Source organism: Stenella coeruleoalba, assembly GCF_951394435.1.
Source record: "Stenella coeruleoalba genome assembly, chromosome: 19".
NCBI classification, from domain to species: Eukaryota; Metazoa; Chordata; class Mammalia; order Artiodactyla; family Delphinidae; genus Stenella; species Stenella coeruleoalba.
Genome location: NC_137165.1, coordinates 10,001,568 through 10,276,265, shown reverse-complemented (window position 1 = coordinate 10,276,265; position 274,698 = coordinate 10,001,568). Strand labels below are relative to the sequence as shown.

At 50.5% G+C, this 274,698-nt stretch overlaps 19 protein-coding genes and 2 long non-coding RNA genes across 39 annotated transcripts in view; 10 read left to right on the top strand and 11 right to left on the bottom strand.

Annotated features, from left to right (window-relative positions):
* The window catches only part of ZFP3 (ZFP3 zinc finger protein), a 48,336-nt gene extending 196 nt beyond the window's left edge, over positions 1-48,140 (bottom strand). Inside the window, exons 1-4 of one of the 6 annotated variants that reach the window (XR_013824964.1) lie at positions 39,261-39,759; positions 22,324-22,461; positions 2,208-6,244; positions 1,696-2,095 (exon numbers count right to left, since the gene is read on the bottom strand). Coding sequence is in view for 4 of the 6 variants with exons in the window: in XM_079903698.1 (XP_079759824.1) it covers positions 4,725-6,236 (1,512 nt within the window). In the remaining 2 variants the exon portion in view is untranslated. Of the gene's footprint in view, positions 1-1,695; positions 6,245-15,091; positions 15,300-22,323; positions 22,462-39,260; positions 39,760-47,638; positions 47,677-48,124 lie in introns of those variants that run through there. The other 5 variants (XR_013824963.1, XM_079903698.1, XM_079903699.1 and 2 more) reach the window with 5 other exon arrangements.
* LOC307177018 lies at positions 14,889-19,964 on the top strand. Its single transcript, XR_013824965.1, has 3 exons — positions 14,889-14,920; positions 17,843-17,877; positions 19,722-19,964. It is a non-coding gene; the product is annotated as an uncharacterized lncRNA (long non-coding RNA).
* An 8,119-nt stretch (positions 48,141-56,259) lies between the features above and the next one.
* KIF1C (kinesin family member 1C) lies at positions 56,260-78,069 on the bottom strand. The gene is made up of 23 exons (XM_079906011.1): positions 77,846-78,069; positions 76,038-76,158; positions 75,643-75,775; positions 75,157-75,233; positions 74,638-74,817; positions 73,946-74,011; positions 73,033-73,211; positions 72,834-72,945; positions 72,306-72,383; positions 72,091-72,156; positions 71,924-71,999; positions 71,346-71,424; positions 70,997-71,142; positions 69,846-70,015; positions 69,656-69,735; positions 69,452-69,527; positions 65,288-65,367; positions 64,345-64,439; positions 60,989-61,072; positions 60,400-60,586; positions 60,181-60,253; positions 58,770-59,384; positions 56,260-57,173 (listed from the first exon to the last, which is right to left on the bottom strand). Exons 3-23 carry the CDS (start codon positions 75,746-75,748, stop codon positions 56,490-56,492), a joined length of 3,309 nt encoding a protein of 1,102 aa, XP_079762137.1. The 5' UTR covers positions 75,749-75,775; positions 76,038-76,158; positions 77,846-78,069; the 3' UTR covers positions 56,260-56,489.
* A 139-nt stretch (positions 78,070-78,208) lies between these two features.
* Positions 78,209-85,004, top strand: INCA1 (inhibitor of CDK, cyclin A1 interacting protein 1). The gene is made up of 7 exons (XM_079906012.1): positions 78,209-78,522; positions 80,142-80,229; positions 82,852-82,965; positions 83,202-83,241; positions 83,519-83,712; positions 84,193-84,358; positions 84,594-85,004. Exons 2-7 carry the CDS (start codon positions 80,147-80,149, stop codon positions 84,738-84,740), a joined length of 744 nt encoding a protein of 247 aa, XP_079762138.1. The 5' UTR covers positions 78,209-78,522; positions 80,142-80,146; the 3' UTR covers positions 84,741-85,004.
* Positions 85,005-85,404: 400 nt separating this feature from the next.
* Positions 85,405-100,433, top strand: CAMTA2 (calmodulin binding transcription activator 2). Of its 4 annotated transcripts, none has more exons than XM_079905762.1 (22): positions 85,405-85,541; positions 86,835-86,929; positions 87,145-87,248; positions 87,628-87,695; positions 87,778-87,913; positions 88,513-88,584; positions 88,850-89,003; positions 89,347-89,481; positions 90,030-90,970; positions 91,691-91,817; positions 93,502-93,636; positions 95,265-95,380; positions 96,001-96,185; positions 96,488-96,566; positions 96,708-96,930; positions 97,089-97,390; positions 98,472-98,668; positions 98,922-99,105; positions 99,307-99,378; positions 99,680-99,867; positions 100,052-100,126; positions 100,226-100,433. In XM_079905762.1, the coding sequence occupies exons 2-22, from the start codon at positions 86,899-86,901 to the stop codon at positions 100,287-100,289; spliced, it is 3,588 nt and encodes a 1,195-aa protein (XP_079761888.1). In that variant the 5' UTR covers positions 85,405-85,541; positions 86,835-86,898; the 3' UTR covers positions 100,290-100,433. The 4 variants fall into 4 exon arrangements, with proteins under 4 accessions (XP_079761888.1, XP_079761887.1, XP_079761889.1 ...); XM_079905761.1 differs by having other exon boundaries at positions 88,498-88,584; XM_079905763.1 differs by lacking the exon at positions 88,513-88,584.
* A 294-nt stretch (positions 100,434-100,727) lies between these two features.
* Positions 100,728-105,687, top strand: SPAG7 (sperm associated antigen 7). The gene is made up of 7 exons (XM_079905786.1): positions 100,728-101,344; positions 103,903-103,970; positions 104,207-104,295; positions 104,437-104,521; positions 104,771-104,860; positions 104,960-105,116; positions 105,231-105,687. Exons 1-7 carry the CDS (start codon positions 101,260-101,262, stop codon positions 105,338-105,340), a joined length of 684 nt encoding a protein of 227 aa, XP_079761912.1. The 5' UTR covers positions 100,728-101,259; the 3' UTR covers positions 105,341-105,687.
* A 696-nt stretch (positions 105,688-106,383) lies between these two features.
* ENO3 (enolase 3) lies at positions 106,384-113,959 on the bottom strand. 4 transcript variants are annotated; one of them, XM_079905780.1, is made up of 12 exons: positions 112,999-113,959; positions 110,605-110,691; positions 110,264-110,359; positions 110,055-110,113; positions 109,814-109,883; positions 109,283-109,416; positions 108,175-108,397; positions 107,886-108,083; positions 107,483-107,684; positions 106,948-107,056; positions 106,730-106,788; positions 106,394-106,643 (listed from the first exon to the last, which is right to left on the bottom strand). In XM_079905780.1, the coding sequence occupies exons 2-12, from the start codon at positions 110,687-110,689 to the stop codon at positions 106,574-106,576; spliced, it is 1,305 nt and encodes a 434-aa protein (XP_079761906.1). In that variant the 5' UTR covers positions 110,690-110,691; positions 112,999-113,959; the 3' UTR covers positions 106,394-106,573. The 4 variants fall into 4 exon arrangements, with proteins under 4 accessions (XP_079761907.1, XP_079761906.1, XP_079761904.1 ...); XM_079905778.1 differs by lacking the exon at positions 112,999-113,959 and adding an exon at positions 112,554-112,961; XM_079905779.1 differs by lacking the exon at positions 112,999-113,959 and adding an exon at positions 111,327-111,607.
* A 136-nt stretch (positions 113,960-114,095) lies between these two features.
* On the top strand, positions 114,096-116,944 carry PFN1 (profilin 1). Its single transcript, XM_079905787.1, has 3 exons — positions 114,096-114,378; positions 115,848-116,040; positions 116,663-116,944. Exons 1-3 carry the CDS (start codon positions 114,247-114,249, stop codon positions 116,758-116,760), a joined length of 423 nt encoding a protein of 140 aa, XP_079761913.1. The 5' UTR covers positions 114,096-114,246; the 3' UTR covers positions 116,761-116,944.
* Positions 116,945-117,145: 201 nt separating this feature from the next.
* RNF167 (ring finger protein 167) lies at positions 117,146-122,458 on the bottom strand. 3 transcript variants are annotated; one of them, XM_079905782.1, is made up of 10 exons: positions 122,246-122,457; positions 121,605-122,107; positions 121,440-121,520; positions 120,041-120,166; positions 119,848-119,935; positions 119,568-119,658; positions 119,233-119,338; positions 118,983-119,076; positions 118,257-118,337; positions 117,146-118,174 (listed from the first exon to the last, which is right to left on the bottom strand). In XM_079905782.1, the coding sequence occupies exons 2-10, from the start codon at positions 121,686-121,688 to the stop codon at positions 117,876-117,878; spliced, it is 1,050 nt and encodes a 349-aa protein (XP_079761908.1). In that variant the 5' UTR covers positions 121,689-122,107; positions 122,246-122,457; the 3' UTR covers positions 117,146-117,875. The 3 variants fall into 3 exon arrangements, with proteins under 3 accessions (XP_079761908.1, XP_079761909.1, XP_079761910.1); XM_079905783.1 differs by lacking the exon at positions 120,041-120,166 and having other exon boundaries at positions 122,246-122,458; XM_079905784.1 differs by lacking the exon at positions 122,246-122,457 and having other exon boundaries at positions 120,093-120,166; positions 121,605-121,805.
* A 38-nt stretch (positions 122,459-122,496) lies between these two features.
* Positions 122,497-127,302, top strand: SLC25A11 (solute carrier family 25 member 11). The gene is made up of 8 exons (XM_079905785.1): positions 122,497-122,781; positions 123,380-123,532; positions 123,616-123,822; positions 124,006-124,096; positions 124,178-124,268; positions 124,355-124,454; positions 124,535-124,586; positions 124,723-127,302. The coding sequence occupies exons 1-8, from the start codon at positions 122,687-122,689 to the stop codon at positions 124,876-124,878; spliced, it is 945 nt and encodes a 314-aa protein (XP_079761911.1). The 5' UTR covers positions 122,497-122,686; the 3' UTR covers positions 124,879-127,302.
* Positions 127,303-127,580: 278 nt separating this feature from the next.
* GP1BA (glycoprotein Ib platelet subunit alpha) lies at positions 127,581-130,092 on the bottom strand. The gene is made up of 2 exons (XM_079905085.1): positions 129,707-130,092; positions 127,581-129,476 (listed from the first exon to the last, which is right to left on the bottom strand). Exon 2 carries the CDS (start codon positions 129,468-129,470, stop codon positions 127,620-127,622), a length of 1,851 nt encoding a protein of 616 aa, XP_079761211.1. The 5' UTR covers positions 129,471-129,476; positions 129,707-130,092; the 3' UTR covers positions 127,581-127,619.
* A 27,720-nt stretch (positions 130,093-157,812) lies between these two features.
* Positions 157,813-162,340, top strand: CHRNE (cholinergic receptor nicotinic epsilon subunit; the record flags this gene model as incomplete). The annotated part of the gene is made up of 11 exons (XM_079904495.1): positions 157,813-157,971; positions 158,091-158,135; positions 158,252-158,361; positions 158,491-158,646; positions 158,952-159,052; positions 159,432-159,632; positions 159,710-159,824; positions 161,092-161,206; positions 161,306-161,492; positions 161,582-161,688; positions 161,806-162,340. Coding segments are annotated over 11 exons (1,446 nt in total), but the record flags the coding sequence as incomplete, so codon positions are not given.
* LOC307177710 (uncharacterized protein C17orf107) lies at positions 159,881-161,164 on the bottom strand. Its single transcript, XM_079905086.1, is given in 5 exon segments — positions 159,881-160,080; positions 160,160-160,210; positions 160,214-160,405; positions 160,505-160,702; positions 160,834-161,164. Coding segments are annotated over 5 exon segments (606 nt in total). The 5' UTR covers positions 160,900-161,164; the 3' UTR covers positions 159,881-159,981.
* Positions 162,341-162,640: 300 nt separating the features above from the next.
* On the bottom strand, positions 162,641-210,862 carry MINK1 (misshapen like kinase 1). Of its 5 annotated transcripts, XM_079904800.1 has the most exons (33): positions 210,445-210,862; positions 179,483-179,548; positions 177,826-177,882; positions 177,609-177,734; positions 175,657-175,767; positions 175,143-175,233; positions 174,615-174,745; positions 174,280-174,334; positions 174,061-174,139; positions 173,632-173,807; positions 173,097-173,166; positions 172,525-172,735; positions 170,647-170,763; positions 170,092-170,178; positions 169,697-169,885; positions 169,328-169,501; positions 168,757-169,017; positions 168,226-168,311; positions 167,958-168,068; positions 167,699-167,811; positions 167,457-167,542; positions 166,935-167,098; positions 166,440-166,545; positions 166,219-166,356; positions 165,919-166,027; positions 165,424-165,591; positions 165,174-165,317; positions 164,836-164,970; positions 164,546-164,646; positions 164,314-164,463; positions 164,070-164,229; positions 163,841-163,980; positions 162,641-163,481 (listed from the first exon to the last, which is right to left on the bottom strand). In XM_079904800.1, the coding sequence occupies exons 1-33, from the start codon at positions 210,499-210,501 to the stop codon at positions 163,398-163,400; spliced, it is 4,053 nt and encodes a 1,350-aa protein (XP_079760926.1). In that variant the 5' UTR covers positions 210,502-210,862; the 3' UTR covers positions 162,641-163,397. The 5 variants fall into 5 exon arrangements, with proteins under 5 accessions (XP_079760926.1, XP_079760922.1, XP_079760923.1 ...); XM_079904796.1 differs by lacking the exon at positions 170,092-170,178; XM_079904797.1 differs by lacking the exon at positions 170,092-170,178 and having other exon boundaries at positions 166,440-166,542.
* A 4,834-nt stretch (positions 210,863-215,696) lies between these two features.
* Positions 215,697-227,262, bottom strand: PLD2 (phospholipase D2). The gene is made up of 25 exons (XM_079904801.1): positions 227,219-227,262; positions 226,560-226,669; positions 226,341-226,471; positions 226,093-226,235; positions 225,561-225,666; positions 225,403-225,468; positions 225,221-225,279; positions 224,981-225,073; positions 224,736-224,888; positions 223,981-224,130; positions 221,019-221,102; positions 220,798-220,876; positions 219,909-220,019; positions 219,558-219,728; positions 219,048-219,174; positions 218,755-218,873; positions 218,551-218,664; positions 218,306-218,410; positions 217,995-218,083; positions 217,775-217,888; positions 217,551-217,600; positions 217,153-217,287; positions 216,774-216,927; positions 216,276-216,390; positions 215,697-216,024 (listed from the first exon to the last, which is right to left on the bottom strand). The coding sequence occupies exons 2-25, from the start codon at positions 226,666-226,668 to the stop codon at positions 215,800-215,802; spliced, it is 2,802 nt and encodes a 933-aa protein (XP_079760927.1). The 5' UTR covers position 226,669; positions 227,219-227,262; the 3' UTR covers positions 215,697-215,799.
* LOC307177550 (uncharacterized protein C17orf114) lies at positions 227,258-233,598 on the top strand (the record flags this gene model as incomplete). 2 transcript variants are annotated; one of them, XR_013825057.1, is made up of 3 exons in its annotated part: positions 227,258-227,750; positions 227,956-228,049; positions 233,309-233,437. XR_013825057.1 is itself a non-coding variant. In XM_079904802.1 (2 exons), the coding sequence occupies 2 exons, from the start codon at positions 232,801-232,803 to the stop codon at positions 233,473-233,475; spliced, it is 240 nt and encodes a 79-aa protein (XP_079760928.1). In that variant the 3' UTR covers positions 233,476-233,598. The 2 variants fall into 2 exon arrangements, 1 of the variants encoding a protein (XP_079760928.1); XM_079904802.1 differs by lacking the exons at positions 227,258-227,750; positions 227,956-228,049 and adding an exon at positions 232,801-232,873 and having other exon boundaries at positions 233,309-233,598.
* A 1,465-nt stretch (positions 233,599-235,063) lies between these two features.
* On the bottom strand, positions 235,064-237,088 carry PSMB6 (proteasome 20S subunit beta 6). The gene is made up of 6 exons (XM_079905312.1): positions 236,943-237,088; positions 236,452-236,519; positions 235,992-236,123; positions 235,747-235,876; positions 235,400-235,544; positions 235,064-235,274 (listed from the first exon to the last, which is right to left on the bottom strand). Exons 1-6 carry the CDS (start codon positions 237,042-237,044, stop codon positions 235,132-235,134), a joined length of 720 nt encoding a protein of 239 aa, XP_079761438.1. The 5' UTR covers positions 237,045-237,088; the 3' UTR covers positions 235,064-235,131.
* Positions 237,089-242,847: 5,759 nt separating this feature from the next.
* GLTPD2 (glycolipid transfer protein domain containing 2) lies at positions 242,848-244,185 on the bottom strand (the record flags this gene model as incomplete). The annotated part of the gene is given in 5 exon segments (XM_079905259.1): positions 242,848-243,364; positions 243,462-243,628; positions 243,885-243,967; positions 243,970-244,050; positions 244,053-244,185. Coding segments are annotated over 5 exon segments (957 nt in total). The 5' UTR covers positions 244,162-244,185.
* A 1,859-nt stretch (positions 244,186-246,044) lies between these two features.
* VMO1 (vitelline membrane outer layer 1 homolog) lies at positions 246,045-247,077 on the top strand. Its single transcript, XM_079905258.1, has 3 exons — positions 246,045-246,258; positions 246,337-246,452; positions 246,712-247,077. Exons 1-3 carry the CDS (start codon positions 246,073-246,075, stop codon positions 247,007-247,009), a joined length of 600 nt encoding a protein of 199 aa, XP_079761384.1. The 5' UTR covers positions 246,045-246,072; the 3' UTR covers positions 247,010-247,077.
* A 255-nt stretch (positions 247,078-247,332) lies between these two features.
* On the bottom strand, positions 247,333-254,207 carry TM4SF5 (transmembrane 4 L six family member 5; the record flags this gene model as incomplete). Its single annotated transcript, XM_079905084.1, has 4 exons — positions 247,333-248,292; positions 248,525-248,661; positions 249,043-249,123; positions 254,034-254,207. 4 exons carry the CDS (start codon positions 254,205-254,207, stop codon positions 247,818-247,820), a joined length of 867 nt encoding a protein of 288 aa, XP_079761210.1. The 3' UTR covers positions 247,333-247,817.
* LOC307177708 lies at positions 248,577-257,325 on the top strand. The gene is made up of 3 exons (XR_013825084.1): positions 248,577-248,684; positions 249,050-249,202; positions 257,099-257,325. It is a non-coding gene; the product is annotated as an uncharacterized lncRNA (long non-coding RNA).
* Positions 257,326-274,698: the final 17,373 nt, after the last annotated feature.

Below are 274,698 nucleotides of genomic sequence, written 5' to 3'. Positions count from 1 at the left end.
AGCCCCAGTGCGAGGCCCGGGCTGGAGAAAAGGACGTGGCAGGGACGGCCAGCGGGTGCAGAGGGGTGAGCTCGCGTCCTGGGTCTCGAGGAGGGGGCCGCGCCTGCCTCGTCGGCCACCGCTCCCCAGCTCTCAGGGAGGAGGCGGGCTTCCTGCTCCGTGGGAGAATCGAAGCCTTCTCGCCTATTCCCACTCCGCAGCGCTGACCTCTCCTGCATAGCTCAAGTCCCCACCAGCCTCTTAGCGCTTAGCCCCCCGCGCGTTGCACAGGTCCCAACGCGTTGTAGGGGCTCAGCAGGTGGTTGATGAATGTGCAGGGGCCCCGTTATTGAGGCTCCTCTCCTCAGGTTATCACCAGAATCACCACGTCCCGCTTCCCACTGGATTTTACTGAGGCTCCAACTCCCGTTCACTTTCAGGGGTTCACCCAGGCGGATAGTCTTGGCATAGCTTCATCCCCAAAGCTGAGGGATGTGATGAGGTAGAGGTTATTGCGGGTTACTTGGTAATTTGTTTTATAGGTAAAAGTTTGATTTCAGGACCGTGCAAAGGACTACAGAGGTCCAAAGATGAGTTTCAGATGGTCCATGAGTTCCCTGAATTTGCATGCACATTTTTCTAGATAGAGCTTTCCTGAGTCTCAAAGACCCTGTACCTAACAACCTAAGGAAACTGCCTCAGACCAGGAGTCACACAGGAGAACATGTCAAAACAAAACAATAATAAACACCAGCACAGAAATCTCAGTAACATTTTTTTTAAATCCAGAATATCTTTTTTTTTTTTTTCCCCCTGCACCGCAAGGCTTGTGGGAACTTAGTTCCCTGACCAGGGATCGGGCTCTCAGCAGTGAAAGCACGGTGTCCTAACCACTGGACACCAAGAAATTCCAGATCCAGAATACCTTACATTAAGTTGATAATCCTGAAAAACTATCTATCTAGATAAACAAAGTAGGTAACATTTTCCCTGTCATGAAAGATAAAAGACCTCACCAAGCAAAGCAGAAGATCAAGGACCGAGTAAACAGGACTTCCCTGGTAGCGCAGTGGTTAAGAATCCGCCTGCCAATGCAGGGGACATGGGTTCGAGCCCTGGTTCAGGAAGATCCCACATGCCGTGGAGCAAGTAAGCCTGTGTGCCACAACTACTGAGCCTGCATGCCACAACTACTGAAGCCCACGAACCTAGAGCCCATGCTCCGCAACGAGAAGCCAAGCAATGAAGCCTACGCATCGCAACGAAGAGTAGCCCCTGCTCACTGCAACTGGAGAAAGCCCTCACGCAGCAATGAGAACCCAACACAGCCAAAAATAATTAATTTTTTAAAAAAAATAAATAAAAGGACAGAGAACAGCTTACGTAAAACCAGAAGCTACCAGAGCACATTGGGGGTACTAAGGTGAAATTTATAGGATGGCAGGAAAATGGCATACAAAGTCATATTAAGACCATAATGAAACAATGTACTTTGGAATATACTTAGAAAGGCATCAAATCAGTAAAATTGTAAAGAAATACTTTATTTACATAAAGTGTTAATATACCAGTAAAACTGTTTAATTAGGGAAGGATGAAAATATACATGGTTAGGTCTGCAAAAATTCTGAAGGGTATTTCTGGGTATTTTGGTAGGTTTTTGAGATTGTGAGGCCTGGTATTTTTAATGGGTCTAAAATTAAGAAAATTCACATCTTTTCTTTCCTTGATAGAATTCTACTTGCACTAGATTATGACTACCAGTCAATTATATTATGGTCAGATTTTGGCTCCTAAGAAAATTGAGGGGGAGGGGGCAAACAAGGAAAAGAGAGAAATATTTCTGAGCTAGCTGGGTGTAAGGTGGATAAGGGCAGGTAGTGAGGTTACAGGATGTGTGTGTAGTGCATATAACAAGGTGGAAATAATTTCACTCACCAGAATTTCTCTTGGGAAAGAATTAATATATGTTGGAAAATTCTTCTTAGAATGAGAGGTGAGAACTTCTTCCCCTAATATGATCAGGCACAACAAAACTTGGTCACTAAATTGCCTTCTAGTGTTCCAATGAGCCGTCTGTTATTGAAGGGCCTAAAAAGGAGCTGAGGTGACAGTCCTGAGAGGGGAGGACAAAGAGAAAAACCTTCAGTGGCAGTTTGGCAAAGAAAGGACTGCTGAGAACGAGATGTCTAGTAGGATACAAACCCCCTTCTCCACCTCTTACACACCAGAATCTTGAGTAGAGTCCGTATTACTCATGGATATGTTTCTGTGAGGGGATCCTTTCTGGGGAGCTTGAAGAGGTGCTGAGTTCTATATTAAGGGCTGGCAAGGGGTGAATGTGCAAATAAAATATTCAAACACAGGAATAAGAAGTTAAGGGAATAAGTAACATCCAGGTTTCACATGAGAAAGATATGTTTGGGTATAATTCAATTTGAGCTTGAGTGATGAAAAAAGGAACGAGAGCACACTGCACTTGTAAACACCCTATGGAAAGAGATGAGTTAAAGAACTTCTACTAACGTCTAACTACTAGAGACAGAGGTACCTGGAAGGATGTGGAAACTGTGTAATCAGCTTTTTTGTTTGTTTTGAGATGGACTTTTTTTTGTCTTTACTGTATTTGTTACAATATTGCTTCTGCTTTATGTTTTGGTTTTTTGGCCTTGATGCTTGTGGGATCTTAGCTCCCCGACCAGGGATCGAACCCACACCCCTGCATTGGAAGGCAAAGTCTTAACCACTGAACTGCCAAGAAAGTCCCCATCAAATGTTTTACTTGTACAGCCCTTTTCTCAAGCCAAGAGCATGAGCCCGGGGGTGGGGGCACATATTGGGGTACAGAATAAACCCACTTGATGGGTTTTGGCTATGACCAATTATGTTTCCAAGGACATGATTTAAATCCATTATATTCAAATTCATGTAGTAATTAATAATGAATAGAAAATGTACAAAGGATTTCGAATAAGGCAGTAATGCATGCACCTATTCACAGTACAACACAGTGCTTAGGAGCACAGCTCAGGGCTGGAGTCTTGGCTCTAGCACTTACCAGCTGTGTGATCATGGGCAAGTTATTTGACTTCTCCCCTGCCCCTCACCTTTCAAATTGGTGTAAGAGAACCCACATCACTGATGGTTGTGCAACTCTGTAAATTAACTAAAAAGCATTCAACTGAACACTTAAACAGGTAAATTTTATGGTATGTAAATTATACCTCAATAAAGCCGTTTTGTTTGTTTTTAAAAAAAGAGTACCCACACCATAGGGAGGCTGTGAAAACAAAAATGTAAACTGTCTGGCGCTGTGCCTGGCACATAGTAAAAATTCAATAAATACTAGTGATTAGTATTAGTGTAATAAAGAGGTTAAAGAATAAAACACTGAAGATATATAAAGTTAAATTTTTTTAAAAGAAAAAAGGAATTATTGGGCCAGTTGAAACTTGAGATCACTTAGTTCAACTCCCCTCATTTTACAGATGAGGAAATTAGGGATCAGCAGGTGAAGTGCCTTATTCAAGGTCTAGTTCTAAGACCAGACCCCAAGCAAGCTGGATCCCCGTTAGTGCAATTCCCACTACCATTCACTGCCTCAGAAACATTGACACATGAAAATTTGAGGATGTGTTTCCTTGAAGAAAAAAAAAAACAAAACACGTAAGAGAACACAGAAAACACATGTAGAAATGCTGAAGAAAGAGAATTCCAAAGCCAAGGGCAAATTGAGAAGAGGCTGTCACATCCTGGCCTATTAGCCAGGGACCCCAGCAGTGGGGCCCAGGTCATGGGAGCTTAAGTGCTTTGGCAAGGCAGGGTCCTGGTCAGTCAGGTGAACCAGCTCATCACTGTGGCCAGGTGCCTAGTGACAATGAAGCTGCAGTCCTCTTTGTTATTTCCTGACACAGGATCTGTCAGCAGCAACACAAGCTGGGGCCCAAAGTGAATGCAGCAGAGTTCTTGGGAGCACTCAGTCTGAACGGCCCTGAAATGAGAAAGAGCTGCAAAAGAGCTGCTTCTGCCCATGCTGAGTAGTCTGGCCCCACTTGTTTATCCCCTGGCCTCGCTAATCAGCCCCTCTGGATTCTGAGGGCCTTCACTTAACAATGCTATAAATTGCTTGTCAGTTTCCTCTATCATGGCACCCTCTCAGATGACTAAGGAAGCCTAGCAGGAGATGGGAAATGACCCAAGCTTCCCGCTTCTTCATTAATGCTGCCATCTTCCAAGGGAACTTGATAGCGAGTTTGGAAGATTTTGAAGCTAATAAAAGCTTACTAAATTCCAATGCTAAACAGTGGGAAAGAGAGAGGTGTGTCTTCTAGGCCATGACTTTAACATTTCAGGGGTAATATTCGAGGGGTCAACTCTGTCATTCCTAGGAAGTGGTGGAATCATGTTCCTCCATTTTTCCTGAACAGTAACAATTTGGGCTAGATGGCCAGTAAAGACCCCTAATGTTATGTGATCCACTAGTGGGGAGGAAGGAAGGAAAGGAAAAAGGGATAGTGGAGAATTAAGGCCTGAAACAGCTTTTATGATTTAACTCAGTACACTGAAACTTCTCAATGAATAGTTCATAAAAGTGCCTCATCCTTTTTGACCAACTGTTTAAATAAAAATCAGTAAAAGGACAGAGGAGGTTCTGTCCATTCATTTGATCTGAGAACTTGGGGTACAGACTGAGAACAATAAGTCTGACTTCAGCTTTTCCACAGAAGGCTTTCATGCTTTGCAGATCATTCCATACAGTGAACACTTTGATGTCGGAGGAGGTGAGAACTCCGACTAAAGGTCTTCTGACATTCTTGGCACTCGTAAGGCTTCTCTCCAGTGTGAATTCTCTGATGTATGATAAGTTGGGAATGCTGGCTGAATGTTTTCTCACACTCATTACATTCATAAGGTTTCTCTCCAATGTGAATTTTCTGGTGGAGAAGCAGCTCAGAGTTATCCCAAAAGGTTCTGGCACATTCATTACACTGATGAGGTTTCTCTCCAGTATGAATTCTCTGGTGGACAATAAGGTGAGAGGTCCGCCTAAAAGCCTTTCCACACTCAAAGCATTCATAGGGTTTCTCTCCAGTGTGAATTCTCTCATGTCTAAGAAGTTCTGAGTTTCCCCTAAAGGCCTTCCCGCATTCCTTACATACGTAGGGCTTCTCACCAGTATGAATTCTAATATGTCTAATAATCTCTGAGTTCTGGCCAAAAGTTTTCCCACATTCATTACATTCATACGGTTTGTCTCCTGTATGAATTCTTTGATGCCGGATGAGCTCAGAACTCTGACCGAAGCCTTTCCCACATTCATTACACAGATAGGGTTTTTCTCCAGTATGAATTTTCTGGTGTCTAATGAGGCCTGAGCTATGCTTGAAGGCTTTGCCACACTCATTGCATTCATGATATCTTTCTTCAGTATGAATTCTCTGATGCTGAATAAGCTGTGAGCTAACCCTAAAGGTCTTCCCACATTCATTACATTCATATGGTTTCTCCCCAGTGTGGATTCTCTGATGTAGAATAAGGGCTGAATTCTGACTGAAGGCTTTACCACATTCTTCACATTTATAAGGTCTCTCTCCAGTGTGAATTCTGTGATGGTGGATGAGATGTGAACTCTGAATGAAGGCCTTTCCACATTCATTACAAGCAAAGGGCTTCTCTCCAGCATGAATTCTCAGGTGCCTTCGAAGGCTTGAGTTAGTTCCAAATGTTTTTCCACATTCTTTGCATTCAAAGGGTTTCTCTCCACTATGAACTCTCATATGCTGAATAAGATGTGAGTTTTGATTAAAGGCTTTCCCACATTCTTTACATGTATGAGGCTTTTCTCCCAGAGAATTTCTATGTGTTTTATTAGGTTCTAAATTCTCTATGAAGTTTTGGCCAGAAGCAGCAAATGTGCTAACTGCCTCTGCTGTAGTATCTCCCTGGTACGTGATCAGGTTTGAGCTAGGATTGTAGGCTCGCTCACTTTCATTATTCTCATGGTCTTTCTCACTTGAGGGTGATTTCTTAAAGATAATCAACCCTGATGCAAAGTCTCTCTCCTCAGGGGACACCTGCTCCAGAACCTCTTCTGTGGACTCTCTGGAATGCTCCTCCAATATGTCTTCTTCACATGCTGCTCCAAACTCGTGACCCTGATAAACCACCTTTGGAAGTTTTTCTAATATTGCCCCATGTGGTTCAGATTCTTCAGAAATTTCTTCCTTGGGAATTACCTCCTTGTTCTCAGTCCCCATCTCACAATCTGAAATGAGAGAGGGTAAGTCTGTGAAGTGGCTGTATCACAGCTAAATGAAGCCAATACTAGGGAGTATGGAGCTTGACATGGTTCTGACAGCACCCAAAAGCACTCTCTGTATCTGGTGAGATTACAGGACGCTGCTGAAGAGAAGAGAAAGATTTAGGATTATGGTGGACATGCTACACAAAGAGCAGACGCTGACTGAGAAGAGTGAGGGAAATTATCAGAGGAAGAGATTTAAGGAGAGAATAGGAAATGGATGGTAAGAAGATGCTGATAAAAGTTCCATAATATTAACAGTGAATTGAGGCAGAACCTGAGGTTGGTAATAAAAACATTTAAGGAAAATTGTGGCCATATTAATAGATGGTATATGGAAAAGGTTGGGAAAGGGACAAAAATGACTAATATAACCTTTGGGTTTATAGAGGAAGAAACCAGAAATGAGTAGCAAGAAGAAATATCTTTAGCCCAGTTCTGTGGTGCTCACCAGCTCTAGAGAATAGGGGATTGTATATGTTGTAGGCATTACCTATTCAAAAGGTTAATGTGACTTAGCTATAACAGGGACAGAAGGAACCACCCTTGGCTCCCGTATATTTGGATAAAGTATGGTTCTAGCTTAATTTTCTCCAGATGGTTACTAAATTGTATCAATACCTAATTTTCCCTACTAATTTGAAATGCCTCCTATACCATAGTCTAAAGTTCCATATATATCTGGGTCAATTTCCAGGCTCCATTCAGTTCTATTGATCTATTCCCTCTCTAACACCAAACTGTTCAACCTACTGTAGCTTTAAATTTTTTAATATGTTAGAGAAAGTGCTCACTTGTTAATCTTCTTTTCAAATATTCCTGTCTATTCTATTTTTCCAAATAAATTTTAGTATAATTTTGTAAAATTTCCAAACTTACCCTGATGTTTTTATATCCATCACGTTTCTGTATGTCTTCTCTTTTAGTGAGTTTTTCTTATATTTTCTAACTGGTTGTTATTATATGTGTGTGTGTGTGTGTGTGTGTGTGTGTGTACACATATATATACACATACATATAGCAATGCTGTTGATTTTTACTTACTAATATTGTAATTGGTCCCTTTATACAATTTTCTTAGCACTTTTTTTTTTTAGTTTTTTAAAAATTTATTTTATTTATTTTTGGCTGCACTGGGACTTCGTTGCTGTGCGTGGGCTTTCTCTAGTTGCGGCGAGCAGGGGCTACTCTTCGCTGCGGTGCGCAGGTTTCTCAATGCAGTGGCTTCTCTTGTTGCAGAGCACGGGCTCTAGGTGTGCGGGCTTCAGTAGTTGTGGCACGTGGGCTCAGTAGTTGTGGCTCGCAGGCTCTAGAGCACAGGCTCAGTAGTTGTGGCGCACGGCTTAGTTGCTCCGTGGCATGTGGGATCTTCCTGGACCAGGGCTCGAACCCGTGTCCCCTGCATTGGCAGGCGGATTCTTAACCACTGCGCCACCAAGGAAGCCCCTCTTAGCACTTTTATAAATCTTAAAGCCTATACTTTTTTAAAACTTCTAAAAGGCTGTGGCAAGGATTTTTAGTTGTCTATCCCAATCTCCACTCTTCCCCACCTCATCAGCAACAGAATAATGAATTTATTTTTGTAGCAATGAGGCTGCCTAAAGAAATATATTCTCAGCCTTCTTTGCAGCTAGATTTGGCCATGTAACTAGCTTCTGGCCAATGAGACAGTAAAATGCAAATGACAGCATGAGGGACTTCTGGGATATCTCCTTAAAAGTAAGGGGATACATTTCTTCACCCTCTTCTGTGCTGTGCCTGGGGCATGAAGTGACAGCTGAAGTGCCCTCCTGGACCATGAGTTCACCAGCATACCTTACAGTGGGACAAGAACAGGAAGGCACCTGGGTCCCTGATGACTCTGTGGAGCTGCCATACTTGCCCTGGAACGCCTGCCTCTGGACTTCTTTTATCTAACAGAGAAAAAAGCTTTTTCCTTGCTTAAGCTATTATGGTTTTTTAATTTATGAAGCCAAACTTGCTCCTAATTGGTACAATGGCCCCAAGGATTTAGCTGTCCCCTCACAGAAGATCCAAATGCTGGGGAAATGAGCCCAGCTTCTGTTCAGGTATTAAGCAACCGGGAGCTAATATTGAAGAGGAGAGGCCCTTTGCCTAGAGCAGTGCATCTGTGCACCACAGCAAATCTGAGCAACACAATCCTCCCATCAATAAAAGTGTTAATTGCAGAAGGTGATTCTCAAGGGGGAATGGGGCAGCTATGGGACTTCATCCTTACATTGCAGGGTCATGGAATGGTTTTTAAGCCAAGGAATGACACAGTTCATGGTCAGATTAGCATTTCAGGTAGATATACACAAGTGGCCATTTAGTGGCTGAACCAGAAAGCAGCAGACAAGGACATAAAGGAGATCAGTTAGAAGTCTGATGCAGTCATCAAGGCAAAGGGTGATGAGATCTAACTAGGGTAATAGTGGTAGTGTGAATGAAGAGGAAACAGACTAGAGAAGTGCTTGAGAGGACAAATTCTCTAAGACTTGGGGTATGATTGGATATAGGTGTAAGGAAGGTGTAATTAGATGGAGAGTGATACCACCAAGGCTGGGTATATTGAGGAGCAGCTACGTTAGGGGGGAAGATGATAAATGAGCTGTGTTTTGGACAAGATGAGTTTCAACACATCCATACAGAAGTACCAAGGAATCAGTCAAAATATATTGGTCTAAAGCTTAGAGCAGTCAGGACTAAAGATACAGACTTGAGAGTACTCAGCATAGACAATAATGAGTATAGTTGTGACAACTGTCAGATACTGAAGACAGAAACCTAGAAAGCCAAGGCCAACATTGAAGAGTACTCCAGTTAACTTCCATGTTCCCCTCCAGATCTTTCAACTTTTCTTCACCCTGTTCTCTGCCCCAGAAGGTAACCTATATAGCACTCATCAAGGGGCCCTCTGGCTTCCAGTTGTGTTCCACCAATGGGGAGCCCTAGCAGGAGGCTGGAAGGAGGGAGGACAGTGAGGTCAGAGTATTTATCCTCCTGGTTCCTTCCTATGAGATCACCTTGGGTTCATGGTGTCCCTCAATTGAAGTTCATTACTCCTCTCAAGGAATCATCCTACCCAGTTGTCTCTGTGGGCTCCAGGCCCTCCCCTACCTCTTGCCTCTTCTGGCCTAGGGCTGGTGACTACTCTGCTATTGCCAATCCCAGCTTTCCTCAGCATCCTGCCTACACCTACATCTTTTATATTAACTTCTTTGCAAATGAACCCTTCTCAAATTATCCTAATTTGAGCGAAGTACCTGTTTCCTGTTAGGACCCTAATGATAAAGGGGTAGGTAGAGGAAGAGAAGCCTGCCAAGAAGAGAAAGAATGGTTAGTGAAGTAGGAGAAGAACCAGAAAAAGTGTCATATAAGTCACCAAGGCAATGGCAGAGGGAATTACAAAGCGTCACACACAGTTGATAGATCCAGTAGGATAAGAACTGGAAAACGTCTGCTGGGACAATTAGATGGTCACAGATGACATGTAAAAACAGAGTCAATGGAATGACAGAAGCAGAAGCCAGGTGGCAGTGGACTGATTAATTAATTTGCTGCTTCTTTCAAAAAATCTGGGTGAAAGGAGAGGACCAAGATGGGCAGTAGTGTAAAAGGTCAAAGAAAGTCAAAGAAGAATTTTCTCTGATGGTAGAGATTTGAACATGTTTATATTAGAAAGGATGGTGCCAGTAGAGAGAAAGGTTAAGAGGGAAGAAGAGATGAGATTACTGAAGAAATGAAGATCCTGAGAGGCAGGAGAGACTGGGGTCAAGTGGTGAGGGAAGGGGAAAGGGGTGATTTTGGGGTGCCCTTTGTACTGCCCCTTTTCTCTGCCCAGCCTCCAGTCATCCACAGGATCCTACCCTCTGGCCTCCCTAATCACTCAGGGGTGCAGCCCTGGTAAGCCCTCTTTCCTGACACCTGGAAGGAACCTGATCTCCTACTGAAATCCTGAAGTGTTGGAAGCTCTTTGCGCTACCCCTAAAAATGACCTGGAATCTTCTTCAACTTTCCCCCACTCAGCGCCTTCTCTAATTTTCCCCTGGAATAAGGGCAGGCACACAAAAACTGGATTTCTCCTTTTCACTGAAATTTTTGAAAATTATAGATAATGTGTACCTATGTAACTGTAAGAATCCATTGTAGAGAATTCAGCTATCTTCATCCATGGTACTATTTGAGTTAGAAAGCACTGTCTTAAATAAATTTCTCTCTAATGCTCGGCCAGGAACAAGTTCTACAAGCTGGTACTTCAGTCCCTATCTACTTCTGACCCCCTCGCTGGCCTTTCCTTTTCACCAGCATCTCTCCTATAGTTACTTCTTTTCCAACATCAAGCTCCGTACAAAGTCAGCATTCATAAAACCCACATCTGTCCCACACCATATGGAAAATCACGTGTCCACAGTAAAACAAGATGCAAGACATAGAAGTTAGGTATGTATATCTATCCCCAACTTCAACACCTGGTTCAAAATTCTAGTCCAGAAAGTCTTCCCCAACTAAAATTTGCCCCCTCTGACTATTCTTTTACTTTGCATTCCACCAGTGACACAATATTAATGCCATTTGTTAAATATTGTTCTGTTTAATAGACACCTTCTCATACACAAATCAATGCCATCCTCCTTTTTATTTTCTTTGGATGCACTGTGCGGCATGCAGGATCTTAGTTCCCTGACCAGAGATCAAACCCATGCCCCCTACAGTGGAAGCGCAGCGTTCTAACCACTGGACCACCAGGGAAGTCCCAAAGCCATTCTCCTTTTGGTTGATTTTCCAGAGGCACAGATACACATTAGACCTCGTCCTCATATGGAAACACTCTATTACTCATAGCATAAATTTAAATTTCCAAACATAATTTCTTATGTTTGTCATTTCTTCACTTTTCTAAATTTGAAATTAGTTGTTTCTGGAGAGAGATAAGATGGATGTGCCATCTTAGGAGTAGGATGACCACTCTTGGTCCTCAGTCTGGGGGATGACAAGCATCTACTGGGTCTCCATAGTTCAGAATAGGGTCTTCAACTCTGCAGATCTGGAATTTTTTTTTCCATGCACTCAGAAATCCTCATTCACAAAATACTGATGCATAAACCAAATATCCACCTATTAATTAACCATGAGAAATAAAACTTCAAAAGGACCATACTGTCTACATGAGAAGCCACCACATAAAACCCAAAAAATTGTTTAGTTGGCTTACAATCACAGCAGGAAGATTTTTTTTTTTTTAATGAACGATGCTTAAATAATGATTCTTGGCCTGGAATTAGGTTAGATGAAGAAACGTCAACTGGAAAATCTCTAAAAATACTAACTTCCAGGTCCCACATCAGACCTCTCAGAGTCAGAATCTCCAGGAGTAGGCAAAGGAATGTGTATTTTTAACAAGTGCCCAGGTGATTCTGATGCCCTATCAGGTTTGGGAACCACTGTGTTAGACAGTCTGAGTGACTGGAGTTATCTAACTCTCAGTCTGGTGCATCCATCTCTACCAAGGTCTGGTCCACCAAGCAGATCAACACATGTGCAAAGCAGCAGGATTACAGATAACACTGCCAGTTCTTGCTCTGCATTCTTTTTTCCTGCCCTCCAACTTGACCCCTCCCCCAACCCTACCCTAAACTTCTGGGAGCAGACAGGGGATATAGTACAACTGATTAGGTCACATTTCCATTACGCTTATCAGACTGACCCTAGTTACTGTGACTGGACCTGAGTTTGCCCAAACTGCCTAAATCAGAGTTTACAGCAATCTCTTAGGATAGCAATATCACTTAGTCCTCTAAACTTATCTGCCAAAAACATATTGTGATTTTTAGTAAAAAATCATTGAATAATCTATCAGCTGACAGCCTGATTAGGTCTTTTTTAAATGTTGTTAAAAGCAAAGATTGGAAAAAATTAAAAAATTTAAAAAAAGCAAAGATTGGGACTTGAGGTATAAAAGGTCCAAGAATCATTTACTCCCTCAGTAAATTGTCCCCCTGTGTGGCACTCCAGAGGTTTTCCCACCCCAGAGTGATATGCTATAGTAAAATTAAGGAGGGCATGGGTGAGAGGTATGTCTTTCTTCTGTAAAGGAGGAAAAGAGCAATTGTGAAAAAGGAGGTGGAAAAGAGAAATCTATAGGCCACAGGTCCACTCTCAAGCACACTGGTGGTAGGCAAGGGTACAGACTTAAGTCAAGGATCTAGAGACTGATGTCCTTTCAACAATCCATGCACTTACAGATGTTACAGAAAATGTTTGTGGACTCCCTCAATATATGTCATTTGAAGACTACTGCACTTAACAGCATTCTGGGCAGAGCATGGGGTGAGCAAAGCCTCAGAGACTTAGGAAGTACAGGAGGAATAAGAAAAGGAACAGAAAGAACATTCTGACCTCAATGTAGCATGTGCAGAGTTGGGGTAAAGAAGGAGGGAAGATAAGTGAGGACGCACTAAACTTCTGGGGAGTAATGAAAGCTCTTACTATGTGCCAAGCAACTTACACACATTCTCTTGTTACACCCTTACAACCTCTTGCTGAGACAAGTATGCTGGAGGCATCAGTGTAGAGAGGAGTGAAATCAGCCCATCGGAGTGCTTTCCTGACTTTCTCCATCAACACTTTTGACAGCCCCAGAGCAGGCTGGGAATCTGGGGACACGTGTGGTGGAAGAATGAGAAAGTGAGGGACTTGAGGATGCTAGCCAGGACACAGTTGAGATGACCAAGTAAGACAAGGAGACAAATGAAGTGGGGGAAGGAGGGAAGAGTGGAGGTTACAGACAGGGTGAAGGATGTGGTGAGCATACGGATCCAAGGGCAGGAATCCTGCCAACTGGCATGACGTTTAATTTTGAAATGTCAAAATTTATAACATACCAAAAGTAACATCCTTTGCAACTATTCAAATTCATGATGAAAAAATGATGAAACATTTTGGATGTCAACTTACAAACACGTAAGGGGATACACAAAGCTTTTCAAATTATTTTATGGGATATTTGAGCAAAAAAGTTTGCAGTGGCCTCGCACTCTTTGCAGGAGATCTGACCTCACCCAAGAGCTCCAGGAGTGAGCTCCAAATGAGTTAACCCAGTTAAGTTAATACCATTCCCCTTGCCAGTAACTGTTCAGAACAGTAGGGATTGTTTCAGGAATGGACAAATGCCTTCATCTGGGTCAATGATACTCTGAGGAAGTTTGCTGGGAACTTCTGGGAATAGTTTCCTGCCGTCCTGAGAGAACCACAGTAGAGACTTCTACATATTGTTGCCTGGAACCGCTGCTGCCATTTCACTACCAGCTGTGGATGAAGGCAGGACAAGCTGAGACAATTGAGGGGAAATGGAGCCAGCAGGGCCACTAGATTCAGTCATTCCTGAAACCACTTTACCTCTTGACTTCCAATTATGAGAGCTTATACACTAGTATTTTTTAGGCCAGCTTGAATTGTATCCTGTGACTTATAGACAAAAGCATCTTAATTCATAAAAATACTTTCCCTTAACTTCTGAAAGGTCAGATCCTACTAAATACTCAGTATCCAGTACAAGGATCACCTCCTCCCCAAAGTCTTCACTTACACCTGCAGGAAGGAGGTTATCTCTTGGTCCTCTGAATCAGCATTTCACTCACCTCTTTCTTTGTACTACAGTTATCATGTCGCTTCCTGTTCACTGCTCTCCAATGGCTACAGAATAAAAACTTCTTAACATGGCTCATCATGCCTTCCTGGTCAGGTCCCTGTCTCCCTTCCCATCTCCTGTCCCATGCTCTCCAATGACAGGTGGGAGCTGCAGTCATGCTCAGGGTGCTGCAGTTCAAACACTTCTTATTCTTTAAAGCTTCTCTGCCTTTGAGAACAGGTTATTCCCACTTCCTGGAATACTACTGCCCACCTTTTACACTTAACAAACATCTACAAGACTCAGCTCAGACACAGAGAGTCCTCTCTGTCTTCTTCTCTGTCCCTAAGACTCCTTCACCTTGTTGCAGCTACCTCATTGTACTGTTACTCTATTTTCATCTCTGCTTCCTTCTTCAGACCATGAACAAGGATGATGTTCTATTCATCTTGATATTCCCAGCGCCAAGCACATTTCGGGTACCTGCTAAATATCTGTTAAATGAATTTGTGTAAATATCTTATTTACATAACTAATCTGTGACACCCTTGAGGACTATCTGGATAGTTCATTCATTTTGTATCTAAAGAGCCTAGATCGGTGTCTGACACATAGCTGACGTCAATAACTATTTGTAAAAATAAGTTCCTTCTGCCAATCTGGATGACCCTTAATTTAAAGCACTGTTATCCTCTTTTCCTCTGTCCTCCTGGTTTCCACAATCAAAAGGCTCTATTAACTCTGCACTGAAATCTGTCTCCTTTCCGTAACTAACCCTCTTAAACCAATATCCGGCCCTGGGCACAGTCTGCCAGGAGGCCTGAAGTTTATGACACTGCCCGCCATTTCGTCCCCGCAGCTTACTTGGGGATGGAATGTCAGAGGAAACCACAGCTCCCATCATCCCCCACGTAAGGACACCCCCGCGGAAGGGGGTGTCCCTGCTGCTCCTGTGCCCGCGGCTGACAGGCAGGGAACCAGGACGGAGACGGACCCTGGCCGCGTCCAGGGTATGTGCCGGTGGGGACCCGGTGCGGAGTGGGGAGACCATAAAGTCCAAGGTCACAGAGAGAACCCGAGTCAGGCACGGGCCTAAACGTCGGGTTTTCGCGGGGCTCGTGGGCCAGGGGTTCGGGAGCGCAGCACCCTCCACCCCCGGCCGGGACAGAATGAGGTCTCACCTCAGGCAGCTACCGCCCCACACACGCTCCCCTCGGGCTCCCCGCGCTGCTCCGCCCGCTGCCTCAGAACCCGCAGCTGTTGTCTGGGTTTCACTGGCTATGGGCATCAGCCACTTCCGGTACCCGGGCGGCACTCCAGCCAATCAACGCGCGCCGCACTCCTAGGAGGAACAGGTGGTCGGCAGGTCGGGGTCTCCTCACCCTTTCCAGGCTTGCTTTGCGCCGGTTCTCGCGCTCACCCTAGCCCCATCTCGCCGCTGCCCTGCCACACCACCTCTCTGAAGTGGCCCTGTGCGCCTGGCGATGCCCCACTTCAGCCCCAGGATCACTGACGAGCTAGGTCCTCCGAGTTTCCTAGAAAGGCTCCAAGGACGCACTTCCGCCCTGGGATCGGCCGCTCTGCGCGCTGCTGTCGCTCCCCAAGCATTGATCTGTACTTGAGAAATTGAAAGTTGGCTTCGCTTTCTCACCGGGCAGAGATCACGCGCCCCCCTGCATCCCTTATCCCGTCACTCCCTCCCTTGAACTACACGAGTCTGGTAAACACAGACCCCTACATCCTAGGAACAGGCCAGTCATCTGCTGGGGGCGAAGGGAGACCCGCTCTTGAAGTCAAGGAGGGCTTACTGGAGGGAGTGATGTCTGGGCTGAAATCTGAAGGTTGAGCGGGAATTACCCGGGTCAAGAGTGAAGGGGACAGCGGTTCCGGCAATGGGAACGGCATTCTCCCCTAGCCTCCTTATTTCTTGAGCAGCTTGACCCTTCTCAACTCAGCACCTTTGTGCTTGTTACTTCCTCTGCTTCTTGTTATTCAGGTCTCACTTCAAAGGTAACTCCATAGGAGAAGCCTTCCATCCTATCTAATGTTGCCTCAAACTATGATACCCCTCCCAAATATCAGTTACAGGGAAGGACTATGATTGGCCTTGTTTAGGTCTGGTGCTCACCCCTGGACTAATCATTGTATTCAGGGGAAAGGGATAGTAGGTTTAGCCAAATCTGGGTCACTTGTCTGCCTCAATTGTGGGGGCAGTCTTCTGTGTTTGCCTCACCATAATCCTATGGAACAGGGAAGGGAGTGACTACTCACAGAAAGTGATATTATGTATATATCTAGTACACCACCTATCAGGAAAAAAAAGAAGAAAGAAAGGGGAAAAGAAAGCTTTTGCTTGAGTTCATGGGATTAGGCCCTAGACTATAGGGTCCATCACTTTAGCCATTCTCACACCAATATCCTTAACTCCTTTGCCCTACTGTCTGCAACTGCATTGGAAGTTTGTTAACCCTGGATCAGTTGAAATGTCCATTTTCCTTGCCCAGGCCGCTGACAGCTGGTGGGGAAAATCGTACATTTTGGAGAAGAACCCCAAAATAAATTTATGGTCTCCACTTCCCAGAGGTCTTTCACTTCTGCCTAGAAATCATCTTGTTTCCCTAGTCAGCTTGTCTACCATTTTCATGATTGCTGTTTCAACCTTCTTCATTCTGCTTGAACCTCTGTCCAAGCCATGACCCACCATCACAATCACTGCCACCTGCATTCATCCCAAGGAAAGATGTCCATACTACGAGAGTATCCTGCCACAGACCAAGAATGGGAGACATTTGGTTCTACTGTATTTATCTAGTACACCTACATTAACAGTCTTCTGTCTCAAGAACCTAGATCAGTAATTCTCAATCTTGGCTGCACATTGGAATCACCTGGGGAGCTTTTTTTTAAGTATGTTTTTATTAGTGAGCAGTATTCAATTATTTGAATACACCACATTTTTTTAATCTATTCACTTATTAATGTTCAGGTGGTTTCTTGTTTATGGCTATTACAAAGTTGCTAAGAACATTCATGTACACTTCTTTATATGCACAGATGCATAAGCTTTTATTTCTCTTGGATAGCTGCCTAGGAGTGGAATGGCTGTATCATATGGTAAGCACATATTTAACTCTTAAAGAATCCAGCAAACCATTTTCTAAAGTGGATGCACATTTTACATTTTCACCAGCAGTGTATGAGTCTTTTTCCTCCACATCCTCGCCAACACTTGATCTGATCAGTTCTTTTTTTCTTTTTCTTTTTAAATTGAGCATTACAATAGAGATCTAGTGGCCTCTTATAGTGGTTTTACTTTGTGTTTCCTTACTGACTAATTCACCTGGGGATCTTTAAAAATATTGATGTCTGGTGCCACCCACATAGATTCTGTTGAAAATGATATGAGATATAGTCTGGGCTTTATTGTTTTGTTTATTTCCCAAGCAATTCCAATATGCAGCCAGCAAGGTTGGAAACCAATAGCTTAGGTCAGTGATTCAAAAAGTGTGGTGTCTGAATCAGCAGCATCTGGAATGATGGTTAGAAATGCAAATTCTCAGGCCCCACCCACAGATCTCCTGAATGAGAAACTCTGGAATTAGAGCTGAACAATCTGTGTTTTAACAAGCATTTCAGGAGTTCTAATGCACTCTAAAGTTTGGGTATCACTGGTGCAGACATTAACAGTGCTTCATTTGATCAGCCCCTGTACGTGGGTTAAACAGGAAAAAGATAGGCTGTATCCTCCTGGATATTCCCCTGCCTACCATCTGCTTCATTACACTAGCCAATTTAGGGGCCATCTGGAGTAATGGGGACCTACCAAGGGAAGGAGGCCAAGGCATATGGTCCACAAATACCATTCTCATGCCCAGTGTGTATGAGGATGTGTATGACTAGGTAGGGGCTGATGTTTCACTGTCTCCTAACAGGTTCAGGACTTCCATCGAATTGAGTCTTATTACAGGTAAGTATGAGAAGTTTTGCTCCTTTTGAAAAAAATGGCAGGTAGGAACGTTGGCCGCCCTCTTGAATTCACACAGAGACAGGTACATGGAAAATAAAAGCCATACTGCTGTTGCTCGACCTTGTCCCTTCTATCCGTGGAAGATGTGGGAAGGAGGGCTACCAGTACTGGCTACTCTCCTATCTTATACTTCAAAACCGTGTCATTTCTCAGATTAGTTTACAGCTCTGATGTGGACCTAAGTACTGATCATAATTATATTTTCTATTGTCTATGGACCATATTCCAAACTACTACCAAAATATTAGTAACAGCACTCAGTGTCCCCTGAGATTTAAATAACATTGTGAATGTAAGTCATTGTTAGGATTCTGGAAGAAATGACCAAAAGCACCAACCCTGCAAACTTTCAGGTCTTTCAAAACCCTTCTCTCCCAGGTGAATAACCCTGGGCCAGGACACAAGGACACTGGCTTGGATAGCTTTCTCTTCCTGTAAACTTCTCTTACCAACTCCCCACATCCACTTCTTTTATCACTATCACCTCTCTCCTTGATCCTGCCTTCCTTTCCTTTCAACTGCACCAACCTCATAGTACATCCTACAGACCAAAATCTCACTCAGCATGACACAAATGCATCTAGCCTTATGTGACTTAACCATTTCCTACAAACATACCTTTCCCCCCATATAGACAGAGCGTTCCTTGAGAGCCAGCACTCTGTTACATGTCCCAGAGAGGTGCTGGCTGTGCTGGGCCCATGTTTAGTAGAAACAGGCTGACCTGAAATATTCATATCTCACCTCCACACACTAAAGCAACTGGCTGAAGCTGAGTCGAGGCTCAGTTAAGTCTTCAGGGAATCCCCTGGCAGTCCAGCGGTTCGGACTCCACGCTTCCACTGCAGGAGGCACAGGTTAGATCCCTGGTGGGGGAACTAAGATCCCTCAAGCTTTGCAGCAAGACAAAAAAAACACAAAGTCTTCAGTGTTCCCCTTGCACCTCCAGCTATGAAGATGCAAGGAAGTAAAACAAAAAGGCAACTTCCTTTTCTAGAGTTACAATTACCCCAAGGAGCTCAGGGCAACCGATTCTGAGCCTGATCCAGCAAGGTCATGTTATCACTGAGCCAAGATAGCAGATCCTTCTTGGGCAAGTTCTAAACCTAAGAGCGTCCTCCAGGGTCCTTGTAAGGTCCATGTCTCTCTCTCAGGTGAAACCATGGCCCCTTTCACATGGGATAAAATGCAGCAACACCTGAAAACCTTAATCTCCCAGTACCTGCTCCATGGTTCAGTGCCAGGTGGAGAGACAGAGAAGAGAAGGCTGCCCTGGCAGAGGGGTCAGTGCTGGGCTTTGAGGAAGGCAAGCCGGAGGTGGTGGGAGGGGATGCACTGGAAATAGACAACAGCAGAATGTACAAGGGAGCAAGTGATCAGAGGACAAACCAGGAGCCCCAGGGTACAAGGTTCCTCCCCAGGGCTCTGGAGTCTTCACAAGGTCAGCAAGATAATGAGCCCACTGCCACCAGGGCTAAGACATGACTGAGCCCTGACAGTGCCCCTGCCCACCGAGCCTGCCTAGAGCCTGCTTATCACAACACTTCAGGAAACTGCTACTAAGTAGTCTGAATTCCCATATGAGTAGAAATTATTTGCCATCCAGGCCAAGGCAGTCCTACATGAATATTTCTGAGGCTCTATTTTGAGAAACAACATGGGAGGAAAATCAAGTCCAAGTGTCTCCCACCATCACAGGGACATATAAGTTTCCAATGTGACTAGTGAACCTGAAGGAGGCCAGAATGACTCCTCACTCTGTCTTCATGGTTTTGTTTTCCCAGCTCAAGATACAACCCCTAAAAACCATGGATGATATTCGGAAAAGATGAAAACTCTAACTCGAAAAGATACATGCACCCCAACGTTCATAGCAACACTATTTGCAATAGCCAAGACATGGAAGCAACCTAAATGTCCATCAACAGATGAATGGGTAAAGAAGATGTGGTGTATAAGAGACATTGGAATACTACTCAGTCATAAAAAAGAATGAAATAATGCCATTTGCAGCAACATGGATGGACCTCGAGATTATCATTCTAAGTGAAGTAAGTCAGAGAAAGACAAATCTCATATGATATCACTTATATGTGGAATCTAAAAAAATGATATAAATGAACTTATTTACAAAACGGAAAGGCTCACAGACACAGGAAACAACTTATGGTTACCAAAGGGGGAAGGTGGGTGGGGAGGGATAAATTAGGAGTTTAGGATTCACAGATACATACTGCTATATATAAAATAAACAAAAAGGACCTACTGTATAGCACAGGGAACTATATTTAGTATCTTGTCATAATCTATAATGGAAACAAATTTGAAAGAGAATATATATATATATATATCTGAATCACTTTGCTGTACACTGGAAACTAACACAACACTGTAAACCAACTAGACTTCAATTTTAACAAAATCTTGGATGCAATATTCAGTCCTTCAGCAAGATCCCTTCTCTATGATGCAACCTTTCTCTCAGGCTAATGCAATCCATTTGCCGTCTCCCATGCTCTGTTTATTTGCTGTTCATAGTGTATTTTCTCTTACGCCACATGCCTGCCCACAATGCTGCCCTTGGGTCCACTGCCACTGAAATCCATAGCTGTGATGACACCTCAGGGTCTTTCTCAAGCAAAAGGATCCCTCTGTCTCTGAGGCTTAATTCTGCTGCCAACACCCACACGTCTTCTCTCTAGATTTATCTCGGGCTTGTTGCCTTCCTCCCTCGTTCAAACTCTCTCTGCAGTAGTGAGTCATTCAAATGATCCTTAACCTCACTACATTAATGCCATCCGTATATGATATCATGGTGTACAGATCTTATTCAAGTGGGCAAAATACAAGCTTTGAGGCATGGTTTAAAAGAACGATAAATCCAAACCTTACAAATACCTAACAGTTTACAAAGCCCTCTCATATAAACTAGCCATGATCAGGGTCTCTGGAAGCTTAGGCTATCTATGGCAACTGTAGAAAAGTCTTTCACAGGTGATGGTGACCCAAAGGATTCAGCGACTTGTCCAGGTTTACTCAGGTCAGAAGAGGGGAGGGGGCTTCCCTGGTGGCACAGTGGTTAAGAATCCGCCTGCCAATGCAGGGGACATGGGTTTGAGCCCTGGTCCAGGAAGATCCCACATGCCGCGCAGCAACTAAGCCCATGTGCCACAACTACTGAGCCTGCGCTCTAGGGCCCGTGAGCCACAACTACTGAGCCCACGTGCCTAGAGCCCATGCTCCGCAACGAGCCCCTACTCCGCAATGAGCAGCCACTGCAATGAGAAGCCCGTGCGCTGCAACGAAGAGTAGCCCCTGCTGGCCACGCAACTAGAGAAAGCCCACACGCACTCAGCAACGAAGACCCAACGCAGCCAAAAATAAATAAATTAAGAAAAAAAAAAGACGAGGGGAGACTAGATTAGCACCCACATCTTCAGACTCTCCTCACTCCAATCTGGCTGCCCTCCTAAAGTCCCACTGAATACACATCTACCTCCATCTCTTCATGGGGCTCGGTTTTGTCCAGGCCTGTTTTGGCACTATTTTGACCAAGAGTCAGCTGCAGAGAGGAAATTTCAAATGTGACATCCAGAAAAATCCACATCTGCCTTACATGTACACAAAGTATCTCCCATCTACTGGAATAAAATCCTGCATGATGAGGGTGTTTGGGTTACTTATCTGGCTTCCCTACTTCAAGACCCGGTTCCAAAAAATCACATCCACAAAGACTTCCCTGATTCCTCTCTTCTCATTTCAGTCGCTCCTCCACTGTCCTCCTGACCCCTGGCATTTGGGCTAATTTGACCTTTTGGATCTTGTATTCTCTTGTAAGACTATTTGTCATCTCCCCACCTAGTGATAAAAACCCAACCTGCCCTCTGGGATTTTGCCCAGAGCACAGCGCTGAGCAGAGACAGTCTGTACATGTTGACTGAGAAATGTTTACCTGGAAAAGTCTTCTGTGATTAAACTGAATTTTAACAATGGCCTCAAGGAGCAGTACCTTAACCCAGAAGAGTAATGGCAGGAACTGGGGGCACAGGATAAAGCTGGTTACAAGAGCAAATATAGCCAGCTGGCTTTGCAAAGCTCCTTATATCCCACTAGATCAGTAGTTATCATGGGATTGGTAACTTTTTCACAGGGTGATAAGGAACATTAGCTGACCCTAGCGTCCACAAGTTCTACCGAATATAGGAGGGTCAGTGAACCAAAATGTAGCAACCAGATGGATCAACCATAAAGCTTTGTTAATTTCATTCTTTAATTTTGGATAGGGCCACCCCTGGATAAGCAACAATCAATCTTATAAAATTATACATTCTAGATAGTCAAACTAGACCTTTCCTTAATCATGATTGAGTATGTAATTTGACCTACCGTGCTGGACCCCAAGGGAGGACACACTGATTCAGGCAGTATCTTTGGTGCCAAGATGTTGAAAGAATCTGGGATTGTTTCCAGCACTAGAGGGCAACTGTTGAAAGTCTCCAGAGCCCAGAGGGAAAAGCAGCATCCCTGGAGGAGATGGACAAACAACCTTAAATTAGGCAAATACGTCGCACCTCCCATCATCCTAACAAATATTGCTTAATATGAGATGTGGGTTGTTAGGATGAAAGAAGAAAGGGGCTGAACCTGGAGGAGACTGGGATTCATGGAGAGGGACATAAATGATTATATTAGGTCGCGTCAAAATCGGGGGATTCCCTTCCCTTGACAAGGCCTAAGTGTGAAATTACTGAGACAATGTACATTTCAACCCCTCAGAGACCAGTCAAAGGTCTATCCTGCTCCTTTAGAATAGCACGCTCAACAACAGTGCGCCATGTCCAGGTATGGCTACATTTGTTTCAGCCCTCAGCTTGTGGGACTAGCCTTCCACCCTAACACCATCCAACAGATGAATTGTTTTATATCCTGAGATATAGAACGTCTACCTTGTGGGGAGGAGAGCCAAAGAGCTTTGCCTAAAGCCAGGCATTTGCTTCAAAGGGGGAGGTGTTCTGACTTCTGAGATCAGCAGCAGAAACCACATCCATGCAAAGCTCCAGGACCTCCTTTGAAGCAGGTTTAATGAGCAGATCCTTTCCTATTCTTTGGTAGCAACATTAAACCACAAAATGTCATAATTTTAGGGAATAAAAAAAAATCCCAGGCTGCTCTGTAGACCAAATATTTCAGAATTTCTGGAGGTGAGGTGGAAACGTCAGCAAAGCTCCCTTGGGGGGATTCCAAAGTGCCCCAACTTAAGAATCCCTGGTTAGACTATTGGGGAGCCACCTGGATCTGGGACCAAGTTGGCTTCTCTGGAGTTCAGGTGCTCCAGGCAGGTGTAGATACCTGAGTGAAAGTGGCCTCCTGACAGGAAGGAGGAAGAGGGGCAGGCGTGCCCTTTAAAGGGTTAGGTCCCAGCTCCTGCTTTGGAGAGGTGAAAAGAGTATTGGATTAAGCATCACAAGACCTGGATTCCGGTTCTGGCTCTGCCACTTAGCATTTCTGGGACCACGTCTGCCCATGATATGCCTGATGAGAAAACCACCAAGTACAGAGCTGACAGTTTTAGGCAAGAAATTAGTTTCTGGAGACATCACATAATTTAAGGCAATTTCCCCAAAAGGAATAAAGATAAAGTGAGCTGGTGTCATCACGTAGCTCATAAACCTATAATCAATGAATATGTTTTGCTTTAAGGCTATGCTTATGATGTATACAATTTCACAAGGTACTCTCTCCTAAACATATAGGATCAAGTGGCATAGCAGTTCTTGAAACTTTTCTACGGAGTTTTATTACATCTCACTTTCATTTTTCAATGCTAACATTAGCACCATTACACAATAAGTACAAGGGTGAGGTTATAGAATGCAAAAACATTTAAAATTATAACAGTACATTTTTGCCACCTTTGTAATTCTTTGTTTTACTTTTTTTTTTTTTTTTTTTTTTGGCCGCACTGTGTGGCTTGCAGGTATCTTATTTCCCAGACAAAGGATCGAACCCAGGTCCCCACAGTGAAAGCAGCAAGTCCTAACCACTGGACCACCAGGGAATTTCTTTGTTTTATTTATTTTAAATAAACTTTTTAAAATATAAATTTATTTATTTTTGGCTGTGTTGGATCTTCGTTGCTGTGCGTGGGCTTTCTCTACTTGCGACGAGCGGGGGCTACTTTTTGTTGCAGTGTGCAGGCTTCTCATTGCGGTGGCTTCTCTTGTTGTGGAGCACGGTCTCTAGGCATGCGAGCTTCAGTAGTTGTGGCGCGTGGGCTCAGTAGTTGTGGCACACGGACTTAGTTGCTCCGCGGCATATGGGATATTCCCGGACCAGGGCTCCAACCGGTGTCCCCTGCATCGGCAGGTGGATTCTTAACCACTGCGCCACCAGGGAAGCCCTTAAATAAACTTTTAACTTTAGAACAGTTTTAGATTTATAGAAAAATTGCAGAGGTATTACAGAGAGTCCCATATGCCCCACACCCAAGTTCCCATATTAACATCTTTTTATGTATTATTTATGTATTCATTTATTTATTTTTGGCTGTGTTGGGTCTTCGTTGCTGCACTGGGCCTTTTCTCTAGTTGCGGCGAGCAGGGGCTACTCTTCGTTGAGGTGCTCGGGCTTCTCACTGCTGTGGCTTCTCTTGTTGAGGAGCACAGGCTCTAGGCACGTGGGCTCAGTAGTTGTGGCACACGGGCTTAGTTGCTCCACAGCATGTGGGATCTTCCTGGACCAGGGCTTGAACCCATGTCCCCACATTGGCAGGAAGATTCTTAACCAGTGCACCACCAGGGAAGTCCTCCCACATTAACATCTTACCTGAGAATGGTACATATGTTACAATTAAGGAACCAGTTGAGCCACTGTTATTAACTAACATCCATATCTTATTCATATTTCCCTAGTTTTTACCTAACGTCCTTTTCCCATGCCAGGATCCCATCCAGAACACCACATTGCTTTTATTTATCATGCCTCTGTAGGCTCCTCTTGGCTGTGCAGTACATTTAAAAATAACAGCTCAATCCACATCACCACAGGAGGTGCAGAAGCAAATCAAAACAACTGCCAAGTTCTCATAATACTCACAAAGGAGGCGGTCATTTGTTCACCGGTTCATTAGTGTGAACAGTATCCAATTTCCTTCATGAGCTTTCAAATTGTGAATCCCAAAATTTTGTTTTAAGTGGAGGGGATTGGCTTTATTTTGCTCTTTGTGTATTAAATGGATTTTATATCACATGCTTTCAAATTACTCAACATCTCATAAAATGCATCCAATAACACCACACAGATATAAGGCAGTTCCCTTACTGAGCAGAAGACAGATTCCATATTGTGGGGCCCACCTCAGGAGACTGTGCTTTTGAACGCCTAGGACGGGGTCAGAGCTATCTGTATTTTAATTCCAAGGTGGTTAAGTCTCCACGTTCCCAACGTAGGGGGCTCGGGTTCAATCCCTAGTTAGGGAGCTAAGATCGCACATGCCTCATGGACAAAAAAAAAAAGAAAAAGAAAAAGAAAAAAAAAGTCACCTCAATCCTAAGGAACATCCTTTCGATTTTTTTTTTTTTTTTTTTGGCTGCATCGCGCGCTTGTGGGATCTTGGTTCCCCGACCAGGGATCAAACCCGTGCCAGGGAATTCCCAGCCTTTCAATTTAAATTCAGTATCCGAGTAACACAGCCAGCCTGGACGCTAAAATTCACACTCAAGAGAATGAATGATGAATATTTCAGTGAACATGTGCCAAGACACATAAGTATACAGGCATCCTTCAGTCTACATGCAGGAGCTGCTCCTAAATTTCATTTTTAGATTAGTTATTGAAACCAGAAATACATTTATTTACCTTCAGAACATTGTTATGACTATTGGATAAGTTTTCCTAACAACCCACAAAAATGTATTTATCCATTAACACAATGATACATTTAAAAGTGCTTTCCAGGGACTTCCCTGGTGGCTCAGTGGATAAGACTCCACACTCCCAGTGCAGGGGGCCTGGGTTCAATTGCTGGTCAGGGAACTAGACCCCACATACCACAACTAAGGAGTCCGCATGCTGCAACTAAGGAGCCCGCGAGCCACAACTAAGGAGCCAGCCTGCTGAAACTAAGACCCAGTGCAACCAAATAAATTAAATAAATAAATATTAAAAGTGCTTTCCAGGGCTTCCCTGGTGGCGCAGTGGCTGAGAGTCCGCCTGCCGACGCAGGGGACATGGGTTCGTGCCCCGGTCTGGGAGGATTCCACATGCCGCGGAGCGGCTGGGCCCGTAAGCCATGGCCGCTGAGCCTGCGCGTCCGGAGCCTCTGCTCCCCAGCGGGAGAGGCCACAACGGTGAGAGGCCCGCGTACCGCAAAAAAAAAAAAAAAAAAAAAAAAGTGCTTTCCAGGGTTGAGAACGACTGGTAAAGCATGGACTTAGAGAGAGCCCTGCACTCTACTTACTGGCTCTGCATACTTGGGAAAATGACTTCAGCTTTGCACCTCAGTGACCTCACCTGTAAAATGGGATAATATTAGTACATAGGGCTCTTGGGAGAATTAAGTGAGATAATGCACAAAAAACACTTAGCATATGCCAGGCACTAGAATGTATGCAATGGCAGTTACCAATGCAGCAACTGCTGGTGCAAATAAAGAAAGGAGAGATTTTCGGGGATGAAGACGCAGTGTCCTCAATGGGCGTCAGGTGGCGCCACAAGCCTAAAAACCAAGTCCAGCCGTGCCTGGGAAAGTAGATGAGTGAAAAAGTTGAATCTCAGAGCACCTGTCAACCTGACATAGCTGCCACTTTGAATAGATGTGGTGTCTTAAGTCAGGTGTTAACATTTTAATGGACCCATAAAATTCAAAACATAGACCGTTCCCCTCATCCAGATTCTTTCTAGTTATTCCTATATCAAGGGACATGTTGAAACATGCATTGCTGTATGTATATTACTTAATATAAAAGTAATATCATAACCGGCATCCCAAACAAGACAAGCCATTTCTGTTGGCAAATATGGCATTGAAACAATGGCCCTGGTGGAGAAAGAAAAGAGGAGAATGTAACAAACATTCGTGACAACTGTGGCGGAGATGGGAGGTTGCCTATCCCAATATCACCCACCCCTCCTAGAATCCCGGAGATTTAGCGGGGCGCATAGCTTCTTGCAATAAAGAGTACAATTCCTAGTTCTCCTTGAGCTGGTGTGGACGTGTGGCTAAGCCCTGGCCTGTGGGACGTGAATGGGAAGGGCAGCTTGTAGGAAATTTCCTTGAGACAGATGGCAAGTACCTTCCTCCATTCCCTGCCTGCAACATGGTTTTGATGCCAGCAGCTCCACCTTGTACCTGAAGGCTGGGGCTGCACCCTACGGATGATCCCAAGAGACTACGAGGGCTCCATAGGAACTCTGAATTGTCTACCTCTGGCCTTTTATGTGAGAGAAAAATAAATTTAAATCACGAGTAAGCCATTTTATTTGGGGTCTTTGGTACTCATAGCCAAACACCATCCAACTGATACTCCATGTAAGAACCCTGGTTTTGTTTTTAAAGAATACTTTCGTATTTTAAAAATATATGGATAAGGGACTTCCCTCGTGGCGCAGTGGTTAAGAATCCGCCTGCCAATATAGGGGACACAGGTTCGATCTCTGGTCTGGGAAGATCCCACATGCCGTGGAGCAACTAAGCCCGTGTGCCACAACTGCTGAGCCTGCGCTCTAGAGCCCATGAGTCACAACTACTGAAGCCCGCGCACCTTAGAGCCCACACTGCACAACAAGAGAAGCCACCGCAAGGAGAAGCCTGCGCACCTCAACGAAGAGTAGCCCCCGCTCACCACAACTAGAGAATAAAGACTGCATGCAGCAACGAAGACCCAATGCAGCCATAAATAAATAAATAAGCAAACAAAAGATGGGGGAACAACCTAGCATAAAATATATATATATATGGATAAAAAGAATGGAAGATGAATGGAGAAGATGGTGACAGAGATGTGAAGACAACTCTCAAACTTTTAAGACTGAGAAAGAGAAGGGGAAATGTGGACAATAATAAAGTAACAAATATCACTGATTTGAGTCTTCTTTCAGTGCAGTCTGAGAAGGAGAAGGGAAAATCCAGAGTGGGAAGACTAAGTGAAGATCCGCAAAGCTCCTGCTGTTGAAACAGCTGGGCTCTCCCACTAGCTGTTTGAATTAGTCACCAAACTAGTAACCAGTGGGGCTTAATCAAGGCCAAAGGTTTCTGAGATGAGAGAGTAACAAGTGGAGGTGAAGTTTAAGGTACTAATCACTCAATAAATCCTTATTGAGTCACCATGGACAGGCATTTTTCCAACAAGTAGTTGGAAAATATATATTTACAGAGACTTTCTGGGATGGTGGTAAGGACTATTAGATAATACACCGTACTTACATATTTAGTAGTAGTCATTTCCCCTGGGAAAAGGGATGCTTTGAGAGTAAAGACCAGAAGCCCATTAAATAGAGAAGTCACAGATGGGTTCCTCCAGATAGCCAAAAACAAACAAGGCCCGTTGCCTTGCCTCTAGTCCAGAGACATCTTTTGTTTGATATTAGGTGGAATTCGTCTTGGGCTGCTAGATTTAGCAACATATAGACAACTATAGCTGTTTGTGCTCTTTTTGATTTGCTTTTTTTTTTTTGGAACCTTTATCTTTGGGTACTTATAATTGGTTTAAAAATAAAGTTCTGTGACTGAGTTGTTTTTGTTTTTTTGGCAACACACCATGCGGGATCTTATTTCCCAGACCAGGGATCGATCCTGCGCCCCCTGCAGTGGAAGCATGGAGTCTTAACCACTGAGCCACCAGGGAAGTCCCTGAGAATTTTTTTGAAAAAGTAGAAGTCCTTCAAGCTGCCTTGGATCCAAAACAATCTGAAGTCTTCCTGTTCTGCTCTTCCTGGGTTCTCCTACAAGAATATCTATGTTAGGAGTCCCCAAGACCACCTTCAGATTTGATGATTTGCTAGAATGACTCACCAAACTCAGAAAGCTGGTTTATTACAGTGAAAGGATGCAGATTAAAATTAGCAAAGAGGAAAAGGGCATAGGGTGGAGTTCAGGAGAGAGCGGACACAAACTTGTTTCTCCTTTTCCTGGGGAATCACATGGACAGTGCTTAATTCTCCCAGCAACAATGTGTGACAACCCATACAAAGTGTTGCCAACCAGGGAAGCTCACCCAAGCACTGGAGTTCAGGATTTCTGTTGGGGGGTCAGTCATGTAAGCATGGAAAGCCTATGTGACTGACCTTAGCTGTTCAGTCTCCAACCCAGATGTGGCCCAAAGCCTCTAGGCATACAAAAACAGGTGTTCACCATGCATCACATTGTTAGCATAAACTATCTGGTATGGCCCAAGGCCTCAGATATACGAAGATACTTTTAGCAGGCAAGATATTCCGGGCTCAAAGGTTATCCCCCCAGGAGCTGGTTAAGGGTCAGTCGTGAAAATCTTGGGAATGTGCAGAGTTTGTGCAGCCCAGATCTGCTGAGTTCTCCCTCTATTTTTACAATAAAGCCATAAAAATTAATAATAATAATAATCCACCTAACATCTTTATAATAAAGAACCATTACATGAGCTAGCTTCTGAAAACCTCCTTGGAAAGAGACCAATCAAAGCATATTTCTAACAGCAATGTGTCTAGCGTGGCAGCACTCAGTAAGTGAGTCAATGAATATAGGGAGGGCCAATACCGGTGCCTCTGGAGATGTGAGATCTGTGTCTTAGAGCTGCCCAGTTTTTCCAGCTGTGGCTCTGTGCCTAAGCACTCCTACAGCTCTTTTCCTTGGCTAGCTTCCTCCCAAGTGTTTCCTTCATTTTTCCTTCCATCCCTTTCTCTCTCCTCCAGCTGTTCCAAGACCCCCAAGATCCAGATTTCCATTCAGTCCCCTCCAACCAACGCATCCAGGCTCTAGGGCTTCCCTCCAGGGCCAGGAGTAGGCTGAGGCAAGTGAGGCACAAGGCCACAGTATTTAAGGTGGCATCACTCTTAGGGTCATGCAAGAGAGCAAGTGCCTTTGTAAATTCTGTACCCCAGGCATTCACTCTCGTCCTGGCACCACATTTTGTCTTGAAAGAGTCTCTGCACGGGAACCTGTATCCCTCAGTTTTGTGTGGGCAGGTATGAGAAGAAACACAGAAGCCAGGCCCTGGGAAAGAGTCAAGCATTAATTCATATGAGCATGAATGCATCTTCATTTCCTCCTCTTTAATATACACCATCCCAATGGGTAATTCAATCAACATTAAATACCAGAAAATAACTTTAATGCCAGTATCCACTTGTCTCATCTTTACCAGGGCCCCTCTACTCTTCAACAGTTTCAAAGGCATAAGGGCTCTTTTACCACAGCACCCTGGAATCTTTCTTCCCAGTATAAACTACTTGGTAGGAGAAAATTTGCCAGGACCCTTCAATTCAAGGCCTTCTTGCATTTCCCTGATTCCAGGTAGGAAATTACTACAAGAGCTATCAGGAGCTTTGACCCTTATTGACAAGGACGTCTGAGCTACTTACATGGCATGGCAAGTCAGAATGTTTCCATTAATTTCCAAGAATTGCAACCAGTGCTTTTCCAACTGATGTGGCACTTCTGATGATATAGAAAGAGGAACTGTAGACAAACTTACTTCCAGGTTTACCGTTTGATCCATTATTCGCATAAGAAATACATGAACCAAGGCAGTGCATACAGAAATCAGCTAGCAGCTTCGTGTCACAAAATAAATACACAGAGACATTCCAATTGCTCAAGTTTTTATCATCTCTTTTTTTCACAAAGCAGATTCTCAGGTACAAGTCTAGCTGAGGGTATCCTCACATTCATTACATTCATAGGATTCTTCCCTGAAATGAATTCTTTGATGTTGCTGTAAAGCTTGACCTAGGTCAGAGAACATTTCCACATTTATTACAGCCAGTTTCTCTCCCATATGAATTCTCCGGGTTTCAACTATAACCAAAGGCCTTCCAGCACTTATGATGTTATTCACAGGGTTTCTCTCCAGAATGAATTCTTTGATGTTGAATAAGACTCAAGAGCTGATTAAAGGTTTTACCACATTCAATAAATTATAGGGTTTCTCTCATGAGTAGACTCAGTGATGCAGAATAAGATGTGGGCTCTGAGGAATGGCTTTCCTGCAGTCATTACATTTACAAGGTTTCTCTCCTAACATGAAGTCTCTGAACTGGTAAGGCTGAATTATATCTAAATGTTTCCCCACACTCCTTACATTCGTAAGATTTTTTTCCAGTGTGAATTCATTGATGTTCAATGAGACCTAAGCTGTAGCTGAGGGTTCTTCCACACTCAGTGTACTCATAGGGGTTTCTCTCAAATGAATTTTCTGATGATGAACAATGTATGAACTCTTCCAGAAACTTTCCCCACACTCACTACATTCCTATGGCGTATTTCCACTGTGAATTCTCTTGATGTTGAGCAAGTCAAGATAGCCACCTAAAAAAGTTTCCCCACATTCCTTACATTCCTAAGGTTTTTTCCACTATGAATTCAATAATACCTAACGAATTCCATTTTCCCTTTGAAAAGTCTGGTATTCATTAGGCTTATATGATTTTTCTCCAGTATGAATTACTCTATATGGAGTATGGTGTACATTTTTCAGCCACTCATGTCACATTTTCACCTAACTCATTGGTAAAGATTAAAAACAAAACCCTCATAAAACTTTGTTGGTGAGGCGGGGTGGGGACATGAGCCCTTGTTCACTGCTGGAAGAATGCCAATTGGTACAAATTCCAGGGAGAGCAAATTTTCCCAGATGAAAAATGCATGCACCTTTGACTGAACAATTCTAAGAATGTGTTCTACAGATAGGCTTTATTGTGTGTAAAATCACAATTGTACAAAGTTATTTAGTGCAACATTGTTCATAATAGCAAATGGTTTGAAACAGTCTAAATGGATCCACAGGGAAGTGGTTAAACAAATTATGATACATACATAAAATGGGATACCTTGTAGCCACGACTAAGAATGAGGAAGCTCTTTATAAACCAATATGAAACTATCTTAAAAATAAGGTTCCAAATAGTCTTTACTGAACATTACCATTTGTGTAACCAAAAACACAAACAAAAACAAAGGAAGGAGGCTTCCCTGGTGGCGCAGTGGTTGAGGGTCCGCCTGCCGATGCAGGGGACGCAGGTTCGTGCCCCAGTCCGGGAAGATCCCACATGCCACGGAGCAGCTGGGCCCGTGAGCCATGGCCGCTGAGCCTGCGCGTCTGGAGCCTGTGCTCCGCAACGGGAGAGGCCACAGCAGTGAGAGGCCCGCGTACCGCAAAAAAAAAAAAACAAAAACAAAAAAAAACAAAGGAAGGAAAACCCCACAAACCTGATTGTATATGCACAGCCTATCTCTAAAAGGATGGAGATCCTTATTCTAGGGAGAAAAATTTCATTCTGATGCCCTTTTGTTTTGTTTTCTGTACCACACAAATGTACTGGTTATTTTAAAAATTAAATTGAAAAAACCCTGGAATCTAGAAAAGAGACAGATGAAGAGATGTGAATTCAGGCGAGCGATAAGGTTATGATAGAACAAGGAAGTCAAGAGAGTTCATTATTTAAAACTATAATCTGTTGCGGTTTCTAGTTCCACATGTACAAAGCTTGGAAATTGCCACTCCATCCTAACAACAAGTAAAAAGCTAAACAAGCTGAAAAATCAAAAACTCTCCTAAGATCCATAAGAGAAGTGAGTTCACAGGGCAAACAACTGCCCCCCAAAATTGGAGAGACAGGCAAATACAGAGAATCAAAACATACTGGAGCAGAAACCTCCACTGGAACCATTGCTGGGCTAGGGAAGCCGCAACTGAAATTGATGAATTACTGGAGGCAATTCTGAGAGTGTGAACAAGTCTTAAGGGTTAAAAACTCTAGGGGTGGGACTTCCCTGATGGCGCAGTTGTTAAGAATCCGCTTGCCAATGCAGGGGACATGGGTTCAAGCCCTGGTCCAGGAAAATCCCACATGCCGCGGAGCACACAACTACTGAGCCTGCACCACAACTACTGAAGCCCACGCGTCTAGAACCCATGCTCTGCAACAAGAGAAGCCACTGCAATGAGAAGCCCGTGCACCGCAACAAAGAGTAGCCCCTGCTCATCGCAACTAGAGAAAGCCCGCACACTGCAATGAAGACCCAACACAGCCAAAAGTAAATAAATAAAATTAATAAATTTTAAAAAAAAAGAAAGAAAAAAATCTCAAGAGAATTTTAAAAATATTTTGAACTGAATGAAAATTAAAACACAACTTATCAAAATTTATAGGATGCAGTGAAAGCAGTGTTTAGAGGGAAATTTATAGCATTGAACGAATATATTAGAAAAGAAGATCTAAAATCAATCATCTAAGCTTCCACCTTAGGAAACTAGAAAAAGAAGAGCAAATTAAATCTAAAGTAAGAGAAGAAACGAACTAATAAAAATTAGAGCAGAGGGACTTCCTTGGTGGTCCCGTGGTTAAGAATCTGCCTTCCAATGCAGGGGACATGGGTTCAATCTCTGGTCGGGGAACTAAGATCCCACACACCTTGGGGCAACTAAGCCCGCGTGCCACAAACTACAGAGCCCACATGCTCTGGAGCCTGTGCACCACAACTAGACAGAAGCCTGCACACCGCAACAAAGAGCCTGCCTGCTGAACGAAGATCCCAAATGATGCAACTAAGACCTGACGCAGCCATAAATAAATTAATTAATTAAATATTTTTTAAAAAATTAGAGCAGAGGGACTTCCCTGGTGGTGCAGTGTTTAAGAATCCACCTGCCAGTGCAGGGGACATGGGTTCGATCCCTGATCAGGGAAGATCCCACATGCCATGAAGCAACTAAGCCTGTGCACCACAGCTACTGAGTCCACGTGCCTAGAGCCCATGCTCTGCAACAAGAGAAGTCACCACAATGAGAAGCACCACAACGAAGAATAGCCCCCACTGGCCACAACTAGAGAAAGCCCACATGCAATAACAAAGGCCCAACACAGTCAAAAAAAAAAAAAAAATTAGAGCAGATATCAATAAAATTGAAAACAGGAAATCAATAGAGAAAATCAATGAAACAAAAGCTGATTCTTTTTTTTTAATTTAATTAATTAATTAATTTACTTATTTATTTTGGCTGCTTTGCGTCTGCATTGCTGCACCCGGGCTTTTCTCTAGTTGTGGCAAGCAGGGGCTACTCTTCATTGTGGTGCACAGGCTCTAGGTATGCGGGCTTCAGTAGTTGTGGCACAAGGGCTCAGTAGTTGTGGCTCGCGGGCTCTAGAGCACAGGCCCAGTAGTTGTTGCACATAGGCTTAGTTGATCTGTGGCATGTGGGATCTTCCTGGACCAGGGCTCGAACCTGTGTCCCCTGCATTGGCAGGTGGATTCTTAACCACTGCACCACCAGGGAAGCCCCTGATTCTTTAAAAAGATCAATAAAGGGAAATCCCTGGTGGTCTAGTGGTTAGGGCTCTGCACTTCCACTGCAGGGGGCATAGGTTCTACCTCTGGTCAGGGTACTATGATTCTGCATGCCACGTGGCACAGCCAAAAAAAATTAAAAAGTAAAAAATAAAAAACAGTAAAAAGATCGATAAAATTGACAAGGCTCTAGCCAGGCTGACTAAGAAAAAAAGAGTGTTCTGCTAATAACAGAAGTAAAAAAGGGGACATCACTACAAAGCTTATGGACATTAAAAGGATAAGAAAGGAATACTATGTACAACCCTATTCCCACAAATTTGATAACTTAGATAAAATGAATCAATTTCTTGAAAGGCACAATATGCCAAAACTCACCCAAGAAGAACAGAAATAGGCCTGTTTCTATTAAAGAAATTGAATCAATAATTAATAACCTTCCAAAACAGAAAGTAGTTTGGGTTCATTGGTGAATTCTACCAAATATTTAAGGAAGAGCTTACACCAGTTCTCCACAATTTCTTTCAAAAGATAGAAGCAGAGGGAATACTTCCTATCTCATTCTATGAGGCCAGAATCACGTTAATAGCAAAAACAGACAAAGAAAAGAGAACTACAGACCAATTTTTCTCATAAACATAGATGCAAAAATCCTCAACAAAATATTAGCAAATAGAATCCAACAATGTATAAAAAGAATCATATGCCATGACTAAGTGGGTTTATTCCAGTATGCAAATCTGGTTCAACATTTGAAAATCAATTAATATAATCCATCACATGAGCAGGTTAAGGAAGAAAAATCACATGATCATATTAATATCAAATTCAGAAAAAGCATTTGACAAAATCCAACATGCATTCATGATAAAAAAAAAAAACCCTCAGCAAACTAGAAATAGAGGGAACTTCCTCTACTTAATAAAGAACACCTGGGACTTCCCTGGTGGTGCAGTGGTTAAGAATCCAACTGCCAGTGCAGGGGACAGGGGTTCGAGCCCTGGTCTGGGAAGATCCCACATGCTGCAGAGCAACTAAGCCCATGCGCCACAACTACTGAGCCTGCACTCTAGAGCCCGTGAGCCACAACTACTGACGCCCACGTGCCACAACTACTGAAGCCTGCACGCCTAGAGCCCACGCTCTGCAACAAGAGAAGCCACTGCAGTGAGAAACCCATGCACCACAACAAAGAATAGTCCCCGTTCACCACAACTAGAGAAAGCCCGTGCACAGCAAGGAAGACCCAGTGCAGCCAAAAATTTAAAAATTATTTAATTAATTAATTAAAAATATATATATCTAAACAACAACAACAACCCTGCAGCTAACATCATACTTAATGGAGAGAAACTTGAAGCTTTCCCACTAAGATCAGGAACAAGGCAAAGATGTCCTCTCTCACTACTCCTTTTTAACATTGTAATGGAAATCTAATGCAATAAGACAAGAAAAGGAAATAAAACATATACCACTTGGGAAGGAAGAAATAAAACTGTCCTTATTCACAGATGACATGATCTTTTAATGTAGAAAAATCTGAAAGAATTGACCAAAAAAGCTCCTGGAACTAATAAGTTATTATTGCAAGGTTGCAAGATACAAGGTTAACATAAAAAAGTCAATCACTTTCCTATATACCAGCAATGAACAAGCAGAATTTGAAATTAAAAGCACAATACCATTTACATTAGCACCTCAAAAATTAAATACTTAGATATAAATCTAAAAATATACATACAAGATCTGTATGAGGAAAACTGCATACATACTGTTCAAAGAAATCAAGGAAAAACTAAATAATCAGAGAGGTATTCCATGATCCTGGATAAGAAGACAATATAGTCAAGATGTCAGTTCTTCTCAACTTGATCTATAGATTCAATGCAAACCTGATCAAAATCCCAGCAAGTTATTTTATAAAGATTGACAAGCTGATTCTAAAGAGGCAAAAGGCCCAGAAGAGCCAATAAATATTGAAGGAGAAGAAAAAATTTGGAGGACCGACACCACGTGACTTCAAGACTTACTATAATGCTAAGTAATCAAGACACTGTGGCATTGATAAATGAATAGACAAATAGATCAATGGAACAGAGTGCCCAGATAGAACCATATAAATATAGTCAACCAATCTTTGACAAAGAAGCAAAGGAATACAATGGAGAAAATATAGTTTTTTTCAAGTGATGCTCAAACAATTGGATATTCACATGTAAAACATAATGAATCTAGAATCTATGAACCTTACACTCTTCACAAAAATTAACTCAAAATAGATCACAGACCTAAATATAAAATGCAAAACTATAAAATTTCTAGAAGGTAACATACGAGAAAATCTAGATGACCTTGGCTTTGGTCATGATTTTAAAGATATGACACTGAAGGCATGAGCCATGAAAGAAAGTATTGATTATCTGGAATTTACTAAAATTAAGATCTTCTGCTCTGTGAAAGGTACTGTCAAGAGACTGAAAGAACAAATGACAGAATGTGAGAAAATCAAAAGATATATGTGATAAAGGACTGTTAAAATATACAAAGAACTCTTAAAACTCAAGAATAAGACCTGATTAAAAAATGGGCTAAAGAGCTTAGCAGACACCTCACCAAAGAATATACACAAGTGACAAACATATGAAAAAATGCTCCATGTCATATGTCATCAGAGAAATGCAAATTAAAGCAACAATGAGATACCACTAACATACCTATTAGAATGCCCCAAATCCAGAACACTGACAACACCAAATGCTGGCAAGAATGTGGAGCAAAAGGAACTCTCACTCACTGTTGATAGGAATGCAAAATGGTACAGCCACTTTGGAAGACAGTTGGCAGTTGGCAGTTCTTACAAAACTAAACCTACCCTTACCATATGATCCATCAATCATGTTCTCAGTATTTACCCAAAGGAGTTGAAAACTTATGTCCACACAAAAACTTGCACATGGGTGCTTAAAGCAAATTTATCAACAATTGCCAAAACTTGGAAGCAACCAAGGTGTCCTCCAGTAGGTGAATGGATAAACTGTGGCACATCCAGACGATGGAATATTATTTACTGCTAGGAAGAAATGAGCTATCAAGCCATGAAAAGACATGAGGAAAACTTAAATGCATATTATTAAGTGAAAGAAGCCAATCTGAAAAGGCTACATACTGTATGATTCCAACTCTATGACAGGCTGGAAAAGGCAAAACTATGGAGGCAGTAAAAAGATCAGCGGTTGCCAGGGGTTAGGAGGAAGGGCGGGATGAATAAGCAGAGCACAGAGGATTTTTCTGGCAGTGAAAATGCTCTTGTGTGGCTGAACCACACCACACTGACTCCATTCTGTCAGCTCCATCTTAGGACCGCAATTCTATTCCCTTGCCTTTCTGTGTCCACAAAGAATGCGCCCAAGCCAGATAAGTTCCCTATCAACTTTCACCCTTACCTTCATCTGATATGACAGCTGGAAGAATGTCTTTTGCTGGTGCAGATAGTTAATGGTCATGATACCCCTCGGGGGGAGGAAAAACCCAGGTTCCAGTCTGTGCAGCCATGCTTCTCACTTGGTAGTCAGATTCTATTTTTAGCTTTGGCCACTTTACATCCCCTTGTACCCTCTGGATTGTCCATCTGCCCAAGCCTTCCTACGCATATGTAAGTTCTCCACAATAAACTTCATAATTGTACTTCGGAGTTGCCTGCTTCATTTTTCTGTCTCAAAGTTCCTTCTCAGTTTGGAGGATATTATTAAATACCTCCTCCTCCCTGTATCAAGTCGGTATGACACTATGGTGGATACAGGTCATCATACATTTGGCCAAATGCACAGAATATACAACACCAAGAGTGAGCCCTCAGGGATTCCCTGGTGGCGCAGTGGTTGAGGGTTCGCCTGCCGATGCGGGGGACGCGGGTTCGTGCCCCGGTCCGGGAGGATCCCACGTGCCGTGGAGCGTCTGGGCCTGTGGGCCGTGGCCGCTGGGCCTGCGTGTCCGGGGCCTGTGCTCCACGGCGGGTGGGGCCGCAGCAGTGAGAGGCCCGCGTACCGCAAAAAAAAAAAAAAAAAAAAAAAAAAGAGTGAGCCCTCATATAAACTATGTACTTTGGAACATGTTAATGATGTGTCAATGTAGGTTCATCAATTGTAACAAAGGTACCAAGCTGATGGGGGATGCTGTTAATGTGGGAGGCTTGGCATGGGATATCTCTGTACCTTCTTCTCAACTTTGCTGTTAACCTATAACTGCTCTAAAAAATTTTTAAATTGTGTACTTCCCTGGTGTCACAGTGGTTAAGAATCCACCTGCCAATGCAGGGGACACGGGTTCGAGCCCTGGTCCGTGAAGATCCCACATGCTGCGGAGCAACTAAGCCTGTGCGCCGTAACTACCGAGACTGCGTGCCATAACTACTGAGCCTGCGTGCCACAACTACTGAATCCCGTGTGCCTAGAGCCCGTGCTCCGCAACAAGAGAAGCCACCGCAATAAGCCTGCGCACCACAACAAGGAGCAGCCCCCATTCGCTGCAACTAGAGAAAGCCCACGCGCAGCAACGAAGACCCAATGCAGCCAAAAATAAATTAATTTTTTAAAATAAAAATTGTGATCTTTCCCACAGCTCCCTCATTTTCTTTCTTTGCTTTTTCTCCATAGAATTTGTCACCATCTGACATACTATTTATTTCACTTATTTGCTTTCTTTATTGCTTTTTCCTTCCATGAGAATGTCCATTGAGGGAAAGGCTTTTTTTCTTACTGCTAAATATTTAGAGCCTAGGACAGTGCCTGGCACAGAACAAGTGTTCTATAAATAATTGTTGACTAAAAGTACAGTTAGGACATACCTAATCAATATGCTTGCTCTTCTGTCTTCAGTAGCAGATCTTGCCTCTACCTCACAATGTGGACCCACAAATCCAGGCTAAGTGCTCCCCCAGGTAATTGTGGGGGTTCCCAACGGAGGTCTTACATGTACCAATGGACAAGGCTGGTCATCCACAGACTGACATCAGACATTTCATGCACTTTTCCTGCTCAGGACTCCTTCCACTGGGTATCAACTTGTCCTGGCTCCTAGAAACAATGTCAGCTATTATTCCTCTGTTAAATGCTCCAAACCTTTGAAAGCTGTATAGAAACTGCTATTATAGAGTTATAAAATTTTTTAAAGATTTTTTTTGATGTGGACCATTTTTAAAGTCTTTATTGAATTTGTTACAATATTGCTTCTATTTTATGTTTTAGTGTTTTGGCCACTAGGAATGTGGGATCTTAGCTCCCCAACCAGGGGTCAAACCCACACCCCCTGTATTGGAAAGTGAAGTCTTAACCACTGGACCGCCAGGGAAGTCCCTAGAGGTATAAAATATTAATGCTGCAAGAGACTTTTGAAATCAGCTAGTCCAAGACTCTCTTTTAGTACTTGCACAAGATGAGACACAAAAAGCAGGAGTTTTGCTCACAGCTCAGTTTGGGGTCCAAGCCCAGCCCAGAATCCAGAGCCAGAACTAGACTCCCTGAGATTCCCAAGCACTCAACAGTTTGTTTAGATATAGTCATAGTTGTTATACTTTTTCACTTGGTTCATAGGTTATTTTATCTTTAATTTTCAAAGCTTGGTTTTCTCCTGTACTAATGGGAGGATAAATCAGCATCATTTGGGAAAGAAACAAGAGCCTTAAATGTGTCCATACCCTTTCACCCAATAATTGTATTTCTGGGAATTTACCCAGAAAAAAAAAAAAAGACCAGAATTTGAAAACTTTTGCAATGGGCCCTTGCTGTTTTTACCTACCCAGTGTTTCTTTTCCTTTTGTTGGTAACTATATCCTTCTTTCATCTCCCAATTTATGCCAGCAGGGTTTGAGACTCTCCCTGAATTCTAACTAACCAAAAATACTTATAGAATATGTTCTCCTTTGTCTTTCTTTGATACCTATTCAGAGAGAGCACTTTTTCCATATGCTTACTGGTCACTTGTACTTCCCATTTATTTATTGAATAATCCTTCCACTCTCCCCCTTCCCACAATTTTGTAATACGACCTTTGTCATTCTCATACTACTAGGGGATATCTCTGAGGTATGTCTCTTCTCTTATTAACCTCTCTGTGCTTGCAGGCGTGGCATTCTGAGCTGAGACTGGATGATGAGAATTTCCACGAACAGGAATGGGCAAGGAGGGCAGTCTGTAGGAACAGGGTGGACAGGCTGTGTTGACAAAGGGGCTCACTGTATGACAACATGGTGCTTCCCAACATTTTTATTCTCAATTTTACTACCCGGGAAATCTAAATGTGGAGTCCAACATATATTTTAGAACATTTTTCTAATATAAATACTTGTGTTTTAATTTTGTCAATAAAGATATTTGGCAAGGGGAACACTATCAACATCATTTTATTCAAAAAAAAAAGGAAGAAAAAGAAGAAAACAAGGAAGGAAATAATTTCAGAATGAAGGAAAAGCCTTCCCAACAAAGGTAACCTTCTCATACACATTGCACACACACGGTCCGGGGTACCCAAGCACTTCCTTCGGGTCCAGGGCAAACCCCAGCGTTCAGGTTGTGTTTGGAAACTCCTGCAGTAATAGAGGAGAAGTAGGGTCTACAACACTCAGAAATGGATCAGGACTTTTCCCCACGGGTTCAAAGGTGCCTCGGCGGGGAGAACACAAGACTGTGGACAGTCAGACTAAGAGCACGGAGCCTGACTCTGATCTGACTGCCCCACGCTCCTTGATGTCTTTCCTTCTTTCTTCTCCCGGTCCTGCCTCCAGACCTGATTTCAGACCTACTGGGGGCCTATGATTCTTTCATGAAAGGCAAAGGGAGAATTGCCCTTTGCCTGACTTAGAGATTTATTTTGCTGTAGGTCTGAGACTTCTCTTTGGTCACTGAAAATCACCATCTAACTTGTGGGGTGCAAGGGGGATAGTTTAGTGATATTTTAAAAGTGACCAGGGACTTCCCTGGCGGTCCAGTGGTTAAGATTCTGCGCTTCCACTGCAGTGGGCGCGGGTTTGATACCTGGTTGGGGAAGTTCCGCGTGCCGCGTGGTGCAGCCAAAAAAAAAAAAAAATGTGACCATCGTTTCCTTTAAAATAAACTAAGTGAAAAAAAGCAAGGTGCAAAAGAATACATACATACATACATACGCGCGCGCGCGCGCGCACACACACACACACACACACACACACAGAGGTTTACCTCATTTTATTGTGCTTCTCTTTATTGTGCTTGCATTTTTTACAAATTGAAGGCTTGCAGCAACCCTGCTTCGAGCAAGTCTATTGACACCATTTTCCAAGAGCATTTGCTTGCTTTGTGTCTCTGAGCCACATTTTGGTAATTCTCCCAATATTTTAAACCTTCCACGAGCAAAAAGATTATGACTCATTGAAAGCTCAGATGATGGTTAGTATTTTTTAGCAATAAAGTATTTTAAAATTAAGATATGTATATTCCTTTTTTAGTCATAATGCTATTGCACATTAAATAAACTACAGTATAGTGTAAAAACAACTTTTATATGCACTGGGAAACCGAAAAATTCATGTGACTCGCTTTATTGTGATATTCGCTTTACTGCTATGTTCTAGAACTGAACCCACAATATCTCCGAGGTATACCTTATATATACATATACTCATATATATAAAAAAAAAGGTAAGTGTGTATGTGTATACCTGTATGCGCGTGTGCACAAGCGCACACACAAACACACACATTCTGCATTTATAAGAACTGCTGGTGGTTTGGCGATTGTCTCTGGGGAATAAAACTTGAGGCCCTACATCAACTATACTTCAATAAAAAAAGATTAAAAAAAAAAACAAAAAACTTGAGGTCCACCATGGGAAGGAGACCTACTTTTCCTTATACATATCCTTTCATATTCACATGAATTTTTTTTTTTTACCGTGCTGTTTTCAGAGTGATTGTTTTAAAATCTTTATTTCGTCTCAAAAAAGGTAACAGATTATTTTCACTTTGGCATTCTCTAGCCCAGCCATTCTCTAGCCCATTTTTTGGTATCTATAAAATAAAACTTGAATAAAGATAAGAAAAACTAGTGACGATGCAAATTATCAGCTATGGACCGTCTAGATTTCTTTTTTGGTCGGCCAGGTTCTCAATGCCTACAACAGAACCTGCTCTCTTCACGTTTCCCTGACACGTGAGATAACCCTTCTTTAGGTGGTAACTGTGGGATTCAGCTTTTACCATCGCCCATTTTCTGTCCTTTCATTTCTCACAGCATTTTAGGTGGTCTGTGTGTGTTTTAGTTTTTAAAAATTCATTTGACTTGTTACTATTGAAATTTTCAAACACATACCAAAGTCGAGAGAATAACATAAGGAACCTCCAAGTACTCATCACCCTCATTCAGCAAACATCAGCTCACAGTCAATCTTATTTCATCTATAACCCCATCCTCAGTGGGGACATGTGCCTCCTTAACTATAGTTAGATTTGGAATTTGCTTTTCTTGGGGGACAGGGTAGGGGAAGCTTTTATTTAATAGCTTTATTGAGATATAATTCACATACTGTAAATTTCACTCCTTAAAGTGTACAATTCAGTGGTTTTACAGAGTTGTGCAATCATCATCATAACCTAATTTTGGAACATTTTTTTCATCCCCAAAAGAAACTTTGTATGTACCCATTAGCAGTCACTCTCCATCCTATACCTCGCCCCAGCCCTAGGCATCCACTGGTCTGCTTTGTCTCTAGAAATTTAACTGTTCTGAATAGTTCATAGAAATGGGACCAGAGAATATGTTGGGATTGCTTCTTTATGCCTCTCATAACCTCAGTGACTCAACGATTTAGTCCAACGTCTGAAGCTCAAATAAGTCTAACCTCTGAACCTCCTGAGGCTGTTAGTCTTCTTCAATCTGGATTCAGCATTCCAACACCGGAACGCTGCTTTTGGGAGTGCCGTGTCTCCATGGTTACTGTCCTGAACTCCCTCTCAGCTGCAGGGGAGCACTCAGTGCTTGATGATGGTAAACTGCAGTGTTCTTTTAATGGAAATATAAAACCTGCTCAGGATGCAGTTAAGCTTTCTAAGGTCTCTTCCCCCTTCTCCTTCCGTTCCCCCTTGCATAGCTATACAGAAGCAGGAACACGCCCCCTGCCTCGAAGTTCCTCTGATTGTCCAGTCCTCCATGGAAAATCTTATTATTTGTTTGTCAGAGCAGAGACAAAACAAATGTCCTTAAAAGGAAACAAGCAACTGCAGAGGAGGACAATGCTCGCCCAGGCAGCCTCCTCCTTTCCCCACTCCAGCCTGTACGGAGCAGGGGACAGGCAGACAAGCTTGGGTCCATGCCAGGGCAGATCCCAAAGAAGGGTGTCTGTAGTCTGTCCCCTCCTTGAAAGAAAGCAGGGCTTGAAAAGGCTCCCTTTCCCTGCAGGCCTCCCCCTGGTGCCAGATGCAGGTACTGTGAAAAGCACCGCTCCAACCCAGGCCTTACAACAGGAAAAGCTTCTGAAACAAGTTATTTGTGGTGGAGGGCAGCAAAACAGGCTGAGGGCCAGCAGGACTTTGCCGTGCTTAACAGCAGAGAATCTCAATCAGAGCAACATGTTTCTTTTCCCTTTCACTCCACTACTTACGTTATCTCACCTCTTCTCCCTGTAGCATCTCAACCTCTTTCATCTGATAATCCAAACTTAGCCGGTGGAATTAAAAAACCTGTAACACCAAATACTTTTGGTGTAGATAGAAGTGCTTAAGAAAGGCAAGCCCTGGGCTAGCCATTAACCTTGGTTTTCCAGAAATATAAGAAATAGGTGAGAAAATATTTACGTACTAGGGACCACAAAATGTAAGTTAAATCTTTACTTATTCTGTATCCTGTCCTGCAAAAACTGGGGTTCAGGATCTTTTAGTTTTCTTTTTCTTTTTAACCTTCCCATTTTATTTATTTACTTATTTTTACAGTTTATTTACAACGTTTCAGGTGTACAGCAAAGTGACTCAGTTATCAGGACTTCCCTGGTAGGGCAGTGATTAAGACTCTGCACTCCCAATGCAGGGGGCCTGGGTTCGGTCCCTGGTCAGGGAACTAGATCCCACATGCATGCTGCAACTAAGGAGCCCGCCTGCCACAACTAAGACCAGGCACAACCTAATTAATTAATTTTTTAAAAAGTGATTCAGTTATATATATATATATATATATTCTTTTTCAGATCATTTTCCCTTACATGTTATTACAAAATACTGAGTATAGTTCCCTGTACTATACAGTAGGTCCTTCCTTTAGTTTTTCTAAAGGGTCGAAGAGCTTTTTCCATCAATATTAGAAGGGTTGTTTTCATGATTCTAAGAATCATTTGTCTGTAGCCTCGAGCCTGTGAATGTTACAGGAATCTTCATTTGTTTGAGTGTTTGGTATAGAAAGCTGTCTTTGTTCACTTAAGATGTAAACTGTGTTAATCATCACAAGACGTTGACTTTGCTCAGGGACCTGGTCACTATTAACCCTCTGGGACATCACTGCTCTATCTCTAATTAATTCCACTAATAGAGAAACCTCTGTGTGTTCTCAGGAACCTATCTAAAGGCACTCCTTCTTGTAAAAACAAAACAAATGCAAATTAACAAATAAATCTATAAGATTAACTGGAAAACACAATGCAGAATCTTACTTTCCCAAACTCACTTGTACACCCAAACCAAGGAATCCATGCAAATATCTAGAACAATGTAAAGCCGTCTGGGAGGATTTTACAACTCACCAGTGGTTCGGTCACAGCAGATTTGGGGATGGGGGAAGAAGTCACTAAGTCAGGGAGGGAAAAATTCAAATTACCTGTTGGTGTTTCCATACTGGTGACAGCATTTCCTGCTCTGACACTCTTCGAAGGAGGACTGGACTAATGCTTAACACAGTATTCCAGGCTAAGTGCTCACTGACTCCTTAACACAGCCTCATGAAGTAGGTACTACTATTCCCATCTACTGTCGGGGAAGCTGATGCACAGAAAGCTTAAGTAACTTGCCCAGAGTCACACAGCTTGTGAGTGGCTCAGAGTCCATGCCACTGGCCACGACTCTTTACTGAATAAAAGGGAATCTTTCTCTCAGTCGACAAATATTTGAGCATCTACCATAAATTAGGTAATAAAATAAGGGAGCTCCACAAATATGATCTTTGCTCTCAAGGAGGGGAAAATTAATGGGGGTAATTTAGTAGGAGAAACAAGAGAAGTTCATAAGTAAATAGTGAAGCAGAACAAGATTAAGTTTCCTAAAAGAGGTATATACATTTTTCCATAGGGGTTCAGAGCAAAGAGGAGACACCCTCACGTCATACCTGGTTTGGAAGATGAAGGCTTCACTCAGGAGACGGGATATGAGCTGGATCTTAAAGGAGAGCAGTATCCTGACCAGAAGACAGTTGCAGAAGGACAGAAGTTGTTCTAGGCCGAGGAAAAGATATGACATGTTGGGGAGTCCCATTTGGCCAGTGGGCTCTCATGTGGAACAAAGTATGAACTAGAACCAGGTCTCCTGACACCCCGTCTTGGGCTCCTTCCCCTACTCTTCACCGCCTTGTCAATCAGAGCATTCACCTGTTGATGATTCGGGCTTCTACGCTTGATAGAACCTCCCCAGGACTCAAGGTCTTTAGTTTAGAAGGAAGTGACTCCTTCCCGGGCTACTTCCTTCAGCTGGAGGTGGACCTCTAGCTCTGGCCTACTGCCAAGAAGCCGATAGTGACGTAATGCTACTCTGTTACTGTTCTCGTGATATCTGCCACGCCCACCTTGATATACTCCTTTTATAAGCCTCATGATGGCTTCTCTCTCCTGCCAGTCTTTGCTCAAGGAGAATCTGGGTCTGACTCAAAGATAAACAGGTTCAGTCCCTAACCTCAAAGAGTCCACAGTCAAGGGGAGATGACAAAATTCACAATTGCATCATCACATGGTACATGTAGTGACAGAGATGTGTCCAGGATAAGCTGGAAAAGAAAAGGATCCCCAACCCAGACTGAGGGAATTGACGTTTCCTGAGATGACAGCAGCTAAGCTGAGACTCCTGGGTGACAGGAGGAAGCCAGTCGAAGGGGGCTATCAGGGGCGGAGGACCTTCTAGGAAAAACAAAGAGGCAGAAGAGTGTGAGGTCTGTAAAGAACGATTTGGTGGGAGGCAGAGAGCTCTCCAGAAAGAAGGCAGGAGAAGAAGATAGAGATATTTAATATGACTTTTGTGTCATCCAAAACACATAGGAAAATGCGTCCTAAGCAGTAGACCCTCCATAGTTTTTTTTTTTTAATAAATACAATAAGATGACAGATTAAATGTTCTCTAAAGTTCCTTGCAGTCTCCCAAAGTCAATGCTGCTGCTCAAGGCCTCTTTGAGATTTGAGTTCCAAAGACTGCGAGTTTCTAATGGGAGATATCAAACCTCATCTATGGGCTTATTTTCCAGAAAGTGTGCTCCATAGAAGTATCTATTTGGGTGAGGGGGAAGGATGTGAAACCTACCTTAAAGGTAAGCTATACTGTTTGCTGGGTTTGCTCTGCCCTTGGGTGAGTTGTCAAAACAAGGCCCTGGACTGGGGACAATCACACGGGAGGGGTAAGAACTGTGACCCTTTGAAACCACCACGTTGAAGCAGAGGTAATAAGCAAGATAATTCCATATATATGTGTTAGCATACGGTATTTGTCTTTTTCTTTCTGACTTACTTCACTCTGTATGACAGACTCTAGGTCTATCCACCTCATTACAAATAGCTCAATTTCGTTTCTTTTTATGGCTGAGTAATATTCCATTGTATATATGTGCCACATCTTCTTTAAGGATCAGGCTGATTTTGGCTTATCTCCTCTGACCTCTGAGGCCAGTGTTCCTGAGATAGAGGGGAGGGGACGGGGGCGCTGTGCTGCCGGAGCAGAAGGCAAACAGCAGCAAGGTGGCAGCACTCACCTATGATCTCCTTCTTATGCGACTCAGACGTGGGATAAATCACCAAAATCAGTACGAAGGGTTTACCCCACGCACAATGGCGCACGAATTAAGGGCCTTCACAGTGCCCACCCCAAGGCCAGTCTTCACAAGACGATGAGGATTTTGTGTCCACCCTTCCTACCCACCCACAATATTAGAATGTTAAATGCTGCTGTGAGGTCTTCACAATAGGAACCCTAACAATTGTCTAGGATCCCAGGTACAGTAAGTCCCCTACGTACGAACCTTCAAGTTGTGAACTTTCAAAGATGCGAACGTGCGTTCAGGCATGAGTGAAACTGCAGCTCGCCCTCCGTCTCCTGTTGCTGACGATCCTTCAGCTCTACCATCTCCCACCTCCTCTCCCTCCTCCAGTCAGTAACTCTTCTTGCCTGTTCACTCGATGCCAGCCCCTGTATGCCAGCTGTCGTACTGTACTACTGTCCTTTTCAAGGTACTGTGCTGTAAGATTAAAAATGGTTTATTTTTTGTGTTTGTTTTTAATGTATTATTTGTGTGAGAAGGATTATAAACCTATTACAGTACAGTCCTATATAGCCGATTGTGTTAGTTGGGTACCTAGGCTAACTCTGTTGGACTTACGAATAAATTGGACTTACACACACACTCTTGGAACAGAACTCGTTTGTATGTAGGGGACTTACTGTACTTTGTGGCTAATAGGTAAGGAAATTACAGGAAAGGAAAAGTCAGGGGATGGAGAATCCTTACCACTTGCCCCTCCCAGCCATCTGGACTGGATATTATGAGGGACCACAAGGAACCATCATCCTTCTTGGCTGCAGAATGAAAACAGTGTTAGGTCCCCCTAACTCACTGACTCCCTATCTAAGAAGTGCTATTCAAAAAAAAAAAAAAAAAATCTTTCAAACTAGAAAAAAAAGAAAACTGCTATTCCACCTGGCAGGTAAGAGCCTTAGGGCTGTTTAGGCACCGTGAGGCCGTCTGCCAAGAAGCACAGGGATTCTCCAGGTGAGATGGGCATGTTAGAGCCCTGCTCCCCTTGGTCATTCCCCCGCCCCCATCCCCTCCCCAGGGCCACCACTCCTATGCCTTGTCCCCCAGCTTCTACTCTTCTGTGAAAATTCATGGTGAATCCCAGGTCTGAAGCACTTCCCACTGAGACCTATGGTGACCTTCCTTCCATTTACGTCCACCCTCTCACCCGAGACGTGAACAAGTGAAACCGAGGGTGGTTTTCAGTCAGATCCATGAAACTCTAACTTCCTTAATAAATAATACGCTGTAATCTACCTTCACTGATCAGGCTCACCTTGTTTTTACAAAACTTCCACGTCCTCTAAGCTTCACGTAGCCTAAACGATAAGAAGTTTGCCTGAGTTGTCGTCCAGTCAGCTGTGTCCAGTTTGAGCTCTAGCCGGTTAAGACTGGTTGAGACCGCGGGCCTTCCATCTGGGCATGCGCAAGTGTCCCCGCGGTGACCTTTTGACGTCAGCGGGCCCCCAAGTCCACCCTCAGAACGTGCTAATGGCGCCATTTTCTCAACACCCGGCCCATGAAGAACCCTGTAGCTTAGCTGCACCTGCGCAGAACAGAACGTGGATTACCTCGCCTTTTCTTATTCCCATCACCTTTCCCCACGCTCCCCAGGCCTCAGACGGCCTTGCTTCTTTATCCCATAAACACTCCAACCCCTCTCATTCCTGGAGGCGGATCTGAGATTTGTTCCCCTGTCTCCTCGCCTGCCTTGTGAATAACACTTTGCTGTAAACCTCGGGGTCTCTGCGTTTGGCTCACTGCAGGTGCCCAGTGATATTCTTCCTTAAGGAATATTCCACTTCCTACTTCAAGTATCCATTCCTCCCTGGGCTCCAAACAAGAGGTGCTCTTATAATCCTACAAGCCATGAGCACCCCAGGCACACTTAACTTCTTTTTTTTCTTTCTTTTTTAATTTTTGGCTGCCTCGGGTCTTCGTTGCTACACACGGGCTTTCTCTCTAGTTGTGGCGAGTGGGGCTACTCTTCGTTGTGGTGCCTGGGCTTATTGCAGTGACTTATCTTGTTGCGGAGCACAGGCTCTAGGCGCGTGAGCTTCAGTAGTTGCAGCACGTGGGCTCAGTAGTTGTGGCTCACGGGCTTAGTTGTGCCGTGGCATGTGGGATCTTCCCGGACCAGGGATCAAACCCATGTCCCTTGCACTGGCAGGCGGATTCTTAACCACTGCGCCACCAGGGAAGTCCCCAGGCACACTTATTTCTGATAATACCTGTTCAAAGCCCACTCCTTGACCCCCATCTTGTGGGTCTTGCCTCTCCTGTAGTCTTTCTAGCATCTGCTTCTCTTCAGTTACAGACCTTCATTTCTAAGACACAGAGGTTTCTTTAGTCTCAAACTCATTCCCAGAAAAGCATCTGCACTTAATTATTTTCCTTTCCCCGCTCTGCAAGGCCCCTATCACATAGGCGACTTTGTCTATACATTGTCGTGATTCTTCTCATTTTTTCCAGCCATTTAAAAATGTAAAAACTGCCCTTAGCTCTCCGGCCATACAAAAACAGGCAGCGGGGACTTCCCTGGTGCCGCAGTGGTTAAGAATGCACCTGCCAATGCAAGGGACACGGGTTCGAGCCCTGGTCCAGGAAGATCCCACATGCCGCTGAGCAACAAAGCCCATGCACCTCAACTACTGAGCCTGCGCTCTAGAGCGCATGAGCCACAACTACTGGGCCCGCCTGCCGCAACTACTGAAGCCTGCGTGCTGCAACTGCTGAAGCCCGTGTACCGCAACTACTGAAGCCCGTGTGCCTAGAGCCCACACTCCGCAACAAGAGAAGACACCACAAGAAGAAGCCCGCGCACTGCAACGAAGAGTAGCCCCTGCTCACTGCCACTAGAGAAAGCCTGCGCGCAGCAAGGAAGACCCAATGCAGCCAAAAATTAAATTAAATAAATTTTTTTAAAAAAAGGTGGTGGGCCAGAGAGACCCCTGAGATGGACAATAAACAAGTGAAGAAGTACAAAGTAGCCTTTCAAAGAGAGAGGAAGGCTATGTGGAAAATAAAACAGGGTGAAATACACTAGAGAGTGTGGGTGTCTCTGGGTAACATGATGGGAAATCAAAGAAGGTTCTCTTAGAAAACACGATTCAGTTGAGACATAAATGATACACAAAGATGGGGAAAGAAAGTGCTTAGACACTCAGAGATAAAGTGAGAAAGGTGGGTGAAGACCAGATCCTGTGGGCCTCATGAGCCATGGTAAGGAGACTGGCTCTCAATCTAAGTGTCCTGGGATTTGAAAGAGGAGAGAGGCTGTGAGGTTGGGCCCCAGAAGCTTTACTTCTAAGAAGCTTCATATGTGATTCTGATGTACAACCAAATTAAGAACTCTATAGCATCCTAAACATTTCCCCTCAAAGGTCTGACTCTGGATCTTCTGTCTAGAATCTTTTCAAAAGGATATTTCCAAAGGCCTTCTTTCCCCTACCATGTAGTGTGCAGTAAGGGCTTCTAGCTGGGTCCTGGTCTCACAGTCCCACATCCTGCCCATTTCATGACTGAAGAATGATCAAGATGTTCTGAATCATAGAGAAAGCAAGCTGGATGGTTCCTCCATCATGGGAGTGACAGCCACCTGCCTGGTTCTGCATAAACTTTCACAGGAGCTAATTCAAGTGTGAATGCCCTGCCCTGGAAATTAACAAGGATAAGAATCCATCTGACTTTTTACCATATTAAATGTATTTAGTTACTCTCCAATACAGCTCCTGCTGTCTACTACAAGTTATGATATAGCCAAAAGCTATTCATTATGTTTACAGACTATCTCCTTAGTGAGAATTATCCAAGAACTAATTATTATCTGAGAACTCAAGCTTTGATTAAATTTGTAGACTTTTTCCCTCCAGGATGAATTCTCTGAAACTCAATAATGTGAGAAATTCATTTAAAGCCAGAACCACATTTGCCTATTATGATACAACAGAAACAGTACCAGCCTGGAAATCTGAGATCTGGTCCCAGACTTACTGGATTCTAAGCAAGTTAGTTAGAATTTCTGGGCCTCATTTCCCTCATGAGTATTAAAATTCTGATAGTGTTTACAATTTTGTATACAATTAACATGCATTATTTTGTGACTTAAAGTCAAATAAAAACCTTACAAGAGGGCTTCCCTGGTGGTGCAGTGGTTGGGAGTCCGCCTGCCAATGCAGGGGATACGGGTGCGGGCCGTGGTCCGGGAGGATCCCACATGCCGCGGAGCAGCTAGGCCCGTGGGCCACAACTGCTGAGCCTGCGCTCTAGAGTCCGGGAGCCACAATTACTGAGCCCCCGTGACTACAGCCCGTGCTCCGCAGCAGGAGAGGCCACCACAGTGGGAGGCCCGCGCACTGCAATGAAGAGTAGCCCCCGCTCACCACAACTAGAGAAAGCCTGTGCACAGCAACAAAGACCCAACATAGCCCAAAATAAATAAATAAATACATAAAATTTATATAAAAAAAAAAAAACCTTACAAGAAAAAAATCAGAGAATTGGGCTAAATAATTTTCCCATATATATTCTCTCATGTGCAATTCAATTCAAATACAGGTTGTAATGCCTTTATCATTTTCACAGCTTCTCTCTTCTGTGGGTTTTCTTGTGTGTGTGTGGAGGGGGAGTTGGTTTTGTTTGTTTTGTTGCTGCTTTGTTTTGTTTTTGTCCCCCCCCTCCCCCGCCCCTCCCTGCAGGGCTTGCAGAATCTGTTCCCAGATCAGTGGATAGAACCCATGCCCGCAGCAGTTAAAGCACATAGTCCTAACCACTGGACCACCAGGGAATTCCCTCTGTGGGTTTTCTTCTCTGAAATCTTCCTAAGGTGATTGCCTCGCTTTTGCTATGGGAATTTCCCTTTAAGACACTAACACACACTCATTTGCAGATTTCTGAAAATCCTGTTTCCTGGTCATCATTCTTTTTCCTCTGCAGTCCCACACAACCTAACATGCTAAGCACATAGCTGGTGGGTGTTCAATAAATACTTGTTGAACAAACATTTTAGGGTACATTTATGGGAGACAACAAGAGATCCTTTGTGGTGAGGAAATGTGGATTATTTCCATTTTCTTCCTTCTACTTTTCTGTAGTTACCAAATTTCGAACAAAGCAAACCCCAATCCAAAAGCTCCTCTAGTATGGGGGCATCGTTGCCCCTAAGGTTGGTCCACTTCCCTTGCACCGTCCCTATGTCAGAGGGTGCCCAATGAATGTCCCTTCTCTTTCCCTTCTTTGGAATTCCTGATCATCCATGATGGGGAAGAAAATACTAACTCTGAAGGGAGTCAGGTCGTTCCCTCTGGAAAACGAAGATGATAGCTGGTCTCGGAAGAAGAAATGCCCGCAGAGCTCCAGGCCCTACACTCCACACCCGTGCCGCTCTCCTCGGGCCCCCGAGTCCCCCAGCCTCAACCTTGGGCAGCTCCAAGCACGCGGGAAAACGAAGCCCAACCTAGCGCCGCGTCACGCCCAGCCTCTTGCGCGTGCACGCCCCCCCGGAGACTCAGGAGCGCGCAAGGCCGCACTCTCTCAAGGCTCTGTGAACGCGCTAGCGAAAGCTACCCGCAAGCGAACGTGCGCCCTTTCTCCCCCTGGCGGACAACAGTGGAACAACAGGGCTTGGGGGCGAGGCTTTGGTGGATACGGGGTAACGGGCATCGTGGAGGGTTGAGCTGGAGAACGCCTCTGACATTTTGGGGGACCCGACCTCATTTTGCGACACCTCTCTTCTTTTTCCAGTCTTCATTTCCAGTTCATAACAAGGGAAAAGGGAAGGCACCAACCTTGAGCTCCCAATATGTGCCAGACCCTTTTCCTGTATTATCTCATTAAATCTTCCCATTGATTAGTCCTATTTACAAAGAAGGAAACTGAGGCCCAGAGGGGGTGACTTACCCAGAGTAACACAGCTAACTAGTGATGAGTCTGGAACCCAGGTCTGTGTGCTCCAAAGTTTGACTGCAGCCCTAACATTCTGGAGATGGGGTCCTGGGCTTAAAGAACGAGACCCTGCTTCTCCTCTGTGGCTGAGAAGTCACTCTGTAAGGACAGCCAGAACCGTTTCCATGGTCATTTTAAAGAAGCTTAGCTCATTAGGCATGAGAACTTTTCAGGCTGGTCCATGTGCCTGGGGCATCAGGCAGGATCCCAGCTGCAGCCTAAGAGCTACGGGAGCTCAGGGCAAGACCTTCCCAGGTTATCGGAACACACAGGCCTTCTCCAGGTTCGGGGGCAGAGGGAGCATAAGAAAGGACCTGGAGGAGTCGAGATGGAAATCCTCATTGATGAGGCTATTGGGGCACTGCATTGTTTAGGGATGAGAGAAGCAGCTTCTACAACGTCCATCTGGTGACCAGATCTTTAGGAGAGACATACTATCCAGATGATGCCACAGTCTCCTCTTGCCTTTCAAGAGAGACAGAAGTGGGTGGGAGGAGTGAGAATGTGTCTAATGAGGCAGAGGCTGTTGGCCTGAATTTCCAAGGAAACCAAGGGTAAAATTGAGGGAGCTAGAAAGCTGGCAGGTTGTCTGCCATGACTTTTGTCCACGATCCTGGAGGAGGCTTACAAATAGTGGTTCTCATTTCTTCTCAGGGCAGCTTTGGAAGAGACCAGAAACTAGAGGCAGACTCACGTGAGGAGAAGGCAACGTGGTTTCTAGAAGGAAAGATGATCGTCCTAGAGGCATGAGACAGTCTGAGCTTCAGTCAAGTTGACCTGAGCTGGAATCCTAAGTTTGCCTCTTAGGAACTGTATCACATTGGGCAACTCATTAATCTATTCAAACCTCAGTCTTCCCATCTGAAAAATGGAGACAAAAAGAGTCCTTTACAGTTTTAAGGCTGATATGCATAAGGGATGCTAGCATGTGTAGAACAGATAAGAGATTAGTGGGCAATTCTCTGAATAAAATCTAAAATTCATCACATTTTAAAAGACTGAGCTGAGGGCTTCCCTGGTAGCACAGTGGTTAAGAATCCGCCTGCCAATGCAGGGGACATGGGTTCGAGCCCTGGTCCGGGAAGATCCCACATGCTGCGGAGCAACTAATCCATGAGCCACAACTACTGAGCTTGCGCTCTAGAGCTCGCAAGCCAAAACTACTGAGTGTGCATGCCACAATTACTGAAGCCCGCACACCTAGAGCCCGTGCTCTGCAATAAGAGAAGCCACCGCAATGAGAAGCCCCTGCACCGCAACGAAGAGTAGTCCCCGCTCGCCACAACTAGAGAAAGCCCGCACGCAGCAACGAAGACCCAACACAGCCAAAAAAAAAAAAAAAAAAGATTGAGCTGGAAGAGAGAAATGGATAAAAATGGTAGAAAACATTTATACAAGGTAGTCTTGAGGGGAAAATAATCCCACTGTATTTTAAATTAGTGAGCTATCTCTCCCATCTCAAATCCTACAAACTGTCTGTGCCACTCAGCTTGCTCTGACGTGCAGAGAACTTTGTAGTCTATCATTTTCTTGCTCACATTTAGTCTCTTTGACCAGATTATAAACTGCTCAAATAAACACAGTCGACGAACCATCCATTACATTCCAAATCTTGGGTCACTGTCAACGGATCCCTGAAGACCTGGCATTCAAAGTTGCCAAAATAAAGGTAGCCAGCCTAAGGGTGCAGAAACCAAGAGTAAACAATTGTAGCCTTGCCCAGGGCTGTGGTTTGGCTGCAACTGGGATAATGTCTATGGTTTTGGCTGCTTGCACCTCAAGACTGACATCAGGAAGCTGTGGGCAAGCAGCTCAAATTTTCAAATGGGTGGAAGTGTGTTCCTAAGGTTGAAAACATGGGGATTCTGGGGTTTGGCCTGGTGCAGACAGAACAGTGTTGCAATTTAACCTGCAAAACGTGTACAATACGGCACTGCCATGGACGGGCTCCTCCAAGCTAGAACGTTAAAACAAGCAGGCAGCATCCTCCTTGAAAGCAATCTTAAGACAAAATACTATTTGGAATACTGAATGCGCCCTGATAAAAGGCAGGAAACACGAACGGGATGAAATAATCAGGTGGGTGCAGTAAGCTTGATTAACACGTTCATTGTAAAACACACCCAAGACAGAACAGAACCTGGGGAAGTCGTGGCTGCTTGGGAGAACTTTCAAATAACTAAGTGATTCAAAGACGCAGAAACACCACCCCCCACCGCCCTGTCCCCCAAATGCCTCTAATTCCTGTTAGGAACAGCCACTTGGGCGTTGCCAGGCTGAGACTCCCTCTTCCTCCCCTCTCATCCCTCCCTCACCTCCCTCCAGGACAATGACAGCAGTTTTGGGGGCAGAGATGGAGACACTGGGTAAGCAAAAATGAAAGGGATATAAGGAATGGGTTACACACTCAAGAGGAGACGTGATGCTGAACATTCCAGAAACCATGATGGAAACATTCTTCTACCTTGACCTGAGTGGTGACCTATGCAAAAATTCACCGAGCCGCACTTGAGATCTGCACACTTTACTTTCATATAATCTAAACCTCCATTGAAATCCAAAACCAAATGACCACCAGCCACAAGCTCCCTCTGTTTTCCGTCCTTTATTGAAAGGTCCCACATCCTCAGGGACCCCAGGCAAACCAGACGCCAGACAGGTCCCCCAAATATAGCAGGAGGCCTGAAAGGGGAGAGGAATGACTTATGATCCCACCACACCTCCCTGGAAACAGAAACCCACCACAGACGGACAGACAGACAGGGCCAGGAGCGGGGAGACCTTACCCCCCTCTAGGTTCTCTCCCCTTTGCCCCCACTTGAAAAGAAAGTCAAACACCGACTACGCGGCACCCCAGCCCCCCACCCACCCTAGCAGCGTTTGTGGGACCCCCCCCCCACAAGGGGCAGCCCCGAGGCAGCTTCCCGTCACTCTCCTTCACTTTGGTTCGCTCCTGGCAGCTCCGTGCCCTCTTCCTTCCTCCCTCAGCCTCCGGCCCAGTTACCCCTACATCTTCTATCACCTACTCGGACCTTCTCTCTGGTCTCTAGGGCCTCCTGCCCCAGGGCTTCTGGGGAAGCAGCATCTCCTCCCAGCGAGGGGCTCCGCCAGGACCTCTCTGCCCAAGATGTGGGACTCACACGGCCGCCCCACTCTCCTTGAGGTCAGGGGCTGAGCGCTGCCGTCTCATCCGCGGGGGCGTAGTGTATGGGGGGTAGCGGGGCCCTGGGGGCCTCTGGGCTGGGTATGGTTGGGGCTGCTGGGGATAATAGTTGTGCTTTTTGGGCTGGAAGTGCTGGGGTTCGGGCTGTGCAGAACCCCCTCCCCGGGACCGGCCCCCTCCGTCCAGGGAATTCCTGCGGGGACGGTGGGACCTGCGGGGACTTGGGGGCCTGCGGGCAGGGGTGGCCAGAGAGGGGGTGAGCTCCTCAGGGGGCTGGGGTGGCATTGGGGACTCCCCGGCCCCCGCCCCCGGCCAGGACTCGCGGTGCTGGGGGTTGCTCTTGAAGGGGAAGCGCAGCTTGCAGTCGTGAGGAGGCACGAAGCGGGCGGGGGGTCTGCGCAGCCCCCCGCCCCGGCCCCCGGAGCCCTGCAGTCCCTGCAGCCGCAGCTGCTCCTGCTTGAGCCAGCGAAGGCGCCCCCGACGGAAGGCGGGGTCCTCCTCCATCAGCCTCGACACCCGCTCCCAGCTCGACAAGGGCGGCGAGGAGGGCCGCGCGGGAGGTGCTCGGTCACCGGGGGCTTCCTGCTCCGCTGCCTCAGACCCTTGGGGCTGAGCCCACGTGGCCTCACCGGCTTCTTCATTCTCATCCTCGTGATCCTGGGAGGGAGAGGGGGTGAGAGAAAAGGGGGCACATGAGGAGAGTGGAGTCCTGAGGACGTGCAGATTCGGGAGGACAAGCTGGAAGGCCCTGGAGCAGCTAGACGTCCGGGGTCCTGAGAGAGAGAGGCATGGAGATGAGGAAGCTGGAGGGACACTGGTTTAGGAGCCCGGACCCAGAGTCGGGTGGCCGACGCAGTCCAGGTGTGCCACCTCCTAGCTGTGGGTCTGGATCTCCGGCTTGTAGCCTCTGTGCCTCAGTGTCCTCACATGTAAGATGACATCAACAATGACAGTACCTATCACATAGGGCCGTTGTAAGATTACCTGAGAAATTCTACCATGCCTCACCTAGTGGGCACTCAGCAAATATTGCTGAATAAATGATGTGCCCTGGGGATACAGCAGTCAACAAAGAGGGAAGAAAAATACCTGCCATCATTTTAGTGGACGGACACAGTTGATAAATAAATAAGAAAAATATATGGTATGGTACATAAGCTGTACTTCCATGAAATGTTAAATATAAATATATGTATTTAAGTTATTTAATATATATTATTTATATTATATGTAAGTACCATGTTATATATTTTATATATATTTTATATAAATGCATATATGTGTATATATTTTATACACATATAAAAATATATATTCACATGGAAAAGACCAGAGCAAGGAAAAGGACAGGAGGCCAGGGTGGGGGTAGATGCAGTGAAAGGACAGGAAGAGATTCACAGAGAAGTTACCATTTTAGGGAACACCCAAAGGAACTGCGGGACGAGCTCTATGGCTCTGAGAGGGAAGGGCGTTCTGGGCAGAAGGAACAGCAGGTGCAAAGGCCTTGAAGCAGGAATGCACCCAGCAAGTTCAAGGAACAGCAAGGAAGCCCAAGGGTCTGGAGAGGGGAGAGTGAGGAGAGGCGTAAGAGCTGCATTTGGAGCCGTAAGCCTTCAACACCATGACTACTGCTATAACTGGCTGCCTGTCATCCCCCTTTAGAAGGCAAGCGGGAGCGCGGCAGAAATTCTGTCTGTTGTGAGTAACCCCAGTAGCTAGCACGATGCCTGGCACACAGTAAACACTCAACTATTTTCTTGTTGAGTGAATACATGGAAAACGGGTAGGTGATAACACTCCCACACGCAGGGCCACTGTGAAGGTTTACACGGTGACACAGGAGAAGCACTCAGCACAGCGGCTACCAAAGGAAGGGTCACCCAGGAGAGGGGTGGTTCTAAGAGTGGTCACCTATGGGAACACTCATTAAGTGGTAACTTAAGGACTGTACCCTTTGTATCAGTGGTTCTCAAACTTCACTGTATTTCAGAACCACCCGGGGTACTTACTATAAATGCAGATGTGTCCCCAAAGATGCTGATTCAGTAGGTCTGGGGCAGAACCCAGGAATCTGCGTTTTCAGTTAGTGCCCTGGTGATTGTGAGGCAGGTGATTCACAAACTATGCTGTGTTAAACTTCGATAAGATTTTTTAAAGGAAGAGGAGGAAGGAGGCTGGACTCTGAGGTGGGAGGTTCAGGTTGCTACAGGGGAGAGATGCAGGCGGGGACAAGCCGGGCCAGGCCCGTCCTACCTGGGTCAGGGGGATGACCCTCTCCATGCGAAGCATGCGGTCCCTCAGGGCCTGCAGCTCGCGGTCCTTGCTGCTGTTCTGCAGCTTCACCTCCTGCAGGATCCCCGTGAGCTTGTCGATGTGAGCCCGGAGGTCCTCCACCTCTGCGCCGCGGGCTCCCTCCTCACTGCCGCCACCTCCACCTCCGCTGCCTTCCTCCTCGCCCACCGTGTCCCAGACATCCCGGGCCACGGCCCTCCAGGCGTCCCCGGGCCCCTCAGGCTTGCCGTAGGTGCGGCACAGCTCCCGCATCTTGAGGGCAGCCAGGGCCTCGATCTCGGCCCGCCCGTGGCGGAAGTCGGCCAGGGCCACCTCGTAGCAGATCTCCTTCACTGCCTGCATCTTCAGGTCGGCCATGGTGGCCCAGCGGGGGTCTTTGCCCTGCAGCCGCCGTCGCTGGGGGATCTGGTACACCCTGCGGGGGGCCCTGCGCTTGCCGCTGCTGGGCAGGCCGCAGCGCTTGACGATAGTCTGGACCGTGGTGGGCGGCAGCTGCTCACGCAAGGACGAGATGAGCCGCCAGCTCTCTTCGCAGGAGCGCTTGTCAGAGTCGTCCCCGCTGTCAGAGTCCGCGTACTGGGGCCACAGAGAGGGAAGACAGACGGGGAGAGAGCTAAGGGCACCCCAGAGCCATGTGTCCCAGCGACATGGAAACACCGTGGTCAGAGCGGCTCGGTGCTGGGTGCACGGCTTAACCTCTGCTCGTCTGCACAGTGGAGGTAATGACGGCACCTCCTCACAGATACGTTTTGAGGATTAATGTGCTCAGAGCGTGTGGCACAGAGAAAGCGAGTATTAGCTGTAGCCGTACCAAGGATGGGTTTCGTGTGTATATATCGCTCAGGATGCGGTTAAAGATTTAAAAGTAAGTCCATTCAAAGAACAATCTTTTTTTTTTTTTAATATTTATTTATTGATTTATTTGGTTGGCTGCGCCGGGTCTTAGTTGCGGCATGCGGGATCTAGTTCCCTGATCAGGGATCGAACCCAGGCCCCCTGCATTGGGAGCATGGAGTCTTAACCACTGGACCACCAGGGAAGTCCCCAAAGAACAATCTTAAGTAAATAACAACACGGGCGGTACTTGGATTTCGTAAAAATCATAAAGGTGGCACAGGTTCAGCTAGAGTCCAGGAAGCCCCAGTCACCTGGGAGGAACCCTGCATGGGTTCCTCCCTGGGTCACATTTCTCTCCTGTCTCCTCCTAGATGCCACCTCTACCCCCTAGCCCCGGGCCCACTCCCCACTCTGGCTCAGGCAGGGTGACCAAACTCAGAGTCAGGCTGAAGCTCTGCCAGGCCGGCTGCTCCAGTGCCCCCCAGCCCACCTCCCGCCTCTGCCTGCCCCACCGCACCCCTGGCCAGCCCCTCACCAGCCGCTGCTGCTCCAACAGAAGATCAGCCTCCTCCTTTTCTTTGCGGTACTGGTTCTCCAGATCCTGCAGCCTGGGGTTGGGTGAGGAGGGGAGGAAGAGCTCTGAGGTTCTGAAGCCACCTCAATAGGGCGTCTGACAGCAGGAGGGTGCTGGGGGCTGGGCACCTGGGAGGGACGGTCAGCAGGGCCCTGGGGCGCAAGCACCCTCCCCACGCACCTCTTCTCCATCTCCAGCTTGATATCAATGCCTTGCTGCTCCAGCAGTTCCTTCTGGGCAAAGTTCCAGTCGACGGGCTCGAAGGGCGGTCCTGGGGGCGGGGGGACCCCTCGCTCCCGCTCTAGCCGCGCCTGCTCCGGGTGATTGAAGCGGAAAACGTGGTTCTTGCCCATCACAATCCTATTCCCTGGAGATAGGAGGATGGAGAAGTGGACTTACTCGCCCACGGCAGCACACCCCTCCGCGTGCCCGAGGTGCACAGGGCCTTGCCCACAAATCCCAGGAGCCCCAACACAATCGCTTCCATCACCCCAAATCCAAGAGCGGCTGGAGCTGAGGCTCCCCTAGCTGGCCCCAGGAACCGCCCTGTCCCTGACAGCCAAAGGAAATCAGGAGCTTGGCATCCTCTTCCTGTTGCCCTGAGGCAGTGAGACAAACCAAAACCTGACTCCCTCTCTCTTCCCTTCCCAGTTCCGTCTTCACATTCCCACGCTGTTTCCTATTTGTTTCTGGGTCCTGCCCAGGAGTCACCCAAGAAGCTCCTCCTTGCACAGCCAGGGCCCAGGACCCTCACTGCCCCCTCCTCTACCTGACTTCAGCACCACAGGCTCAGTCACAAGTTTCCCGTTGACATAGGTCTCGGCTCCTTCACAAGGCTCCAGGGTGACCACCACTGAGGCAGGGAGAGAGGAGAGGGAGCGATCAGACCCTGGGGGTGGGGAGGGGTATGGTCACAGATTCCCACCCTGCATTCCCCCCAAAACACACATACACCCCCAGTCCCACCACCCAGTACCTGTCAGGGGTGCCATGGCCCCTCTGGTGGCAGGCAGCACGGGAAAGGAAGAGCAGAAGGAGGGTTAGAGCCCCAGCTACAATTCCCAGGAGCCTCTGAGGGGGCTCCCTTCTCACCCTCTGCCATCCTCCCCAGCAGCGGCTTAGCAAGCCCGGAATCCTCAGAGGGCGTGGCCTCGCAGGTCCAGCTGGTCGGCAGGCCCTGTCATTTCTGCCTTCCAGATGACCACTCCTTCCTTCCCAAACAACACTGCTACTGGCCAGGTCTGGATTCCTACAGCAGGCTCCTAGCCCCACTTCTGTCTGATGCATCTTGCACACTGCGACCTAACTAATCTTCTCAAGCCACAGTCAACTATCTTCAGTCAATATCACTATTTTCACGGGAGGAGATGAAGCCAACCCAACCCAAACATCTCTCAAGGTGCTCCTTGTACAAATCACCAAGCCTGCTGCTTGCTGGGACATGAGGATGCCTGAGGCACTTTCCTGTCCTTGAGGACCAGTGCCCCGTTGTCACAGAGGGGCCCCCGTATTCCAAAGACCCAGACTCTATGACTCCTTAGCTGAGGGACATTAAGCAAGTCACCCGATTTCTGTGAGCTATAAAATGGGATAACAAAGTCTTTCTTTACAGAGTGGCTGAAAGGCTCAAATAAAGTGATGTGGGAAAGAGAGTTCTTATTTACCATACAAGGAACAGAGAAACCAGAATGAATGGTAACGTAAGGCAGAGACAAGCCTATGGACGCTGTAGGAGTACAAAAATAGCAAAGAGTAATTCGGCTTAGAGGCAGAGGACTGGGAATGATTATGGGAAAGTGGTAACTCCTGAGCTGATGCTCAAAGGGAAACTTGAATGAAGGGGCAGAAACGATGGAGAAGATGTCAGACACAGCTAAAGCATCACCACGTCGGTGACCAGCAATGCAAGAAGGTGGCAGAGAAGAGGATGAGGTGGCTAGAAGGGTACCAGTCTATCCCCGCCCTTATTTCCCACCACGCCCCAAATTCATCCATCCATTCCACAAATATATTGCACCCCTATGATATGCCAGGCACTATTTTAGGTCCTGGAAATACAGGAGAGATAAAAACCAAAATGCCTGGTCTTACCGAGTTAACTTCCACTTGGTAAGAAAGATGATAAACAAGTAATTGAGCAAGTAATCTAAAGGCAGGGTTGGGCGGGGATAGTTGTTATGGAGGGAAATGAGGCCAGGTGAGAACCCACACGAACCCACAGCGATCTGAACCGAGGCAGCCCAGGACTCACAGCACAGGCCCTAGAGTCTGCCATGCTGTGTCCCAATCCAGTTCTGCCATCCTCTAGCTGTGCAGTCTCGGGCAAATTCCTTAACCCCTGGGAACCTCAGCTCCCTCACCTGTGAGCTACGTGCGAAAATGCAAAGGCACAAAGTAGATGGTAAGTAATAACTATTTTTCTGTGTTCACACCTCTATCCGTGCTGCCTGCTCTTAGGCATCTTTGGTCAAGTATTAAATCTTAAAGGCCCAAATGGACTAACCCTTTATACAGCCCCCATCATTTGGGGCACAGAACCAGCTGCTGCTTCCACTGTGATGTAACCTATTCGGGCCTGTCACCTCCCCAAACACACCCTGAGCTCCCGAGGGTGGGCTGCCTCCACAGGCCTTGTGTGGTTTTGGTATCACCCCAGTACATGGCTTGAGGGAACCGCAGAACAGGAACTCGGTAATAACTCACTGGGCTGAACGGATTCAATAGCTCGCAGCCCACAGGGCCAGAAGCTTTTGCTGCTGCTAGGAACTTGAACGAGACCAGAACAACTGCATTAATCCACTGACCAGAAAATGGAACTGAAGTCCACCGGGCAGGTCTTCAACCTGAGCTGCAGGCCACACGAGAGCATCTTTTCTTATTTTAAGACACACGCTGACCACGGGTGCCCTGTCTCCTGTCCCCCAGAAGCATCAGACCTGAGGCACATAGCACGGGCTCCAGGTGAGGGAGAGCTCAGGTGTGACACGGCCAACCTCCCTGCCCTACTCACTTCCCAGAGCTTAACTTCACTTGGGCACAACTGAACCCAAATCAGTCCATTTAAAAAAAAAATGACCTGGACTTCCCTGGTGGCACAGTGGTTAAGACTCCACGCTCCCAATGCAGGGGACCCGGGTTCGATCCCTGGTCCAGGAACTAGATCCCACGTGCCGCAACTAAGAGCTTGCATGCCACAACTAAAGAGCCGGTGAGCTGCAACTAAGGAGCCCGTGAGCCACAACTAAGGAGCCGCCTGCCGCAACTAAGGAGCCCATGTGCCACAACTAAGAAACCGGCGAGCCACAACTAAGAAGCCTGCCTGCCGCAACTAAGGAGCCCATGTGCCGCAACTAAGAAACCAGCAAGCCGCAACTAAGGCACCCGTGAGCCACAACTAAGGAGCCCACCTGCTGCAACTAAGGAGCCCACGTGCCGCAACTAAGGAGCCCACCTGCCACAACTAAGACCTGACGCAACCAAATAAATAAACATTAAAAAAAGACCCAACCAGAACAAAACGGTGACCTCAGAATATGTCCTAAGTGGTACTTAACCACGAACATTGTTTTGTTACCTGTCAGACAGATTACTACCTACACCCTGAGGGCTTGTGGTTCCTAAAAGCTTTTGCTGCTGTGGCCAAAAACAGCTAAAAACTTCTGAAAGTTTTGGAACCACAGGGAGACATGGGCTGACTAACTGCCTGAAACTTTCGTAGTCATAGCTACATAGATAATCAGGTTTTCAGAGATAAATTCAGATATCCCACTGAAAAACCTACAGGTTTTCATAAAAAACGACTAGGGTGCTATTTGAGGCTAAAAAATCAAGGAAGAGGGCAGGATCTCCTCTTCCCAAAACCTCACCCTCTGAAGCCACAGTCTTCTGTTTCTGCCTTGGGGACCCTCACCACTCCCAGCTCATAACAAGAGTCTGCGCCCTGAGGGCAGGTGCAGATAGCAGGGCCCCCACTGCTGACCAGGAGTTCGAAGCCCCCTCTCAGGGCGAGGACACATCCTGTCACGTGGCGGCTGCACTCCCAGGGCCCGAGCCAGGGCTCGGTATTCAGTGAGGGACCTGTCTCTCTCTGTCTGGTCACTCCAGTCTCGCCCCCTTAGCCATTACCTTCTCCGTCTGGCTGAGGGATGCTCCGGAACAGACAGTGTTGCTCCCGAATGAACTGCCCAGTCAGCTTGATGTCCACATCGACCTGGCCGACCCTGGGGAAGCAATGGCCAACAATTTCTGAGCATGTGCCAGTCATACATATACCAAGCCCCTTCTGAACACAAGTTCAACCAACTCAGTAAGCCAAGTATAATTATTCCCATTTCACAGATGAGGAAGCTGAGGCTCAGAGAGGTAAGTAACTTGCCCAAGGTCATGCAGCCCGGCAGTGGTGAAGCTGGGATGTGAGCCCAGATCTGCCTGGCTCCAAAGCCCACATCCTCACTGTTATACAGCAAAGGGGGAAGGGAACCTGGAGTGGGGTGGGTGCCCTCAGCCTTGGTTCCTGCATCCTTCCCATGATGATCACCAAGGACAGCTGAACAGCCTGTGTCAGGAGAGGAAGGAGCACCCTCACCCCTTTAACTCCAGGAGGTGACCTTGGAGGCGCTGAGCCCCAGGGGTTCATTAGCATTAGCCAGTGAAGTTACCTGTCATATAGGTACTGCCCTCAACAGCATTGGGCCAGGGTTATGTTTCCCTTCTCTCTCCCACCTCAAGGGAGGGTCCCACTAAGCGATGCCCAGGCAGTGGTGCTGGGGGCCAAGAACGCAGCAGTCCAAGCTCCCACCCACTCTCTGCCCCAGTAGATCAGGACCTATCCCTGCCAGTGCTGGTTTGGTTTGGTCCCAGGAGGGGTGTCACCCACTCCAAAGCGGTGGGTGGAGGCAGGCTCAGCAAGTTCTCAGGAAGCCTGGAGCTAACAGGGCTGCAGAGGAGCTGTCCTGAGACGTGGGGTGTCCCCAAGAGATCATTAGAGAAGGGAGTCGCCAGCGTGGCCCTCCCTCTGCAACCACACCCTAAAAGGAGAGGCTGCCCCACGGGCCCAAGCAAACACTACCTGGTGACACCATCTTTGATGTGGTAGAGCAGACATTCAGACATCAGGGGGTCTTCATTCAGGTTCACCAGGTGTGGAGTCTGAGGGGGAAGGGGCGGCAGTCAGGGGAGAGCCACCAGGGGTGCGGCCAAGAGGGAGGGAAGGCGCTTGGCAGACATCCCTGCAGGCTCCCCGCTGCACCCCTACCCCTCACTCGGAGGGCGAGCTCTCCCACCCCCTGCTCCCACTCACCCCAATGCCTTCGGGGCAGCCTGACCCACCCCCTCCCGGCACACAAGATGCCCCCACCCTTCCGGCCCCTCCCCAGGCCCCATTTCTTCAGAGGCACCTGGACACTCCAGTCTCCCTGACCCGAAACCTTAGAAGCCACCTGCCCTCTCTCTGCTTTCCCTGTATTCCCTCTGGCCCCAGGGCTCATCACTTCTTCCCTCAAAATATATCTTGCCACTTCGAGAGGGGACTGCTCAGACCTCTCTGGCCCATGCAACGCATGCCTGCCTGACTTGAGTCTGCTTTTCATGCCGGTACTCCTGGGCGTCCTCCACGGCAGGGCCCCAGCCCACTTATCCAAGCCCCTTTGCGGGGCCCCCTCTCCCCTTCTGTGCTCGCACCCAGTGGGCTCTGAGCACTCACTCCAAAAAGCCGGGCTCATCCCTGCCCATCCCCTCGCCTGCAACAGCCTCCCTCCTGGCCCCACCCCCACCTGTCAAAATCATTCACTTCCGGTCCCTCAAGGTCTGTCTCAAACGCCACTTCTTCCACAAAGCCTTCCCAGGCCTTCCACCCGAACACAAGATCCCCTGCCTCTGTTCCGCAAGGATATACCGTGGCCTTTCTATGTGCAAGACCCCACTGTGGTGCCAGGCAGGACAGAGATGAGTCACACCTAGAGGCTGCTGCCCCGTTGGTCAGGAAATCAGAGCCAACTTGGGGAGATAAGACTTGTCGTGGAAACACCATTGCAGGTAAGAAACACATGCCTCATAATAGACTTCCTGAACTTTTCACGCCCTCACTTAGCTCATTCATTCATTCATTCATTCATCCCACTGTATCCTGGGAGGGGCTCATACACAAAAATGAATAAAATGAAGACCAATGGGAGCTCATGGGGGTCAGGGGAGCTTCATGCAAAAGGCAGTATGGGAGCTGGTCTCTGATGATAAGGAGGACGTGGACATGAACAAGGAAGAGTGTTTCAGGTGAAAGAGGAGTCTGAACAAAGGCACGGAGGCAGGGGAACACAGGGTGTAGGGGAAGACAGCCAGCAGTCAAGGCCCCATCTTTCTGTGGGAGTCCCCGAACAGGAAGCCCAAGGCTACGTCCACAGTGGATGCGTTGTGTATCTGTGCATCGGCCCCTCCAACGATGACTCTGCAACACTTCCTCTTCTCCTGAGGGATGACCACGCCCCTCCCGACACTGCAGTGTCAGGCCTGCTTGGGAATGGCAAACACGGATGGGTCCTGGAAGCAGAAAGCGATCTATCCCTCGGGAGAGGGGACATGATTTAGGGCAGTGCTTTTCAATCTTTATTCAGCCCTGGAACCCTTTGTTCACAGGAAACCTTACCTAGAAGCCTAACACGTCAAGCAGATAAGCAGAGAGCTGCTCAGGCCGAGGTGGGGGCAGGGGACCCAGAGTCCAGTCCTGCCCCCGCCTCCCCATTCCCTGTGAAGGAAGCTCCGAGCCAGGTTTGAAAATTACTGACTTAGGAAGTCCTTAGGCCTGGTGGCGAGGTCTCAGGAAAGAAGGGGCTTTCCCTAAGGCCCTTGGCTCTCTCCAGGACAAACTGGAGCTTCTGCCCCAAGGACCCAATTCTCCACTCGACGTTTCCTAGGTTGGAGTCACCCCCACCAAACCCGTTTCTCCTGTGAGCCTAACAGCTTTCTCTCTGAAATCCACATGACTTTTAAACTTACGAGAATGTCTCGCCACCTGGAGAAAATGCCGAAGTTACCTCCCCTAAGATGCTTTTTTTTACCAATCAGATGGGCAAAGATCAAGAAGTTGAAGAGGATGAGGGAACACGGGCTGTCTTGTATGATGCTCTTGGGAGTGTAAGTGGGCATGGTTAAAATCTCTGGAGGCACGCTGGCAAAAGAGATCAAAGTTTTACCTGGCTACTGGTGGCCCCCAAATCTCCACTTCTAGGAATATGTTCTACAGACAGCAGACCATTAGTAAGACTATCTTCTGTAACGTTGTTTATAGTATCAAAGAATGGGAAACGACCTAAATGTCCATCAGTAGGAAGCTGGTTAAAAAAAATTATCCTACGTCTATACAATAGAATATTCTGACACTGTGGGGGGGGGGGGGGGAAAAAACGGACAGAACTGCGATACACTGATACGTGAAAAAGTAACATGTCAAGTGTGGAACCAGCACCACGGCAAAGAGGGGCGATGTGTGCATGCGTACGTGGATGATCATAACACACGCCTGTACGTGCAGAGACTACCTCTAGAAGAACACGTCAGGAGCCAGCAACAGGACTCGCCTCTGGGAGGGGAACCCGAGGGTGGGAAGGAAGGAGATTTCCTTTGCACCTCACTGTACAAAGTCAACGTTCCCGGTGGGGCGTGCCACCTTTACAAGAACAACTAAGAACAAAACAGAACAGAAGTCCCTCCTGTTGGTCCCAAGCTCTAGCAGGTGGCACCTTGCACAGTGTGAGCCTCTCCAGGAAAGAAAAACCCATCCATCAGCCTGTCCATCCCCTTCTACCTTTCCCTAGCCCTGCAGCTGTGGCAGAAGCTCCACAGGTACCTGGCACCCCCAGGTGGCTGGCAAGCCATGCCGAGAGCCCCCTGCAGTCCCTCCTCCCAGATGTGCGCCTCTGGGGGATCCCAAAGCCCTGGGTGCCCAGCCCCGGACCTGACCCCTCAGCCCTGCCTGCCACCCTCAATCACCCACTGACAGCTCTCTCGCCCCTGGCCGTGCCTCAGGCCAGGCAAACCCCTCTCCTCTGTCTGGATCCCTGTTCAATGGTCCCTGCTTGCTCAGTCACCCAGACACCATATCCGTATGAAAATCGGAGGGGTCTCCTTCCAGTAACCCACTGCCTGGAAGAGGTGTATCTCACTTAGAGCCTGATCCTATGATGCTTCATACCACAGCCCTGACAGGCGTGGCTGGCTCCATTCCAGGGCTGGGACTGGAAGTTCCTGCTTTGCCCAAACTGGCCTCTGCATCACCGTTTCACCAGTGTGCACCACTACAGCTGTGCTGGCCGTCGGAAGCCAGCGTCCACTCTGACTGGTTGGTCCCCGTGCTGTGCTGGTTGCTAAAGGTTTTGAATACCATTCCTGCCTCCAACTGAGCCTGATCACTCCTGCCCTGCTTCTTTCCTTCCTTCCTCTCCACAAAGCCTTACTGAGCGCTTACTACACAGCGGGCACGTGACAGGTGCTGGTGCGCCCCACTCGGCCGACAATACCCCACATTTGCTCGGCCCGATGTTCTCTCTGCTCCTCTCTACCACGCCCCCCGTCCATCTTTCAGGCTCCACTTTCCAAACCACCTTCTCCAGGAAACCAGTTTCCATACACCTCCAGGCCGCACTGACGCTTCCATCTTTAAGCCTCTCGCTGCGTTTACAAGCAACATCCTACAGGTTAGTACTTACTGTTCTATTCCTTTTACAGTCTTGTCGTCCCAAGTTATCCTTTCGAAACGTACTTTTTAGGGTTTTTTGCATTTGTTTGCTTGTTTTTGAATAGCTAACACATACACAAGTTACAAAATCCAAATGATACAGAAGTGTACACGGTGGACAAGTCGCTATCCCAACCAACCTGCAATCTCCCAGGGTCCTCTCCCTTCCCCCTGGGGTAACCACCGTAACCAGTTTCTTATGAATCCAGAGATACGTTCTACGCGTGAACTCATACGCGCACGTGTGTGGGTGTCTATTTATAAATACCTAGATTCTAAGCAGTTCTTGAAATCCCCCTAAGGGCAGGGACCCTGGCATCCTGTGGTCCCTAGATGGAGGCAGAAGATAGGGACGGCCGGAGAACAGAGAGGGGAGGAGCAGGAGTGGGGACAGAGGTGATGGAGGGACAATTCAGAGACCTGAGATCAGAATTAAAACTCATGACCCTGCCACCCCAACCCTCTTCTTTCAGCATCCAGAGTCCCTGAGGCCTCCTCACTCACCTTCTTCGGAGAGAAGACGCCCACGGTTCCCCCATCTTCCCGGACAGCCACCCCCATCTCAGCCAGCAACGCTTCTCTGTAGGCAAAGGAGAGGCAGATATTAGTCTTGTCATCGGTACCCACGAACCCCTCCCCTGCAGGGCCTGACCTTCCCTCCCCACCTCACTCCTTCCAGGGCTCCAGCTGTCGGCCCCACCCTCACACCTCTCCATCCTCAAGGCCTCCGTCTTACGTAGCTTCTCCTCCCAGGTCTCATTCAGCTCAGCTATAATCTTCTCTGTCTCCTGGGGGCACAAGACGGGCAGGGGTCAGGACAGACTGGGACAAGCACCTCCCAGGGGGTGATTCCCAGCAGCCCCCAGAGCCCCACCCCTTGCCAGCTCCAGCTTCCCACCTGCAGTCTCTCCATGGCCTCCTCAGGCCCAATCTGGGGCTCGGCACTGGGGGAGAACGATGGCTCCAGCTCCCCGTTGTGTGCTGCGGGGGACGAGGGCGAAGCTGGGGCAGAGGGAGACGATACAGCTGGCAGAGCACCTCCGGGACTCCCCTCATCCACCTTCAGGCCTAGGAGGGAGAAGAAGGTAAAAGAAGGAGGCCAAGGAAAGATGGAACTGATCGGAAACAGTGAAGGTCTCACAGGGGACCAGCTTGGAAGGACTGCAGAAGACCCATGGTCCACCTCCACAAAGTAGGGAGCCCTCCTACTGCAGCCTTGACAAATGGACACCGAGTCTCTGCTTGTTCCCCTCCAGGGATGGAAAGCTCATTACTGAACAAGGTAGCCAGTTCCTTCCATTGCAGGATGACTTGTACCATCAGAAAGTTCTTAGCTGAGAACTTTTCTTAGCTGAAATCTGCCCCATGTTACATGTAGCTCTGTTTCTAGTTCTGCCCTCTGGGATGAGAAAGACCACTGCTTTTTTCTTTTGCAAGACTACCCTTCAAATGTACAGAGGTGAACATCGTGTCTACCTTCTCTTCCCAAGAACCCTTATTCTCCCCACCGTGCCCCTTAGCACCCCAATTCCTCAATGGGATGGACCCCAAGACTGAATGCACAGTCCACACCGGACACAGCCAACACGGATCATAGACTATCTAATACAGATGCCATTTCACAGTAAGGAGACTGAGCCTTACGTTTCAGAAATTAGTCCACTGTTGACTATTATTAAGCTTACGGTCAATTTAATTCCCAATGTTTCACAAGAACTTCTGTCAAGGCAGGTGCCCAGCAGCCTATTCTTAATGACTTACTGTTCAAACCATAAACGCGTGACTTGCCATTTACTCCTGCTCCTGTCGTTTCAGTAGTTCCAGGAGCCTGTCAAGGTCCCTCTGAATCCTGCCTGCCTCTCCCCAGGAGGATCAGTCCCTCCCAGCTCTGTAACACCTGAAGGCGTGACCTGTCCCCTCTCCACATCTGCATCTAAGTCAAGGGGCACTTGCTGGGCTTTCTGGGCAGTGGTCCCTCCCTGGTCCCAGGCCAGGGGCCAAGCAGCTGGGCCAAGGAGCCTCCCTGAGCTGACCCTCCCGGAGTCCCACCTCCCAGGGCAGAGGCGGAGAGCCCCTGGGCCATCAGCAGTTCGCGCAGCCGGGCCACCTCCTCCTGCAGCTCGCGGATCAGCCGGGCATTAGGGTCCTCGTTGATGATGGCATTGCAGCGAATCTGCTTGGTGCGGTCGGCGTACCTGGATGAGGAGGGAGGAGTGGGACCGGTGAGGCCTAGACACGGGTGACCTTGGTCTGCTGCCCGATTCCCTCTCCCTCCCAGGTTTCATCATAGTGCAGTAGAGCTGAGGGTCAACCCTATCTCATGGGGAGGGTCCTGAGCTACCAGCCGCTGAGCTCCTGGCACTTTTCGTGTCCCACCCCACCCCTACTAGAGCCCCACCTGAGGGTGCTAAGAGTCTCCTCGTAATTGATGTCCGCGGGGCTCAGGGCCGCAATCATTGCTGTGCGTGAATTCCCACCTATGAATGAAAGGAGGGGAAAGCTTGAGCTGGGCAGGGTCCTAAGAAAAGTCAGACTGGGTCACAGGGTCAGGGGGGCCTCATTGCTCAGGCAGGGGTCCAATAGGGTCACTGTCCAAGGTAGGGTAAAGCTAAGAGTTGTGGAGCTAATCGTGAAATCTGGTGGTCAGAGGAAGTGGGGGTGAGGTCAGGGAGACATCAGACATCTGTGGGACAATCAGCGATCAGTGGGCGGAGGATGAAGTCAAAGGCGGGTGTGAGGTCAGAGAGCAGTCAGGGGGAGCCAAGTCAGTGAGGCCCTTGGCTCGGCAGGGAGCGTGTGGCCTTGATCCCAGCATCAGGACACTTTCAAAGGATGCCCCTGGGGATCAGGGGGAAAGTCAACGGACCACTGGAGGATTTGAGGTTCCAGGGGTGTCAATGGGACTGGTATCAAAAGGGGGTTGGCAGGAATGGCGGCAGGGTCGCCATAGAGAGACAGAGAGGAGAAGCCCCTCACCCAGATTCTCCTTGAGCAGCCAGGTGAGCACAGAGTCCCTGTAAGGGATAAAATCCGACTTCCGCTTCTTTGATTGCTGAGGGACAGAAGGAGGAAGGGGGTTACGGTGGGCCACCCTCTTTGTCCGCTTTCCCAGAGCCCCGTCTCTTCCCACGCCCAGGTCTTACCATATCCGCAAGGGCCGAGATCACCTTCCCTAGAGTGGTCAGGGACTTATTGATGTTGGCGCCTTCCTGGCAAGAGGAACGTGGGGAATGAGGCCTTCTTCTCCCACTCCGATCCCCTTCCCCCACTCCCCCCACAGCCAGAGTCCCAGTTATGATTTGAGACCACTGCACACAGCCCCCAAAACTGCCCTGTCCGACCCTCCCAAGCCCCTCACCTTCAGGCGCATGCCCCGGGCCCCTGAGGAGTCAGCCCGCTCACTGCCAGCAAGGTCCACCAAACTGATCTTACTGACCTGGGTCAGAGGAAAGAGACAGGAGGTGACTGGGTCAGTGCGGGGCAGGCATATCAAGGGAACACCCAGCAAGGGGACTAGGCAGTTGGCAAGGGATGGAGAAAGCCAGGAGTGGGGGACGGAAGGGGAATACATAAGATGACAGTGAGGGTTTGGTTAGTTGTCCTTTTCTTCATTTATTCAATCACAGATATTCACATGCCCACTGTGTGCCGGGACAAGGCACACAGTGGGCTCCAAGACCTGCCCCAAGGAGCCTAGCTAGAAGAACAAACATGCAAAAGGAGACTATCCCACTGATCTGATAGGGGAAGCACGGGGGGCTGTGGAAGCTCAGAGGAGGCACTCAACCAAGCCTGGACAGGGAGGGAGGACGCAAGGCCCGCTGATCACATCTCTGTCTCTGTTACCAAGTGGGATGGGGTTGCAGCGGGTGGGGGGGGGGCCTACTTTCTCTGAGTCCAGTCCAGTGAGCTGATCGTGGCAGCGCTGCGTGAAGACAATGGTGAAGACGGCGTGGGAACGGCTGCTGGTCTCATTCATGTTGGTGGCGGCCACAGTCCTGGTGGGGAGGGAATGGTCAGTGGGTCCGGCCCCTCATCTTCCTAACCCCGTCTGCCTTGCCCTCCGCCCCATCAGCCTGCCTCACCGCGCTTTATTTCCACAGTCCATGAGGTCAGCAATGTCTGCGTAAGAGGTCACAGCCAATTTAGACAGGTCCTGCACATAGGGGCCCAGGATGGGGTGCTCTCGGACCCTCAGAGAGCCCCGACTCTTGGGGTTCAAGAGGTCTCGTACCCTCTCACAGTAGATCTCCATGTAGCTCACCTGAGTGGGAGAAGCAAATAAAAAGTAATAAAGGTGGGCTTCCCTGGTGGCGCAGTGGTTAAGAATCCGCCTGCCAATGCAGGGGACACGGGTTCGAGCCCTGGTCCAGGAAGATCCCACATGCCACAGAGCAACGAAGCCCGTGCGCCACAACTACTGAGCCTGCGCTCTGGAGCCCACGCGCCACAACTACTGAAGCCCGCGTGCCTAGAGCCCGAGCTCCTCAACAAGAGAAGCCACCGCAACGAGAAGCCCGTGCACCGCAACGAAGAATAGCTCCCGCTCGACGCAACTAGAGAAAGCCGCGCGCAGCAACAAAGACCCAATGCAGCCAAAGATAAATAATTAATAAATAAATTTCTTAAAAAAGTAAAAAAGCTAACAACCACACCCAATGGGAAACTTAACCTGGACTCCACTGAATACAATACAGGTAACCTACGCTGAGTGTTTACTATGTGTCGCTAAGCGTTTTACATGTGCAAGCTCACTGAGCCTTCCAACAACCCTAGGAAGGGGACCCCTGATCATTATCATTTCAGATAAAAACGCTCTGGAGCCGAGAGAGAAGTCGTTTGCCCAAAGCCACAGTTACTAACTGGTAAAGCCTAGAGCAGATCCCAGGCTGCCTGACTCCAGAGACTGCACTTGGTCTTAATCGCTCTGCTCACCTCCTCCCTACCCAGGGGACACTGTGGCTCCCCTCCCAGCCCCCTCCCAAGACCTGGGCTTACCTCCACAGAATAGGATAGCTGAGCACTCTGGTTCTTACTAACACGAGAGAAGAGGTCCTCACAGAGCTGGAGGGGGACACAGAGAAGCACAAAGATGCTGCTGTTCATGGCACACCTGTGGCGCCCAGCACCCAGGCCAGGCCAGGTCGCAAGTGACCCTGTTTAACCCTTACCACAGCCCCAAGGGAGGGATGGGATCGTTCCCATTTTACAGATGGGAAAGCAACCTCTGAGAGGTTCACATTTGCCCAGGGTCAGAGGCTAGTATTCAGTGAGCCAAAATGCAAGCCCGGAGCCTGTATGCAAGGTCACTATGCTGCAGTCAGAGAGATTATGGTCAACTCTCAGTTATCCACAACTGGCTTTTCCTACAGTAAACACCTTGACTACGGTACACAAGCCTACATGGGAACTACACTCACAAGTAATTACGAGACAAGGTAAGACAGCAGCAAGTGGTAGAAACAAGGTTCAAACCCTGGGCGCTCTGCCGCCAAAGGTGTGGCTGTTCTCATTGAGCTTTCTTGGCCCTGATGTCCAGGTTGGAGCCAACCTCATCCCCCATCACCTTCCCTATTACTAACAACCAGAGAGCCAGGTCTCTGCTCCACAACGCTTAGAACCCAGCCTACTCCCCTAGGGGCAGCTGAAGAGGCTTCAGCCCTGGCCGCCCTGCCAGGCCCCGAGTGTACCTGGGGCACGATGCCCTGCTGCCCTGGCTCCTGCCGCCCCATCATGGTGTAGGATTTCCCAGCCCCCGTCTGCCCATAGGCAAAGATGCACACGTTGTAGCCTTCAAAGGCATGGAGCAGCATCTCTTCTCCAATATCCCGATACACCTGTTGCTGAGATGCAAACTGGGGGTCCTCGGCCTAGGTAAAAGGGGGGCAAGAAAGACAGCAGGAACCCTAGATGACTTTGTCCTTGGTATCTAGGTGCCCAAAGGTCTTGTGTGCCCCCACCTCGATCACGGTCCTAATCATCCCTGAGGATCCTATCTAGTCTCCTGCCACCCCTAAATTATCCCAGGGATTCTGCCTCCCCCTTCCTGATCCTAGTCACAAGTTCAGGGTCCTACCCACCCCCACCCAAGGGTCCTGGTCCTCCCAACCAATTCCCTGGAGGTCCTATTTCCCAGCAATGCTCCCTCCCCAGGACCTGAATCCCCCGTCCCTCTTTGCTTAGCTCTTCCCCCAACCTAACAACCTCACCGAAGTGTGTGACCAGTAGGAGTAATCGAAAGTGAAGCTTTTGGGGGCATCCTTGCTCTGTCTGGGATTGATGATGGCTGAGAAAGCAAAGGAACGAAGGCCAAGGTCAGGTACTCCCGACCGCTGCCCACTCCCCACAAGCCCTCAGAAGCCGGGCATCCCACTCCCCTCCTCTATCCTAGTTCATCTCTCCCCTTTAATACTCCCCACCCCCTCCAGCCACCAAAGCTAATTTTGGCTTCCCAGGACCCGCCCCCCTCCCGGCTGCCTCCCTGGATTGGGCAATGGAGGGCTCCAGGCCAACATTCCCCCTCCCAGGGACTGGGAGCACGGAAAGGCCAGCCTGTCCCAGCCTCCTTCCTTACAATTAGCACCTGCTCCGTGCCCAGCACAGCCCTCCTCCTGGTTCGGCCCGCCAGGACTGGCCCGTACAGTGGGCCCGGGCTGCCCTGCCTGTGCCCAGACGGGCCCCTGGGACTCACTCACAGGTGGTGCTGCCCTGCATGCTGACCACACACTTGGCATCCTGGCTGGTCTCACGGGCGTTGAAGGGCCGAACCCTCACTGCCACTTTCACCGAGGCGCCAGCCATGGCTCCAGATACTCCCACCCTCCTCAGCTGGAGGACAGAGATAGAAGAGAAGGTCAGAGCTGTTGGGAGGCAATGTCTGGGGGACCCAGACATTGCCTCCCAACTTCTCCGAGGAACCAGTCTCTCCACACCCCCTTCTCCGGCGACCCAGCCCCTCAAGGACCCAGTTTCTGTTTCCTTGGCCTTCCTCCCCAATGGCAGTCTCCTCAGGGACTCCCGGAGATGTTCCTGCCTCTCTCCCCAGCCTTTTCCCAGCAGGCAGGGACCTGGGATGTCACCCCAGAGTTACCTGGTGTCCTGGCCCCAGACCAGGGGGGCTGTATCAGTTCTGGCTGCCACCGGCCCTCGTAGGAGGAGCCCCATCCTACACTGGGGGCCTGGCCACGCCAGCTGGGGCTGTAGGGGAAACCCTGGTTGTGGGGGAAGAGTGGTTAGGAGGCACCCGTGGCTCCAGAGGTGTGTCTGGGGTTCCAGGGTTGGAGGACAAGGGGTGGGAGGTAATGTTAGGAAAGGTGAGGATGGCTGTTCCTCTGGAGTGGTCGAATGCAATGTGAATCCAAGGGCAGGGACGGTGATATTTTTATTCCTCGTCACTCACAGTGCACTGAACGTTCAGAGAGAGAAGAGAGAAAGAGGCTGGACAGAGAGCAATTCAGAGAGAGGGACACATGGGCAGAGACACTGAGGGTGGTGGGAAGCAGGGAGAGGAGAGGCAGAAAGTCCCCAACACCAAGAAAATGAGAGAGACAAGAAGACTGAGGTCATGCTACGAAGAAACGTAAGGGGACACACAGAGGACAGCAAACACAGAAATGTTAAACAGGTAGGGGAAAAGCACAAATTGGAAGCCCAGAAGAGAAACAAGATGCAAGAAAATCCCAAACATAAGACCTGCCCTAAAATTCCCCCACAGGGTCAGCCAGGGAGAAGTAGAAACCAGCTCCCACCTAGGGTCCATAACCTCCACACAGAGGGAGAGACTGCTGATGGGCAAAATCCAATGGCTGGAGGTACAGCCCAGAACTGGGATCCACAGGGCCTGCCTATAAGCCCCAAATCCCTTGACCAGCCCCCAGCACTTCCTCCTTAGGATCCAGGACAATGGGCAGGAGAGGGTGGGGTCATCCTGTAACCATCCCACCAACCACCAGGGTCCTCTGTTGGAGGATCCAGAATACCTGTGTTTATGGGAAGGGAGGCTAGCAGTAGGGTCCCCCTGAGGAAGGAGAGAAGGGAAAGGAAGCAGGCAGGTCCCAGCTCCAGCCTGGGGTTAGTGCTATGGCATCCACTACCCTGGGGAAAGTGCCAGTCTGGAGCCCAGGAATGTGGGTGACCCGGTGCCCACACCCTGGGAGGAGAGGCTGAGCAGCCCACACCCACGGACAACAGGGTGGGAGGGTTGTGAAGAGAGATCAGAGGTGTTGAGCCTCCTTCTGTGGCCCCAAAGGGCCTCAAACCCCTGTCCTGCTGGGCCTCACCACACCAGCCTTTCTGGCCAGGGCATGGGAGGGGTGAGAGGGCTGGTCTGTCCCAGGACAGGAAGGGAGTAGCTGAAACCACAGAGGCTGTCTCAGGAAGAACAGCCCTGACCCCCAGACCCTGATCAGGGGAGGGAAAGGACACTGATGGAGACACGCAATTGTAACGCCGTTATGGCTAACGGGGCAGGGAATGAGATGGCACTGCTGGTGGATGGCGGGGTAATGGGCCAGGAGAGAGGTACAGGGGTCGGCTGGTGCAGCGTAATGGGTCAGTGGGGTACAGACAGTAGCCGCGGCTGGGGTGAGGCCGAGCGACCCGAAAGGGGGCCTAGGGCCACCTGCACCTTGCTCACCCAGAAGTTTTCACACAGGCCCCCGTCCCGGCCTTTCTGGGCGGCCATGCGGACAGTGTCCTCCGGTCCAGCCAACCGACGGCCGCCCCGGGCCTGGCACCTCTCTGCGCCTCCGCGGGACAAATAGCACATGATCCCGGCTCCCGGGGCCAGGCGGCCCCCGCCGGGTGGTGCAAACCGGGACCCCGGCTCCCCGCCCCCCAGCCCGGCACATTCCTCCGCGGGCGTCCCCTCCCTCACCCCCCCTCTCCCACAGCTCTCACCTCGTCGCGGCGGGGCTCCCGGAGCGGCTGGGCAGAGTGCAAAGGGACAAACTTCCCGTGAAGCGTGAGGCGGGAGCGGGGGCAATCCGGGGCCGCTTCGGGGCTGCCCCCGCCCCTCGCCGGGTCCCCGGGCGGCGGGCGGCGGACTCGCGCCCCGGGGGCGGCAGCAGTAGCGGCGCCAGCGGCCGGCGCCCGCCCGGGCAGCACGAGCTGGGGCGGGAGCGAGGGGCGGGGGACCGGCGGGCGCGCGCGCGCGGTTGGGCGGGCGGGCGCGCGCCGTCCCGAGAAGGGCTAGGCAGCGACCCGGACAGCTGTTAAAGGGGCAATGTCCCCAGAACTGCGGGGCCCACCGGGCGGAGACGGGGTAACCGAGCTGCGGACACGGGAGGGCGAGCAGGACGCAGGCACTCGGGAGGGTGACCAGCGCCCAGAAAGCCGGGAAGAGTTGAGGCCGACCCCGGTAGGAGACCCAGGCCCCGGACCCGCGCACGTCGCCGCCGTCGGAGGCGCGCTTAGGGGGCGGACCCGCGCGCAGGGCCCCGCCCAGGAGGTGGCTCGGCGCAGGCCCCGCCCCAGGCGCGCGGTGCCGGCCGGCTCCGCCCTCGGCTCCCGACGCTGCCTCGCTCCTCCTCAGGGCCCGGCGTAGAGTTCTAGAACTGGCCGCGCAGCTGCCTCAGGTACCGTGGCCAAATGTAGTCGGCGGCGGCACGGCCACCCGGGCGCTGGGTCCTTGCCTGGCTCTCACGTTCGACAGACCCCGCAGGCCCGGGTCGTCCCCTCAGACTTGGGTGCCTTCTCAGGCCCAGGCCACCCCTGCCTACCCAGCCTGGCCCCCCATGGTCCTCAGGCAGTCCTTCAGGCGCGGGCGCACCACCTGGGGGCCACATCGACTCCTCAGGCCCCCAATTGTGCCTTCGGGCTTAGCTGTTCCCCACGCCCCAGTCTACCTACCAAGGGTCCCCTGAGCCCGCTAAGGCCTGGCCTTCCCTCCAGGCAGGGACCCACCCCCCCAAGACCCCCAGGCTCTGGCCAACTCCTCAGACCAGCCGGACCCCTCAGGTCCTCAGCTGCCTCGTCAGGCTCAGGTTGCCCTCACAGCCTTGGCTGCCCCCGGGCCAACTGTCCAGTCCTCTGTCTAGCTTCCTTAGGCCCATTCTCCTCATAGATCTGGGTCACCCACCTAGACCCAATGACCTGAGGTCTGAATGCGCCTCAGCTTCCACCTGCCCTCTAGTCCAGCTTCCCCTGCTCTGGCCCAAGACATCCAATGTAGACCCCATCTGCCCTTTCAGCCAGATTTTAACTACGGCATTTGCCACCTCAGCTCTAAATACTTCTCTCTCCATTCTTCACTTCGCCTAACTCCTTTCTCAGCCCATCCTTAGTTGCCTTTGGATAAATACTTATTCACCTGCAACAGTTTCCAATTTTCTGACATTTATGCTGCCTACAGTCACTCTTCTAACTCATCTAACATTCTTACCTGCCTTTTCTGCCAACCCCCCACTGGCTGTCAGGTCACCTTTGGCTGTCCCGAATTCTGGCTCTGTATAACTGACCTCTCTGCTCACCTTCTTCACCTGTAGACATTCCCCACTGCCTCCTCCTTCCTTGTCACCAACTGACCACTCTGTCCACACTTACCTTTTTTTTTTTTTTTTTTTTGCGGTACGCGGGCCTCTCACTGTCGTGGCCTCTCCCGTTGCGGAGCACAGGCTCCGGACGCGCAGGCCCAGCGGCCATGGCCCACGGGCCCAGCCGCTCCGCGGTACGTGAGACCTTCCCGGACCGGGGCACGAACCCGCGTCCCCTGCATCGGCAGGCGGACTCTCAACCACTGCGCCACCAGGGAAGCCCCACACTTACCTTTTATTAACCCCTCATACCTGGTTTATTTACCAACCCTGAATTCTCTGACCCCAGCCACCAGTTCTGTACCAACTATCCCCAAATGCCTCTGCCCTATCTAGTCCACCCGTCACCCTTTTTCGTTTCATTATCCCATGTTGCCAGTTAATTCACTCCACTGCCATTTGTAAATTTCACTTACTCTGTATGTTTGGCTTCACAACATTTATTTTTCTCTTTTCTCTTTTACCACATCCACATTTCCTGTGTCTGCCATCTTGAAATTGTATGTTCAGCTAATAGAAATGTTCGGTACTTGAAATACCTTTTCAGCTCTCTTTCTTCTTTTCTGGCCCCATACATCTTCTTTCCAATCTCTAGACCTGCTACAGGTTCATTCCTACAGCCATTACATGAGTGAATGATTCATTTTCCATTATCCCCCCAGCACCAATGAGGAGACTCAGTCCAGCCACCCAGCCCAGTCCAGTCATGCAAGCGCAGGAGGATGGAGAAAACCTTATCCCGTTTGTCAAGTGAGTCCTCTCCACACAGTGGGGAGGAGGGAAGATTGCATGCCTGGGTTCTTCCCTAAGAGGAGTAGGAAATAAGGAACAAGAAGCTCAGTGCCTGGTCTCAGGGGATTGGTGATTTATTAATTTATTCGGCAAATTGCTTTTGAACACTACAATGTTCTGGGCACTGTATATTAGTCATTGAGAATTCAGCAATTAGAACATAGGGGTCCTGCTCATAGAGCTTACCTTCTAGGGGGAGGAGATAGAAAGTGCATACAAATAAATATAATTTCAAATAGTAATAAGTACACGAAGAAAATAAAATAGACGTACAACATAATGTAAAACAGACTGTCTTGGAGACACAAGTTTATATAGGGTGATTGTGGAAGAGGAGGAGGAAGTGAGTTTGAATTGAGATCTGAAAAATGAGAAGGAGCCAGTCTGATAAGAACCAGGAAGCAAAAGTAGGAATAGTAGGTTTAAAAAAAAAAGCCCAAGAAAGAAATTAGCTTGCTGTCTTCTAGGACCAGGAAACAGGTTAGCGTAACTGAAACTTAGTGATTAAGGGAAAAGTGGAGTAAAGTCAGACAGGCAGAGGCCAGATCATATAGGATCTATAGGATCTTATAGGCCATTGAAAAGAGTTTGAATTTTATTCTAAGGACAGTAGAAAGGTTCTAAGTAAGGAAATGACATAAGCAGACCTTTTATTTTCTTCAACTTTTTTATTATGGAAAATTTCAAACAACTGCAGAAGTAGAGAAAATAGTAATCATGAACCTGTAGTATGCTTTTTAGTCAGGTGCAGTAAGTATCATTACATAGATAATCTTTTTATTGATACACCCATTCAGCCTCCTGCTACTCAGACTATATTGAAGCAAATCTTAAACCATATATCATTTCACATAAGCATTTTTAAAAGATTATTCTTGGGACTTTCCTGGTGCTGCAGTGGGTAAGACTCCGTGCTCCCAATGCAGGGGGCCCGGTTTCGATCCCTGGTGGGGGAACTAGATGCTGCATGCATGCCGCAACTAAAGATCCCACATGCTGCAACTAAGATCTTGTGCAGCCAATATAAATAAATTTAAAAGAAAAGATTATTCTGTGCAGAATAGATTATTGAGGGATTCAGATGGAAGCAGGGAATGGAGGAGGAGGCTATCTCTGTAGTCCAGAGAGGGGAAGATAAGCTGGAATATGATGGTGGGAATGGAAATAGTGAGGAGTAGTCAAATTTAAGTGTATTTTATGGGGGAATTCCTGGGCAGTCCAGTGGTTAGGACTCCGTGCTTTCACTGCCAAGGGCCTGGGTTTGATCCCTGGTTGGGGAACTGAGATCCCACAAGCCGTGTGGAGCAGCCAAAAGAAAAAAGGATTTTTTTCTTTTTTTTTAGTGTATTTTAGATGTAGAACTCACAGAACTTGCTGATAGATTGGATATCGGAGGTGAGGGAAGTAAGGCATACCAGATTTTTGGCTCTAGCAACTGGGCATTTGGGGTGCTTTTCAGCGAGATGGGGAAGGCTAGGGAGGAGATGTTGAGTGGACAGTTGAACCTGCAAGTCTGGAGTCTAGGGGAGGAGCCAGAGCAAGAAATGCAGATTTGGGAGTCGTCAGCACATTGGTGGTTTAAAATCATGGCCTGAAACAACAAGGTCCTACTGTGTAGCACAGAGAACTATATTCAATATCCTGTGATAAACCATAATGGAAAAGAATATTTAAAAAAGAGAATGTGTATAACTGAGTCACTTTGCTGTGCAGCAGAGATTGGCACAGCATTGTAAATCAATTATACTTCAATTAAAAAAGATGATAATAGGGCTTCCCTGGTGGCGCAGTGGTTGAGAGTCCGCCTGCCGATGCAGGGGATGCGGGTTCATGCCCCTGTCCGGGAAGATCCCACATGCCGCGGCGTGGCTGGGCCCGTGAGCCATGGCCGCTGAGCCTGCGCGTCCGGAGCCTGTGCTCCGCAACGGGAGAGGCCACAACAGAGAGAGGCCCGCGTACCGAAAAAAAAAAAGATAATAAATAAAGTCATGGCCTGGGTGAGATCACCTAAGGAGGAATGGAGATAAAGAAGATAAAGTGCCGAGGACGAAGCCCTAGGACACTCTTCTAGAGAGCAGGAGAGCAGACATCAGTCAGTCTGGGGGCTTTAGGAGTGATGAGAACTGTTCTCAAACAGCTTTGCACACCCCTCCCTACCTAAAGGATATTAGTATTTCTGAGATGGGGAGATAAAGCACGGGTGAACAGAGGCCCTGCTCTCCTGGATACTTGCATTGACTAAAAGGAACCTGTCGCATCACTTATGTAGTCGGGGCCTTCGTCTTTGACAGCCCTGCTTGCTCAATATGATGTTCCCTGGTTGTGAGGTGTACTTATTTGAGATTCAGTGAGATCTGAAGCTCAAACAGTTGCTAATCTCCATGCTCACTCCAGCTCCAATCTCCTTTCAAATCAAAGGCCTCACCACCTTCCTCAGCTAAAATGGATAAGGGAGGACAAGGCCTGAGGGAGCCTGGGCAGCTGTATGGTCCCGTAGTAAGATAAGACTCCTAAATTCCTGGAGTGAGTAGATGCTGTAAGGGAAGAGCCAGACCTGAGCCTACCTTGTCCTCACCTCAGGTGTTCCAGGGTGGTCAGCCGATCTCCACCACCCAGCTTGCCTTCCCAGAGCCTCAGACTGACGCCCCAGCGCTATGGAGACACCTTCTGGGAGAACCTTAGTCAAAGGCCCAGGTGGGTAGAAATGGAGAAAATGGGGATTAACTGGAGGTAGGGAGGGGAAGCTCTACAATTTTAAACTACCATAAAGCCTTATGGTAGCAATAAGCTTTAATCTGGGGATAATTGCCCCACCAGCTGATGGACATTTTAGCTCCTAATGCCAAATAGGTGGTTGGGAGAGGTTGTTAGAGAAACAGTATGGATGGGGGTGTTCTCTCTGTACTTAGCCCCCTTTTTGTGCTTCACAGCCCCACCTGGATGGAGGAACAGTACATCCCACCCCTGCTGGTATGACAAACTTTCTGCCCTTTGACACCTCTCGGTTAAAGTTGCACCCACTGCTATCCTAGCCCCAGGTCTCCTTATTACCCCTTCCCTCTGGTGTCCCCCAGCCAGTGCACTGACCAGGCCCTCCTTCCTATGAATCAGTCATCAGGTTTTCCAGATCACAGCTATGTTTTTGTGATCTGGGCTTCCCAAGACCCCTGACTCCCTATTTCAGTCCCAGCTCCGCTGAAAGACTCAGTTCTGCCTTCTAGCTCCTTTTCTCCATTCTCTGGCACAGAGAGCCACTGGTTGCTCCCAGCCTGGCCTGTACCCCGCTAAGGGGCTCCCACCCCCTGAGGTGCTCTGCAGAAGAAAGAGAAGGAGGACATATTTGGCGGGAATGCAGCAAGGATCTGGGGGCATCCCAGCCCGGGTAAGGGCTGTCACTTATCACCTGGAGGATCTAAGGAGGCGACACAGAATCATCAATGAGTAAGGAGAGACATTTGGGCTCTGGGAGCCAAACAGGGTATGGGGACAGGACGGTTTGAACTAAAGAAGAGGTGGAGAGCTTTGAAGGAATTGGAGGTTGTTTGGGAATTTTGTGGAGGTTGTTTGTGCCACGGTCTTGGTGAGATCGAAGCAAAATTTCTATAATATGGGAAGGAGGAGGGAACTAAGGGATGGGGGATGAGCCACATGAGCTGAAAGGAGTGGAAACCAGGCCACTGAAGACAGGAAAGCACTCCATACAACTGGACGATAGTGCAGAGCTAGAGGTCACCTCTTGAGCTCCTGAACTGAAAATACTTCAGTCTGAGGGGAGCAGAAAGTTGGGAGTGGAGAGTTGGAAGTCAGATGACAACACTCCTGGGTCCCAGCAGGAAGTATTTCAGGGCAGGAAGGTGAAGAATGGAGAGACAGGAAGCCTGGCCTCCAGGCACCTCTTTCCTAAGTCTGAAGTCTCCACAGACTGAAGAAGGCCCAGTGGGGCAGCTCTAGGGCTCCGTCTGAGCCCCTGGTGCTTGACGACGACGGCTGTGGACTCCCCAACTCCACCGAACACCCTGGTCTGGAAGAGGAGAGGGCAAACTCTCCACGGGAAGAGGAGCACTTCCTCGCTCCTGGCAGGGCCCAGGTATGGTTGAACAGGAACTTGGTGGGGCGGTGGAGGGTGATGCAGATGCCTGGTCTTGCATGGAGAGACAGCGGGAGCCAAGAGGCACGTTGGATAGCTGGATTTGAGAGGAACAAAAATAAAGTAGACGAGAGCCAGAGACTTGGGAGTGCCTGGGTTTGGGGACTAGGAAATCTGGAGAGAGACCTATTTTCTGATTCTTCCTTTTTTTCCCTTCAATTTCTCATCCTTACAGCTGCTTTGGTCTCCCTGGAGTCCCCTGGGCCAGGAGGGGTCTTGTCTCTCCGGACGGCCGAGCTCTCTGGGCTCCTTCAGCACGGCCACAGCCAGTAGGGACCCCCTTTACAATCCCTGGGGGGTGGAGTGGCAGTCTGAGGAGTAAGGAGAAACCGCCCACACCCAAGATGCTAGCGTGCTCCAGGACCCACGACTAGTTCTGGGCGCTGGAATCTCCAGCATTTCTGACATCAAGGCATTCCCCCTTTCCCTGACCTTTCTCACTTTCCTCTCCCATCCTCTGAACTAGGCACGAACGGGGCTCCCTTGGCCTCCCATCTCTACCCGCCCGTCTCACAGGAGCTCCCCAAGGCCTGTCGTCCCGCAGGCCGGCTCCCTGCCACTGTGTTCTCTTTTTGTTCTGTTATTAAAAAGCAAGCATGTTGAGCCTGGAGTTGTCTTTCTCTCCGCGAAGTAGTGATGGAGAGGCTCGTGGGGCGGGAGGGCTCCTTTCACCTTCGTGAGGACCCCGCTAAAATGAAGTCGGGCTGTGTCCCCCAAATTCAAGGAGCTGTGCCCGAAAAAAGTCCTGCCGGCTCCAGAGTCCCCCGCCCAGCGCTGTCGGCCGCCCGCGCCCCACTCCCCCGGCCGAGGTCACGTCGATCGGCCCAGCTTCCGCCTCCGGGACCCCGCATCCTGCCCCTCAGCGCTGCTGCCCCTTCCGGGACTTCCCGGCAGTCCGTCCCTCCGCCTGGCTCGGGGCCCTGGAAGACGAGTCCCTCCAGCCAGCGCCCCACCCAGAGCCCCACGTGTGCTGACCCCAGGTTCTCGTCCCGACCCCCATCCCCTTAATTGGGAGGCCCCGCCCCGTGCGCAGTGACGTCGGACGCCGCTGTCAGCCGGCGCTGGGGGGGGTCGGTGTGGGGTAGAATGGCCGCTGCCGCCGTCACCCGCGGGACCCCGGGAGGTAAGAGCCGGGGCCTCTCGCCCGCCTCTCCGCCCCGCGCCAGGGGGCGCAGCTCCACCGGCCCGGACGTTGCGCGCCGCGCCGGGGACCACCGGCTCTCTCCCGGTTCGCCCCCACTCCCCGCTTCCGTCCTCCTTCCCCGCGCCAGGGGGCGCAGCTCGGCGCAGCTCGGCGCAGGGCCCCACGGCGGACCTGCCGGGCAGGAGCGTCCCGGGGACCCCCGCACCCCGGCACCCGCACTGTCCCTTGCCCGCCGCGCGTCCGCGGACTTTGCTCCGCATCTCCTGCAGGACATCCCTCCGTGCGGGAGGGAGGCGGGACCCTCCCACCTCGAAGCGTCTCCGGGGACCACCGCCCCGCCGTGGGGGGGCCGCCCCCGGGCCCGCTTCGCACCCTGACCGGCTCCCCATCCAGGACTGCGCACCTGCGCCCTAGGGCGGAGTCCTTACCACAGCCCAGGCTCCAGTGCTCACAGCCGAGCTCGGACGGGCCTCTTCCTCCTCCCCATCCCCGGACACCTGGTGGAGCTCGCGCTGAGAGCATCCTCCAGCCTCCATCTGTTCCCCCGGAGGGTGGGGGCTCAGGCTGGAGCCAGAGTGGTAGATGGGCTAGAGTAGGCCTGGAGGCCGAGGGAGGCAGAGGCTTTGGGGAGAGAGGTGCGGCGGGGTGCACAGGGCGGTCAGCCTCAGAATGGAGGATGGGTTGTCCTGAGGGTGGGTAGCTGGGTCCTGGTGTCTAGCCCACATTCTACCAGGCCCTGACCAATCTGGAGGGAAGGGTGTAGGTTAAGATCAGTTGTCAGATCTGCCCTTCACCTTCGAAAAAATCAAATAGAGAAGTAACTCAGGGTGTGTCTTCTAAGGCCTAGCTCTCCACCCGGACTTAGATCTCCTGCCCTCCCCCCAGCATCCAGGCTCTCATTTGCCAAAGCATCCTCCAAGAACCGGATGCTCTGAGTCCCAACCCCAGGACCTGACCTCACCGTAGCCCCAGACCCGCAAGAGCCCAACGCCAGCCCCGCCGGCCTTCTCCCCTCCCCCACCCTGCCGGTCTCTTCCTGATTACTCTGTTCTGTTGTGTCTCCCGCTCGTGTTGGTTCCTGGCACCATGTCTGGGTTTGCCCTCTCCTCCATTCCCTGGCTGTACTCTGACATCATAGTCCAGCCCCTTCCTCTCGCTTCCTCATCTTTCTTAGATATCACGACCCAGTTCTGTACCTGGTCTCCTACCTCATCCTCCTCATCCTGGATAGTGTGGAGGCTTCTGCCATGACCTTGTTCTCTCCCTTCCCAGCACAGACTCCCCCTCCCCCCGGCCCCTCAGGCCGGGGGTGACCTTGCCCCCTGGAGCCCTCACCATGAATACCAAGGACACCACCGAGGTTGCTGGTGAGTTCACAATCCAGGTTCCCAGTTTGGGCACAGCCTTTTTTTCTCCCCAAGTGGTGGTGACCTAATTCTTGGATCCCTGCTCTCCTTGTCATCATTTCATCCCACCCTCCCACCCCGCCCCGCCCCATGCTCTGGATTTGGCCCTTTTCCCCTGGATTATCACAGGGATATCAGGAGCAGCGCCCTAAGTCCTCCCTTCTCATCCTCTCTAGAGAACAGCCACCACCTGAAGATCTTTCTACCCAAGAAGCTGCTGGAGTGTCTTCCTCGCTGTGCGCTGCTGCCTCCAGAGCGGCTCCGGTGGAATACAAATGAGGTTTTCTAGGGAGCCTGGGGGATTAGGGCGTAGCAAGGCCTGGTGGGCTGGAGGAGTGTGAATGGGGGTCTTGCTGTGCCTGTCGACATTCTCTAGGCTCTTTGAGGATCATAGGAGAGGTATAAAGCCCTGCATCTTGTAGTAGCTCGCTTCTCCTTGGCATATCCACCTGTGTAAAGATACTATCTACCACTTACAAAGTATTTCCTACAAACCAAGCACTGTGCTCAGTACTTGTCCTGCATTATCTCATTCAGTCCTCCAAGGACGCTGTAGAGCAGACGCTGTTGTTATCCCCGAGGTATAGATGGGAAAGACCAAGAGGCCAGCCTGAGACTTTGGAAAGGGGACACCCACCTGAGTGCCTCTTCTCCTGCAGGAGATTGCATCCTACTTGATCACCTTCGAGAAGCATGATGAGTGGCTATCCTGTGCACCCAAGACAAGGTGAGAACTTTTGTGAAGGTGGGGAGTGGCAGGGATCCTGGGTTCTGTACACAGAACTCGAGGCCAATCCTTCCCTTCTCAGGCCTCAGAATGGCTCTATTATCCTCTACAACCGCAAGAAGGTGAAATACCGGAAGGATGGTTACCTCTGGAAGAAGCGGAAGGACGGGAAGACCACCCGAGAGGACCACATGAAGCTGAAGGTCCAGGGCATGGAGGTAAGCGAGGCCTCCAGCTCACCTGCCCTGGTCCTCCTTCTCCCCGCTAGCTGGGTTCCAGCCCTGCCAGGGCTTGGTGACATTCTCTGTCTACCACCCTCCCAGTCACTCTTCCCTTCTCACTCACTTTGGATCCGCTAGGTGGTTGCTTAGCCTACTCTCTGCTTCCCATTTCCCTCCGTGACCCAATTCTCCAGGACTTAGGCCACACCTCCCTCTGGAGGACACAGATGCCCAATCCCCTTACTTCTCTTGCATTTCCCGCAGGGGTCCGAGTACTGACCCTCTAAGCACAGGTTTCACTTCCCTCAAATCATTGCTCCTCATCTTGGATGCGTTGTTGCCATGCCCTCTGATTTTTGGATGGTCCCATATGGCAAATCTGGTCCTTGTTGTAAGGCCCTGGCCCCACTGTTCCCTCCTCTCCGTCCTGGGGTGACTTGGGGTACTGGGATTTGAAAGGTGTGGGGAATAGGTGGGGGTGGGTGAGGGTGAAAGAGGAACTGGTGGAAAGATTGGGATTCCTGCAAAGGGACTGAACAGAGGAAGAGTTGGGGAGCAGACTAGCCCTCCCCCCACCCCAGCCTGTCTCCTGGCAGTGTCTCTATGGCTGCTACGTTCACTCTTCCATCGTCCCCACATTCCATCGGCGCTGCTACTGGCTGCTCCAGGTGAGGATGGAAGAGCTCAGGGAGACAGAGTCTGCCTGGCTCTTTGAGGGAGGTGGGGGCCTGCAAGAATGCAGTGGAAGGATGACTAGGTTCTGAGTGGGAAAAGGAGACTGGGAAGAAGAGAAAGGGGTTTGGGGATGGAGAGAGCCAGAACTTGGGGGGTGAGGTTGGGGGTGCCTGTGAAGAAAGTGAGGACTAGGAGGCTGAACCCCTGGGCGGCAGGACCCCCCCCCATAGCACTCTGCATGTACCCTTGTGCTCTCAGAACCCTGACATCGTCCTTGTGCACTACCTGAACGTCCCAGCCCTGGAGGATTGTGGAAAGGGCTGCAGCCCCATCTTTTGTTCCATCAGCAGCGACCGTCGAGAGTGGCTCAAGTGGTCCCGGGAGGAGCTGTTGGGACAGCTGAAGCCCATGTGTAAGGCAGCAGGGCTAGGACAGCTCTCAATGGGGAAAGTGGACATAGGGAGCTCCCAAAGGGGCCAGGGTTCTATACTCAGGAGTCTGTGGGGTGACCATTTCCCCCCAAGCCAGGAGGGGTCTTTCCTGGGTGGGTGGGTGGGTACCAGGGTCCCTGGTGTGATCTAAGGTGTTGGAATATGGAGGGCAGCTGTGAGCTATGGGAGCTGTCTTGAGGCTGCTGGCCTCTGTTCACCTGGCCAGAAGTCTTAGAGCATCTCAGGTGCTTGGAAGAGCCATCAGGATTCCCTGGTGACTATTTTATGGGGGTCCCATAGCACTTCCTGCCAACTCTCCTCTAGTTCATGGCATCAAGTGGAGCTGTGGGAACGGGACAGAGGAGTTCTCTGTAGAGCAGCTGGTGCAGCAGATCCTGGACACCCACCCGACCAAGCCTGCACCCCGAACTCACGCCTGTCTCTGCAGTGGAGGCCTTGGTTAGTGACCCCTGACCTTGGAACCCTCCTCCCTCCTAGTGTGCTGCCCTTACTCACACCACGGGGATAGCTGGGATTTGCATGCTTATTTGCATGTCTTTTGCATGTTCCAGAAAGATGGGCCAGATGAGCAGAGGCCTTCCCATCTGCACACTGCCCAGTTCTTTTTGCTTGATTCCTGGCAGCCCAGGCTCTCTATTTGCTTTCTTCATAAAGCTGCTCCTGGCCACCCCAGCACTACCACTTACACACAGGCTCAGCTTTATTCTTAGTTGGTACCCACTTGGTTCTGTTCTTTTGTCCTTTTTCTATGCCTTTACCTATTTCTCTCAGCTATTCCGCCAAGCCCTCTATCCTCTCCTGCAGTGCTCCTCCAGGGGGAGGGAGGGGGAGGAGAAATATTTCTGCCGCCTCCCAGTGGCCATAATCAGTATGACACCTCTGGTATTTAGTGACATCTCAGGAAATGCATGAAAGCTTTCCAGTAAGGGAAGGCTGGAGAAAGATGTGTCGTATCCCTTCTCTCCCCACCACCCCTTCCACTGCAGGTTCTGGGAGCCTTACCCACAAATGCAGCAGCACGAAACACCGCATCATCTCTCCCAAAGTGGAGCCCCGAGCTTTAACCCTGACCTCTGTCCCCCATCCCCATCCCCCTGAACCCCCTCCACTGATAGCCCCACTTCCCTCAGAGCTCCCCAAGGCACATACCTCCCCATCTTCTTCTTCCTCTTCCTCCTCTTCTTCCGGCTTTGCGGAACCCCTAGAGATCAGACCTAGCCCTCCCACCTCCCGAGGGGGTTCTTCGACAGGAGGCACCGCTATCCTCCTCCTGACGGGACTGGAGCAGCGAACTGGGGGCTTGACGCCCACCAGGCACTTGGCTTCCCAGGCCGATCCTAGGCCTTCCATGAGCTTGGCTGTAGTCGTAGGCTCTGAGCCCTCTGCCCCGCCAGCTCCTCCCAGCCCTGCCTTTGACCCGGATCGTTTTCTCAACAGCCCACAGAGGGGCCAGACGTATGGAGGAGGGCAGGGGGTAAGCCCAGACTTTCCTGAGACAGAGGCTGCCCATACCCCTTGTCCTGCCCTAGAGCCCGCTGCTGCCCTGGAGCCCCAGGCAGCTGCTCGGGGTCCCGCTCCACAGCCCAGAGCAGGCGGGAGAAGAGGAAACTGCTTCTTCATTCAAGATGATGACAGTGGGGAGGAGCGCAAGGCCCAGGGGGCTGCCCCACCTGTACCTTCACCCCCTTCTTCACCCACACCCTCACCTGCCCCCTTGGAGCCATCAGGCAGAGTAGGAAGAGGAGAGGCCTTGTTTGGAGGAGCTGGTGGGGCCAGTGAACTGGAGCCCTTCAGTCTTTCATCATTCCCTGAGCTCATGGGAGAACTCATCAGTGACGAAGCTCCGAGTGGCCCTGCCCCAGCCCCCCAGCTCTCTCCTGCTCTTAGCACCATCACAGACTTCTCCCCAGAGTGGTCCTACCCTGAGGTGAGTCTCAGGCTTCTGTCCTCCCTCCTGCATCCCTCTTACCCTGTGGTCTGTGACCTAGTTTCCCTCAGTTCCCACGGCTGCTTAGTTCTCTTCCCAACCTCATAGAGTGTAGCTCGCTTCCTGTTTTCATAGGCCCTCTGACTAACCCTTTCTCCCTCCCTCCTCCTTCTACCTGTGAATTGTGATTGTGTGAGTCCCTCAAGTGCCCCAGGGGACTTCATTCCTTGGTGACTGTTTCATGGAGTGGGGTGGGGCCGGGGAGGGACTGGGACAGCTCAGCCTGGGGAAGAGAAAATACAACTGGGATGTGATTGCAGACTTTGGGAAGCTGAAAGACTGTGTTCAGCAGTGGAGAAGTTCTGCTTTTTGCTGCTCCAGGGAGGGAAAGCAGGAACTACAGTGGGGGTCCAGAGGGGGCCTGAGAAAAGGACTTCCTTCCAGTGACAGCTATCTGCAAATGGGTTGGTAGCCTTGGGAGAGGCAATGAGTTCCCCATTTCTGGCAGATTCAGGTAGAGGACAGGAGTGTGGGGAGAAGGGACAGTGGGTTGAGTTCACTCTACTGGGTCCTGTCCAATCCCTGCACCCCAGACCCAGGGGTGTACAGAGGACAGTAGATCCTCTCTCTCAGGGTCTGAATGAATGAATGAGTGACTGAGTGAAGGGATAATCAACAGAGAGAGCTCCAGTCACACTGCTCTCTGACTTCCGTCTGCAGGGTGGGGTCAAGGTGCTCATCACAGGACCTTGGACAGAGGCCGCCGAGCATTACTCCTGCGTCTTCGATCACATCGCAGTGCCAGCCTCACTTGTCCAGCCTGGTGTCTTACGCTGCTACTGTCCCGGTATGGGGACTGGGAATGGTAGGGGAAGGGACTAAGATAGGACAGTTAGGACTTCCAGGAAGACCTGGGAACAAATGTGTTGGGTTGTTCCTGAGAGTGGAAAGACCTCATCCAGTCCTGGGGCTGAGCCCTGTGGTCCACCAGCAGGCAGATGACTCTGAGCTTAGGTGTCAGAAGGTCTAGTTCTGGTCTAAGAAATCTACTTCTTAGCTGACTGGTGACCTTGGGTAAGTCTGTTCCTTTTTTAGGTCCTTGGCCTCCCCTCCTATAAGGTCAGGCATTTGACCCAAGGAGTCTCTAATGTCTGTCCAGGCCCTCTGGCTCCAATCCAGGGAGTTCTTAGGAGAATGAGAAAGGAGAGATGTTGGTCTCCTCCAACCAGTCTTGGGACTGAAGGACATTGGCTTCTAGACCTGTGCTGTCCAATATGGTGGCCATTAGCCACATGTGCCTATTGAAATGAATTAAAATTAAATAAAATTTAAAATTCACTTCTTTTTTTTTTTAAATTAATTTTTTTTTTCCTTTGGCTGTGTTGGGTTTTCGTTACTGTGCGCGGGCTTTCTCTAGTTGCGGTGAGAGGGGGCTACTCTTCGTTGTGGTGCGCGGGCTTCTCATTGTCATGGCTTTCTCTCGTTGTGGAGCACGGACTCTAGGTGCGCAGGCTTCAGTAGTTGTGGCACGTGGGCTCAGTAGTTGTGGCTTGCGGGCTGTAGAGCTCAGGCTCGGTAGTTGTGGCGCACGGGCTTAGTTGCTCCGTGGCATGTGGGATGCCCTTCCCAGGCCAGGGCTCGAACCTTTCCCTTGCATTGGTAGGTAGATTTTTAACCACTGTGCCACCAGGGAAGCCCTAAAATTCACTTCTTCCATCACACTAACCATATTTTAGGTGCTCAGTGGCCACATGTGCTGGTGTGGACAGTGCAGATGCAGAATGTTTCTATCACTGAGGAAAAGTTCTTTTGGACAGCCCCGGTCTAGATGTCATTGCCAAGGCTCATCTCTGCCCTTTTGCCACCAACTTTGCCCCTTACCCGGCACTCAGCAATGTTGCTGTGGGACCCTAAGGACCACTAGAGTGACAGGTTGACAGCTTTGCTGTCTATGAGTGTGTCCTCCCCCAGTCTCAACAGCCCTGTTTAATGGTGGATTGCAGGAGAGGGGCTGAGACCAGAGAAGCTAGGAATTGGGAGTCTCAGCTTCTGGTCTTGGGGCCAGGGCCTGGTGGTTTCATTCTCAAGGCTATAGACATTGAGACCCTGGGAAAGAGCTCTTATTAGGCCCTGTTGGTGAGCAGCTAATTCCTTTCCCGCATCTTAGTAACAGGGTTATGACCTATGGACCTTGATCTTGGGGAATCAAGAGATTTCACCATCATCAAATTGTTTATAAGTATAGGTGTTTCTTGATCCTCTGCTTCTATACCTTGGTGCTGCACAACAACATCCTTAAGTACAGAGTCTAGAATCCAAGGGGTCTCTGGCCTATAGTAGGTATTAAGTTCTCAAATGAAGGGAATCCCTCCCCAGTTAGTGCCAAGGCCACTGAAGCCAGGAGCCTCTGGGGCCCACAGCAGGGGGAGTAGGGGAGGTAGATGTGAAATGATCACCTGTGACCCTGACACAGGGGGTCAGAGAAAGAGCCCAGGAAAGAGAGCCCCCTCGCTGATCCTTGCCCTCCCCAGCCCATGAGGTTGGGCTGGTGTCTTTGCAGGTGGCAGGGCGGGAGGGACCCCTTTCTGCTTCTGTGCTCTTTGAGTATCGAGCCCGCCGATTCCTGTCACTGCCTAGTACTCAGCTTGACTGGTTGTCACTGGACGGTGAGTACCCAGCCCTCTGACCCCACACCTTTGAGCATGTCATGCTCCTAGACCCCTCAGGACTCAGGCAGCCACTGCCTTGCCCCTGCTTTACTGCTCTTCCCAGCTCCTGCTTCATTGGTCATTTCTGAATGAGGCAGCAAGCTTCCTTCATCTCCTCTTCCCTATAAATCTTGGAGCCAGCTTTGTCCCAGTGCTTGTCCTGTCCTCTGCATCTCAGAGGATGGGAGGGGCAGCGACAGGGTGTAGAGCAACATACATGGGACACACATGAGTGCATATATGTACCTAAACACGTATTTACACTTTCTTACCATTTTTCCTCTAATTATAAAGATAGGCATTTATTATAGGAAATTTTGAAATTACAGAAAAGCACAAAGTAGAAAATGAAAATTGACTATAACATTGCTCAGTAACATACAGCACCTTTAATATATTTTTTTATACAGAAGTGCACATACATACACATGTATGTGTGTACGTGTGTGCATTTGTTTAAATTCAGAACTGTGTTTGTCCCTTTTACTGGTTATCCCTCCTGTGGCTTTCAGAATTGTTTCTCTCCACATCTGCTTCTTTCTCAAGGTTTGCTTTTCTCCGTCTCCTCCTGTCCCTATCTAATCTGTGCTTTACCATCTCTCCTGTGGGTCTCCTGCCTCCCTCTTCTTTCCATTTCTCCTAGGACCCTTGTCTTCACTTCCCCTCTTCCTTATCGCCTGTTTGGTACGTCCCCCAGATCTCCTTTGTGCTTTCTCTCCTTTCCTTGTTTATCTTTTCCACACTCTCCTGTCACACCTGAGTCTCTGCTCATGCCTCTCCACCTCCTCCCCACTGTCCCCTCTACCTTCATGCCCTTCTGTCCTGGCATCTCAGAACATCCCCAGCCTGCACCGGTTTCTCTGTTTCCCCATGGCTCTGACCCCCTCCTGCCTCCCCTCCTTGTCCTTGTGTGATCTCAGGAGGGAACAGATATAGCTTGGGACGTGTGCATGTGCGTTTGTGCATGGGGTGGGGGAGGAGGAGGAGGAATGGATGTGACCATCCATCTCTGTCGCCTCCCCTCCCCGCCATCCTCTTTGTGGACAGCTGCGGGGGGCCAGGAGGAGGGGGCAGTGCTTTTCAAATCACAGTCTCTGAGCTCTTTGGGGCAGTGGTTAACACAGAGGAGGGACCCTGGAGGCCTTGAGCCCCAGCCGACTACAGAGGTAGTGTCTGGAGCAAGAAGGGACAGAACTGTCACCTGGGAGAAGGCTGGGAACGTACGTGTGTGTGTGTGTGTGTGTGTGTGTGTGTGTGTGTGTGTGTGTGTCAGTGTGTGAGAGAGATCTGGTGCAGCTAGGGCTGGATTCCCTATGGGGAGTCCTACTGTCTGTGTGTCTTGAAGGACACAGTCTTGGTTCTGGATTCAGGTCCTAGGTCGATGGATAGTATGAAGACCCCTAGTTTGAGGACTGGTCATGGGGGGCTGTATTCAGAAGGTGGGTGGGTAAAGGGCCGTTGTTTGGAGAGGAGGAAAGGATATGATTGTGTCTTCACCACCCAGACTCTGGAACAGGGTCCAGTTTTGGTGTCCAGGGCATCCCCTAGACTCTGCCCACTGAGCCCCCATGTCCACTCCCTCTCAGACAACCAGTTCCGGATGTCCATCCTGGAGCGACTGGAGCAGATGGAGAAGCGGATGGCAGAGATTGCAGCAGCTGGCCAGGCCCCCTACCGGGGTCCTGATGCCCCTCCGATTCAGGTACCTCCACGAGGAGGGCACTCGACGGTAGGGAGCAGGGAGAGGGTCTTCCTTAGAAATAGGCTCTAGTGTGTGACTCCCCTAGCTCTCCGGCCCCAGCCAGCCCTCCTCCCTGTCCCTGACGCCATCCTGCTCCCACCCCCGCCCCGCGGCAAGAGTGGCTATTCTGGGCACCCTCTTGGCATGACAGGCTTCAGACTATTTCTGGCCTGAAGGAGGGTGGAGGTGAGGGAGAGGGTGGAGGAGGGGATCCAGGGAGTTGGGGCTCAGTGCTCTGGGGGTCCCAGGTCTTGGAGGGAAGAAGGCTGGGAGAGGACTCTGAGTTCTGAGTGGGGGAAGTCATCTGTGGATATGGCACTGATCTGAGCCAGAGTGAAGGCACAACATGGGCAAGTGGGTGTGAGGTCTGGCCTGGAGGAAGCTGCCTGTGGGCGGGGGGGACACCCAGGAACTTGAACTGGGAGGACTGATGGGCCATCAGAGATCCGAGTGGTGGGAACCTAGACTGGGACGTGTGGGGAGAGGGCAGAACTGGAAGCTGAGAGGACAGGCGTGGGGTGGCTAAGGCCATCCCAGGCTGGGGATGCTCACGTCTCTACCTAAGGGTGTGTGCACCACAGGATGAAGGCCAGGGACCTGGGTTCGAGGCACGGGTGGTAGTCCTGGTAGAGAGCATGATCCCACGCTCCCCCTGGAGGGGTCCTGAACGTCTAGCCCATGGAAGCCCCTTCCGGGGCATGAGCCTTCTGCACCTGGCCGCTGCCCAGGGCTACGCCCGCCTCATCGAGACCCTGAGCCAGTGGCGGTGAGCCGGGGCCAGCGGGTGCAGGGCGGGGGTGCCCAGGGACGGAGGAGGAACTGGAGCCCTGCCGTGGGAGCTGGGGTCACTGTGGAAAGGAAGAGGGGCTGGAAGAGGGTTTGCACTTGGCGGAGTTTTAATGTCCCCTGACTTGCAACGCTGACCTCTTGACCTCCTTACATTCATTAATCTCTTTGACTGCTTATCCCACTGACCTTAGTGCTTCCCAGTCCCTTCGATTCTGAAGTTCCTACCGGGCGCCCTTTCTCCCTGACTGGACCCTGTTGTCCCTTTCCCAAACCCTCCAGGAGTGTGGAGACCGGAAGCTTGGACTTAGAGCAAGAGGTTGACCCACTCAACGTGGACCATTTCTCTTGCACTCCTCTGGTGAGGATGCTGGGTTCCTGAGTGCACGTGGGCAATGGGAAATGGGAACGGTTCTTCAAAGGGAAGATCCTCTGAGGGATACAGGGGAGGAGTGAGGACGGGCCCCAGGCCTCACCTCCACCTCCACCCTCTTCTTCTCAGATGTGGGCTTGTGCCCTGGGCCACCTGGAGGCTGCCGTGCTCCTTTTCCGTTGGAACAGACAGGCACTGAGCATTCCCGACTCTCTGGGCCGCCTGCCCCTGTCCGTGGCTCATTCCCGGGGTCACGTGCGCCTCGCCCGCTGCCTTGAGGAACTGCAGAGACAGGAAGCTTCAGCTGAGCCCCCGTTTGCCCTGTCGCCGCCCTCCTCCAGCCCAGACACTGGTGAGGGTTTAAGAGGGGACTGCGGGTGGGAGGACATGCCAGGGGAAAGCCAGAGGGTGGGAGACAGAGTGCGAGAGGAGGCAGCGGGGATGGGGAGGTAAGAGCAGCAAGGGGGCAGGTGGCGCCTTCTGCCCTCACCCCCTTCCCTCACCTCGCAGGTCTGAGCAGCGTCTCCTCGCCTTCGGAGCTATCGGATGGCACTTTCTCCGTCACATCAGCCTATTCTAGTGCCCCGGATGGGAGTCCTCCCCCTGCTCCTCTGCCAACCTCTGAGATTACTATGGAGATGGTCCCAGGCCAGCTCTCCTCTGGTGCCCCAGAGGCCCCCCTACTCCTCATGGACTATGAAGCCACCAACCCCAAAGGGCCCCCACCCTCACCGCCTCCTCTCCCACCGGCCCCAGATGGTAGGGCTGCTCCAGCGGAAACTGACAGCCCACCAGCTGTGGACGTGATCCCGGTACCGCTTATGCCGATGGAGTTATGAGGGCTCGAAGTAGAGTGGGGCGCGGGGTGGGGTGATGCCGACCATTCCATAAAACAGAATCAGTCTGGCTGCAGTTTGGGAAGAAGGGGCCATTTACTCTCATTTAGGGACAGGCAAGTTTATCCTCTGCTTAGCTCCTGTCAGAGCTTGTGACTCAGAAGTCATGAGGCATCGGGGGTTAAAAATTCTGGGGAATATCTTCAGTTAGAGCCGGGTTGTAGGGGTTACTTGTTGATCCACGAAGGGACAAGGTTCTTGGGGAACGAGAGCAATGGCAGGAAGTTGGGAGGAGTGAGGAGCAGAGAGGTTGGCAAGATGGAAGCATCTGGCAATGACCTGGGGCAAGGGGCGGGGTGGTGGGAGGCTTGCACAGGGTAAGAGCTAAGAGAGTCTTGTGGAATGAATGAACACATGAGAGAGTGGATCTTCAAGTGCAGCAGCGTACTCCTCCGCTAGGACTGGGGACATATCTGCTTTAGAGAGGCTAAGGGATTAACTGGGTAGCACTGGAGTACAAAAAATGTAGACAGCTCCACAAGGTAGGCTGCTTTACGTGTGGCCAGCAGGAAGTGCTGCAGGCTTCAGGCCTGGAGCAAAGGCAAGGCTGGAGCCATTCAATAAGGTGTCGTGTGATTGGCAGGCTCTGAGCTGATTCTTGGAGAGTGGGATGGGGTGGCGGGCATGGCCAGGTCTGTGGGAGCTGGCATGGGGCAGGCCGGGTGGGACAGTGGGCAGTCAGCCTGGAAGGGTAAGCCCTTCATTTGCCCAGCTCCTGAATCCCCATGTGGTATATGTCCTTCCTAGCCCATGTTTCCCATGCCTCAACACAGAGGGCTGTACTCCTGAGTGGGACCTCAAGAAGTGTAAATGAATCTGGAACACTGGCGGAGAAAGACAGGGTTAGCAGGGACAGCCGTCCCTGAGGCCTCATCGTCTGGTGCTGAGAGGAGGAACAAGATAGGAAGTGGACTGACGCTACGGCCTTGGCCGGAACAGGCCGGAACAGCTGGTAGTCAGGGCTCCTCAAGGCTCACCCAGCTTCTCCTCCATCCAGGTGGACATGATCTCACTGGCCAAGCAGATCATCGAAGCCACACCAGAGCGGATTAAACGGGAGGACTTTGTCGGGCTGCCTGAGGCCGGAGCCCCAATGCGGGAGCGGACAGGGGCCGTGGGGCTCAGCGAGACCATGTCCTGGTTGGCCAGCTACCTGGAGAATGTGGACCATTTCCCCAGCTCAGCCCCTCCCAGGTGACCAGCTCAGGACAAAGCCTCCAGATCCTTCTTCAGAGGAACATGGGAGGGAGGGAGGAAACTTCCTCATGGCCAGAGCTCCATCCTGGCTCAGGCCCCAGGGCCTTTGAAAAGGGGATTGGCACTGGCTGCTGAGTTCTGAAGTCACTCTGCAGGCTCTGTTGCTGGGGCTGTGCCTTCACAGCAGTCTCCACGTGGGAGAAGAGAGACTGCAGATGCCCCATGGCCTCCCTTCTCCCTGTCCCTGCAGCGAACTGCCCTTTGAGCGGGGTCGCCTGGCTATCCCTCCGGCACCTTCCTGGGCAGAGTTTCTCTCTGCGTCCGCCAGTGGCAAGATGGAGAGTGATTTTGCCCTGCTGACCCTATCGGATCACGAGCAGCGGGAACTGTACGAGGCAGCCCGAGTCATCCAGACAGCCTTCCGAAAGTACAAGGTCAGGGGGCTGGGTGTTTCAGGGGATGAATTACACAATCTTGAGTGGGGAGATTACAGGTTCCCAGGACTTTGGGAGGGACGACAGTCATCCAGGCCTGGGATGGGGTGAAGGGTCGGGGACCCCAGGCAAGTCGGAAGGTTAGGTCACACGTCTGTTAGGTGGGCAGCTAAGTGCTGAGACCTCCTTCTCTCCCCTTAGGGCCGGCGGCTGAAGGAGCAGCAGGAGGTAGCAGCAGCTGTGATCCAGCGCTGTTACCGGAAGTACAAGCAGGTGAGACCGTCCTCTCTTGAAAGCATACCTACCAACCCACACCCACACACACCCATTCCAGCCCAGAGCACCCAGAATGCTGCCGGAGCCCTAACTCCCCTTCTCTCTCCACAAGCTGACCTGGATTGCACTTAAGGTATTAGGCGTGAGACCTGGGTGTGAGGTTGTCTGTGATGATTCAGCCTTTCCATGAGTGTGTGGATTAGAGAAATAGACTTGCATCAACTGAACTTGGGGGTGACCCTCAGGGGTTTGGGTCTCTGTCCATTTCAGCCCCTGCCCTTCCTCCCCACTCCTGCAGTTTGCACTCTATAAGAAGATGACCCAGGCGGCCATCCTGATCCAGAGCAAGTTCCGAAGCTACTATGAACAGAAGCGGTTTCAGCAGAGCCGCAGGGCGGCGGTGCTCATCCAGCAGCACTACCGTTCCTACCGCCGCCGGCCCGGGCCTCCCCACCGGCCCACGGGCACCCTGCCTGCCCGCAACAAGTATGGCGTTAGCCCTCTGGCCCTTCGGCCCTCTCTGCCCACCCACTGTGTCCATGCCCACTGTCCGTGGACTCCCGACTCATCAGCCTGCCCCCCTGCCTTTCCTTGCCAGGGTCCCTAAGGGGCGGAGGGCAGAGGATGCCTGAGTGTCCTGTGAGGTCTCATCTTTTCTTTCTTCCACCAGAGGCTCCTTTCTCACCAAGAAGCAGGACCAGGCAGCCCGGAAGATCATGAGATTCCTGCGGCGCTGCCGGCACAGGTGCTGTCCTTTCCCTCACTGGATTTGGGCCTGCCACCTCCCCCACCCGACCTCCCCGATCTGCGGGTCTCCTCTGACTCCTTCCTTGTTTCTCCGCAGGATGAGGGAATTGAAGCAGAACCAGGAGCTGGAAGGGCTTCCCCAGCCCGGACTGGCCACCTGACCTCTCCACTGCCTTTCTCATCACCCTGGGGGCCGCTTCTTGCAGTCTTAACAGGGACAGGGCTCTCTGGGGGAGGGGGAGCCCCCTGTCGGCAGCTTTCCCGTCACTTCTCTTGGAGCCCGTCCTCGGTCTCCACCCCCTCCCCCTCCGAAGTGCTGAACTCCCTTTCCCACCCCCGGCTCCTTCTCCTCTTCCCTCCGGGTCGTGCCCCCCCTCTTTTAGTCCCTGGCTCCAGAAGACCCACGCCCCACATACCTGCATCTTCAGCTGTGACCTCCGGAGCCCTGCCTGCCCCTTCTCCACAGCTCCCTCCCTGCCTGTACCCACCTCGGCCCCTTCCTGACTTGCCTTATTTATTTGTTCGATGCGTCTCTGAATGTATCCGCCTCGGTCCCACCTCTGCCTTCGCTACGCGCACGCCCCTCGTGTTTCAGGGCTGACCGTGCCCCCACCCCGACTCCGCATGTCTGCGTCTGTTTCCTCCCTTTCTGGCCCCGTCTTCCCCAGTCACCCCGACCGACTCTGGCCACCAACCTCCGGGCCAAAGGGGGGTGTATATAGGAACGCGTTGCGGAGTCCCGCCCCGTCCCCGAGGGGAGGGGGCTTGTACATAATGTAACATACAGAGTATAGTGAAGAATCTATTTAAGGCGCCGCAGGGAGGCCTGCACGGCCGGGCTTGTGGCTCCAGGCGCGGCGGGGGCCTCCTGCCGGCTCCACAAGCACTTTCTACTTGTGCATGGGCTTGGTTTCTACGAATTGCCATTAAACATCGCTGCACCAGCCAGCCTCCGGCCTCTGTCTGCGGGGGGCGGGGCCTCGGCCGGCGGGAGGCTGCGGGCGCGCTGGGCAGGGATCTAAGCCGCGCCGGGGCGGGTGCGTGGTTTACCGCCTCCGACGTGTTTCCGGCCTTAAAGGCATTTTGCCCTTCCCTTTAAGACGCGCCGCCCCCCTCTCAGTCACTCCCAAGATGGCGGACCTACTGGGCTCCATCCTGAGCTCCATGGAGAAGCCACCCAGCCTCGGTGACCAGGAGACTCGGCGCAAGGCCCGAGGTGAGGATCCCAAATTCACAACCGGCTTTCTTCGCCCGGTTCTCAGGACAGCACTCCTACCCCTTTGGACGACCCCGCCTTCTCAACCTTGAAAGACCCCTCACGGGCTCCTTCAGAGACCCCCCGAGTCCCTAAAAGGGGTGCCATCCCGCCCGCTGTTCTTAGCGGACGATGATTGGCTACCTGAAGCCCAGCGCCAGGCCCCTGGCTCTTTCTACCTTGGCCTTCCGCAGTCCTTGTTTTCAATTCGCCGATGGGCCCGCCTGTCCGCCGGTGGCGTGCTCTGATTGGTAGGCTGCCTTCAACCCCACCCAACCCCTTGGTTTTCCTCGGCCCGCCTTCGGATAGGGGGGGCGAGTTCGACCGCTCGGCCCCGCCCACCTCCCGGCGCTCGAGGCCCTGAGCCTCGTCCCCTTCCGATTGGATTCAGGACACGCCCATCCGCAGTCCTTTCTCCCCTATTGGCCACCTCAACTTAAAGGTCTACCTATTAAGTTTTGTTCGACCTTCCTCTTAGCCCACCCTACCCTCAGCACCTCTAACTGGCTGCTGGGTGCTTTCGGCGCTCTTATGCCCCGCCTACTTGGGGCCGCCCTCCAACCTTTCTCTCATCTGTACCCTTAAATTCCCGAGCTCCCCGGGCGGGTCGTGAATGTTGATTGGAGGGATGAGAATGCCCCTACCCGGTCCGATTGGCCATGGTTTCCCCGCCTGTGTTCTCCGAGTAACTTCCCAGCAGGAGGCTCAAGTTGGGCTGCAAGCTTAGGGCGCGGCCCGCCGGGCGGTATAGGCCTCTCTTGCTCGCTTTGCGGAGTGTGAATGAGTCTGACAGAATGACTGACTACCTTGCGGAGGACACCGGCTCCCCACCCGTCCGAGGGAGGCCAGGGCAGCCTGGGTGCCTTCAGAGGGCTCAAGTGCTGCTTAATATCGAACATCCATATTTACTGAATGGTTGCTAGGGGCCAGGGTACCCTCAAGGAGCCCACAGTCTGGAGTATCGATGAAATGCGCATTGATGAAACGATCACACAGGAGTTTAATAACCAACTTTATAAGTGCTCTGAAAGAAAAATAACTGTTATGAGAGGGGCTACCTAGGGGTCCTAACCTAGTCTGCAGTGAGCTGAGATGTGAAGAATAGGTAAGTCAGTAAGTGAGAGGGGAGCACAGTGCTCCAGGCAGAGATTTGAAAGCTCTGAGGAAGGAGGGAGCATAATGGGACCTGGGAACTAGAATTATTTAACACCATGACTGACTAGGTGGGTTCACCAGCGGCCATTGACAGACTAGGAAGCTGAAGTTCAGAGTTTAGTCAGTTACCTGCCGTTACACTGTTACTAAGTGGTGGGGTTTCAAACCCATGTGTGACTTTTAAGTCTATGTTCTTAACCATAATCTTACGCCACCTCCTCAGATGCAGAGAGATGACTCATAAGCCAGTTCGAGAACAGTCAGTGACCAATATAGGGTGTGCTGATGGTCAGAGTCCTTGAGGTGGGAGAGAGGGGAGCTCCTGAGCTGTCGGGGCCCTGGGGCCACAGAGAGTAACTGGAAGGAGATGAACAGGGTCTGTAGCTTCTGGGAGCTCACAGTGGGGTAGGGAGGACAAGAGTTACACTCTGTTAGCTCTCAGCACATGCTGTAGTGGGTGTCAGAACCGAATGTGCTTGGGCCCCAGAGGAGGAAGTGAGTAACTGACTCATGGTGGATCTCAAAGTTTGCAAGAGGAGGAAGAGCATTTCAAGCAGTAGGAACAATATGTGCAAAGACATGAAGTAATTAAGAAAATGGGAAGAGGTTCAGTGCAGCTGAAGGAATTCCAATCCTGTGGATATAAAGAATTTGAAATGGCGGAAGAGAGAAGAGGGGACAGTGAGACCCAAGGGTAGGGAGTTCCCTTTACAGCTCTCCTCAGACACCTACACTCACAAAGGAGAAGAGTGTCAGACTGGCCATTTCAGCTTCATCTTGGCTGTAGAAGTAAAAAGTGGGGGTACGTGAGCCATGGCCGCTGGGCCTGCGCGTCCGGAACCTGTGCTCCGCGGCAGGAGAGGCCACAACAGTGAGAGGCCCGTGTACCGCAAAGAAAAAAAAAAAAGTGGGGGTGTTACACAATATAGGAAGTTAAATAATTTCCCCTTCCCTATGCAGACAATGATATGATAAGCTCCTTGAGGCCAGGGCTTGGTTTGTTCTCGTTACCACCCCAAGTGCTTTATAGTTCTTGGTGTGTCGCAGGCATTAAATAAATGTTTGTTAGTTGGTTTCCCCAGTGGGTTGGGAAATGGGGTTGAGCATTATTCTAATCTTTGTTACTCCCACTAAACTGTGAGCTCCTAAAGGGCAAAGCTATGTCTTAATCCTCTTTGTACTCCAGGTCCTAGCACAGTGCCAGGTATAGAGGAACTATCAATAAATGCTTGGCAAATAAACAGTAATCCTACCTTCCTAGCCTGACACCCTCCCAGTGGACATGAGATCCCTTTTGAAGCCCTACAAACTCTCCCCACCCATGCTTCCACCCCTGGCCTCATGCTGCCATTTCTCACCCCCAGAGCAGGCAGCCCGCCTGAAGAAACTACAGGAGCAAGAGAAACAGCAGAAAGTGGAGTTTCGTAAAAGGGTGAGAACAACTGGAGAGATCAAAGGCAGCCTCAGAAAGGACTTCCAATAAGTTAGAATTGGAAGGTTGAAGAGTCAGTGTGTTTGGAAACTGTCTTGAGAGAGGTGAAACCCAGAAGCCAGTGGCACAGCGGCTGGGAAAGGCGTGGGAGGCCAAGGCCTGTTGGCCTGGCGGGGGAGAGGGATATTTGGGTGGGGCCATCATCTCATACCTTCTTCACTTTTCCCTTTACCAAGATGGAGAAAGAGGTGTCAGATTTCATCCAAGACAGTGGGCAGATCAAGAAAAAGTTTCAGCCGATGAACAAGATAGAGAGGAGCATACTGTGAGTGTCTCTGGGCTGGGGAGGCAAGAAATGGGTGACCAAGGAGGCATGAAAGGGCCAGACAGGAGAACCCTCCAGAGGAGGACGCTGGGCCCCCTCGTGGCTCTACATAGTCTTTCCCCTTCGCTCCCCCCTTCCCAGACATGATGTGGTGGAAGTGGCTGGCCTGACATCCTTCTCCTTTGGGGAAGATGACGAATGTCGCTATGTCATGATCTTCAAAAAGGTAAAAGGGGGACCTCCCTGGTGATCCAGTGGTTAGGACTCTGAGCTTCCACTGCAGGGGGCACGGGTTCGACCCTGGTCGGGGAACTAAATCCTGCGTGCCGCGCCGCACTGCCCCCCAAAAAAGGTAAAAGGCCTGAGTTCCCCGCTGTCTCCTCTCTCCTTTTCAGCCTGTGCCCCACGCTGGGGGAGAGGAATGGGATAAAACATGTATGTGGAACCTTGACCCCATCATCTCCTTCTTTCCCAGGAGTTTGCACCCTCCGATGAAGAGCTGGACTCCTACCGTCGTGGCGAGGAGTGGGACCCCCAGAAGGCTGAGGAGAAACGGAGGCTGAAGGTGAGTTATGCCTGGCAGTCCCTGGGGCCCTGCAGCCCCCCAGCTGGGAGGGGTTGGGGTCAGGCCCTGAGCTCTGGTGCCCCACCTTGGCACCCCTAGGAGCTGGCCCAGCGGCAGGAGGAGGAGGCAGCCCGGCAGGGACCTGTGGTGGTGAGCCCTGCCAGCGACTACAAGGACAAGTACAGCCACCTCATTGGGAAGGGGGCAGCCAAGGATGCGGCCCACATGCTGCAGGCCAACAAGACCTACGGCTGTGGTGAGGCCGCAGTGGGGGCTGGGAGGGCAGGGCAGAGGAGCACTGGATGGGGGGAGGGGAGGGAGGCTGAGGCACAGGGCTCCTAGGCCCTCCCACCCTCCCCTCTGCCCCCAGTGCCTGTGGCCAACAAGAGGGACACACGCTCCATTGAAGAGGCCATGAATGAGATCCGGGCCAAGAAACGTCTGCGGCAGAGCGGGGAAGAGTTGCCACCTACCTCCTAGACACCCCAGCTCCCTGGGGCAGGGCAGAGGGCAGGGAGGGATGAGGCTGCTGCTATTAGAACCCATCCTGGAGCCCCACCTCTGAAGCACCTCCTAACAGCTGTCACTCGGGCTGGGGGAAGCAGGTGTTTGATTTGTCACTGTTGGAGAGTGTGTGTGTGTGTGTGTGTGTGTGTGTGTGTGTGTGCTTGATTTGTCACTGTTGGAGTGTGTGTGTGTGTGTGTGTGTGTGTGTGCGCGTACAGGTGGGTATTTAATCTGTATTATTCTCTGTTCTCCCTGGAATTTTCTTCCCCATGGGGCTGGGGTTACTTTACATTCAGTAAACACTGTTTGACCCAATGTCTTGGTTTGTTTGAACAGAGAAAGGTGGGTTCTAGAGAGGAAGAGAAACAATTATAGGTTGAACAGTATAAGATTGTTTTTGTAGGCCAAAGATGGCGAAATATTGGCACTTTTGTAGAAATTTATGAGATAGTATTTTAAGAGCACAGTCACTACAGCCAAATGGCCTAGGTTTGGATCCTGGCTCTGCCACTTACTGTTACCTTGGTTAAAGTATTTTACCTTTTCGTGCCTCAGTTTCCTCACCAGTAAAATGGGGATAATAATGGTAACTATCTGATAGGACTGTTTCAAAGATTACATAGGCCGGTATATGTCAAATATTTAGAATAGTTTCACATCCTCCAAGCTCCATGGAAATGGTAGCTGCTCTGGTTACACTCTCATCCTCACCAAGCTCTTCGATTTCATAAGGATGAGCACTCAGACTTAACACTGCAGTGGCCTCTGCAGACCGTGCACTTCAACTTATGGGCAGGTCTGATCCAGCTTCCCCCTCATGGTGATGTCAGGCCTTGGCCCCCCACCCTGCTCCCCTTCTCTGGAGCTGGTTCAGTGTTCTGTCAGTTCCTCTTCAGCTGCATTTCACATAATACACCTGCTTCCCCCAGCCTCCTTCCATATTGTGAGCTTTGTGGTTCTAGATCCAGCCCAACTTTCTCTCTGGCCAGTCCCTCACTTCCTCCTTGTCCCAGCAGGTTCCATGTCCGTTTTCCCTTCCTGCCCCTACTTCTTCACCTCCTGTCTCATCCAGCCCAGAGACCAGCGTCTCCTCCCTCCCTCCCACAAACGAGCAGGCCACTGCCTTGGTTGGCACCAGTGTTTATTTCAGGAGGAAGGGCTTGAAGGCCTAGATCTGTCCCGTGGAACCCTGGGGCCTCCAGCTTCTCACTTGGCCTTTGGGTTACGGAACTTGTGTCCAGCAAAAACAGCCTTGTCCCCGAGAGCCTCCTCAATCCTGGAAAGCAGACAAAGTCAGGGCTGTGATATTCCAACCCAAGAGCCCTCAGCTCCTTACACCCAGACCTACTGCACCCACTGTACCTCATGAGCTGATTGTATTTGGCCAGACGCTCTGAGCGGCAGGGGGCACCAGTCTTGATCTGAAGAGGGAAGAGGAATTCCAGGAGTTGCGTGAGACCAGGGACGAGGGATTGGGCCTGGCCCTGAGGGAGCAGCCTGTGGTGGCATGCAACTCCAGGGCAGGAGGCCAGGGATCCCAAGAAAACTCAGTCAGTCGGCAGAGGGGGGGCCACGAGTACCTGTCCTGTGCAGAGCCCAACCACGAGGTCAGCGATGAACGTGTCCTCGGTTTCCCCAGAGCGGTGGCTCACCATCACCCCCCAGCCGTTAGACTGAGCCAGTTTGCAGCTAGGTGGAGAGGACACTCAATAAGGTCCGGTGGGACCTCCTCAGTGGGAAAGCCAGGCGCTAGGTCGGGCTTTTCCCTTCTGTTTTGGGGAGTGGGAGATTTGAAGGGAGGGTGATGACTAAGTTCTTTGGGAAGCAGGAGAGAAGGGGAGATTCTTGATCTTGAATTTGGGCTCCTGAATGCTGGTGGGAAGAAGCAGAATCTGGGAGACAGGGATGGCATAGGGTCGGGGTGGGGATGAGGCATGGCAAGGCAACAATGGCAAAGCTCTTGGGGTGAGGTCAAGAGTTAAAGCCTTGAGGTCGAAAGGGTGGGGTGGGTCAGGAGCCAAGGGGAAGTCAGACTTGGAGTTAGTGGGCAATACCGTAGCTGGACTGGGTATGGGTGGAGGGAGGCCATGACGCCCCAGGGCCAGAGGCACTCACGCCTGGATGGATTCGGTCACTGAGCCGATCTGGTTGACCTTCAGCAGCAGGCAGTTGCAGGCCTTCTTCTCAATGGCCTGGCTAATCCTCTTGGGGTTGGTGACTGTGAGGTCATCCCCCACGATCTGGATGTTGACCCCCGAGAGGAATGAGGTCCAGGTAGCCCAGTCATCCTGGTCAAAAGGGTCCTCGATGGAGACCACTGGTGGGAAAGGGGAGCAGATTCAGGTTAAAGGTCAGAAGGGCCTCACAGGGGAGTGACAGGTCAGAAGAGTTTGGGTGGAGATTGCAATGGCGCTAAGGATCGGAAAGACTGAGTTGGTGGCAGCGGAGATGCCGAAGCCAGTGTGTAGGGCAGCTGCTGGAGACTCAAGCAGGAGCGATGGAACACCCAGGGTCTCACCAGGATAGTTCTTGATGAAGCTTTTATACAGCTCCCCCAGCTTCTCCCCAGTGATGTGCCGTGCGGGGTCATCAGGTGACTTGAAGTCAAGATCATACTTTCCGTGGCGATAGAACTCAGACGCCGCCACATCCATGCCAATCACCACCTTGTCGGGGTAACCAGCTGCCTGGATGGCGGTCTTCAGCAGCTCCAGGGCTGGGGGAGGGAAAGAGAGGACCTGAGGCTCCGGTGCACCCCGTCTCCATGGGGACCCAGGGGTTCTGCACCTCCGAGTGCTCACACTGACCTTCATTGTTCTCCAGGATGTTGGGTGCAAAGCCGCCCTCATCACCCACATTGGTGGCGTCCTTCCCATACTTGGCCTTGATGACCCCCTTGAGGTGGTGGTAGACCTCGGCACCGATGCGCATGGCTTCCCTGAAGGATCGGGCTCCCACGGGCAGGATCATGAACTCCTGCATGGCCAGCTTGTTTCCAGCATGGGAGCCCCCGTTGATCACATTGAAGGCCTGAGATGGGGAGAGGGTGCTTAGACCTGGGCATCGATGTGGAATCTTGGATCCCCTACTTACTGAATGGTCTAGGATGAATAATTTTACTCCTCAGAGACTCCTTCCTCATTTCCATAACATGGGGACACCACCTGCTTACCTGCAGGATCTTATGTGTTAAATTAGAGCAACTGGATGTAAAGTTCTTCGCCTGTGCCTGGTGTGGCAGCTAACGCTGATATGGCATATGGCACTTATTACAGGCCAGGCACTGCTCTAAGTGCTTTACGTATATTTTATTGGCTCATTTCATTCTCAAAACTACCCTGTAACTAGGTACAATTTATTATCCCTCACTTTACAGCCAAGGAAACTGAGGCACAGAGAGATTAAATAAACTTGCCTAAAATCACACAACTAGTAAAGGGACAAAACCAGCATTCGAACCCAGCAGCTTGTCTCCAGAGCTCAGGCTCTTATACAATCTAGCCAGTAAGTAACAATAAATGGTAACATTATTATTGCAATGAAATTCAAAGGATTTCCATAAACAGCAAATTTGGTTTGATAAGTATTAAAGAAGATACAAAAATAAAATGCCAAGATCTTTGCCATGAAGAAGCTCTCGATCTGATTTGGGGTTGGGGCACAGGGCAGAATGAGAAATTGGAGTTACTGAGCCTGGGATTGGAATGTGAAGGAACCCGGTTACATCAAGGGAAAGAGGCAGAGAGAGGTTAAAGGGAAGGTTTGGATTGTGGGAAAGGGGGAGGGCTGGACCGCAGCAGGAGAGGTTCCATTTCAGAAAACCATTTCTTTGGAGCTGGGTCTGAAAGGTGGACTTTCCACGGGCTGCTTATGCCCTCCCTGCTGGGTGGGATGCGGTGGGGCAGCTGCACTCACAGGGACCGGGAGGATCAGGTCTGGGTTCCCGGCGAGATCTGCAATGTGTCGGTAGAGTGGGACCCCCTTCTCAGCTGCTCCGGCCTTGCACACGGCCAGGGACACACCCAGGATGGCATTGGCCCCAAACTTGGCTGGAGGAAGCAAGTACAAAGAAAGTGTGAGAGCGCCTCACACAGGGTTTAGGGTCAGCTCCTAGAACATCCCTTCTGGTCACCCCAGAAAGAATCCAGAACTCCAAACCACTGGGCACTGAGTTTGTTAACAGATCTCTCCCCAACAGCCTGAGGTGCTCTGGGAACACCCAGCCCAGGGGAATGTGTCGGCTTCACGGCTGTGTCCACAGCCTGGCCCAAGCCTCGCACAGGGCAGGCATCAGGAAATGCCTGTGCGATGAATACAAATCCAGCCAGTTACAGTGTGCCCCAAAATGCGAGACACAGAAATAATCCTAACCAGACCTCAGTCCGCGGTCTCTCCCCCGCCCCTCCCACAGCCCATCCCATCCCCTGTCCCTAGCCCTTCACTCACACTTATTCTCTGTCCCATCCAGCTCAATCATAAATTTGTCAACTTTTTCTTGATCCACCACGCTTAGTTTCTGGAAGGGCAGGTTTGAGGAGGGGAGAACAGAGGTTAGATTTCTCAGGAGTCAGGGCATGTGCTGGAGGAAAGAGAAGTGCAGGTATTTGGGGCAGATGGGATGGTTGGCCAAGCCTGAGCTGCTTGGGACTAGGTAGCAGGTGAGGGGGAGAGAGGGTCCTCCACTTGCCTTTTCCAGCAGTGCGGGGCCTAGAGTCTTATTGATGTGTTCCACGGCCTTCAGGACCCCTAGAGGCCGAAGCAGGGGGTTCAGATCTTCTATTCAATTAGGTCTCTTCCCGTGGCCCCCAGCTTCTCAAGAGCTTTGGGTTCCCGTCCTCTACCCTGTGCAGACATCGCATACCACGTCCTGAAACCACCCCCTTGGTCTTTCCTCACCTTTCCCCAGGTAGCGAGATTTGTCTCCATCTCTTAGTTCCAGAGCTTCATAGATACCTGTGGAAGCTCCACTGGGCACAGCTGCTCGGAATCGGCCTGAGGTGGGAGGAATTGGAAGATCACAGAGAGTCAGTCCCATTCACCCCCCCAAAGGACAGATTGTCTCCTCTCTGAGCCCAGGGACAGGAGGCAGTGTAGAGAGACTCGTGCTGCTCCCTGCTGGGGAGCAGGCTGGGAGAGGGGATCCCAGAGAAAGGAGTGGATGTGGCATAGAGTTGGGGGGCAAAGGCAGATGGAGTTGGGGTCTTCCCAGGTAAACCCATTCAATGGGCCTGTGTTACCCTTGGCCGTGTGCAGGTCCACCTCCACTGTGGGGTTGCCCCTGGAGTCCAGGATTTCTCGGGCAAAGATTTTCTGCATGGCCATGGCTGCAGGGCAAGAGGTGTGAGTGAGTGCGGACCGTTGACCCCTTAAGAAACCCGAAATCCCTTGCCCTTTAAGAGTCTTCCCGCCCCAAGAAGGCAGGTGCTGGAGCTAAAAATATCCCACAAAAAGGTCACAGACCAAAGTGGCAGGCGCAGCCCCTCCCCCACTCAGAACAGCTCCCATTCCACTCTCCCGTCTTAAGAATCTGGAGGCCTCTCTTAAAACTCCACTACTTGCTCAACCCCACCTCCTGCAAAGCTGCACTTCTGCCTTCTCCCTCCACCCTCTGGCCAAGTACTCTGTTCTCCACGGATTCCTAGCCCTCGGATGCTCTCCTGTTAGTCTACCTCATTTTCCTGCTCCTCAGCCTTCTCCAAATCCTCAGGGGCCCCAGATTCCCCCACCTGGCTCCAACTGTAACCACGCTTCTCCATCGTCTCTGCCTGCCTCTCTTCACAGTCTCGTTTGTTTCCCTGTCCTTGGGCACCCCCATCCTGCTTGCTCCAACCCCTCCAGGCTTCTCAAGCACCCCCAGTCCCAGAAGGAAAAGAATGCTGACATTTCCCCCCCTTCTCCAAGCGGCAGCACCCTCACCTTTTACCACCCCTATCCCCCGGGACTGAAAGATTCACCAGACCTGGGATTTCTTCGCTGGGCTCCTGAGTCTAGGTGGCAGCTGGGACAGTGTCAGCTCACCCCCTCTCAGGCTGGGCATTTATCCTCCAGCCACCCTGTACCCCAGCCAGCCCCGCCTCTCACCCTCTCCATCTTCCCCCTCCAGCCCAGCTGGCAGCCAAGTGCCCACTATAGCCTAAAACAGAAGCCTTTGGCCCTAGACACCTGCCCCCTTCCCAAAAGATCAATGACTACCCCCTCCTTTCTGTTCCCCAATAAAAGTCCTTATTTTTAATTCCACTCCTGGGTAGAAACAGGGGAGGGGCTTCAGAGTGGGGGGGGGGGTTCTCCTCTCCCCAGGATTATATTCCTCTTTTGCAAAGGTTAAAGAGGAACTAGTGCCCTTTAGGAAAGGCCAGGGGTAACCTGAGTCCTGCAGGACTGGGGAGGGGGCCTGGAAGAGGGGCTGCAGGAACGACATCCACACGTGCACAGCTCACTTGGAGGGCGGGGGGCTGCCTCTGTCCTCAATGGGGGCAGGGGCAGGGGGTTCTGGGCAAGCTCTGAGCTCTAAAATTGAACTCCCCACTCAGAAGGTGAGAGAGTCTCACCTCTCAGGGTCCCCATTGCGGCATCCCTCGGCTCCACCCCACCCTACCCTCTCTCGGCCAGCAAGGGCAGTGGGGGAAGGGACAGGCTGACGAATTTAGACAGGCCCTCAGAGTTGGCGCGGCGCCCTACTGATAGCGCTAGGACAGCACTTATCGCCCTGCGTGGAGAGTCAGGAGCCCTTTCCCCACCGACCGCGGGCGCTTCAGGTCGTGATCCCAGCCCATCAGTGAACGATGCTGAATCAAAAGTGAAAAAAATGAATGGACGAGAGGAGGGGGTGGCCCTTTCCGAGCGTCTGACCGCCGGGGGCCAGTCAGGTGGTCGGCTAGCAGCATTGAAGGGAAATGGGTCTCTGCACTCGGTGACTCTCTCCGCCTCGGCGGGCCTGGCGGGAGTGAGGTCTGCCCCGACTTTGGCTGTAGCCCTTGACGGGAGCTGAGGGTACGTCCGGGCTCCGGCCGGCCGGCCGGCGAACGACGGTCATCGGCTTCCCTGCTCGTCGCCCCCGACTCGGAAGACCTTCCCGCCGGCGCCGCCCCGGCGCCCAGTGACTCAGCCCCGGGCTCTCTCCCGAGCTCCCCTCCCCGCCCTGCCTGCCCCACGGTGTGTCTCCCAGCCCCCACCTCAGGATCCCTACCCCCGGTCTTCCATCTCGCCCTCCCCCCCCTTATCTCTGGCCGCTCCCTCTCCGGAGATTTCCACCCTGGGGAAGGGGGTGCGGCAGGCCAAGGGTCAGGAGACGGCGGGGGGGGGGGAGCGCCGCCACGTGCCCGCATGAGGCCCCGCCCGAGCCGCCCAGTGACTCAGCCACCGCGGCTGTCGAGGAACACGGGTTCGGGGAGCGTGGATGCCCCTGGGGTTCGGAGTGGCCGCGAGGGCACCACGTCCGCTGGCGAGGACCCGAGAGGAGCAGAGGCCCTTCCCGCCCGGGAGGCGCCCCTCCCCCGAGGGACCGGAAGTGGCCAAGCCCCTCAGCTGCCCGGGCGGCCAGCAAGGGCTAGTTCACCTAAGCAGGCCGCCGGGTCCTGCCCCAGCCTCTTCCCGGTGGGCGGTGAGTGAACTAATCGCACACAAGTTCTTACCATAAGTTTTACTGAAAAAGGAGAAAAAACTTAACGGGCCAACGTAGAAGGGACTTTCCCCTTCTTGAAAAAGTTGCAATCTTGAAACCGCTTAGTATTCTTCCGCCTTGAAAAATAAGCCCGCCCGTCTCGCCCCACGGTCGCTCCGTGACCTCTGCAGAGACGGGCCAAGGGGCACGTCCGGTGACCCAAACTGCTGACCGGGGGACGGGCGGAGCTGTGACGTGGGGGTGAGGCCTGAGGCTGGAGTTGATCCAGCGCGAGGGATAATCCCCTGGAGTCGAGGTGGGCTCCAGCCAGTGCCACTTGTGCCGACCGGGTAGATGCTGGGGACAGAAGTGTCCCTGGTGGATGCCTTCAACTCTGAAAACGGCCGGGGTATTTTGCCAAATTTCCCTTTACTCCCTTATTTCTTGAATAAATAAAATCAAGGCGGGGGGGGGCAGAAGCGGTAATGCGCACGCCTCGCCCCCGCCCCTTCCGCCCGGCGGGAGACACGTCCCCGGCCGGCCTTCCTTCGCAGGGGGCCCAAATCCGTCCCGCCCGGTGCGCCCGGGCGTGCGCCCGCGAAGCCAGCCGCCAACCCTAACCGCGCCACGCGCTTTCCCTCCCGGCCCGGGCGCAGGCGCGGGCGCAGGCGCCGCGCCGCCGCCGCCGCCGCCGCCGCCGCCCGCCGTTCCTTTCCCCCAACACCCCCCCCGGCAGAGGTGGGGGAAGGGGGAGTCATTCCGTTTAACCCTGAGTTACCCGAACCCTCTTTAATTTGCTAAATTTGCAGTTTGCTAATTCTTTCTCTTTTCACTTTCCTTCCTCCCTCTGGCTCACTCCCTTTCCGTACACCGAAGTCTGACTGATATTCTATGCGAAGTGGAGGGAGCCCTAACCCTAACCCACCCCCGTCCCCCCATCCTTTTTGCGTCGCTTTCCATTGAACTCTGCAAATTTTGCAGTAGGGGGAGGGATTTTTAAAATTGCACTTGCAAAGTTCGCTATCTGGGCAGGCGAGGAGAGGGAGGGAGGGAATGGGGAGCAGGCCCCGCCCCCACCGCCCTTTGCAAATAAAAATCTAGGGGGTGGGGAGGAGCAGGAAGTGGCGGTGCGAGGGCTGATGCACTGCTAGCAGAGCCGCGGTCCGGACAGCAGCGCGTGCCCCAAGCTCTCCGCCTTCCCCCGCCCGCCAGCCCGAGGCAGCCCGAGCCCAGCCCGTGGCCCCAGCAGCAGCCCCGAGAGCACCCCAGTAGCAGCGCCATGGCCGGCTGGAACGCCTACATCGAAAACCTCATGGCGGACGGGGTGTGTCAGGACGCGGCCATCGTGGGCTATAAGGACTCGCCCTCCGTCTGGGCCGCCGTCCCCGGGAAGACCTTCGTCAACATCACGGTACTGCGAGGCCTGCGCGGAGACTGGCCGGGCTTGCACCCTGAGGGAGGGACTTGGGTAGTGGCGGGCGCGGTCTGGGGAGGGCAGCGAAAGGCCGTGACCCGGTCCTTGCCCTGGAGGTGGCGCGAATGGCGGCTGCACGTGAGCGGGTCCCTCCGTGGCCTCCTGAGTCCTACGCCCCGGGCGGCGGCGCCCAGCCAGCCCGCCGCTCCGCTTTCCGCGACGGGGCGTTACATCCGGGACACAGGGCGGGGAGGGGCGCACCGCCCGGTGCGGCGGCCCACTTCCGCCTCCTCCAGGGTGGGTCGGGCACGCACCGCAATTTCCGCTCGGGACTGTGATTGAGAAGGGACTTGGGGACCCCTGGACCCCCTAGCTCTACTTCCAGCCGCCAGCTCGCGCCCCCTCCACCATTGTTCCTCCTTCTGGGGGAGGGAGCCCCAGTCGCATGGCCTGGGTCCCATGCCCGTCCTCCGTGAGCTCCCTGCCCCTCCCAACTCCGTAAGAGAGGGCTAGGCCGCCACACGACCTCCCCCCACCCCAAGTCGGCACGTTGGACTCAACATGCCTGTGAGGCCAGCCCCGGAAGTCTCCTCGCCCTCCTTTCCCGCCATCCGGCGGGGCCTGGAGCAGGGGAACTTTGTGAGAAGTTCTAGGACAGTATATAAGTGAAGCAATAAGGGACGACTACTGCTGTCCCCATCACCACCTCCTCTGTCCACACTGCCCGGAAGTGGGGAGGGGGAGCGGAAGTTCGAAATGGGGGGGAAGGGGATTTCCGGGCGGGAGGGGACCGGATGTGGGGATTTGGGGTGTTAAGGGGGAGGGGGAGATACGTTCCCTGGGGTATCTAGACCCGAGGGCTGGCTTGCCGGGTCTAGTCCCAGGGCCCCTCCAAAAGTTTTTCAACTTTCCCGGAAAGCCCCCAGGCATCTGCTTCCTCATCTTAGAGCATAAATACCTGGATCTAAACTCTAGGTTACTTGGAGACCCAGGCGTCCGGGCCCCTAACAACTCCTGCAGAACCTTTGACCAAATAAGGGCAAAGTTGCTTCGCCTGCTTTGCCCGCCCCCTCCCTTTCCCTCTTCGCTTCTGCTTTTCCTGAAGGAGTTATGAGCATCCAAAGGCTCCCCACTCCATTCCACTTCATTCTCTTAACTGCTTTTTGGCCCCCTTTATTTCCCGGGTTTGCTTTCCTTATTAAACAACATCTAAGCCTTCAGAGGAATATGTTGTCCCTTCTTATTACCGTTCTCTAGGTTTGAAGATCATGATATTTTTGTGTACTAACTTCCAACAGTCCTGAGTCTCTCAAATTTCACGGATGTGTACAAAGCACATAACATACACATCTCCCCCCAAGGGGGTTTAGCTTCCCGGAGAAATGGAAGGCAGGTGGGTCCTTGGAGAAGAAGGTGGGAACCTTGGTGTACTGACTAACTTGATGGGTGCTTGATTCCCCTTCCAGCCAGCTGAGGTTGGTACCCTGGTTGGCAAAGACCGGTCAAGTTTTTTCGTGAATGGGCTAACGCTTGGGGGCCAGAAATGTTCTGTGATCCGGGACTCACTGATGCAGGAAGGGGAATTTACCATGGATCTTCGTACCAAGAGCACCTCCGGAGCCCCCACCTTCAATATCACTGTCACCCTGACTTCCAAGAGTGAGTTTGAGTCTTACCCTTTCTCTAGCTCCAAAATCTCTAATATACTTCCATCTATTAATTTTTTGGGTTCTTCTGTGTGGATCACCCAGTATGAAGGGACCAGACCAGGTTTCTACTCCCAGCCTGCTGGATGCTGGGACATTGGATTGTCCCTTCAGTTCTCAGTTCCTCATCTTACAATGTAAAGAAGTTGAACTGTATTACCTCTTAAGTTCCTTCTTGCCTTGAGCCTTTTCACATGAGAAACTTCTTATTTTCTTGGAGGAGGTAGGCTGTTAGTCATAAGCCAGCACTTAGCTCTTGTGTTTTGAGCTCTTTTCTTAAAACTTGGAGGTGGCAGGCTCATCTACAGCCGTTTCTAGCCTGAACACAGGAGTCAACACATTGTCCACAAGCCTTTGACCCCTAAATTTTACTGTGTTCCTTTCCAGCCTTTAAGCTTGATTTTCCTCTTTTGAAAAGCCCTATTGTTTCAGGGTGACTGACAGCCTGCCTGTGTGTGGGGGGGTTGGGAGAGATGAGGTTGGGTTACAGCCCCCAGGGCTGGACAGCTGCTGAACAGCTGGCCGGGGGTGGGATTGTGACACCTGGGTCCTAGCCTCCTTTCTCTTTCCTCCAGCGCTAGTCCTGCTGATGGGCAAAGAAGGTATCCACGGTGGTACGATCAACAAGAAATGTCATGAAATGGCCTCCCACCTGCGGCGTTCCCAGTACTGACCTCGTCTGTCACTCCCCACTGCTTTTGCACCCCTCTCCTTCCCACACACACATACACCATTTTTATTTTTTGGGCCATTACCCCACACCCCTTATTGCTGCCAAAACCACATGGGCTGGGGGCCTGGGCTGGATGGACAGACACCCTTCCCCCAACCCATACCCCTCCTGTGTGTGGTTGGAAAACTTTTTTTTTTGGTTTTTTTTCCTGAATAAAAAAGATTATACTGAAAAGGTGCTGTGTGGTTTTAGCCTGGGTGTCAGGATGGAGGACAGCCACTGTGATCTGCCTCCATCCTGGCTTGGGGTCAGAAGCAGCAGAAGGGTTGAGGCACTGCCAAGTCTAGGGTTTTGAGCTTGCTTTCATGTCCAGGATTAAAACCTGCTTCAGGCCTACCTGGCCAGGTGGGCCAGCCCTACCTAGGTCCTCAGTGTGCTAACTGAATTGGTGGATAATGGAATAGAGCCATCCAGACCAAGAGAATGGGTCCAGGCCTGCGGGCAAGGCAGAGGCCAGTTGAGTCATCCTCACACGTGGGTGGGGCTCCCCTTCTCAGAGTCACAACAGATACCTATTGGGGCTGCCCTTAAGACTACAGGTTAGGGCTTCCCTGGTGGCGCAGTGGTTGGGAGTCCGCCTGCCGATGCAGGGGACACGGGTTCGTGCCCCGGTCTGGGAGGGTCCCACATGCCACAGAGCGGCTGGGCCCGTGAGCCATGGTCACTGAGCCTGCGCTCCGCAACGGGAGAGGCCACAACAGCGAGAGAGGCTGGCATACGGCAAAAAAAGAAAAAACAAAAAACTACAGGTTAGCCTCCCAGCACTCCCTTGCCCATGTATGGCAGAAAGGGGCAATACCCCAAAAGGATAAGAAGTTTACCTGTGTGAGAATGATCTCACCCTTAGTCCACAAAAACAATTTTATTAACCCAATAAATGAAAACCCCATCCCTTTGTACCCCCAACCTCTTCAAGAGGATAGAGTTGGGTAAGGGAGAAACCTGGGGTGGAAACGACTCCTATCCCTCGTCTCCTATCCCTCAGCGTAGAAGACAGTAGAGAGGAAGAGGAGCTGTGCAAATAGGTCATCAGAGATGGAGGAGAAAGGGGACTACTAGACCAGGATGGCAGCTGCAGAGGTAGAGGGTGAGGGATCTGTGGAAGACCCAGGAAGGACTAGGGGAGCTGGGGCTAGAGAACCAAAGGAGGTGGGAGGGGTGGGGGTGCAGCCCAGAAGTGGGGTCCGTTCGGAAGCAGGGTGGTCCCTTGGCTCCCCTTCCTCGTCACCCTCTTGCCCCTGGGTTTCTTCCTCCTGCTCCTCATCCCCAGGACCCCGATGGACAGGCTGCTTGCAGATGGGGCAGGTCTTCCGGGTCTGAGTGAGCCAGGGGTCCACACAGCGGATGTGATAAGCTGCCAAGAGGAATGAGGTGAAGCGCGTGGTGCCTGCTGGTGGCGGGAGCGGGGGGGGCAGCACAGGAAGTGAGGGCCTCACCGTGAGCACAGGGGAGCACCCTCAGCTTGTCCCCATCCTCATATTCATCCAGGCAGATGGCACACACATCATACTGGTCTCCTGGTGGAAGAAGAAAGGAGTTCTTTTACTGAGCCATCCTGGACCAGGGCCCACAAGAACTCACTGTGAGAGGCCTGTGGTGGAGCTAAACCCTGCAAAAGTTATTTTCTCTGGTTCTACAGAGCCAGTGGAAGGGCTGAGACGAGCAGGGTAGAACGTGAGGAATCCGGGGTTAGAACAAATAAAAAGAAACAGAGGTAAGAAGGGAAGTGGTTTTTTTGGGGGAGGTGTGAGGCTGGAGAGAGAGGGGGTGGGAGGAGCAGAAATGGGGCAGCGCTTCTGCCATAGCCTTATATGGGCACTGGAGGCTCCAGTGCCTAAGACCCAGCCCCTCCTTACCTGTGTCTGCCTTCTCTGGCGGAATCTTCCCCACTCCTTCCATTTTTCTGCTTTCTCCACCTTCTCTCTTATGAGCAAGGTCCTCCACCCCCCTCCAACCCCAACTATTACATTTAATCATTTTTGCTTTCCATTTCCTGCTCTAATCCTGTCCTGTCCTCATTTTACGTATGCGTAAAAAGAGGAGCAAAGGTGGTATCTCAAGCTGACACCTCCCTGCCATCTCTGCTTCTTTTCTCCTGGGCTCCAGCTCCTTCAGAACCAGGGAAATAGTGGGAAAGGTCTGCTCTCCTCCACCCTCCTCACCCTTCTGATAGTCATGTGTAGGAATCTGTTTCAGTTGCTCTTTGGTCAGTCGATTCCTCTGGAGCCGTTTCCTGTGCTGGATACAACGAACTATCTGGTGAAAGCGGGGGGGGGGGGGGGGGGGTGGATGGATCAGTCTCAGAGAACAAATCTGGACAATCCCATACAAACCAGCCCTATCTTGCAACCCCAGAGCCAGTCTGGCTTTAAAGGCCTCAGCTCTTCCCGTCTTGGTCCCTGAACTACTCACCATCACTGCTCCCATGGCCAAAACCAGCAGTCCCACGATCCCTGTGAAAGGGATGAGGTAATAGCCCAAGGGGAAGCTATTGTCTGGGACCAGAAGCACCCGAGCCCTGGGAAAAGGAAGACGAATATCAGAGGGGCAGGAAAGGCAAAGGGACAAAGGAAGAGGGACAAAGTAACTGGCTCTGGACAGGGCCCACGGAGGGGGAAGGGGATGGGAAGAAAGTACCAAGAGGCAGAGCATGATGGGCCTGAGGCTGGATGGTTGGGACACGGGCTTGGACTCCAGGTTGGCATGGAAGTGCTGAAGGAAGAGTGGGAAGGAGGGACACGTCCTACCCCTTCTCGTAGACAAAGAGGGCACGCAGGTACTCGGAGCTTCTCTCCCCAATAAACACAGACGGGATCCAGATCTGCTGCTGGATTTCCTCTGCAGGGATTAGGGCATTACACTGGGGACCCAACCTTCCACATGAATCCTTTGGTAACTCTGGCATTTGACTCTCTTGCCCCATTCCACCTAAAGGACTGATTTCTTTTCCCTAAGGCTTCAGCCCTCCCGCCATCTCTCAGTCTAAGCTCTACTGAAAACCCAGCTGTCCAGATCCTCCAACCTTACCACTATTCCACACCATATTCAGAAGTTCATTGGAATTCACATTGTGTACCACAGCTGCACCATACCCAGCCTTCTGAGCATTTAGGACCTAGGGAGACAAGGCAGATAAGGAGCCATCATGGGCCTTGCCACCTTTCATTCCTGGTGCCTTTTTTACCCTCAGCCTCCCAGCTCCCACTCCACATTCAGCAACCTTGAGGTCAAAGTTGCAGTCGAATCTTCGAAGCAGTGCAATAAAGACTGACCCGTTGACCGGGGCTGGGGGTGGTGGGGCAATGGGACTGCAGGCATTGTCTGGGTGAGCCTCCACAAGGAAGCCCTGGAGAAGAGAAGCAAACAACAGCTGGATTTCATCTCCCTAGGTGCTGCTCCCCACAGGTCCCACCAAGCACAATGGCCCCCACAGGTCAGTGGGGTCTGAGCCCACTGGGGTCTGAGCTCATTCCTGGGGTCTGAGCATCCCACCAAAGTCGGACATCTACCTCTTCTCTTAGCCTCCTGAAGATGCAATCACATCAAACAACATCCCTTTCCCACACCCTCCATCATCCCTCTCCCTTTCCCAGATGAGCTAATATATACTCCACATTCCTAGCTAATTGTTTTGCCTTCCAGTTTCCCACTGATTGTAATTCAATTCTCCATTCATCCACGTCACTTTCTCAAGTTGTTTCACATTCCCTGCTCTAATACGTACTCTTAGGGAACATATTCCCCTGTTTAAAAAAAACACAAGACCAAACACAAATGGAGTTACTTGTGCTGACTCCCATGTCACCAAACTCAATACTTAATTATAATTTTAGCCTCCCCCAGGAATGGAATCTTAAACCACTGTATCTGGAATTACTTGGTCAGCACTAGTGAGGTAATCTGCCTGGTAGACCCCTGCAGTCCCCTAAAGAAAGGAGATCTTTGCTACTAGCAAAGACAATCAAATCTTTGCTAGTATAACTTCCTTGCCCAACCCCCTTCTGGCTATAAGTCTTTCATTTTGTATAGTTTTCAGAGATCCTTTCTATCTGCTAGGTGGAATGCTGCCTGATTCATGGGTCATTAAATAAAAGCCAGTAAGAGCTTTGAAATTTACTCAGTTGAATTTTTTTTAACACCTCCTTTAATTTTCCAATTACTCATCTCACAAACAACTATACTGATATCTATGGCCCAACTGAGTTCTTGCTATGTGGCAGTCTTTGTGAAAAACTACTACAAAACTGCTTATCTAATTCTCACAATAATACATCTGATAACTTCTATTATTATCCCATTTTACAGTAAAACAAACAAAGGCTCAGGTAATTTGCCCAAGGTCATAAAACCAGTAACTGGCTCTAGAGACCCTATTGGTAGGCACCACTCGTCCTGCCTTTTATCTTAGTCCATTTTCAGTCTCCCTTCTAAGGCTCAGAGTTCTAGAAGTAGACTTTGTATTCTCCCTTCAGATTCTGGATTCCACCACACTAGATGTGTTCTTGCACTTAGTTCCTAACTTGACTCTCTTCCTACCTCCAGCTTCCCCCAAGAAAGGCTCCTCAACCCCTACCCAGCAGGGAGAATTCAGGGAAACAGGAAAGAGGGAAGAAAATCACCTGAAGTCCCTCCTGGCTCAAGGCAGCCCCAAAGAGAGCTGGGAGGTCTGCAAAGTCCATGCTGGCATTGTGGTCCGAGATCTGCGGACAAAAGAGTCCATGTTTGTCCTTCAGCCTGCAACCTCTCCCTTCAGCGCCCTTCCCCTAACGTCCCCTCAGACTCACCGCTCGAATGAGCCCCCGGGTGGGGGCCGCTCCCCACAGCACAGTGGCCACAACCACAGGAAGCGGGAAGGCCGCAGGGTGCATGGCAGCAGGAGGGGAGAGGCGGAGGAGGCCGCGTCCCGATATCAGGAGCAGAAACGGAGTTCTGCGCCCTCTCTTGCCCTCCTTCGGGATCCCAGGGGTCCAACCACCCCCAGGTCCCACTTCCCAGCTACATGGGGGCGCGGGGAAGGACCCCCGACTCGGGGATTGAGACAGCCAACCCGTTTAATGGAGCTGGGAGGGAGACACCAAAAATATCCCTTTCTGGTACAGGAATAATACGGGGAAAGGGAACGGAGGCAAGCACAGGTGACAGAAAAACTTCTGGAAGGGTGGGGGAGCTCAAGGAGGTGGGACTTCCGGCCAGGTGGGCCGTCTTTCCAGCCCCTGGAAGAGGATTTCCGGCAAAGACAGTCAGGCCGCTTCCAGCAATGGACGCTCAAGACGAAGGACTTCCGGTCCTAAAAGGCCGATTAAAAGAAAGGTTAGAGGTGGAGAGAGTGCCTGTGGAGATGAAAGGAGCACCGAGGCCCCAGAAGACGACTTAGTCGCTTCTCCGCGCTAGTGCCCGGGATCCCTCAGCTGCCCGGTTTACAAACCTCTCTTCCTCTCTCTGGCCGCCGCCGCACCTTCAAGTCTCGCGAGACACTCCCTCCCACCTGCTGACAGCTTCCTGTATCTATCGCGAGAAACCGCCTAACTCTGGCTAGTCTAACTCACTCGATCTCGCGAGATCTTCAAATACCCTCCTCTCGATTTTCCCGCGACTCCAATTCGATAAAAATTGCACCTATGCTCTTGCTGCCTAAATAGCTGCACCCCGTCCCCTCACCCATTCTTGAAGCTCCTCCTTCAGCTCCGCCTTACTCCCGGACGCCTTTGCGCTCGCGCCTGCGCCTGCGCCAACTTCCAGCTGGCGCTGGCCCTGAGCGCCGGGGCGTGCGCGCGCGCCCTCGCCCCTGTTGCGCGCGCGGTGTCACCTTGGGCGCGAGAGGGGCCGCGCGCGCACGGGTCCGGGAGCCGAGGGCCATTGAGTGGCGATGGCGGCGACGGCGAGTCCCGGGGCTAGTGGGGTGAACGGGAAGCCCCGTACCTCCCCTAAGTCCGTCAAGTTCCTGTTTGGGGGCCTGGCCGGGTAAGCTCAGGCCCCAGGGATGGGACAGGAGGAGGCAGGGACGGGTGCCAGGAACCGGGCCCTGTTCTTTGGGTGTGTTGCAGTGAACCGAGGTGACACGGGGTCATTGCTGTCCCCATCGTATTACGAGGTCCTTGATGGGCTGCTAGGATCTTTTCACCCATCGCAGGGCCCCTTCTGGGCTGCATACACGGCCCCCACCGGGCCACCAGAGTTTCCCAACCCATTGCTTGGCTCTGCGGGGCTGTTTGGGGTTTCAGGTCATTGCATGGCTCCTGCTGGACTACGTGGAGTCCCAGGTCATGAATGCCCACCTCTCCTCCTTGGGTCGGACTGCATGCAATCTCTCGGTCACTGCTTGACACCCTGGGAGCTGCATGGAACACTCATTGCATGGCACCTACTGGACCCCTGGACTTTTCAGACCCATTGCTCTTGGTACACGCAGAGACTCTTGTACACATGCCCACCAGCCTCCTGAACATGTAGTCAATCGCATGGCAGGCCCTGCCCTTTGTGATCTCTTGTTGCCGGGCTCCAGGGGGCTTTGGTAGATCTGGGACACCTAGCTCTTGACTCCACCCCTGTCTTCCCCCAGGATGGGAGCTACAGTTTTTGTGCAGCCCCTGGACCTAGTGAAGAACCGGATGCAGCTGAGTGGGGAAGGAGCCAAGACACGAGAGTACAAAACCAGCTTCCATGCTCTCACCAGCATTCTGAGGGCAGAAGGGCTGAGGGGCATTTACACCGGGTACTGGGGCCAAAGGATGGGGGTAGCGTGTGGGTTGACAGCTCTAGACTTTGGCTTGATGCACTGACTCCTTCGCTCCCCAGGCTGTCAGCTGGCCTGCTGCGCCAGGCCACCTATACCACTACTCGCCTTGGTATCTATACTGTGCTATTTGAGCGCCTGACTGGGGCTGATGGTACACCCCCTGGCTTTCTGCTGAAGGCCCTGATTGGCATGACTGCAGGTGCAACTGGTGCCTTTGTGGGAACACCAGCTGAGGTGGCTCTTATCCGCATGACCGCTGACGGCCGGTGAGTTCCAGGTCTGAGCCTGTCCCCAGCCCCATTCCCTGGAATCTAGAATGAAAGAACTGATTTCTTATTCTAGATGAGCACAGCATTCACCTGTTCACAGCATGCTGGCCTCCATTTCTTTGCTCCTGTGGGAGCAGGGTGGTCTATCCCAAACTTGGCCTCTCCCTACCTTCCCACCAGGCTTCCAGCTGACCAGCGCCGTGGCTACAAAAACGTGTTTAATGCCCTGATTCGAATTGCCCGGGAAGAGGGCGTCCCTACACTATGGAGGGTGAGTGAAGGGGCTGGAGACTGGGGATGTGGGGTCAGGTCTTGGGCATTTCTGACTTCTCCCCCATCCCCCCCACCCCAGGGCTGCATCCCTACCATGGCTCGGGCCGTCGTCGTCAATGCTGCCCAGCTCGCCTCCTACTCCCAGTCCAAGCAGTTTTTACTGGACTCAGGTGAGACCCAGAGCTGGGGCCTCAGCTCCCAGCCTAGCCTGGGCCAGCTCTGAGCTGACTGCCACCCCCTGCTCTGCCTCCTCCAGGCTACTTCTCTGACAACATCCTGTGCCACTTCTGTGCCAGCATGATCAGTGGCCTGGTCACCACTGCTGCCTCTATGCCTGTGGACATTGTCAAGACCCGGTGAGTATGCAGACCTGGGCCTGGAGAAGGACGGGAGAGCCCTCTTTATGTCTCTCATGCCCCTGCCTCCTCTCCTTCAGGATCCAGAACATGCGAATGATTGACGGGAAGCCGGAATACAAGAACGGGCTGGTGAGGAAGAAGGGCTAGGGGCTTGGGCTGCCGGATTGGATGCCCTGGGAGTGGGGGTGGGGGATAGCTGGGTAAGAGGAAGAGGGTCCCAGAGGCCAGGTCCCAACCTCAGTGCCGTGCCTGCCTGGCTGTCTAGGATGTGCTGGTGAAGGTCGTCCGCTACGAGGGCTTCTTCAGTCTGTGGAAGGGCTTTACACCATACTATGCCCGCCTGGGTCCCCACACTGTCCTCACTTTCATCTTCTTGGAGCAGATGAACAAGGCCTACAAGCGTCTCTTCCTCAGTGGCTGAGGCGAGCGAGGGGCCTGGAGCTGCTGTGCCGGGGCTCCCACTCGCCCGCTGCTCCTACAGTCAGTGTGCCCCCCGGGGGACCTAGACTCTGCTGCCCTGGGCCCCGCTATTTATTTTCCCTCCACAGTATGGTTCCCTCCTCTGTGATAAGGGACTTGTGGTCTGTCCTGCCCCTGCTCCAGCTCGCCCTCCTTGCCCTAATCATCATGATCTCTCTGTCCCTGCCTGTGCCCTGCACAGAGGTGGGAAGCTCCCTGCAGATTCCTGGTCTCCTCTTGGGTATTAGTTTCAGGGCACATAGTACAGCAGAAGGCCCCCCCTTCTCAGTGGGGAAACCAAGGCAGAGCTGAGGGGACAGGAGAGAGCCGAAGCTGTCAAGATGATCAAAGGTCTGCAGTGGGAGGACATGGCCCTTCCTTCCTCCACCTCACTGAGGACGTAATCAATAAATTGGATTGATGACACCACCCCCAAATCTGGAGAGCTGTGGGCACAGGAGGGGGAGGAGACTGGACAAAGAAGCGGATGCCCCTGGAGAACAGGAACTGGAGTTTTTAAAAAAAGTTATTAAAGAAAAAGTACCCGCTGTTTTTATGCAAATGTTATGTAAGTCAGTCGTGTTGCAGCAGCTGAAGGGTGAGAAAAACCCAAGCTCCAGGCCCTGTGTGTTGCTTCCTAGCCCCTCGTTCAAGAATACAACAGACGCCCAGGTCATCTCATGTAATCCCCAGGAAAAATCTCTGGGGTCTGGTGACTGTTTCTGCAGCCTGAAGAGGGAGGGAATAGAGTCTGAGAGGGGAAAGCTGACCTGTCGGGGGCAGAGTGGGCATGGAGCCGGGCCCCCAGAGCCTGGAGGCTTGATGTGGGCTGTACGCTGGGGAGAGTGACTGCCTTCTCCATTTCTTTAGGAGATGTGTGACTCCCAGGCCCTGCCCTCATGAGCTTAGGAACCTCTTGGGGCATAAAAGGGCATAGGAAGGTCAATTGGAAGGAGGGCTGGGCGGCACGAGGCCTGAAGGTTTCTCCTGAGCCAGGACAGGGGACAGGCAGGCCAGGGGACAGGCAGACGGCAGGTGGGAACTGTCACCTTGGCAGAACCTCGTCAGTAGAAGAAGTTGAGCTCAGCAGCCTGGCGGTGCAGCCGGGCCCTCCCACCTCTGCCTCTTTTCTTACCCTCTCCATGCACATGCTGGCCTGGGCCACAGGGGCCGCTTTGAGACACTTGAAGCCTGGACCTTGTCCTTAAGGAGTGCCAAGTCCAGACGGGAGGATGACACAGGGAAACTGGGAGTCAGCAACAGACTGCTGCAGGGGGATGTGGGGCACCCGGGCCAGCCTGGGCGAGGGGAGACAGTGCACAGTACCCGACTGGCCAGGGAAGTGGGGCGGGGCAGCACTCCTGGCCCACTGAGAGCAAAGGCTTAGAGGAGAAACGCGGGGGAGCAGGTGATCTCTGCAAAGTTTGTAATAGCTGGAGCACAGGCTGTGAAGTGTCTGCTGTGGGAGGGGAAGCTGCACTGTTAGGTGGGTTGGTGCACGGAAATCCTCGATCGCCAAGCTCAGGAGTTGTCCTCTATCGGAAATAGTTCAGAGCAGGAGAAAGATGCGGTCAGGGTTTCAGGTTAGGAGGATTCTTCCTGCACCATCTGGAGGAAGGGGTCTCCATGGAGCCAGAAAGGCTCAGCCCTCACTCCCATTCTCTGGGCCCTAAGTGCTGGCTTGGGCTGGAGGCAGGAGAGAAAGCTCTGCCCAGCGTGGTCAGGTGAATGGCAGAATTCATGGCACCAGGGGAGAGAACTGGGCTCCATCTGCCTTCCTCCTGGCTTGACAGCAGGAAACTGAGAGTAGTTCAGTAAAACCCACCAAGATGGTACTCACTGCCAGGCCCTCCCCTCCCCTGTCCTGCTGCCCTGGGCAAAGCAGGAGAGCTGCGTTTCTGAGGCCACAGGTGCCAGGAGGCACCCACCTGTCCTAGTACTGCAGGTTGCAGGCAGATAGCCTCAGTAGTACCACTGAGCTCCCAGGAAACTTCTGGATCTTGAGCTGGAACTTGCTTGTGGTTGGCCTGGTGGGTGGTTACCCTTGGAGGAGGGAAAAGGCGGCCCAGGCAGGGGAAGTGCAGGCCAAGACTAGAGCTTTTGGGGGTGAGCAGTGCAACTAGGGTGGGGCAGCTGGGGCCTTGGGAATGCTGGTGACGGTGCCCCAGCCTCGTTTCCCTCTCCAAAAGAACGAACATTCTATTTTTAAATTATTTTTATGATACAAATAATATATGATGGTGGAAAACCAGAAAATGCTAAGCAGAGAAATAGAAAATAAAACCACCCGTATTTATACCACCCAGAGACAATCAGGGCTCACATCGTGACATCTCTTCCCAAGTTTCCTTCAATACACGGATACATGTGAGAACTGTGCTATATTCTGTTTGTTGTTTGCTTTTTCCTAAAACTTCCCCAAAGTGATGGTAATAACCTAGTGTAGTGGTCTGGGACCCCGCCGTCCATGCAGCATTAGGAGCTCTCTTTGTTCTGTGACCCACCCAACTTCTCCATCTCACTACCTCTCCAGATATGCTGGGTCTGGGATTGTGTGCCCGGGGTGTGCAGAGGAGGCTCCTGACAAAGAAGCAGTAACGAAGCCCTCCCCCGACCCTCTACTCTGTACCCACCCGCCCCCAGCTAGATCCCAATAGGAAAGCCCATCAGAGTCTCTCTCGAGGTCCCCAAACCACCCCCCCCTCAGAGGCTGTGGCCAGAGTACCTAACAGCCACTGTCCCCAGCAGGTCCTGGCCACGACCCATGCTCAGGGCTGAGGGCCGCCGTCCTGCCAGCAGAGGCCCCACACGGCCATTAGGCCGCACCCACAGGAAGAGGCTAGAGCGGAAAGTGGGGAGCGAGCCTTGGAGGAAAAGCAGGCAGGCCCGGGCCACTGTCACTTGCCTTCCCCTCTGCAGCTCTAGATGCGAGGTGTGTGTGACTGTGGCCAGGGCCTGTGGTTTCACGTGCTGGACCCAGAACAGCAGCAGGATGAGGACCACAGAGGCAAACAGGAGCCAGAGGAGACCCAAGATATAGAAGCCCAGGAAGAGGCAGCAAAAGTCAGAGTTGAGAAAAGGGTCGTTTCTGGAACTCTCCACATTCCACTGAGCCACCCCCTGGGCCTTCAGGAGGTTGACAAATTCAGAGATGGTGGCTGTGGTGGATTCTAAGATAGTGGGAAGTGAAGTGGGTTCAGTGGAGGTTAAGGATACGGTGGGTTCTGAGGTCTTGCTTGTGGGCTCTGGGGTGCTTGGGGCTGTGGGCTCTGGGGTGCTCGGGGCTCTGGGCTCTGGGGTGCTCGGGGCTCTGGGCTCTGGGGTGCTCGGGGCTCTGGGCTCTGGGGTGCTCGGGGCTGTGGGCTCTGGGGTGCTCGGGGCTCTGGGCTCTGGGGTGCTCGGGGCTCTGGGCTCTGGGGTGCTCGGGCTTGTGGGCTCTGGGGTGCTTGGGCTTGTGGGCTCTGGGGTGGGTTTTAGAGTTTTGGAGAATGTGATGGGTCCTGTAGAAATTCGGAACGTGGTCTGTTCCTTAGTTGGAGGCAAGGAGGACACTTGGGGGCCTAGCGGAGCAGTCGGCAGTGAGTAAAGCAGGCCCCAGTGGGTGGTGTGGGCACTGGTGTGGGTAGAGAAGCTGCCCGCAGCCCTTGTGGTAGACACCTTGTCATCCTCTTCGTAGACATCGTAGTCTATGCTGTCCCTGTCGCCAGGGGTGTGGCAGCCCTCCCCTGAGTAGGTGTAGACAAACGTGTTGGGCAAATTGACACACCCCACGCTCGTCACGTTGGGGGTCATGGCCTTGGCGTCCACACCCTCCTTCCATATGTACACGTTGTTGGCATTGTCCTGCAGCCAGTGGCTGAAATAGAGGATCCCGCAGTCACAGAACCAGGTGTTGTCGTGGAAAAAAGCAAAAGGCAGGAGGAGGTCCCCGAAGAAGCCCTTTGGTATCGTGCGCAGCAAGTTCCGCTGGAGGTAGAGGGTGTCAAGTTCCTCCAACCCATCCAGGAACCCAGGGGGCAGCTCACTCAACCCGTTTTCAGCCAGGTTGAGCTTCTTCAGCTTGGGCGTGGGCTGCAGGAGCCCGGGGGGCAGAGTCTTCAGCTTGTTGCCACGCAAGTAGAGCTCATGGAGGTGGCTCAGGCCATCCAGGGCATCAGGAGACAATGAGGCCAGCTCGTTGAAGGAGACGTCCAGGGTATAGAGTGCTGGCAGCGCCCGTCCCAACAAGGGCAGGCTTCTCAGCGTATTGTGGGATATAATCAGGGTCTCCAGCCGGGGCAGTGTCGCGTCAGTCTGCAGGCTGGTCAGCTGGCTCTTCTCCAGGTGCAGCTGAGTGAGGTGAGTCAGACTCACCATGGACACCGTGGAGAAGGTGCCCAGGGGGTTCCCACCCAGGCGGAGGATGTTGGTTTCTGCTTGCAGATCTGGAGGTGGCGCCTTCAGCCCCTTATTTTCACAGTTCATTTCCACCTCGCTGGCCACTTTGCTGATGCCACAGATGGGGTGGGAGTGCGAAGGGCTTGGCAGCAGGAGCAGCAAGAGGAAGAGAGGCATGGGGACCTGTGGGCAAGGGGAGCTTGAGAGTGGGCACCCCTCCGCCCCCCGGCAGTATTCCTCCAGGCCCTAGCCCCCACTGCAGCCTCCAGGATCCCTTCCAGAAACTCAGCTCCCACACCTCCCCCCTTCCACTCCCTTCTCCTCCCCTTGCCCCCCGAAGCCTAAACTGCTAGCTCCAGGTCCTTGGCTGGTATCCGTCCCTCAGGCCCCCTCCTCCCCCGGCCCCAGCTTACGGGCCAGCAGAAAGACCTCCGGAGCCACAGAGCTTCTTCCAGGGTGTGACTTGGGCCTTCTCTCTTCCAGCTCCAGGGAGGGCCTGGTCAGCGGCAGGAAGGGGGTGGAGATGGGGAGGAAATGCCAGCCTGATAGGGGCTCCTGGGACCCGGGGAACGGTCTCGCTCCCGGACACAGGCCTTTATCACCTCCTTCCACAACTTTCCCCAAGCCCTCCTTTTGGTCCTGTTCTTGCCTACTGTCCTCCTACACCAGGAGATTGGGGGTGGACTCCAGCCACCACTCTCTTCCAGCTTTTAAAAAAACCTCTCCAGCTGCCCTTGTCATTTCCGCTTCACAGCTGCATTCTTTTTTTTTCTTTCTTTTCTTTGTTTTGGCCACACCACACAGCATGCGGGATCTTCCCCGAACTCGTGCCCTCTGCATTGGGAGTGCAGTCTTAACCACTGGACCGCCAGGGAAGTCCCACAGCGGCATTCTTCGAACTGCCTAACTTTTACCCTCGCCTCCCCCTCCCTCCTCATCCCACTCTAGGCTGTTTCTCCCCCACCCCCACTCCATGGACTCAGTTCTTACCATGGTCGCCATTGACCCCCAAGCCTCTCCATCCACTGGGCACTCCTCCACCTGATCTTGTTTTCCGAAGCCTGAACACCTGTGGCCACTCCCACTTTGGGACTCATGACAGTAATTTTTTCCTTTTTTAGGTTTTTCTTTTTAAATTTATTTTTAAGCTTATTTTTTATTGAAGTATAGTTGATTTACAATGTTGTGTTCATTTCTGCTGTTACCGCAAAGTGACTCAGTTATACACATATACACATTCTTTTTCATGTTCTTTCCATTATGGTTTATCCCAGGGTGTTGAATACAGTTCCTTCTGCTACACAGTAGGACCCTGTTGTTTATCTGAGAGTAAGTTTTTCTTGGTTTTCCTCTTGCCTCTCTGGCTGACCCTTCTCAATGTCCTTTGTGGATTCTTCTTCCCCTGCCCTTCATGAAAAATTAACATGCCCCCAGAATTCGGTCTTTGGCCCTCCTCTTCTCTTATGCTGCACGAACACCTGAGAGTCTCCTTGTCCATTCCCTTGCCTTCGACCACCACCTGTCCCCCAGTGACTCTCAAATCTTTGTCTCTAGCCCAGGCCCCTCTCCTGAGACCCGAACACATATGTCCCACTGCCTTTTGGATTTCTTGGCTCTCCCAAAGGCCCTGAAGCAATATGTTCAAAACTGAGCTCATCATCTGTCTCCAAAGAGCTAATCCTCCTGCGTTGTCCAACCTGGTGAGCGGTTCTGTCATCCACTCATTTATCTATAGCCTTTCAGCCAGAACAAACATCCCTGATAGTCATCTTTAACTCCCCCCCTCCACTCCCACGTGCAACCTGCTACCAGGTCCAGCTGATTTTACCTCCTTTTTTTTTTTTAAGAATTCTTTTTTTTTAATTAATTAGTTTATTTATTTGGCTACGCCGGGTCTTATTTGCAGCACACGGGATCTTCGTTGCCTCATGTGGGATCTTCATTGTGGCATGCAGGATCTAGTTCTGTCCAGGGATTGAACCCAGGCCCCCTGCATTGGGAGCGTGGAGTCTTAACCACTGGACCGCCAGGGAAGTCCCTGATTTTACCTCCTGATGCCCCTCAAACCCACCCCTTCCCATCCCCCCTGCCACCATTCCTTGTCCAGGGTGCCATGTTCTCTCCACTGCTTCACTGCAGCAGCCTCCCCAATGCTCTCCCAACTTTCTAACTCCCCTCCTTCTCCCCACCTAAGTGGTCGTTCAGAAATGCAGATTTGCTCATATCCTTCCACTGCCTGAAAGTCACCAATGGCTCCTTGTAGCCCTCAGGAGGGAGTCTAACGTCCCTAACATGGCCTACGGGGTCCTGCGTGATCTGACTCTTGCTCACCTGTCCAGCCCCATCTCTTAACACTCCACCCTTCACTCTAGGTTATTCTCTTTCTTGTGCCTGGACCCTTCTTCTCACCCCTTATCCCCTTCTGCCTAACTCTTACTTATCTGGAAGGTTCCAGCCCAGAATTTCTCCCTCTGGAAAGCCTTTCAGGATTTCCCAAGACCAGGTAAGGTGCCTGTTTCAGAAAGTCAGCCATCATATCTGTTGGTCCATGGCCCCTTCCAATGATGAAACTGTCCTATCAACTGTCCCTAGAAGGGGCACCATGCAGCCGCATGAGCCTGCTCCTATCTGCTGACTGGACAAGGGGTGGACACTTGAGCCAGATGCAGTTAATCCATAGACTTGCCATGTATATAATTTGCCGGCTGCAAAAAGTACTTGAAAACATGGAGGAAATGAGGCACTAAGCAGCAAGAAGTGAGGGGGAGAGCTGCATACACAGAGGCCCTGACCTGGAGTAAGGCCCCGAAGGCGGTTGGTTTTTTTGCTGCTTTGGCACCAATTAGGATTTTTAGTTGTAAGTAACAGGAAATGTTCTGCCTAATTTAGGCTGAAAAGGAATTTATTAAAAATACATTTTGGACTTCCCTGGCAGTCCAGTGGTTAAGACTCCACGCTTCCACTGCAGGGGACAGTGGTCAGGGAACTAAGATCCTGCATGCCGCGTGGTGCGGCCAAAATAAAAATAAAAATATGTTGGCTACTTCACAGACTTCTCAGTGAGGGCTGCAGAACCAGACGTGGGACTGTGTAGCTAGGAGCAGTGCCCAGAACCAGGCTGCAGAACCAGTCTGGTGAGCAAATCTCTGCTCCTGCTGCAAGACCAGGTTGCTGAAGCTTGCTCCACTGCAGCTGCTGAGCCAGGAACTCAGTGTTACCACAACCTCCCGGCTGCACAGAGAGAATCCTGCATCATCCCTACCCCGTTGTGATACTCACTCCTGATTCAGAGTCTGGGTGTGAGTCTGATTGGGCTTGTACCTGTGACCCAGCTGCAAGGGAGTCTGGGAAAGCAAGTATCTGGCATTTTCAGCTTCTGTAATAGGAGGCAGGTTCTGCTTCTCCAGAGATTTCTAAGTTGAAGGATTTTGCAGACATAGAGAAGAGAGTCATATACTTTGGGACCTACTGAAATGGTCCTAATGTTTTATTTTCTTCACATGTCGACATCCTGAATTGTTGCTAATATTACATCTTTGAATGTTTGGGAGTAACCCTACTTGGCCATTATGAATTATTCTTTAAATATAATTATAGGTTGGTTTGCTCACATTTTAGTTAGAACTTTTACATCGAAGTTAGAAAATAGGAGTGGCCCATAGATTTCTTTTGAGGGGCCTTTGTCTTATTCTGTTCTTTTATTTTGTTGTCAGAGTTATACTGGCCTTGTAAAATAAATTGGAAATTTTTAGAGCCTCTGGAAAAGTTAGAGATCATAGGGATTTTCCATGCAGTTTTGGTGGAATTCATCTATGAAACCGTCTGGACCTGATGACGTTTGGGGGAAAGCTCCTTGAATACCTTTCCAATTCCTACTCTGATTGTTTGTCTATTGAAGTTTCTACATCTTGAGTCAATTTTGGTAACTGATATTTTTCTAATAAAATATCTAGTTCATGTGGCAGTTCAATTTATTATTGCAAGTTTGAGCATTTTATACTTCTATCATTTGTTAAAATCTCCATATCTGTAGTTATGACCCCTAATGTTGTTTATTTGTATTTTTGCTCTTTCTCTTTTCTGTCTTCCTCCCTGCCCTTCTTTCTTTATTCGCCAGACTTGCCAAAGATTGGTCTATTTTATTGGACTAAAGAACCAGATTTATTATTTTACTAGTCAATTGTTGGGGTTTTTTATTTGATGACAGGTGTCTACTTTTATCTTTAATAATTTCTCATACTTTGAGCTTATTTTCTTTTTTTAACCAATTTATTTTTAAAGGATTGTCTTTTTAAACAATATTTTTGTTTATTTATTTATTTACTTGGCCCCGCCGGGTCTTAGCTTTGGCACACGGGATCTTCATTGTGGCATGCGGGAATGTGGGACCTTTTTTTTTAGTTGCAGCATGCAGGCTCTTAGTTGCGGCGTGTGGGATATAGTTCCCCGACCAGGGATAGAACCTGGGCCCCCTGCATTGGGAGCACAGAGTCCTAACCACTGGACTACCAGGGAAGTCCCTAAAATTTATTTTATTGAAGTATAGTTGATTTACAACATTTTGTTAGTTTCTGATGAGCTTATTTTCATGTTCTCTTTCTACCTTCTTGAGTTGAAATCTTCGTTGACTTATTTTCAATCTTTCTTGCTTTTCAGGTAAATTCACTTAATTTATACTTTTCATTTGAGTGCTGCTTTGTGCCATCTCACATTTTTTATCATCTAATACCCAAGATGAATATTTGCAATTTTTATATCCAGCATCTATTCCTCTAAAATAAGAGGACCCCCATTTCCTTTTAAGAGATTACACCTCCCCAGATTAGTGCAAACTTGATGGGTGTAGGTATTCTGGCCTCTTGCTTTGGAAACCAAAGTGTCCTTGGAAGTTCCTTCCACTAGACCCTTCCAGTTACCACCTGAGTTCAGCCCAGAGATGTGACCTAATCATGGACAACCATACTCCCTCTCCTAGGATTTCAAATGGTGAATGAGGTGATAAAAGAAGAGAAAATAGAACTGGACTTGATTCATTTCAACAGAGTGCTCAGGAAAAGCTGTAGAATAGTTCGTGCTACTAATTCCTCAGCCTGCCTAATCCCTGAGCAGTCCTGGATTTCCAGTGTTCACTTGTACCCCGTGAGCTTCTGCATCTTTCCAAGAAGTCTGTGTTGGATTAAGTTAGGTAGAGTTGATTTCTGTTGCATGCATCCCAAGAAATCCAATTCAGGGCTCTGGTTGTGGTTCATTTTTAAAGAGTTTGAGCAGAAGTCGTTAGCTGGAGGTCTACTCGAGACCCATTCAGCTTTTCCTCTTCTTTTTTCTTTTGAGAAATTACTCCTTCCCCATCCTTAGAATTTTTCGTGCGAATGACTCTATCCCAGCTGCATGAGTGAACCTAAGTCAGTCACTAGACTTCCTCCCCTTTGACAAGGACCCTGATACAAGCTGGTCAGGGTAGTCCATGGTCAGAATGATTGGTCCAAGCACAGACACAGGAAGTAAGTTGGTCCTTTCATAACGAAGCCCAAGACTTCTGTTGGATGCTTGAGGTATGCATACTTTCTCTGGCTGTAGACAAGGAAATATGTAACCCCAGGTGAGCTGTTGGCACACATCTTGTGATCACAAGGGGATCTGGCCTTAGGATGAAGCTAATGTCAGGAGAGGTATAATGAAAAAACAATCTCCTTGGCATCATTGAAATGCTGTGTCAAACCAATTTTGAAGTTCAGTGAGCCAAAACTCCTCTTATTTATTCCTTAAACTGATTGGTATTGGAATTGTTACTTGCAACATAATGGGCTTAAAGATTGTATTTTCTATTTTTTCTTTTCTTTTTTTAAAAGTAGAATTACTTACAAAGATATTTTTTTAAATTTCAGGTAGACTTTTAAAAATTAAACTTTTTGTTTTGAGATAATTATTGATTCACATGCAGTTGTAAGAAATAAGACAGAGATTCCGTGTACTCGTTACCCAATTTTCCCTAATGGTAATATCTTGCAAAACTGTAGTACAGGGACTTCCCTGGTGGTCCAGTGGCTAATACTCTGTGCTCCCAAGGCAGGGGGCCCCGGTTCGATCCCCCTTCAGGGAACTAGATCCCACATGCCGCAACTAAAGATCCTGCATGCCGCGACTAAGACCCGGCACAGCCAAATAAATAAATATTTTTTAAAAACTGTAGTACATACAATATCACAACCATGATACTGACATTGTTCTATCAGAACATTTCCGTCACCATAAGGCTTCCTCGTGTTGCTCTTTGATAGCCTTACCCTCTTCCTTTCTACCTCCCCACCCCTCCTTACCCCCTGACAACTACTAATCTGTTCTTCATTGCTATAATCTTGTCGTTTCAAGAATGTTATATAAATGGGATCATACAGTATATAACCTTTTGGAACTTTTTCTTTCCACGCAGCATAATTCTCTGGAGATTCGTACAGGCTGTTGTGTGCGTCAGGAGTCCATTTCTTTTTATTTCTGAGTAGTCTTCCCTAGTATGTATGTTCTGCAGTTTATCTGTTTACGAATGGAAGGACGTGTGGACCGATTCCAGCTATTGGCTTATTACAAATAGATCTGCTATAAACACTAATGTGCAGATTTGGGTGTGAACATAAGTCTTCATTTCCCTGGGAAAAATTGCTCAGGAATGCAATTTCTGGGTCATGTGGTAGTTGCATGTTTATTTGGGGGGGCTTTATCTTTGGGTTATTCTTTGACTTTATCCTGTTTGGGGTTTGCTCAGCTTCTTACATGTGTAAGTTTATGTTTCTTGCCAAATTTGGGTAGTTTTCAGCTATTATTTCTTTGAGAACTGTTTCAGCCTCATCCTCTTTCTCCTCTGTTTCAGCCTCATCCTCTTTCTCCTCTGTTTCTGGGGCTCTGTTGACACAATAGTAGATCTTTTGTTATAGTCCCACAGCTCCCATGGGAGACTATGTTTTTTTAGTCTTGTTTCTCTCTGTTGTTCAGAATGGGTGATTTCTATTATTCAATCTTTCAGCTCACTGATTCTTTTCTCTGTCCCCTCCATTCTATTGTTGAGCCTGTTCCCTGACCTTTCGTTTCAGTTATTATATTTTTCAGCTCTAAAATTTCCATTTGGTTCTTCTCTAGATCTTCTATTTCTTTGCTGAAGCTTTCTATTTTTTCATTTGTTTCAAGCATATACATAATTTCTTGTTAAAGCATTTTATCGTGGCTGCTTTAAAGTATTTTTCAGATAGTCCTAACATCTCTGTACTTTGTGTGGTGGCAGTTACGGATTGGCTTTTTTCATTCAATTTGAGCTTTTCCCAGTTTTTGGTATGATGACTAAATTTTTTTTAAATAAATTTTTATTTATTTATTTTTGGCTGCGTTGGATCTTCGTTGCTGCATGCAGGCCTTCTCTAGTTGCAGCGAGTGGGGACCACTCTTTGTTGCAGTGCGCGGGCTTCTCATTGCGGTGGCTTCTCTTGTTGCGGAGCACGGGCTCTAGGTACTCGGGCTTCAGTAGCTGTGGCTCACGGGCTCTAGAGCGCAGGCTCGGTAGTTGTGGCACATGGGCTTAGTTGCTCCGCGGCATGTGGGATCTTCCCGGACCAGGGCTCGAACCCGTGTCCTCTGCATTGGCAGGCGGACTCCTAACCACTGCACCACCAGGGAAGCCCCATGATGACTAAGTTTTAATGAAACATGGACATCTTAAAGTTATTTTATGAGACGCTGGATCTTATTTAACCCTTCTGTTTCAGCTGGCTTTTTCTGCCGCTGCTCTGGCAGGGAAAAGGGTGTTGCTGCCTTTTTACTTTTACTGCCAGGTGGAGGCAGAAGTTCAAGTTTCCCATTCAGCCTCTGTTGACATCTCATGGATGAGGGTGGGAGTTCTAGTTCCCCATGTGGTCTCCACTGCCCCTTGGGTGAGAATGGCCTCAGTACTGCAGAAATGAGTGAAAGTTTTCTCTCCAGGAGGACTCCTCGAACACCACCCCAGCAGGGATGCCTTGTGACTGCCAGTCTGGATGAAGTCCAGGCTCCCACATAGTCTCCATGGACCCTGGGTGTGAGAGGCCACATTACCAGCGGGCTGGGGTGAAAGTCCCCTCACCCTCCTTGGCCTTCTTAGAAACCACCCTGGCAGAGATGTTGGGGTGCCTCATGGCAAGCCTGGGGAGGGTGGAAATCTATGCTCATCACTTGGTCTTTGCTGGTCTGGGTGTGGGTGGGGCCGAAGTTTTTCTGTAATATTTGGCTGGAATCGAGTGGTTATTTTCGAAGTTTTCTGTCTTATTAGGCTGCCCCTTTCCTGCCCCTTTGGCTAGAGAGAGCAGGCTTTTGTTGGGGCTGTGTCTGTGGTGATTCCAGGTTGCTGATTTCTTTACCTCCAAGTCTGGGACATTCGAGGCAAAAAGAAAACCCAGGGAACTCACCATCTTCGTGCTATTCCGTGGATCCTGAGGTCCCTAGCCTTTCTGCCTTCCTCTCTCCATCTTTGTCTCTTGATGTTTGCTTTATATATAATGTCTAGTTGTTACCCAGCAGGTGGAATAGGAAAAAGTAAATCTATTCCATCATCCCAGGACCAGAAAGCTCTCAGGTGGATTTGGCTAACTTTTTATTGCAAACTTCTAAGTTTATTGCAGTTGACAATAAACATCACATGTAAATTGTGATGGTTAATTTTATGTATCAGCTTGGCTGGGACTCACCATTTGTTAACATTTTGTCTCGTTCGCTTTATCACTTTTTCTCTCTTACGTGTTTTTTGTTTTTGTTTTGTTTTGTTTTGTTTTTGCGGTACGCGGGCCTCTCACTGTTGTGGCCTCTCCCATTGCGGAGCACAGGCTCCAGACGCGCAGGCTTAGCGGCCATGGCTCACGGGCCCAGCCGCTCCGCGGCATGTGGGATCTTCCCGGACCGGGGCACGAACCCGTGTCCTCTGCATCGGCAGGCGGACTCAACCACTGCACCACCAGGGAAGCCCATCTTATGTGTTTTTTCCTGAACCATTTGAGAGTAAGTTGGAGACATCATGTCCTTTACCACTAATATTTTAACATATTTCCTAAAAACAAGGACATTTTCTTACATAACTGCAGTATAGTTATTAATTTCAAGAAATTTGATATTGATACAATACTAGTATCCAATACATAGTTCATTTTCCCATCTTGCCAATTGTCTGAAATACGTCCTTTATAGCTTTTTTCCCCAGTCCAGGATCCAATCCAGGACCATATCTCTTAGTTTCCTTTAGTTCCTTAACCTGTTTTTATTTTTCATGACTTTGGCATTTTTGAAAACTGTCATCCAGTACTTACACAGAATATCCCTCAGTTATGTGGAGTTTCCCTCAATTTATCTGATGTTTCTCACGATTGGATTTGGGTTGTTTTTCTGGCAGGAATATTACAAGAGTGGTGTGTCTTTCTCATTGAATTATTTCAGGAGATATGTTATATCAATTTGACCCATTACTGGTGATGTTAAAACCTTGAGAGCTTGGTGAAGGGGAATCCACCCAGTCTCCATTATCAAGATACTATTTTTCCTTTTGTAACTAAGAAGCACTTTTGTGGGGAGGTACTTTGACAGCATGTAAATATTGGGTTCCTAATCAAACTTTAGCCAGGATCACCCATTGCACGAATCAATTATGGCTGTGAAGGTTGAAAAATGTGAAGGTTGTGAAGGTTGAATGATTCAACTTCATTCCTTTTCCTTGTAACCAAAAGAACCCAACTAAAACAAAAAGTAGAATCAGAAGTGTGGTTTCGGGACTTCCCTGGTGGTCCAGTGGGTAAGACTCTGCACTCTCAATGCACGGGGCCCGGTTCGATCCCTGGTTGAGGAACTAGATCCCGCGTGCATGCTGCAAGTTAAGAGTTTGCATGTTACAACTAAGGAGTCCACATGCTGCAACTAAGAAGTCCACATGCCGCAACGAAGATCCCGTGTGCTGCAACTAAGACTTGGCTCAGCCGAAAGAAAGGAAGGAAGGAAGGAGGGAGGGAGGGAGGAAGAAAGGAAGAAAGAAGTGGGGTTTCATGGAACTGAACCTGAGTTTCAGCAGGTGGAATGGAATATTTCTATCCAGTGTTTGTATGGTAAAGCCACTAGCTGGGCCAGCCCCTGGGGCCTCTCGGACTCTAAGCGTGAGTGCTCCGTCAGGGGGGCTATGATGGTTTGGTGGCTCTAGCTCTGGATCATTTCTGGGAGGGATGGGTAATTGTTCTTTGAGCTCCCTAGACTGGATTGTTACTGCATGTAAGTTCCCTACAACCCTGCCAAAGCTATGATGATACTTTGTTTTAATGTCTGTCTACCCCTCTAGACGGCAAGCTTTGGGACAGCAGGCACTCAGAAACATGGCCCGTGCTCTAGGGGGTAGAAACTACTGCATGGATTGAAGGGAATGACCACATCAAATAAGACACCGCCTTGGCTTGTCTCTCTGTGTCTCATACCTCACTTTTATTTGCTTCCTCTAGTGTCTTTTTATTATAGTCTTAACAACGATCCTGCCAAAATACTACCTGCACATTTTGCTGAAAAGAGGCCGTTTTTGGAGAATGTACTGGCCCTGCTCTGTCACTCAACAATGCCAGTCCAGCCACATTTCTGCAGGGATCATGTTCACTGTTGTGTATTTTGTTCACCGTTGTAGCTCCAGTGCCTGGCATAGTGTTTAATAAATATTTATCCAATAGTGAATGAATGTAAGCAGAGGAGGCAGAAAACAGTGGGTAGGGTCTGTGATGTCCTTTGTTGAACAGAAACTCTCTTCTTATTTATTTATTTAAAAAATTTATTTTATTGAAGTATAGTTGATATAGGATGTTGTGTTAATTTCTGTACAGCAAAGTAATTCAGTTTTGTATCTATATATATGCATTCTTTTTCATATTTTTTTCAATTATGGTTTATCACGGTATATTGAATATAGTTCCCTGTGCTATACAGTAGGACCTCTTTTATTTATTTATTTATTTATTTATTTGGCTGTGTCAGGTCTTAGTTGCATCATGCAGGATCTTTTGTTGCGGCCAGTGGGCTCTTTGTTGCGGCGTGTGGACTTCTCTCTAGTTGTGGCGCCTGGGCTCCAGATTGCACGGGCTCAGTAGTTGCGGCACATGGGCTTAGTTGTCCCGAGGCATGCGGGATCTTAGTTCTTCCACCAGGGATCGAACCTGTGTCCCCTGCAGTAGAAGGCGGATTCTTAACAACTGGACCTCCAGGAAAATCCCCAGTAGGACCTTGTTGTTCATCCATTCTCTATGCAACAGTTTGCGTCTGCTAATCCCAAACTCCCAATCCATCCATTCCCCCGACCACCTGCAACCACAAGTCTGTTCTCTATGTCTGTGTGTCTGAACAGAAATTATTTTTTTTTTTGGAGCAGGGAAAGGTTTATTGCAGGACCATGCAAGGAGATGAGTGGCTCAGGCCCAAAGAAACCCCAGGCTCCTGAACAGAGATTCTCAATTTTAATGTATTCAAATCCATCCATGTTTCCCTTTATGGTTTGTGGGTTTGGTATTTTGTTTAAGAAGATTCCACCTCAAGGTCACAAAGATACTCTCCTACATTTTCTTCTGTTAGCTTTGTAGTTTTACCGTATGTTTTAAAGTCCTTAATCTCTCTGGAGTTTACTTTTGTATATGGTATGAGGTAGGGATACAGCTTTTTTTTTTTCTTTTTTCCTCCGTAGCATGAGGTGGCTACGTACCCTATCCGCTAACCTACCTTGATCCCACTGACATCATCCGACCTTTATCCTATATCAAGCTTCCATAGGCACATGGGCTGTTTCTTCACTCTCTGGTCAGTTTCCTCCTCTTGTCAGTTACTGAGCAACACCAACTGTGTGTGTGTGTGTTTGCTGTTGTTTGTTTGCTATGGCTTTCATGATATGTTTTACTCTTTGGCAGGGTGATTCACTCATCTTTTCTCTTCTTTTTCAAAACCAGTGTGGCTATTCATGTACCTCTATACTGTCATATACATTTTGGAATAAGTTTGTCAAGTTCCTGAAAATATAACATATATTATTTTAGGGAGAATTAACATCTTTATAATATTGAGTTGACCCATCCAAACAAATAGTTGATCTATTTATACCGAAACTTCATGTCCTTTAACAGTTTCAATTTTTTTCCAAAAACGCTTTATGTAAATGTAAAGGACATTCTTAATTAAGTTCTGAATACTTTATATATCTTATTACTGTTATGAATGATATTTTGTTTTCTATAATTCCTAGTTGATTAAAATTTTAATGGATAGCTATTAGTATTAAATTTTTCCTGTAGCCATCAAAATCCCTGACTCTCCTATTGGTTCGAATAGTTTGCTTATTGTTTCTGATAGATTTTCTACATAGGTGATCATATCATCGCAGGTGACAACAGGTTTACCTTTACCTTTCCTGTCTCTATACTGCTTATTTCTTTTTCTTATCTTAGCACATGGGTCAGGACCCCCAATGTTGCAGTAGTGGCAATCCCATATTATACCCAGGTTTACAGGGAGGGAATCATTAAATATGTTAATTATAGGGTTGTTTTGTTTTGTTTGGCCATGCCACAAGGCATGTGGGGGGTCTTAGTTCCCCAACCAAGGATTGAACCCATGCCCCCTGCATTGGAAGCATGGAATTTTAACCACTGGACCACCAGGGAAGTCCCCTATAGGTTTGGTTTTTTAAATTAATTAATCAGTTTATTTTTGGCTGCGTTGGGTCTTTATTGCTGTGCACAGACTTCCTCTAGTTGCGGAGAGCAGGGGCTGCTCTTCGTTGTGGTGCATGGGCTTCTCATTGCGGTGGCTTCTCTTGTTGTGGAGCACAGGCACTAGGCGTGTGGGCTTCAGTAGTTGCAGCATGCAGGCTCTGTACTTGTGGCTTGCAGGCTCTAGAGTGCAGGCTCAGTAGTTGTGGTGCACGGGCTTAGTTGCTCTGCGGCATATGGGATCTTCCCAGACCAGGGCTCAAACCCGTGTCCCCTGCATTGGCAGGCAGATTATTTTTTTTTAAGTTTATTTATTTTATTCATTTATCTCTGGCTGCATTGGGTCCTGGCCACTGCACGTGGGCTCCCTCCAGTTGCGACGAGCGGGAGCTACTCTTTGCTGTGGCGCTCAGGCCTCTCATTGTGGTGGCCTCTCCTGTTGTGGAGCACGGCCTCCAGGCGCTCGGGCTTCAGTAGTTACGGCACATGGGCTTCAGTAGTTGTGGCCTGTGGGTTGTAGAGCGCAAACTCGGCAGTTGTGGCGCACAGGCTCAGTTGTTTCGCAGCATGTGGGATCTTCCCGGACCAGGGCTCGAACCCGTGTCTCCTGCATTGGCAGGCAGACTCTCAACCACTGCGCCACCAGGGAAGCCCAGCAGGCAGATTCTTAACCACTGCGCCACCAGGGAAGTCCCCCTACACGTTTTTAATATATGGTCTTTCAACGTAGATAAGTTGTTTCTATTCCTAGTTTTCTGAAGTTTTAAAGATTAAAATTAGGCTTCCCTGGTGCCACAGTGGTTGGGAGTCCGCCTGCCGATGCAGGGGACACGGGTTCTTGCCCCGGTCCGGGAAGATCCCACATGCTGCGGCGAGGCTGGGCCCATGAGCCATGGCCGCTGAGCCTGCGCATCCGGAGCCTGTGCTCCGCAATGGGAGAGGCCACAACAGTGAGAGGCCCACGTACAGAAAGAAAAAAAAAAAAAAAAATCAGGCATTGCACTCTGAGCTTTTCCTATTTCAAATTATGCAATCATGTGCTCTTTCTCCTTTATTCCACTAATGTAATTAATAATAGTGGTAGATTTTCTGATGATAAACCATTTGAATCGGTAGAAATGGTCTCAGCTGCATGTAACAGAATACCAGTAATTGTATCTTAAAACCTAAGGGCAGTAACTTCTTCTAATTTTTTTTAAAATTTTATTTCTTTATTTTGGCCGCTCATTGTGGCTTGAGGGTTCCCAACCAGGGATTGAACCCGGGCCCTTGGCAGTGAAAGTGCGGAGTCCTAACCACTGAACTGCCAGGGAATTCCCAAAGGGCAGTAACTTCTTAACAAGCAGTCTGGAGATGGACCATCTCAGGTTGGTCCAGCAGCTTGATGGTGTCATCCAGTAGAAGGGGTCCATCGTTCTATTTTGCCATCCTCAGCACACTGGCTTTTTGTCCTCATGCTAGTCACCTCATGAGTGCAAGCTGGCTACCACATTCAAAGGCATAAATCTGGTGGTGAAAGGGAAAGAGCAGGAAAAGAAGCACAAAACTGCCTAACCATAAGTGACTGTCCTTTCACCAGAAAGGTTAAAGTTTCACAGACTCCTGCTCCCCCAGCTGACTTGTCCTGGTGTCATTAGTCAGAAACGGATCACGGTGCTTCTGGCTGCAAGAGAGGTTTGCATTCTGAGTGTCTGGCAGGGGAGCTGGGAATGGCTGTGACTAATGGTGACTCAGCCCTGGGGTCTGGGGCACACATGCTATTCCCAGCAAGATGGGGTTCCGTCAGGGAGGAAGAATGTGGAGTGGCACATCATCCTGGCATTCCCAGGGCAAACTTGACTTAATCAGTTTGGATAATCTCTTTTCCAATAAACTTTGGATTTGGTTGGCCTGTATTTTATATAGGATTTTCACATTTAATGTTCCTAAGTGAGTGAAGCCTATATTTTTATTTTCTTGTCTATCCTTAGCTGGAGTAAAAATTTCATAAAACTCGTTGGCTTGCCTTCTTTTTCTATTTTCCAGAACAAATTATATAAAATACAGATGATCTGTTCCTTGAAAGTTTGGTAGAACTCATCCATAAAGCTACCTGGGTGTGGGTTCGCTGGGAGAAGAGATCTCTCACCATATCATCACTAGCTATTCTTTGTCACTTCTTCGTTCTGCTTCAGTTTACTGATATTTCCCCCGTTTGGGGGTATATACAGTCAGCCCTCTGTATCCACAGGTTCTGTGTCCATGTATACAGAGGGCTGACTGTATTTAAAATGGCCTTTTAGAATTATAATACCGAGGTCTGTGCTCTATAAGTAGTCCTCTGTTGTGCATTTAAACAATGTCTTACTTTAATTTTTTAAACTAATAACCTTTTTAATTTTTTTTTTTTTTTGGCTACACCACGTGGCTTGTGGGATCTTAGTTCCCCAGGCCCTTGGTGGTGAAGGCGCGGAGTCTTAAACACTGGACCGCTAGGGAATTCCCTAATAACCTTTTAAAATTGAGAAATAATTTATATATGCAGAGAAATACACAGATCTGAGGTGTACAGTTTCATGAGTTTTGACAAATGTGTCCATCCGTGTAATCACCACCCCATCAAGATAGACAACATTTTCGGGCTTCCCTGGTGGCGCAGTGGTTGGGAGTCCGCCTGCTGATGCAGGGGACACGGGTTCATGCCCCGGTCCGCGAAGATCCCACATGCCGCGGAGCGGCTGCGCCCGTGAGCCATGGCCGCTGAGCCTGCGCGTCCGGAGCCTGTTGCTCCGCAGCGGGAGAGGCCACAGCAGTGAGAGGCCCGCGTACCGCAGAAAAAAAAAAAGACAACATTTTCATCTATTCCCTTGTGCCCCTTCCTATTGGTCCTCGCAGCCAAGCAACGCTTGATCTGGTTTGTGTGCAAATCTTTGGCAGACATAAGCTTTTCTCTCTCTCAGATAAAGTCCTAGGAATGGAATTCCTGGGTCAGGTAGGAAATGCATGCTTTTATAAATTTATTTATTTTGGGCAGCTTTGGGTCTTGTTGCTGCGCACAGGCTTTCTCTAGTTGCCGCGAGTTGAGGCTACTCTTTGTTGTGGTGCACAGGCTTCTCATTGCAGTGGCTTCTCTTGCTGTGGAACACCGGCTCTAGTCACGTAGGCTCAGCAGTTGTGGCGCACGGGCTTAGTTGCTCCGCGGCACGTGGGATCTCCCCGACCAAGGCTCGAATCCATGTCCCCTGCATTGGCAGGAGGATTCTTAACCACTGCACCACCAGGGAAGTCCCGCCACTACTTTTAATATTAATAGTATAAATACTAAGAGTGTTAATAGTGAGAGTTTAGGAGTATGAACCACTGGATCTAACACACTTCATTTATAATTGCCTTTTGCATCCTCTTGGCTTGAGGAGTCCCATTTCATCAGGCTGTCAGGAACTGGGAGTTCTTAGTTGTTTTTCTCTGACTTTGAATCATTTTCTCCTGGGCCTTCAAAATTGGCGGAATCCCGGTGGCACATCTACGCATCTACGGTGGCATCACCTCTGAAGCCAGGCCCGCGAGGTGTAGAAACTTCCCGTGAAGGTGCTCTCGGTTCCTGGCTGATACTGAGACTTTCCTTCCTGATTCATTTTCTTGTCTTCTGTCCTGAAGTGAAAAGTTGATTGGAGGGACTTCCCTGGTCGTGCAGTGGTTAGGAATCCGCCTGCCAGTGCAGGGGACACGGGTTCGAGCCCTGGTCTGGGAAGATCCCACATGCCGCGGAGCAACTAAGCCCGTGCGCCACAACTACCGAGCCTGTGCTCTAGACCCCATGAGCCACAACTACTGAAGCCCGTGTGCCACAACTACTGAAGCCTGCACGCGTAGAGCCCGTGCTCCACAACAAGAGAAGCCCACGCACCGCAATGAAGAGTCCCCGGCTCAATGCAACTAGAGAAAGCCCGCGCACAGCAACGAAGACCCAATGCAGCCAAACATTAATTAATTAATTAATTTTTAAAAAGTTGATTGGAGATTTCATTTAACAAGATGACGAGTATGAACTTTCTTTCCTGTACCAAGTCCCAAGGACTTTTTTCTTCTTTACCCAAGTCGGTACAGAGAGCGCTGCCCTGGGGGAGCAAACCCTTCACCCTGGGCCTCTGGGCGCCCTGGGTGTGCTCAGCGTCCCCAGCTTCTCAAGGGTCCCTCAAGGGGACAGCTGTGCTGCCTCCCTCCTCTTCCTCTCTTTCTCCCTCTCTTTCCCCTACCCCTTCATTTCCGCCCTCCCTTTTTGAAGGTATTTATTATGACTCTTTACCCTTTTCATCTCTTTCCAATGGAGCCAGCCACCCTTCCACTCTGGCTGCCAGTTCCCTCCGACACCAGGACCAACCACCTCCTCTCTCCCCGGGGGTTTCTCACAGTTTTATAGCAGAGCGTCTACATTTGAGGACAGAGCCAACAGCCCAAGTGAGTTCACCATCTTGTCAGCTTTTTAAGGGCTTCTATGAGCACTTTATTAATAAAGGAGATGTCACTGGTTGCAGGTATTTTCTCCCACTTTGTTATTTGCTTGCCTTTGATTTTTTTGACCCTACAGAAGCTTTCTGCATTTTTTTTCTTTTTCTTTATGGCCTCTGATTTTGGGCTCCAGGGAAGGGAAGAAAGACCTTCTCTCCAGGATGATGAATACATCAATCCTTGTTTCATTCTAGGACTTTCTTGGCTTCAATTTACATTCAAATATCTGATCCACCTGGTAGAAAAGATGAGGGTCTGGTGGCTATTTTGATGATTGGTTCTCCAGTTGTCCCAAAGCATTTATTTGATTAACCTAGTTTTCAAAAAACAAAAATTTTTTTTTGCCACACCATGGCATGTGGGATCTTAGTTCCCCAACTAGGGATCAAACCTGCGCCCCCTGCAGTGGACACATGGAGTCTTAACCACTGGACCTCCAGGAAAATCCCCTAGTTTTCAACATTGGTGTAATATTTTATCTTCATTATAGTTCAGATTCTCATATACTAGAATAAATATTATTTTGTTCATTGATATGAATGAGCAGGGTTTTTTTTAATATATACATATAGATGGCCAAGATAACTGCTGAAAAAACCCTCAGTTTTCTTAATCAAGGCATGTAAATCAAAATAATGAGAGAGCAATGTTCACCTGTTGGTTTGGCAAAAAATTTTACGTTTGGTAATAGGCTGTCCTGGGGAGGGTATGAGGAAACAGGTATCCTCATGTTGTGTCGGTGTGAATGTAAGTGTGTGCATGCTTTTTGGAGAACAACATGGGAAAAGGCATCAGTAGTTGCTTTTTTCTAATGCATGAACTCTTTGCTCTAGCAATTTCACTGCTAGAAATTTACCCTATGGATAAAGGTCTGCCAAAGATAAATGCATGCATATGGTTGCATAGTATGTGATTGCAAAACCCAAAATGGTTAGCTTCTTAAATGTCTATCCATTGGGAACTGCATAAATTATGTACGGTACATGCATGCAGTAGAACACTGCGGCGGTTAAGGAGAATGAGGAAGACTTGTGTGTGATGATACAAGCCAATCTCTACAATACGCTGAGTGAGAAAAAGCTACAAAATAGTAAACATACTCTGATGCTTCTTGTATATGTGAAATAAATAAGTAAACATGTATGTATGTATGTATACATACATATATTCACACACATATGCTTGACTTTGGTCTTGGAGAATTTGATTTACAGGAAGCTATTAACCTTTGGGAAGAGGAAAGGTTTTGATTTTCACTGCTTCTTTCTGGACTCTTGCATTTTTCTAGCGTTGGCATGTATTGCTTTTTTATTGTCAGAGAGGTTTTTCCTGGGCATTTTTGTTTTCTTTTATACCTGTTTTGCTTTCTTTTTTTAATAAATTTTTAAAAATATTTATTTAATTGGCTGCGCTGGGTCTTAGTTGTGGCACATAGGCTATTTGTTGCTGCGTGCGGGATCTTCATTGTGGAATGCAGGGTCTTTTTTAGCTGTGGCATGCAGAATCTGTAGGCGTGTGGGACCTAGTTCCCTGACCAGGGATTGAACCCGGGCCCCCTGCATTGGGAGCGTGGAGTCTTTACCGCTGCACCACCGGGGAAGTCCCTCAGTTTATTTTTCTTAAATCTTAATATTTTTAAGCCAAGAAAAGGGGGATTTACTGGAAAGATACTGAGGTACCTCATTCAATCAAAGGAATCGTTGGGCAACCAGCCTGCAGGAGGAGACAAGCACACCTGGGCCTCAGGAATTTCTGGAACCAGGGGCTGGGCTGCCGGAGGCCCTTTCTTGTCTCTACTCGTCTTTGAGTATCAGCCACATTCTCTCTTACTCCACGTAAAATGCAAGGAATGAACGTGGCTGCCTCACGCATCTGAATTTCACATCTTGGATCTCCTACAGCAGGGAGAGACTGACTTCCTGAGTTCCTGTTTAACAAAATTCCCAGGAAGGACTTTCTTTAGCCTGGCTGGGGTCAGGTGTCCTGCCCTGGACCCATGACTCGGGCCAGGCGGGGGAGGTGTCTCTAAGTACCTGGCAGTTCCTCTGGGGTCACATGGTTTGAGAAGAACACTTCTCAGTAGAAGGGAGGGTGCTGGGAAGATTACACATTCATTTATTCTTACTTATTCATCCAGTAAACGTTTATGGAGCCTGTTATGTCCTGGGCTCTGTGCTATGTGCCGTGAACACAGGAACCCAGCAAAGGCTCAGCGATCCAAGAGCTTAGGTCCCAGTGAGGGAGACGGCCTAGAAGTCACTGCCCTGTCCTGGCTCAGCCAGACCCACTCTCCCTGTTCATGAAAGAAAGAGGAGCCCCTCTGTTGCCTGTGGCGGGGCCTCGGCAGGCCAGCTTGGGGACGTTTCCCCTGTGAGGTGCTGATGGCTAAGGAACCCAGCCGGCAGGCCTGGCAGCCGGGGGCAGCGCAGCTGTTCTGAGTTACCCGCCAAGAGCCAGGAGGTGAAGGAAGTGGCTTCCTGTTGAGCTGAGATCTTTGGCTCCAGCTTGGAAGTCAAGGCGTCCCCAGAAACAGAAGTGCCGGGCAGCCCACCGAGGTTCTGTGGAATTTTCATTATAACGCACAGAACCCGGGCCTAGATCAGGTGCTTGACTCCACCAGTGTCGGCGTCTCAGGCCCTCAGGCAATGGTCATCCTGAGCAAACACGGGAAAGATGCTGGCTCAGCTCTGGGCCCAGCACTGGCAGGAAAGGACAACTGTGGGGTGGGGGAGGGGCGGGGGGTAGGTCAGAGCCCCTCCTGGAGACTCCCCAGATTTTCTGATGTGCTGACTCTGCAAGAAATGCCCACAGGAGTCACTGGTCTGAGCAAGACCTCCACCCATGAGTTACAGACCTGGCCGAGGACTGCAGCAAAATGCTCTCCTGTAGAACGTGATAGATGCCTGGGGCCAGCGACCCAGGCTGCGGTACCTGGGTTTGGGCATCAGGGACGAGGATTTCTACTCACTGTACCTCCACCCCAGACTACTCCGACATGCAGGTTGTTGGTCCAAGTGTGGTTTTCTCCCATTATCGTATCTTATATGATGTGTGTGTGTGTGTGTGTGTGTGTGTGTGTGTGTGTGTGTGTGTGTGTGATGTATCGTTTATACATGACGTAGTGATGGTGATTAAACTGAGGATTTAGCCCGTAGTTTGGGGAATGGACAGAAATCACACCTGGAGGAAACTGTATGTAAATCTGACGACACTGGACTCGGAGGTTGAGAGCTTTTCTGAAGGGCCCCGGCCACCATCACTTTTGGCAGCAAGATATCACGTATCATTCCTGCCGGGAAGGATATAGCGCATCTTCAGTTGTGGCAGTGAGAATGGAATCATGACAGGGTGTTTTGGGAGCTAAACGTGTAGGAGGCGGGCTGGGTTGGTAAGGGATGGAAGGCACTGGTCCAGTGGCCACATACATCACCCTCGGTAAACGGGGTGTCTTAGGCCCACCCCAGCACCCTTCCATGCCTGCACCTGAAGCCTCATGGCGTTGGGCAGCAAAGGCTGAATTGGCTGCACCTGAAGAGAAAAGCCGAGGTCAATTTGTGGCCAAAACCTTAGATGAAATGATGCAGAAGCCACGAGAAAGCGGAGACCACACAGTAGAAAGAGGATATACAAAGTAGAGAGAAAAGGCAGGTGTGAGAGGAGCCCAGAGCAGACAGAGCAGAGGCAGGACTGGTGGGTCCCCAGGGCTGCCTTGGTCTCTGACGTTGGTCCATGTTGTCCCAGTCCATGTGGAAACCTACAGGAAACCTAGCTGGTGGATCTGACTCTTGCAATGCAAAGAAGCTAAGTGACACGGGACCCTACCTACAGCCTCCGTGGTTTCTGCTTTTCACCCTGTGAGGTCTCTCCCTCCTCCTTGGGGCCATGGCTTATTCATCTGTTTAATCAGAGCATCTGGCCCTGTGCAGGGAACGTTGTAGGTGCCTATTAATGTTTAAATACATATCTGTACTTATCACAACAAGCCTTGGCCCAGCCCTCACCGAGAGGCTGTGGAATAAGCAGCAGCACAGATTTTAGATTCAGTACCCGTATCAGCCATGTGCAGGGAGGTGAGCTGGGCCAAGGAGATTCTTTCTGGGCGTCTGAAGTGGAAAACAAGTAATGAAAAGGCAGTTAACAGTGGGAGCCAAGGCTTCAAGGACATGTGGCGAAATGGACAAGCAGTGTGGACATTCAGTGTTCTTGCTTGTAACAGGGGGATGGTTATGAAGGAGCTCAGAAGTAGAAGAAGGAGATCCCAGAATGGTGGACCTGAAAGTGTTTTGCAACCTGTGAAACGAACACAGGTATCCGTGATCAGTAAAGCTGATTACAGGGAGCTCTCCGGTGGTCTAGTGGTTAGGATTCCAGGCTTTCACTGCCGTTGGTGAACTGAGATCTCACAAGCCGCAAGGCATGGCCAGAAAAAGAAAAAAAGAAAGAAAGGAAGAAAAAAAAGCTGATTATAATTCTCATGCATTTTTTTGTTTTTGTTTCTTGTTTTTGTTTTTTCAGTGTAAATATCAGGATAATCTCTATGCTTTCTTTTTTTTAAAATTTTTATCAGAGTATAGTTGATTTACAATGTTGTTAGTTTCAGGTGTACGGCAAAGTGAATCAGTTATACCTATACATGTATCCACTCTTTTTAAGATTCTTTTCCCATATAGGTCATTACAGAGTACTGAGTAGAGTTCCCTGCGCTATACAGTAGGTGCTTATTAGTAAGTCTCATGCATTGTTGCCAATCTACTTGTGTGACTGTAATAGGGAGAAGAAACTTTGTATTCTCTTACAAGTTAGTCACTAAAGGAATGTTGCCTATAAGCTTAAATTATACATAATGGCCCATCTCTGGGAACCCTGCCTCCCAGGTAATGAGCATGAAGCTAAAATACCTTTGTTTCGCTAACAAGGAAACTTCCTGACCAGGCCCACCTGTGAATAGCTGCCGCAAGGAATAAATCCCTCTGGAGTCTGACCAGAACCAGGATTTTATCCCCTCCTCTTAGTATAAAAGAAGCCTGAATTCTAACTCGGGGAAGATGGTTCAGTGGGACGCTGGTCCGCCATCTTCTCAGTCTGCCAGCTTTCTGAATAAAGTCACGATTCCCTGCCCCAGCAACTTGTTACTCGATCTGTTGGCCTGTCGTATGGCAAGCAGTATAAGCCAGCCAGGGCTCTTGCTGCCCGTGGCCAGCCAGCTCTGCTTGGGGAATTTTTGGGTAAGGCCCTAGCAGCTGCTAGGACCGCTTGTCCTGAGGATGTTCCTTTTAAAGTTCCCGGAAGCTGCACTGGCTGTCCCAGCTCTTGGCAGTTGGAACAAAGGAATCAACATCTGGGAGCCAATGGGCTCCATACTGTAGGGTAAGTCACTCCAGTGTGTAAAGCTGGAAACTTTATTTCCTCTCTGTTTGGGGATTTTTTTCTCTAGAATAAGCTAATTTGTTTTGTATTTGAGTGGGGTACCATGTTGGAAAGAGGATGAGAGGAAATAGTTGGTGGACTTTTACCCGATTTGTGAACTGGTTCGTTTCTTTGGATGTGCTGGTTTGTGTGTGCTGGGTGTTTTTGTTTTTTGGGGTTTCTGTTGTTGTTGTTGTTGTTGTTGTTTTTGGCTGCGCTGGATCTTAGTTGCCCCATGCAGGTTCCCCGACCAGGGATTGAACCCGGGCCCCCTGCACTGGGAGTGCAGAGTCTTAACCACTGGACCACCAGGGAAGTCCCTGCGCTGTTTGTTTTGTATTTATGTCTTTAAAAAATGGGGGGCTTCCCTGGTGGCGCAGTGGTTGAGAGTCCGCCTGCCGATGCAGGGGACACGGGTTCGTGCCCCGGTCCGGGAAGATCCCACATGCCGCGGAGCGGCTGGGCCCGTGAGTCATGGCGGCTGAGCCTGCGCGTGTGGAGCCTGTGCTCTGCAACGAGAGGCTGCGATAGTGAGAGGCCCGCGCACCGCGATGAAGAGTGGCCCCCGCTCGCCACAACTAGAGAAAGCCCACGCACAGCAACGAAGACCCAACACAGTCAAAAATAAATAAATAGGGCTTCCCTGGTGGCGCAGTGGTTGAGAGTCCGCCTGCCGATGTAGGGGACGCGGGTTCGTGCCCCGGTCCGGGAAGATCCCCCATCGCCGCGGAGCGGCTGGGCCCGTGAGCCATGGCTGCTGAGCCTGCGCATCCGGAGCCTGTGCTCCACAACGGGAGAGGCCACAACAGTGAGAGGCCCACATACCGCAAAATAAATAAATAAATAAAGGAGTTACTTTAAATACAAATTAAAAAAAGAAATTGGGTCATTTTTTGATGACAGTGGTGCTGCTTTAATCCGAGTGTGACGATGCATCCATGGCTTTACCCCAGCTAACCTTACAGACAAGTGTGTGGTAAGTAATACTATGTGTGGTCCTAGTCACCTTGCAGTCAGCTGAAGTTCAGGCCCTGGTTCTCTCCAGGTTTTAAGGAAGACTCGGTCCCAGGTCAAAACGGATGTAAGGCTACGTTAGTTGGGTAGGCAGACCTGCTGGAGGCAAACTCATGAACAGAGGTTAGTATAGTGCCCAAAGTTTTAATATAATTGGCAATTGCTGGGTCTTTTAGAGCATTTGCAGATTCTCCTGTCTGGGCAGACACCTTGAATGGCCTACTGTACAGCATTTCAAAGGGGCTTAATTTAAGCCTGCTTCTGGGAGCCACTCTGATCCCAGAGTTGCAGGGCAACTGGCAAGGCCTTATCCCGAGTTAAATTAGTCTCTTGACGTATTTTAGCCATGCTCCTTTTTAATGTATCGTTCATTTCCTTGGTTTTTCCTATTAGTTGTGGTCTCCAGGATAAATATATTTTCCAATTAATTTGTAATGCCTTAATCCAAGTTGGGGGATTATTTCCTTAAGGAGGGCTTTAAACACTCCTGAGGCTTTTTCCGTCCAGGTGGGCTATGCTTCCACCCATCGTGACAAAGTGTCCACTCATACTAGCAGGTTATCTGAAATTTCCTGCAGCTCGAGGATTTGAGTGAAGTCTGTTTGCCAGGTTCCTCTGTGCTGAGTCCCTATCTGGGGAGGTCTGAAACCCCACGCTTTGGCCCTTCTTTGTCCTTTTCTACACAGGAGATCTTGCCCCAAAAGATGGACTGGATACTCTGGCATCTATAAGAAACTATTTCGGTGTAAGGTTCCCTACCTGGCATTCTAAAGGTTGTAAGAATGAGCAATTTTGTGCCCCTCCAAGGACTCCTGTGACTGGGATGGATTGAGATGTTTTCTGTGCCACCTTGGTGTTTACCAGAGTGTGTTGCACCTGTAACAAAGTTAATCAGCTCATTCCCCACTGTCAATTTTACCTGGTGCTCCTGTGGGGAAATTGGAATTGGGCACCTCAAGTCCAAGGGAGCCCCCCCGCCGGGCCTCTTTGTTCATCAGGGTGTTCCTCTCTTTCTACCATCTGAGAGCCTCCTGACTTTTATTGGTTTCCTTCCTATTTAGCCTATGGCAACCTTTTTTTTCCAGTACCTTTCCTCCTTACAATAAGTGCATTTGTCCCTTTCCCAATGGTGGCTGACCTCTCTTTGGGTCACTCACCTTCTGGCGAGTGCCACTGACAGAAAAATGGCGTTGTCTTTTGCATCTTCTTTCTTCTGTTGTTCTCTGTTGTTGAACCCTTTAAAAGCAAGATCTACCAACGGAGAAGGGTTTGTTCCAAATTTACCATCTAACTTTCGTAATTTTGTTATGTCTGGGGCGCTTTGCCCAATGAAGATCAAATTTACCATTCCAGTATTTTCAGGGGCCTCAGGATCTGCATCAGTGTAACATCTGTAGGCCTGATAAATCTTCATTTGGTTTTTGCTGAATTTCGTTCAAAATCTTGCTTGGATTCCCCTTTTCAAAGCCTTGCCAAGATGCACTCATGGTAGTGCTCTGATAAGGGCATTCCTCTCTCATCAGGGTCCAGTGGGCTTCAGGTGTACCTCGTGGGTCTGTTAGGTGGAGTTGCTTCCCTGGCCTGATTAACGACCATTCTCCTTTCATACAGCGGGTCCTCCCTGTGAACAAGTCTGAGGGGGGAGAAAGGACTCTGCATCTGTAGAAGCCCAGTCTGCTGGCCGTTTGCATTCAGGCCCCTATGGGATAACAGCATAAGGGAAATTGCCCTGCCCCAGGAGTGCCTCCTGGCCCCAATTGGGTCGCATCTTAGATCGTGATACCACACCAGGTCCCTGTGCCCCAGGAACTAACACAGGATTTTTTTAATATATAAATTTATTTATTTTATTTTTGGCTGCGTTGGGTCTTCGTTGCTGCGTGCGGTCTTTCTCTAGTTGCAGAGAGCGGGGGCAACTCTTCGTTGTGGTGCGCGGGCTTGTCATTGTGGTGGCTTCTCTTGTTGTGAAGCACGGGCTTCAGTAGTTGTGGTGCTCGGGCTTAGTTGCTCTGCAGCATGTGGGATCTTCCCGGACCAGGGCTCGAACCCGTGTACCCTGCATTGGCAGGCGGATTCTTAACCACTGCACTACCAGGGAAGCCCCATTCCCCCTTTTTTTTTTTTTTTTTTTTTGCGGTACAGGCAGATTCTGAACCACTGCGCCACCAAGGAAGCCCATGACCCAATTTCTGAGACGCCTAGAGAGTAATGGGTTTGTGAACCCTTAGATGACTTAAGGTTGCTCTTTATAATCTTAATACTTTAAAAAATTTCATTGTAGCTGAAGAAGGGTCAACCTATTTGTTTAATTTTGTCCAAATAGCACAGGAATTTAGTGTAATTCTGGCACCAAGTTAATTAATAGATAAGTATTGGGAACTGGAACCAATACCCCAAATTAAATTGCAAATTAGACAACAAAGGGCTAAGGGGTTTCATCAGGTTCAAACAGTTGTAGATAAAAAAGGAAAGGGGATTGTACAACTGACTAAAGATTTTAAGGAGTCCCTGTCCAAGGCTGATCAGTTCCATCCCATAATCACCTCTTTGTCACCCGTGTCCAGCAGGTAGTAGAGCGGTCTTTGTCCTTTTTCCCACAGGATTGTGGAATGGATCATTGACAGTAGGGAAGAACCTTTGTGTTCTATTACATTAATTACTAAAGGAATGTTGCCTATAAGCTTAAATCATACATAATGGCCCATCTCTGGGAACCCTGCCTCCCAGGTAATGAGCATTAAGCTAAAATACCTTTGTTTAAATCATAATGGCCCATCTCTGGGAACCCTGCCTCCCAGGTAATGAGCATTAAGCTAAAATACCTTTGTTTAGCTCACGGGAAACATCCTGACAGGGTCCACCTATAAGTGGCTGCAGGAAGGAAGAAATTTTTTGTTTTCTTGGCTGTGTGTTGGGTCTTCGTTGCTGCACACGGGCTTTCCCCAGTTGCAGCGAGTGGGGACTACTCTTCGTTGCGGTGCACGGGACTCTCACTGTGGTGGCTTCTCTTGTTGCGGAGCACGGGCTCCAGGCACGTGGGCTTCAGCAGTTGTGACCCGCGGGCTTAGCTGCTCCGCGGCATGTTGGATCTTCCCCGACCAGAGCTTGAACCCGTGTGCCCTGCATTGGCAGGTGGACTCCCAACCACTGCACCACCAGGGAAGTCCAGGAAGGAGGAAATTAACATATCCCCTCCAGAGTCTGGCAGGAACCAGGACTACCTCCTCACCTTTTAGCATAAAAGAAGCCTGAATTCTGACTCAGGGAAGATAGTTCATTGAGACACTAGTCCACCATCTTTTTGGTCTACTGGCTTTCCAAATAAAGTTGCTATTCCTTGCCCCAACAATTTGTCACTTGATTTATTGGCCTGTCATGAGGTGAGCAGGAGGCGCTTGGACTCAGTAACGTGACCTTGGACCTGACCTGGAGTCCTCTTTCATACATTCTGGACGAAGGTAACTGCTTTGCTGGATCGGTGTGAGGAAGCAGTGTGTAAGGCAGAAAAAGTGCTTCCTACCCCGTAAGGAAACATGGGGAGTTTCTTAAATAAAGCAGATTCCTGGCACCCTATCTCTGCCATCTTACTAAATTGGGATTCTTTGGGGATGGAGCCTAGGAAACTGAATTTTAAATAAGCATTTCCAGTGACTGACTAGGGTGGTCCAAAGAGACTTAGGAAAGACTGAAAGGTGTGTGTGTGTGTGTGTGTGTGTGTGTGTGTGTGTGTGTGTGTGTGTGTGTGTGTGTGTGTGTGTGTGTGTGTGTGTGTGTGTGTGTGTGTGTGTGTGTGTGTGTGTGTGTGTGTGTGTGTGTGTGTGTGTGTGTGTGTGTTTGGGGTGGGGAAGACAGTACTTTCATATGTGGCCACAAGGTGGCAGCAGAGAGATGAGAAACTGATGTCTCCGGTGAGTGCTCCGCCCCCCGCCCCCCGCCCCCGACCGGCTGAGAGTGGGCAGACATGGGGATGGGTTGTGGGTGGTGGCCCTGTGGCCCACCTTCTCCTTTGCCAGGTGGAGTTTGTTACTGCAGACTAACCCCCTGTGACCACCTGTCTCATTACCAGATTTTATGGACGCTCTGCTTTTGCCAAACTCTGCCGGCAGAAACTGCATTAGCGTGACCTTGGCTGGGCTGTGGGTGGTGGTGAGTATGGGCGGCAAGCGATGTCACCTGCACAGGGCAGCTGACTCAAAGGACACCAGTGCATTACTGGAAAGCAGGGCCCTCCACCCCCACTGCCAGGCTTGTGGTTCCAGGTGTTTCTTAAAAGACCTGTCCACCTGCATCAGGCCTGTTTCAGTCATGAGGGGATTGGGTCTGTGGCTGGGGAGCTGGCCGAAGCCCAGGCAAAGGCTGCTGGGATGGGGTGAGGGCAGGGAACTCAGGATGGGGCAGCTGCCTCTGGAAGAAGCCAGGATGTCCCTGGCTGCCGCCGTAGGGGTAGTAAGAGGATTAGGTGTCAGTCCCTAACCCAGCCCGGAACTAACACCCTCCTCCACTAACAGCCCCTTCCCCCGCACTCACAGCACCCTGGCCTGCCCCCGTCGGAGCTTGCCAAACTCAGAATAACCCCGGGGACCAGACCATGGGATGGCAGGGACTCTGCTCAGTGCCCTGCTCCTCTTGCAGCTGCTCGGTATGGACCAGGGTCGGGGGAAGTGGTCGGACACACACACAGGATACTGACATAAAGGGACAGGACAAAGACAGACTGAGATGTAGACGGAGACACGATATTTGGTCCCCAGGCACATCACTGGTTTGGGAGACACACGGAAAAATACACAGCCTCAGACAGAGACAGACAGAGAAGCAGAGCCATGCAGATCCAGAGACAGAGAGGAGAGGCTCCTTAGCCTCTCCGTTTCCAGTGACCCCACTGCTTGGCCCCACCCCCAGGCAGAGGTGAAGGGAAGAACGAGGAGCTGCGTCTTTACCACCACCTCTTCGACAACTATGACCCAGGACGCCGACCAGTGCAGAAGCCTGAGGACACTGTCACCATCACCCTCAAAGTCACCCTGACCAACCTCATCTCACTGGTAAGATACCCCCACCGTCACCCCAAGCGCTATCTCTGAGCCTAAAGTCCCACTTCTGGTCCCAACCGCTGAGCTCTATCCTAAAGCTGGCTTCCATCATCCTAATCTCCCATCCGCAGAATGAGAAAGAGGAGACCCTCACCACCAGCGTCTGGATTGGAATCGTGAGTGGAGTGTGGGGAACAGTGTGAGGTCTTGTCCAGGGGACCCTTTCTCCCAAACTCCTCTTGGGTACCAAGGCACACGTCCTTCTGTCCCCCTCCCCTTCCCCCACCCTTAGGACTGGCATGATTACCGACTCAACTACAGCAAGGGCGATTTTGGGGGCATAGAAACCCTGCGGGTCCCTTCAGAACTCGTATGGCTGCCAGAGATTGTGCTGGAAAACAAGTGAGGACGGGGCCAGACTGGAGGGAAGCCGAGGCCCGGGGGGCTGGGCTGGACCTGGTTGGGGCAGGTTGCTTGGAGGGAGAGGGGGCCACAGATCTGCGCAAACCCTTGGTTTCCCGGAGCCCACAGTATCGACGGCCAGTTCGGTGTGGCCTATGAAGCCAACGTGCTGGTCTCGGAGGGCGGCTACGTGAGCTGGCTGCCCCCGGCCATCTACCGAAGTATCTGCGCCGTGGAGGTCACCTACTTCCCTTTCGACTGGCAGAACTGCTCTCTTGTTTTCCGGTGGGAAGCGGCCCGGACCTTTGTGGAATTACGGGGGCAGTGGGTGGGGCCAGGTGTGGGCGGGGGGGGGGGGGAACTTCTAATCCGGGGCGGGGCTTTGTGCTGGAGGTGGAGCTAGACATTCGAATGGGGTAAGGCCGCCCTAGCGGGTTAGAAGTAAGTGTAGAAACCCAGGTGTGGGGGCGAGACCTGGGTTGACGGGTGGAGCTTAATTCCCCTGCCAGATCCTTCTAGGGCGGGGCCTGAGGCTGAGGCCCGAGTCCCAGCCTCTGTGGTGGGGGGGTCATGGCCCCGGCGCTCCGCAGCTCGCAGACGTACAATGCAGAAGAGGTGGAGCTCGTCTTTGCTGTGGACGACGATGGCGACACCATCAGCAACATAGATATCGACACTGAGGCCTATACTGGTGAGGCCCCCTCCTGCTCCAAAAAACTCGTTTCTAGACGGGTCCAGAGAGGGGACTTGCAGAGTGGGGCTGCCCCAAACCATCGATGCTGGGATTGACTTGGCAACCCTGCTTTAACTTGACCCTTTCCTGAAATCATTCTTGATCGTCGGACTAGTCCAGCTTGCTCGCTTGTGGTGGTTCCCTAATCTCTCTGGGAATGCCCCTTTCTGACCAGCCCAAACAATCCAGACCACCTGCCCCACCCACCCTTGTCCAGACGGTTTGCATCCTCTCCTCGCCTGGAGTTGCAGGCCCCCCGCGGTCAGATGAGGGGATGGAGAGCAGAGCAGCGCGCCCCACTTCCGAGAGCCAGCTGACCGCGCCTCCCGTCCCGCAGAGAACGGGGAGTGGGCCATCGACTTCTGCCCCGGGGTGATCCGCCGCCACGACGGTGGCTCTAATGATGGTCCAGGGGACACTGAAGTCATCTACACGCTCATCATTCGCCGGAAGCCGCTCTTCTACGTTATTAACATCATCGTGCCTTGCGTGCTCATCTCGGGCCTAGTACTGCTCGCCTATTTCCTGCCGGCACAGGGTATGGAGTCGCCCAGACCCCAAACCCGGGCTCCCTCCTGGGGGGCGGGGCCTGCTCTCACCAGGTACTCCCTCCAGCCGGCGGCCAGAAATGCACCGTCTCCATCAACGTCCTGCTCGCCCAGACCGTCTTCTTGTTCCTAATTGCCCAGAAAATCCCAGAGACATCTCTGAGCGTGCCGCTGCTGGGCAGGTGGGCGCAGGGTGGATCCCGGTGGTGCCTACGTGGGGCGTGGCCAGTGTGAAGGGCGGAGCCAGATGAGCATGGGGTGGAGCCAAGGGGCTCGTTGGGAGGGCCCAAACCTAATGACTCTGGGAGAAGCCTCAGCTGCCTCATCCCCGCCTGGGCTTTATTTAGATGCGGGGTGGGGCTGGGATGGTGGTGGCTTTTCCGGTCCCCCGTCCTCCGTAATGCTGCTGGACGCCACCTGGAGGTCTCCGGAGTATCTCTGTTGGGGGCGGGCCGGCTTAGTGCCCACCCAGCCCCGCCGCCCCTGGCCCCCACCTCTCCCCTCATCTTGAACTCACCGGTTCCCCGGGGGTGCCGAGGCCCAGGGGGCGTCGCCACTGTTGCAGGAATTAGGCGGATCCCTGCAGACCTCGTGCACAGAGGCATAGCCGCGCCCCCTGGAGCAGAAGCCGGGCGCTCGCGCCTGCCTCAGACCCCGCTTGCCGAGCCCCCTGCCCCGCGGCCTGGGCTACCCGGGCCAGGGCTCCACTTGGATCCCCGGCGTCTAGTCGCCGCACCTCCTGCTGCACCCACAGGGCTGAGATCTGCAGCGGGGGTGCAAGAGTTGGCGGGAGTGCAGAGGTCCCTGCTCCTGCCGCTCGATCCCCCTTCCCCGCCCCTCCTCAGCACCCCCGGCACCCCACCTCTAACGAGGTGGCCCCGAAGCTCACTACGGTGGCCGCGGCTTCTCTTAGCACCAGCCCCAGGGTGGGCTTCGGGGCGGGCGGCTTCTCTGGCTCTCGCGGCTCCAGGGACTTCGGCTCTCCGAACCGCTGCTCCAGATATTCATGGGCCGCGGCCACAAGTTCCAGGGAAGATAGAAGTGGGGGCTGGAGGGCCGCCTGGAAAAGCACAGGGACTGTGGGGTCATCAGGTCAGAGGTCAGAGGTAATGGGGGGACGCTGGAAACCTTCCTAGAGCGTTTCAAGGTGCCACCCTTGGGGGTGGAGGGTGGGTATCGGCGTAGGCGCACCTCCGTGGAGCTGTGGAAGTGGCAGGCCCACAGCAGGGTTTCCAGGGAGCTGGGGGTATCCTTCATGGTTGCCACCGGCGGTGCGAGGGGGGAGAAGGGTGGGGGGGACGCGTCTGGCCCCGCAGAGGAGCAGCAGCTAAGGGGCGTAACTCCACTCCTTGCGGAGAGGTGCGTTTGTGAGGTTAGAGGACTAGTGGCCCCCTCTGTGGCTCAGGGGAAGTGGGGAGGCTGCGACGTCACGAACTCCGGGCTCCTCAGGTACCTCATTTTCGTCATGGTGGTTGCCACGCTCATTGTCATGAATTGCGTCATCGTGCTCAACGTGTCTTGTCGGACGCCCACCACTCACGCCATGTCCCCGCGGCTGCGCCACGTAAGCACCGGGTGGAGGGGGCTCCGGGCGGGAGGCGGGGCTTCGAGCTAACCTCCCGGCCGCACCCCCCCCACCGGCCGCCCACCCACCCAACCCCAGGTCTTACTGGAGCTGCTGCCCCAACTCCTGGGCTCGGGCGCACCCCCCGAGGTCTCCCGGGCCGCCTCGCCCCCAAGGCGGGCGTCGTCCTTGGGCCTACTGCTCCGCGCGGAGGAGCTGATACTGAAAAAGCCGCGGAGCGAGCTCATGTTTGAGGGGCAGAGGCACCGGCACAGGACCTGGACTGGTGAGCAGTGGTCCGAGCGGGCCAATGGGGGCACCTGCAGCGGGAGAGGCTCCTAATCACCCCCCACCCCCCGGGGTCGCTCCCACCAGCTGCCCTCTGCCAGAGCCTGGGCGCCGCCGCCCCCGAGATCCGCTGCTGTGTGGATGCCGTGAACTTCGTGGCCGAGAGCACGCGAGACCAGGAGGCCACCGGCGAGGTGGGGCAGGAGCCGGAGAGGCTGGGTGGGGAGCTGCTGGGGGCCTCCGCTCTCCCTGACTCGTGCACCAGGCTCCTGCTGCTTTTAGGGACTCAGCTTTGCCCGCCCCTTCCCCAGGAGGTGTCCGACTGGGTGCGCATGGGGAAGGCCCTCGACAACATCTGCTTCTGGGCCGCTCTGGTGCTCTTCCTTGTTGGCTCCAGCCTCATCTTCCTCGGGGCCTACTTCAACCAAGTGCCCGAACTGCCCTACCCGCCCTGTATGTAGCTGTGAGCCTGCAGCCACGGTGACAAACGTTCCCACCCATCTCCAGGAGGAAATCTGAAAAACAAGTTGCTGCCACTGCTTTATTACGATCCTTTCGTACTGCCAACGATAAATCTGTATTCAGCCTCGCGAGAGTCGTATGTGCGCACGTACGTAGGTCTGGCCACCGGGCAGACAGCAGCCGGAGTTGGCAGATGGTTCAGGAAGGCTCTTGCATGTCAGCCCTCCGGAAGGCAAGAACCATCCTCAATTCATTCTTCCCGACCTCCCAGTTTTTCTTGGGTCCCAGCTCCATGTGACCCTCTAGCCCTGTGAGCCTCTAAGAGATCTTTATCCATTTGTTGCCAAACAGGAGCGACCCCGCCCCATGCAGGACTTGCATATAGAGAGGCTCGAGCCAGGCGCCTTCATGGCCTGGCCAGGCTGGAGTGGGTGGAAACCAAATGGCCCCTGTGCAGGGCCCCACAGGTTTAAGCCTGAGGATGCCCTCGCCCTCCCTCAGTTGTTTCCTCTAGGTTTCCTCGGCCCAGCAGTGCCCATCCACCCCCTCTCCACCAAGGCTCACTGACTGCAGATTCCACACCACCGTGCCCCCTTCATCCCAGCAATGCTGGTGGGCCCTGGCTAGTACCTGGGATGCTGAGAGAAAACAGAATAACGTAAGGCCTGAAATAGTGGGAGCTGGTTGAATGGTCTTTATTAACAAACGGAGATCTCCAAGGCCACTACATTGGGGAGTGGTGGGGGCAGGGAGGGGCCGGGGCTACTCGCTGCTCACACTATATACAGATGCAAGCAAGGGGGTATGGAGGGTGAGCGCTCCCTGCTCCCTCCCTCCACCAGGGAAGGGCAGAGGCTACAAGAGACAGGGGTTGGAAAGGGGTAAATGTTTTGGCTGGCGGGGTCCCCCCTCCATTCCCTGGGGTTTGGGGGGAGGGGAATCATTAAAGTGCTTTCAGAAAATGAGGAAATGGTCCCTGCCCCTGGAGTGGCTGGTGACCCCCCTAAAACCTAGGGCCCAGTGACCCCCCCCAGGGTCTGGTACATTCAAGGGGGGAGCCGGCTCCCCTGACGTGCAAATAAAGGGGCCCAGGGCCCTGCCGAGTCAGCAGCAGTGGGGTATGGGGTCCAAGCCCCAAGCACTCTCCTCTTAAGTGGAGAAGGGGGGGTGGGGCTAGGCCCACTCAATTCCTGGTAAGGGGAAGCTGTGCCTCTCCCCAGAAGTTGGGACAGGCACAGTTTTGGGGAGAGAACATGTTGGGGAAGAGGATGGTCACGTGATCACAAAAGCATCAGGGGTCAGAGGTCACGTTCCCAGCAGGCTCCAGTGAATCAAACCAGTAAAAGCAAAGCCCAGGGAGGGAAAAGAAGGGCGGCCCGGGAAGTCTGGGTGTGTGGGGGGGAGAGCTGGTCCACGCGGGACAGCCCCGTCCAGGGCCCCGTCACCAGTTCATGATGCAGTTACGGTTCAGGGTCATGAAGTAAACTTGGCTGCTGCCCCCGGAGCGGACTGAGGCAAAAAACACCTGGGTGGAGTAGGAACAGAAGTCATCAGGGATGCGGGGGCGGGGGGGGGGAGCGTCTCAGTTAACCAGGAGAAGGGGAGAGAGAGACTGCAGAGCGGAGTCCCTCAGAGTGCCCCCCAGCCCCTCCGAAAGGTGGAGACACTCGGGGAAGTGGGCAGCAGGCCGACCTCCCAGATGAAGGAATCTGGAGAGTTCTCAGAGAGGGAAGACGAGGGAAGGGCAAGCTGTGACCACACAGTGCGCTCCCTGGAGGCCTCCTTCCAGGAAGACCCAGAACCACCCCTCCCCCAGCTCTGCCCAGGGACCCAGGTCCTGGGGGCCCACCCAGTGCAGGAGCCCGGGCCCCTTGTCATTCCCACCTTGTCATTCCGCTCACACAGGAACTTGAGCCTCTGGGCTCGTTTGTGCATGAAGACCCCGTCTAGGTGGCCCGTCTCCACGGAGCGGATCTCAATGGCTTTCTCACCCCAGCCCATGATCTGGTTGGAGCAGATATAGGCTGGGGGGGAAGGGAGTGGAGGGGCAGTGAGTGGGCTGCAGCCCAGCTCGGTCAGGGACACAGGCTTGGAGGGTGGACACCTCACTCACCCACAGAGGTGGGCATCTCTCCCCACTGCAGCACCACGTCCTTAATGATCCGCCCATACGTGTTGACATAGACGCCCTCATCCTCGTAGCACAGCAGCATCTCCATGCCATCCGTGTTGGGGAGGAAGATGATGGCGTGGGGCGTGATCTGGCTCTGGATCTGGGAGGAGAAGGTGGGCTGGAGGCCCCAAGTCTGGGGCACAGACTGGTGGCCCCAGTCTGTCCGCAGCCCTGCCAAGCTTACGTGCACAGGGATGTAGATGTCATAGCTGTTCCCCGAGTCGACATCCACAGCATGGAAGCCGGCGCTGGAGCCATAGATGACCTTGAGCCTCTGTCCCTCCTCTACCGTCAGGTCCACCAGCAAAGGGCGGTGTGGGAGGTCAGCAAAGGACTATGGAAGACAGAAGGGCTTAGGGGACGCGGGTGGAGGAGCCAGACCTCGAAACAGTGTTGGGGGCTGAGGCTGGGGTTACCTTGAAAGCCATGAATTTGTGGTAAGGTTTGGGGGCCCAAGCATACACCTCCACAGAGTTCTTCAGGGCGATGACCAGGAATTTGATGCGTTCATATTTCACTGCGGGCAGGAAGGAAGAGGGATGCAGCAACTTCCCTTCTTGGGCTGCAGCCCCTCCCACAGGTCTGTCTGTACCCCCAGCTGTGTGCCCCCCCATCTCTGGCTACAAGGCTTTCTTAGCCAAGGCCCCTGTTTCTTTCTCTTCTCATAAACAAAGGTGCCCCGGCCACTGTGTCGTGACCTCCTCACCAACACGGTAGTGCCCGCAGCCCTCCATGTCCCCCACAGTGGTCCAGCCCTGCTTCTTCTCCACTTCTGGGTCATTGTGCAGGATCTTGTTCCGGAGCCAGGACAAATAATATACCCGCAGTTTGTTCCTTTTCCCTGAGGGACAGACACACACACCCCTCTCATCGGAGGTCCAGCTTCTGCCTCCCCGCCGTCCTTCGGGTGCGAACCACGAGGGGTGAGAAAGTGCGGCCCCACCTTCCAGCTCCTGGACCAAGGCTGCCCTCCTCCCAGACTGAAGGTGGTGACGGAGGGCCCAGGGGCTGAGCCCTCCTCCCGGCCCTGCCCTCCACACACACCTGAGATGGTGATGAGCAAGTTGAGTCCCTCCAGCACATCCATTTGCTGGAAGCGTCGCCGCCCGATGAGTCCATACACCTTGCCCTGCCCACTTCGGTCCAGCAACATTAGCCCGTTCTCCGTGCCCACCAGCAGGTTGACCCCTGCAATAGGAGCCCTTGGGCAGATCAGAGGCAGAGCCAGGCCCTCGCCTGACCAGGAGCATGGGGGCACACCAGGCCCCTCCTTTCCTTCCCAGTCCTGGCTTACCCCAAAGGGCCGCACAGAGGATCTCGGAATTGAAGCGCTTCTTGTACTTCCGAATCTCGGGGGTTTCGCTGTGGGCCCGGGTGTTGGTGGGGTTCACGTTGACCACAGAGCCTTTCCTCACGTCATACTGCAGCTGATCGAGCCGACTGCCCTCTCCACCCACCAGGGCTGCCAGAAGGATGAGAGGAACGGGCAGTAGGCTGCAGCCCTCTCACCCCGTCTCTCTTTACGCCACACCCCAGGATACTCAGAATGAAAGGGAAAGACTGGAGAACGGAGGAGGCACCTGGAGGAGTTTAAACAGGGCCAAAAGGACTGGCAAAGTCCTCGTTCTGTCATGCGAGTCCCTGAGCCACCACTGAGCATTTTTTCTCTTGGGTCAAGGGGGCCCCTTGGTGCCAGGGCAGGTTCAGGCCACAGGGGAGGCCGTGACCGCTTTGTGAAGCCCAGTCATCAGAGGCCCACCCACGGCCATCTCCAGATCTCTCGTCTCACCTGTGATGGGGATGGTGTCCCCACTGCCTCCAGGCTGGTAGATCCCCAGGTCCACAAACATCGTGAACGAGCTCTTGCCAGGGGCCTTTACCAGCCCACGAGACTGGTACTGCGGGGTGGGGGCGGCAGTGAGGCAGACACACCAGACCCCAGCCCTTGCCCTCCCCCTCCTGTTGTAACCTGGCCAACCAGCTCCCCGGGGCTCCACCCTGCTGACCACAGCGCCCCCAGCACCCCTGGGTCTCCTGCCCACGGCCAGTGATCTCTTCTCGCCCTGTGGAGCCACCTTCACTGACTTACATCACTGCCTCCATCCTTCAAGGGGGGGCTTTGACCTTTGCTGCTCTCAGTGGGCGAGTGGCTGGGCTGGACCACATCTGGCAGGTTCGTGTAACCGTTGCTATCAGCATGCAGCAGGCTTCGCTCCTCTTCAGGGGTCTAAAGGAACAGAGAGAAGGGGGCCAGTGCTGGGGCCAAGGAGGTGCACGGCAGGCTGGGGAAGAACGGGGGGGTCCACTCACGCGCTGGACCACCATGGTGCCACCCCCATAGGGGGTCTGGGTCCCGGCTATCTCCTCCACGTCATGGACCACCATGGTGCTGACACTGTCTGTGTCTCCATCGCTGCTGTGGGAGAGAGGAAGGTCAGGAGGCCCTCCAGGCCCTGCCTGCCACCCAAGTGCCACCCGAATGCCACAGGGAGCAGACGAGAGCCGGAGGACTGGCGCCTTCAGTGTCTGTTGGAACACGACGCACTCAGCCCTCACCCGGCAGCCCTTGCCCCCTGCCCAGCACTCGGGGAGGGCTGGCCGCACAGAGGCACCTGAAGAGGCCCCCCCGACTGACAGGACAGTGAGAGAGAGCTGGGGACACCAGCCCCCAGCCCTGTACCCCATTCTCTAGGGAAGGGGAGGAAGAACTGACCAGCAGTGATAGCCGGGGACCCTCCTCTGGGAAAAGGGAACCACCTTCCCTCAAGCTGGCTGCAACTCCCCCGCCCCCAGGATGCCCCATACCGGCCCCCAGGGGTATCTCTGCTCCCCTCCGACGGTTCGCCGTTGCTCTCCTCCTCGTCGTCCTCGCTGCTCTCCACCTCCTCGCTGGACGACGAGTAGTCCATGGCCTTCTTGGGAGGCCGGGGGGCCTCGTCCAGGGTCCGCTCTTTCAGCAACACAAAATCCTGCAGGGGAGGAGCTGCGTGAGGGGAGAGGCGGTGGTACGAAGGAGGCCACAGAAGGGCAGGGTAACAGGAGGGGCTCCCGCCAGCAGGCCCCTGCTCACTAACCTCACCAATGGCTCGCTTATAGCTCTGGGAGGGGCCGTGGGGGGAAAAGGGCAGCCAGGAAGAGGCAGGAGAGAGGTTAAGAAAGGTTAGTAACTGAGAAGCACCCCCCTGTTAGCCCACAGACCCTCCCGTCACAGATTAATGAAGGCCCTGACCCTGGAACCCAGCTCCCTGGGGCTCAAGAGGCTCCACATCGGCCCCAAAGCCCCAAACCGGGAGAAGGCAGGGCCGGAGGTGCCACCCGATGACTTACTGCGGGCCGGCCTGGCCGCGAGCGGTGGTCATCGGGCTTGGCTTTGCTCCCAGGGGAGAGCACGGGGGAGCTGTCCAGTTTGGAGGCTAGAGGTGGCGGGGTGGGGGAAGGGAGGTCACTGACACCTGCACAGGGGGTGGCCTCAAGCCCAGCCCGCTCCCCACCCCACCCCCACCCAGTCGGGAGCAGCCGAAGGCAGGGTCCACCCTGATGGAGGCTGCCCGTGAGGCCCGTGCACGTACCTCCCACCCGGTTCCGCTCCAGTGAGCCAGCCTGGGGGAGGTGCCCGTGAGAGGCGGGGAGGACACTGTCCGAGCGCTCCCAGCCAGGGTCGCTCCTCCTGAGGTCAGGGTTACTGTGGGAGGGGCAGAGGCAGGGTCAGGGAGACGGGGTGTCTCTGCCTGGGGAGGCTGAGCTGCACCGCAGAGGGAACCATCACCAGGAGGAAGCAGGTGGCAGAAGTGAGGGTGGGAGTGAGTAGTGGGGGGACAACTCCATTACCTACAAGCGTTGGGCGGGCCAGGGGGCTGAGCAGGGGGCCCTGGAGGCTTGGGGTTGCCCCGCTCTGCCCGCCTTTGCAGATAGATTTGCCAGGCGGAGTTGCTGCGAGGTCTGTGGAGGGAGCACAGGGGTGCCGGGGGCGGGGGCAGGGAGGGGGCTGAGGTGACTGGGTCGGGGCTTGCCCACCCCTAGGCGGGTAACCTGGCAAACTCCCCTCTGCCCCCCACGCCACTCCCTGGGCTGCCGCCTGCCCGCACCCAGGGGTTACCTGGCACGGACAGCCTGGGCTGGCCGGGACCCTCCAGCCCCACTGGTGTTAAGGGCAGTGGCGATAGATGAGGTCCTCTGAGGCACCTGAGGAGAGAAGAAAGGAGTCAGTGCTCTGTGCTGGGCGCCTGGCGGACACTTGTCCTCATGGAGACACTGGAAGGGGCCCTCCCCACCTTTACGGAGAAGCAGACTGAGGTCGGGGAAGCTAATGAATTTGTCTAAGGTCACGAAGCTGAGAAAGAGCAGAGCTGGGATCTGACCCAGAAAGTCTGGCCCCTGGCGCTCCCCAGACACCCTGGGCACTCTTCCACTCCCATATGCACCACGGAATCATCGGGACACACTCGGGTGGCAGCCCGCCCACCAGACATCAGGGTAACGCCTGCAGGACGCGCCGTGCTAGACGCCTCGCCCTTCTGTTCCCTTCCAACCCCGAACCCGTGTCTACCTCGCCTGCCGCCCGCTCCCCCTCCGTTCCCCTCCCGTACTATTTCTCTGCCCTTGTGCGGCTCAGCAGGGCTGTCCTTACCTTGGGAGGGGCCTCATTATCAGGCCGGACCCAGGCTGGGGGGTTCGGGCTGGGGCCAGGCCCTTCGGAAGTGGGGTCTGAGTTCTGGCGGACGACGCCTCCTCGGGCACTAGGCGTGGCAGTGGGTGCGGGCACGGCGGGGTCGGGGTCGTGTGAGGCTGGGAAGGCAGCCAGGTTTCGGGTGGGCTGGTCCTGCAGGGACTGGGATCGGGGTACAGGCGCTGCATATGGCTTCAGTGGGACCCGGTGTGCCACCAGGCTCTGCGGGGAGAGACCAGGGAGGGTGGGCTGCCTGCTCTGTGGCACGTCCCCACCTGGGAGCTGGGGCTTGGGCTGGGAGGAAGGGGCAAATCAAGCCTCTGGCTTCCAATTATCCATTGAAAGGAGCTCCTAGAGCCCAAGAACAGGTAAGACACAGAAACAGACATGTGCAGCCGCCTGTCTCTGCCCACGTATCCTGAGGTCTGTGATCCCTGGCTAAGGGCGTGTGCATGTGTGTACACGAGACGTAGCTGTGCTGCGTGAGGCCCCCTGCGTCTGCGTGTTAAGACAGGAACAGGGAGAGACTCACCTTGTGTGGTCCCTCCTGGGGCTCCACCGGCCTCTGCATAGGAGGAGTTTGGGAAAGGGGTCCTGGGGGCCCAGGGGAGGCCTGGGGGACGGGGGGCTCAGGCCCTGTGCTGCCTGGCTTGGTCTTGGCCAAGGGAGAGTTCTGCTGCTTGTTCATCCTCGTTCTCTCTTCTACCTGTGATGCAAGAGGATGCCAAGCAAGACAACTTTTGTCCTGTTCTCAAAATCGAGGTCCAGACCTCTCCAGCCCTCCACCTGCGCTGCGTGCCCCTTTCCCCTTCCCAGCGCCCGCCTGTGCGGAAGGACCATGCTTGCAGCTATCAGGCCCCAGGCGGATGGAGTCTCAGGCGGCAAAGGGGGCAATGAGTACCTCTCGGGCCCAGGCCGGTTTGTCAGCAGGGTTAATGCCCCGACCGTAATGATACAGGGGCTTCCTGTCCCCGGGCAGGATCTGCTGCTGTTGCTGCTGCAGGGACTTGAGGTAGGCGTGCTCCTGCTGCAGCTGCCTCTGCAGGCGCTCCGACTGCCGCTGCTCCTCCAGCTGCTTCCTCTTGTATTCCTGGGCCCAAGGGTAGGGAGAGAGGGCTCAGCAGGGTGTGGCCCCGGAAGCTAGAGCACGCATGCCCTTCCTTTTCTCCAACTGCCTAGAGAGGCGATGTCTTCCCTCGATGCTGGGGTGAATCCCTTCCCCTGAAGGGTTCCCATCCCATTCCAGCAGAGACACTGAATACGCATCTTCCCAGAGGAAGCTGGGGACCCCGTTACCAGCAGTAGGGCCTGTTCCTGGAGCAGCTGTTGCTGAAGGATCTCGAGCTGTCGCTGCTCCTCCTCTAGCCTGTGACGGATATACTCCTGGGGGGGCGGGGTGGGGGGCAAAGGGCAGGGAAAGAGGGAGAGGCAGAGGGGGGCGGCGGCGGCAGCGGAGGAGTGGGCGGACAGGGTCAGTGGGGTGAGGATGAGGAGGCGGTAGAGTAATAGAGAGGCCGGGTTGGGGGTGGGATGAGCCCCGCAGAGAGCAGGGAATGAGGAGGAAGCCGGGGTGCAGGCCCCACGAGGGAAGGTGCAGGGGCCAGGGGGCAGGGGTGGGGCAAAGAGATGGGAATGAAGGCACAGAGACAGGAGGAGGGCAGGGAGCCAGGGTGGGGGGTTGAAGGGTGGGAGAGAACAGAGAGAAAGAGTGAAGCTGGAAAAGATAGGAGGAATCTCGGGGTAGGGGGAGAAGGGGAAGGGGGCTGGGGAGCAGGGGAGGCAGGCAGCGGGAGCGGGGGCGGGGGGGGGGTGTCCGGTGTGCGCTGGGGGCGTGCGCTGGGCGCGCTGTACCTGCTCCCGCTCAGCCTGCCGCCTCTCCTCCTCCCGCCGCAGGGCCTGCATGTCCTCGCGCCGCCGCTGCTGCTCCTTCTCCTGCAGCTTCCGCTGCTCCCGCTCCCGCCGCTGTTGCTGTGGGGGTAGAGCCGTGTGGCCTTAAGGGCTGCACCAGACACGGGGACAGCACAGCCCCAGAAGGCGGACCCACCCCGGCCCACTTCTGGAAAGCGGATCCCTACTGGACAGTGCGGGCTGGTCTCCATCTCACTGGGGATGGAGGTGAGAGAGGGTGGCTTCAACTTGTTTCTACAAACCTATCTACCCTCACGTAAGCGCCCACGGGGGGCTTGCCTTGCGAGAAACTTCTGTCTAAGGTGGCTGTGAGCTTCAGACTACAGCCGCTGAGAGGTCGCCTACTGCCCTTGGGCGGGCCGAACTGCATAAAACTGTCTGCTATCCACTCCTCCACCAAACAAACAGAACCTAAAGTCAACAACAACCTCCCCGCCCCCCAGCCCCACTCCTGGCCTCTCAAATCTCGGCCCAAAAGCCCAAAGGGAGTGGGCCGTAGTGCTAGCCCTCAGCCACCAGAGGGCACCAGGGGCCCATGCACAGAGAAGCAACTTCGGGACCTGGCCGGCAACCTTAAGTGAATGTGACCTGGGCTGCATCACTACTAGCCCAGGTCACATTCACTTAATAACTTTCACAATCTTTCTGCTTAAAAAAAAAAAAAGAAAGAAAGAAAGAAAGGGAAGGAAAGGGAAAGAAAGAAAGAAAGAGCACAAGCTCTAAGGATCCAGCAGGCCTGCTTCAGGAAACATCTTGGTAGACACAATTTTTGGTTACTCTGCTACCTGAATACAGTATTTATTAAGAAGAATTTTTACTAGGTTTTCCTGCAAATCATTCTTTTGGTCAACAAAGATAGGGGCCCACTTTGGGGAGTAGTACATGGGCAGTGCGGCTGCTTCCATCTATCTCCTATTGCTTAGAGAACTTTTAAATTAAGTTCAGCTCTCCATGAACTTTGGAATCATGTAATTGTTTCAACAAAAAACCCATCATTTAAGGCAAAATTTTAACCAATCTATACACCTCTTCTTCCCCCACCATGACCCCTCCAAAATAAATACATTTAAATATATATGCATCAGATACAAAGTATTTATTTTTTAAGTTGGTGATTTAAAAAACTGCCCCTATTTAAAAATGAGATTCTCAAAAATAAATAAATAAGATTTCCTATAAATTAAAATGAATTTCTCCCACCCACCTCCAATGAGTGCGATTGACAAGCCTGTACAGAGCAAATGTAAGCCCAAACAACCAAAGGTAAAAGGAGGGTCTTCAGAAGGATCTTCTTCATGTTCAAAGGGAGCAGCTGCTGGAGAGACCGATGCCCAGGGCACTGAAGTGTTAGTACACAGACCCCCAGCTCCCCGGGACTGAAGGTAAAGGAGCAGACAAACCCGGACTGGAGGTTTACGTGCAGAAACAAGGAGCGGGGACAGTGTGGCTTTTCAGAAAAATCTCTGCTCTGAAGGGACGCTGATGGCACAACCACCTACGTAAGGCTGGCGGGTACGCCTAACAGAGGACAGAGCCCTCCTATACAAATCTGAGAGCAAGAGGCTGGGAAGGCCCCACTCACGCCCTCTTTTCCCTGCTGTCCTAGGGGGACCAGGGGTAGGACCAGTAACCTGGTCAGGAGGCCCTTCCGGGAGGACCCCGCCCCCTCAACACCCTCCGCCCCTCAAGTGCCCCGCCCCCTCTACACCCTCCGCCCCTCAAGTGCCCCGCCCCCTCAACACCCTCCGCCCCTCAAGTGCCCCGCCCCCTCAACACCCTCCGCCCCTCGAGTGCCCCGCCCCCTCAACGCCCCCACCCCACCTCCTCAACCCGCCGCCGCTCTTCCTTCTGCTCCTCTATGCGTCGCTGCCGCTGGTGCAGCAGGTGCTTGATGTGCGCCTCTGGGTCTCGCTGTTGCTGCTGCTGCAGCTGCTGCTGCTGCTTTAAAGCCTCAGAGTTGCTCTTGTTCTCCTGCTGGAGCCGGAGGAATTCCCGGCGGAGGGTCGACTCCCCCGGCACATTCATGATGGAGCTGGGTCAGGACCGCACACGGAGGATCGGGGTCAGAACCCACCCTCATCCCTGGGAGCCCTAAATGGGCGCTTCACCCGACCAGGCCAGACGGTCTGCCTCTGGCCACTCCCGGGTGACCTGCCCTCCCTCTGCCCCCTTTCAGGCCCTGATTCCTTTAACATCCCAGCCTGCAGCCCTGAATCCCCCTCGCACACCTCTTGCTCATTCGTTTGTTCCATTCCATCTAGCACCCAGGGATTCCATCTTATGGGTCTACCTGTCTGTGCCCACCACCCCCAGACTGAGTCCCCAAGCCAAGGACCACTGTTGCCCCCGCAGACGGTAAGCGACGGTCCCCAACCTCCGCCTGCCAAGCCCACCTTGGCTCTCCTTCCTCTCCATGGCTGTCGTCTTCCTCTTCGCTGCCACTGTACTCATATTCTGTCTCCTCTGCAGGGGGGGAGATCACTGCTGTTTCTTCACCCAGTGCCCCAGACCCCACCCTGGGCTAGGGAAACCTTAGATGGGGATAACCAATAAGGTCTGTCTGGATGGCCACGCTCCTGGGTCCCCACCCGCCTCCTTGGAGTAACGGGGTGATGGTGGGTCGCAGGTTTGGGCCTGGACACAGATGCGGGATTAGACCCCACCGTGGGCGGGATGTGGTGGGAGGTGCACACGCACTCACACATGCACGTGCTCAGCATGAGCCCTCCTGTGGAAGGCGGACTTAAATCAGGTGGTGACAGAGGAAAAAGCCCTCTGGGGTTGGAAGTTTGGGAAAGGAGATCTCTTTGGACAGGGAGAGCTGGGGCTGGAAGGGGGCCTGAAGGGGAGCCAGGAGGAGCCAGGGCTGGTGAAGAGGAGCAGGGGCTGTGTGTGTCCCAGACCCGCCACCTCCCTCTGCCCACTGACCTTTCTCGCCTCGTTTCTTCCGGGATCGGTCGATGTGGTCCTTGAGCTGGATGCGGACCTGCCGCTCGGTGGGCTGGTCGCGGATGAACGGGAACTTGAGCAGCTGCTCCGTCGGTGGGCGGCTCAGGTAAGTCTTGATGAGACACGTGTCAATGAAGTCGATGAACTTCTTAGACCTGGAAACGATGGTGGCTCACACTGGGAGGGCCCCCTCGGAAGGGGGGTGATTCCAGGAGGAAGGGGGGAATCCACCCTGACTTCCCTCCTGTCTCCCCCGTATCCCAACACCAGGCTCCTGGCTCCCCAGCTGCAGTGCCGCCCCCGCCCGCCCCCTCTTCTCTGGTGCAGACCCACGCCTGGGTGCAGGGGGTGAGGTGGAGGCCTTGTCCGAGGGCCTCCTTCCTAGACGCCAACCCCGCAGAGACCTACCATTTCTTGGACTTGAGCCTGGGTGGCGGGTTCCGGGGGATGAGGAAGAGGGCTCGCATGGGGTGCATGTCACACAGAGCTGGCGCATGGAAGAGACGCAATCAGCCCCTCCCGCCCGGCCAAGAGCCTGCAGTCCTCCTCGCCACAGGCCTCCCGCGACCCACCTCCTCCCTATAGCTCTTTCTGGGCCCTCCCTTCTCTCCCAGGCTCCGCACTTACGGGGGGCTCCCTCTGCCATCTCGATGGCTGTGATTCCTAAAGACCAAATGTCACTCTGTGGAGGCAAGAGAAGAGGGACAGGTGAACGTTCCCGACCACTCTTCCTGGTCCACGCCCTTCGTGAGGCCCCTGTGCTCCAACCTGCGCTGTCCTCCAACTCCCCCAACCTTCCCTGACCACAAAACGTTCCTCGACCTCTCACTGCTAACACGACCCTAGGTCGTCATTTTGCTCCCCAACCTGCTCAAGCTCCCCCTAGTTTTCAATCCACCCACTGCCCCCACACCTCCTTCCTGCCCTTGGCTGCCTGCACGCGCCTACTCTCTGCTCCGTACCCTGTAATCGTAGGTGGCATCAGGGTTCTCATCGCAAGCGATGACCTCGGGGGCCATCCAGTAGGGGGTCCCGATGAAAGTGTTCCGCCTGCCCACGGTGCGGTCCAGCTGCGCGCTCACCCCGAAATCCACTGGGAGGACAGAGGGAGAGGCTGTGATGGAGCACCACGTCTGCTCCCTCGTCTGTGCTGGCGTCCGCGAGTCCTACCTGGCCACTCCCGGCCATCTCTTCACCCCATCAACATCCCAAAGACCCTGACTTAGTCTTCCTGCGTCTGGGGGAAAAACCAAGGTGAAAGGACCAAGGGACAGCATTCCAGGCGGAAGGAGCCAAACAATCCCATCTCCCCAGAGGGGCCTGCACAGCACCTGGGACCTAACAGGGAGCAGGAAAAACAAGTTCTCGGGTGATTTTCAGCAGAAGGAGAGGAGCAAACCTCCCAGCCCATGGGTAGTTGGACTTGGGCCACCGGAGGGAATGAATAATGGGGCCCATTCCGTGCTGGAGGTCAGAGGGCGTCGGCGTACCTAGCTTGACCTCGGCATTCTCTGTCAGTAGCACATTCTGCCCCTTGATGTCTCGGTGGATCACCTTGTGGGCGTGGAGATGGGCCAGACCCTGGGGCAGGAGAGGGGGAAGGAGCCTTGGTGTTAGAGGACAAGGATGTGAGCCGAGGGGAGGGGGAGGCATCAGTCTGGGCTGGGCTGGGCTGGGCTGAGGGAGCTGCCCCTCTCCACCCAGGGGCCCAAGTACAGGCTGAACTTTGCGGGGAGCTTCCTCAGAGTGGTGGCTCTGGAGAATCCAGCTGCCAGGTTGCAGGTGGAGAAGGGGCGGTGCTGGGAAACAGAGGCGCCCATTTCCTCTGAGTGTTCTCCAAGGTTGGCACTCAGCCTCCACCCCCACCGGCATCAGGCCCTCTGCTCCTTCAAGAGGGCACAGTTCCATCTCCTTCCCCGTGTGTGCGGGGAGGGTCCACGTCCAGGGAGACGCTCCACAGGGGCTGGCCCAGGAGGAGGAGGCGGGGAGGGCCCTGGCACTCACCCGGAGAATCTCCCTGCAGATGTAGGCGATACAGTCCTCCTTCAGGGCGTTCCCTTTCGTGTTCTTCACCAGGTCTGTCACAGAACCAGCACCACAGAACTCCATCACCAGCTATGGTCCCAGGGAGGCACCGGAAGGAAAAGCATCTGTCAGGCAAGGCCTCCTTCCCCTGCCAGGCCCCTGGAGGAGGACTGGAGTCCTTGGGGCCAGAACTGGTATGAGCTGGAGAGCAGGGGCCGTGAGACCCCTCATAAAGGCTACAGAACTTGCTGAGATCAGGGAAGAAAGGGGAAGGGGACACATCTGGGAAAGGCAAGGTGGGCGGGCTGAGGGAGATGGTCTGGGTCCTGAGTAGGAGCCCAAGGAATCCCTAAAATTGTAGACAAAATGATGTGGGTTTGTGCATTTTCCCTGGGGAAGGGTCCGAAGCTTCCATCAGATCCTCACTGGGATCCGTAAACCCCAAACGGTTAAGAACCCCTCCTCTGGAGCAGGGGTCGGCTAAGAACCACTCCTCTGGAGCAGGGGTCGGCTAAGAACCCCTCCTCTGGAGCAGGGGTCGGCAGTCTACGGCCAGGAAGCTAAGCGTGGTTTTTACATTTTTAAATGGTTGGAATAAAAAAATCAAAGAAACGGGACTTCCCTGGTGGTCCAGTGGTTAACATTCCATGCTTCTACTGCAGGGGGCGCGAGTTTGATCCCTGGTCAGGGAACTAAGATCCCACATGCCACGGCCAGAAAAATTTTTTTAATTTTTAAAAATATCAAAGGAAGACTCGGATGAAATTCAAACCTTAGTGTCTTACATAAAGATCTTTGGGGATCCAGTGACACTCCTATTCCCATGTATGCGTTATCTATGGCTGAGGTGAATAGTTGTTGGAAACTTTATGACCCACAGAGCCCCAGATATTTACTAGCTGGCCCTTCACAGAAAAAGTTGGCCAATTCCTGACCGAGAGAGAAGAAAGGGGCTAAGAGTCAGAAGTCCCCAGGTCTGCTAGAGACAAAACAGTGCACGGGGCTACCAAAGAACTGCAGGAGGGAACCTGGGAGACTTCGGCAGAAACTATGCAAACAGGCAGGGCCGAGGCAGGGAGATGAGAAGAGCTCCTGGCTGGTCTCCTCTAGGGACCCAGAGGCAGCGGCCAAAAAAGTCCCAGGGGATCAGTATGCCTGTCCAAATGTTTTCACTGTACATTTTCTAAAAGCCGCATCTAACGCAAAAAAAAAAAATGTTGGCTGGGATACATACATTTGTGTGCACACTAGAGGTAATTTGCATACGGCCCGCATCTGGGGCCTCCAACTCCCACAGCAGAGCACAGGGGGAGGAGGGGAGGATGGTGTCCATCAGGTCCACAGCGGGGCACCTGGTCACTAGCGCTCAGCTTCTAGCCCTCAATGACCACCCACTACACACTACCTGACGTGTTACTCACCTTTCTCTGTGTGTGTGTGTGTGTCTGTCTCCCAAAAAAAGACTAAGTGCCTTGGAGGCAGGGACCACGACTCATGACGATCTGTGCAGGGTACATAGAGGGTGCTCAACAAGTACTTGTCTGGCAACTGCTGGGAGGGGGGACCTGGCATGAGCTCCAGCCCCCCCAGCCATGGCTATGCTCCCTTCTGCCCTCTCCTCTGTGCTGGGCTGAGCACCAGAAAGGGTGAGGCTGGGGAATCAGCTGGCACCAGTGCCCAGGCTAGGGAGGGCGACGACTCTTAGGAATGTTCTTGGCCAGGAGAGAATCTGGGGGAGGCCCAAAAGAGCTACAGCAAGCTGTGGCTGAGTAATCGTCCACAGTTTTGTGCACTGCCAGGAGGGGTTCGGGTCTTGCCAACACCCACAAATATTTTGATGTGTTGCTTTCCCAGGAGCTGTGCACAAAGGCGGGAGAATGGATGGACTAACTGGGGGAGGGGCAGGTGGGCAGGCCAGGGGCGCGTCTCACCCAGAGCTGGTCGTCGTTCCCAGGGGGGCTCTTCTTGATGAAGGCCCCGTAGTAGGTGGCGATGTTGCGGTGGTGAGAGTATTTTTTCAACATGTTGATCTCCTGCTTGATCTCTTCCTCCTCATCCTAGGTGAATCCGGGGAGGTGAGCCCTGAGAGTCCCTCCCAGCCCCCTTCTCAATGCTCTGACCCTCCCTCTGCCCCACACAGCTCCCTACCTCCGTGACATCCATGACCTTGATGGCAGCCAGCTGCCCGGTCTTGACATGCCGACCCTGCAGGACAGAGAGCCAGGCATGGAGGGATCAGGGTCTATGCTCAGGAAGGGCTTAATATGGGAGAGGCCACAACTTTTGGCTGTCTTCTGTCTTACAAAGTGCCCCTCATGGTGGCTAGACACCTCAGTTTATGGGTTGGTCATAGACAGAGGGCTACAGGAAAACCACCGAGGCTGGATTCCACGTGCTACGCTGGATAAAGATGAAGGGTCTCCTCCCCTGAAATGCTCAAGAGGGATGAGTGAGAGACCCTTGGGCTCTGCTCCAGGCACTCTGGCTTAGACGTCCCAGTTTGAAAGTTAGAATGGGGAGTAAAAGATACCTGTCCATCCTCAGACGGAGCTGGAGGGAGCTGGGGGACGAGGCTGGGAGGGCTCTGCCTCTCCAGCATCTTCTATGCAAGACAAACTGCCTGGGTGCTTTCCTGATCCATCCCCTCTGGTCAGGAGGCCTTTCCCAGAATCACCACCCCCACAAGGCTTTTTATTATTGTCCACAGGAAAGACTAGAGCTGAGATTTTAGGGAACTCGGAGGAACACAGAAGGGCTGACTGACATGTCAATGCCATCACCGGTGCTAATGGGAAGAGACTTCTTCTAGAGTGTGTCCCTGCCACCCCCCCCCACCGCCCCCCATCCTTCCGAAATTCCTAGCAGGAGCCATCTCAGGCTTGGGTATGAAAGTCCAAGGCTTCCTGGGAAAGAGTGGGGTCGGGGTATTGCCAGCCATGGATTATTTTTATCCTCAGCAGTCTTTCACGACCCCAAGCCCAGAGAAGCAGTAGAACACAGAGCTGCTATTTCCATGGCAACAACTAGGCAAGAGATGGGGGGATGGGGGGGGCGCCTGCATCCCAAAGCTTACAGGGAAGAAGGGTAAGAGACAGGCAGGTGGTCCCAGTGACCCAGGAATCGCAGGCCCCTGAGATGCAGAGGAGACTTGTGAAAAGACCGAGCATCGTATCTGGAGACAAGGCAGCCAGGTATGTGCTCTGGGGCAGCACCTGCCTTGAGCATCTCTCTGCTGCAACTGCCTCCTCCCAGTCAAGTGTGACCAGTGGTCAGACCACGTGAAAGGGCTGGGCTGGCCAGGCTAACAGCCACAATCAGTGGTCAGGGAAATGCCACTTCTGTGGGGGGAGAAGCGGCCCCAAAAGCAGAGGGCCTGAGCGCGGGCTCCAGCCCTGCAGCAGGCCACTCAGGGGAGCTCAAGACAGCTGCTTCCCCTCTGCAGGTTACCCACTAGGTCCCACCAACCCTGAGTCGTGTGGTCTCAGGAGAAGCCAAAACTGCACCTCTGAGCTCCGACACACACGTCCCCAGACCCCTCCCCCTGCTCCGTGTCCCTGTCCCATACCCCACCCAGCTCCAGACTGTTCCCGCCACACCCAGGACTAGTTCTAACCTCAGAGCCCAGCCCAAACACCCCACTTCTTGCTGCTTCCTTCCCTCATGACGTTTATCCCTCTCCTCTCCCTCCCTCCCTGGCCTTCCCCTGCCCTTTGCCAGGGCCCCCCGCCCCGCTCAAATCTCCAGGCTGGGGCCCGCTCCAGAGGAGGCCCATGGGGGTGGGCCCCGCTGCTGCACACAGCCTCACCTTGTACACCTGCCCGTAGGTTCCATTGCCGACCACCTCCACCAGCTCAAAGATTCCAGCAGGGTCCTGGGGGGGGGGGGAGGGGAGGGAGGAAGAGTAAGGCGCCAGCACCTCAGAACAGGGCCATGTAGCGAGAAACACGGAAGAGCTATTCAACCAGGAGACGAGGGTGAACACGACTACGTGGGGCTGCAGGGGGGCCTGGCGGCCAGGTGCCCTCTTCCTGGGCTGGGCCAGAGTTCATGTTCTAGGGGAAAAGTCAGAAGGAGGGGAGAGAAAACGGAAGTCAGAGCCCCTCTGGCTATCCAGACACGCGGCTGCTTCCACACTTGGTGACAAACTGAGAGCCTGTGGCCTTGTCTGCACCACGGGGATACCTGAGTACCCACCTCTGGGTTGGGGTCAACTTCAAACGAGGCGATGCCCATAAAATGCTTAAGACGGTGCCTGGCACAAGTTATTTCGTTTTAGTTTTTATTATTTAGTTAGTTAGTTAGTTAGTTTTGGCTGCATTGGGTCTTCCTTGCTGCGCGTGGGCTTTCTCTAGTGCGGTGAGCAGGGGCTACTCTTCCTTGCGGTGCACGGGCTTCTCAGTGTTGTGGCTTCTCTTGTTGTGGAGTACAGGCTCTAGGCACCCGGGGCTCAGCAGTTGTGGCGCACGGGCTTAGTTGCTCCACGGTATGTGGGATCTTCCCGGACCAGGGCTCGAACCCGTGTCCCCTGCATTGGCAGGCAGATTCTTAACCACTGCGCCACCAGGGAGAGCCCTCTGCTTCTTAATAGCAGCACAATCTCCACTAAAGTCCACCTCTGCAGCATCTTCTTCTCCCTCCCTTCCTTCTCCACCTCACACTCACCCTGTCCTTTCTCCCTTCAAGATGCCCATTTGTCTCCTCCTCTCCACTCCTGAAGGTGCCACCCCAGACCCATCCCTTCACTCCTCCTTCCCGGAGCGCCCGCCTCGCCATCCTGCCTTCTGCTGCTGCTGCCCGAAACAGCACTTTCCTGATCTTACTCCTCTGCCCAGAACGGGCATGGCCCCCCGCTGCTCACGGAAGGGAGTCCCAGCACCTAAGCCGGGTATTTGAAGTTGCCCCATCATTAACCAACCGATAAATATTGCCTGAGTGAGTGTCTATATCGGCCCTGCGCTGGGCTGGGCCCTAATCAGGGGAGACCTGTCAGGTGACTTCACCTTCTTTCATTTACCCATTAAATATTTATTGTGCACTGACTGCCTCACAAGTCCTCAGTTAGGCACAGTGGGGATCTCAATGGTATATGAGAACCATGGATGGTCCCTCAAGGGCCTTATGATTTTACAGACAGGCCAAGCACCCCAACGTGGACATGTTGCGGTTTATGATTACACGCCATGAGAGCAATCGACGGCACTCAAGTCTGGAGTAGAGGCAAGAGCGCTGGAGAGTGACTTTCTAGCGGGAACGGAGCTGTGTGTCTCCGAGCAAGTATTTAACTGTCTGGGGCCTCATCTTCCTCACACAACTGAGAGGAAGCTGGACTGGGTAAAAAGTCTGCTCTGCAGTTTCTGGGGACAGAATTAAATTCAGAGTGGGAAATCTCAGGCAGCCTCCCTGGAAGAGGTGGTATCTGAGTGGTGACAAGAACTGAAGAGTGGGGAAGGCCAAGCCCTGCTAAGGGACAGTAGTTTGGGTTTGGATGTTGAGTGTGAGATGTTAGGGGATGCACAGAAGTAAATGTCTAACAGGCAGCTAGAAACAAGGGTCTGGAGATAAAGATTTAGAGGACGGTTGTGAGTGTGAGACATGGTGTCCAGGGTGAGTGCACAGGGAAAGAGGACTAGAAGGGCCAAGGCCAGCCTCTGAGGAAGGGCCACGTGCTGCACACCGGCGAACAGAACAGACACCAGAGGGGAGGCGGTCAAAGAGGACTGAGAGAAATGCCACTGGCCTTAGCACTGGGGGAACCACTGGGCATCCCTGTGGAAACTGCAGCTGTGAGAGCAGAAGGCAGACAGCGGGGGCTGGGGAGGCAGGGTGATGAGGAAGTGAAGGCTCTGGGTGCAGCACCCTCTCTGGAGAAGTCTGACTTTGAGAGGAAGGGGGAAAAGCAGAGGAGGCAGCAGGTCAGACACAAGGGTTTGCAAAATAGGGAAGATCTCTTATGCTTATGGAAGGGAAGAAGACAAAAAGAGAGGAGACTGATGATGCCTGACGAATTGATTTTTTAAATGATATACATGTGTGCATATGTATGTATGTATGTATTAGTATGTAAACTGTATCTTCCACTGGATTACAGCAATGATGAAATACAACAGTGCCTATTTCTCCCTGACGCACATACCCAAGGATTCAGAATGCCCAGAAATGAGTAATACCACAGTTCAAATACGATTTATGCCATTGATCTGGCTTTAAATGTGGGCCCTTCCAATATCTGCCTGTCCTTGTGCCTGGCCACCCTCTTCGATGATGATCTAGAAGAGGCACCCCCAGAGGGAGGTGCTCTGCTCCTGGGAAGCCACCAGGCGGTCTTGGTCGCCTCTGCACACAGGCACAGCTCTGTAGTGATGCTACTGTAGGCCTTCTCCAGCTCCTTCCCTTGGCGCTCAGACTCTTTGTTCTCAGTAGCCTGCTTCTTGTCCAGCCAGCTGCTGGGAGGTGGAAAGGGATGGGGACAAGGGTGCGGCTAACTAATGAAGGAGGGAGAGAGAAGGACAGGAAGAGATGACACGTGAAGGGACACTGGTCCCTGCCTGAGATTCCCACTCTGAATTTAATTCTGTCCCCTGAAACTGCAGAGCAGACTTTTTACCCAGTCCAGCTTCCTCTCAGTTGTGTGAGGAAAATGAGGCCCCAGACAGTTAAGGACAGGAAGAGATGAGACGTGAAGGGACACTGGTCTGTTGAGGTCAAAGAGGAAGGAAGATGGGGAAGCTCCGTGAATACCCAATGACCTTGACTTAAATGATTATGTCAGAGGGAAGATCTTCTGCTAAGTAGGAGTGTGGGGCTTGAGGAATGAGGTGGAAAAGCTTGGAACAGATGCTACACAGGGCCCTTTAGGATATGTAAGAATCCTAGGATCCTACTCCAGAGATTCTGAGTTAGCACCGTAGGTCTGGCGTGAGGAGCAGGAATCTGTATGTTTAACAGATCCCCTGGGTGATTCCAAGGCAGAGGGTCAATGGACCCATTCAGAGAGACCGAGCTGCTTTAGGGAGTTAATAACAGGTGAATGGAAGGTACAGGACTGTCGGTGAGCAGCGGAGATCTGAGTGGAGTCACCGTGCTGGAGTGCTACAGCTCTCCTACAACAGCTCTGCGGCAGCTCCGTCTGCACTGACTCAACTCATGCCCCTTTTCCCTATGTTCATGGGGCCGACCCTCCCTAAAAATGACCTCTCTTGTCAGCCAAGCCATATCCCAAGGTTTTTGTTTGTTTGATTGTTTTTTGGTTTTTTTCAAGAAATCTTCTCTAGCCACTCTAGCCCACCACAAGCTATCCAACCCATGAATTTCAACTTCAATTTCACATATTAATCCCATCCATTAGACTGATCAACGAGTTCAGCAAGGTTGCAGGATGCGAGAACAACATATGAAAACCAATTCTATTTCTATATACTACAATGAATGAATTTCCAAAAAGGAAATTAAGAAAACAATTCCATTTATTTACAATAGCGTCAGAAAGAATAAACCGAACCAAAGAAGTATGAAACATGTACACTGAAAACTATAAAACACTGTTCAAAGAAATTAAAGAAGCCCTAAGTAAATGGAAAGCTATCCCGTATTTATGGATCAGAAGACTTAGTATTGTTAAGACCTACACATTCAGTGCACTTCTATCAAAATCCCAGCTGTTTTTGTTTTTTTTTCCCGCAGAAATTGACAAGCTTATCCTAAAAATCATATGGAAATGCAAGGGATCCAAAAGAGACAAGAAATCTTGAAAAGGAAGAATGAAGTTAAAGGACTCACACTTCTCAACTTAAAAACTTACTATAAAGCTACAGAAATCGGCCTTCCCTGGTGGAACAGTGGATAAGACTCCAAGGTCCCAATGCAGGGGCCCTGGGTTCGATCCCTGGTCAGGGAACTAGATCCCACATGTATGCTGCAACTAAGAGTTCGCATGCTACAACTAAGGAGCCTGCCTGCCGCAACTAAGACCTGGAGCAACCAGATAAATAAATAAATATTAAAAAAGAAAGATATCTTTGGGCTTCCCTGGTGGCGCAGTGATTGAGAGTCCGCCTGCCGATGCAGGGGACACGGGTTTGTGCCCCGGTCCGGGAAGATCCCACATGCCGCGGAGCGGCTGGGCCTGTGAGCCATGGCCGCTGAGCCTGTGCGTCTGGAGCCTGTGCTCCACAACGGGAGAGGCCACAACAGTGAGAGGCCCGCGTACCGCAAAAAAAAAAAAGCTACAGAAATCAAGACAGCGTAGAAAAAAAAAAAAGAGACAGTGATACTGGCATAATGATAGACATATATAGATCAATGGACTGGAATTGAGAATCCAAAAATAAACTCTTAAATTTGTGGTCAATTGACTTTCAACACGAGTACCAAGACCGGGACTTCCCTAGTGGCGCAGTGGTTAAGAATCCGCCTGCCAGTGCAGGGGACACGGGTTTGAGTCCTGGTCCAGGAAGATCCCACATGCCGCAAAGCAGCTAAGCCCGTGCGCCACAACTACTGAGCCTGCACTCTAGAGCCCGCGAGCCTCAACTACTGAGCCCGCGCGCCTAGAGCCCATGCTCCACAACAAGAGAAGCCACCGCAATGAGAAGCCTTTGCACTGCAACGAAGAGTAGCCCATGCCTGCCGCAACTAGAGAAAGCCCACACACAGCAACAAAGACCCAACGCAGCCAAAAATAAATAAATTTATTAAACAACAAAAAAAAGAGTACCAAGACCATTCAATAGTCTTTTCAACAAATGGTGCTGAGACAACTGGATATCCATATTTAAAAGAATGAATTTGGACCCGTATCTCATACCATACACAAAAAAATTAACCCAAAATGGATCACCTAAAAAGGTAAGAGCTAAAACAACAAAAAAAAAAATCAAAAGAAAACACAGGAGTAAATCTTCGTAATCTTGGATCAGGGAATGGTTTCTTACATATGACACCAAAAGCACAAGTAACAACAACAAAAAAAAAGGTGAATTGGACTTCATCAAAATCTAAAACCTTTGTGTTTCAAAGAATAGCATCAAGAAAGTGAAAAGACAACCCACAGAATTGGAGAAAACATTTGCAAATCATATATCAGCAATAAGGGACTTGTGTCTAGATAAAAGTCATATCTGATAAGGGACTTGTATCCAGAATACTAAAAGAAACTCAAGAATAAAATAACTCAACAATAAAAAAGAGAAATAACCCAACTTAAAAATGGGCAAAGAGGGCTTCCCTGGTGGCACAGTGGTTGAGAGTCCGCCTGCCGATGCAGGGGACACGGGTTCGTGCCCCGGTGTGGGAAGATCCCACATGCCACGGAGCGGCTGGGCCCGTGAGCCATGGCCGCTGAGCCTGCGCGTCCGGAGCCTGTGCTCCGCAACGGGAGAGGCCACAACAGTGAGAGGCCCGCATAACGCAAAAAAAAAAAAAAAAAAAAAAAAAAAAAAAAAGGGCAAAGGATCTGAATAGACATTTCTCCAAGAAGATATACAGTGGCCAATGAACACATGAAAAGATGTTCTACATGAGTCACTGAAGAAATGCGAACCAAAACCACAACAAGACACCACTTCACACCCACAAAGGTAGCTATAATCAAAATGATGGATAATAACAAGCACTGACGAGGATCTGGAGAACTTGGAACCCTCATACATGGCTGGTGGGGATGTAAAATTGTGTAGTTACTTTGTAAAACAGTTTAGCAGTTCCTCAAGATGTAAAACAGAGAGTTATCACATGACCCAGCAATTCTACTCCGAGGTAGATACCCAAGATCATTGAAAACATATGAACACACCAAAATCTGCACATAATATGTTCACAGCAGCTTTATTCATCACAGCCCAAAAGTAGAAACAACCCAATGTCCATCAACTGATGAATGGATGTGATATATCCATTTACGGATATTCCAGTAACATGATATTCCAATAATGGAATATTATTAGGCAATAAAAAGGTAGGAAATAATGATACATGCTATGGCATGGATGAACCTTGAAAACATTACGCTAAATGAAAGAAGACAGTTAAAAAAAAAAAACCCACATATTGTAAGGCTCCATTTATGTGAAATGTCTGTAACAGGCAAATCCATAGAGACAGAAAGTAGATTGATTAGTGGTTTCCAGGGGCTGGGAGGAGGGAGGAATTGTAGTGACTGCTAATGGGTACTGGGTTTTATTTGGGGCTGAAATGAAATGAAAATGTTCTGAAATTAGACAGTGGTGATAGCAAGTCTGTGAATACACTAAAAACCACTTTAAAATACTTTAAAAGGGTGAATTTTGTGCTATGTGAATTATATATCGATAGAGCTGTTATTAAAAATAATAATCCCAAAGCCCCTCTCATAATGCTCAATAAATTATTGTTGATTAGTGACAATTCCCATTCTAAGAAAGCTACCCTACTAACATGAAAGGGAGCCCCGCAAAGTGCTTCTGGTCTGATAACACATGGGAAAAAGTCCTGAGACAAACACAGACAATGATAAAATATAACCATGTATATGATATAGAATTAGGCAACCTGGTTTCTGTTCTTGGCTCTGCTGCTAACAGGCTGTGTGTCTGGGGGCAAGTCACTTAACCTCTCTGGGTTCCCTTTCAACAAGAAAACTTTCCAGTTCTAACTCTATGATTCTAAATGCTCAAGTCCACACTCCACAAAGCTGCCAACCGGATGACTGTGTATTACTTCCTTACTGTGTGCCAGGAGTTGTGTTGGGCTCTGGAATACAGCAATGAGTGAAATGGGGCAGTCCCTGCCGTAAGGGTGTTTCCCTTCTGATGGGGGAGGCAGACACTAAACAAGTCTACAATCCTTTAATTATAACTGTGGTACCGCGCATGTGCCACGGAGAAGCACAGGGTGCTAAGAGAACAAACTTGACCAAGTCTGGGGAATCAGGGGAAGTCTCTACTAAGGATGACATATTTAAGCTGGGGTCTAAAAGCCTTCCCAGGACCCTCTGAGCAATGAATGCTATTACCTGTCCCATCCCTGTGGCCCTTATCTTGACTACCTCATGAGATCTCCCACATTTTCTGTCTCACAGATGTCTTTCATTGCCCACCCTCCCCATATCCCTCTAATAATTAAACAGCTAACACTTTTTGAGCATTTTCTTTGGTCCTGGTACTGCTGAGCACTTTAGAAGGATAATCTCATAGCAAACTCTAACGTAGGTGCCATTGGCATATTTATTTCACAGGGAAGGAAGTTTAGAGCAATTGAATGACGTGCCCAGGATTACACACAGCCAGGAAGTGATGGAGCCAAGGTCTGACCTCAAAATTTGACTCCCAGGCCTGCTTTGCCCTGATCAAAGCTCCTGTTGCCTAAGGGACCATGTTTTCAATCATTGGATCCCTTTCTAGCCCTAGTGATAGCTCATGAGTCCAAGAGATGGGCTCCTGGTCTAAAGGTAGCCAGTCCAAGACCAAGAGAAGAGACGGACGAGGGCAAATTTCCCTCTCAGCCATTCCAACTAAAACCCAGAGGGAAGATGCCAGATAGGTACCCAGAGAGTCAGGGCTGCAGAGGCCATTCTTATCTCAGTAAAGGAAATCAGAGGCTGTTTGTGAGCAGAATGGAGGGAGAGGGAAGTGGCGGGGAGACTGACTGGTTCTCGCCGTGCCCTGGTGCTACCACGACCCAGCTCCACCCTACATTTCCATCTCCAAGGAACTGGCTACGTATGCTGCATGCAGTTCATGTGCTCGGACTGCGGTGAGGTTCTGGACCTTGAAGGAAATAAAAATCAGCAGTGATAGCCAGTGCTGTTCTAAGCGCTTTACACATACCACTGAATTTAACCCCACAAAACTCCACGACATTGATACTAGTATGATTCTCATTTTACACATGAGTGAACTGAGGCTCAGCGAACGTAAGTAACTTGCCCAACAGCGAATTAAGTGGCAGAGCCAGGATTTGAATGCGTGTAGCCTGGCTCCAGAGTCTGGTCTAACTATCCCTTTATTCAACCTCACTCAAGCAGGTTCCCTGCAACCGAACAAGCCCGATCGCAACATCACCATTTAGCTTTTCTCATGATTATGTCTCATCTCCCCAAGGAGAAGAGAAGCGCTTTCAGGGCAGGAACCACGCTCAGGTGATACCTGGGTACCACGTGGTATGAGAGCTCTGCAGACTTGCGCTGATACGGGCGCCCAGATGTTTTATTATATTACCTGGGCAGCTTGGAATCTGTATCATACGCAAAATCACTTTTGTTGCATTGTGAGCACGTGGAGTGACATAAGCATTTCGTATCCTCCATGTATTTGATACATTAGAACTCTATAAAGCCTTCAGTTGGTGGAGAGGTTGTGGAAGGCAGCATAGAAGTGTTGGAATCCATTACTGAAGAGTGGGGCTCTGAGCCACCTGACAGACGCCCTCATCCAGGCCAAAAACTGCCAGAGATGTTACACGGCACTGGGCTTGATGTCATATGATGTCATTTACAATTTATAATTGTACGTGTTCAGGTATGAAGAGACAGCAGTGACGTAACCTGCAATAACTCTCCGGGTAGATGTGCCTCCAGGTGCAACACAAAGGACCGCGTTCTGCACACGCATTTCATCCCGACACGCACGTGCACACGTGCAGTGACATGCAGCTCATGCAGGATGCTGCCCTCGCACGACTCTCGAATCGCCTGGCGCCTATTCCTGTTTTCCTTACAGCACCAGGTGGGTTTCTAAGTACCCGGGAGGTGCTCAGGTGCTTGTTGGTTTAATCTTTAAATGCCAGCAGAGCAAGGTAGAGGTGGGTTTGGTCAAGGAAAGCGTTCTGCAAGAAGTGGAGGATAAAGAAAAGAGCTGGAGGGGCTGGAGGGAGAGAAGAGGTGCCAAGCTGGGTGGGTAAAGAGGAGACACGCAGCGGGAGGCAGGTCAAGGGGGCAGACGGAATGGGTTGTCCCTTCAGGCTCTTCTCCTCCAAGTCCCCCTTTAACGATTTCGAGTAAGTTAAGTCTCCCCAGCTGTAGCCCGAAGACTTCCTGAAAGGCACTGCCTTGCGCTTCAGAATCTCCCCAGCATCTGACATGCTATGTGCTCGATAAAAGTCAGCTAAACAAGAGGACTGGGCACGGAGCCTTGATCCCTCCCAAGGCGCCGACCTGCACCTTCGTCGTGGGCTCTGCTCACCAGGACTAGCCAGGAGAGAACTGGGCACAAACTGGCCTTGGGCTCTTTCTTCCTTGCTCTGCAGACCCTCAAAGGGCTCCCTGGATCCCCCTCCACCAGCTCGTATCTGGAGACAGCACAAGGGGAAGATGGCGAACACAGCTCTGACAGACGACAAAGCAGTTACTCTGACCCTGGCCAGCACCAACTGGCATTCTCCTTTTCCTTCTCTGGAAACCAAGGAATCATTTTAATGCAGGAGTAGGACTGAGATTAGGTGAAAAATGAACGCTGTGACTATTTCCCAAGAGAAAAACGTGAAAGAGTTTATGCATCGATGTTTGAGGACTGGCTGGGATGGGGTAGCAGCGGGGATAATAGCTGAAGCTCAAGGACAGGGAGCCGTGAGCCACGGCTGCAGGACACAGGAAGGAGAAAAGGAGAAAACCCCAACTGCTCCCTCACAATTAGTGTGTGGGTACCTAGAAATGTACAGGTGCGGTCTGGGGTCACGGTGGAATGAGGATGAAGGGGTGGACAGAAGGGGCAAAAGGAGGCCAGCCCCTCAGGTTTGGGGTCATTTCTTTCATTCATTCATTCATTCATTTATGGCTGCGTTGGGCCTTCGTTTGGGGTCACATTTCTATCTATCTGTCTACCTACCTATCTATCTATTTATTTATTTATAGCTGCGTTGGGTCTTCGTTGCTGGGTGCGGGCTTTCTCTAGTTGCGGCGAGCAGGGGCTACTCTTCGTTGCAGTGCGTGGGCTTCTCATTGTGGTGGCTTCTCCTGCTGCGGAGCACAGGCTCCAGGCGTGTGGGCTCTAGGTGCGCGGGCGTCAGTAGTTACGGTGCGTGGGCTCAGCAGTTGTGGCACGCAGACTCAGTAGTTGTGGCTCGCGGACTCTAGAGCGCAGGCCCAGTAGTTGTGGTACACAGGCTTAGTTGCTCCACGGCGTGTGGGATCTTCCCGGACCAGGGTTTGAACCCGTGTCCCCTGCATTGTCAGGTGGATTCTTAACCACTGCACCACCAGGGAAGTCCCAGGGTCACATTTCTTGAAGTGGCCCAGAGCTGGCAGATCAAACCCTCAGCCCCAGGGCTGTTGCACTGATAACACCTCTTCCAACACACGTCCCCCAGTGCTGGTTCAGATCGTCCACCTACAAGTGGGGAGAGACGTGTGTGCTGTCTGCTCTGCACATAGACGAAATCCCCTGAGGGGTACAGGGGTTTCTGAAGTATTTAACAAATGCAAACTGTTATTATCAACATTTGCAGCATCTTTTTAAACTGCCTGCCAAAGACTGCCTTCTTAAACCTTGGGTTTACCTTCTAGGAGCTTATAAATCAGACACTAACACAGAGAATTAACATGTGGAGAAGAGTTACATATGCTAAAACATGAGGGGTAAGACTGCTTGTGAGGCAACTGCAGGAGAAGCAGGTCGGATAGGAAAATCTGTCCCCCGCTTTTTTTGCTGACCCATGAGTCTTAAAGTTACAAGATTTCTGAGCTGGAAGGGCCCATCCATTAAGAATTCCAGGAGATTCTAGGAAGCTGCTGGAATGGTAGAAAGAACTACAAAGACCTAGAACTCTAAAGCTTGGGAAGGGCTGAGAATCCCTGGGAAAGAGACGAGGGAAGGTCTGGTCTCTCCTGTGCTTCAGGCCCAGCAGTGATTATTCACTGGGATATGCCCTGGCAGGTCCTCCTGCTGAAACCAGTGTGGTTCCCTAACCCGGGCAAGGTGCCATCCTACCCCAAATGGAGGAGCACTGCCAGGAGGTGGGTGCCCGTGCCAGGGTCGGGGGGATAGGAGGACAAGTGCTGGGGAGGGGGGCCACAGCCCCACCTCCTCCCATTGCCGAGCACACCAGGACTCCACAGAGGACCACAGACTCAGAGAAACCTGGGATACAGATGGGGGACGGGAAAAAGAACCGCGGGGCCACTAGGGAAAGAGAATGGGAACTTGCGGTCCACAGAGGGAACCAATGAGAGCCGGCAGGATGGAGTCCAGAGCCACACCACCCTCTTGCCTGGAAGAGCGGGGCTGCCAGAGCCCGTGGAGCCTCTATTTATCTAGTGCTGAGACTAGGCTGGGTGGAGGGGCCCTCCCGCCCTCCCTCCCTGAGGAAAACAATAGGCCCGTTTTCCTGAGCTCTTCCTGTGACCCAGCAGGCCCACACAAAGAGGAAGAGGCGGGGGCAAAGGCAGGGCTGGTACCAAGGCACAGCCTGGGGGAGGGGGACCTTCAATCTGCGAGAAGCTCATCAGCGGCCTCAAAACCACCCGCCCCCCCCCCCCACACCAACCATCTAAGCACTCACACACTGGCCGCCGCACAAATGCAGCTTTAAACCCCATCCCTTAGTCCCGCCACCAACCAGATCGCTAACCCTAAAGCCCTCCTATCGGGGCCGCCACCAGAGTTTCCCCAGCAGCTCGAATCCCACAGAGACGCAGGCACACTCAGTGCTGGCAGAGGTTGGGGGGGGCGGGGGGGGCGGCAGAGGGCGGGTGTTCTGGGGGAGGGTGGACACTGGATGTCCTTCAGTTAGCTGGGAGCAGCTATATAGAGGATGTGCTTGTATGCATGAACAGGAGAAGAAATATGGGAGGGTGTGTGTTTGGGAGAAAGAACATGGGTTAAGAGGAGGCAAATGGGAATGAATGTGTGGGCTGGGGGTAGGGGAGGGGCAGGCAAAGTTTCATCAGGTCACCTCTTCCTTCATCCCCAAGCAGAGAAAGCAGACACAGCCCCAAGGACCCAAGGGGTCCAGACGCCTGCCTCGGCCAACAGAAGGCGGCCCTCCGAGGCCTGAGTCAGCCTCCATCTACCCTCTGCCAACCCTGCCAACCCAGGGAGCGTGTCGTGTTACGCCCATTCCTACCCCAAGGGCTCAGTATGGAAAGCGGGCCCAAGGCCAAAGCATAAAGACAAATACTCCCGTGGGAAAAAGGAAGCCGGCAGAAGGATCGTCATGGCACCTCCTCACTGAGCCAACAAACTGGACGGGAGAGCTCGAAAGGAAGGCTAAAACCTCCTCAATTCCCCATTGTCCGCAAGATCCAGTAATAAACTGGACGGCCTTCAAAAAACTCCTTTTCCAGCTTTCATCACTCTCTAACACTGACGCTCCACGCTGCTCTGGATAAACCTGCCCCTCACGCTGCGGAACTGAATTGCATCCTTTTATTCTGGTTCCACACTGTGAAGTCCTAGTCCTCTGTTTATCGGCATATTTGAAGTATTTTTACGGGAAAGGAGTGCAGGAGGGGAGGAAATCAAGTATGCCCTGGGAGTAGAGGGGCGGGAAAGAAACCAGGAGAGATATTTATGTGCTGGCAGAAGGGTAGTTTTTAAGTCACTCCTGCTGGGTCTCTACGCCAGAAGGACATATACACGAACATGAACGAACACACGCGCGCGTGCGCGCGCACACACACGCACACGCACACACAGATACATGCAGAGGCAGAAGCAAGTCCAGACCCGACACACACACAGACACAAATACCGTGCTGATCAGAAACCACTCAGAGCAGACAGGAGCCCTGCCTGAGCCGGGCTGGGAGCAGTTCCCCCACACACCTCAATGCCCAGGTTCCCCACAGACACAGCTGCCCCAGACACAGGCCCTGGGCTGGGGGCTTTATCCAGACCAGAGGTCTTCATGGATGGAGAGGCCCACAGGAGGCGGGTAGCAGGGAGTTAGATGAAGGAGCAGAGGAGAGAAAGTCAGGCAGTAGGGGAGAGAGGGGAGAAGAAGAGGGGCCTAGGATTCAAGCAGCCTTGTGCTGGTTCTAAAATGGCCGCAAGCAAGGCAGGGGACAGATGGTCTCTTTCTGATGCTGAGCTGGAGAAGTGGGGAAAGGGAAAGGGAAAAAATTACCATTGCAGTCAGAAATTTAAAAATAAACCAAAAAACCTAAAAGATAAACAGCCTGCTTCTGAGGTTTCGCCTGCCTCCAGAACCTAAGGGAAAACAGAGAACTGCAGGCCTGGGGGGAAAACCCCCAGCCTCAGGTCTGAAGGCTGCTGGAGGTCATTCTAGCCATCCCCCTGCCCAGAGCCGGAAGATCTGGCAAAGTCTTCTAGGCAGCTGAGGTGGCATCTTCCCTCTACCTCTCTAATACTCACTTCTCAAGTCTCAACTTTTTAAGGTCTTTGCGTTTAAAATGTTACAAGCTATCAGAGTTTGACCTTGGCTCCGCCACCAGAATCAGTCTCTGTAACCAGGAGAATCAAGTTCACCACCTCCCAGCTGCTGCCACTGCTGCCATCAGCCAATCACCTAGCGCTCCACAATCCACAGGTGCTTTCACAGTCATTATCTCATTTGCGCCTCTGACATGTAGGGAAGCCAGGCAGGAGTTAATACCCCATTTCACAGAGGAGAAAACCAAGGCTCCAAGACGTTAAGTATTTTCAAAGTGGAACCTGGTTAGTCTTCTGATGGCAAATCCAAGGAGGCATGGCACACACCCCCCAGAGCTTTGTCCACTGGATTCCATTTGCCTTCTGTGGGCCAAAGAGGTTCTTCCTTAAGCTCCGATCTGACTGCCTTACAGCTGATGATCCCAAGGATGGTTAACCTGGAGCCCTGCCCGTTCCCATCCTGAGGTCATTTGTTTCTTGCTGGTGTGGGGAGGAGGCAGAGAAGCAGGAATGCACTCTACTGGATTTCTCTTGGTTCTTCTAATACCCCTTGCCCCTTCTCACCTCTGGGTCTTTGCACGTGCTGTCCACCCTTCCAAGGGCATCTCTCCCCTCCCCTTTACCTGCATGCCCCATGCCCATCCTTCCAGACCTCAACACAGACATCACCTCCTCCAGGAAGTTTCCCTGACTATCCTGCTCCCACAGTACTCTGTACGGCCCCTTTCAGGGCACCAATTACATTTTTGTGATTGATTCTTTAATTGTCCGTCTTCTGCAAGACTAAGTCTTAGAGGTCAAGGCCACATTCAATACCCTTCTGTTGAATGAATAAATATAGAAACAAAAGGAAGTTGGTGTTATCCAGAAGAACCATCCCCTTTCCCTCCTGCAATGGTTTCTAACACTAGGTTTTGGGTTTATCTCCATTTTTCCAAAATAATCCATAAATATTCACTTAAAAGCAATGTACTAGGGCAGCTACTAAAAGTGAATCCTCTTTTGTTATGTGAGTCAGCGCCCCTAATTTATATGCTTGGTAAACATGTATTACTAGAAAGTGGACTTTCTTAAGGCACAAACTCCTATATAGCTGGCTAAACCCAAATGAAAACGTTAATAAGGACCCAAAGACCGCAGGAGGCAACAGGACAAGAAGAGGTAAAGGGGAAGGTTCCTGAAGGAGAAAAGAGTGAAGCATTTTGGAAAGGAGAGAGGAATAGGCAGAGGCTGGGTTAGGTGAAGGGCAGAAGAAAGATGCATCTTAGACAACTTAAAAGAAGGTTCAAAAGTATAAGAGGATAACTCGGGGAAATATTTTCTTAGCTGAAGCAGAAAGGCAGCCGGGAGTCTAGTATATAGAATGACAGGGAATGGTTAGTGTTTATATCTCACTAAGAATCAGAAGGTCTGGGCACTGGTTCTGATTCTTTCATGTAATGGAGGCAAATCAGCAAATCACTTAAGCTCCCAGAGCCTCTTTTCCTTACCTACCCAACCCCATCCCACAAGAGTCCATGGATGTAAAAACATTTTGATATCCACAAAGTGCTACAAATTTGCACAGTCATTATGAAGAGACTTGCCTCCCATAGAGCAAGAAAAACACTGTCAAGAGGTGATTTACCAAGACTGCTGGTGTTACTGGGATTTAGAGTGAAAAGTGGGAGCTCGAGAGAAAAGAAACAAGATGAAAAAGTAGAATTATGAGGAGGGCAGGTGAGAGAGAAGGGAGAAAAAAAAGAACGGTGGCCTTGGAGGTAGGGCTGAAAGGGGTGGGGGGAGGGGTGGTCCCTGGGAAGCAGATGCTGGGGTGAGAAAGGGCAGAGCACGGAAGCAGGAGGAGGCTGGAAGGGGGAGATGTCGAGCCCATTCAGGCTGGCAGACACCAAGCTCAGGAGGACAACAATAATCACGGGCTGGATAATAAGAAGGCTTCTCACTGCTGGTTTTCCACTGCAGCACAAACAAACCATTATACCTCATGGCCAACAGCCTCCTGCGGGAGCCAGGTGTCCCCAGACACGAGGCAGGAGGCTGGGGAGGCTTCATGACCGAGAGAGCCTGTGACTTGTCTAACCCCTGTGCGGCTTCTATCTAATTCCAGATGCGGGACCAACCAGATCCCATGAGAGAGGACTTAGGAAGGAAGGCTCCGACAGGGGACTATGAAAAGACACCTTGGAAGGAAGGGTGGAGGGAGCAAAGCTGAGTCAGTGGGGAGAAGAGCAGGTGGAGGGTGGGGCCCAGGGGGAGGGGCAGGAAGGACTAGTCATCTGCATCACAGACTTAGAAACGGTTACTCTCCAAAGGGTGGAGGCCAGCCACTCTCCGGCCCCACCAAGGACCAACTCAGAATAAATTACAGCCCAAAGGATATAGGTGAGACAGAAGGAGGAATTTCCTGACCAGCAGGATGGAGCAAACATGCTCACCCAACTTTTCACCAGGCCCGTCTCGCCTCTTTTTTTCTAAGAAACCTTCCCTGGCTGCATTCATGCCAACTTTAGGGCCCTGTGACCAGTTCATGCATTCACTCAACAAACATCAAGTGCCTGACAGATACTAGAATGTGGCAATGAACAAAACAGAAATGGACCCCTCCTTCGTGGAGCTTACAGGAAGCAGACATTAAAGATGCAATTACACAACTACATAAACTCAACTGTGAGTTTATGAAAAAGTAAGAAAAAGTACAGGGCACTATTAGAAAGATTAAAGGGAGGTCATGATAGGGGTTGGGGCGGTGTGGGGGGGGCAGTAAAGGGCTGCTGGGGAAGTGATATTTGTTCTGAGACCAAAAAGACAAGTCGGAGTTAACCGAGCAAAGGTCAGGGGTGGGGAAGGCCCAAGGCCCTGAAGCAGAAAGAGCCTTTAGTCTCCAGGCAAGGCCAGTGAGGATCCTCGTGGCTAGGCGCCCTGCCTGAATCTGTGCCTTTCCATAAAGCACTTTACACATTTTTGTGCGAAAGTCCTGTCTCTCACATCTGAGCAAAGCCATGTATTCCCAGCAGAATGTCGCGAAGGGTGAGGTGCAGGTTTCCCCACTCTGGCTGACTGCTTCCTCTGGGTGGGCCCAGAGCTTTCACACAAAAGGGCATGCGGGGCCTGAGGCACTGCTCAGCCACTGCTGGAATTCCCGACTCAGGGGGCAGGACAAACAGGAGTTTCAAGTTCAGATATTAGATTTTGAAGTTGCTCTTTCTTCCAGTGAAGCTGGAAGATGGTAGAAAACTCTAGGGTAGGGAAGGGGAAGCCAGGCCCACACCTGGGGACTTAGTGACTCACCCACCCACGGCCGTTAAGATTGCACTCAATACACTGGGTGGTTTTCTCTTTCCCAAATGAAATGTGAAGGAGGAGAGGAATGTTACCAGAACCTTTCTGGTAACTTTCATAAGAGACACCCTTTCTGGGCACTTTCACAAGAGAAATCATGTGGCTACCACCTATCTAATGAGCAGTTACCAAGCTAAGCACTTTACTTACACTTTTATTTAACCCTGAAACAGCCCTGTTAGGTGGGTCTTGTTACCCTCATTTGACGAATGGCGAAAATGAGGCATGGGGGTAGTTATGACCTTGCCAGGGGTCACACAGTAGGTGACAGATCTGGGATTAGGATTCACATCTGTCTCCAGCGTCTATGCTTTTGGGGGTGAGTGATGATGGGGAAGGCCTCACTATACCAGGTCCCTCCCTATCTTCAAAGACCAAGTAAAAATGCCCTCTTTCCAGGTCAGTCCTCCCTTGGTCTGCCTGCTCTTCCCTCGGCACTAACAGACTCAGGAAAGTCTAAGGAGTGCACGCACATATACTGGAGTTCATACTTCAAATGGTCCTTCAGACCTTTTTCTGAACCTTCCCTTTATTTCGTGTTCTTCCCGGATGCCCAGCCCCACGTCCACACCCCAACTTCGCCCCACCCTGAGCTCCCTCCACAGTAGGTGCTTGTGTTTCCCAGACCAGCTGGGAGACACCATGCTCAGTTATCCCACCCTGACCGACCCCTCCCCCAGTATTGTTTCTCTCAACTCCCCCTTTGCCCAACTTCACACACATAAGGGCACCTTTCCTTACATATACGACACTGCAAAGCATACATCTGATCCATTCATGTGTTTAAGTCAAGAGAGCACAAACAGGCCACCCCACACAGTAGGCACACAAAGATATTTAGGAAGGAAGACAGGAAAGAAAGGAGGAGGGGACTCTTGGATCTGGGGGAGCTTAAGGATTATCTGGTCCAGTAGTTCTCAAAGGCAATCTGCATCAGATCACCTGGGAAAACACACATACCAGGGCCCCACCCTGGACGGACTAAATCACCTCCGGAGGGCAGGGCCTGGGTTAAAAAAGGCTACCTAGGTGATTCTGACTGAGCCTCTGATTAAGAGCCACTGTTCTCATCCCCTTGTTTTGCAAGTAAGGAAACCAAGTCCCAGAGAGATAACACGCATCCTGTAAACTAGAGCGAACTGAAACAGGAACCACGTGTCCCAGCTCCTAATTCCACACTGGCTCTATGCATCACGTTGCCTCAACTCCAACAGCCCCTGTGTCCGCAGGCCTCCGTCAGGGAGCTCTCTGGAGACGTCAGTATCACCCTATCTGAGCAGGTTACAAGGCCAGGGCAGGGGATCTGGGCAGCAGCGGGGGCATTAATCATTGACTTGTGAAACACACCTCATCTGCACAGAATGCACCTTGGACTCCAGGCTGACCAAACACACACGAGCCCTTCGTTTCTGGTGGGGCCTCGACACTGCCGCAGAGCAGTATGGGTATCGCCAGTCAGATCTAACTAGCTCTGGGCCCCTGGCCTGCTGCTGGCGCCTCTGGAAATGTAAGATGGTCTACGGATGCTCTGCTTTAAACACAGGCACTTAAACCACTTTTTGCTTTTATGTATGGTGGGGATGATAACCATGCCCACAGGCAGGCACGATGCCAGACGGCGGGATAACAACTGGGGAAGGCCAGTGCTTCCATGAGTCAGGGAGTGGGACGTTCCTTCATTCACGCTTTGAGTACCAGGGGTGGGTGAACAAGGCTCAGCCCAAGAAAAACAATCGACCCCAATTCATACCTGGCTCAATCTAAGAAAGAAATAGGCTTTAGTGAGAGGGACTGAGGTGAGAAGGGCCACTGGGCACACCCTGGAAGGTGATGCTGAATACATGTAGCTTCCTGTAAGCTTGTACACAGAAAACAGAGAAAAGACTATGAGTCCTCAGAACCTGGGATCCGACTCGAGGACAGGTGATCTAGGGAAACAGCCCTGAACAGGGGACCCTAAGTTGCCACCCCCAACCTACTGGCTAGAGGCCCCTGTGGCCTGGATCTTGACCTGTTAGGCCTCTCTATGACACAGGGCTCTCCTGCCCTCCTCTCTTCCTGGGTGGCTCGAGTGCCAAGAGTGTCTCTCCTTCCTTTTTCCTTCTTTCCCCATGAAGTCCGATGAGAAACTATAAATCGTGTGGACAAAGTGAGGAGGCCGGGCAGGCCACTGAATTGGTCACCTCTATTCTAAGAAATCCAACTCAATTCTAGGTCATGCTTTGGGTCTGTCCGGGGGTGCGGACACCACAGAGGGATACAGCCTGACCCGGCTCCAGACTGTGCAGGCCTGGAGGCCCAGGAGGGTGACATCAAAGGGGCCTCAAAGGCTGCCCATGATTTCCCCAAGACATCTTTAGCAGCTAACCACCCCTTCCTCCTGTAAGCATCTAGGCCTTTTCTGTGGCCCATCGTTCCACAGGAAAGAACTCCTGGGCTCATACTGCCTGATACTAAAAACCTACCCTCCCTTTACGTGATGTCACCCAGGTACGAGCTTTCAGTTACTACTGACACATGAATACGTGATGTTGAATAAAGCCTCCAGCCAAAGTTGCACCGCTGGCCACCCCTCGGGAAAGGTGGAACCCAGGAAGGACAGAGATACCCTACCGGGTCCAAGGTACTCATCTAGGGATGGTTTTCTTCTACTACCAGAAAGACGCCCAGTTAACACACGAACCCCTCACACACAAACACATAAATGTTGTTACCTTTTATTATCTTCATGCCCTACATGATCTTCTTTCCACCTTCCTATAGCAGCTACCCACCAGACCCCCAGCGTGAGAAGTAAGAGCTGAGAACAAGCAAGATGATGACTATAAGTACAAGAGAACCAGAAAGCAAATGACAGTTGGGAGACTGCAAAAGGAGCTGAATGTGGAAGAGAAACCCTCGACTTCTCTTTCTGCTGCCTAATTCTTTTGTGATTCCATGTAGCCATTTCATCTACAATCCCTCTCAGAGGTGACTGCCTTGCACTGGAGCCAGGAGGGAGGGGGGTGTCCTGAGTTGGCTGATGACACATGGACTTCTGAAACAGGCCACCTCACCTGACTCAACAAACAGTAAGCATCTGCTATGTCAGCCCTCTGCTCAGCTCTGCACACACAGAAAGGGAGGAGACACAGAACGGTGGTTGCCAGGGGCTGGGGGAGGGGAATGGAGAGTTCATGTTTAATGGGGACAGAGTTTCAGTTGGGGAAGATGAAAAAGTTCTGGAGAGGGATGGCGGTGATGGTTGCACAACAACGCGAATGTACTTAATGCCACCGAACTGTACACTTAAAAATGGCTAAAACGGGGGCTTCCCTGGTGGCGCAGTGGTTAAGAATCCACCTGCCAATGCAGCGGACACAGGTTCGAGCCCTGGTCCGGGAAGATCCCACGTACCGCGGAGCAACTAAGCCCATGCGCCACAACTACTGAGCCCGCAGTGCCACAACTACTGAAGCCCATGTGCCTAGAGCCCGTGCTCTGCAACAAGGGAAGCCACCACAATGAGAAGCCTGCGCACCGCAACAGAGTAGCCCCTGCTCGCCGCAACTAGAGAAAGCCCGCCCACAGCAACGAAGACCCAACGCAGCCAAAAAAAAAAAGGCTAAAACGGTAAATTTTATGTTATGTATATTTAACTACAATTTAAATAATTTTATTTAAGGTGGGAGGGATGAGATAGTCTTCCTCTCCTCCCTCTGAAGAACAGGCCTTCGGAATCATTAACTCTTTCCTCCAGAATAAATCTAAATTCTCGGGCATGCTTTCCCCTCCTATCATCAGAGTACTGTGCCCGGCAGCCTGACATCTAGAAATCTCTACCAGTTCTGGGCACAGGCCCCATGGAGCTTTGTGTTCCCAGCAGGTGCCCACCAACGCCAACCCACCAGCAGTTCACAAAGGCTCAGGCTCAAGTCATTTACTTAAAAAAAAAAAAAAAAATTTTTTTTAAAGTCACTTAATCCATCAATCAAGTCATTCCCTCGTCTCAAAAAATGCGCCCATGTGATTAAAACCTGTCCTCTACCGAGACGCAGATCTAGACCGTGTGCTCTTGCAGGTGGTGACCACTTCTCACACAGGCTGCCTCCAATCCATGAAACAGGCCATGTTCCTAAGTCTCCTCATATTCACCACGGAAACTTCACGGACAGTGTTAGATCCTCCCAAGTGAGCCCACAAAGCCTGTTTCCCACAGGCCACACATTCATGATTAAAGCCAGTTGAAAACACTACTGCTCCAGGTACATAGTCCAGAATGTCAGCTGCAGGGTGCCCTCCCCTCAACACACACCCACAGACACAGACACCTGCCACCTGGGCGCAGGCCTCCACCAGCACAGGCGCGCACAGGCTCAGGTTCTGGGTTGAGTCTGAACCCGGGTCTTTTTTTTTTTTTTTTTTACTTTTTTTGGGCATGCCACTCTGTATGTGGGATCTTAGTTCCCCGACCAGGGATCAAACCCATGCCCCTGCATTGGAAGCGTGGAGTCTTAACCACTGGACCACCTCGGAAGTCCCTGAACCCGAGTCTGAATCTGAAATCCGCCGCTTACTGGCTGTCCAACCTTAGGCACGTTATTTAACTTCCAAGTTCTGTAAGCCTTGGTCTCGTCACCTTGAAAATGAATAAAATATCCCACTTCAAAGGGTTATTGTGAGGGATAATGAGATTATATAAGGAGGGAACATACTGCATAGTAAGTATTCATTATTATTCCTATTCCACCCCAGAACCCCTTCTGAAATGAATCCACATTAAAATACAAATGACTTGTATCAGAGCAACTTTTGTTCTGAACCGAAGAGAGAGAGAAAAAGAGGGCTTCCTAGAGGTCTGGAGGGATAAAGGAACCGGCAAACTTCTGAACCACAGGCTGCCTGTCCCCCGCAACCCTGCTTTGTGGGGTTGAAGGTAGTTTCCACGGTGAAGAAGGACCTTGTGAAGATTAGAGGGACCTTCTCCAACTTCACCAAACCTTAGCTAGACTAGACCAAGAACCCATCCAGTCCTGCCCTCCTAAGTTGGATTCAGATAGTGAGAAGTGATGGTGGCTCTGCTGCACGACTGCATCAGTGCATCCCCACCAGCCACTCTACTCCCAGCCACTCACCCACCCCCAAAGCTCTGTTCTTCTCCAAAGGATACTAGGCAAGTGGTCTTCCCTCTAGCTATTCCCTGCAATTTGAGCAACGACACTCACTCAGCACACCTCTGTCTTCAAGGGGCCAACCGTAGGATGCAAAGACACGAGAGAAGAGATAGGTACGCCAGCCTCCTCTCTCACACTGTGACCACACACCTACCTCCGCCTCCCCTCCCGCTGCTCAGGCTTTTGGGTGCCCCTGCCCAATTGTTTTGTTTTTGTTTTAATTGAAGTATAGTTGATTTACAACATTATATCAATTTCTGGTGTTCGGTAGAGTGATTCAATTATATACATATATATTTTTCAGATTATTTTCTGTTATGGGTTATTACAAGATATTGAATCTGTCTGAATCTTTTCTTGAAGACTCTCTGGTGAACATGCAGAACTGAAGACCAAGTACGACATGCTTTCAACCACTTTCTTACAAATGTGCCTTGAAAGAGAGAGTGGGTAGGTGGTGAAGAGAGAACATGAAAATCTTCTTCCTTGCAGTCTGGCTCTGGAGCCTGCCCAGTTTACCTCCAGAGGTGTTCGGGCAGACAAATAAAAGCTGTGAGAAGAGCTAGGCGCCATGCACACAAGTAATTTACAGCCTACATTCCTCTCTCCATCCAGCAAGAAGGAAAGGGGGGGACTTAGGACCTACTTCGACTTCATGGAAGAAAACATGTCTAGTCCTTCACCTGACCTTTCCCACGTCCATAACAAGTTCACAAGAGGCATATTGGCAATTTGGGTGGAAAAACAATTCTTCAATGTGCTGTCCGGTCATGGCAGGGTGGTTAACATCCGTGATCCCCACATACTAAATGCTGTTAGTGCTTCCCAGACAAAGTGACAATGAAACCTCCCTCCCCAACATTTCCAAACACCCCCAGGAGGGCAGTGCCACCCTAGTTGAGAAGCACTGAGTAAGGACCTGTACTGTTTTGTGTCACACGGTGCCCAGCACATACAAGGCACTCCCGTGGGAAAGTCACAAGAATACTTAGCTCCAGGGACTTCCCTGGCGGTCCAGTGGTTAAGACTCCATGCTTCCACTGCAGGAATCTTAACCCTGGTCAGCGAAGGGTTTGATCCCTGGTCAGGGAACTAAGATCCCGCATGCTGCACAGTGTGGCCAAAAAATTAAAACAAACAAAAAAAAAACACAAAAAAACTTAATTCCATATCTCTACCCAGCGAGTAATTACTGAACCCCTACTGTGCACTCAGCATTTTTGTAGGCACTGTGAGCATCGACAGGAAGTATGGATCATGGCTCCTATATGTAAGGAAGTGACAGGGAACGCGTGACCATGAAATATTCAATATGGGTAACATACACTCAAATGCTACACTACAAGGTCCATGAAAAGATGGAGAAGGTGACCAGGGAGGGCTGGCTCGCTCAGGGGAGGCTTCGTGGGAAAAGTGGAAGTTGAGGTGGCTTGAAGGAGGTGGAATTTTCTTCACAAAGCCCTGCTGATCCTCAATCCGTCCCTGCAAGGACCGCTGTTCAGAGAAAAGCCCTCCAAGCCTGTGGTTCCAGGAGCAATTCAGCAAGCCCAGCCCTTCAGATCCTGTCCTCGGATGATTTCCGGTGCAAGAGGGTGTGAGACGTTCCCCCTTCTCTCTCAGAAGACCTGCTGCTGTCAGGCCTGCTTTCAGGAGGCCCTTCTCCTCCTAAAGGCAGAGCGGAGGCGCAGTCACTGCCACACGCACTGACTGAGTCAACAGACTCCGAGTGGTTGGGACGCTTCACTCGTCACCCAGCCGGCAGCGGAAGCCTCTCCTGCCCCAGGGACACGCACTTGCCTCCTCGGTCAAAGGACTTCTTGCCTGCTCCCTTACCAGCCTTCAACCTTCCTCTCAGGCAGAGTCTCCACGTCCTCCACTCATCCCTCTCTCCACGGCGTGTGCCACCAAACGCGTCCCACAGCCCACCCCGCCCTCCTGACATTTCACCTGCTCCTGGAGGCTGGCTCCTCCAAGAAGCCCAACACTGTGGTTCTCCAGCCCCGTTTCATTTCAAACGTGCAAAATCAGCAACACTCCCCCTACACACCTCACTCATCCTTGACTTGTACAACAATGTAAACTGAGAGTTGCATACACACACACACACACACACATATGTGTGTGTGTGTATATATAGATAGATATACAGTATCTACCTAATGTTACGAAGAATCCCACATCCCACAACCACAAAAGCTGAGCCAAGGATGGGCCTACTTGTGCTTATTCCTGTGAGGCTTACCGACCTTCCAACCCTGGACACTCAGGCTAGTAACATCGATTCAAACACACATACACACACACATGTGAGGAGATGAAAATGTTACGTAGCTTGACGGTAGTTATCATTTCACTATGTCTGTGTCTATCAAAACATGTGGTACACCTTAAATACACACAATTTTTATTAAAAATACAGCATGAAACATCTAGCGGTATACCCTTCTCCCTCATACAGCCGCTTTGGCCAATCGGCACACCCACGCACCCTCTGCAGAGCGACATGCGAGTCCACACAGACCCAGTACTCAGAGACGCTCCTCCCAATAAACAAAAATGACAGTTATATGCCCTTTCCATATAATACCCTTACCCTTTGAAACAAACTTTTTTTTTTTCCCTCCCATAGGAAGGTTCAGAAGAAATCCTTTTGGAAATTAAGCCTGGAGTTTCTACCGCATCCTCAGACCCCTGGCCCTCGGTTGCTGACCAAATGCTCCACCCTAAGAATGGCCCTGATCCAAGGTCTCCCAGTTCTGGCCGTCGCCAAATTCCACCTGCTGGTTCACCTCTATCTGCTCTTTCTGTGGCAATGCTAGCTTGGTTTTTCAACGTGTGATTTGTCTCTCTCTCAATCTATCAACCAAATATTTGTCTTGCAAAAGGTAAAAACAATTCTTTTATGGGCTCTCACGGCATGCCAAAGTTTTCTGCTACAGTCCTTATCATGACTTGCAATTTTATGTATATGTAATTATATATACACAATTATTTTATTAATGTCTCTCCCCACAACTAGACTGTAGGAAAACCATGTCTATCTTGTGTGTCACTGTATCCTCTGTGCCTAGTTCTAGCTCTTTCCTCAAGCAGAACAGGAAATCCTACCCACCATTAGCAAGCACATCCTCGGCTGTCTGGCCACTGGGCAATATCTCTAGGGGCTCCTTGGATCACCACAATTCCATCCCTTTCTTCTCTCCTCCCTCTGCCATTCCCTACCCTGATTAAGAACAAAAAGCCTCAAACACCTTTTCAATTGCCCTCTGGAGGAGCTTCCCGTAGATGGAAGAATCCCAGACTCAAGTCAAGAACTGGTTGGTTAGGAGAAGAGCAGGAAGAACAGGAGAGACGAGAGAATGAATATGCGCTTCTACCAAGTCATGTTCTTGTATCTTCCTGGATCCTGTGGGCATTCAGGAAATGCTTTGAGAGCTGACTTGTTAACCTGATCGCTTTTTGTTCAATTTCTTCAACCTGCTAAAGAAAAAACTGAGGGAGCTGTGGTGTAAAGTGAGTGCTGGGGGAGGGGAAAAGACTGCATATCAGATTTCAAGATGACCACCACAGGATAACAGAAAATGAGTATAATTCACAGCAAACAGATTTAACAAAAACTTCCTGACCCTGAGGGTTCTAAGATAATGAGGAAGGCAATAACAGTTTAAAAAAAAAGCGGGGGGGTGGGGGGGGGTGGTGGTGGGAGCCTCAGCTTGCAAAGGGCTTGCTTAGAGGGATGCTTCCAGAGGTCTGATTAAATAGCTCAGAATAGTATGAACACACTATTACATACTTCCCGTAGTATCTAGAACCTGATTCTCAATAAAACAGACCAACAATGCTTGGTGACTGACTGATGCAGGAAAGGATATTAGTCATAGTTTTCTCTGGTACAACTTTGGAGACAGAAAGATTCGTCTGGCAGACTCTCAGATGGCTTCTGGAGATGCTCCGCAGCCCCAGAACTGTTTTATGTTCCTGGATTGAGAGATCACTGCATTCCTTATTCATAAACCAATGCCAAAGTATAAGCTTGTAAAGAGTATGTGCACACTTCCTGCTATCTTGTCCCCAGGATGACAAGCAAGGACACTCAACATACCCAAACTGTGTGAGTTACCCCCTTTTAGGCACACAGTTCGGAGTTGAAAGGAATGGAGGCCATATCTGAAATCAGGATTCTACACAGCATAGTCTTAAGTGAGCTCCTGGGATAAGCGTGAGGGGGTGGGCCAGCCTGCTCTCTTGCTGACCTTCTTACTGTTCTCTTAACTGTGAAAACCTCACTTCTTCAAAGACCCTCCCCTCCGTGTGTTACAAAGGGCCATGGCTCTGTCCTATCCCGCAGCATAAAGGGTGGCGACGCCTCTTCCCTCGTTTGGGGGATGGCTGAACACCCAGTTCCAGCAAAGTTCTCCGCAACCTTCCTTCCATCCTCTTGCCAAAGCAGCTTTTCACTTCACTCCAAGTGCCACTAGCTCCCCAAACAGCCCCACTCCCATCTGCGGTTCTCTAGGAAAAAAGTCCCCAGTCAATGCCATTGCTTCTGCTGCAGGAGGTCAGTCTCCCCATCCCATGCCTGAGGCATCTGTCGTCAACGTTTGGACAGCAAGCACAGCGGAGTGCAGCAGTTGCTCAGCAGCCTAGAAGTACATGCCCAGAACTGCCAGCTTTCTGAGTGGAGCTGGCTCCACAGCCTCGTGAAGGAAAAAGGAAGGGGAAGCGACTCCTCCAAAGAACAGACACAACAACATAAGATCATTGGAGAAAGAACATCTCTGTCAGCACTACCACCCGGCAACAAGTCCCTCCTGACTGCACGTCATGGTATTATTTCAATACAGCCACACTGCGCACAGCTCCATGGTTCCAAGGACACTGCAGTCTAAAACCTCCAGCTGGCTGGACAGTAAAGAGAGGCTGCCTGGTTTATGAAGTGGGTCAACCAAAAAGAGCAATGCAAAAGGAGAGAGGTCAGCCCGGGGTCTGCTCCCTCCTTGTCCCGTCCTCTTCCACTGATACGTATCCTTTGTGAGAAGCCAAGGGTTCCAAGTCAGAAGATTCTCCTGGAATGTAACCAAGCCTGGACACAGAGAAGGTTTGACAAAAGAGGCCCGCTTTTTCTCTTGGAAGGTCCTAACTTTACTTCAAGGACGTCGCTCCGATGGAGGCTTCCAGAACTCTTGTTTACCACAAGGTCTGATTCCAAAAACAACCCAGAAAAGATATATTCTTAATTATGCGTATATAGACAGCAAGAGGAAGCCTAACAAGCATGACACTTACTGAATGCTTTCTCTAAGCAAGACTGTGCTAAGACCTTTCACTTGTTATGATACGCGTTTATTCAACAAACAGCTGAGCCCCCACTATGTTCAAAACACTGTTGCAGGCACTGGGGATGCAAAAATGAACAGAACAGTCAAAATCCTAACTTGCACTGAACTTATATTTTAGTCGGGGTTGATATATATAAATATATGTCAGCTGGCGATAAATACTATGAAATAAAACAAAGCGGGCTAAGGGATGCTATATAAAAATTTATATGAAAACGAAGCAGGGGAGGAAGTGCTATTTTAGATACACTTGTGCTGGAAGCCTTCTCTGATTGTCATCTGTAACAATTAACAGTAAGGGCGAGGGCTTCCCTGGTGGCGCAGTGGTTAAGAATCCACCTGCCAATGCAGGGGACACGGGTTCGAGCCCTGGTCCGGGAAGATCCCACATGCCGCGGAGCCACTAAGCCCGTGCGCCACAACTACTGAGCCTGCGTGCCACAACTACTGAAGCCCATGTGCCTAGAGCCTGTGCTCCGCGACAAAGAGAAGCCACCGCAATGAGAAGCCCATGCACTGCAAAGAGCAGCCCCCGCTCGTCACAACTAGAGAAAGCCCGCGCACAGCAACGAAGACCCCATGCAGCCAAAAAACCAAAAAGCAAAACAACAACAACAACAAAAAAAACAATAAGGGCGATCATATAGTCACGATGTGCCAGGAACTGAACTAAGTACTTAATATGCAGTATTTCATTTAATCCTCAGCAACTCTGAGTTCAGTACCATCACCACTATATACACATGGACAAATGAAGCCTTAGAGAGGTAAGGCTCTTTGCAGACTCTGCAGCAAACTAGGGAAGAAGGGAGAGAAAGGCCAAGGTTACACAGTAAGTGAGAAAGCAGGGACTTGAACTCAGGAACACAACCCCATGCTACTGGGCTGGTGGATAAACAGAGCCTCAAAGAGGTCAAGCGTGCCTGTGGTCACAGTGAGGTAGGTCCACCCGCCTCTCCGCACATGGCTAAGAGATAGTGCAATTCAATCTTCCCTAATATCAGACTATTACTCTCATCACCAGCTGGAAGCCAAGCCCTATCTTGAAATAAGAGGAGAAAGACAACTTGGGCTCTTTGACGCCGCCTAATAAATGCTGAATATGTTCCTCTCCCATCCCCTCCCCAGGCCCCCAACACGAGATGATGTAGTACAGGGAAACACGCTTTTCTGCTAGTTCTCCAGGTTGCCATTTCTCACTGGAAAACAGACAGAAACAGAACAAGAGATGACTGAGAGAGCCTCTCAACAGTGCCACAGGGGCTCTCCGAGGTGGGGTGGAGGGGACAGGCTCTGAGCAAAGGCCAGCAGCAAGGAGAAAGCAGGCCTTCTGCAGCCCCATTTCAAAGAAAGCACTCCCTCCAGCCCTGGAGTACTGGGGTGGTAGTGGGGGAAGGGCAATGCTTTCTTAAGCATCATGAGGCAGGAAAGACACACACACTGGGAGCAGGTCACAGGGCTCTCTTGAAGAAGGGAGAGGAGAATAAAGCAGGAGGCGATTGAGGAAAGACGCTAACATTGCTTCAAGTAGAGAAGTCCAGAAGGGAAATACCAAATCCAAGGTCAGATGGTGTTTGCAGAATTGCTGGAAATCCCAGGTTGAGGGTCCAGGCCAAACTACCAGAAGAGGCTAAAGGGAAAGAGAAGCCCAAGGAGAGTCCCACAAGGTTTAAACCAAAGGTCATGGTTTGGACCCACCTTCTCTTTTATTATATTTAAGTCACCACAGCACAGGAACCTATAGCCAGAGTTAATCAACAACCAAGGTGGGAAGGGAAGATGGGGGCTCATCCTAAAGACAAGCTCATTAAGGGGAGCCTGGATTTCCACCTTATATCCCAGCTGGCTTAACTTGAGAATCGCAGTTTAAACTGATCTTAAGAATCTCCCTCCTGGGCTTCCCTGATGGCTCAGTGGTTAAGAATCCACCTGCCAATGCAGAGGACACGGGTTCGAGCCCCGGTCCAGGAAAATCCCACATGCCGCGGAGCAACTAAGTCCATGCACCACAACTACTGAGCCTGCGCTCTAGAGCCCGTGAGCCACAACTACTAAGCCCGCGTGCCACAACTACTGAAGCCCACACGCCTAGAGCCCGTGCTCCGCAACAAGAGAATGAGAAGCCCGCGCACCACGAAGAGTAGCCCCTGCTCGCCGCAACTAGAGAAAGCCCACCAATCTCCCTCCTAAAGCCTTCAGACCCCCTTGCCACGAACACACACACACACACACACACACACACACACACAGAGTGAGAGAGAGAGAGAAATCAATGTTCCGTCTCCCTCCTCAGCAACTTATCATCTTATCTCCAGCAAGTCAGGTCTCCTAGCCCAACACTGCACCAACCAAATTATGACCTGAATGGCAAGAAAAACTGTGTCACCTAGAGAAACCCAATTAACGACATGACTCTGCTCTCTTAATTCGCCTCTCCCCTCCAGTCATATCCGGGGCACCTGTGTGGCTGACCGCCTTTTCCCACTACTGGCCATGTTCCCTGGCTAACTCAAAAGCCAGAAGACGATTTCAACAGGGGCCTCCAGAGCAGCTAACCCAGAGATGGGAAATCTTGCTCTCCCCAGCACCTTGGCCTGTTGAGAAAGCCGGAAGGACACAGGACAAAAACACCCCCTGGGGGACAGGCGGGAGTCTTCACCTTGAAACCACTCAGTTGCCCCTTAAGCCAGGGCTCCCTGCTGAAGAAAAACATATAAATGCTGCTGAAAGCCCCCAAATGAGGGCATGCAAGAGCCCCAGGAGGGAAAACGAATATTTCGAAGAAATTCCTGCTGCAGTTGTTTCCTCTGATCCCTTTTCTAATGAACCCCTCCCTGGAGAAATCTCCATCGCCTCCCCCTCCCTCCAGCAAAACCAAGAATACCCAGGCTTTTCCAAACCACATGCTGCATGTGTTTGTGTGTGTACAGACATATAAACATCCTCTTCCCAGCCCAGGCCAGAGTTTCTGAAGACAAGAAACGCGTCCCCTCCTCCCCCAGTGCACTTGTCTTTCCTCCCAGCCCCACGCTGCTGCAGAGTTGGTAATGTAATATGCGGGGACCCTGAGACCGGAAATGCCTGGTTCTGGACTGCTGCACTTGAAACGCCAAGGCACGGGGAGAGCTGAGCAGGGGATGAGGGCGGCGGTAGGAGGTGTGCGGCGGAGAGGGGAGGCTGAAGTGCCTGCCGACCGGGAAGAGATGCAATTCAGGGCTGGGCGAGGAGGAGAAAGGGTGATGAGGGGGAGGCTGGCAAGGCAGTGGCAAAGTCAAAATTCGAGGAGCCGAAAAAGAGGAGGGGGAGGAAGAAGAGCTAAGTAGGAGCAAGGGGGGAAAGAGGCCTCAAAGCATGTCAGGGGCCAGGGAGGGGCATCACGGTAAAGATTCTGCAAGCTCAGGAGAACCAGAGGGTGACCCTCAAACACCTGGGAGGAAGGGGATCCGGAACCTGAGTAAAGGTAGAGGAGGAGGGAAGAATGGGGGCGGGGCACCCCAGGGCGGGGACCGAACTGGCTCCCAGAATCTGCAGCGCGTGGAGAGCGTAGGGGAGCGGAGGGCGGAGGCCTGGCAGCAGCGGGCGCCCGGAAGGGGGCGGGGGTCGCCGCGGGGCGAGGCTGGGGGGCAGCGCGCTCACCCGCAGGGCGGACAGGTCGATGTCGTCCAGGCTGCGGGCGGGGGCTGGGTCGCCCATGGCCTCCGCCGGGAACGGGGCCCCGGGGCCGCTCACGCTCCGGCTCGGTTATTCCGCTGCCGCCGTCGCCGCTTCTCCCCCATCGGGGGATCCCGGGGGCGGACTCCACCGCGCCTCCCGCGGAGAACCGGGAGGGGGAAGGCCGGCGGGAAGACCGACCCACCGACTGACAGGCGATATCGCCCCAGAGCCTGCAACCCGAGCCTCCCGACTCTCCCGCGCAGGCGCAGAATGGCCGAGCACCGGGGAGGGTGGAAGAGGGAACGTGACGCGAGCGCGCCGGGTTCCCCCTCCCCCTCGACGCCGACACCTGCGCGCAGGCGCAGGAGAGAGAGCGAAAGGCGCGCGCGAGGACTGAGCGACCGCGCGAGCCTAGCGTGAAAGAAGTGGGCGGTGGCCGGGGCCGCCGGGGAGCGCGCCCACCAGCTGGTGCGCGTGCGCACACGCGTTTCGTTCCCTCCCCGTATTTTTTGCCCTTTCTCTCCCCCGTTTCCTTCTGAGCTCTCCTTTGACGCCTTTCCTTCCCTTTCCCTCCTCTTTCGTGTGCCCAGCTGCCAATCAAGCCACCCACCGCTCTATTTGCGGGGGGAGGGGGGCGGGACCCAGCACCCTCTATTACTAGGGGGGTTGTTATGGTAACTCCCCACGCGAGGGCTGGGTGGCCTCTAGATAGGATGGGCTGTCCACCCACCTAATTGCCATGGCAACAGTGGAGCCGCTGAGGGAGGGGCCTCTTCGTGAGAACTTGGCTGGAGAAACCACCTGGGGGATGGGGAGTGGAGAAGAGGACTGGCTGCCTCAGGAATGCCCCTGACCCCCTTCCCCGGATGCAGTGGGGAGGGTTGAGAAGGGGATCTCAGATCTCAGGATAGGGAATCCTACCGCAGACCTTTGTCTCTGCACCTCTTGTTCTGTACATAGGAACTGTTTCAACAATTATTCATTGACTGATCCCTGGAGCTGTGCGAGGGGGAGGGGGTGGCAAAGGGAGGTGGAAGGGAGGAGAAGGGATCTATGTCCAGCCCCTTCAGATCTTGCTTGGGTCACCTCAGGTCTAGTCATGTTGGCGTAGCACCCCCAGCCATTAGCCTCACTGGAGGCTGGGTAATGCTATATAAAGAACAAGGAGTCATGTTCTGCCACTGACATGCTGTGTGACCTTGAACAAGTTGCTTTGCTTCTCTGGGCCTTTCTTTCATTGTGAATTTGAAAGAAAGAGAAGGCCGTTTGATCTTTGAGATCACTTCCAGCAATGATGGTATCTCCAAAAGACCCCACTGTCAGCCTTAATGTAAACATCACTTAGAAGAGTTTGAATGAAAAGTCCTTGGAAAGAGGCAGACATCCTCCTTTCTGGACCCTTCTCCTTTGCACATTCCGATGCACATCCAGTCTTGCTCCTCTCCCGCCCGCCCCTCCACGCCCAGTTTACCTTGCTGTTGTCCTTGTCCAAGCTATAATCATCACCTGCCTCCAATACTCTTATTAGCCTCCTACTTGGTCTTCTTGACTGACCTCCTTAGGTCAATTCTCTATACTCAGAGTGCATGATTTTTCTAAAACTCAAATCTGATGTCACTCTTCTGTTTAAGATCCTTCACTAGCTCCCCACTGTCTTTGGAGCCTCAAGTGTGGCAACCATGATCCTTCAAGATTCTGCCTGCTTCTCCTGCCCTGTTTTTCAGTACTCCACCGTTCAACCTCACATGTTCTAGCCATATGGAAATCCTCTACACGCAGTTCCCAGAACTCAAAAGACCCTCCTCAACCATTTCTTCTCCCCCAGAATATTCTGACCATGCCCATTCTCACTGACTTTTGCTTTGTCCTTCATGTCTAAATCACCTCCTCCATGAAGACTTCCTTGACCCCCTGAGACTGAGTTTGGCTCTTCTGTTTTAGCTACCTGGCTTCAACCCATAGTAACATTTAACACTTTGAATTGTAAATGTTGAATCTCCTTAAAGGCAAGAATTATGTCAGCCTTGTTCAACACAGGGCCTGGCACCCACTAGAGGTTCAGTAACATGCAAGTGAATGACGGCCTGTGTGTCTGGGTAGGCACTGTGAAATATAGTAACTCCAGGACAAGAGCATGGGATAGTAGGAAAAAACACAGTGCTTTGTGCAAATCATTAATCTCTCAGGTTCAATTCTATCATCTGTAAAACAGAGATAATAACAGGAAGGTTAGGATAAAATAAAATTAGGTATGTGAAGCACTTGGTATATTCAAGGTCCTCAGTAAATTTACCAATGCCTGACTCAGGCAGTGTTTAATAAAGACATACTGAATCAAAGAATGAGCAAATTGGGGCTTCCCTGGTGGCGCAGTGGTTGAGAGTCCGCCTGCCGATGCAGGGGACACGGGTTCGTGCCCCGGTCTGGGAAGATCCCACATGCCACGGAGTGGCTGGGCCCGTGAGCCATGGCCGCTGAGCCTGCGCGTCCGGAGCCTGTGCTCCACAACGGGAGAGGCCACAACAGTGAGAGGCCCGCGTACCGCAAAAAAAAAAAAAAAAAAAAAAAAAGAATGAGCAAATTAAGATCACAGAGGTAGGACAGATGGCCACCCAAACCTCAAGAGGCAGTCTAACCTGGGGGGTGGGGAGGATAGAGAAACAAGATTGGCCCTGTGCTGATAATTATTGAAGCTGGAGTATTGATGTGTGGGTACCTGAGGTTTCATCAGTCTATTCTCTACTTTTATGTCTATATGAAATTGTCCATAATAACTTTAAAAGAGACAATATGGTAGAGGAAGCCCTGGATCAGGCATCAAGAAAAGTTAAACTATTAAAAATAAGACAAATTTTAGGGCTTCCCTGGTGGCGCAGTGGTTGGGAATCCGCCTGCCAGTTCAGGGGACACGGGTTCCTGCGCTCTGGGGCCCGTGCTCCGCAACGGGAGAGGCCGCCACGATGGGAAACCTGCGCACCGCAGCTGGAGGAGGCCCGCGCACAGCGGGGAAGACCCAATGCAGCCAAAAATAAATAAATAGATAAAAATAAGACAAATTTTGGATCCCTGGGGGTTGGACATTTTGCACAGACCCAATCACCCTCAGGGCCTCCCACCCACCTTGGGAGGCTGGATTCATTCTCTTCACCCTGGGTCTAAGAGGCAACTCTTCTGATTGCAGGCCCACTGCTTTTTTTCCCTACACTGTGCGGGCCTCCATTCAAGAAACTCCAGGACAAATGAGTGGGGAGCAGATAGACCAGCAGACAGTATGAAGCAGAAGCCCACCTCCCCCTGGCCCAGCCCTGGGGCAGCTGCTGCCTCCACTCCACTCCGCAGTTAATGAGGTAATGGTCCCCTAGGGAAAGAGCCCTGAGTGCTGACAACCAGGCTAATTAGCAGAATGCCAGTTAGTACCTGGGGGCTGGCTCTACATGGGAGGGGGAATTTCTTGTGTGGAAGTGGCTTCTTCAGAGGAACGGAGTGGGGGGGCTGGACTCAAAGGAGAGGATGGGAGCAAGGCCACAGTATCCCCTCTCTCCACGCCATCATCCACAAGCGCACCCCTCCTCCAGGAAGTCCTCCTAAACTGCTCACTCTATTCCCCTCTGTTTCTTCCTGCTCCTGTGGTCAATTCGGAGATTGGGGAGTGAGGCTGGGGGAACAAAGGGCAAGATCCAGGACTGCACTAAACTTTTTTCTAATTGCAAAATATTTCAGATATACAAAAAGATATGGAAAAAATATATAAAGTTCATATCCCACCACCCAGCTTAAGAAATAAAAGTCACCAATTCACTCAAAGAGCTCTCTCTGTATACCCCTGTTATCTTATCCTTTTCTCCCCACCTGCCGTGGGAGGTAACCCTCCTCAGTCCAGTGTGAACTACATTCTCTTGTAGACTACACCATCTATTTTCTCTCTTCCCTCTGGAGCAATAGAACTCTGTGCAATGACGGAAATGGTCTGTACCTGCACCGTCCAATATGCTAGACACGAGTGGCTCCTGAGCACTTGAAACGTGGCTGCTGCGAGTGAGGAACTAAATCTTTACCTATTTCTAATTGTAATTAATTTAAATGTAAATAGCCAAATGTGGCTGGTGGCTACTGTACTGGACACTGAAGCTCCAGGACATACGTGCCTGTCCCACGAGGGTGGGGACTTTGTTGTACTCACTGCTGTGAGTTTAGAATGGTGTCTGGCAAAGAGCAGGTACTCAATAAATATCTAAGTCAATGACTGAATCTTTACAGCAAGCCAGTTATTAAGTATTATTCCCATTTCCCAGTTGGGATCACCGAGGCCCAGAGAAGTGATGTGACTTGAGAAGGTCACCAAGGTAGTAAGTGACAAGTCCAGGATTTGGGCCCAGTTCTTCCTGACCTCAAGCCTTATACCCTTATCCACTCCCAGGGGCTTCGCTAAGCCTCTCCCCTTGCAGTCACTTGAGGAACAAGAGGCAGCCCCTCTGGGCCCTTCTTTGGGCGCCTCCCTCACCTGAAGCTGCACCATCAGCTCCACTGTCCTCCAGGAGTCCTGGTTTGACCCCGCCCTTCTTTTACCCAGGCATCCCTGTGTGAACACCTGGTCTTCCCAGCACCTACTGACGGAGCTCCCGAAGCCACAGACGAGCGGAGCGGAGCTGAAGTCACAGAAAGAAGAAACCAGTGGTGTGGAGAGAGGATGAAGGGGCCTGTGCTGCTGTGTGTAGGCCTGGGGGGGGCAGCTGAGACAAGCACTCAGTTCAGCCCAGGAAGAGGCAAGGACCTTTTCTAGGCTTTTATTTATGAAACGCTTATTGAACTGATACAGAGTTAGTGCCTGTCATCAGCTGGTGGGGGAGGTTAGTGTGCATCCCCCCACCCCCCGTCCCCTCCCCACCATGGGCACTGAAGCCGGAGCGGCTGCATCCTTCCCTCCACCTTGGCAGTAATGAACCGGGAAAGGCCCTGGGGCAGGGAGGGCATTCAAGGGCAGGAAGATGAAGGGAGAGATGGAAGGCCTAGGGCAGAATCTGGTCCTCCTGGAGTAGGAGGCTGGCCCCAGGCATCCTGGCAGGTGTTTTGCTTCTCCTTTGTAGCAGTGGTTTGAACTGGGCAGCGAGGAGGATGAACTTCTCTGGACCCTCTCCTGCCTCCTCAGCCCGGGCTTGAGAGTGTCCTCTTTGGCTACTTCTCAAGAAAGGGTCCTCTGTGACTTCTCTAGTTCCCTCCGGGGATGCCTGCCTCCCCCAGGTCTCAAAGGCACTGCCCTCGGTGCTCAGGGTGAGGGGGCAGGGAGCCAGATGAGGTAGAGCCCAGCAGCTGGTGACCTCTCCCGGGCTGGAGCCGCAGCTATGTCCACACTTCTAGGGGCATCACGCCCTCCTTGCTCCCCAGGGGGGGCAGCAAAGACTCATCCTCCAGGAACTTGAGGGGGAAGTGGACCAGGTGGCCCTGGACCTGGGTGAGTTCAGACCGGGCCAAGGGAGGGCTGACCGTGGCCAGCGGCTCCACGGCCACATACTCCCGGAGTGCCCGCAGGGAGCGAATGGCGTTGGACGGCAGGCAGCGGAAGATCTGTGGGCGAGAGGCATGGAAGCCAATAAGGCTTGGGGAGACTGCCCAAGAGTCCAAGCCCAACTAGGCTAGACGCCCTCATGCCCACCATATCCCTCTACACTGACCCTGAGCCACTGAATCCCATGATGTCCCCAGACCCTCATCCTCTTATGAGGATGGCTGTGCGGGGGCTCCTCTCTATCCCACCCTAGACAGGATAATCCATGAACTTCCCCCTGCCAGCACCCCTGCCCACCCCCCTTGCCCACCTGCTCATAGATATTGGCATTGCTCTCAGCTGTGTCTTGCCACGACTGGAAGAAGTCATCACAGACAGGGTCTCGGAGATCCAGGTCCGGCCGGGCATCTGCCCCGAGAATCACGCTGCAGGAGAAAGGGGTCCCAGCAGGGCCAGATTAAGATCCTTTGAAAGCCTGAATACCAGAAAATTATAATGTGCCTACCCAGGTATTTCAAAATAGAAGCAATGTTAGACAGTACAATAAGCGTAAACGAGTCCAACAGAGCTTTAATTTGTCTCTACTTTGGCGACTACTTTAATGCTTTAAAAGATACACCAAATTACTTTTGAAATATTTGTTTCTCATTTTTTCGGTATCCCTGCTTTGCCGGTACCTTAAACTGGATGAGTCTGCCTCTTGGGAAATCCAGTACTACCTCTAAGCAATCCTCACACTTGCTCAAAAGGCAGACCCTCCCCCTTTCCATCTCTCCCACTACGCTGTAGCACCCCACCCCGGCTCTACCTGAAGCAGTGTTTCCGCAAACTCAAGGCAAACCTGCCCGCCTCATATTCCACACCATTCATGAGGGATGCCTCCATCTCCGTGTCCTCGATCAGCACAGCCAGCTCACTGTCCCGCTTCCCCAGTAAACTCCGATCATTGATGTTTGCAGAGCCTGGTGGGTGGTGCGGGACACACTGCGTCCTCCTGAGCCCAGGAGACCCCATCACCTCTACCCAAGAACCAGCCTGGGGGCAACACACCTTCTTTGGCCTCCATCCCCAGTTGGGCCTCAGCTGCAATCTCCACCACCCACCTCCATCCCGTTGCCCCTGGCTGGGCCCTGCTCCACTTCTCCCCACCCTCCTCTCGTTGCCGGGGGCCGAGATCCAGCACTGACCAATGATGACTGTCCGGTCATCTGCAATGAGCATCTTGCTGTGGATGTAGATGAGTTCTGAGACCGGGTGCCTACCCAGCTCTCCGTGTGTGCGAAGCCCACAGATGGAAATATAGTCCCGCCACGCTGTCCCCACTGTGAGTAAGAGATGGGGGGAAGGGGAGTGCAGAGAGGTAATCTCCATGTGCAGACAGAGCCCTGTCCCATCTACCTCCTCACTTCAGAAGCCCTGGTCTATATACTTCTCTCTGCAGTGTAAGGCCACCTGCGGGCTCAGGCAGTAGCCCCAGAAGCATGCAGGAGTGATAGCCTCCTTCCCTCCATCCCTGGGGCTCCAGTCCCTCAGTTGCCCCCTCCCCGGGGGTCCAGGGCTTGAACCCCCAGCTCCCAGCACTCACTGGCTGCTTTGAGGCGATGTAGAATTGAATATTCCCCACGACACAGCGTCCTGAGGGAAGAGAATGGGTGAGGGAAGTGGAGACTGGGGAGGAGATGGGGGATGTCAGGAGAGAGGTGGACCTCAAAAGTCTAGCAAGAAGGGATCAGGACGGAGTCAGGATGGAGGCATAGGTAGGATGGGGCCATGGAGAGGTAGAGTCTGGCTGAGGGGGGCGGGGGTCACCTGTAAGTGAAGTGCAGAATGGCCTGGATGGAGTTACCACCACCTGTGGAGATGTCGCCCTCGAACCCCGGGAGCAGGGGCAAAAGCATGTAGACTCGGAAGCACTGCCCCTGTCTGGGGAGGGGTGGAGTCAGAGGTGTGACCTCTCCCCCAAGCCCCACCCATCCAGTTGGGCTTAAACCACGCCCACAATCTTCACACTCTGGCTGGTCTATCTTACTTGTGGGCCTTCAGGATTCTGTCCACAATCTCATCGCCCACCTTGTTCAGCACCGTCCGCCCATCTGAGCAGCTAATGAAGAATTGATTCTGGGGCAGGGACCAATGAGAGACATCAGCAGTCTGGCCCCAGCCCCTGCCCTCAGCTCCCTGCTGCCGTCCCCAGCCCCAGGCTCCAGGCCCTGGCCCCAGGCTTCTGCATTTCTCCAGGCCCAGTTATGCCAGTCCTCAACGATTGATGCCACTGACATCCTAAGTCTCTCCCCTGGGATGTCCCCTCCGTTCTCTGCCCCACCCTCATCCCGGTCAGACCTCAATGTAGAGGAAGTGCTGGCTCTCCCTGATGGTGTGCAGGTAGGCATTGAGGATGGAGTTCTCCAAGGTCCCCGCTGACCAGCGGTCCACTGACCGCAAGACCTGGGGGGGACGGCGAATATGATGTGGCTCCTGAGCCCGGGAGAGGAGGGGTCTGGCGGGGGCTCTCAGGTCAGGGAGAGTGGGCCGGGGCATTGGGCTGAAGGGAGGGAGGCGAGGGCAGGCTGAAGTCGGAGCCTCACCTGCACGGTGGCGCACTGCACTCCCGGGAGCATGAAAGGGAGCTGGTTTGCGGTGCTGATGGACTTGGGCAGCAGGTAGGGGTACCTGGGTATCTTGTACTTGGCCTTGGTGGTCTGAGGAAGAGGGATGGCAGAGTCAGAGGGAGGTGACGAGCTGCCCCAGGCTCCCTCCCGCCCTCCAGCCTCACAGGAGGGATCGAGCACCTTGGTGAAATTCCAGCGCTGGATGAAATGCCGGGCAAGGTCCCTGGCGGGTGAGCCATGGACCACCACCCCGACGTCCCGCCATGGCATCCGGGGTGTGGTCTCCCTGTCAATGAAATCTGGGGGTCCCAGGAGAGTCAGGGGAGAGGTCAGGGATGGTCTCTTGGGGACACTTGGGGCAGAGAGGAGGAGGGTGCATTACCCTTGACCCAGTTCATCCCATCCTCAGTCCCAGCCCTGCCTTCTACCCCTGCTCCCCGCTCTCACGGGCTTTGGAGGAAGGGGACCCCTACCCTCAAAAGGCCGATCCAGCTGGACCCAGTCCTTAGTGATAAGATTGCTGTAGTCCTTGCCCAGCCAGAAGAGTTGGTTGTGAGAGAGGTCTGGTGTAGCTGGAGGGTCTGAGCATGAGGTGGGAGGCTGTAGGGGGAACACACCCAAGCCAGGGGCAAGGAGAGGTCATGGGGCTGTACAGAGCCAGGCCAAAGAGAAGAAAGGAGCACTGGGAGACTGGGAGACAGAGAGACACACAGAGTAAGAATGAAGCAGAGAGAGTTTGATTCCCCGGTCCTCCCCTTCAGATGCATTTGAAATCCCTAGAGGAATGGGGGGAGGGGTGGGTAACGGACATGGGGAGGGGACCGGGTCATAGTATATTCAAAGCAGGTTCTTGGGGTCCCAGAAAGGCCAAGGAACCCTGAGTGTGGGCTTGGAATGACTGGAGGGGAAGGCTGGAGCCGGGAAGGGGTGTGGATTTAGGTTAGCTGAGTTTGGGGGAGCTCAGGAAGGCCTTGGGGGGTTACCTGGGGGGCAGCTGACTCAGAGGAGTCCCGAAGGTCAGTCAGTCTGTAGTGCAGGTCATCCCAGCGGCCATAGGCGAGGTCCAGCCCCCCCAAGAAGGCCACTACTTGGTCCACCACCAGGAGCTTCTCGTGATGGGCCCACAGAGTCACCTGGTCTGGGTGGCGCATCACCTGGAGCAGGTATGGGGGAGTTCAGGAGAGTGAGCTTAGGTGGGAGAAGAAAGAGGAGGCGTTGGGGGAGAGCATGGAAAGACGGAAGGATGAGATGTTCAAGAAAAGGGAGGGTTGAGGGGATGGGAAAGTGTGGTGAGGAGGGCTGCAGGGAAGGGGTCTCTGAGGCCTGAGAGTCACCTTTATGTTGGGATGCAGTAGCATTAGAACCTTCTTGCTATAGCCACTGTTGATGGCCAAGGCCAGCTCCACTTCCTTAAACAGCAGTACGGACACCCGGACACCCTCCTCCTGTGGTCAGTGAGGGAATCAGATCCTAATGCCTCTCTCGGAAGGACCCCTTCCCACCCTCCCAAACCCTTCCCCATGCTCAGGGTTCCTGTATATTCCTCCTCCCTGTGTGGAGATCCTCAAAGCTCTGCCACTTACACCCTGCTTTGATGCTCACAGCAAACCCAGATTGAATATCATCTATCTGCTCACCCATCCACACATCTACCCACCTAGCCAGCATTATCTATCCACCCATTTTCCCCAAAATTTACTCATCCCCTTATCTACCATCTATCATTCACCCATCTACCTACCCACTCTCCTACTGATCCACCTTCCCAACCTCACGTCCTTCTATCTATCTCCCTTTCCATCATCTACCCATCCATTCGCCCACCCACTCTCCATCACCCACATATCTTTCCTCCCACCCATCAACATCTATGGAGGCTCCCAACATAGCAGACACTATGCCTTGTATTGGAACTAGTGATATTAATCAGCCCAGGGAGAGAGACAGACATGTCCACCCTGCAGTAACACAACAGAGTGTAATGGATACTGGGAGGAAAGTCTATACCAGGTAGAGGAAGGGCAAGCACAGGGAGGTGTCAGTTCTCCTTAGGGAAGGGGAGGCAGCGATGTTTGCCAGACACTGAGCCAGGATGGGCATATTTCCTCCTCCTCAAGTTTCAGATTCCCTGCCTTCCCCCATGCTACCGTCCCTTCTAACCAATCTCCACCCACAGGCCACCCCGCCACCATGCTTCCCCTCCGGCCCAACCACTCTCCTCACCGCCTTCTTCTTGAGCATAATGTCCAGTCTCCAGTCATCTGAATGGGCCGGACGCTTCAGGTAAATCTCAGGACTCAACCTGGGATTCAGGGCAGCGGGTAAGGGCAAGCTAAGCTCCCGACAACAGTCACTCCTCCCCTTCCACTCCTTTTCTGACCCATAAGCTGATGTGTTGCAGGCCCTATCCTACCGCTTCCTGCTCAGGCTTTTTCCCCACTTACCACCAGTCTGTGATGAAAATCTCCTCTTGAGCTCGCAGGATGGCATCAGCTGCAGCAGCAAAGTAACCTGCCCCATTCACAAACCTGGGGGGAGGCCAAGCCAAGGAGGTCAGGGGAGTCAGAAGCCAGAAAGCTCTGGAGAGTGAAGACCGGAGGATAGTCATGGGTCAGAGGTGACAGCAGTGTCAAAGACCAAGAGAGATCAGAGAGGTCAGACAGTAGCAGATATATCAAAGTGGGATAAATTTGCCAGTACAAGCTAAATAAAATTACAAACTACAAAAGACACAACAAACCAAAGAAAATGACTAAAGATTGGGAAGATTAATACATCACATATAAAGAGTTCCAACATATCAATAACAAAAAGACATACAGGGGGCTTCCCTGGTGGCACAGTGGTTGAGGGTCGGCCTGCCGATGCAGGGGACACGGGTTCGTGCCCTGGTCTGGGAGGAGCCCACATGCCGCGGAGTGGCTGGGCCTGTGGGCCATGGCCGCTGAGCCTGTGCGTCCGGAGCCTGTGCTCCACAGCAGGAGAGGCCACAACAGTGAGAGGCTCGCGTACCGCAAAAAAAAAAAAAAAAAAAGACATATAGGCCAACTGAACAAAGAAAAGTGCTTTCACTGCGGAGGGCACGGGTTTGGCCCCTGGTTGGGGAACAGGGTCCCACAAGCCGCACGGCACAGCCAAAAAAAAAAAAAAAGAGAACTGATAGTTCACAGGGGGAAAATGGCCAATCATAGATGAAAAGATGTTCAACTTCATCACTAAACAAGGAAATTGATATTAAAATGAATAACACTTTTTAAATTCACTAGATTGGCAAAAAATAAAATTGCAGGTTACATTCAATATTAGCATATGGGGAAGTGAGTATTCTCATAGTTTGTGAGAATATACATTGGTTTTATAGCTTTTTTAGAGGACAGTTTGGTATTACCTATCAGAATATTAAATCCACATACCCCCGATACCATTAAATGCACTTCGTAATTCTATATCTAGGAAGACATCCTATTAAGTGCTTAACCAAAGATTACGTTCATTGTAGTATCGTTTATAAGACTGAAAGTGGGAAATAATGTAAATGCCTAATCTCTGATACGTGTTAAGTGAAAAAAATAAAACAGAGAGTGCATGATCTCATTTACATTAAAACAAAAAGTAACATATATGCTAAGCACATGAAAATATGCAGGAAAAGATCTGGGAGGATAAATATCAAACTATCACCAGGATTACTTCTGGGGAGAAAAATGGGATTTGGGGCAGGGGATGTAGAGAAGAACTAAGGGCCAGGGGGTAAAGACTTGTGCAGTGAACTTTAATTTTTTTACTTAATGTGTTTCCGTATTGTTAGACTTTTAATAACTAACAGTCCTGTTTGATGGTGAAGAGCAGGGTCTTGACCCATACTAGCTGGATTTGAATCCTGGTTCCACTGTTTACAAGGTGTGTGACATTGACAAGTTACTTAACTTCTCCTTGCCTCAGTTTTCTCACCTGTAAAGTGGATATAACAACTGTACCTGCTTCACGGGGCTGTTGTAAGTTCATAAACATAAAACACTCAGAATGGTTTCTGGCACACACTAAGTGCTACATAAGTATTAGCTATGATCAGTTCTTATGTTAAAAAATAAATCTCAGGCTTCCCCGGTGGCGCAGTGGCTGGGAATCCTCCTGCCTCTTCGGGGGACACGGGTTCGAGCCCTGGTCCGGGAAGATCCCACATGCCGCAGAGCAACGAAGCCCATGCGCCACAACTACGGAGCCTGTGCTCTAGAGCCCGCGAGCCACAACTACTGAGCCTGTGTGCCACAACTACTGAAGCCTGTGCGCCTAGAGTCCGTGCTCCGCAACAACAGAAGCCACCGCAATGAGAAGCCCGCGCACTGCAACGAAGAGTAGCCCCCGCTTGCTGCGACTAGAGAAAGTGCTAGCCAGCAACGAAGACCCAACACAGCCAAAAATAAATAAAATAAATAAATTTTTAAAATAAATAAATTAATTAATAAATCTCTATCCCACCCCTCTAGGTCGTCACAAAGCATTGAGCTGATCTCCCTGTAGGGAGGGTGGGAGGGAGGCTCAACAGGGAGGGGATATGGGGTTATATGTATACATATAGCTGATTCACTTTGTTGTACAGCAGAAACTAACACAACATTGTAAAGCAATTATACTCCAATTAAAAAAATCTCAACACCACCTCCAAGAAAAATTCTTGCCATGACTCCTCTCTGCCTATGATAAAGGTTAACCCCCTCAGCTTAGTGGGAGAGGCACTGATCAGACCCTGCGACCCCCAGACTCTTTACTGACCACTGCTCCTCACGCTGCAACAATGGTCCGTCTTTGTGGTTCCCAAACACGCTGGGCTATTTCTAGCTTCTCTGCACGGACTGCCCTTCTCCATTTTCTTTATCTTGCTAAGGTTAACCTCAGGGTTACCGCCTTCTAGAAGCCAGTCCTGACATCCTATGCTGGGGCAGATGCCCCTCCTCTGTGCTTGGTACCCTATACCTACCACCAGCGTGGCAAACTCCCATTGTTGCGGGACTGAATCACCTACTGAGTCTTATCCCTGCCACTGGACCTGGCACATAGTGGGTGCTCAGAAAATGTTTATTAAATGGACGAATAAATCAGAGACATTTTAGATCACTGAGAACAGAGAGGGTCAGTGTGGTGAAAGGAGGTTAAAAAGGTCACAGGAGGTCGGAGAGGTCGGGGTCAGAGATTACCCAGTTTGGGGTTCAGAAAGATCAGAGGGGAATCAGAGGGATCAGCATGATTAAACAGGTCAGGGGGTCAGGGAAATTTGAGAAGTCAAAGGGGGAGGTTATTGAGGTCAGAAGGGGTCAGAGGAGATAAAGAAGATCAAGGACTCAGAGAAACCAAGGAGGTTGGAAAGGCCGCTGACGATTTCAGAAAGGATGTCAGTTGACGTCTCACCACCGGGCCAGGGTCCCAGGCCGAGGTGGAGCATAGCTTTCGTGCCGGTGCAGCTGTACAAAGTCTCTGCCCGGGCCATGGGCCAGCTCAGTGATCTCCTGGGCCCACCACCGTGCCTGCCGGTAGCTGCTGCACTTGAGAATCAAGGACCTGGACGGGAACAATGGGTGAACCACAATCCTCACCCTCCACACCTCTGGCCTGGCCCAGAAACCTCCCCTTTAGCTATCACCTCTTTCCTACCTCTTCCCTTAGTCCCTACTTGACTTCACAGGGACAGGGAGTATATCTGCCTTATTCACAGTTGGGTCCTTGGCGCTTGGTATCGTGCCAGCCACTTAAGTTTGTTTTTTGGGGGTTTTTTTTGGCCATGCTGCACTGCATGTGGGATCTTAGTTCCATGACCAGGGATCAAACCTGCTCCCCTTGCAGTGGAAGCATGGCATCTTAACCACTGGACCACCAGGGAAGTCCCTTAAGTTTGTTGAATGAATAAATGGATGAATGCAGTGCCCTATCTTTTGCACCAAAAGTCCTTCCCCCAGGCTTATACTCAACTCTCTTTCTCTGCGCCCAGCCTCTAAGAGCAGCCCCAAGCATCTGACTAGAACAGTTCTCTGGTTCCAAATCATGGCCGGCTCCAGGGAGGTGGGAACGCCTTCCTTTCTTCCATGGTCTCTTCCACTTAACTCCCCTTAGGGCCCCAGGCTGGCTCTTCACTCACCAGGTGTCTGTCCACACCAGGGAGGCCTTACCTGTGGGAGGTGTCGATCCGGACCCCGTACCGTGCCTCTGTGCTCCTTTTCCCCACCTGTACCTCGAAGCCAGGGTCGAAGAGCTGAACAAATGTGATGGTGCCGGTCTCGAGGCACATGTACAGCAGGAAGGAGTCCTTCACCACCAGCCACCTGGAGTGGAAGGGCTCTGACCATTCCTCCATGCCCCTGGCACCTCCTTCCTCACCCCCACCCACTGCCCAGCGGCTCTGCTCAGGCCTCACCGCTTGGACCAGCGATAACAAACTTGGTCTCGGCCACAGCAGGTGAGGCCAGGAACACGGTGGCCACCTGAGCGCTTCCGGATCACCCCCTCCCTGTGGGGAAAACCAGGAAGAGACGTTGGATGAGGCTGGATGAGGGATCCAGACCTCCAGCCCGCTGTGCACTGCTCTTTCCCTATTCTCAGCCAGGGAGAGATCCAGATGTTGCCAGATGGCGGGTGAGGGGTGTCAGACACTCACAGTCCTTTGGATCCAAGGTCTGGGATAAACGACAGCTGACTGACTTCCAGAAACTCTGTCTGCAGAGGAAGAAAAAGGCCCAGAGGAGAGACTCTTATTTTCAGCCCCTCAGACTCTACCGACCCTGGTCCTCTGCCCCCTGCTCCATCTCAAGAGACCTGGCACCAGCCTCTTGACCTTACCATGGCATGGTAGTTGCGGTAGAAAGACATGGTCAGGAGGCGGTTGAGGTAATCCTCCAGGTATTTCTGAAGTAGGGATGGGAAAAAGGGAGAGACAGATGGGACCAGAACCATTTGCACCCAAACACCTTCCCAGAGGACCTGGTGTCCGGTCCCACCTGTTTGCTGGATGCATGTCTGGCGGAGCCCTCAGGACCTGCCCGGGGTAGAGAGGGCATCTGTCTGTTGTTTGCCTCTTGGGCTGGAGAAGAAGCAACGGCAAAGCTGTGGAAGTGATGGGGGAGGGTCAATAGGAGGATGGGAGGATGGGTGCCTAGGTTCCTGAAGCACTGGAGGTGGGGTCTTGGAGGAAGCGAGGGGCTGGCAGAAGGAATGCCCCTTACCCTGAGGATGGAGACAGAAAAAGGTGGGAGGCTGCCAAGGGTACTTTGGGCATCCAGCCCTGCTGAGATACTGGCCCAGAACCATGGACAGGGAGAGCTGAGCAGGGAAGGTTTCCTGGTAACCGGGGTCAGAGGAGCAGGCCCAGTGGCCAGAGTTGGGGGAGGAAAGCAGCTGGGGGAGGAAAGGCTGTGGTCTGGGGATGAGACAGACGGAAAGCAGCAATGGGGGCTGGGGCAGTGACATCCCATGCTGCCCCGCGGTGAGGGGGCACCTGCCCTTCACAGGAGGCAGTCTTGTCCCCCTCACCGAGCCAGAGGGAGCAGACTCATCAAGACTTTGTGTCTCAGGAGGTCCCGATGCAATTCCTGGAAATGACGGAACTTCTTCTTGGTTGTCCAAGTAAAGTCACCGTGAGTCAAGCGGACAGAATACAGAGTGCAGGTGCCCACCTGGGGGAGTGAGGAACTGACTGAATGGATGTCCCCTGGTTGGGTGGCAGCCCCCACTCTGGCCAGCCCTCCCCTTAGCCCCCTCCCTGGTGCCAGCCCAGCCACCTTGGATCCACTGGTGTATCTTTCAGTGCCCACCACCTGGGCTATGACGGGAACCCCAGGGGCAAACACCAAGGGGTGAATTTTCAGAGGCTGGAGGTCGTAGATGGCCAGAAAGGGGTGCATCCGGTCAGCTGACAGGAGAGAAAGTGGAAGAATGTGGACTCCAGGAGGTCTCAGCCCCTTCCTCCTCCTCTCCCTGAGGGCGTCCTCCCTGTGTACCTGAGTCCTCTCCCTCCTTCAGAGTGTCCACCTCATCGGGCTCCATCTGTAACTGTCTGGAGTCCAGGTCACCCCCAGAGGGGAAGAGGCTCTCGGAGGTCGCCGCCATCCTAGGAATATGGGGAGGCCTCAGGAAGGTGACCTGCTTTGCAGAACCCTGCCCCCCATCGCACCCCACGGTCTTCCATCTCCCACAGGTCCCCCGCTACCCCCCACCTGGCTCCCGCTGACTCCCCGTCTCTCTGATTATGGCTCATCGGTCTGCGACGTCCTGCCAACCCGCCTCTAATCTCCATCCCCTATCTCGATCCTTCCTGCATCCAGAATGCCTGAGTCCCGCCTCCCGTCCCGTAACCAGGGTGCCGAGGAACACCCGGCCAGGCCCGGATGGCCCCGAAGTGGGGCAGAGCAGAAGCCAGGGGAGGGGCCCCGGGGGTTGCCAGGGGTCCCGAGCCACCGGGGCTCCAGCCAGGCCAAGCCAGCTGGAAGAAGGGGTCCAGGCGGGAATGAGGAAGTTATGCGTTCCACGCCCGGGAGGGAAACCCCGAAATCTGAGCATGAGGCTGAGTCAGGAGGACCCGCAGCCCAAGCTCATTCCCGTCCCCGCCCAATTTCCTGGGCCCGGCACCTCCGCGGCGTCCCCTCCCCGGCCCCCTCACCCGGGCAGCCGAGCCGGAGGCAGCGCAGCAGAGTCAGAGCCGGAGCCCACAACCCAGAGGGCCAGGGCGGGGCGGGCGCTCAGGGCCTGCCCTTGGGGGCGGGACGGCCCCCGGCCTCACCTCCTCCGGATTCTCGTCGGTCCTGTCCCGCCCCCGCCGCCCTCGGCCTGTCCTTGCAGTCCTGCGTGCGGCCTGGGCGCTGGGGCCGCCCTCGGCTCTGCGGGACGGCGCTACCCTCCCCGTGCATCGGTGCGGCGCCGTCTGCCGGGCTGTCAGTCTGTCCCGCGCCGTCGGTCCGTGCAGGCCCGCTCCTCCCTGTGGGCCCTCGGCCCTGCGCACCCTCCTCCGCTCGGGCGCCGGCCCCCCCGGGGCCTCTCCGGCCACCGATCCCGCCAGGGCCCCTGGCGGGACGCGCCTCCGCGGCAGGGACCTGGCTGTGTCCCCTTCCCGGGCCGGCTGAGAACCGCATTGGCATTTGTAGATGGAAGGAATGACGGAAGGCCCGAGGGCTGGTGGCCACAAATTCATTAACGTACGCAAGCTTGCATTCTTTCATTCATTCACTACTTTCTGCGTACTTGCTCCGCGCCAGACTCTGAGCATACAGTAGTGAACAAAACTATCACGGGACTTGCTCTTCTGAAACTAACAGTCTAAGGGGAAACAGGAAAAATTTCAGGTTCTAATAGACAAAATATTTCATTTTTTTTTAAAGTAGATTTCTTTATCTCTTCTAGATGGAAGAGTGGGCTGATGGATATTTCTTCATGGACATTTGGGTTGTTTCTAGTTTTTGCCTGCTGCGAATAAAGCTCCTATAAACATTCCTGGGTAAGTCTTTGTGTAGCAATATATTTTCGTTTCTCTTGGGTAAATAGCTAGGAGTGGAGTTGCTCCATCGTTTTAACTTTTTAAGAAACTAGCCAAACTTGTTTGATCTCTAATTGCACACATTTATATAGAGGCAGAGTGAAGAAAGTGACAAATAAAGGCTATTTTAAAATGGTCATTAAAAAGCACTTTTTAAACAATAGATCTTCATTGGAGTATAATTGCTTCACAATACTGTTAGTTTCTGTTGCACAACAAAGTGAATCAGCCACATGCGTACACATGTCCCTATATCCCCTCCCTCTTGAGCCTCCCTCCCATCTTCCCTATCCCACCCCTCTAGGTCATGGCAAAGCACTGAGCCGATCTCCCTGTGCTCTGCTGCTTCCCACCAGCCAACTATTTTACATTCGGTAGTGTATATATGTCGATTCTACTCTCACTTCGCCCCAGCTTCACCCTCCCACCCCAAGTCCTCAAGTCCATTCTCTATGTCTACCTCTTTATTCCTGCCCTGCAACTAGATTCATCAGTGCCATTTTTTTTTAAGATTCCATATATATGCATTAGCATATGGTATTTGTTTTTCTCTTTCTGACTTACTTCACTCTGTATGACAGACGCTAGGTCCATCCACCTCACTACAAATAACTCAATTTCTTTCCTTTTTTTGGCTGAGTAATATTCCATTGTATATATGTGCCACATCTTCTTTATCCATTCATCTGTCAGTGGACATTTAGGTTGGTTCAATGCCCTGGCTATTGTAAATAGTGCTGCAATGAACATTGTGGTACATGTCTCTTTTTGAATTACGTTTTTCTCAGGGTATATGCCCAGTAGTGGGATTGCTGGGTCATATAGTAGTTCTATTTTTAGTTTTTTAAGGAACCTCCATACTGTTTTCCATAGTGGTTGTATCAATTTACATTCCCACCAACAGTGCAGGAAGGTTTCCTTTTCACCACACCCTTTGCAGCATTTATTGTTTCTAGATTTTTTGATAATGACCGTTCTGACCGGTGTGAGGTGATACCTCATTGTAGTTTTGATTTATATTTCTCTAATAATTAGTGATGTTGAGCATCTTTTCATGTGCCTCTTGGCCACCTGTATGTCTTCTTTGGTGAAATGTCTATTTAGGTCTTCCGCCCATTTTTTAACTGGATTATTTGTTTTTTTGATATTGAGTCACATGAGCTGTTTGTATATTTTGGAGATTAATCCTTTGTTGTTTCATTTGCAAATATTTTCTCCCATTCTGAGGGTCGTCTTTTTGTCTTGTTTATGGTTTCCTTTGCCGTGCAAAAGCTTTGAAGTTGAATTAAGTCCCATTTGTTTATTTTTGTTTTTATTTCCCTTACTCTAGGAGGTGGGTCAAAAAAGATCTTGCTGTGGTTTATGTCAAAGAGGGTTTTTCCTATGTTTTTCTCTAAGAGTTTTATAGTGTCTGGTCTTACATTTAAATCTTTAATCCATTTGCAGTTTATTTTTGTGTATGGTGTTAGGTAGTGTTCTAATTTCACTCTTTTACATGTAACTGTCCAGTTTTCCCAGAACCACTTATTGAAGAGGCTGTCTTTTGTCCATTGTATGTTCTTGCCTCCTTTGTCATAAATTAGGTGCCCATATGTGTGTGGGTTTATCTCTGGGCACTCTATCCTGTATCATTGGTCTATATTTCTGTTTTTGTGCCAGTACCATACTGTCTTGATTACTGTAGCTTTGTGGTATAGTTTGAAGTCAGGGAGCCTGATTCCTCCAACTCTGAAAAAGCACTTTTTAAATAAGTGAAATATTTTAAGATAGGGGGTAAAAGGAACTGCCAAACTGTTTTCCAAAATGGTTGTTGTGTTTTACATTTCCAAAATCTATGTATGATAATTCTATTTGTTCTGCAGCATGGCCAACGTTTGATATTGTCTATCTTTTTAGTGTTAGCCATGCTAATAAGTGTAAAATAGTACATCATCATAGTTTTATTTGCATTTCTCTGATGACTAATGATGTTGACCATGTTTCATGTGCTTATTGACCATTTTTATATCTCTTTTTAAGTGTTCAATTCTTTCACTAATTTTTTAAAAAAACATGTTATTTGTCTTATTATTGATTTGTAAGAGTTCTTTATATATTTTGGATACAAATCCTTCATCAGATATATGTATTGCAAATATTTTCACCCAGAATGTGCCTTGTTTTTTTAAAATAATGGTGCCTTTTGGGAATTCCCTGTTGGTCCAGTAGGACTTGGCTCTTTCACTGCTGGGGCCCAGCCACTCAGCGTGGCCAAAATAAATAAATAAATAAAATAACGGTGCCTTTTGAAAAGCAGAGGTTTTTTATTTTGATTAATTTGTGGCCTGTAGACTATTACTCAGCAATAAAAATGAATAAAGTGTAAAATGGTACAGCCACCTCGGAAACAGTTTCAAAATGTTAAGCGTAGAGTTACCATATGACCCAGCAATTCCACTCCTAAGTATATGCCAAAAAGAACTGAAAATGTATGCCCTCACAAAAACTTGTACATGAATGTCCACAGGAGTATTATTCAAATAGCGAAAAAGTAGACACAAACCAAAATGTCCATCAAGTAATGAATAGATAAACAAAATGTGGTGTATCCCTACCATGGAATATTATTCAGCCACAAAAAGGAATGATGTACTGATACATGCTACAACAGGGATGGACCTTGAAACATTATGCTAAGCGAAAGAAGCCAGACACAAAGGACCACATATTATATGATTCCATTGCTATGAAATGTCCAGAATAAGTAAATCCAAAGAGACCATAGCTGGGACAGTAGCTGGGGAGAAGGACAGGGGAGTGACTGCTAATGGGTACAGGGTTTCTCTTGAGGGTGATGAGAAGGTTATAACATTAGCTGTGATCGTTGCACACCTCTGTGAATATAGTAAAAAACCACTGAATTGTAGACTTTAAAGGGTGAATTTTATGGTGCATGAATTATTTCCCAATAAAGTTGTGATTACAACAAATACAAACTGTTAATACATACAACACGGGTGAATTTCAAAACCATTATGCTGAAAGAAGCGTACACAAAAGAGTAGTACTATATGATTCATTAATATAAAGTTCTGGAACAGAAAAACCAATCTATAGTGATGGAAATCAGATCAGTAGTTGCCTGTGGCAGGGAGAGGGGAAAAAGAGGGAGAGTAAAGGCCACACAGGGAACTTGGTGATGGAGATGTCCTATATCTTGATTCGGGTGGTGATTACATGGGTGTATGCACTTGTCAAAACTCATAGAACTGTACACTAAGATGTGTGCATTAAATTGTATGTAAATTTTTACTTCCATAAAGTTAATTTAAAAAACAGATTTTCCAATATAAAATAAAAATTAAATTTAAAAAGAAATAAAATAAAATAACAGATTTCAGTCAGGCAGCATAGTCAGCAGTGCTTTCCCACCTTTCCCACATCATGATACCCTTAGGGAATGATAATATAGCTCTTGGAGGGCATTTAGGGTCCTTGGTTAGCATACTGTGGACCGGAGGCTCCCAGCCCGGGCTCTGGCTGCCTTAAACCTGGCTGAGGGCAATACCTGTCAGGAACATGCTTGGGAAGCTCAGTGTGGCAGTTAACAGAGTGGACTCTGGGGTCAGACTGAAGAGGGTGAGGGAAAGTACTGCTCTTCTGATAACTGCCTGTGTGACCTTGGGCAAGCTACCTAATCTCCCAGTGCCTCTGATTCCTCATCTCTGAGATCAGCATAATAATAACACTTACTTTAAAAGATCATTGACGTTAAAAAGAAAAAGGGACTTCCCTGGTGGTCGAGTGGTTCAGACTCCCAATGCAGGGGGCATGGATTCAGTCCCTGGTCCGGGAACTAATACCCCACATGCTGCACGGCGTGGCCACACACACACACACACACACACACACACACACACAAATCATTGACACGATCAAGTGAGATAACGTAAAAGTCCCTAGAATCTACCTGGCACAGCATAATTAATCAATTACAACTATTTTCATAAAAGAGGTCGAGAGCTACTGGACCATTTGAGAACATAACATTTCCCTAACTAGTAAAGTTTCTTGTTCTAAAAAAATAAACTATTCTTTAAATTTTTTACATCTTGGGCATTCTAAATACAAATGAATCTCATTCTAAAATATAAACGAGGGACTTCCCTGGTGGTCCAGTGGCTAAGACTCTGCGCTCCCAATGCAGAGGGCCCGGGTTCAATCCCTGGTCAGAGAACTAGATCCCACAGGTCGCAACTAAAAGATCCCGCACGCGGAAACGAAGATCCCACATGGCGCAACTAAGACCCGGCACAGCCAAATAAATAAATATTAACAAAAAATAAAATAAAATACAAATGAATCCCCAGCAGGGTCCAGCCTGGCACCCTTGTCATCTGGCATTGCTACGATGAATTTTCACTGCGTCTGTCTGTGCCGGCACTTGTGTGTCTGTCTCTACCATGCCTCCCCTCCTAGTCTCCTCCTGCTTCTCCGTGGGGATCAGAGACGACCCCAAAATTAAGGGGGTACAAAAGGATAGGCGTTTGAGTGGGGGATCCCCCACCCCTTCCCTCCTCCCTCTTCTCCCCCTTCCATCTCCTGGCGCCTGTAATCACCAGGCGGTCTGAGGCTAAGTGGTAGTTTTGCCCACAGTGGAGGGGCTGGGAAACCACATCCCTCCTAGGGCGCTCCTGGCCATTGTCTGCATCCCAGTCTCGTCCATTATTGAGATGGATCTGAAGGGGGCATGGTGTTTCCCATGGTGTGGGTGCCGGAGACAGCGGGGGACTGAAAGAGGAGCAGGTACGGGGGAGACAGAGGAAAAGGTGGGCTGCCAGGCAGACAGACAAACTGCACTGGGGAGAAAGGCAAATGCTCAAATCAGGGAAGGGAAAAGGATAATCTGCCCCCTGGGCGGGAGGTGGATTTATCACTTCGCCAAAGGATTGGCTAAACACTTTGCAGGGCCCAGTGCGAAATGAAGTGGGACCCCCTTATTAAAAAAGTTATTAAGAATTTCAAGACAGTGACAGCAGAGCATTACACCAAGCATGGGGGCCCTTCTGGGGGTGGCCCCGTGTCCAGTGCATAGGTCACGGGCCAGGGAAGCCAGCCCTGCTGCCAACGTCCCCTCTCCTCTCCCTGCTGATGCTAGCGACACTCACCCCCTAGGTTCCCTGGCCTCTTTCCTCCTCCTGACACACAACTCCTTTCTTCCCCCTCCAATCTCCCTTTTAGGCCTGGATCCAGCTGCCCCCCCAGATCCAGATCCCAGCCCAGCTGTAGCCTCCATCGTGGCTGAGGGAGGGTCCCTTGGGTCTGGCGCCTACTTCAGCAGGAAAGCCCGTCTCTCCTTCCGCCACCAGATGCATGACATAGCATCGGCCAACGACTCCACCATTTGAAGGGGACAACCAAGGGCTGAACTTCCAGGAGGACTTGGCAACCTTCCTTCCCCCACCTTCTCAGTCATCCCAGTGTCCAGCTCCCTCAGATCCCTCATGACCTTCTTATTAAATACACTGAGAATTGCCAAGTGCTGTGTGTATGTGCATGTTTTGGAGAGGAGATGGGGACCACGACACCAGGGCTGTTATGGGGCTGAGGTGGGAAGTGCAGCATGAGGTGGGAGTGAGGACGCAGGATTGGGGAACAGGAGGCAGCTGATCTCATGCGGCGCCCAGGTGTGCCTAGCAGGAAGTAGGTTTGCTGAAATCAAGCTTCAGAGTTGAGTGTGGTGAGAGCAGTTTGGAGCGGGTGCGGGGTAGGCAGGACAGCAGATGGGGCTAGGGAGCGTATTCGTTCAATGACTATCAAATGTCCACTCCCCGCCAGGCATTGAAAATATATCAGTGAATCAAGCACAAGGAATTCTCTCTTCTCACTGAATCTGCTTTCTGGTAGGGGAGGCAGACAATAAATAAATAAGCATGGTAATAGGAGACAGCGGTAAGTACTGCTACGAAGAAAATTAAACAGGTAATGTGAGAGCAGGGTGGAGGAGGGTGGTTTCTTAAAATTCAAGTGGCCAGGAAAGGCCTTTCTGTTGAGGGATGGAGAGTTCTCAGGATTTTGGAGTACAAGGGAAAGAGGAATCAAAGATGCCTTGAGACAGGGAGGACCGGGAGAACAGGTTTTGCAGAAAATCAAAAGTTCCGCATTGGTTCTTTTGAGACACACATTTGGGGTGAAAGATCCTTCTTCACTTAATTCAGGACCTCACCAACTCCTTAGGAAGCCTCCTCTGTACCCCCCGAAATCCTCCAGGGTAGGATTATATTCTAGAACCAGGTTTTCAAATGTGGCTTCCACAGTTCCCTTATCCATAGACTGGAGAAATGTAGATTAGGGCAAGACTGTCGGTCACTGTCAATGAGCACTTGGCTGGAGTGGGGACCGTCTTGCAGGGGCCAGAGCCAGCTCTCAGTTTCTCATCCGTGGGGCTGAAAGGTAACTTCCCATCACCTCCCCATGGGAATGGTGGCTTCTGGAGCCAACCCACAGCACTCCCAGTGGCCGCCCTCTCCCACTCAAGGTCAAACTTAAACTCCATGTGCACCAAGGTCCAACTTCCTCCCGAAAGCCAAAGAAGTCACACTGCTGCTTCTGACAAGATGAGGTGACAGAGGTGACTGTGAAGAGAGGGCACTGTGAACCTGGGTCGGACATGTGGAGTCCTTCTGACTTTAGGGCCAGTAGCCTCCCAGGAGGCAGGAGGCAGGCTGAGGGGAGGTGACTCCAGTCTCTCTCAGAATTCTGAGTTCCCCCTTAGGCTTAAACAGGGAGGGGAGTGGGTCATTTGTTGGGAGCCCCTACACCAACCACACTAGTGTCACAGAGACCTGGATATGGTAACGAAAGTGTGGGGCATGATGGCCTGGAGAAGGGTCCTCTCCAGCTCCCTCAGGGCAGTGGTTTATACAAACAGAAATGGGCCAGAGAAGTTCAGGCTTGAGGTTAAGAAAAGAACCCCAAAGCACACAGGTTCTCACTGACAAACTATTTATTGAATTTTGTCATCAGTATGGGATGTCTCTTGTTGTATCTTAGAATCCTAGGATTCAGGGATGTGGTAAAGTGGCAATGGTGAATTTGGGAATCTGGTCTCCCAAAAGTACCTGCCGCTCTACCCCTGATTCTGCAATGGCTGCCAGGCGGATCACCCCTCCGCTGGAGCCATCCCGCTCCATGGCCAAAGCGAGAGCTGTGGAGAAAAGAAGAGAGTTGGGATTGGAGTCAGATGCTGGGATCGTGGCAAGGAAAGAGGAATGCTGGCCTGGCTCGAGTATGGGGATTTATGCTCACAGACCCAGAAGCCGCAGTTCTCACCATTGGCAGTGAATTGCAGACATTCTTCCTTGGTCATGCCCTCCTGGTAGGTAGCATCGACATAGCCATAGATATAGGAACTCCCGGAGCCCCCGATGGCAAAGGACTGTCTTACCATCATACCCCCCATGGGTACCGAATACACCTGCCAGACGGAGGGAGGAGAAGAGTGTCACCATTTGTACCCTCCCCACAACACACATATGTTCGCCTGTCCACTGCGGAACTGGTATGTGAAAAGTTAATAGTAAGTGATGTAGAGACTGGAAAGAGAACTAGAAAAATGCCTGCGGTGGGGAGAGAATGAAAGGCATGGTTCCAATGTTCTCGGGGTGGTGGTATCTGACCTGCCCCCCTTCTTGGGGGTCCCAGCCCGCAATGATGATTCCTGCCATCAGGTCTTCTCGGTATCGGTAACACATCTCCTTAAAGAGGCTGGCTGCCGTGTGTACCAGCGGAGGCTCATTCAGCTCGATGCTAGAGGGTGAAGGGAGTCATAGGGAAGGCAGTGTCAGGACCTGGAAGTCAGACTATTCCGCTCCTCAGGTCCCAACTCCTTTCAGATACTTGCTCCCCCAATGCCCACAAGTACCTGTGGAAACCAAGCTGATAAGTGACTGCGTCAGCTACTGCCTGGGTATCAGCTGCTGAGCCTGAGCGGCAGCAAAAAATACGGTCGTGAATAGGGGTCAGCTTGTCAGTCACTCGATTGGCGATGTACGACCTGCAGGATAGCAGAATAGTGAGGGAAGGACCCCACCTGTCTCCCACTTTCATCTTTTACCATCCACTCCCTCAACAGGAATTCCAGTATTTCCTGTTAGTTCTCATCTAAACTGAAGCAGGCTGGAGAACAAACTTTTGCAAGAAGTTCACCAAAAGGTGAAGAGAACTACGAAGCAGTAGAAGCTGGAACAAATCCTTATCTCCCGGGAGAGGCGAAACCTCCCTTCCCACAGTAGTCTATGGAGGGTAAGGATGGGCTGGCAGGCAAGGAAGGAAGGAAGGGAAAGACGGGAAGAAGACCTTTCACATATCTGTCCTGAGCTCACCCAGTGGTTGTTCTGGAGTCGGCTCCTAGAACCACGCCCCCTTCAAATTGCACGGCCATGATAGTGGTCTGGAGAAAGAGGAGAAAGGGGTGAGTCTGGGCCTCTCCATATTCTCCAGCATACACAAACCTTAATGATCCGTCTATCCAGTCCCTAGAGTATAAGAAAAGTCGTGCGCCACCAACACATCGTCAAATCTCATGGGGTTCTCAATAACCCGCAGAATACCAGAAATTCAATCTTCAAGTTCCCAAAGGCCCACCCTGACCTTAAGCTTTCGTCCTGCAAGATTCCAGAATTCCACGCTTCAGCCTACCTTCCACCTCCTCCCACACCACTCCTGCGTCCTTAGGATACCCTTCCCCTGCCTGACAGCATCACACAGACCACCTCTCTTCCCCGCCCCTCCAGTTCTCCCAACCCACTCCAGCCTTATCTTTCCATCGCTTCAATCCCTGTGCATATCTCGTGAACCCCGAGTCCTTCCTTACCCCTGTTGAGACTTCTCGGTTTTCCCAGTCGGGGGTAATGGCCTCAGGCCCCCAGGCTGGTGCTGGCCGTGCTCCCCGAGCAGCTACTAAGGTGGCCGCCATCTTCCTCCTCCGGTACGGCCACAAAGCAACTGTCGTAAAGCGCTCCGTCACCCTCTTTAGTCGTGCTCTGGGGCCTTCTGGGGGCGAAGCTGCGCCACGGTTGACGGCAGAAAGGAAAAGAAATGTGTAGTGAACCTTCTTTGCGACCGTGAGAGCTTGATGGCAGCGTGGGTGGCAAACAAAGAAACAAACAAACAAACAAAAAAACCCAAACAACAAACAGATCCAAACCGTCTGGAAAAACTACGTTCCTATCGGTATACGCGGGACTGATCGGAGTTGCGATTCAAAGAGGCTTCAGGATAGACTTGAGCGTCTCCGATTTAGAATGACCGCACTATGTTTTCATTTCTCTTAGGTATATACTTAGGCGTATACACTAGGAGTGAAATTGTTAGGTCATTTAGTAAATTTTTGTTTAACATTTTAAGGAACTGACAGCTTTTCCACAGCAGCTGCCTCGTTTTACATCCTCACCAGCCATGAATGAGGATTCCGATTTCTCCACTTCCTAATTCTTGTGGTGCATTTTTAATTTTACCCATCCTAGTGGGTGTGAAGTGATATCTTGTGGGGTTGTTGTTGTTGTTGTTTTTGCTTTTCCCTGTGATGAGTGACATTGAACATATTTTCATGCGCTGATTGACCATTTGTATATCTTCTTTTGAAAAATACCTATTTAAGTCCTTTGCCTGTTTTAAAATTGGGTTATCTTTTTATTGTTGAGTTATGCGGGGTTTTTTTTCCCTTCACGAGCAAAGCATCAAACTTTTTCTTTTCTTTTTTTTTCTTTTGCCGCATCGCGCGGCTTGTGGGATCCTAGTTCCCCCACCAGGGACTAAACCCCGGGCCCCTGCAGTGAAAGCCCAGAATCCTAACCACTCGGTCACTAGGGAACTCCCAACATCAAACTTTTTAAAAAATTGAAGTATAGTTGATTTACAATATTGTGTTAGTTTCAGGTGTATAGCAAAGTGATTAAGATATATATATATATATATATATATTTCCATTATAGGCTATTACAAGATATATGAGTATAGCTCCCTGTGCTATACAGTAAATCCTTGTTGTTTATCTATTTTATGTATAGTACTTTGCATCTGTTAATCCCATAATCCTAATTGTTCTTTTTATATTCTACATACTACACCTTTATCAGACATACAATTTGCATATATTTTCTCCCATTCCATGGACTGTCTTCTCACTTTCTTTTCTTTTTTTAAAAATTAATTAATTTATTTATTTTCGGCTGCATTGGGTTTTCATTGCTGCGTATGGGCTTTTTTTTAGTTGCAGCTTAGTTGCTCCGCGACATGTGGGATCTTCCCAGATGAGGGCTCGAACCTGTGTCCCCTGCATTGGCAGGCAGATTCTTAATCACTGCACCACCAGGGAAGCCCCAGATTTTGTATTTATTCTTGAGTCAGGTTTGGTAGTGTGTGTCTTTTTAGGAATTTGTCCATTTCATTTAGGTTATCTACTTTATTGGCCTACAGTTGTTTACAGTATTTCCTTATAATACTTTTTATTTCTGTAAGATCGTTAGTAATGTTTCCTCTTTTTTTTTTTTTTTTTTCAGGATCTCAGTTCCTGACCAGGGATTGAACCCGGGCCACAGAAGTGAAAGCCTGGAATCCTAACCACTAGGCCATCAGGGAACACCCCCTCTTTCTTTCTTCTTTTTTTTTTTTAATTAATTTATTTATTGGCTGTGTTGGGTCTTTGTTGCTGTGCGCGGGCTTTCTCTAGTTGTGGCGAGCGGGGGCTACTCTTCGTTGTGGTGTGCAGGCTTCTCATTGCAGCGGCTTTTGTTTGTTGCGGAGCACAGGCTCTAGACACGCAGGCTGCAGTAATCGTGGCATGCGGGCTCAGTAGTTGTGGCTTGCAGGCTCTACAGCGCAGGCTCAGTAGTTGTGGCACTCAGGCCTAGTTGATCTGCGGCATGTGGGATCTTCCTGGACCAGGGCTCGAACCTGTGTCCCCTGCATTGGCTGGCGGATTCTTAACCACTGCGCTACCAGAGAAGTCCCTCATTTTTTTTTTTAATACTCTTTTGTATTTTCTTCTATAAACTCTTTTTTTTTTGGCTGCATTGGGTCTTCATTGCTGCGTGTGTGCTTTCTCTAGTTGTGGCGAGCAGGGGCTACTCTTCGTTGTGGTGTGCGGGCTTCTCATTGTGATGGCTTCTCTTGTTGTGGAGCACAGGCTCTAGGCACACAGGCTTCAGTAGTGGCAGCACACAGGCTCAGTAGTTGTGGCTCACAGTCTCTAGAGTGCAGGCTCAGTAGTTGTGGTGCATGGGCTTAGTTGCTCCACAGCATGCCCTCTTTCATTTTTGATTTTAGTAATTTGAGTCTTCTCTCTCTTTTTCTTGGTCAGTCTAGCTAAAGGTTCGTCAATCTTAGTGGTCTTTTCAAAGAGCCAACTTTTGTTTTAGTTGATTCTATTGTTTTTCTGTTTTCTATTTCATTTATTTACACCCTAATCTTTATTATTTCCTTCCTTCTGCTTTCTTTAGATTTAGTTTGCTCTCCTTTTTCTTTTCTTTTCTTTTTTCTTTTCAGCTGTGACACGTGGCTTGCAGGATCTTAGTTCCTCAAGCAAGGACTGAACCCAGGCCCCATGCAGTGGAAGCGGGGAGTCCTAACCACTGGACTGCCAGGGAATTCCCTGCTTTTCTTTTTCTAGTTTATTAAGGTAGAAGGTTAAGCTGTTGATTTGAGATCTTTCTTCATTTTTAATATAGGCATTCATAGCTACACATTTCCTTCTGAGCACTGCTTATGCTGTATCCCAAGTTTTGGTATGTTTTGTTTTCATTTTCACTAACCTCAAAATATTTTCCCTGTGATTTCTTCTTTGACCCAGTGGTTGGTTAGGAAAATTCACATACTTGTGAATTTTCTAAATTCCCTTTTGCTATTGATTTCTAATTTCACTCCAGTTTAGTTGGAGAATATTTTGTGACTTCAACCTTTTTAAATTAATTGAGACTTTTTTGTGGCCTACCCTATGGTCCATCCTGGAGAATGTTGCATGTGCGCTTGAGAAGAATGTGTATTTTGCTGTTACTGTGTGGAGTAGTCCTCCTATGAACCTGCCATACTATTTCTACATACTGCAGCTGGAGCTGGTGTTTTTTTTTTTTTTAAGTATTTATTTATTTGCCACGTAGGGTCTTAGTTGTGTCACGCAGGATCTTTCGTTGTGGTGCGTGGTCTTCTCTCTAATTGTGGTGTGCAGGCTCCAGAATGCACGGATTCCAGAGCACAGGGGCTCATTAGTTGTGGCGGGTAGGCTCTGTAGTTGCAGCACGTGGGTTTAGTTGCCCCGCGGCATGTGGGATCTTAGTTCGCTGACCAGGGATTGAACCAGAGTCCCCTGCATTGCAAGATGGATTCTTAACCACTGGACCACCAGAGAATCCCTGGAGCTGGTGTTTTGAATTGAAAATATGATCCAGACAATCCCCCACTTAAAATTAACTCTCAAGATAAAGTCCTGTCTCTGTAACATAGTTTATAAGGCCCTTCATGTACTCACTCCTGCCCACCTGTCTGGAATCACATCTCTTATTTACTTCTAAATTTTTTATTGTAATAAAATATAAATAACATAAAATTTAGCATTTTAACCATTTTTGGTGTACAATTCAGTAGCATGAAGTACATTTACTTTGTTGTGCAATCCCCTCTTTTCTTTTTGACACTCTTGTCTCCAGCCATCTGAACTATTTTTAGTGCTCATACATTCATTCAACAAAAGCTGTTGAATGTCTACTGGGTGCCAGGCACAGTTTGAGGCACTGGAAGTACATCAGGGAACAAAGTAGACAGAAATTCCTAGCCCCATGGAACTTACATGTATTAAGGGAGACAAAAAAGTAAGTGCAATATACAGCATGTTAAGTAGTGAATCATATTAAGAAGAAAAAGCAAAGAAGGGAGATAGGAAGATGTGTGTGTGTGTGTGTGTGTGTATGTGTGTGTGTGTGTTGAAATTTTAGAAAGAATAAGCAGGGAAGGTCTCACTGGAGAGACATTTAAATAAAGACCAGAAGGAAGGAGGGAAGTCATTTGTATATTTTGGGGAAAAGCATTCTGGACAGAGGGAAGATCAAGTGCAAAGTCATGAGGCAGGATCATGCCTGACATATTCAATGAATATTGACGAGGTCAGTTTGGCTAGTGCAATCAGATCACATAGGGCCTTTGAGAAGCTTTTCATCATTCTCAACTGAAAATATGATCCAGAAAATTTCCTGCAATAGGAAGCCCTTGGAAAGTTTTGAGCAGGGAAGTGACATGATATGCTTTATATTTTAAAGATCACTTTGGCTGCTCTATTGAAAATACACTGTAGGGACGCAAAGTATGGAAGAGAGAAACAATTAGGAGGCTATTGCAATAATCCAGGTGATAGATGAAGTTGACTTGACAAGGTTGGTAGCAGTGGAGATAGTGAGAAATAGATTCTGACTGCTTGGAGGTGGGTACGATGAAAGAGAAACCAAAGAGTCAGGATGACTGCAAGGATTTTGGCTTAAGGACTTGGAAGAATGGAATTGTCGTTTGCTGAGCTAGCGAGGACTGTGGAGTATTTTGGGAGGAGAGAATATTGGAAGCTCAGTTTTGGACTTGTTAAGTTTGCTATCTCTAGTTGAAATCCAAGTGGAGATGTGGAATAAGGAAGTGATATATAGTATTCTGGAGTCCAGGGGAAAGTGGGTTGGAGTTATAATTTGGGAATTATCAGTGTGTAACTTTACTATTGTGGGAGTGGAGTCATTTAATAAACATACATTACTGAGCTGAGCACCTGCTTGGTGTGAGGCAAGACGCACAGGTTTTAGCCTTGGGTAGTTGACAGGAAAGGGTGTCATTTATTGAGATAGGAAACACAAGAAGAGGTGCAGTTCTGGGAGGAGGTGACTGGATTCGTGTTGGATGTGTTGCATTTGTGGTGTCTGTGGAGGTGTCCGGGAAAGAGTTTGCTTTATGGGGGCTGCAGCTCAGGGGACAGGTCTGGTCTGGAGACTTGGCACGTAGTTGGCAACTGAAGCTGTAGGAGTGGTTGACATAGGCCAGGGGTAGCATGAGTCTCTCGGCGGCCGGAAACAGGGATGACGCATCTTCCCACATCTATTTTTTCCTGTTTCCCTTAAGCGCCTGCTGTCATCACACAAAACGCCCTAAATCGACGGCTACCAAAGAATACTTTTCTTTAAATTTATTTATTTATTTATTTATTTATTTATTTATTTATTTATTTTAGGCTGCGTTGGGTCTTCGTTGCTGTGCACGGGCTTTTCTCTACTTGCGGCGAGCAGGGGCTACTCTTCCTTGCCGTGCAGGCTTCTCACTGCGGTGGCTTCTCTTGTTGCCGAGCAAGGGCTCTAGGTCTGTGGGCTCAGTACTTGTGGTTCGCTGCTCTAGAGCACAGGCTCAGTAGTTGTGGCTCACGGGCTTAGTTGCTCCGCTGCATGTGGGATCTTTCGGACCAGGGCTCAAACCCGGGTCCCCTGCATTGGCAGGCGAATTCTCAACCACTGCCACCAGGGAAGTCCCAAAGAATACTTTTTATTCCCCACAGCTCCTCCCTTCTCCCGGAGATTGCGGATAGAGGCAGGGTCTAAAAAACCCACCCCTATCAAGGTGAGCCTCCGGGGTGGTGACGTCACCAAGGAAGCGGGGTATATGGAGACCACGCCCCCGGCACCGGGAGGCGGGGCCAAGGGCTCAACCTGGAGCTGCACCGACCCCTCCCCAGGGCGCTTCCTTCCTCCGGCCAGTAGGCGTCAGGCCAGCTCGAGCAGGCCGCCGTCGGCCAACAAGCCCTGAGTACGGTTGTAGACGTCCTCTAGGGTGCGCGCGGCCCGGACCAGCGCGTTCCGCGCCTCCGCCTCTTTGGAACCCGGACACGCCAGCTCGAGCAAGCGGCCGCGACTCGGGAAGGCGAGGAATGCGAGGTGAGCGGCCTGACGGACGAACCAGGGGTGGTGCGGAGCCAGGGCCGTGCCGTAGGCGTCGCTGCACTGAGCGCCAGCGTCCGGGCCTCCGCGCATCCCGGTAGCCACCCGGTGGAGGCAGAGCTGGGACCAGCGTAGCGCACGGTGCAGCAAGAGCATCGTCATTGAGCCCGGGCACCCGGCCGAGAGTCGTGGGGCGATCCCGGGCCGCTCCCACGCCACCATGGTCGCCAGCGACGTGTAGTGCGCGGCCTCTGGGCCGTGCACCAGAGCCTCGAGGGCTGTCACTTTGGCGGAGGCCTCGCTTGTGGCGAAGGCGAAGATGGAGCCGAGGGGAATTAGGAACCTGTGTGTGATGGTGGGAAGGGTAGGAAGGTTTGAGAGAGGGCGATGGAGCCACAAAGAGGCGGGGACTGGATGGGGTTGGGGGAGAGACCACTCACCGGACTAGCTCCCTCCATCCTGCCAGGTACTGCGACAACTCCACATCCCTTTCCGGGTTCAGACTGGCGCGGAACGGCCTCATCATGCGGCCCAGCATCCCCTGAGGGCCCAGACACTGAGGCTCTTCCCGTTCCGGGGCCTCCAAGGGTCCCGACTGTTGCCGGACCTGGGGGTGAGATAGGAGGGGAACGGAGTGGGAGCAGAAGCCCTAGCTTGCTGGGTTCGCCAAGCAGCCCAGTTGGGCTCTGAAGAAATTATTCCTAAAATCTAGATGGTGTCCCTCTTGCTGTATTCTCAGCTTCTGACGGGAGAAGGGAGAGGAGGAGGAGGGCCTGCCCTTCATCGGATCCTCAGCCTGGTGCACTTCCCCCTGCTCAGGGTCCTACCTGGAGCTCCCAGTCCCAGCCCTTCCGGGAGCATACCTGGAAAGGAGGCGGTTCCCTGGCAATGCAGGACTGGGCCCCAGATCTGCAGCCTGAGAGGGCACCTGAGGGAAGTGAAACAGAACAACGAGGGCTTGAGGAGAGACCTTAGGTCTCAAGGGCCTGGATTCCCCGGTTCCTCCCAGAGCAGGTGAGGGAAGGGGTACTCACGGAGGCTCCGAGCCCAGAGATAAACAAGCAGTAGTGTGAAGACAGCAAGAGGAATCGCACTGCGCAAGCAGCGCCGAGGGACCGGCTGAGGCAGTGCGACCCGCATGGCTGCTGCAGGGACCACCGCCCCCTCACCAGCCCCTCGCCAGGCCTTGTCCCTTCGCCTCCAGGAGGGGAGAGAAGCCGCAGTGCCTGAGGCGCAAAGGGTTAATAATTAACCTACTAAGTCCCTCTCCCCTGTGCCCTTTGCCCCAGAGGGCAGCATCTGAGGAGAGAGGGAATCAATGAAGAGGATTTGGGGGATTCGGTAGCAGTGACACGTCGCTACATTTCCCTTCCCTGTAAGGCCAGGTTGTAGTAAGAGGAAGGCTGGTTATTGTGAGGTGAGGCTGAGGTCTATGTGCAAACACTGTAAATGGAAAAGCTTACTACAGCTGCTCCATAAATCTTACCTTTTAAGTTCAAGCATGGGGCACCTGGGATTCAGAGAACACCCTCTTCTAAATTCTCTATCCTGTCCCCAGGGGACCTTATCTTATTATTATTTTTTATTTTATAAATTTATTTATTTTTTGGCGGCGTTGGGTCTTCGTTGCTGCGCGCGGGCTTTCTCTCGTTGCGGTGAGCCGGTGCTACTCTTTGTTGCGGTGCGCGGGCTTCTCATTGTGGTGGCTTCTCTTGTTGTGGAGCACGGGCTCTAGGCGCGCGGGCTACAGTAGTTGTGGCACGAGGGCTCAGCAGTTGTGGCTCGCGGGCTTAGTTGCTCCGCGGCATGTGGGATCTTCCCGGACCAGGGCTCGAACCCGTGTCCCCTGCATTGGCAGGCGGATTCTCAACCACTGTGCCACCAGGGAAGCCCAGGGGACCTTATCTTAATCTGGATGCCTGAGGTCTCAATTATATAGTTTAGGCTGTCACCTTTTACATTTTTGTAGTTTACTTTTTTTAATCTCCAAATTGATTCCTCAATCATTCATCAAACCAACCTTTATTAACTACCTCCACATGCCAGGCCCTGTACTAGGCCCCATGAAGACAAATGTGCCTTCACAGAGCTCAGGGTCCATTGGAGCATTTATCATCTGTCTCCCCCACTGGAATGTGAGCTCTGATGAAGACAGGGGCCTTTTCTTGGTGGCTGCTCTATTTAGCATTTAGAATATTGCCTGGGCCCAAACACATTATTTCTAAATAAGTAATATTGAATAGACAAAGGAATGTGTTGTATGAAGGGCAGGCAAATCAGGGGTGGTACTCCCCACAACAATTTTTTGTTTTTAATTAGGAGTCCCCCTGGTGGTCACAGGGGGAAAAACATGGAGGGAAAGGCTACAGGAAGCGACGAAAGAAATAGCGTCGTCTCCTGTTCTCAGTTCCCTGTCCATAAACTTTTTAAAACTGTTCCTGTCTCTGTGTACATTTTCTTTTGAGGGGAAGGAATGTCCCAGATTCTCAAGGAGTCGGGACCCCAATCACTCACAAGATGCTTCCCAGCTCCCACAGTTCATGGATTCTTGCCCTGTCTCACTTCGATGCTCCCTCACATCCTGGAGTTCCCTGGGGTCCCTGTCCAGTGGGATTCTGGAACCATCACTTCCATCCCTAGCCGTGGGTTCCCCATTTCCTAGTGCTGGAATGTTCCCTGGCTTGCTGACTGTGACCTTAGGCAAGTCGCTTGCAATTTCGCAGCCCTAGTTCCCTCACTGGCAGAATAGGAATGGTAATTCTCACCTCCTAAAATTGTTGTGTGGATTAAATAAAACATGCCAGCAAAACGCTAACCACGATTCGTGGCCTATAGTCTGTAAACGTTCGGTAGGTTGGTGGTTATTTAAACCCTCCTCCTCTGGCGCTGGGAGCGTCAGTCTCCCTGAGCTGAGAAACAAGTTTGTAGGCTTCCGGAACGGATTAGTTTTGAGTGTCACTTAATCCAGGTGGCCCTTCCGCAGTCGGAGCCCTCTTAGGGCAAAGGTGGTATACACCTGCACAAAGGGCCTGGGCTCACAGAGGCTGCGGGATGGAGCGGGGCGCGGGAGCCAAGCTGCTTCTGCTGCTGTGGGCGACGTGCTTCGGGCGTGCAAGAGCAGATGCGTCCAGCGGCTACACATTGGTCATCGAGGTGACCAACGGGGGGCCCTGGGGCGACTGGGCCTGGCCAGAGATGTGTCCTGACAGATTCTTCGCCAGCGGGTTCTCACTCAAGGTAGGGGCTCAGGCCTAGGTCTCGGTGGGGACCCCAAGCAGAGGATGGCAGTCTTCTGACTCGTCCTCCGCCGCCCAGATGGAGCCCCCCCAAGGCATTACTGGCGACGACACGGCTCTGAACGGAATCCGGCTGCACTGCGCGCGCGGGAATGCGGAGCTCAACACGCACGTGGTGGAGTCCCAGTCTGGAAGGTGGGGGGCAGGGGCCGAGCATCCCCTAGGGTCGGTGTATGCCCCTTACTCTCCATTACACGCATCCCCTACCGATAGGCAGGTTCCTCCAGCGCTGTGGGGAGGTTTAGACCTGGGAAGCGGGTGGGAGACTCCCAGCTCCGCACCTCGGTGGAGGTCAGGTGACTGGAGCACCTGACTGGGAAGCCCCGAGGCCTGGGTCCGGCTGGAGGTGGGTGAGGGCGCCCGCGGAGACCGCGCGTCTCTGCTTTCCTCGCAGGTGGGGCGCGTGGAGTGAGCCGCTGTGGTGTCCCGGCGGCGGCTTCCTGGTGGCTTTCTCGCTTCGCGTGGAGGCACCCGTGACCCCCGGGGACAACACGGCTGCGAACAACGTGCGCTTCCGCTGCTCCGACAGCACGGAGCTGCAGGGGCCCGCTCTGTTCTGGGGAGACTTTGGAAACTGGAGTGAGCCTTGCCCTAAAGGAGTGTGCGGCTTGCAGACCAAGATCGAGCGGCCTGGAGGCCTCCGCGATGACACCGCTGTTAACGACGCGCGCTTTTTCTGCTGCCGCAGCTGACACCATCGCCGCCCTCTCCCAGCCCAAGCCTAGTCCCACCTCCGCTATTAAAGCTTCTCTGTCTTGGCTTTGGTCTCTCTTGTTTTAGGGGTGGGAAACTGCGTAGCCCCATCTTCCTCCTAACCTAGCATTGGGCCAGGCCCAATTAGGATTTGGTTTCAGGAGTCCATGGCAAGCTACTGAAAGTTACCGACCCATAGTTCAGAAAAGACACACTTAAACACAATTTTGCGTACAAGTTAAGGAAGTCCCTGCCTTTCTGTGAGCCTCTGCAGACACATCGTCCCCATTAAGAGACCAGGTTGTTTCCTTTCTGAACCACCAGTGACCCCAGATCAAGAAATTTCTACCAAATTAGGAGGTGACAATGCTATATCGTGTTAAGGTTTCATTTTCTAGAACTTAGGAGGCTAAGATGTCTTTTCCATAGTTTTCCTTCCCTGCTGCGCCAAAACTCAAACAGTGGCTTTTCTGTATACTGAGTCCCATTGAGGGTCTTCGTCCTTGCTGCCCTCTCTGCCTGGAATCCCCCAACTGTCCAGATGGTTAGCCCATCCACCAGATTTCAGCTCCAATTTCTCTTTCTTGGACTTTATCTTATTAAAAAAGTCCATCCATCAGTCAATATCTATCCCACTACCTCCGTGTTTTTTTTTTCTCCGTGTTTTTAAAAAGTGCTTATCACCAATTAAAATAATCTATTGCCTCTTTTAAAAATTGCCCATCTTCTACCCCTGGAATGTTAAATTCTTTAAGAGCACAGAACTTGCCTGTCTTGTTTACACAGTATTTCCAGTGCACTAATAGTTCAATAACTATTTATTAAGGAAATAACAAGAGGGGTGCAAGGGTCCCAAACACGAGAGCCCCAAGCCACGGTGTATATGGAGACCTTCGGACACTCCTTGTAAAGGGCACAATCTGAGACGCGGAAGAGAGCTCTAAATAGTTTATTCCAGGGCGGGGGCGGGCCAGGCGGGTGTCCAGGAGCGACGGACCAGGTCCGTGGAGCCTCAGTGAGGGGCGCCCTGCGGAAAAAAAGTGAGGACTTAGTCATGTAGCAAATAGATTTCCTCGACAGCTCCATCCCACACAGTCCCACCTCCTTCCGACAATCGCCGCAGAAGACACCAATGGACGCGTTCACCAGCTGCACCCCACACAGCAAAATCTCCAGGCACGAGGCGGCCACCAGCAGCGAGAAGAGTGTCACGTTCCAATAGACCACACGTGGCGGCTGCGCGCACGAGCTCCACTGAGTGCGGTTGAGCAGATAGGAGCCTCTGCGGGCGGGGCAGGGTCACGTGAGAGAAAGAGGTCACGAGGAGTGCGCCCCCCTCGGGGCTCCCCGCCCCGCGCAGGCGCCGAGGGGGATATGCAAAGGACTCGTTCGGCCCACGTGGAGGAAGCTGTCTCGAAGCCGAATCCCACCTAGGTTTCTCGGTCCACGTGGGAAAGGCAGGTGGGCAGTAGCAGAGAATGGGGGCGGGGGCGCGAATACAGGCTGAGCCTTACGCGGTGTGTTGGAAGTGGTAGTCCCAGGAGCCGTGCATTAAGCATCGCGGTCCAATTCGGAGCCCGGCTCCTGATACCGAGAGGCAGTAGATGGCACCAAGCATCCCGAACGCCGAGCAGAAGACCGATCGCAGCATCTGGATACAGAGTGCGAGGAGAGGTGAGTTGGGCCGTCCCCGCCCCACTCGTGGGCAAAGCGCGCCTAGCTCCCCCCGCCCCCCGCTTTGTTACCGAGCTCTAGCCAGTCTCGTTAAAAATACATTTCCCGTCAAACTCCAGGGCTTGGGGTTCGGCTAATTCTAAGAGCCACTGGCCGCGGAGGTTCATGGGGATTGTAGTTCCCTCCGGTCAGGCCCACTGAAGCCTAAGATGTGCGGGTGCGAGGGAGCGGTAAGATGGAGCCTAGGACTCTGCAGAGGACCTCGTGAAGCTGGGAATTCTGTGGAGGCGTTTAGGTGTGATTCTTCGAAGACAGATTCAAAGACGTATGCTGAGTGCCGTCTTAATTTGCATCTTACCCTGCAGCGATTCCCACAGCAGCCTGCACCACAACAGCCTTTGCCCCCTGCCCGGACGGCGGAAATTCCTGGACACAGTACCTGTGGGATCAGAGTCGATGTGATAGCGAGTCATCCAGGTCCCCAACTTGGATCAGCACTTACCCCGTATTGTGACGAGGTAAGCTTCCTGTGATGCCTTCAGCCATTTGGACTATAGGGAGATCTTATCTCTACTTCTCCTGGAGCACTGTGGGGCTCTGCTTTAAATTTATCTATATTTATGTGCCTACTTATCTCTGTCCAGATTGTAGCCTCCAGGAGGATAGGGCGCAATATCATTATATCCCCCATAAATCTCAGCATACAGTAGGTGCCCAACTGAATGGGAGTCAGGAGTCCTGGGTTTAATGCCAACCTTGTGCTCACTTCACACTCCGTGAATTGATTCATCTCTCTGGGTCTCAGTTTTGTCCTCTGTAAAATGGGCTGTTCTCAGGATTTAATGAAATAACAGGTTGCCTTGATGTCAAGACTTGCTCAGAGTAAATGGTCAATAACTATAGAGTCCCTCAGCGGCAGGAAGGAATAGTGGTGTTGGAATGCCTGGTGAACTGGGGTTATGATGGAGGGTGGAGGAGCATGTAAGACTCTGATGGGAAGAGTAGGAGTCCCCAAGATACAGCCTTGATCCTCTTTGTCTTTCTTTCTCCCGTGGCCCTCCTCAGAGAGCCCATCCCCTTCCAGGGCATCAGCTGCTTCCTCTAACAATTGTTGTCTCCTAAATTGATGCCTCCAAATTCAAATCTAACTGCCTGAAGGGTATGTTCGTTTGAATGTCTTGGTTTTAGCTTAAGTTCATCCAGCCTCATACTAATCTCACAATTTGTTCCCCCCAATTTATCTCCCTTTGGCTTTCTTGTTTCCATCAGTGGAAATATCCTGCAGGTCACCCCAGCCTAAAAACTTGAATCTTTCACACCTAGCCAGACCTCAAGTCTTTGGGAGTTTTCCTTCAATGGCTCTTGAATCTGTCAGTCCTTTTTTCTTCCCCACGGTCAATCCCCAATCACCTCCCATGAGAAGGATGTGCTCAGCCTCCCTACTAGATTTTTGTATCTCTTGCCCTGTGCCAACTCACATTCCATACTACATTGCTACCGCCAGATTAAACTTAGCTTTCAACTGGTCTTTTCCCGATCCAATCCTTTAGGGTCTCCTCAAAGGGTAGCCTATCAAGACTGAACTCCAGGAAGGCGTTCGAGGCGTCTCACTTTTGGCTCCAGCCTTAACTTTGTTGCACCAGACCAGGTTCTTTGCCTGTCTTCCCATCTCTGGAATTCCACAGCTCTCTGGATCTGTGCCTCCCTGTCTTCCTTGTCTGGCACACACCAACAAGGTGGCATTTTGATCTTCTCCAAAGGAGGGGCTGAGAGTTTTAGTTCCATTATATCATCCACAGCAACCTTACAGAAACACCTGCAGAGTTGAATGAACTTTCCACCAGACACTCTTCCCTCTTCCATGTCTCATGGCAGGTCTAGGGCCAATGCTGGCCCCCTTGCTTAGCCTTTCTGTTTACATCACTTACTCAGAAGCTCCTGGATCCAAAGACACCTGGAATTTGGATTTACCAATTTCAAACGACCTCTCTGTTTGTGTTTTTTTTAATATAAATTTATTTATTTATATTTGGCTGTGTTGGGTCTTTGTTCCTGCGCACAGGGTTTCTCTAGTTGCCACGAGTGGGGGCTACTCTTTGTTGAGATGCGCGGGCTTCTTACTGCGGTGGCTTCTCTTGTTGTGGAGCACGGGCTCTAGGCACGTGGGCTTCAGTACTTGCAGCACGCGGGCTCAGTAGTTGTGGCTCACGGGCTCTAGAGCACAGGCTCAGTAGTTGTAGCGCACAGGGCTTAGTTGTTCTGCAGCATGTGGGATCTTCCCAGACCAGGGATCGAACCCTGCATTGTGTCCCCTGCATTGGCAGGCGGATTCTTAACCACTGTGCCACCAGCGAAGCCCTGTTTGTGATTTTTAAAAGAATATTTACTGATTTATTTGGCTGCACCAGATCTTAGTTGCAGCATGCGGGATCTTTAGTTGCGGCATGTGGGATCTTAGTTCCCCGACCAGGGATGGAACCCGGGCCCCCTGCATTGGGAGCACGGAGTCTTAGCCACTGGACCACCAGGGAAGTCCTTGATCTTTACTTTTCTAGCCAAAGTGTTTCCTTTTGTTGTCTGAACTCGTCTGTCTTGCTCTCTGCTATCTCGTCTCATTGAAAAGAGAAGGGTAATTGAAAAGGCAGGAGGAAGCACTGAGTTTATAGCTCGAGTCTGTTTAATTTTCTCCATCTCCATGGCCACTGGCCTCATCTAAGCCACTATCATCTCCCCTGGACAACTGTAGTGACCTCAGTCTGGTCTTTCTGCACACAGTGCTGACCTCCGACTGTTTACTCACCACCCAGCAGCCAGCCGTATCCAGCGGGATATGGAGCAACTAGAACTCTCATCCTTTGCTGGTGGGAATACAATTGGCATAAGTACTTCAGACAACTCTTTGGTAATATCTGTTAGCACTGAACATTTGCATACCTTAAGAATCAGCAGTTTTACTCCTAGGTATCTATCCAACAGAAATGCAAACGTACATTCACCTAAAGACATTTACAGGAATGTTTATAGAGCATTATTTAGAATAAACCCGAGTTGGGAACTATCCAAATGTCCATCAACAGTAGAATGTTTAAATAAATTGTAGTAATACTTACACAATGGAAATAATTGTGTAAATATTAGAAATAGTAAACTACAGCACTGTGTAACAATATGGAGGAAACTTACAAACATAATGTTGACCTCGATAGACCAGAACAAAAGTGTCCACTCTGTATGATTCCATTTATATAAAGTGCTAACCAGACAAAACTAACCTCTGGGATAGAAGTCAGGATAGTGAGGCCCTTGTCGGCGTGGGGTAGGGCTTGGTGGGAGGCATGTCTGGGGTTCTTGTAATGACCCACATCTTGATCTGAGTGCCCAGAACATGGGTGTGTTCCTTTTATAAAAATTCACTGAGCTATATATTAAGGATCTGGGCATTTGTCTGTATGACTTTCTAAAAAGGTAAAAAGTCCTTCAATAGTTTTCTGTGCACTTATAATAAAATTCAAATTCCTCACTGTGCCTTTCAAGGGTGTAGGTGCTCTGGCCTCTGCCCTCCTCCGATTGGCAGCCTCTCTAGCCCTGAGATATGCAGGCCTATTCCTGCCTTACACTTTGTACTCACCTGTCTGTCATGCTGATTCCTTCTTTTTGTCTTTTGGGTCTCAGTTCAGAAGTCACCTCATCAAGGCCTTCCTTGAAAATGCTATAAAAAGTGCCCCCCCCCCCCCCCCCCCGCCACCTTGCCTCAGGAGCTCTTTACACAGCATCCTGCTTTGTTTTCTTGATGGTCCCTACTTTTATCTGAGATCATCTCACTCGTCTGTTTACTTTGTTCATTCGCTATTAATCCAGTGCCTGTTGATCCAGGCCTAGGCGCCTGGCACACAGCAGCCAATGAAACAGGCAGCCCTTCCTCCTGTGGGGCATACATTTTTGCTTCCTTGATGCTGTGTGTCTCTCCAGCAGAAACACCTGCTTCAGGGAGTGCAGGGCCCTCGCCTGTGTCCCTGTGGTATAGCAGTAACTGTGAATACACTTGAGAACCTTCTCCAGGGTGGCTGAGAGCATGGAGGCCGGAGGGAAGCTGGGAATGAGCATATTGGGGGGGCATCCTTGGGGGTCTCCCCAGAAGCAGGCAAGTAAGATCGTGGGGAGGTGGTGGTGGTTTGGGCTGGAGGAGGGGTGTGATGTGACAGCGGCGGAGAGGGTGGGGTTGGGAGGAGTGTGACGTCTCAGAGAGGGTTGAGGTCAGAGGTATGGCATGGAGTCCAACAGCCATAAATCCATGGGTGGGGGAAGTAGGAGGAAAGACCTGGATGGGTAAGAGGGGATTGTTGGGTAAAGGAGAAGAGGTGGCCCCATTAGCTAACAGACTTGTGGCCAGTGAAAGAGACAAAGGTGAGGCATCCCCCTGAGAATTTCATCAGTCAGCCATCCTGAGAAGTGGGGAACCGTGCCGGGTAGATCTTTTATCTTCATGCCATAAAGATGTTAAATCGCTTGACCTTCCAAAAAGTTCCCCTAGGGACTTCCCTGGCGGTCCAGCGGTTAAGCCAGTGGGCACGGTTTCAGTCCCTTGTGGGGGAACCAAGAACTTGCATGCCACGCGGTGCACAAACAAACAAAACAACAAAAAAGTTCCCTGAGTGGGGAGGGGGGTGGCGAATGGGGGTTAGAAAGTCCAGGAAGTCTGTGTCTCCCCTTCCCCAACTTCTCCTGACAGATCCTAGTCTCCAGGAAGCCACGGGGACCCCTTCTCCACCATACTGACCCGAGTTCTGAGTTTGTCCTTAGTGCCCAGCGCACAGTGGGCATCCAGAAACCTGGGTGGAGAGTGAAGGGACATGGAAATGGGGGAAGTGACACCGAGTTGATAGGTAGAAAGACTGATGTGCGACATCGCTCCCTGGCTCCAGATACTGTCACTGTAAACCACACCCGCACCAAGCCCATTATTGTCTTAACCTGATAACCTCCCATGGAACCAGCTGTTCCTTCTGCCTCAACCCCTGTAATGAGGTGTTTCCAGCATCTGCTCAGCAGTGGGGATGGCGAGGGGCTGGTAGGACATACTCCCTACCCAGGAGGGAAGAGTTTCGAGCAGTAAGGCTCCTTCCTTCTCATCCCCCTCAGACATTCAGCTCAGGACCCTGGGGCTGAGAACCTCCCCTACAGAGTGCTCAGTGTTTGGGGGCAGCCTGGGCAGGCTCCGGTTCCCCCCAAAGCTACCGCCATCCCTTCCCGGGCAGCCATCCTTTTCCCTCACTCCCTCTCCCTCCTGTTCAGGACCCCGGAGAGTGGCACCCAGCCCCCTGGCCCGTGTGCCCTGGCCAGCCCTCTCACCATCAGGCCCCCGCCGATGAAGCCAGCCATGAGCCAGACTTGCAAGCTGAGGTGGTCCTTGGTCCAGGTGATCTGACCGTTGGGCACTAGCAGGAGGGCGTTGGCCACAATGCAGATCAGGGAGAGGGGGATGAGGGAGAGCCCCACGAAGCGGGCGCACTTTCCCGTGCACATGCTGAGGCTGTTGGAAAGGACAGGCAGCAATTGAAAGTGAGCCCGGGGCTCCCCGGTCCAGAGGGAAAAACAAGCCCGGAGCAAAGGTCGAGGAGGAGGTGTGGTGAAGCTGGCAGTAGCTGATGATAAGGGACAGAGGCAGGAGACACGGGGCCGCAGCAGAGACGCAGGCAAATGGGGAGGATGTGGTGGAGGAGGTGGGGGAGCTTGACACACAGAGGACGTTGCCTGGGCTCAGTGTGTTTCCTCTTTTTCTGCACACACCTCTCCACAGAACCTCGGTCTGCTCCTTACCTGCTTTGTGACTTAGCCAAGCCCCTTAATGTCTCTGTCTCAGTTGCCTCATCTCTACAAAGGGTATACAGCCAAGGTATGCCCTCGGCTCGCGGGCAGGTGGTGAGGATTAAATGGGTTAGGGAGTTCCCTGGCGGTCCAGTGAATAGGACTCAGCACCCCTCACTGCCTGCGGCCTGGGTTCGATCCCTGGTTGGGGAACTAAGATCCTGCAAGCCGCGTGGGGTGGCCAAAAAAAAAAAAAAAAAAAGAGTCAAGGTGAGGGTGAGAAACATTTTGTAACCGAGGACACACTAAGCCAGTGTATGATGCCCTATTAGTCCCATAGGGAGAGTTCCTCCTGGAAAGAAACTAAAGATGGTGGTGGAGGTTCATTATCCTTTTGTTTCTTCTTGTTAATGTCTGTTTATTGAACCGTCTTCCAGTTGAGACCACCACTGAGGTCTCATTGATTAAAGCATCCATCCCCCTGGCCTCCATGTTTGATTCAGCAGTGGCCACGTGGTCCAAGCCAGTCCCATGGGAACCAACTTCTGGTTCTTGTGGGCAATCTGAGGTCAAAGAATTCCTGTTTTTGTTGCGCTGCTGCAGTTGCTGGTGGCATATCGTCACCTGCCTGCTGGAGAGTGAAGAAAATCCAGAGGAAAGACCAGTCAGGAGATGGAGAGAGACTAAGTCCCCCCCCGCGCCCCCCTCCCCCCACTTTTGGGATCTTAGTTCCCTGACCAGGAATTGAAGCTGGGCCCTTGGCAGTGGAAGCGCAGAGTCCTAACCACTGGACTGCTAAGGAATTCACAAGACTAAGCCTTGATGACATCATTTGAACGTGTAGATCCAGCTATGCCTGAAGCCTTATCAGTCCTTGGAAACTTTTGATTATGTGAACCAGTTTGAGTTGTGTTTCTGTCAACTGCAGGGTAAAGAGTCTTTTTTTGTTGTTTTTTTTAAACCTCCCTCTGTTTTGAGCTGCACACAACAGCATTTTTTTTCCACATCTTTATTGGAGTATAAATGCTTTACAATGTTGTGTTCGTTTCTGCTGTACAACAAAGTGAATCAGCTATATGTATACATATATCCCCATTATCCCCATATCCCCTCCCTCCCACCCTCCCTATCCCACCCCTCTAGGTCATCACAAAGCATGGAGCTGATCTCCTTATGCTTCCCACTAGCCATCCATTTTACATTTGGTAGTGTATATATGTCAATGCTACTCTCACTTCATCCCAGCTTCCCCTTCCCCCACCCTGTGCCCTCAAGTCCGTTCTCTACATCTGCATCTTTTTTCCTGCCCTGCCACTAGGTTCATCAGTACCGCTTTGTAAAATTCCATATATATGCATTAGCATACGGTATTTGTTTTTCTCTTTCTGACTTACTTCACTCTGTATGACAGACTCTAGGTCCATCCACCTCACTACAAATAACTCAATTTCGTTCCTTTTTATGGCTGAGTAATATTCCATTGTATATATGTGCCACATCTTCTTTATCCATTCATCTGTCGATGGACATTTAGGTTGCTTCAAAGTCCTAGTTATTGTAAATAGTGCTGCAATGAATATTGTGGTACATGTAGCTTTTTGAATTATGGTTTCTCAGGGTATATGCCCAGTAGTGGGATTGCTGGGTCATATGGTAGTTCTATTTTTAGTTTTTTAAGGAACCTGGATACTGTTCTCCATAGTGGCTGTATCAATTTACATTCCCACCAACAGTGCAGGAGGGTTCCCTTTGCTCCACACCCTTTCCAGCATTTATTGTTTCTAGATTTTTTGATGATGGCCATTCTGACCAGTGTGAGGTGATACCTCATTGTGGTTTTGATTTGCATTTCTCTAATGATTAGTGATGTTGACCATCTTTTCATGTATTTGTTGCCCATATGTATGTCTTCTTTGGAGAAATGTCAATTTAGGTCTTCTGCCCATTTTTGGATTGGGTTGTTTGTTTTTGTGGTATCGAGCTACGTGAGCTGCTTGTATATTTTGGAGATTAATCCTTTGTCAGTTGCTTCATTTGAAAATATTTTCTCCCATTCTGAGGGTTCTCTTTTCGTCTTGTTTATGGTTTCCTTTGCTGTGCAGAAGCTTTTAAGTTTCATTAGGTCCCATTTGTTTATTTTTGTTTATTTTTGTTTTTATTTCCCTTACTCTAGGAGGCGGGTCAAAAAGGATCTTGCTGTGATTTATGTCATAGAATCTTCTGCCTATGTTTTCGTCTAAGAGTTTTATAGTGTCTGCCCTGACATTTAGGTCTTTAATCCATTTTGAGTTTATTTTTGTGTATGGTGTTAGGGTGTGTTCTAATTTCATCCTTTTACACGTATCTGTCCATTTTTCCCAGCACCACCTATTGAAGAGGCTGTCTTTTCTCCATTGTATATTCTTGCCTCCTTTGTCAAAGATAAGGTGACCAGATGTGTGTGGGTTTATCTCTGGGCTTTCTATCCTGATCCATTGATGTATATTTCTGTTTTTGTGCCAGTACCATTGGTTGCATTCAACCAATGTTGAGTGAAACCAATGTATGAGTGAAATAAATGCTGATATTTGTAGGCCCCTAAGACTTCGTGGGATTTTTTTGTTCCACAGCAATAGCTGACTGACACAGACCCCATTATCTAAGCCACAGCTGATTGATCCAAGAAGGAGTAGCCAACCCAAAAGCAGACATGAAACCAGAGACCTGTGTGGTTGCTTGAGGTAAGAACTCTGCCCAACAGAGAGAGGTACCCTTACTGAATGATGACTGATCAATGAATTGGATCTTCATTCTTGGGGAAGTTGACTGAAGACAACCTGAGAGTCATCAGAGGGAAGGATGGCCCTAACCTGAGAGTCATCAGAGGGAACTGAGAGAAGTATGAAAGCAGGGAGTGAGCAAAAGCCACAAGGCAACTGAATCCATAAATAAGCAGAAGCCATAGGAAGAGAATTGTGTAGAGAACAGGTATTCAGAAACAGTGCAGGAGAAAGAAGCACAAGCCCTGGGGAGTAGAGGTGGGGAACCTGGGTCCGAGGTGAGGCAGAGGACGTGTGGTTCTGCTGAGTCGCCAGAAGTGGCGTTGAACCACTAGAGCGGCTGTGACGCTCATGTCGCGGGTCTTCCCACTTAAGCCTGGAGCGGGGATTCAGCCGTTGTCCTGATGGACAGGGAGTAGGGCCAAGAGAAGCCGCATATTCACTACAAGTTCATCAGTCATGAGTCTGAGAGATGGTTCTGCTTTTCAGGGTAAATAAAGAGAAAAAAAGAAAAGTTGTGTGTGGGGGGTGGTGTGTATTCATTTCTATTACATTTTGTACAACTCCGTATGCACGGAATAATAATGTTAAAAACATTATAGGGATTCTGAAAAACTTTATCAAAACAAGAGAAAGGGCACATCGTCCTGAAGACTGAAAGAAAGAAACAGAACTCTTGAGAAATATTTACTGTAGGATTTGGAAGGAATTTTCAGGAAGGGTTTCACTAGAAGGAGGAGTAGAGTTCTTTAAGGAACGAAAGACTGAGATGAAAAGGCACCAGTGCGTGTTCGGGGAAGAAGGAGAATTGCATGGAAACTCAAAAAATGCACAAAGAGAGCTAAAGTCCACGTGAGAAGCACTAAAGAACAGAACTGAAAGTGGGGCAAAGCGGGAGAGGGTAACAGAGGACAAACTTGAATAAGATGCACAGGAAAAGGACCAAAAGATTAGAAAAAAAGGACCAGCGATTAAAACAGCACAAGGGAAGATAAGGAAACCAGCTGCTCCCAAAGATAAGAACAGAGCTGGTGGGAGTGATGTCACAGGTGACAAATCTGTACTGGGAGAAGGCTTCCCCAGGGCGCGGCTCCACTTGAGTTAGTGGGCTGGAGGGCGTACTGTATCCCAGGTGAAGTATTAAAAATGAACTGAAAAAAAAAAAATGAACTGAATCCAGATCCATCCTGACTAAATATGTGAGTTAAAGAATACAGCTCAGCAAAGTTAAAAGGCTTCCTAAAAAGGAACAAAAGTCGGTCTTGAGACATCTCTGTAACACTAAATGCCCAGAGGACAAAGGAGCAATGTCTGTAGTCATGACACAAGCTATGAGTCAGTTATTGTATGTGTATGCAAGTTTCCTCTTGCGTGTGAAGGGCAAGAGAACTGCATTTCTGAGAATGTTTGGGTTTGGAAATACCACTATGTCTTCTTCTTCTCCTTTTTTTTTTCTTTTTTAAGATATTTTAACTCACCAAGAGATGAAGTGAAATAAAAACTCCCAAAATGGGGAAATCTTGGTATGACTGTACATAATTTTTGTTTTGTTTTGTTTTTTTGGTACGCGGGCCTCTCACTGTTGTGGCCTCTCCCGTTGCGGAGCACAGGCTCCGGACGCGCAGGCTTAGCGGCCATGGCTCATGGGCCCAGCTGCTCCGCGGCATGTGGTATCCTCCCGGACCGGGGCACGAACCCGTGTCCCCTGCATCGGCAGACAGACTCTCAACTACTGCGCCACCAGGGAAGCCCCTGTAAATAATTTTTATAAACCCAGTTATGACACTGAATATGTTTCAAAAAATCCTTTTAAAGAGAAAATATATAGTGTAAATTCTAAAAATTATATTAACAAAAGTAAAGATGTCAATCATTTATTGCTGGCCATGACTAGAGTCCATTTTAAGGAAACATATCAGGACACAGAAACTCAACTCTACTGAAACAAAAAGAGCATTTATTGGTTCAGGTAATTAAAATGTCTAAAGGCAGAACCAACTTCTGTGCGTGATCCATGAAAGAAATAATTGATAAGCTGAACTTCATTGATTTTAATTAAAGAATTTTTACTAATTGTAATTTTTATTTTTTGACCACACCGCATGGCATGTGGGATCCTAGTTCCTTGACCAGGGATCGAACCCATGCCCCCTGCAGTAGAAGCATGAACTCTTAACCACTGGACTGCCAGGGAAGTCCTGGACTTCATTGAAATTAAAAACTTCTGCTCTGTGAAAGACACTGTCAAGAGAATAAGAAGACACGTTGCAGATTGGGAGAAAATATTTGTAAAAGACATATCTGATAAAGGATTGTTATTCAAAACATACAAAGAACTCTTAAAACTGAACAAAAAGAAAAAAGAGCCACCTGATATAAAAATTGGGCAAAAGACTTGAATAGATACCTCATCAAAGAAGATATATAAACGGTAAATAAACACATGAAAAGATGCTCAACATCATATGTCATTTCCCTACAATAATGAGATACCACGACACACCTATTAGAATGGCCAAAATTCAAAACACTGACAACATCAAATGCTGATGAAGACGTGGAGCAACAGGAATTCTCATTCATTGCTAGCGGGGATGCAAAATGATACAGGCACTTTGGAAGAAAGTTCGGCAGTGTCATAAAACTAAACATACTTTTACCATAAGACCTAGGACTCATGCTTCCTGGTATTTACCCAAATTATTTGAAAAACTTATGTCCCCACAAAAACCTGCACGTGGATGTTTATAGCAGCTTTATTCGTGATTGCCAAAACTTGGAAGCAACCAAGATGTCCTTCAGTAGGTGAATGGCTAAATCAACTGTGGTACATCCAGACAATAGAATATTGTTCAACATTAAAAGAAATAAGCTCTCAAGTCATGAAAAACATAGAGGAAACTTAAATGCATATTTCTAAGTGAAAGGACCAATCTGAAAAGGCTACACACTATGTGATTCCAACTATATGACATTCTGGAAAAGGCAAAACTCTGGAGACAGTAAAAAGGTCAGTGGTTGCCAAGGGTTGGGGGATGGGGAGAGATGAGTAGGCAGAGCTCAGAGGGTTTTTAGGATTGTGAAATTATCCTGTATGATACTATAATGGTGGATCCATATCATTATACGTTTGTCAAAACCCATAGAATGTACAACACCAAGAGTGAACCCTATATAAACAACGTTGTTTTCTAAAAATTAATTAATTTATTTAAACTATGGACTTCGGGTGGTAATGATATGTCAATGTAGCTTCATTGATTGTTACCAGTGTACCACTTTGATGGGGGATGTTGATAGTGGGGGAGACTCTGCACATGTGGGGGCAGTAGGTACGTGGAACGCTCTGTACTTTCTGTTCACTTTTGCTGTGACCCTAAGCTACTCTAAAAAAATATAGTCTATTTTTTTAAAAAGTGTCCAAGCTAAGAGAGTAGATCTTGTTTTAGAAATTTTATTGAAGTATAATTGATTTACAGTATTGTGTTGGGACTTCCCTGGTGATGCAGTGGTTAGGAGTCTGCCTGCCAATGCAGGGGACACGGGTTCGAGCCCTGGTCTGGGAAGATCCCACATGCCACGGAGCACCTAAGCCTGTGCTCCACAACTACAGAGCCTGCGCTCTAGAGCCCGCGAGCCACAACTACTGAGCCCGCGTGCCACAACTACCGAAGCCCGCGCTCCTAGAGCCTGTGCTCTGCAACAAAGAGAAGCCACAGCAATGAGAAGCCCGTGCACCGCAACGAAGCGTAGCCCCCGCTCGACAATACTAGAGAAAGCCTGCGTGCGGCAGCGAAGACCCAACGCAACCAAAAATAAGTAAATAAATTTAAAAAAATGTTACAATGTTGTGTTAATTTGTTCTGTACAGCAAAGTGACTCGGTGACACATACATATATGTGTATATACATGTATGTGTACAAATCATTACATTGTACACTTAAAATATATACAATGTTACATGTCAATTATATTTCAATTTTGAAAAGTCTCCAAAAAGATTACATTGTGTTTTAAAATTGAGACAAAAAAACTAATGATAGGGACTTCCCTGGTGGTACAGTGGTTAAGACTCTGCGCTTCCACTGCAAGGGGCACGGTTCGATCCCTGGCTGGGGAACTAAGATTCTGCATGCCATGAGATGCAGACAAAAGATAAATAAATAAATAAATATAAAAAACCCTAATGATATATTAAGAAAGTCATGGAAACAAAGGAGTGGGGCAAAAATTGGACGTGAGTGAAGGTGTTGATTTACCACATGATTTACCGTGAGGTAAAACAGGAAAGCACCAGCAGTTTGGGAGAAAATCTCAGTGACAGTAGGGGATCAGTCTTGAGAAATGCTGCATCACCAGTGCCCTTAATGGCACAGAGGTCAGTCAGAAAATGAATCAGAAGAGTCGGACTCGGAAGAAACTTTGTGAATATTTTAACCAATTTATTTTACTTACAATTTTCTTTTCATGTATGCACCAGGATGATTTTTTTTTGAATGGCCTAAAATAACTTTTAATTAGCATACAATACATATTTTAAGGGCTTAGAAAGCATTGTGCTATAATTTACCAGGCAGCATTTTTTTCTTAGTGGTACATAAAATAATAGTGTGTATTACAATTGAAGATGTCTTAGCGTCAGTGGAATTCTCTGTGTAGGCCCAGTTCTGGACCCGTGAATCCAGCACTAAACACTTGACAGACAAGGTCCCTCCCTGTAGCTTATATTACACTTTGGGAAACAGGCAGTAAACTAGAAATTAGAGACTATACTAAGTTTTGTGAAGGAAATCAACAATGTGATGTGATGGGGAGTGACTTGGGCCAGTGGCTACTCTAGCTCTTGGGGTTAGGGAACCAGAACCACACTGAGACCTGGGCAGAGGGGCCCCTACCTGGCTCTCTGCTTAACTTTATGCAGATCTCCAGGGGATCTTGTTAAAATGCAGATTTTGACTCAGCAGGGCTGGGAGGGGACCAGACAGTCTGCATTTCTAACACGCGCCCGGGTGATGCCGAGGCTTCTGTTCCCGAGGACTGCACTTTGGTGGCAAGGCTGCAGGGCGCCCGGTGTATCACAAATACTGAAACACGAGGCCCCTTTCCCTCCCTTTCGGCCTTTGAGAAGGGTTTTGCAAGTGTGGTAAGCAACTGAGCAAATGGGAATTACGAGAGAGCAGTGGGCCAGTTGGAGTAGATGGGAGGCTGAGTCTGCTGTTGTGTGTCTTGGTGGGTCTCGGTCCACCATGTAGGCATCTGGGCCCAGAGCAGCTCTGCTCACTCTGCCCACCCGTTCTGGGCTAACCCTCAGGCTTGCAGGCAGCAGCCCTGGTCTGGGAAGAATTTGGTTCCTTTAGCCTCTGGATTATGAGGAGGTGAGCAGGCCAATGGGGTGAATATGGACCTGACCTTGAGCATAGCTTGATTTATACAGTAAACTATTTATTTTTTTGGTCTTATTTGTTTTTGTTTTTTGGGGGCCGCGTGGCACGTGGGGTCTTAGTTCTCCAGCCAGGGTTTGAACTCATGCCCCCTGCATTGGAAGCGCAGAGTCTTAACCACTGGACCGCCAGGGAAGTCCCACATACAATAAAATATTTAGACTTACAGTACGTGTGCCTTCATTTGTGCTGCTGTCCTGGGCCTTACAAATGTTAGCAGTGGGCCTGCAGGATATAATAATAATAACAACTGACATCATAATACTGTCTCACCTGTATGCCAGTCTAAATATTTAACATGTATTAACTCCTGTAATTCTCATAACAAACCTATGAGGAAGTGGAATGGTTATCCTCATGCCCGTTTTTCAGATTAGGAAACTGGAAGAGCCTGCATTGGAATCCTGGCAGTTTGGCTCCAGGGTCTGTGCTCCTGACCATAATGCTCTGTTGCTTCCGCTCAGAGAGGGGAGCCTCTCGGAGGAGGCCTGAAGGACGGGAGGAGACAGCCATGTGATGAGCTGGAGGCAGAGCACATTCTGGTTGAGGGAAGAGGCAAAGGCTCTGGGGGAGAAGAGTCGTATTAAGGAACCAGAAAGAGATCAGTGATTAGGATGGGGCAGAGGGGTCCGAGAGGAGGAGACAGGCAAGATGAGAGAGGTAGGCAGGAGCTAGATCATGTAGGGCCTTCTGGGGAGTCTAGAAGGCTTTGGAGGGTTTTAAGCAAGGAGTGACATGATTTTATTTAATTTTTAAAAGCTCATTTTGGTGATGCCTGGCAAATGGATTGTATCGGTGGAGGGGGGGAAGAGTGGAAGCAGGGGGACCAATGTGAGGAGGCTATCACAGTAACCCAGGTGAGAAATGACGTAGGTGTGGACCAGGGGGATGCATAGGCAGAGAACTGGATTCCGGATGAGTTGAATGTGGAGGTGATGAAAAAAAAGAAGGAAACCAAAGATGGTTTCTAAATTTGGGGTTTGGGCAACTGAATGGGTAGTGGGTTTTTTTCCCTGAAGTGGGGAAGTCAAAACCATGGGAGTGAGAGGTATGGAGGGAGACCCAGGCATAAGAGTGATGCTGTTCAGAGGACCCTATGAATTTCGGCTGAGAATGTTTCGTAATGTAACCTGGGTAGGGTGGAGGGTGAATGCTCTCTTAGCTTGGTGGAGCCAGTGTTATCAGCCAGGTGAGGACCAGATGGAGTCTTCAGAAGGGAAATATTCATCAGATGGGGTGGAGTGCTTGAATTCAGGGTGTAGACACCCTGCAGATACAACCCCTCAGCATTTCTCTTCTCTTCCCTCTCCCAGCTGAGACCCCTGGAGACTGAGCTCGCTGCACCCACGCACCCACAGTCGCCCTCCACTGTATGTGGTGAGTAGGCACTCAGACACCAGGAAAAATGCATTTGGCTATAACGTTTACAAGGCCCAAGAAGGTTTGGGGAATAGATTCTTTCCATAGGAAGGAAGGGGTGGTGTTTCCTGAGAAAAGGGCATCAACTCAGCAGGGACTGGGAGAGAATCGTGGAAAGAGGTAGAGCATTGGAAATGAGTTATCTGCCAGTGAGGCACAATCTCGGGTGTGGGGCAACGGAGAAGGTCACTAGAGCAGGAGTTCCATGCCTGGTGTCTCTCTCCTCGTTCCCTCCAGAGGAAGATATCTAAATGTTGCAGTAAATATTGTTTACCTCCTTATAATGGGAAGCTAGCAAGGCAGAATCCTGAGCAGGGGAGGGTCACTTCCTGGTCAATGTCATCCAAGAGGCATCAGTCACTGCATCCTCATCAGGGACCACTGAGTGTTAAGGAAGAGATGCCCACAGAGGGCAGGGCAGCCGGGAATACATCGTGCTCCATCCCCCTCTATAGGTTTCTCTCTAGAGGGTCATTAGAGACACCTTGTGGAACCATGAGAGGGGGCTTGCCCATGATCCCCTTTTTCCTTGAGTTATTTTGGGTGATGTATTCATTTGCTAAGGCTGCCATAACAAAGTACCAGGGACTGGGTGACTTAAAGAGCAGACATTTATTTCTCACAGTTTCAGGAGGTCAGAAGTCTGAGATCAAGGCATTAGTAGGATTGGTTTCTTCTGCGGCCCCTTTGTTTGGCTTGTAGATGGCGGCCATCTCCCTGTGTCTTCACATGATCTTTCTACTTTACACGTTGGTGTCCAGATTTCCTCTTTTTATAAGGACATCTGTCATATTGGATTAGGACCCACTGTAATGATCTCTTTTTGACTTTATTACCTCTTTAAAGACCCTGTCTCCAAATACAGTCACATTCTGAGGTACTGGGGATTAATACTTCAACATATGAATTTTGGGGAGATACAATTGAACCCTGAACAGGTGGGTAAGTCTCCCTTACAACCACAGAGCAAGATTAGAACAATAACAATAATCTCTATCTGTAACTCCCAGTTTATCAACATTATCTGAGGAGGGGAGGAAACAGATATGCTTAACTTCTTGATTTAACTGGGGAGACTCATAGCATGTTATTTTACTCCTTTTTTTTTTTTTTTTGGCCATGCCACACGGCATACGGTATCTTAGTTCCCCAACCAGGGATCGAACCCCGTGCGCCTTTCAGTGGAAGCACGGAGTCCTAACCACTGGACCGCCAGGGAATTCCCATGTTATTTTATTCTTGACTTCAAGTCAAGAAATACAAGTTAAGAATACTTTTGGAAATGTTAAAGGAAAACATTAGAGAAATAAAAAATGAGATATATACCTCCAAACCTCCAGAGAAGATAAAAGCAAAGAAAATGTAATCCATATAACAGAATATAAAGCATCAAGGAGGCATAAGAAAGAGAAAACATAAAATAAGATCACTAATTATACCAAGTATATGGATCAAAACAATTCATGTAACTATTTTAAACTCCTCTATGAAAAAAATTAATGTTTCCAAATTAGGCTAGTCAGCAAAATTCTGTTAACAGTAGTTGCCTCAGGGGAGGGAAACAGGGCAATGGGAGACCAGAGGGAAAGGGAAATTACTTTTCACTTTTATGAAAAGGTACTATTGCACATTTTGAATTTTATTATTATGTTTTGCTTATTCCAAATAATAAATGCATAATAAAATTAAACCATAGGGTATAGATGTTTTGTTAAGTGTTAATTTTATATCGATACAGGGTATATTTACAACGATTCTGTAACAGCCATAAACCTTTAGGCACGAAATCATATTGTATCGAAATATATAAAGTCCAAATACTTAGAAATACCCTGGGAAACTCTCTATATATCTATATAGCTATATAGACTAGAAAAGATAATAGTGGAGAGAAACTGTGACATAACACAGCAGTCTTTGGCAGATGAAGTAAGAAAAAATAAACAAAGGTACAAAGGTATTGAGAATCTAAATGATAATAGGTGATTGATTAATCAGCCACTCATTCAGCAAATATTTATTGAATGTGTCTGATGTGTACCATGCCCTTTGCGGGATACCAGGAATCCAGCAATAGATAAAGTCTCCATCCTGGAGCTTGCCTTCAAATGATATTTCTTGAACCTTGTATCTCATAAACGGAGAACACACATTTTTCAATGTCAAGGAAACATTTATAAATATTGATAAAATATGAAGTTTTGAAGGAAATACCAGATAACCCCAAACTTGAAATTGTATTGGCCACCTTCTCCAACCACAATGCAATAAACCAGAAATTTACAAATGTTGAAGTAAAAAAGTCCAACCGTTGAAAAACCCCCAAATAGGGCTTCCCTGGTGGCGCAGTGGTTGAGAGTCCGCCTGCCGATGCAGGGCACACGGGTTCGTGCCCCGGTCCGGGAAGATCCCACATGCCGCAGAGTGGCTGGGCCCGTGAGCCATGGCTGCTGAGCCTGCGCGTCCGGAGCCTGTTCTCCGCAACGGGAGAGGCCACAACAGTGAGAGGCCCACGTACCGCAAAAAAAAAAAATAAAAAGAAAAAAAAGAAAACACCCCCAAACAGTCCTGGGACTTCCCCGGTGGTCCAGTGGTTGACTCCACGCTTCCGGGCTTCCCTGGTGGCGCAGTGGTTAAGAATCTGCCTGCCAGTGCAGGGAACACGGGTTCAATTCCTGGTCTGGGAGGATCCCACATGCCTCGGAGCAGCTAAGCCCGTGCGCCCCAACTACTGAGCCTGCGCTCTAGAGCCCGTGAGCGACAACTACTGAGCCTGCGTGCAGCAGCTACTGAAGCCCGCGGGCCTAGAGCCCGTGGTCCGCAGCAAGAGAAGCCACCGCAATGAGCAGCCCGAACGCAGCAATGAAGACCCAACCCAGCCAAAAAAAAAAAAGACTCCACGCTTCCACTGCAGGGCGCACGGGTTCAATCCTTGGTCGGGGAACTAAGATCCCGCATGCTGTGTGGCATGGCCCAAAACAAAACAAAACAAAACAACAAAACCGCCACCAAAACAGTCCTAAATAATTCTTTGATCACTGAGAAAATCTGAATTGCAAACACAGATGATTATAAACAGATGAGAATGTATCATGGCAAAACTTGAAGAATGGGTGTAAATGACACCAGATTACCGAGTACTTACGATTAGCACTTATGATTGGTATCAGAGACATTTCATAAATTATCTTATATAATCCTCACAACAGATATGGGGTAATGCCTCTGTTGTAATTAGGCACTCATAAAAATTTGCTGAAGCGGGGTATGTGGCTCAGAGAGATTAAGTAACTTGCTTAAAACCACACAGCTGACACCAGTCAAACTGGGACTTGTAGCCATGCCTGGCAGACTCTTGTGCTTGTAATTGCTGTGCCACCGTCAACATGATTGATGGAATATGCAGAGGGGAGGAGCCGGTGATTTAAGCTGGCTTTAACCGAAACCTGTTTTCTCAGGTTTTTTGCTTACCTGTTCTTTGTCTCTTTCTTCCCTCTCCTTTTCTTTCTTTCATATGACAAAGGTTTATTGAGTACTTCCTGTGTACCAGATATTGTTCAACATGCTGGGGATTCAGTTGGGGAGAGGCAGACAATAAACACGTCAGCAATACATATACAACTTTAGGGAGAAATACGTGTTGTGAAGAAAAAAGAAACAAGATAAGGAAGTAGACTGACAGGCTATTTTAGTTAGCGAGGTCAGGGAAGGTCTCTCTGAGGCAGTGACCTTCAGGAAGGGAGTGGGAGTGTTCCAGCGAAGGCAACAGTAAGGGCAAAGGCCCTGGGAAAACGGGCTTGGCCTGCAAAGAATGGGCACAGCAGGCACTTCCCTGGTGGTCCAGTGTTTAAGGCTCTGCACTTCCACTGCAGGGGCATGGGTTCGATCCCTGGTCGGGGAACTAAAATCCCGCGTGCTGCATGGCGTGGCCAAAAATAAATACTTAAAAAAAAAAAAAAAAGGGACTTCCCTGGTGGTCCAGTGGCTAAGACTCCATGTTCCCAATGCAGGGGGCCCAGGTTCAATCCCTGGTCAGGGAACTAGATCCCACATGCCGCAACTACGAGTTTGTATGCCGCAATGAAAGATCCCGCGTGCCGCAACTAAGACCGGGTGCAGCCAAATAAATAAATATATATATATACATTTTATAAATAAATATTAAAAACAAAATAAACACGAGGAAGCACGGGGAAGACAGGTGCGGAGGGCAAGGGAGAAAGGAGAGTAGAGGACAGACAGAGAGGCAGGAGGAGGAGGAACCAGCACAAGGATACCCTAGCAAAGGGGGAGGAAAAGCAGGAGAGTGTGCTGGTCCCGGAGGCCAACACAGTGCTTCGAAGAGTGAGTTCATTTAACAACTCTGTTAAAGTGCTGCTAAGAGAGTGAATACTGACCATTGGGCTTGGCATTATCTCAGCAAGGGTACTCTTCATCGGAGTGGTTGGGATGTGAATGGAGAAGAAAGGATGACCAGACATTTGAGGAATGCATTTAACATGAATGACCAGAAAAACGGAAATTGCAGGGAATAGATATCATAAGAAGCACTGGTGGAAAGATGAGGAAGTTCTGAGGATAGGGCCGTGCAGTGTTGCCATTTGAGGCAAGAAGGGGAATTTCAGAGAGCAGAAGAGAGTATGGAGTAGAGAAATCATAGGATGGTTGGGTGTGCTAAGAGCCCACTTGTGACTTGTTACACATTCAAAGTGAGATCTGTCAGCCCACTTGTTTATCCCCAGCCATGCTCAGTTGCTCAGGGAAAGTCTCACTGTTGGTGGAGTTTGGTTTGATCCTTCTTGCAGTTTTGCAAGGAAAATGGCGGGACAAGAGCATTAAGAGTGTGTGCGAAGGAATCATTATAATCATGGACCTAAACTGGGTGAAGTGGGTTGTGAAGATGTGAAGAGGGTGATGGACAGTGAAAATGTGGACTAAAGAATCTGAAAGGTTGAAGGATTGTTGAACTGAGGATATCAGAGAGGGGACTAGAAGGATGGATAGTAGTGGGGTGCTGGGAATCAGAAGGTTGGAAGAGGTGCAGTTACTGGTAATGACAGGGCTCTAGGGTTTGGCCATTGGAGGAGCGTGTGGCTGAGGAGGGGTGGAAGAGAAGAGGGCAAGGAGCTGAGAGGTTGGGCTGTTGGATGGATTATCTCAGTGGATGTCTTAGTTACACAAATGAAGACATGATTAAAGATGGAGAAGTAAACATAAGCCAAATGCTCAAGCCCTTGATGAAGCCGATAGATGTCACAAGATGATTGCCACAGGAAGGGTAATGGCTGGTCCAGTCTCCTGGCATGTGCTTCAAAGAGGCTGGGGTTTTGGAGGGAGGAGAAATTTTTTGGAAGCAAAAACATACGGTAAGAAAGACAACTGCCTCATCTCAGAATTTGTGGAATGTGGGAGAAAAAAATATTTCTTCAAAGGGGGTTGCAAGGGGGTAGTGGCTTTGGAGGAGCACCAAGTTTCTGAGAGCAAGAAGGCAAAGGGAAAACCAAGAGAAGAGGTGGATGATTTGGGGCATCTTGTTGACCTTAAATCCCAGAGGGTCCAATGAGAGGATCTGGAGCAGGAAAGGGAGGAGGTAGGAGATTGAACCCAAGAGGGGATGAACAGAGTCATGTGGGGATAAGTCAAGGTGACGACGGGTATGTTGGCCAGTGTGGACTCCTGGCGTGTTGACAGCGAAAGCGTTATGACTTTGCTTCCTGGGCTCTAGGTGCTGTGCTGTTCTCTTCATGCCCCTCGGCTTTACAGCGGCTCTTTGGCTTCTGTCTGTGGTTCCTGTCTTCTAGGCCTCAGATCTGTGTCCACGAGGCTGGGCTGAGACTAGCACCCCACACAGACCCATGTTGTCTTCTTCATCCTACGCTTCTACCTCGGTCCCTGCAAACTGCCTACCTCCTTCCTTGGCCGGAAACTCCATGCGAAGTGTCTCAGGCATATCAACTCCCCGCCCACCAGGGAGGCCCAGACAGTCTTGGGTCCTGCTTTGGTTCCCAGCTGGGACACTTTCTACTTCCTCTTTCCTTTATAATAGAGAAAAATTAGGAACTGCCTAAATGTCCCACTAGGCCATGTCACATTCATAAAGTAAACTAATATACAGCCATCTGTATAGACAGATGAGACAAAGAGACTATCTAATGACATAAAAAGCTGTTCATAACATATTATACATTTATTTATTTATTATTTTTGGCTGCGTTGTGTCTTCGTTGCTGCTCGCAGCCTTTCTCTAGTTGCAGCGAGCGGGGGCTACTCTTTGTTGCGGCGCGCAGGCTTCTCATTGCGGTGGCTTCTCTTGTTGCAGAGCATGGGCTCTAGGCACGCGGGCTTCAGTAGTTGTGGCTCGTGGGCTCCAGAGCGCAGGCTCAGTAGTTGTGGCGCATGGGCTTAGTTGCTCCGCGGCATGTGGGATCTTCCTGGACCCGGGCTCGAACCCGTGCCCCCTGCACTGGCAGGCGGATTCTTAACCACTGCGCCACCAGGGAAGTCCCCAAAAGCTGTTCATAACATATTGTTTTATTAAAAGAGCAAGCTAGTTAGCATGATGTACAGTATGATTAAAGTTTGTAAAAATATGTACATTTTGATAAAAGAGACTGTAAACACACCAAAATGCCGAAGGTGGTTATCTCTGGGTGTTGGGATTGAGGGCCATTTGAATTTTCTTTTTAGGGTCTTCTGTATTCTCTAAGTTGCCCAATTGTTGCCTCCAATTCGCCTCCCTGTCACTCTCCGCCCTCTCAAGGCTGTCACCACCACTCTGTTGAATACTCTCTTGTCTTTGTTGTGAAGTACAGGGGACATTTCTTCCCCTTGATCTGACCTGGCCTAAGCAGTGTCTGGCACAGCTGAGCACCGTTTCTTTGTTTCTGAACCCTCCTGGTTTTCCAGTGCTCTCAGCACTTCTCCCTCCCCTAGTTGCCTCCTCTTCCTCTGACCATCCTTACCTCCACCAGGATTCCGTTTTGAAGGCCCCTTCTTCTTTCTAGGGTCCTCATCCACTCTCCTAGTTGTGTGAGTTCCATCTCACATGTCAATTGCCTACCAGAATCTCTACCGCGAGGTCCCATGAGCATTTCAAACTTAACAAGTCCCACCCTGAGTTCATTACCTTTCTCTCCCACCCCTTCCAACCGCTCTAACTCCATCCCTTCTCTTCCTGTGTCCCCACTGTGAGCACACGGCACTTCCTTCCATCTGGTTGTCCTGGCTGGGAACGTTCAGCTCCTTCTCTGCCCTCCCTTTGTTCCAATAGAATTGCTCACCATCTGTTATTTCTACCTCCTCATTAGCCCTAGGATTTAACCTGTTTCTCTCCAGCATCAAGGCACCATCAGCTCTTGCCTGTATTGCTACCAAAAACTCCTAGCTGATCCGTCTCAAGTCTTGCCCTCTCACAGTCCATTTTCCCTCCAGTATAGCAGGAATAGGTTTCTAAAAGTCCTTTAGGGAATTCCCTGGCTGTCCAGTGGTTAGGACTCGGTGCTTTCATTGCCGTGGGCCGGGGTTCAATCTCTGCTCAGGGAACTAAGATCCCTCAAGCTGCGCAGCCGGAAAAAAAAAAAAAATCCTTTAGTAAATGCCGAGTGGCTATTACGTCCCAGGCACTGTGCTGGGGCATAGTTATAATCAGACAGACAAGGTCTCCCCTTTCATGGAATTCACTTTTTAGTGTGTATTAGAGGAGGAGGGGTAATAAACATAAATAAATGAATGACATAGTAAAATAACTGTGATACGTGCTCAAAGAAAATAAAAGAGTAATGTGATAGAGAGTGATGGGGGTAAGGGATCCTTGTAAATTTCATGGAAGCAGGGACCGTTCTCTTGTTTTTTTTCCCCCCACTGCATCTCTAACACAAAGCCGTGTGTGCATTCAATCAGTATTTAGTAAGTGAATTATTAAGGTGGGCAAATTTGTAAATTAAACGTTTTGATTACAGAAGTACTGTGTGTTCACGGAAGAAAAATGAGCAGGACAGCAAAACAAAATGAATAAACACATCCTTAGTAATCCCGCCGCTCAGAGATAACAATATGCTTTCATGTAGGAGATGGCAGGAACTTAGGGAGAGGTTATTTTTCTGGCCAAGGGAGTGGGGAAAAGTTCTCTTTCCCCTCAATCCACCAGGGACCTAGGCTGCCCTTTTATGGCTGTAGGGGATTTACAAGGTATTATCAGGGGGTGTCTACCCTCATCTGGGGTCAAGGAAGGCCTCCCTTCCTAAGGAAGTGAGCTTTAGGCTGAGAAGGAATTAATTGTGCAAGAAAACAGGGAAGTTCCACACTGAGAGAGTGTGGTGTCTTCATTTAGAGCCCCTGGCTCGAGGGTAGGGAGGGGGCAGGAAGCAGGATGAGATCAGCCTGTGGAGGTTGGCGGCGGCCACATTAAAAGGGCCTTGTTTGTCATGTAGATCTAACTGCCAGATTATAGAACTAAAGAATATAGATTAAAAAAACACCCAGAAGAAATAATCAGCCAGATCCAGAATGAGGAACATTCTACAGCACAAGTGATTTAGTTTCTCATTGAATCAGTGGACTGAAAACAAAAAAGGGAAGGAGGTCTGTTACAGAAAAACAACAAAAAAACTTAAGAGAGATAACAACCGAAAGCCGTGTGTAGATCTTATTCATTTCTTGATTGTAACAAACCAACTGTAAAAGCCATTTCTGAGATAATTCAAGAAATACGAGGGCTTTCCTGGTGGCGCAGTGGTTGAGAGTCCGCCTGCCGATGCAGGGGACACGGGTTTGTGCCCCGGTCCGGGAAGATCCCACATGCCGCGGAGCGGCTGGGCCCGTGAGCCATGGCCGCTGAGCCTGCGTGTCCGGAGCCTGTGCTCCGCAACGGGAGAGGCCACAACAGTGAGAGGCCCGCGTACCACAAAAAAAAAAAAAAAAGAAAAGAAACTTGAATATGAACTGGGTATTATGATAAGATATTAAAGAATAATTGTTAATTTTATTGGGTATGATAATGGCATGGTGGTTACATTTTTTAAAAGCCTTCATTAGTTATAGATGCATATAAGTGAGCTAACTGATGTCTGGGGTGTGCCTTAAAACACTCTGGGAAACAGCTGGGGGTGTGTGATATTGTGATGTAAGAAATACATATTTTGGTCTTCATCCCAGATTCTTGGCTCAAAAGTGTGGAAAACCCTTGGAATTTCCTGAGTGATAGGAGGTGAGAGGAGTGTCTTTTGTTATACATAACAGGCCCCTTTGACTGTACCTGAGTTTATGTTAATGAGGTGACTTTTGGTGGGTCCTGGATAGCTTTAGGATTATTCCTCAGGAATAACCTCCTGTGTGTCTGGTTGGCGTACAGCCATCTATGATTGTTTAATAGTGAACTGTGGGTCCTGTATCAACCCAAACATGCTGTTCTATCCTGAGCACTTATAAACAAAGATACTGCCCCTAAATTAGTCACTCTCACAAACCATTTTAGTAAAGGTCCTTCAGGAAGCTGATGATACCAATCTACAAAATGAAGCAACTCCTTCACAACTATATTCCTGGTTTCAGTAGATCCTTGGTTTTTGCCTTCCCCCCATGCTGACTACCTTCTTGGTGAGCAGAGGCCTTAGAGGTACTTTCTGTTGTCCCAGCCTAATTATTTACTGGATAGCTTTGAGGCTGGTGGCCAAAACTCAGACTGACTCAAACCCAAGTTTGGTCTAGCATCAAAGTCCAAACCAGAACTCTTTTAAAATTTCATTTTAGCTATTACAAATAATTACCAAGGGATTGTATATTTCACTTTTTTTCTTACTGGTTTGCATTTCCTTATGCATCTAGTGAAACAACTTCCTGGGAGTTGAATCCAATTTTAAATTCCATTTGTTACTTTTACCTTTAGTAACTGAGTGCAGCACAGCTGCTGCTCCATGCCATGGGTGACCACATGGCCACCCAGGAATCAAAGGTTCTGCATCTCCCATCTTTTTATCCTTTCTCCTCTCAAACCACATATTTCTGTGAGCTAGGGCCAGTCTAGCTAATCTCACTTCTGACACCAACTATTAGCTGTTTTTACTAATAGCACTTTTGACACCAAATAGGTGTTTTGTTTTTGTTTGTTCTCTCACACCAGCCAATTCGCCAACTATCCTGACACCAACTGGGTGTCCTACAATTCAATCAATTCTTTTTTATTTTTTAAATAGGGTATGTATGTATTTATTTATTTATTTTGGCTGCGTTGGGTCTTCGTTGCTGCACACAGGCTTTCTCTAGTTGTGGTGAGCAGGGGCTACTCTTCGTTGCAGTGCATGGGCTTCTCATTGCAGTGGCTTCTCTTTTTACGTACCACGGGCTCTAGGCACGTGGGCTTCAATAGTTGCAGCACACAGGCTCAGTTGTTGCAGCACGTGGACTCTAGAGCGCAGGCTCAGTAGTTGTGGTGCACAGGCTTAGTTGCTCGACGGCATGTGGGATCTTCCCAGACCAGGGATTGAACCTGTGTGCCCTGTGTTGGCAGGCAGATTCTTTACCACTGCGCCACCAGGGAAGTCCCAATTCAATCACTCCAGACACGGAATTTTTCCCTTTCTATACTTTGTGAT

Bases quoted from the DNA above. Each gene is read 5' to 3' on its own strand.
- KIF1C (XM_079906011.1), bottom strand. From the start codon at position 75,748: ATGGCTGGCGCCTCGGTGAAAGTGGCAGTGAGGGTTCGGCCCTTCAAC. The intron at 71,143-71,345 runs GTGGGGCTCTAG...CTCCTCATCCAG, and splicing joins GAGACTCTTAGCACCCTCAG to GTACGCCGACCGCACCAAGC. The intron at 64,440-65,287 runs GTAGTGTTTGCT...TTGCTTCCCCAG, and splicing joins ATCAAAGATGGTGTCACCAG to GGTCGGCCAGGTCGATGTGG.
- INCA1 (XM_079906012.1), top strand. From the start codon at position 80,147: ATGAGGAGACTCAGTCCAGCCACCCAGCCCAGTCCAGTCATGCAAGCG. The intron at 82,966-83,201 runs GTGGGTAGAAAT...TGTGCTTCACAG, and splicing joins AACCTTAGTCAAAGGCCCAG to CCCCACCTGGATGGAGGAAC. The intron at 84,359-84,593 runs GTATGGTTGAAC...TCATCCTTACAG, and splicing joins TCGCTCCTGGCAGGGCCCAG to CTGCTTTGGTCTCCCTGGAG.
- CAMTA2 (XM_079905761.1), top strand. From the start codon at position 86,899: ATGAATACCAAGGACACCACCGAGGTTGCTG. The intron at 88,585-88,849 runs GTGAGGATGGAA...TTGTGCTCTCAG, and splicing joins GCTGCTACTGGCTGCTCCAG to AACCCTGACATCGTCCTTGT. The intron at 93,637-95,264 runs GTGAGTACCCAG...ACTCCCTCTCAG, and splicing joins TGACTGGTTGTCACTGGACG to ACAACCAGTTCCGGATGTCC.
- SPAG7 (XM_079905786.1), top strand. From the start codon at position 101,260: ATGGCGGACCTACTGGGCTCCATCCTGAGCTCCATGGAGAAGCCACCC. The intron at 101,345-103,902 runs GTGAGGATCCCA...TCTCACCCCCAG, and splicing joins GACTCGGCGCAAGGCCCGAG to AGCAGGCAGCCCGCCTGAAG. The intron at 104,296-104,436 runs GTGAGTGTCTCT...CCCCCTTCCCAG, and splicing joins AAGATAGAGAGGAGCATACT to ACATGATGTGGTGGAAGTGG.
- ENO3 (XM_079905778.1), bottom strand. From the start codon at position 112,692: ATGCGGGCACGTGGCGGCGCTCCCCCCCCCCCGCCGTCTCCTGACCCT. The intron at 110,692-112,553 runs GTAGGGATCCTG...CTTGCCCTGCAG, and splicing joins GGCGAGATGGAAGACCGGGG to CCATGGCCATGCAGAAAATC. The intron at 106,644-106,729 runs GTACAGTGGGTG...TCTGCTTTCCAG, and splicing joins AAATACAATCAGCTCATGAG to GATTGAGGAGGCTCTCGGGG.
- PFN1 (XM_079905787.1), top strand. From the start codon at position 114,247: ATGGCCGGCTGGAACGCCTACATCGAAAACCTCATGGCGGACGGGGTG. The intron at 114,379-115,847 runs GTACTGCGAGGC...TTCCCCTTCCAG, and splicing joins AGACCTTCGTCAACATCACG to CCAGCTGAGGTTGGTACCCT. The intron at 116,041-116,662 runs GTGAGTTTGAGT...TCTTTCCTCCAG, and splicing joins TGTCACCCTGACTTCCAAGA to CGCTAGTCCTGCTGATGGGC.
- RNF167 (XM_079905782.1), bottom strand. From the start codon at position 121,688: ATGCACCCTGCGGCCTTCCCGCTTCCTGTGGTTGTGGCCACTGTGCTG. The intron at 119,339-119,567 runs GTAGGACGTGTC...TCCTTTTCCCAG, and splicing joins CTCTTTGTCTACGAGAAGGG to GGCTCGGGTGCTTCTGGTCC. The intron at 118,175-118,256 runs GTGAGGCCCTCA...TCCTCTTGGCAG, and splicing joins GGTGCTCCCCTGTGCTCACG to CTTATCACATCCGCTGTGTG.
- SLC25A11 (XM_079905785.1), top strand. From the start codon at position 122,687: ATGGCGGCGACGGCGAGTCCCGGGGCTAGTGGGGTGAACGGGAAGCCC. The intron at 123,823-124,005 runs GTGAGTTCCAGG...CCTTCCCACCAG, and splicing joins CGCATGACCGCTGACGGCCG to GCTTCCAGCTGACCAGCGCC. The intron at 124,587-124,722 runs GTGAGGAAGAAG...CTGGCTGTCTAG, and splicing joins CGGAATACAAGAACGGGCTG to GATGTGCTGGTGAAGGTCGT.
- GP1BA (XM_079905085.1), bottom strand. From the start codon at position 129,470: ATGCCTCTCTTCCTCTTGCTGCTCCTGCTGCCAAGCCCTTCGCACTCC.
- MINK1 (XM_079904800.1), bottom strand. From the start codon at position 210,501: ATGGGCGACCCAGCCCCCGCCCGCAGCCTGGACGACATCGACCTGTCC. The intron at 179,549-210,444 runs GTGAGCGCGCTG...CCCCCCCCCCAG, and splicing joins TCGACCTGTCCGCCCTGCGG to GACCCTGCTGGAATCTTTGA. The intron at 177,735-177,825 runs GTAGGGAGCTGT...GGATTCACCTAG, and splicing joins AGGTCATGGATGTCACGGAG to GATGAGGAGGAAGAGATCAA.
- PLD2 (XM_079904801.1), bottom strand. From the start codon at position 226,668: ATGGCGGCGACCTCCGAGAGCCTCTTCCCCTCTGGGGGTGACCTGGAC. The intron at 224,889-224,980 runs GTGAGGCCTGAG...CTTCCACTCCAG, and splicing joins TGTTATCGCTGGTCCAAGCG to GTGGCTGGTGGTGAAGGACT. The intron at 224,131-224,735 runs GTAAGGCCTCCC...GTTCCCGTCCAG, and splicing joins CGGATCGACACCTCCCACAG to GTCCTTGATTCTCAAGTGCA.
- PSMB6 (XM_079905312.1), bottom strand. From the start codon at position 237,044: ATGGCGGCCACCTTAGTAGCTGCTCGGGGAGCACGGCCAGCACCAGCC. The intron at 236,124-236,451 runs GTGAGCTCAGGA...GCTATCCTGCAG, and splicing joins GACTCCAGAACAACCACTGG to GTCGTACATCGCCAATCGAG. The intron at 235,275-235,399 runs GTGAGAACTGCG...TTTTCTCCACAG, and splicing joins TCTGCAATTCACTGCCAATG to CTCTCGCTTTGGCCATGGAG.
- VMO1 (XM_079905258.1), top strand. From the start codon at position 246,073: ATGGAGCGGGGCGCGGGAGCCAAGCTGCTTCTGCTGCTGTGGGCGACG. The intron at 246,259-246,336 runs GTAGGGGCTCAG...TCCGCCGCCCAG, and splicing joins CCAGCGGGTTCTCACTCAAG to ATGGAGCCCCCCCAAGGCAT. The intron at 246,453-246,711 runs GTGGGGGGCAGG...CTTTCCTCGCAG, and splicing joins GTGGAGTCCCAGTCTGGAAG to GTGGGGCGCGTGGAGTGAGC.